Genomic DNA, 272,883 nt, shown 5'->3' on the forward strand with positions numbered 1-272,883 from the left:
ATTCACGATACTCTACAGCTCTCCGCTATTTCCAGAACTCATTCATCTTCCCTCAAGGAGACGCTACACACATTAATAATAACAGAGCAGCCTCTCTCCTGGGTCCCGTAACCCTTGTTCTGTCCTCTGTCTCTGGGAGAGGCCTGTTCTGGGCCCCTTGTTCTGTGACTGCCTTATTTCCCTTTGCACGTTTTCAGGGTCCGTGGCTATTGTCACCTGCATTGGAATTCAGTTCCTTTTGATGCTTGAGTAGTATTCCACAGTGTGTGTTTACTGCTCTTTGCTTTCCCCTTCTTCTACGGGTGAACACTTGCATTGTTTCACCTCTGGGCTGCTGTGAATAATGCTACTGTGAACACCTCTACAAGGTGCCCGCATCCCACTTCTGTACTTCTGTCCCTCGGGGTGTTTATCTGAGAGAGGAAGGGTGGGGCCAAGTGGTGGCTCTTTAACTTTCCAAGGAACAGCAGGACTGCTCCGCAGCAGCTGCACAGCTTACTTCCTACCAGCTCAGCACGAGAGGTCCTACTTTCCCACGTCCTTGCCAACAATTGTTATTTCTTCTTTTTTTTAAAAATAATAATAATAATAATAATAATGGTCAATCGAGTGGACATGGAGAGGCGTCTCACTGTGGTGCCATTTGCACTTCCTGGTGACTGACAAGGTTGCTGTGCAGACGCTCACTGGTCATCTGTATGCCCTCTGTGCAAAGAGCCCAAGTCCTTCGTCCCTGTGTGATCCGATTGTTTTTTGTGGTTGTTAAATAATAAAAAGATATTCATACATTCTAATATGAATCCCCTATCAGACATTCGACTTGCAAATATTTCCCCTATTCTGTGAGTTGTTTCTTTCATCCTTTGGGTAGTATCCTTTAAATTTTGATAAAATTTATATATATCGTTTCTTTTGCTGCCTGTGCTTTTGATGTCCTATTCAAGAAATCATTGCCAAATGCAAGTCATGAAGACATTCCTCTGTGTTTTCTTCCAAGAGTTTTACATGGTTAGCTCTTACATTTAGGTCTCTCCTGCACTTTGAGTTAATCTTGGCACGTGGTATAAAGCCAGAGTCCAACCTCCTTGTTTTGCATGTGGATATTAAGTTTTCCCAGCACCAATTGTTGAAATAACTATCCCCACTGAAAAATCTTGTACCTGTGTCAATAATCAGTTGACATATATGTGAGGGTCCCTCTTATTAGTCCCAGTGAATCATTTTCCAAAAATAAATTTTAGAGAGCACATTGGTGCATCTCTGGCTCTCTGCAGAGAGATGATTTTCAATACTGCACAAAACATGATTTTTGTTAGAGTATTTTCCAATGTCATTTAAACGCCCTGTTTGTGAAAAGTACAGATATTATGAATACCATTGTTTTTTAGCTCCTGGTCTTAGTATTTCATGTCACACATAAAAGAATGCATGGCCTAGGGTCAGGAGCTAGCTGTGGTTCTGTAACCTGAAAATATTAGCCATCCGCTACAGGGAAAGGCGAGGTCCATTCCTACAGTCTCCAGTTATCTTCACAGAGAGGTGGCAGCAGGTTCACCCAGGAGAACCGGCTGCGGACGTCTCTACGGTGGCCGACAGGATCCTTCCAACGTAAAGAAAATTGAAAAATTGATAAAGGACACCAAAGCCAGGGCCAGTTCCCAGGTTCTCCAGCACTGAATGAAAAGGAAAAAGAAACAACACAATAAATAAATAAATAATGTGATAAATGAAAAGCGTTTACAAACCTTGAATTGATGTCTAATAATGGTAGTTATTATTTAATTTTTCTCACGCCTGGGCTGGTTTATTGGCCAAAAAAATAAAACAAATAAAATTTTATATCGTCATTGATTTTTCCCTCTTATTGGCACTTGCATGTGAGAAATACTCCATAGAGTATAAACCAAAACTTAGCTCATTTAAAATAATTATTAAAATTGAAAATTTTTCTCCACAATTGAGGGATTTTTCTTCACAATGAAGGGAGGCAGAGTAAAGATAGATTGAAGAAAACAGTTCCAGAAGTGAGGACCTGTCAGCTAATGGAGAGGAAAAACAGTATTTCTAACGCAGTCCACATCCGAACAGCAAGGAGGCAGGATCCCAACCAAAGAGTCTTCTGCCAAGAAGTCAAAGTCACATCTCAAAGAACCTAGCTCAGTAAATAGCTATTTTCATCAAGAAATTAAGAGAGAGTTAGTGCAAGGGTCCTGTGCCCTCTGGTGAAATGAAGAGCTCGGAACCACTTTTTCAGTTCTCAGGAGACACCAGATACGTTGCGGGGACATTCGGCTAAATCGTGGTGAAGACCAGTCTCATGCCTTGAACATAGAGCAATGGGTTCCTTAAAAAATCCAGCATCGAGATGGCACCCGGCTGAAGAGGAAGGCGTGAGGCTGACTGCGTACAAGCTTGGCTGGAAAGAAGGACGGACGAAACGTGTTAGCATCCGGTGAGAGCCGCTGAGTCGGACGGCGAGCTTACTTCCTTTCAAACCAGTCTACAAGATGCTCACTGGGGACACCACCCCGTGGAAGCAGACCCAGCACTCACTGTAAAACCCAGGAGCCTGCAGTTGAGCAAGATGGGTTAGCCCGTGGCCTGGGGACTCGAGGTCCAAAGGCCAGATCAACCCTATGGCCTGGACCACCCTCTCCAAGGGATCCACCCTCCTTTGAAACTGTGCCTACAGTCAGCAGCACGGGACCCTATGTCTGGCCATGCACAGCCAGTCTCACCCTCCCTGCCCCAGGGAGCCCCAGGGAGCCCCAGGGAGCCCCAGGAGGCACTTCCCATGGGTGACATTTGCCCTTAACGTCTTCTCCCAGGAAAAGCATTAGACACGTCTTATTGTCGATATGCCTCAAGAATGAGAAAGTCACCAGGCATGGAGGCACACGCTGTGATCCCAGCAGGTTGAGGGGCTGAAGCAGGAGGATCGCAAGCCTCAGCAACTGAGCAAGGCCCTAAGTAACTTAGCGAGACCCTGTCCGGAAATAAAAACTAAAAAGGTCTGCGAATGTGGCTCAGTGGTAAAGCGGCCCTGGTACAACAAATAAAAATAAAAAGGATTGAGAAAGTCACTGTCCAGAGAGGCTTCATCCCTGAGGACTAAGAAAAGGCTCCCCCAGGGCCTTTGCTGTCTTAAGCACAGAGACTGCACCACACTGTCGAAGGAATGACTCCTGCCAAAATATTCCTCTCACTAAAGGCTTCCTCCCAAGTTCTCAAGTTCTCAACTGCAAAGTCACTTGTTTCCCGACTAATGAACAACTGGGCGTCTCCTGGGCTCAGGTGAGACACAGCTCTCTGCCGTCTACCCACAGACCTTCTGCCTGGACAACAGACTTCCCGTCCCAACTCCTGCCAGCTAGTCCATCCCTCTGGCTGCAATCGCAGGTACAATGCGAAGAGCAGGAAGAGATCTACTGCTTCAAATAAGGAACCCCCAGGAAACTGCATGTTCTAAGAAGCACAGAGCCTCATTCCCTCCGGGAGAGAGCAGAGCCTCAACCGCAGTATGGTCTGAGGCAAGGTGCCCCCGGAAGCCCCTGCGTCGTTGCAGGATATTCAGAGGTGAGATGGTGGGACTGTGAGAGCAGGAATCCATCCCTCCTAGGTGAGTGGACTGCCTGGGTGGGGACTTGGGCAGCAGGCCTGGCTGGAGGAGGTGCGTCCCTGGGGGCTGCCCTGAAAGGGTGCATCCTCCCTACGGCCCCTTTTCCTCCCCCTCCTCCTCCTTCTCCCCGCTCCCTCTCTCTCTCTCTCTCTTTTCCTGATCTCACCATGAGCTAAGGAGCTTCCCTCCACCAACCCCTTTCGCCATGTTGTTCTGCCTCAACGTAGGCACACAGCAGTGGAATCAGCCCAGCATGGACCGAAACTGAAACTGAGCTCACAGTAAATGTGTCCTCCTCTAAGTTGTTCTTAGTAGGGATTTTTGTCACAGTGATAAGAACCTAACTAGCACAGTTGCTAAGCTAATCCCAAGGAGGGAGATGGCTTTTACTTGGAAAGACAAGGCCCTTCAGGCTTGCCCTAGCTGCCCAAGTGTGGGTCACAAAGGCCTCTCAACGCCGCCTCTGTCGATACTGCCCGTGTGGAAATGGCTTAGGGACGTCTGCTGCCTTCCTCTCCAGGGCCTGGGAAGCCTCCCCGCCTTACCTTGCATCTGCTCTTGGAGTCATTAGCCTCCGACAGCACCATCATCGAGCACATTCATCATCGGCCCCGTCCTTCCCGCCATGTAGTAGCACAATACATTACAGGAGCACCTCGCTGCGATGATGAACGACTCCAATGATGGCAGCGTCCGTGGACAAGCCGGGCTGGGAGGGCTGACCGTGCGGGCCATCTGAGACAAGCCAGCGTCTGTCACTCTCAACCGACCCTCCACCACCCGGAACGCTCTTCACAAGTCGCCTGGTTTAAAAAAGCAGTCCTTCATGCTGCGCAACTCATTGCTGGTGACAAAGAGGGAGGGTGTCCAGAATGAGGCTGAGAAGTGACACAGCCCCGCGCCATGATGGATTCCATCATGGCGGCCAAGAGGACCCGAATCTAGTCCACCCCTCACTCGCTTAAATTTTTCAGGAGATTCTCCGAAGGAGAGAAGGGACATTAACGTCTGAGGCCTTCAAGGATGTTAGGACAAAGTTGAGTCACAATTAATTAGTCTCCATCAAATTCTAGCTTTCTGCCTGGCTGATGGCACTTTTTTTTTCTGCAGCTCGCTTCCCCCATTTCCATCCTTCAATGTCCAGAAAGCTGCCCTCTCCATTCCTCTGTCTAAATAGGATGCAAATATTTTAGCTAACTACCGAAATAAATCATTATGAACATTCAACCTCAGAGAAAATTATGGCAAATAAAAGTGCCTCCGTGGCCTGATTCATGCTTAGTAGAGCCATCTGCAGGGTCACAGGCTGCTTGGTTAAAATGGGTGTAGAGCACCTGCTGTACAAACGTCCGGGGCAGTTTGGGAATGGGACCCCCGGCCCATTTTGAACACCATGCTCCAGGTCTTGGTGGTGGAGCGAGGCCCAGGCCCGCTCGCTGCCCTGTCTATCACGAAGGGAGCTTCTTTACCTGCATTGAATCAGTATTGCTTGTGCCAGAGAGAAAGCGCAGGCTTGGGGCTGAACTCTGTGTGCGCTGGACAGCAGAGAAGGTCACCCTCCAAGGGCGTCTACCATGCCCAACTGCTGGTGCACAGAGCTCAGGGGACGCCAGCTCCGGTCACTCCATCTCACCCTCACAGATCTCCAAGGAGACTCAGCTCCCCTTGGCGTCACTCAGGCTAACGTAAGGTTGGCGCATTCCGTGAGCTTAAAAACAAGGCACTTTCTCCCACTGGATGTTGTGGAAGGATTAAAAAGCCTAGTGGAGACCACGTGTCTGTGGTGCCCAGGCACCAATGTGTGCTCGAGACCCTGCCGTTGGCCACCCTTTAGACTCTGGGGGAGGGATGCCCTCCATTGCTGAGGGGCCTCTCTAATCACCAGGAATCTTGATGCCAGACGAGGGACAGACGAGGGCTGGGGGTAGGGAGATGCAGAACGCAGGAAGGGAAAAGAAAACGGCCGAGTGTCGCAGCCATTCATGTCTAGCAGCTGACGACAAGCTGGGATCAGAAACGTGGGTGCCTGGAAAGGAACCCCCACTCGGATGTGAGGACGGCGCACCCCAGGTCCAGAGGCAGCAGGGAGGTCACCTACCGAGGTCACTGTCCTCTCGTGAAATAAACCCAGAACCTCAGCAAAGCAAGTCCTTCTCTAAGGAGCATGTCCCCGTCACCAAATAATTTTCCACACTTATTTCCTCCCCTTTCACTTCTGTGAATTCCAGACTTTCACAGCTGGTCATTTCCATGACAATACTTCATGTCCTTCTGTTGACTGTTTCTAACTTCTTTCTGAAAATAGGGTTTCTGACTTACAGTGGTCACTGGCTCATTAAGCACACAACAGCAGGGAGCTGACATAAAATGACCGTTTCGTTCCAAGATGCCAAGATGCCCTTGCCCTAGGTCCTTCGAAGCGACCGTGTGCCTCAGAACGGTGCTGTGCTTACCAGCCTCTGGGCCTGCCGAGTTTCATCCTAAGGCAATGTCTCTGCACCTCGGCAGACCGCGGGCTGGGTGGCGTCCCTGGGAAGCTGCAGGCCAAGATGCTGCCGCTGACCCTCCTCCCAGCCGCCCCACCTGCTGCACAGGCCGGAGCGTCTGACACTCGGACCCTCCACCTCTCACTTTCCTCTGCATCTCTCTTTGCCGTCCATGTGAGACCTGAGATTTGCTGAAGGTGGAGGGGAAGCCTTGTTTCCTGGAGGTGGTCATCTCTGGAAGGCAAATCCAAAGGCGTCCATGGGGTCAGCCAGGACTGCAGGGTTCTACAGGAGGTGTGGAGTCCGGTCCCCAGACAAGAGCAACACACATTCTGGTGCTTTCCTTTGCTCCTTCCATGAGCCTGTCTCTCAGGGACCCCACGCAGAGCTGCCAGGTTGGGGCAAAGGAAAATCGGCAGAGAGGAGTGGAGCACGGTTTAGGGAGGGCCTGCCTGGCACCAGCGGCTTTGCCCTGCTGTCCCTGGACCTCAGCCTGTGGCCAGCTGCCTCCTCCGGTCCCCGGCTGCCCCTGGTGGGATGTGTGAGCTGTGGAGAAATGTCACTGAGTGAACTCTTGGGGTGCTCACCTCCCATAATCCACCAGCTTCCCACGGAAAGACATGGCTGCCTCCATTTTAATTTGTGGCAAATGGAAAAAGGAGACTTACAGAAGCCGAGAGCATAAACCATGGAAAACAACAGCAAACCTGGGCTCCAGGACACATCGCCATGCAAACCGGAGGCTTGGGGGCCAGTTCCACCAGTCACCATTCTGCATCTACGCTAAGGCAGGCTCCTGCCAGTCGCTGTGGGAAAATAGGACGGCATGAGACTCGGCAGGGGAGCTGATCCAGCTGAGGAAGAGAGTGAGCCATCCCAGGTGGACTCGCGGGGACTGCCAGCAACTGAGGCAGATCCGAAATGAGGGAGGGGCCTTCACAGGCGCCACAGTTGGGACAGGCCAGGCAGGAGGAGCTGAACCCAGCCTGCCTGAGAAGATGCAATGGAGACCAGAAGAGGAAGCAAGTGATGGCATCCTAGGAGGAGGGGGGACAAGGACAGAGGGGCAGAGACACAAATGGACAGTAAGAGCTGGAAGTAGACAACATATTTTGCTTCAAAGGACGAGCAGATGCAGCTAGATTTTTGACAGTGGACAAACGGGAGCCACAGATTGTTACATAGTCAAGAAGAAGCATGAGGAGAGGGCAGTAGAAGCAGGATTCACATTCACATTCACTGTGAACACTGCCTCCCAGATTGAATATTGAGCCATGGCCGGGAGGAGTAGTCACCCAGGAAGTAATCTCTGGCTACAGGAAATCAAAGGACAGAGAGAATGATCACAAGGTTCCCAGCCGTGGAGATTGGAGGTATTTGGTAGTTTTCGCTGACAGATTTAAGGAACAAACTTTGGGGAAGGGATTATGAGATGAGATTTGCAATTCTGCACTCATAGCAAAATGCTTTAGAATCTCGTGAATGCCAACAAGAGGGAGTGTACATCGGATTCCTCTACCATTTTCTTGATTCAAGGTAACCACGTGAAAATACCAGCCTAACGTTTTCTTCCCAAGAAATGAATTTGTTTGGTTCTTTCCTCCATGCTCAAAAAACAAAAAATCATTTAAACTCTTTAAGAATGACGGCTGCTATTTCCCTTGAAACAGCTACGATCTTCTTTTAAGATGAGAAAGTTGAACTAAATGGAACCCAAGTCTGCTGTGTCCTTTGGTGGTACATTGCGCCCACTCAGAATCCGGGGATTTTCCCGTGATATTCTTGAGAAACAGGCCAAGTAGACGAAGTACAATGATAAGATGCTGAGTCCAAAGGGTCCTGACTTCACCCATCAATTAGGCTCACTTTTGGAATTCATGGCACCAACCGAAGTGCGGCAGATTTTTGCAGTAAGAAATGAAATCGGTCCCACAAATGTTCCCAACTAAAAGATCAAAAGAACCAACAGAACACAAAGACCGTCATAAATAATCAGTCGCCCGTGCTCTCTGCTGGCGGACTCAAAACCATTTCATGAACAAATCAAGTTATGTACATTCGGGGGCTTGCTAGGGATGACAGTTCTCATTTGGATTCTCGGGATTAGGGTGCAGAATCCACTTGTAGAAATCTCAGTTATTCTGGCTCTCACTCGACAACCCGGGACTGTAACTGAAGGAACAATATCTTGAGGCTGGTAAAAACAAAGGCCGGTCTCCTGACAGGCTGCCTTCGGTGCCCTGCTTCCCAGGGGCAGGGGCAGGGATGGACCTGCCACCTGCACCTCACACCTGGAGCCTGGACAGGTCAGATCTCACAGCCTTTCCTCCCCCATAAGGAGCACTTCTAAAGGGCTGATGAAGATTTCATAGGTTGCTTTGAAAATAATTATTAAAAAAGGAAACAGCTCCCGGGATTTACCCTCTCGTAGCAGGAAGTTCAGCTGCAAGCAAGTTTGCAGGGGAGATCACCACGTCGAACACGGATCTGCAGAACTGCGTTTAAACCTTACGAGCAGCGCAGGGGAGAGCGCCATTGTTCCACTTGCTTGAAAACCATCCCCAAATAGTAAACTGCCGCCGCGGCAGGTGCTTCCCCGTCAACACTGCCACAGTCTGAGAACTCCTCGGAGCTGTTGGACCGAGAATGATTTGGGTCCTTAGTGACGATTCATTACCGAAGGCCAGAGAGAGGTTCGGGGAGTCAGAGGCACCCGGCCCGTGGGCGAGCCTCGGCGTCGCTGCACACGCCTCGCTGGGCTTTCAGACGGCTCCTCCCGCTCACCTGCCTCCGTGTGCCGCAGAGGTCCCGGTTCATGGGGGGTGAACCCCTCACTTCCGCTGACTGGCTGAAATTCATTAAAACAGGGCAAGTGATCATCAAAGCAGCAAAAGCTTGAGAAAGCTGAAGGGCAGGCCACCGGCTAGCTTCCTCCTTGAAAAGTGGACACATCAAACAGAAAGGAAAGGAGCTCTAGCAGGGGAAATAGCACACCTTGCGTTCAAACAAAAGCGTGCTCGCTCACCGTGACGACCAGAGAGCTGCTGACGGCCTCGTGCTGCGCGGAGTGTCCTCACCCCCACGTGTGCACACTCACACACCCAGGCACACACACTCACACACCTTCATACACTCACACTCGAGCATGCGCACACTCACATGCACACACACACATGCACAAACACACGCATGCACACACACTCACACAAGCACACCTTCATACACTCACACTCAAACATGCACACACTCATGTGCTCACACACTCACACAAGCACATCTTCATACACTCACACTCAAACATGCACACACTCACATGCACACACGCACATGCATATACACACGCATGCACACATTCACACAAGCATATCTTCATATACTCACACTCGAACATGCACGCACTCACATGCACACACACATGCACATACACACACATGCACACAAGCATACCTTCATACACTCACACTCAAACATGCACACACTCACATGCACACACACATGCACATACACACGCGTGCACACATACTCACACAAGCATATCTTCATACACTCACACTAAACATGCACACACAAACATGCACACACGCACATGCATATACACATGCATGCACACATTCACACAAGCATATCTTCATACACTCACACTCGAACATGCACGCACTCACACGCACACACACATGCACATACACACACATGCACACAAGCATACCTTCATACACTCACACTCAAACATGCACACACTCACATGCACACACACATGCACATACACACGTGTGCACACATACTCACACAAGCATATCTTCATACACTCACACTCAAACATGCACACACAAACATGCACACACATGCACACACATGTACATGCACACACAAACACAAGCATACCCTTATGCACTCACACACACAATGCACTCACACACACTGACACAAACATGCACACACTTTTACACACGTGCACACACCCTCACCTGGACATACATGCACCCAAGCATACCCTCACACACATGCACTCACACTCACACAAACTTGCACACACTCACCTGCACACACACAAGCACATGTGCACATAAGCATATACTTGTACACTCATAAATACAATGCACTCATACACACTGGCACAAACATGCACACACTCACACTTTTACACACATGCACACACCCTCACCTGTACACACTTGCACATGAGTATACCCTCACACACATGCATTCACACACATGTGCACATGCACACACACTTGCACAAACATGCACACATGGACACATGCCCACACATGCATGCACACATATGTGCCTGTGTGTATTCACAGGCAGGCACACAAACACACTCATACACATGCACAGTCACATTCACGGGCACACTTACACACATGCACACACCTGGAATTCTTTCCATGAATGGCCAACGTCATGCAAAGAGGAAGAGCTCCCAAGTCATTTCCACAGAAAAGGAAATTCCCTGTGGGCTCCCCCTCAAAGCTGCAGCCTCCTGATTTCCAGAACATTCCTACTGAAGTAGAACAGTCCTAACAAGGCAGGTCAGTCCTCTGGCTATTACCCACCCCTCCCAACCGTGGCCCTGAGCAGTCTGCTCACAGGTCCTGAGTCTCTGCTCCTCTGTTGACGGATGATAACATATGTTAGGTGGCAGTGCCTGCGTCACGTGTGTGGGAAGACGACAGGAAGTGGCATCTGTGCCTGGGGCCCGGAGAGCCTGGAGGAGCCCACAGGCGCTGCTGCTGGACACCCCTCACCGTACTGTCTTCACTGTCCTCATCCGCCAGTAAGAGAGGGATGGGGTGGAGGGCGGGCGCAGGGGCCTCCCACTCCCTGCAGGCTGGCACTGCTGCACAGGGAGCAGACGCGGGGCGGGCTGGCAGGAGGGCTGAGGTGCAGGAGGTGAGGGCGCCTTCATCTCCCGGGTCATTTAGTGAGGTGCCCACCAAGGGTGCCTGAAAACCCTGATCCTGTTCCATTTTTGCTTCCTTTCTGATCTTGTAGCTCTCGATCACTGGGGGGCAGAGCCGAAGGATCAGAGCAACCCTGAAGAGCGGATAGAAAGGAATGCAGGTGACTGTCATCTCCAAGGCTGTGCTTGGCGCTCGGTTCTCGATTTCCTCTGGGGCCCTGGCAGCTGACAGGTGCCCGCGTAGGCCTGGTGCACCGTGGGAACACCACGTTCTCAGTTGTGGTGCTCCTGTGCAGTTGGAACCCTGCACTTAGCTCTGCAGAGAACAAGAGGACGTGGAGTCTCCCCAGCTTCCAGCGTCTGGGTTGGAAAACGCTTCTCCTCTCAGAGGGCCTTCGGGGACTCACAGTGACCGAACTTCCGTGGAGGTCACAGCAGCTGTTGGCCAGGGTGAGATGGATGGCGTCCGGCCAAGCCAGGCGGGTCCTGCCTGTGGCGTTTCTCAGAGCCTTCAATGTGGCTGCCAGGGAGACCAGATCTGGAGAGGGGCGCGTCCCGACCACCCAGGCCTTTCCACACAGAGGGTCCACGGGATGAGCAGACCCCTAAGCTCCTGGGGAAGTTCCTGGGTAAGTCCCCAGGTGCTGTGGCACTTTGATTGGCTCTTTCTGACTTAGCCTAATTTGACCTGGCAATCAAAGCCACTGCTCTCGTTCTACGGGAGGAATCAAAGACCCTGCAGTTAGTATCCCTGGCACGATGTTTGTCTGAAACTGAGCCCTGAGCCTTTGAAGTCACAGCCTTTGAGAGATGCTGGGAGAGGGACCACCCACCCCGCGTCCTTCCCGTGACATCTCTGAAAGCGCCATCCTCTCAAATTCCAGCAGAGACCCCCAAAGGCGAGTCCAGAAGTTATATGGGGGGCTGAAGCAAGGGGCAGTGCTGTGTGCTGCTGAGCGGCCCCTCGGCAGGTCCACAGGGAAGGCGGGCACGGAGGGCCTCCACCTGTGTCCACCCTCTGCCCGCCCAGAGGCAGACCAAGGCAGAGCGCCGCCCCTGCTGCAGCACATACACGGAGGACTGGCATGCCCTCGCGCCCCAGGCAGTCAGGGAGCCGGTCCTGGAGACAAGCTCAGGCCGAGCCAGGGTTGGTTTCACCCACAATCCCCGCCTGGTCCAGTCTGACCTCCGCTGGTGGGCAGGCCGAGTTGCCTCTGTCCCTGGGTGACCTCCTGTGGCAGGTCAACACGGCGCCAGCAACGGGGGCCCTCCCCCCCTGGAAACAGGGGCTAAGGGTCTTCAGCCTGGAGCTAAGACCGCCATCGTCACTGGGGCAGAGACGTCTTTCCTTAGAGGAAGCCAACGCACAAGAAGGCAGACGTGGTGGACGGGACGGTGAGGGCTCAGTGGCAGTCCCGGGCCTCGAAGCACCGCGCAGCAAAGTCTAACCCACAGACGCGGCCCCGTCTCCAGCCAGCCAGGGCTGTGCCCCCAAGCCACCGTGAGCAAGTGACTGCATAATCCACTCCTAGTCTTAAAAATTTATGCACAATTTACATTCTCCTTCATAACACATCCTTGTTTGTTTTAAAAGAAAAATACGTTAAATTATTCACCTGGGAGTATAGTTGACGTTCCAAGGAAGATGTCGGGGTTGTGGCGACTTCCCTCCTGCCGGGGAGGAACCCAGTTTTGAGTTGCACGTTGCTCAATGAGAACATAATTGCCTTCTTCAATCCTTTCAATCCTCCTGTCCTGAAGGCAAGAGAAGGAAGATCTCAACGCAGGGAAATGGAGGAAGATCACCTCCCAGGGAGGCGGAAGCTCTGAGCACCAGCCAGCCCTGTCTGCAGCCCCTCGCCCACCACTCACATAGCAGGGGCTGGTTCTCCTGGGTGTGCTGGAGGCTCTGGAGGAGAAGGCTGCCTCACTCCTCCAGCTGCTAGAAGCCTCCTGCCTTCTCTGGCTTTGTCCCGTTTTCCTGAGAGGTAGCAACCCAAAGTCCCCAGGTCTCCTTTGTCTCCGACTCTCCTGCCTCCCTTCGCTTTCCAGGACCCTAGAGATGGCGCTGGGTCCCTCCGATAATCCTAGCGATCGCCCATCAGGAGGCCCTTCACAGCGGCGCTGACCAGGCCCACGTCACGGCGGCACATTCAGAGGTTCTGGGGTCAGCACGTGGACTTCTGCTAGGAGCTAATACTCCACTGAAGCAAAAGAGGCTCAGCCTCCCCAGAGGCCAAGGGGTGACTGCTTCTCGAAAGTCATCCCCCTCCCCCTGGTGGCAGCTCTCAGTCACGTTCTGTTCAGCCTTCCCTCGCTGCGGCGATCAGAGCGCCTGACAAGAACAACCTGAAGGAGGAAAAGCTTATTTCGGCTCATGGTTACAAAGGCTCAGTTCATGGTGGCCCCTGCATTACTCCATGCCCGAGACGGGGCAGAGCATCATGGTGGGAGGACAGGTGAAGAAAGCAGCTTAGCTCGTGCTGCCTCAGAAGAGAGAGGGGTGTGGGCAGAGAATGCTCAAGGAGTCAGGGACAAACCGTGGTCTCCAAGGGCATGCCAGTGGCCTACTTCCTCCAGCGACCTACCAGAGTGACCACCCAGTACTCCATTCAAATCATTAATACACCAAATGGCTGAATCCACTGCGAGTGAATAAAACTCAGCATTTCACCTGTGGACTTTCCTGCATTGGCGGACACATGAGCTTGCGGGGGACACCTCACAGTCAAACAGGAACAAGCAGCAGCCTCCCCTGCTCTGCCTGGGATGCCCCTCGCCAAATGACAGAGACTGTGCCTCCCAGCCAAGGCCACACTGCCTTTTAACCCAGAGCTCTGCCATGGTTGCCAGGACGCGTTCACCTGTGGGAATCCACTTCATCGGACACTTCCAGACTCCGTCTCTCTCAATCACCGTGTTTCCAGTCGTCCACAAGCGGAGAGACTCTCCTTCTCCAGGTCTGAGGTCACTGTGTCCATCTTCAGAACCACAGGACGCGGCTTGCTTGCCAGTCTGGGCGGCTGGACTCCTCCCCAGCCGTGTCTGAACGGGCCTTAGCAGATTTCTCCGTCTCTGTTTTCATTGCTAGTAGAGAAATGGACCTGAAACGCAGTTTTCCTTTCAGACCCTTTGAAATCAACTGACTCCGCATCTATGATGAAAATGCTGTTCAATCCATGTTCACCTTGGTCTCAGGTTGCCGCTCGGGACCTCTTCACACATTAGATCTGGGGTTAATTGACAGCGGTCCTGGGTCAGGGTCGGCCTCTGTCAGGTAACCAACTGTGCACACTCTGAGCGACGCGGCAGCAGCAGGTGCTGGCGTCCCGAGTCTGCGGCTAGCCAGAGGGGCCCCAGGGCAAGCACGCCACTGGACGATCCCAGCGGGGGCCACTGCCAACGCCGTGGGGAGTGCTGGGAGAGCCAAGGGAAACCGGAATGCTCATCTGTTCTGTTTTTGGGGGGCTGAGGATGAAGCCCAGGGCCTGACCCTACCGGGCAGGGGCTCAACTCCCCACAGAGCCCCAACCCAGAAGGGAGACACGTCAGCTCGGCAGAAGAAATGGGAGCATGGATTCTTCCCCTCAGAAGGAAGCCACAGGCAGTGTAGACAAACAGAAATCATAGTTTACAATAAGCTTCACAAGAACAGGAGGCTGGCGAGTCTGGTCCAGGGCCACAGTTTGCTGATCCCCGTTTTCAGCCAATACACGGGCCCCTGCCTACGCCCAGTCTGCTGCTGTTTGGTTTTCCCGTGCTCGAGCTGACGTAATCTGGGGCTCAGGAACCGAACTGCACTCGGCAGGACCAGTTTCCCTGGCCTTTCCCTCCTTGCCTGCACCGACGTTAACCAGGGAGTCCACACTCTCCACCAGCAGGCCAAGAGGGTCCGAAGCAGAGCAAGGTGAAGAGCCCAGGGAGGAAAATCCAGCGCTCGTACGCCGGGGCCTCTGGGGGTCGATCATTCCTGAGCGATTGCATGGGACAAAGGGTCACCAGGTTCTAAAATGGGAGCAGGGAGGTGCACAGAGATGCTAAGCCGGGAAAGGGCAGCAGTGAGAACCCACCAGCCTCTCCTCTCTCTCTCTCTCCTTCTCCCTCTCTCTCTCCCTCTCTCCCTCTCCCTCTCTCTCTCCCTCCCTCTCCCTCTCCCTCTCTCCCTCTCCCTCTCCCTCTCCCTCTCCCCCTCCCCCTCTCTCTCTCTCCCTCTCCCTCTTTCCCTCTCTCCCTCTCCCTCTCCCTCCCTCTCTCTCTCTCTCTCTCTCTCTCTCTCTCTCCCTCTCCCTCTCCCTCTCTCCCTCTCTCCCAGCAGTGTGCAGGCTGGACCACAGGACAGGGCCAGCCTCAGGGCTGCAGTGGGGTAAGATCTCTTCCCTTTGAGAGCCTCAGGGAGTGGTGGAGGGCTCCTGGACTCAGAGGAGTGCTGAGTCCTGACTACAGATCCCACTGCGACCTCCCGTGAGCAGCGGGTCTTTGGACTACTTCCCTCATCCCATGGTCTGGGTCTCCATCTCCATCAAACTTTATAGGGTGCAGAACAGTGAAGAAGAGAAGGCAAGGGAGGAAGGGAGGTGCTGTAGTTGAGTAGCACAAAGACCCACGTGTGTGAAAGGCTGGTCCCCAGACGGTGCTGGTATAAGGTGGTGGAAACATGAAGCAGACCTCGGTCTTAGGGTCACCAGGATCACACCCCCTCAGGGGAAGGTCTGGTCTCCTTCTCCCTCCTTTACTTCCTGGCCAGGAGGTGAGTGGTTTTCTCCAAAACGCGTATCTGCCAGGACGTGCTGCTTTGCCCTCGGGACCAGTTGGTCGTGGGCTGAAACTTCCAAACCTGTCGGTCACAGTACACTTTCTCTCCATCTACGTTGCTTACCTCAGGTGTTTTGTCACAGTGCTGGGATGCTGGCCGACACAGGTGGGCATTCCAGACTCCGATGGCTTGGCGTGGAGGTCAGTTCCCTTGGGTGCCTTTGGGAAGCAAGGGGCTGAGGCTCTTTGTGAACGTGTAAGAACAGAGCTGTTCCTTGAGCACTTCAGGTTTTCATTAAGCAAACTGATAAGACTTATAATCTGTAATTGGAGCATGTTCTTTTTGTTGCCTAATGACACTAATCAGTTTTTATCTTCGTCATTTAACGGAGTCTCGTGATTAGCGCAGGCAAGGTTTCAGGGATTTAAATCATTTGTTTGATGTTTTTGCTTTTAGGCATGTTTGATTATTTATTAAAATCGATAAAATCAGCTGTGTCAACTAGTTATTAAAACTATAATTCCTTTATTGGCTAATACCAGCAGGGCTGAAGCGAGGGAGAAACTCAATCATCGCATGCATTCTCGATCATGAGGCAAGTTTCTCTGGGGTGGCCTACATATTTTGCACTAACCGAAGCCTGTTTAGAACAAGTCTGTTCTATCTTTAGTCAATAAGGAAAAGGACCAAGTGGGTAAGCATATGTGCAACTCGTGTTCGAATTTCTGCTTTAAAATAAATACAAGTTTGGAAGAAGCAATGTGTTCTGATCTTCAGAAAAGAAATACCACGTCCTGGGTGGGAGAATGGGGAGGAGCACCCCAAGATGGCTCCCTTCACTTCCTTCCTGCCCAGCGTGTGCCTGCCACTCTAATGATCCAGAGGTGGCTTCCCGTGCCCTCCCCAGAGCCAAGGATACTGGGACCTGCTGGGACCAGTGGACCAGGGAGGAAGAGCACCCCAGCTCTGGTCAGGTCTCCAGGAGCCCATGAAGAGCTCCCCCTTTCCAAGCCAGAGCCAGATGCCCGGCTCTAAAAAAGCTCAGGCCAGAACACTGCACGAAGAGATGCCATATGGAGAGAGAAGGCCACACAGAGAAGTCCAGAGAGGCGGAGCTGGACAAGTGACGTCCCCGGGTAGCTCCCAGCCACCCCATGGAGCAGAGCTGCCCAGGTGACCCCGCCAGCACTCCTGACGCACACCCCTGAAGCAGAGCCCATCGCCGCCATGTCAAGCCTCCGTGTCCTTCCTCTGCTACTCAGCCACAGGTGAGCTGGGGAGAGGACGGAGCAACCAGCAAGCTGCTCAGGCGAGGGCCCAAAACGGAATCCTGCTTCACAGGTGAGCTTCCTGGGCCCAAAGAGCGCTTCCCACCAAAGAGACCTCAGAAGGAAGAGGTCCCCTCCTGGAACACCCCAGGGAAGAGACAAAGTCGAGCTACCCAGTGGAGACATCTTGGTCTAGACAACATCAGGGCTCTGGCCTGGTGAGGCCCCTCAGGGAGAAGACCCGGGTGCGGTGGTTCACCAAGGGACATTGACAGAGCGATGGGGACCAGGAGTGGACCGTGAGGGTCATGGGGCCTGGGTTGTTAACCACAAAGAGCCTGAGGTGTAGACGCCTAGTGCAAGCTCTGTGTCTGACCAACGTAACCAGAGAAAGATACTCAAGGATGGAGAACAGGACATTTCCTACAGAACGTCCCACCTGTGTCTCCCTGGCTGGACTCTGCCTGACGCACGGCGTTCAAATGTGTTTCTAAAAGCTCTAGCCACACAATCACGTTTCATTGCGTTTTGTATGTTTACTAAGAATTTTAATTTGAAACTGTTAAACTTTAAAAAACACCATTTTTATAAGCCAGTTTCAGCATTTCTCTATCAGTAATGAGTTGGGAGTCCCAAAAGATGGGACTTACTGTAATACCTCTCCATCTCTAAGAAATTCTGGGTGTTTGGCTATGTTGTCCTAGAATCTCTTTGTTCTGAGGGCTCCCAGCTGAAGTGGGGCTCCAGGACCTCGATTTCAGAGAGACCGGCAGTCCTGGGGAGCTGGGTGTGGCTCTTCACAGGGTGCCAGTCACAGGAAGCACCTCTACCTGCTGGGTGGCCTGATGCCTCGTCGGCCCCCCTGGGAGCAGACGGAAACCCGTGCTCTGGTCTGACCCCTGCCCAGTTTCTGGCTGCCTGGCCATGACTCGGGCAGTGAAGCTGGACCCTGCTCCTCCTGGCCTGGGGGACCCCTGGCTCTTCAGATGCAGTGGAGGTACACACCCAATCAAGACGCAAATCAATAGGTCACCAAAATACAAAATGAGTGTGAACATTCTGACTTACAGACCCCAAGCAGGCAGGGTGCAGTGAGTCAGGAGCGCAGTCCTCTGTCCCCAGGGTCATGAGAGGCAGCAAGGGTCAGGCACGTGCCAACTAGAGGTCCCCATGAGATGAGGTGCGTAGGCAAATGCCCATGCAGTCCACTAAAGGGGTACCAGGCAGCAGGACAGCCCTGGCTGCTGCAGACTCCCTGACCAGCAGCCTGCGGCACTGGGTGTGGGGTACAGCTGGAAACCCAGTCCAGGACTGACCCCTGCTCCCGGCTTCAGAAACTAGAAGTCACACTCAACACGGAAACCGAGGGCTGGGATTGCAGCTGGTAGTAGAGCTCCTGCCCAGCTTGCCCAAGGCCCTGGGACCTCCCAAAAAAGACATGGAGATGGCACACGTGTAGAGATTCACAACACCCCCTGAGCTCCACAAGCTCCATCACCCCGGTTCCTAGGCTCAGTCAGCACACATGAACTAACAGGTGGCGAATACCATCTGTAATCTCCTCCGACCTCTTTCTACACCACGGAGCTATCTTTTTGGAATATCGAGACATCCTTCGGGCCGGGTCATCGAGGAACGTTGGTCCTGTGAGATCTGAGTCGCCGGCAGATGTGTAGGAGGCCTGGGGCAGGAGCATAGGGAGCTACCTTCCTAACCCCGGGCAGCTCTAGGTCAGGCAGCCCGTGTCTCCATGCACACAGGGGTATTGGAACGGAAGGCTGAAAAGTTACCCAAAACACAGCACTGCACCCTGTTACATGAGTAATGTAGCCTCTCTCTTCTGCAAAAGAAAGAAAAAGAAAAGGAGAAAAAAAAATGCTTTTAACACTGTAGGATATTAAGTACCCAAGAGAAGATAGAGAGAAGGTAGTAAATATATAAAATATATGCAAATTAAAGCAATATAATACCATTATCGCCTGTCAAACTGGCAAATTAAAAAAATTTAATTCCCAATGAAGGCAAAATAGACACTTTGATTCTAAAAGGCTAGAATTTGTCACCAGCAGAAACTTACTGAAGAATATATTAAAGATAGCAGAAGGAAGATAATCCCAGACGAAAGGACAGAGAGACACCCAAAGGGGAGAGCCACGTAAATGGTAAACACGTGGATGTGCAGAATGGATATTGAATTGCAAAATCATCATGACACTGTCTTGCTGGCTTTGTAATATTCAAAAATAAAATTCACAATGTCATATCAATCAGTAGGGATTAGCAGCATTACAGTGGTGAGCAGTGAGTTCACAAAGAGGTTAAGATACTAATATCAGACTCCTAAGTCAAAGACAGATGCCATGATCATGTGAACACCGAGGGAATATAAGTAAAACTTCCAACTATTAAAAAAAAGTGAGATAATAAAAACTTTTAATCCATCCAAAATAGCACAAAAAAATAAAGAATGAAGAAGACCAAACAGGTTGGACAGATGGAAAATACCCTCTAACATGTCAATATTCACATTAATTGTAAACGTGCTAAATGCGCCATGTAAATGACAAAGACTATCTGGATCTAAAACAAAGAGAAACAAAAATCTAGTCTGTGCTGTTTAAAAATAATACATGAAATGAGTTGAAAGCAAATTATTTAGAAAAGAGAAAAATATATGCAAGGTAAACTAACAAAATGGAAACTATGAAATGACACACAAAATATCTTAAGTCAGAAACATTACTGGAGTTGAAGAGGGGACAATTGAAATAATAAATATTTAACTCATCAGGAAAATATGACCATTCTAAATTTGTATGCCCCTACCAACTTTGTCTTAAAATACACAAAGCAGAAATTGACAGAATTCTACTTATGCAAATTCATAATAGTAGGAAAACATATTCTTTTCCTTTACTAATAGATGAAGGGAAGGAAATCTGTAAGTATATAAAATATATGAACAATGCAAATCCACCTTAAATCAAGTATGCAGAATGCTGTCCCACCTGGAGAAGATACATTCCTCACCTGTACACATAACTGTGACAACAATTGAAACTGAGCCATGAAGAAAGTCCCAACAAATCTCAAAAGGTTGGAATCATGGAATGTGCTAACTAGAAGCAATTAAATCAGATTTTTTAAAAAAAGAAAAGGAATTATGTAGAAAATCCCATATAAGCAGAATTTAAAACTATGTTTAAGATTTTCTACTTCCAGCTCTGATTGATAATAATCCTCTTCAAAAAAAACCTGTCAAATCTGGATTAGAAAAAAAAATTAAGACTAATGAGTGAATGTAGCTCTAGCACTGTGGGTAAAGGATTTGTGAATGATTTAGTGATCAGCTTTTCTTTGTGTTTTTGTGTACTTTCGTGTTTTCACAAATTTAGTATTAGTTATTTTCTCTAAATTCAGTAGGAATTACCTTTTTATTAGCAACTGGTATGGTTTAGATATAAGATGTCCCCTAAAAGTCCCTCCATTAACACAGAGCTATTCAGAGGTTAGATGACTAGATCATGGGGCCCATGACCTGACCAGTCCTCCTAGCTGAATGGACTACTGGGTGGTAATTGTAGGTAGGTGGGGCATGGCTGGAGGAGGTGGGTCACTGGAGACATACCCTTAGGGATTATATCTTATTTCCGGCTGCTCCCTCTCTGTGCTTCCTGACCTTCACAAGTAGAACAGCTCTCCTCCACCACACCCTTCCACCATGATGTTCGGCATCACCTTGGGCCAGAACAATGGAGTTGGCCCACCATGGACTGAACCTCAGAAGTCAGTGAGCCAAAGTAAATTTTTTCTCCTCTAAGTTGTTCTTTTTTAAAATTATATTTTTTTACTTGTCAATGGACCTTTATTTTTATTTATTTATATGTGGTGCTGAGAATCAAACTCAGTGCCTCACATACCAAGCCAGTGCTCTACCACTGAGCCACAACCCCAGTCCTCTGAGCAGTTCTTAACACGTGTTTTGGTCACAGCAATAAAAACCTAACTAACACAGTGACCATAAAGTTATTACAGGTGGATGGTCATTGATTCGTCTTTATTGTTTATATTCTCAATCCATATTTCTATTTCCATATGAGGGTCTTAGACATTGTTTTTTGTCATTAAACACAAATCCTTTGACTCAGCAGTTTCATTTCTAGAAATGCCCCCCCCCCAAAATACATCTGAACATCCATCCAAAGTTAAATAGATATGTAAGAATATATTTTGTATATATTTATATTCATAAATATTTGTTGATAGTTATGGTTTAGATATAAGGTGTCCTCAAAAGCTCATGTGTGAGACAATGCAAGAACTGGTCAGAGGTGAAGGGTTAGACTATGAAAGTTGTGACCTAATCAGTGAATTAAGGCAGGGGTGTGGATTAACTGGGCAGTTGCAGGCAGGCAGGGTGTGGCTGCAGGAGGCGGGTCCCTGGGGTGTGCCTGTGGGATATTTTGTTTCTGGCGAGCAGAGCTATCTCCTTCCTGACTGCCATGTCCTGAGATGCTCTCCTCTGCCATGCTCTTCTGCTACCATGTTCCGCCTTACCTCACCTGTCAGCTGTTTTGCTTCTGTAACCAAAAGCCCGGACAAGAACAGGTAGCTGAGGGTGTTTATTTGGGGGCTCACAATTTCAGAGGTCTCAGTTCCTAGATGGACAACTCCCTTGTTCTGGGCCCAACGTGCAGCAGAACATCATGGCGGAAGGGTGTGCAGGAGGAACGCATCCTGGGACACAGCAGGAGACAGAGAGAGCTCTTGCTCCCAAGGGCAAAATATAAACCCCCAGTCCTGCCCCCAGAGACCCGCTTCCTCTAGCCACACCCCACCTGCCTACAGTCACCACCCAGCCAATCCATCCCAGTGGATTAATGCAGGGGTCAGGTTAAGGTCTCACAACCCCATCACTCACCTCTAACCCTTCTCGCATGGTCTCACACAGGAGCTGTTGAGGACCCTCCCCATACAAACCAGACAGTAACTCTGGCACACTCAAGCAAACGGGGCAGGAGCTGGAGCAACCGCGCTGCCCACAGGATGGACAGGAAGCAGAGCGATCAGGACTTGGTGGCCCTGGATCACTCAGCGCCGGGTACCGCTCCCTTCCCTGGTCTGAAGGTTGGTGAGGCCCTTGAATTGCGCTCCCACCCTCGCTCGAGTCTCTCTGGTTGGAATTCGCTATAAAGAGAATGAACCCGGGCTGCATGCTCACCCTTGGCCGCAGAGGACGGGGGACCAGAAGTGGGGTCCTAGGAGGGGTGCAGCAAACGCAGACGAGGCGAGTCCTCGAGGTAGGTCCAGGGTGCTGTCCGGGAGGGAGAAAGAACACGGTTGCCCTCCGCCCGCTGTTACACAAACAGCCCGGGCCGCAGGAAGCACTCGCACTGGGAATTTAAAAAAGAGAGCGGGGATCCATAGCACAGGTCTGTGCGCGAAAAGGCCGGAGAATGCTGGAAACATCTCACCTGCCCTGACTCCCCCGGGGACCCTCCCTCCGCGAGGGCGGCGAGAAGCATGTGTCCTCGTTCCTGTGTCCCTGGTGGTTGATGCCAGAGCTCACCACCAGGAGGCACATAATTCAGAGTGGCAGGGGAATCGCTTTTAAGAGAAGAGGAAGCTGGAGAGTAACTTTCCACACTCTGATGTTTTCCCAAGTGCCTAGGGTTTCTTTGCAATTACTAAAAGGGATAAAGACAATTAATAATCACAATACAGGATGGGGCCACATACCCCTTCCTCCAGGAACCTGGGGAATCATTGCTGAACGCCGCTTCCCTGCCTCCCCTCTGCCTGAACCATAGCATCCTGTAACTGCCTCAGAGACCAGAGCAGAACAGGCCCGTCGCCAGCGGAATCTGCGGGTTTCTGCAGGAGACGCTCCAGCTGCCTGCGGTGCCCCCGCTGGAAGCAGCTTCTCGGAGCCTGGGGAATAATGGCCTGTGGAAAGACAAGGAGTCGAGGGTTATCTGGGCATGAACCGGGGCTCGTGCTCTTCAGAAGTCCGCAGTGGAGGCGAAACATGGCTGAGCGTCTGAATAACTTGAACGCCATTAGAAGGGAGACCCTGAAGGAGAAAGAGCCAGGGCTTGCTGACGGCGAGCTGACAGGGGACCCGGTTCTGTGGGCTGAGATGATGGGGAGGCAAACAATAGTGATGTGGTCCTTCTGCTCTTCTTGTGCAACGCGGTAATTTATGGATGAAGTGGAATTTCAAACAAAATAAACAGACTTGAATTTGTTAACTAATACAGTAAGCACAGAACATGCTGTTATGCGAGAAAAGAAATGGGAAGGTTTTATATACTCCTGCTATTTGCTAAACAGAAACGTGTTTATATTTGGCATAAAGTCTTGCCTTTGTTTGTGCTAGCATTTCGAGAATCTCCCTTTAAATTTGCTCCTGAACAAAGATATAAAATGTGAGTGAGAAGGAATACTGTCAATATACCTCACTGTACCGTTATGTTGTAGAAGTTTTAAATTCGGCAAATTTAAAGAGAGACATGTATTTCACCAGGCAGAGAAAACCCTTCTGTAAAAATGGCAATTAATTTGCTCTCGTCTTGGAAACCCCGATGCCTCTCTGATCTCAGAGGCTACGGAGCTGGGATAGGACCCACACAGCAGACGGCTGCACTGTGGCACACTGTCCGTGATGTCCTGTCCAAGCATCTGGTCTTGGTTACATTACGAACGAGGAACCGTTCCTCTCCCAGGTATGAAGAGCAGGTCTGTTACCTCAGGAGGCATCGCTAAGTGTGAATGACTACTATTTATGGAGTCCCTGGGTTCTCCTTTTATACCCGAACAGAGGGCAGGTGACATCACTGCATCTCAGGGGCAGGGGGACTGCTTGGCTCAGAGCAGGGAATCCACAAGGTGTGTAGGAAGAGTCATATTCAGTCCCCGGGGACATAGATGCTGCTGTAGTTGGGTACACATAAGAGACAAAACCAAGCCCAAGACCCACCAAGCAAGGCTGGGTCTTCATGCACGCACAGCCACGGGACGATCTATGTCCTTCAGCAGACCACAGGCACTGCAGAGCAGCGGGTCTGACGGGCGAAGAAGGGCGAGTCAGCCTCTGCTGGCAAGGCTGCCTCCAAAGTGGGACTCCTGCGGTCCAGGACACAGGTGCATCGTTGTCCTGGTTGGTGGCCAGGGGGCAGACCAGAAGGTTGGGGACTTCTTGAAACAAATGCCAGGGCCCGGGAGCTCTGGGGCAGCCCTCCCAGGAGCATGCTGTGCTCCATGGGCTGTGCTTCCTAGGGTCAGACCATCCTGCTGACCGCTCCTGAGGGGCTCCTGACAGGACGGGCAGTTGCCAAGGTCTGGACACTCCCCTCAGGGGGAAAAATAAAAGTCCGTCTCCTAATTGGCACAAATCCCCCTAGAAAATGTAAAATAAATAACTAACATGCAAATTTAAATAAGAAATGCCACCACCACCCAAATAAACTAAATGCAATAGAAATACAAGACCGATAATTCAAGACAACTCATCTGAAGCCAGAAAATCAGCATTTAAAAAAGCTGGCCTCACTGTTGTGCTCTCGGGGCAAAAATAATTTTAATATTTGACAGAGACATCACTGAGCCATGCATCGTCCTGAAGATTAAGGAACGTGATTTCTATAGGGTCATTGTGTTTACCGTACAAAATAAACACCTTAAAAGAAAGCCACCCAAGGATTTGAACCTTCTACTGGCTTTGTCTCTATTTATTAATGTAACAAGACCAGTCTCGGGGGATGGTATTACTGACCATGGGAAACTTTAAGTAGAAATTAAATAGACCTTTGGCTTCATGCCCAGTAAAGAACAGCAGTCCTCGTGCAGAAACCCAGGCAAAAGATAAAAATGATTCCATTATATCTACAATACAATCTTCTCATGGCTGGGGTACAAGTTTCTTCTCGCTAACAGAAGTCCTTTGCAGAAGGTTTAAACAATCTCAACAATTTCATTCTGTGAGCAGAGCTAAATCCAATAATGTAAAAGGGCCCAGAGAGTCTTCCCATATGCTGGGTCCCGTACCCTTTCCTTCTCAGCGAAGTCAAAGAACTTGGCTCTCTGGAAGCTGAATCGACTCCAATTGCCTGAAGCACAAATCTTGCTTTGTTGACATCAACGCAAGCTCTCCTGAGGACACACAAAGAAGGGAAGCAGCCATTAGAATTTCTCGTGACCCTGCTCTGAGCCAAATCCAGCCTCGTGCAGATGAATGGAAATGCTTGTTGCATGGCCCAGGAAGCTATTTTGTCCGTTTGAAAATTAATTAGACCGTGGCTCCATGAACAGCCCAGGATGCTTTCACAGTGCTCTTAGACAGATGACCCTGGCTGAGTTCCCGATCTTAACAAGTTTGCCCCAGAGCAAAAGCAGGGCCTTCTGGCGAAGCTACATGCTACTGCATGGTAGCCAACCTCAGAGCTCAGCGCCCCCAGAAGGGAAGGGAAGTCGGGTAGAAAGCAGGTAAAACTTACGTGCGACGGCAAGAGAAGATGCTCAGGAAGGAATTCGGTTTCCTAAGGAACCAATGTGGATAATCATGCTGTAGCCAGTTCTGGAGAAAATGCTAAAATCTGGTCATGTGTCAGGGTTCTCTTCTGCCTGAAACTCCACAAGGGCACAGACCATGCTGCTTCTTGTCCCATAAGTACCATGTCACCATGGCGCCTGCTGCAAACTTGCTTTTCCCAGGGCCAGCCTCAGGGTGCCGTGGTGGCATTGACCAGGAAGAAGCTTAGTGAGTCAGTGTCTGAGTGCTCCGCTTACCGGGAGACCGCGAGCTACTTTTACTAGTGATCTGTGCAGCGCTCCACCGGGAAGTCCTCACTGAGTGTAGGTGTGGTACGGCTGATGCCTAACTATTGTCTCAGGCAGCTTTTACGCTGCTGTGACCAAACAACCTGACAAGAGCCACTTTTAGGAGGAAAAGTTTTTTGGGGGGCTCGGTTTCATTGGTCTCCATCCACTGATGGCCAGCTCCACCTCACGCTCTGGGCCTGAGGTGAGGCAGAACATCATGGTGGAAGGTTGTGGAGGAGAAAGGCAGCTCAGGACATGGCAAGAGGAAGCAGAGAGAGAGAGAGAGAGAGTGCTCTGCTCACCAGAGACAAAATATTAACCCAAGGGCACACCCCAGGGACCCCTCCTCCAGCCACGCCCCACCTGCCTACACTACACCCAGCTAATCCCTACCAGGGGATCAATGCACTGAAGAGGCTGAGGCTCTCATACCCCAATCTTTTCTCCTCTGAACTTCCTTGATTGCCTCACACATGAGCTTTTGGGGACACCTCACATCTCAACCACAACAACTACCTACGGAACAGGTGAAGGTAGAGATACCAGGAGTGGGGATGGACCGTGTAGAAAATTAAGTTCCAGAGACTCCAAAAATAACAATGCATGGCAAAAGGTGGCCCCTCACGGCACACTTTAGTCTTTCAGGGTGTCTGTCCTTGTCACAGGTGGCCCGGGCCCGGATGGACTTGAGGCTCGAGGAGCAGATCCACTGGCTGTCCCTGTCTCCTCTGGGCTGTCTTTCTGGGGCAGTGGATCATGGGTCTCTCTGTGTCTGGCTGGGCAGGCAGAAGCAGACCAGAGCTCAGATGTGGAGTGAGGGACAGAGACAAGAGGCCACCTCAGTTTTAGCTTAACACGAAGGCAGATTACAACAGTGTGGGTGAGCCACGTGCTCCTAAGGATTCTCTCCTCTGGCTCGCGGACCAGGGATTTTTATGGTTTGCCTGCAGAGGCATCTGCACACGGATGTGCTCTCCGGCTTTCTGTGATTAGCTCATGGTCTTAGGGCAGCTCTGCCTCTGCCTCCCCAGTTGCAGGTTCCCCAAGTCCTCGTGTGACTGGAACAGGGACCAGTCATCATCCCTCCACCCGCCCACCAGAAGAAACCAGTCGCCTGGGGTGCTTGAGCATCTAACACGACAGAAATCGACCCATGAGCTGGTCCCACCGCCGACGCTGGACAAGAGGAAGCCTGCCCTCGGTCTGTGCGTGGACGCCCCGTGTTGGTCTGCACAAACCAAGGCCAGAAGGGGTCCTGACTTGAGTTGAGGAGCCGCCGTGACTCCTGGCGTGGCAGGAGGCTTCTCCAGGATGTGCTGTTTCCAGGTTGCATGACACAGCCCTCCATGTCCACCAACCAGGAACCCCAGGAGGTGACCCCTGGGAGCGAGAAGGGGCTCTGCCTCAGTTTCCTTGGGACATTCTGTCCCCAGCTCTGGCTTTGCTGAGATGACGTTCTGCGTTTGGACAGCTCCCCTCCAATCAGGCTCACTCGCCTTGAATTCTGTCCCCAGGGTTTGTGAGTGTTTCTCCCCCACCTGAAGGCTCCAGCGAGCATCCCAAACTTCTGACTTCAGGTTCCATCTTCCGTTTCTCCTCTTCCACTAAGCGGTGAACCGGCAAAAGCGAACGCCTTCCCAAGGGAACCAGCCAGCAGAGGACTACGGGGAGCACCACGGAGACATCCAGCGGCCAGTGGCCAGCCGACAGGTTAGCAGAAACCTCATGTGAGAGCCAAGCAAACACGACTCTGGGCACGTGGAGGTGGACACTGAAAACAGTCCAAGAGCCGCAGCAGCCAGCTCTAGCCCAGGCAGGCCACGGCTTCCGGACACCGGCTGACCCTCTCAGCTGAGTCAGCGGACGGGAGGTGGCGCGGTATCGTCCCACCCAGACTGCAGAGGAGACCGGTCCTCCAGGAGGAACCCGCCAGGAGACTGAGGCAGCCCGAGGGTGCCCGCAGAGGCACAGACGCGGGTGAACCTGGGTCCCCACACCTCGCAGGCCAAGGGAGAGGACCAGGCGTTTGGTCCGTGACTCCGCTAACCGATCACGTGCCCAGCAGCGCCACAGAAGCTGCACGTTCACCAAGGAGTTACTCTCTGCACAAGCATGAGATGGGGCCTCGGTCCCCAGACAGGGAAGCGCGGGCAGGTGACATTGAGTACCTTAGTACTGGTACTAAGTACCAGTACCCTCTGGTGAGGGGCAGAGAGGATGCCAGGCGCAGGCTGGGGCTGGAGTCTGGCTCTGCCACAGGGCATCCTCTGCCCCCCTTTCATGCGGTGGCAGGGAGAGCAGACGGCCTGGGGAGGGGGTGCAATGTCTGCTCGGGCAGCTGCGCGGTTGTGGCTCACCCCGTCGCCACGGGACCCAGAAGAGGCCGGGAACACGGTCAGGGGGACCCAGGAGTCAGTCGTGGGGGTGAGGAAGCGGGTGCGCTCACCTGCCACCGTGTTTGGGGAGCTGGAGGAGGAGGGGGCCGGAACAGCAGCATGGGGGCTCCCTCTGGCATGTCGCCCAGGACGGTCCACTTTCACCAAGTCTAAAGAGACCCTGTGAGTGAGCGTGAACTGGAGGCTGGGCCGAGAGGCAGCCTGGGACGCAGAGCTGCAGAGGCCGGCAGGAGAGGGGCGGGAGCTGCTGGTGCCGGTGTGCACGCGCCTCCCTCCCGGCCGCCTCCCCAGCTCCCATGCACCCCGGCCCAGCCCGGGCTCCAGAGCCTGGAACCTGGCTGCGTCCTGCACCCACCTGCCCAGTTTGACGGCTGAATGGAACCTGCGCCCCCGACTCCTATCTCAGTTTTCCATCACCCCTCGTGACCTTCAATGCCACCCAAAGAATTCCACAAATGGACTGGGATCCCAATTAAAGAACTAGATTGAATTCAGGCAGAAAAGTGAGGGTGTTCTTTAAATGCCAACAGGCACTGCCTTTGGTCTAACAAAGGAGTTAAAACATAATTAAGATCTGAAGGCTGATAGCAGGAATGTGTACGATTATTTTTATTATTTTTCCTCTTTCTATCGTTGTGATAGGGTGTGATCAACCTCTGCCATGCTCCGTTGCTTAGTAGCAGGCAGTCACAGTTTTAATTATGTACTAAAATAAGCTAAAGAACAGAAAACTGCTTTATGTCTAATACGTATATATCAAGAAAGGCATGTGACAGCATCTAAATTGCCTGGGTCCTGATAAAGAGTGCCTCCGGTAGGGTTGTCACCAGAAGATCGCAAAGGGAGTCGCAAAGGATTATTAATAAAGCTGCTACTCTATTTATATGTCCTCCATTGTTTGTGGGTCCCTGTTAGAATCTGGAAATGAATTTTTATCTACCGCTAATTTCATCAGGTTTTTTTTTTTTTCTTTTTTTAAGTCTAGGGGGAAAAAAAAAAAAGAAAGAAAGAAAAACTTTTGCCTATTCCACTGCCAGCCCTAGAATTGGTTTTACTCCTCCAGATTTGCGATTCTCAAACCATTTTATCTCGCAATGAAAAAATTAAAGAATTAGTTCATTCATTCTTCTAACATGCAGTAGAGAAGGCTTCTAACAACAAACCCCAGAGATCTCTGCCCTCCTAGGGATTCGATAGTAAGGGTCGGGGGATAATAAACAAGAACAATGAAAAGAAGATAATAGATTGTAACAAAGGTTGTAGAGGAAACAGAGCATAATATGTAGGACGAGATTTAGCTGCAAGTGGCTGAAGATTCAACACCCTGGTTTTAACCACGGCTCTGATTTAGCCAGTTTATACCATGGAAGCCACAACGGTCCTTCGCCACTGGCCTCTGTTCTGAATGGGTGGGTCAGATTCATATGTTGGCCCAGTTGCTATTACATTGAATATTGATTGTGGCTTAAAAAGTTTCTTTCTCTCTTACTGAAGAAGGTCAGAGGTTGATTCTTGGGAATTGGTAAGGCAGCTTCATGGATCATGAGGGACACATATTTGCAGTTCACTGTTCTCAACAGATGGCTTCCACCTCAGGGTGTAATACGATTGCTTGGGCTCCAGCCATCGCACCTGCATGAAGAACAAAGGTTAGAAGGCAGCCATATTTCCTCTTCCTAAGGATAATCTTGTGTTTTTGTGTTTGGTTTTTTTTTTTTTTTTTTTTTTTTTTTTTTTTTTTTTTTCATTTTCAGTAGCTGTTTTGTCCTCCATGCACAAGGGAAGCTATGACAGGAGCCAGGTGATCATAGGTACACCTGGGACAGAGGGAGGGGTTCTGCAACTAGGGAGAAAGGGAGAGCAGATACAGCAAGACAAGGAGCAGACATGGCCCCACAGGTGATGGAGAGACTGACTGGTAGAGAGGGGGCTGCTCTCAGCAGGACGGAGCTTCTCAGGGGTAAGAGTGCAGCTGAGCCTCCAGGTGGCACGCTGTCCCAAATGGCACGGAGAAGAAAACTCAGGCAGAAAGGTGTCTTGCTCTAAAAAGACTGACTTCAGCTCAGAGAGGACTTTGGCCTCACTTTGTAATAATATTAGGCAACCATCACGTTTTCCTGGACTTTGACAGTTATCTGCTTTCTTCCCAAATGTTTTTTTTTTTTTTGGAGGGAAGTACTGTGAACTGAACTCAGGGGCACTCGACCCCTGAGCCACATCCCCAGCCCTATTTTGTATCTTATTTAGAGACAGGGTCTCACTGAGTTGCTTAGCTCCTCAATTTTGCTGAGGCTGGCTTTGAGCTCACGATCCTCCTACCTCAGCCTCCTGAGCTGCTGGGATTACAGGCATGCGCCACCACGTCTGGTTCCTCCTAATCCTTGGTTCTTCAAATTTCAAAGCATGTTACATTATGATAACTCTTGAGTTATCAAAAAAAAAATCAATGCTGTCAACTCATCATTTTGAACTTGGTAGGAAGATGGTGGAGGGCATCGTCAGTGGAGAGACTGCTCGGCATTTCATTCAGGAGTGTGTCTCAGGGGTGTGGGGAGAGATGGGCACCCACACCAAATAAACTATGCACCTAGTACCTCTCTGCACCCACCACTAATGGTGTAAATAACATGCCAGGTTCAGACAAAACCGCCTACAGATCAGGGTATTAAATCACAACCCACATGACGATACCCCAATCTGGCTTGGTATCCCTGGAACAGGGTCGACCGCATGGAACTAATGTGGTGTTTTGTGTGAATGTCACACTAATTATACATTTGTTACGTGATTTCTGTGGGTGCCAGAATGTGATCCACGGGAACAGAGGAGCCTGGTGGCGTCAAGCCTTTGTGGGACTCAGCCTTCATGAGGCCATCTTTAAGGGGACGCTGCACTCAGTGCACTTCCTAACGGCCGTCTCACCCTGACATCTCACAAAAGCAGAAGCAGCCAGTGTTTAGTCCCACAATGTTCGAGTGGACGAAGATCACCGTAAAGTAAGAGGTTTAGTCCAAACAGATCACGCACAGCGACGTGGCCTGAGGCAGAAGACGGAGGCCTGAGTCACGCCCAGGGAAGGGGGTTGCCATGGCCACCGTCTTGTGTCTGGAGGAGGAAGCTCCAAGCGCACCTGTCCCTGAGCTGACCAGGTTCCCCACACGCGAGCCTGGTCCAGCTGTGAGCCTGAGACCAGACCCGGGACAGCAAGAGAGCCTACCTGTTCCAGAGCGTTTGAAGGTAACCGCCATTTCCAAGGCCAAGGCCGTGTCCTTTTGACCTGGGGCTGCTGACCCTAAGGCAGCGTTTGACACACAGCTGCTCTTGGTGGGGTTGAAGTGAATCAACGTCAACCCCCATTTACCTCCTCCTTTGCCTGACAGCTGAGTCTCTTCAATACGGTTGTAATAAAATCTCAAGACACAGGAAATCAGAACCGGCTGTGAGGAAAGCAGTGTCATTCCGTGTCCTGTGGCTGCACCGCTTGCTCCGGAGACCTCTGTCAGCACGAAGCGTTACGTGTGCGCAGTGAACATGGGTCACGGTCTGTATGCAGGGGTGCAAAACAACTTCATTGTTCTAAATCTGGACAGTTTCTAATTTGAGCCTATGGACTTTTATCAAGGAGGGTGAAGGCTAATCTTCATGATCTGGGTTCCCAGCTCACCCCGGGGCCCTGTCCCTGTCCCTGGGAAGCGAGACAGTCTGTCTTGGTGATCAGCCCGGGTCGGAGAATGAGGAGTCTTTTTCCTTCTTCCCTGAAAGACCCTTCACAGTGGTTTCTGTCTGTAATTCTAGGTCTTTCTAAGAGGTTCTCTAAGCCCCTCCTGCCACTGGGCATCCCTGCCTCTGAAGGTCTGGCTGCCTCTCCACGGTCTCACCTGGAAGCAGCCTCAGGTCCTCGCTGCTCTCAGATCCCATAAGACTGATTGGGGCTTCACCATCGCCCTAGGCTCTGTCCTAAGCGCTGATGACCATCTCTCTGCTACCACCTACGTGTCTCCCTCTGATCTCCTCTTCTCCCCTAAAACAAAAACCGTTGGGCCGTTTGTTAAGGAAAGCTTTCCATCCAAACACAAGTCCTCTGCTTTTCTCCTAGGAAGAACTCCCATTTGCAAACTCTCTGAAGCCACACCCCTCTGAATCCACAAGCACACAATAACCACTGAGCTTCCAGACGCTGCAGACAGACCATAATAACCACTGAGCTTCCGGACACTGCAGACAGACCCAGCAGGCAGTTGCAATGCCATGGAGCCTCATGAAAACGGTACTCCACCCAGGGACTTCCCACGGGCGGAGGGAGTCAGAGCAGAGGGAGGTGGGGCTGGGAGCAGGCAGCCCCAGGGAGCCAAGGCTGAGGAGGGATGCTCGAGTCCAGTGCTGGGGTGAGGGCCCATTGGAGTAAAAGGGACCAGCCATCGGAAGAACCTGGTAACAAAGAACCGGGTAACAAGTGCTGTGGATGCAACGGAGACAGACGGGAAGAAAGAACACTGTCCATCATCAGCACGTCCCCATGAGAGCGCAGTCCACCCCCACCCGCTTTGGAGACGGCTTGTGCACCGTGCAGCGTGGCAGAACCCTTGTGACGTCTGTGGCCAGGTCACCAGAGGCCATGAGACGTCCATTTGAGTCTTCGAGGCACCTCCTCTGTGGTTCCTCCCTCTTGGACACCAGCCACCAAGCTGAGAGAATCTCGTGCTATGCAGAAGTCCACATGCAGACACTGGCCAGCAGGCCCAGGGACAACTGGTGAGGGACAATGCTAGCCCTCAGCCTCCCCTCACCACGCTGCTGCATCTTTCTGGCTGAGGGTCCAGATGTCACATCATAAAGAGGACCCCCTGTGCACTACCTACCTCCAACTCACAGAATCTACCAGCATCTCTGGTGTGGCCACCATGTTGGGTGCTTGGTAATGCACCAGTGGACACATAGAACAGTCAGGAATCAGGAACAAGGAAAACACTGGAAACGCTCCAGGTGGAACTTCCCAGGTTCAGTCAAGAAAAATCACCTTGATGCTACAGGAGGAGCCGACGCCCACTGAGTGTCACCGTGACAGGCCAGGGTTCTTACGCATGCACAGATCCCTTGGGTGTCCCAGTGGTCTGAGCAAGAGGTTCCAGCTACGCCAGCTTGCAGATGAGGACCAAGACAGAGAGGGAGATAGGAGGCTGGTGAGTGTAGGGAACCAACTCAAACCGTCTTCCCCACAACCTTGGACGGCCCAATGTGGCTCAGAACTTGTTTGGTTCATGCTGAAAATTCTGCCAATGCAGAGAAAATCCCAATGGTGTATTTGCCCAGAGAATCCACAGTGTCTGCCTCGGTGGATTCAAGCAACTGCAGTTTTAACGTATTTGAAAAAAAAAAAAGTTTCTATACTGAACACGTACAGACGATTCTCTTGTCCTTACTTCCTAAATAACACAGAACAACGTCTCACCCAGCAGCCTCGTGTTCGGTCCCTGAGCGATCTAGAGAGAACTGAAAGTGTAGGTGAGGCTGGAGGTGGCATATGCTGCCCATCTCATGGAAGGACTTCAGCACCCACGGATTTAGCATCCACAGGAGGTCCTGGTCCATGCCCCGTGGATGCCCAGGGACACATTTCCCTAAGGAAATCCAGCAGAAAGCTTTGCCTTTTATCATAGAAAAATGAAGTCTCACTCATATCCTTTGAAAATATTATAACCAAACGCAGTTTGGACTTTGCACCAACTAACCAAGACACTTTGGCTAATAATACAGTTATTTTTGAAAGAGAAAAGACAACTAGTTTGAAAGAAAGCATTGTGGGACTAACGCAGCTGAAGGTGAATGGCAGTGTGGTCACCATGTGGAAAGAAGTGTTCTCTTCTACGTTCCCTCTTGCTGAGGCCACACAGCCCTTGGAGACGGGCATCTTCGCCTCCATCCTCCAGGTGAGGAAACGGACTCAGAAAACTTGGTCGAGCTTATGCAGTAAGTGACAGACCCTTCAGACTCAAATCCCCGTGTCCCCTGCAGGTGTGGCAACCTAAACAAAACAGCAAACAAACCTTCAATGTCAAGAGATGGGAAGTTCTCATGAGCTCCTTCCCTGCGACCACCGGGGGCTCCACCCAGGACCGAGAAGCATTTTTAAGAGGTAGCACAACAGGTTTTAGGATTCCATGAGCCAATCATCTTTCAAAGAGTTCTGAACAAGCGACATTAGCACCCCAGTCTTTATGCTGATAGAGGAGAGGTAATTCTTAACAACAAAATGTGGCGAGGCAGCCAGGTTTATGGCAAGCTCTAGCGGCTGTCCTGGCTGTTCCCACCGCCCGTCCCCCGTAAGCACAGGAACGCCACTCCCTCGCCAAGTGTCTGCCTGCAGCAGCACCGGGACCCAGTTGCCCCGCCGACTTCAGTAAGTGCTTTCTGCTTCGCTCCGGCTCCTGTGTGGGTGCAGATGCACGGCCTGGGTGGGTGGCCAGGGAGAGCACAGCCTGCTGCCGAGGCCGGTGTGTGTTCAACTGGTGGCTCATGACAGCTTTGCTGACCACACGCAACTCGCACTTAACAAAAAACCTGAATCTAGCGTTTCCTGCCCAAAGCAAAGGTCTAACGCCAGAGGCATGGGACCCCTACCCAGGCAAGCTGAGCTCCTTCTCGTGACCACCACCAAACGTGGACGGAACCAGCGTGGAGGAGACAGAGCAGCAGTTACGCATTTCCAGGTTGAGACTTTTGTGTTGGTTTGTTTTATAAACGGAGAAACAGCAAGGCCGTTCTTGAGGGAACCTGGATGAACAGGGGGTGCCCCGATTCTGACGCACCCTGTCAAGATAAAGGTGGGGGTCTCCTTCCTACTGCCTCCTCGCCTACCGTTCGCTTGTCTTCGACACTCACATCGAGGGCTGGGCACGGATTGGAGCCCAGCAGCTGCCTGGAGCCCACGTGCCTCCCCCGTGCCTGCCTCCCTGCACCCCTTCCCACCCCAGTGGCATCCACTCCTGCGCCCCCGGATGCCTCTCCAACACGAGGCGGGTGGGTGATCTCATGTCACTCGCCCACTCCTCACCCTACCAGCTCTGCCTGCCTCTGTCCACCGGCCCTTCTTCCTCTGACTTTTAAGTCAAGAATAACTCCACGACGCACGCGGTGTCCTGAGAGTGCAGGACGCGGTGGTGTGCTGTGCAGCCATCACCCTCTGATTCCAGAACCTTCTCTGTACCACGAGGCAGCCACCCCCAGTCCCCTTCCCCAGCCCCCTTCCTCCTTTCCTGCCCCAGCTGACGTCTGGTCTCCTCGGCACCGTGAATGGCTGTGAGCCCCGTTTCCCACCCACTGCTCTCACCTTGAGCACATGCTGGGCACTTTTCTGGGCGACCTGGTAACGCATGCCCGTCGCTGGCCTTGGTCCCTTCCACCCTCATGCCCTGGCCTTCTTTGGGAAGAGCCCTCCTCCCTTGGGCTTATGTTCACATGCAAATACCCCAACTGCCGCCCCTGCTGGGCTCTCACTGCCCCGTCCACCTCCACACCTCAGGCCAGTGCTGACAGCTGGAGAAACCCACGCTGCTGAGCCTCGGAAGTGGCTCCAATGAGCCTGTGCCAAGTGAAAGGACCCACCTCGCCCGCTCCTTCCTGTGGAGACTACAAAGGAGGCTCCTGGCCCTGGTCCCCTGCTGTCTATCTCAGGACCAGCCCCGACGCTTCCGCAGGTGCCACCTGTGGCACGGAGCGGCCCTTGACATGGTGACAGACTGTCCTTTCAGCAGCACGCTCCCTGGATCTCTTGGTCTCACCATGCCTGAAGCCCTCTGATATGCTTTACTTCAAAAGCGCGTGTTGTCCTCTCCCACGCTGACCCTCCTGCACGCCAGCCCAGGAAACGCAAGACCTACGATCTGTCAGGGACGTGCCCCGTGACCTCGGGATGGCTGAGGTCTGCCAGCCTCTCTGGGTCCATTCTTCGACTGCAGAACGAAGGACATTTCCCTGCCTTTTAACACAGAGCCCAGACTTAGGAACAGGAGGATCGTGCACACTTCTGTGCCAATGCACCTTCATGCCGGACGCCGTCCTCACACACTCCTTGAATAAGACGCTGTCAGTGATGTTTGCTTTTTAAAATACAGGAGTCTTGAAACCACGCGCCCTGTTAGGAGATCGCTGGAATTGGGGCACCGAATGGCTCTCCTAGTTTGAAGAAACAGGTCTTCAAGCGTTTCCACCTCCCCAGGGAGGGTTCCAGACAACGTCACTCGATTCCCAGCCCAACCTAAAGGAAAACTGTCACGATGCCTGGAGTCCTCGATGTCCTGCAAGTGAAGAAGATGTCCTCCTGCACAGCAGGAACCCATTTAGGTGGCACCAACCTTGGTTTCCAGATGGAACCATGTATCTTCGAGGCCCTGGCAGGAACTCAGTGGGAGGCAGCTTGGGCCAGTGTTGCTGCTGAAACCTGCTGACGTCAGGGTCGCGGCCTCCAGGATGCTGGGCAGCTGAGTTCGCCGTTGCCCGCGGGGCTACTCCTGTTGCTGGGGGCTTCCCTCCTGGGGTCCTCTCCAGCCAGGTCCAGGCGGCCTTCCAGGAGCCTGTCCAGGAGGTCACCACCAGCCCCTCACTGAGGCATCTCCTGTCAGCCTGCCCAGTGTCCCTGAGGCTACACAGTGACCTTGCCACCCCGTGCCACAGTGTCTGGCTCTGTGGGTTTGACATGGTGGAGGTTGGACCCAGAAGCTCTGTGCTTCTGTGGCACCATTTCCCATGAACACCCACAGGAGCCACGCCTGATCCCTGCTTCTAAAGAGACCCTGCGGAGACTGAAAGGCTGCTGAGAAAGCTGGACCCAGGAGGAAGCTCGGGTGGACGGCTCCAGCTCCCAAGTTCACTGCTACCCAATGGAGGGAGCAGACTGAGCTGAGGGTGCAGGAGCCCTCTGGGCCCCTCCAGCAGTCCCACACTGGAAGCCTGGAGAGCCCAGCCGGCCGCTGAAGACTGGTCCACAGCTCCCAGGGCCCAGGCCACCAAGTGGGTAGGAATGACCTCAGAGTGGGCTTGGGTGTTCTTCTGCAGTCACTTGAGCAAAATGGAAATAAGGTCACAGAAAATAAACACCAGTTTCTTTACAAAGTAAAAAGGAATATAACAGGTATTCAAGACAGTCCTCGAATCACTATGCATGAACATGCATTCCTGTTGTTATCGTATGTCAGGTTCTTTGATAAATGTGAGGGACACGCAAATGAAAGTTAGATGAGCAATGGGCAGGGAAATGTCCTGGATCCAGACTGAGACTCAGCCATGTCCTCCTGTGTTTGTGGGTTGATTATGAAAGTGTGTCACTTAGGGCGGGTGGAGTCTTTCAATGTGGCACCGATTTGGAGAGGTGCAAGGAGAAGAACCGCTGACCTTTCATCCCGGCACTGGACTAAATAAGGCACCTTAGTGCCTCTTACTTGGTAAGGAAGCTTCCGGGGCAGGTGATCCCCCTTCCCAGGTGAATGCTGTATTCCCCAAGTAGAGGGGAGCTGGGAGCTGCAGCAAAGGTTCCATTTGCAGAAGCAACCTGATCGATGAGCCATGGATATCAAGGACCCCCGCCGCCCAGTGCTGACCCCCGAGCTGCACCCCAGTCCAGAATGCTCTTTCGAGGATTGTGAAGTCATGTCCAGACCGAGAGAGGGGTCCTGGGACAAGTGGTTACCAATGGCTGCCAAGGTGGCCTCAGGGCCTGGGGAAGTGGGGTCTGTGTTTTTACCAGCCTTGAGCTAGATTTTAATGACAGTGCGACTGCTCATGGCCCTTGCTGCTCAGGAACACTTGTACAAACTGGGTATAAAAGAGAGCAATGGAAGGTCACGGTGCTGTTGGACAGTGTGGGGTGGGACCTTCCGACTTTGGACTTCTGGAAGACGTCAACCCTTGGGCAGGAGGAGTTGGTTTTATCAAGTCATCACATAGCCCATAGCCAAAGGAAAACCAAAGTTAAGGAAGACGGCTGGAACCCCTTCCTGGCCAGTGAACCAGCATCTGCGCTAGGTCGGCTGCTTCTCGTACAGGTTTCAACTTTGTGCCGCATGAGTGAGTAGGTATCACACTCCACCTGCGGCAGTCCCTCTTCTGAAACTAGATGCAATCAAAGAAAAGCTCATCTGAGGACAACAGAAAAAAATATCGAATACTTTTACTCAGTCTCCTCTCAAAATCGTGATGAACAGACAAAGTCTGCCAGCGGTTTCACTCACTGAAGTCAGATGCACTTTCTGCGCTGGGCTTTGCTTTCTCCGAATCACAAACGTGCAACCACATTCTGCGAGTTTTGTTTGGGAAACATAACAAATCCTTAGACAGCTTTTGATTTCTAATTTGACTGTTCTTATCTAAGCCACAAAATAGAATTATTTATTTTTTTAAATTTATTTATTTATTTATTTATTTTTGCTTACGCAGAAAAAAGCTCATTACTTTTGGTACCTGAGTCACAAGGCCAGTAGGAAGTAAAGCAAATTATGAATTGCTCTCCTGGACCAGGAGAACCACAAGGAGGAGCAGGAGAAGGAAGACGAGGCATGTGCTTCATTTTCAAGTGTAAAGGGTGCCTAGTCTCTTTGCGGGAACAGTTGGGCTGTCACAGGAAATGATCCCAGGCCTTCCTTAGACAGCCGTTTCCTCTTTGTTCATGGAACAGTTCCGAGAGGATGGGGTGACTGTCACATCCCACAGAGGCCATTTATTCCTGGGTCTACAGGGGCTGGATCAGCTCTCTTTCCTTCCTGCGCAGGAGGACGACAGAAGTGCAGGGCGGTTTCCAGCCCACCGCGCGGGATTCCACAATGAGGTCCATGGCTAAGCAGGGGAGGCTGGGAGATGCGGAGCCCAGAGGTGGCGGTGTGCTGAGCTCACCCCAGCTCACTCCGCCAGCAGAAGGAGGCAGAGCAACAGACACAGAGGGGCACCGTCAGCCTGTCCCACAGCCAGGCCCGGACCACTGCACCCGCGGGCCACCTGTGAGTCTGACACCAGCTTAGCATTTATTATTAAAGTAGGAACGCAAACCTAAGACAACTGCTTCCTTCTTACACCTCACCTGCTGTAGCCTGAAGCGTTGGTAGAGGGACTTAGCTAAGAACTGTCAATATACCAGCTTCGACAAAAACCGAGGATTAGAAGATCTAAAACTTGGAAAATAAAAGTTTTAAGAGCAAATGAAATATTGGAAATCACAGGAGTCTTCCCATTGAACATGAGGGGGTCTCCCTTTCTTCTCATCATGGACATTTTATTTTTTATAGAATACAAATGAATTTATTTATTTATAACGATGCGGCAGTGGGATTCTCGATGCCAGAGTGATGGACGCGATCGACATATCTGGCCGTCTCGCTGCCCCGTCTCCCACCTCTCTCCCCAGATCCACTTTCTCTACTGCTCCCTTCTATCGCTGTCATTTCAGTTCGCACATGAAGATGATCACATACACGAGAGGGACTCACTGTGGCACACCTGCAGACGGAGACGCCGTCCTTTGGTGGATTCCCTCCCAGTCCTGCCCCTTGCCCTCCCCTTCTCTGTCCTCTGGATCCCTTCCCACTGGCCTCCTTTCCTGTCAGCCTTCACTGTGACCCTTTGCTATCACAAGAAATCCCTCACGATCAGGCAGGTCGCACAACCCCAAGGGAAGATGCTGTATCACACTCGTGGGCAGGCCCGTCTTTAACTGGACCTTGGCCACACGCTTGACGCCTGTCTTGTCATTACTCTTCCGACCACTTCAGTTCCAGAGATTCCTTCTTCAAGTGGCTCCAACTCAGGGGTCCCTCTTTTCCTTCCCCATCTGGAAACATGAACATTTCACCAGTGTGGCGAATCTTTTCCAGGCTTCCTGTGAGGCAGACAGGCTGGCAAGGAACCAGGAAGGCACACAGACTGACTATGACTTGGGCAGCAAAGTCCACCACGGTGGCGCCTGCCGGCCACCTGTGTTCAAACAGGCGAAGCATTGTGGCTTTTACAGGTGAACACTCACCATCTATTTGAGCCTACAGAACAACAGTTGTGCAATCCATTATTTCCCCCACAATAATTCCATTCTTCTTACCTGAACTGTGTGCCCCAAATTATACTCAATTATTATACTTTGAATTTCACCAGTGAAAAAAGTGTGGAAACACGTTTTCTCTCGTTCTCTTAACACCAACGTGAACTCCTTCATGTGACTTCTCGGCTCACAAACCCTAAAGCATTTGCCACCCAGCCCTTGGCAGGAAACTGGGCCAACCTCAGCCAAAGAGGGAGCTGGACTGACCTGGGAGAATTCCCGCCCAGTGTAGAGAGAGGCACAGTTTCCCCATGGTCAACCAACAGAGCCCCCAACCCACCAACCCGAGGAGTTAGGCCTGCATTTCTAATCATAGAAAAACTTCTTTAAACGGCTCACATATCCAGCAGCTCCTCTTAGCCAGAGTCCACGGGCAAAACAGGAAACTAAAGAAGAAAAAGCTTCTGTTGAGCCAAAGGCCTGCCTCTCGCACACGACTCAGAGGGAGCCGCTCAGGAGGATCGCAGGACACCTGTTCCTCTACAGGACACGGATCTGACGACTGCCGGGGACTTCCCTGGACAGGGAAAGAGCGATGCTGTCCAGGGCCTCTAACTACAGGGACCCAAACCCTCATGGCCTCTCTGACCCGCAGGGATGCCCTGGTATCACAGCTCAGTGAATCATGATCTTAAAGATGACCCTGTGCCATCGACGTGGTGAGACGATGTCCATTATATCCTGTTCCAGAGGCCGAGAGCAACAGGCTCAGAAAGCCCAGGAAAAGGAGCAGGGAAGGGAGAAGTTTGCATCGGCAGGATGAGCTCAGCAGCCTGTGAGCGGATGCTTGGAACGCTAGTACCCAACAGCTCACGTGATGGAGACGTGATGGCCGACCACTTGCATGCAGCTTCCGCTGTCCCAGCAAGCAGGCACCCTCCGCCTGGAGCCTTGACCGTTTTTTTTTTAACATAAGACTATGTTCATATTGGCAATAATTATGGGGACCCTTGCCAGGCCCTGACCGCTGATCCCAGATGAATATTTTATGTGCAAAGGAAAGGAGGCTAGTTCACCTTGGTGGAGGAGTGGAGAGGGCGGTGGAAAGGCAGCCTCCCTTCCTCAGGGAGGGCAGGGTCCTCCTCTCTGGGATGTCCGACTTAGAAAGGGCCCTGGAGGAGGCTGCGAGGCGTCAGGGCTGCTCCTTCCCCTGCTGGTTGGGTGGAGCTGAGATAGCCCGTCCTCCTGTCCCATCATGTCCACAACTGGCTCAGGATCCACCTACTGGGCCACTCACACCAGTGAGACTGGGGGGACAGGAGCAGTGTCGCAGGCTGGCTGGGAACTGCGAACGTGTGCTGGGGCCACCAGCCATTTTGCCACCCTCTAGGGAGTCGGCCGAGGAACGAGGCAGCGGTGGCAAGCACGGCTGAGCTGGGGAGGGCATGGAGCCAGCGGGCACAGAGCGTCGCTGAGGCGTCTGCGGTCACCATTCCTAGCTGCACCCTTGGCGCGTGTTGTTCTATCGATGGAGGCATCGCCCTTCTTGGCCTGTGTGAAATGGAGTGGTTTCTGCCACGTGCAAACCAGGGGCCTTGGCAATGGCCGGCCGGGAGTCTGTGCGTATTTAGAGCAGCGGAGCTGCAAGTCCTGAATACCTTACGGCCAGGCCTGTGTCTCAGGTTCTCCAACTCATGGGGCCTGAGGGTGAGTGATAGCTGCCTGAATAGTCATCAGGGAGGAGGAGGAAGAGGGGAGGGGACAGAGCAACCAGGATCCACCACCTACCCGTCTACTGCCCCGTCGCCCTCTGGCTAAGTGCCATCTTTATGGCAGGGCGTTGCTTCTGGGAGAGGAGGAGATGACCAAGCAGGGCCTGACCCACGTTCTCGACACTGACGGCAGGAGCAGGACAGTCCTGCCTGCCGGAGTCCACTTCCTCGCTCTTGGGAGCGTCACTGCCCTTGTCTGCCTGGTGCACCTCCTCTCCGGTCCAGCTGGTTTAGGCACTGCTACGTGGATCTAGCAGAGTGGATGCATGACTCAGGTGCGACCTGGCCAGTTGGCAAGGCCAGCTTTGGGCCCTGGCGAGCATGTCCACCTAGGCGGGATCAGAACAACTTGCAGAGGACTTTGCCACCATGACTGGCTTTCCATGAGACCGCCTCCCGGAGAAGACCACCTGCACAGAGGAGGACAAGCCAAGTCAGCTAGGGACAGTACCCCAAGGCCTGCCGTGCAGCCAGGCAGCACCAGCCTACCTCTGCATCTGGACTTTCCCCTGCAGTTAAATTCCTCTTTGCCACTTGCTCCCGGGAAGAGAGTGGGAGCTCAGAAAAGGTAATTAAAAACCGACATTGAAAGAAATCTCAGCTCTCAACTGTAAAGCGTGGAGAAGCTTCGCAGGGTTTAGAGTCTAGAATAATCTTCCTAAGCACCATTATGCGTCACAGCACCGTGAGGATGCATGCAGCTCCCTGGGTCGGCCTTCAGCCGATATCAACCGGACTTTTGAGATATAACCTGGTCCATCTGCTAGAAATGGTTGGTGTGCAGAGGAAATCACTGACAAGAGCCCATCAGTTCTAAACACCACAGACTCCTTCCTAATGTCCTCTCACCAAAAACGAATGAGTAAAACCTTAAATAACAAACCAGCGATGCCGTAGCCAAAATTGTCACTCTGCTTCCCAAACAGGAGGCTGCCCTGGTTTAAAGGGGAGGGAGACACATGATATTGAAGACTTACCTCTTACCCTCTCACTGGAAGGGCACACAGAACCTGTAAACGGACATGTTAATTTTAAGGCTCAGAATTCCTTTTCAGTGACAACCATTTCCTTAACCAGAGTCTTTTCATTCCACTGGAGTTGAAACCCTAAGCTGATTTTTTTATCCAGGTATAATACCTTTTTAATGACAATGGAGTCAGTCCGCAGACTTACCTTAAGAAAACGGAAGAAACTGTCTTTGTTAACTCCATGTAATTTGTGTAAAATTTTCAGAATTTCCCAAATGGTATCCTTTGCAGTGGTCAACATGCATCTTACACACACACACACACACACACTCACAGACACACAACTTTCTCTCTCCTCCCCTCTGGCCACAGCATGGGAGACTTTGCATGCCATTCCCAGTCTGAAAACTCTCAAGTCACATTAGCATATCTGAGAATGTGAGAAGTCTTGCAGTTAGAGCTATCTGCTCAAATTTGCTTAGCCCAGCATTTCCCAAAGTTAACTTTCTCAAGATTAACTATAGCATTTCACACCCCGCACCCCAGCCCCACCTCCAAACTCCCCATTCCTCAAAGCAACTTTGGGAACAGCTTGTAGAACTAGTTCCATAAAGTGAAGTTTGGGGAACTCTAGTATAGTGGTTTCTATCTCCACAGATTTTGCTGTCTGAATAATATATAAGGAATTTTGAGTGACAATTGCACCCATTTGAATATATCTTCAACTGCCTCCATAATTAGAAATTTAAAATGCAAATTTTTCGAAAGCAAACTGTCTTTACCATTTAGACATGTTGCGGAGATTTATTTGATTTTGTGTATACGCCCATTACTCTCCGGTATATCTGGTGTAGGTAATGGGGTTGAAAGACTGGTCAATATTGAACACAAATATGTTAACCTTGTCCAAGTTTACGTATATACGGGACCTCGGGGATGTCAATATGGCAAATGTACTCTGTCCTTTTAACTGGCCTTTTTTTTTTTTTTTTTTTTTTTAATATGCACCTCTTGGGACCAGAAATACATAGCAAAAGAATCGAGACGTCTTCAATTATACTCTGTATGAGATGCACACTAAGGACTCCCGAGGCGTGGGTCAGACATGAAGCATCCCTGCTAACCCCGGATGTGGTGGTGAGGACAAGACCATCACCCTCTCCTCCTCGTGCAGTGACAACCCAAGTGTCCATTGCTGCCTTAGATAAGCATCCTGGTGCTCCTTGGCTGCGTGTCCCATCTCGACGTGCACATAACAACAAAGCAAAACAAGTTCAGAGGTGTATCTGTGCAGCCTCGATGCTGGAGGTCACTCCTCCAATGGTGTCCCTGAGAGGACGGCCAGTGAGTCCCAAAAGACCTCTCAGCACCGTGGGGCAGGTGACCGGGCAGGGTGCCCTTCACAAAGCTGCGTGACCACAGCTGTCCCAGGAACAGAGCACGGACTGCAGCCCAGCAAGACAGGCTCCCTGGGCAGCAGAGGGCAGTGAGCCCGTGCAGCCGTAGATGCAGACCACGCAGGCTGGACACCGCATTTTAGGTCATTTGTGCTGAAAATGTTTTTTGAAGTGATAAATTTGGTTTGCCGTTGATTGTCTGAAATATCCTAAGCCTGGCCCCTGAAGAGAGCAAGGTCCTCTTCTCCAAAGTGGAGGCTGCTGCTGTTGCCTTGCGGATTCACACCAACTTCCTTCACGGTGGTGGTGGCAGGGATCAGACCCAGGGCCTCCCACAACGAGGTGCAGCTGGACTCACGCCGTCTCGGACCTGTGTTCCAAGGCAGCACTCCTCCGGGTACGTTGCAGTGCCACCGCTGAGTCCCGGGACGATTTGGGGAATATTTTCTATTTTAATAACAAAGGTGATTACAATCATAATATGAACAAATCTGCCACTTACTGAGCGTTTCCTACCTGCTGCCAAGCAAATGTCCTGGGGCAGTAAGGTGGTCTTCCCAAGTCCACCAAGCAGGAGCTGCTGTGACTGTCCCCAGTGAGCAGATTGGACAGGGAGACACAGGGAGGCTGACACACAAGCTGAAAATCCCACAGCCAGAAACGGGGAACCATTCAAACCAGGAAGTTCAGCTGAGAGTCCCACCTTGCCATTTTGTGGGTTTTTTTTCTTTTGTTTTGTTTTTTGGTACTGAGGATTGAACCTGGGTACCAAAAAATAAAAAATAAAAAATAAAAAAAATAAATAAAAAATCCAGGCATCAAGTCACATCCTGGTCCTTTTTGTATTTTATTTTGAGAAAGCATCACACTAGGCTGCTTAGGGCCTTGCTAAGTTGCTGAGACTGGTTTTGAACTCATGATCCTTCTGCCTCAGCCTCCCGAGTCGCTGGGATTACAGGTATGCACCACCAAGTCCTGTGGACACACTTTTTAAAAAAAAGTGGATTGGGCTGAAAATAAATTGTAAGAACTGGAAGTTTGTGAATATGAAACGAAGTCACGCAGGTCACAGTGGCCCACCGTGACCTGCGTGTGTGTGTGTGTGTGTGTGTGTGTGTGTGTGTGTGTGTATGGACAGGGCAGCTGCTGAGTGGGTTTGCAGGCTGTGGGGCACAGGCTTGGGCTAAGGTGCAGCTGAGATCCCTCCTGAGATGAAAAGCCCCACTTTCAACTTACCTGCATTTGATTTCTCCCCGAAAAGTCTCTTGTTCATGTAGGAAATCTTCCTATTTTTATACGATTTTAAGACATCACACAGTCATATTTCTATGGGAAATATAAATAATTCAAATAACTCTGAAAAAGAAAGGCTTCAATTATTGTATATTATAATTTGAGGGGGAAAAAATCAAACTTGAGAAAAAGCTGACAGATCAGAGGAAGTTTCTTGCTCATTTTCTCCAGAGGTTAAGCCAGAATATGTTTTTTTTTAAAGGGCAGAAGTTTAAGGTCTAGCTAGGGAATAAAGACATGTTTTGTCTGACACTTCCCAATTCAAATCCAACATTTATCAAATGATTCTTAAGTACTGTATTTAAAAAAAAAAAAAAAAACCAGCCAGGAGCTGGCAGGCTGGGTATATTAAGCTTTCATTATTATAAATTTGTATTTTAAAAACCCAATATCTTTTCTGTAAATATTCAAGGGATTCTCTGACAATTTCTCTTTTTGTAAAGCCACCTCTCACTGAAACATTTTAAATAAAACTCTTATATCGAAAATGGATTCTTGGCATTTGGGAGTTCAAAATCTCCCCAAATTCAGAGGTGGGGGGGATAAACCTGCCTAATTATAGTTCATTTAAGTGCAAGTCATAAAGTAATCAGAAATGATTCTAACCCAAAAGTAACATCTTAGAGTAGCATTTGAAACAAAACAAAACAAAAAGTACAACTGGCATTTTAAACATTTTCTGCCAATTTGTTATTCATTAAATCAGAAGAAAACGTGCAGTACCATTTTTTCGATAAGGCAAACAATGCTGAGAATTGGCATGGACTAAACACGACTGGCCACCACTCTGTGAAAAACCAAATGCTTTAATGAGGCTATCAAGAACAACAGCTCGAGTATTTCATGGGATACATTAATATCAATCCATAAGATACAGTGCTAAGGACCATACAGAAACTATTGCTGCACACGACAGCAGGTGATAATTGTTAACATTACAGTACCAAGCGTCCGCAAGAGACAGTCATTTGTCATTTTTATCAAGAAATAGGGTTTCTTTATACTGTTATCAACGTCGACCTTTCCCAGTGCATTTTACAAAAATATTGGTAAGTGCATGTCTTGTGCTTCACTGGATCTCTTTTAGAGTCCTGCATGTATTGTTCTTATTGCTTTACTGTTCGGAAACAACCAGAAAGAACTTGGTCGGAGGACCAGGTCAGTTGTTCAGCTTTTGGCAAAGACAGAAGGTTTGGTATTTCCGCTGCCTGACCCACAGGCAGAGGGACAGTTTTGGTGTTTTGGTCACTCCAAAAGGAGGCCCAACCCTGAGTCACAATTCCGCACCCAGGGATGGGGGAGTGGTGTGGATCAGCCTCCTGTTGAAACCAAGAGCCCAAACCACTGCCTCTTGGCTTGGCTAGTCCCTAAAGTGAACTCACACTCCGTTTGGCAAAAAAGAAAGAAAGAAAACCACCCGGCCAGCCGCAGTGTCCCTCTGGGCTCACTCGCCTGTGCTCCCAGAAATGCCCCCTAAGCAGGAGGAAGCAGGAGCAGGAGGCGGGAGCTAGGGCCCTTGGGCAGCGGGCAGTGTGAGATGCCAGGCTTTCTCGCAGAGGCTTCTCAGCCACGATCCCCGGGGCGTGGGTCAGCCAGCCTCGGCAAGGTTAAAACCCCTCGAAACCAGCTAAGGAGAAGGAGCTCATCGCCTGGCCACCTCCAGCTGTTGCACCCAGCCCTCCCCCGTATAAATATGAAGAGAAAAGCAGACAACACTAAGACTGTTGTCCAAGCGCTACGGCACGACGGGCGGCTCATGCACACTTCATTGCTACTCTAGGCAAAGGGCTGTACAACTAAGGGGGCCGAAAGAATGGGGCCAGCTGCTCCCGCCCCCTTAGGTAATAAAGCTATAAACTGAGAGCATCAGCAATGTCTTCGAGGGTCTTCTGGGAGGCCCACCTGCTCGGGAAGGGAGCGGCGGGCTCACCGTCCACACACCCCGCAATCCGCCCTCTGATCCCTCCGTCCCCACCACCAATTCACATTTGACGTGGAAACCCTTTTGAAAGAAGACCCTCCTGAATAAGGTTTCCTGATGAAATAGGTTGGCACTCTGTCACTAAAACAGATCTCGTGTTAAAAATATCTGAAGGAAATGGGAAGTGCTTCCTTGTCCACAGAGGCACCCTGCCGCGAGTCCTTCCTCACTGCGATGCCGTCCTGGAGCATCCTCCCGGCCACAGTTCAGTCAGCGCTGGTCCAGAGCAGACTCCGCTGTGTGTAAGGCACTTCATTCTGAAGGGATATGCTTTGCATCACGGGCTCTTCGACGGCAGGCTGCTTCTGAGGCATGCCCCTGGGCAGCCTGGCTGCATCTGAGTGTCACCTGCATAAGACATGTAGGCTGGACAGACCTAACGCTACTGTAGTTGCATAGGCTACACGAGTAGGTAATGCACTGAAACTAACTTTACATGGCTGCTTGTTAAAACGTTGCGATCGAGTAACAGTAACTTGCCGATACAGTATCTCTTTCAGAAAATCCAGCGCATTCGCTGAAATAAACCCCAATTTAAATGACCATATGGGCGTAGAACACTATGGTTATCAGTCTCCAAGAATATTGCTACTTTATATCCTAAAAATAAATATGTAGGTTTATCTTTTTTTTCTAGAAAGCCTGGTTTTAACCTATTAATACTCTATCTTAAATGTGTTGAAAAACAGTTTTGAGTGAGCCTGTAATATACAAAATATTTGCAAAGCTCTCTTTAAACACAAGACCTTGCATAAAAGTTTTCTTTCGTGGGTGTACAAAGAATGCAGAAAACCACCAAAGAGTTGTAAAAATACTGAAAACTTGTCGTCTTCAGATGCATATTCTTACAAATTAATACAAACATCGAAAAGAACGATGATAATAAAGAGTCTGTACAAATCAAATGACTAAAACATAATTTAAAAATAAAAATAGTAAAGCCAATTAGAAATGTGCCCAGTTCAGTTGTCTTATCAAAAACAAAATAAAAATAAAAATACCAAAACAAAAGGAAAAAAAAAAAAAAAACAGGAAAAAAGTACCACAGACTTTCAGTGCTCCTCAACAGTGGTTTCTGGGAGGACATTCATTTCCATTTCAAAATGAAACACATCTTATGAAAAAGCTGGATTGCGCTGAGTCATTCACGAAGGCAGGAAGCTGCAGCCGCGGAGGGAGAAGGAGCGCCAGGCGGCTCTGCCAGCCCCATCCCACCCTCGAGAGTGTGGTTGGGTCAGTGACGCTGGCCAAAGGACAACCCTCACGAAAATGACCGCGGTGTCGTTTGGTTGTTTTGTTTTGGGGTCATTTGCGGACTAGCCGTTTCTTTAAATAGCTTGCAGTAGGAAGGCTGAAGGGAGCTCCGAGGGTACTGTATCTTTAAGGCAGTACCACGGATGGGGACAGTTATCAAACGGAAAAGGGCGCCTACCGACATCTTTCCTTCTTTTTGTCTTTGTGCATTATTATTTTTTTTTTTTGGTTGCTTTACATTCTTTCAATTAAACTCTGCATTGAATTGCCGAGGAAGACACAGGCATGAAAACCTCAAATCAAGTGTCCCCTGCATGAAGATGGACAGGCGCCTCCCGGCCAGAGGGGCATCCGTGGAGGCTCGGGTCGCAGACCTGTGCACGTCCTGTACGGTCCTTTGGAGGCACCTGGAGTTGTAAAATAGAATATACGAGTCCGCTTCACAAAATTCTAAAAATAAAATATGTCCTGGGCTATCGATAAAGCATGAAAAAATTCATATTAAAGGAAAATTATCAAGAAAACCCCTTTGGGTGGAGGCCGCGTTCCCCATCTGGGAAGGAGACCCTCGGAGGACACGTGGGCGGGGCGCTAACACGCCAGGTCGGCCTCCTCCATGCTCATGCTGCTCCTCCGGCTGCTGGCCTTGGAGGCTCCGGGGGACACAGAGGACAGCAGGGGGTCAGTCACCCCAGCAGGAGAGAGCGTGTCATCCATCAGGATGTCTTCCAGCTTGGACCCCATTTTCGCCGGCACGCCGTAGGCCTGGGCCCCCTCGACTGCAGGCCCCAGGCTGCCGCCGCTGAAGGCCAGGGCGCCGTCCGCGAGGTCCAGGCTGGTGCACGCCAGGTCCGCCTGGTGCTGCAGGAGGTCCTGGCTGCAGTTTTCCAGCACCGGCTCCTGCTTGATGATCCGGTTCACCAGATCCGGGGAGCAGAGGCCCGTGGACGGAAGGAGCGAGAGTCCGTGAGCTCGGGCCTGCATCTCGAGTTCCTGAAAGAAGAGTCCAAGTCAGAACCAGCCCTGCCGGGCCAGGAGGACGCCCAGCACAGGACGAGCACCCGGGGGCCCTGTCTGCGACACCAGTTGCTACTCGCCGGCCAAACCACAGAAGGCCACCACCAAGAGTGAAGGTGGGCTTTGGCCAGGACGAGGCCCACATGAGTTCTCGACCCACAGACAGACGGACCATGCTGGGGTGCTGACCGCCGGGAAGGCCGCGCGTGTGTCAGGAGGGCCTCTGGCCGCTCTCTGCAGCTCCCCCTTGTTTTCACTGTGAATCTAAGAATTCCTCTAAAAAAAATAAAATCTATGAAAAAATCAGAGGGAAAACAATATTTCCCTCAGTGAAAGTGCACTGCTCTTTAAAATCCATGAGCTCTGCATTTCCTGTGTACAGGTAACACTAGTGGTATATGAAATGACTTTTGAGGTGGTATAAGGATTTAACTGTGTATTAAAAACAGACTCTCAGATATTAATGTTGACAATAAGGATAAACTGAAAGTATAAAAATAAAACTGGAACAAGTGACCTGGTCAAAAGAACGTATTAAGTCAATGGTAAGATAGTTTCACGGTCCCTGGGCTGTGCCCTGAGGGACCCAGGACACTGCGGTGAGCACAGGGTCCCGGAGAAAGTTTAAGATTTCAAAGGAAATGGTGAGACGGCCAAAAACTGCGAGACTCAAGGCAGTCCTCAGCTTGGGGGCGAGACCCACGTGCAACTCTCAGTCTGCTCCTGGCACGGCAAGGTGGCTTCGTGGGGCTGGGACAAGGACCACGTGCTGGTCAGCGTGGAATGGGAGGCCAGGACAGCACCATGGTGTCCACAAGCCTTGTGCTGCCCAGCAGCCACACATCTCACTGGTAAGCACTGCGGTGATTTAAGAGTAAAACTAAAAGGATGTTTTTCTTTCACTTTTTTTTTTCCAAGTGGCTACCCAGCTGTTAAGACCTAAATGTTCCAGAAGTTGCTTGGAGCTAACAGAAAAGGAAGGGATCTCTCTGGGTCCAGGGGTGCAGTGGTGGTCACACAGGCCCTGACGGCACCAGGAGTGGGGACGTTTGGAGGTGACAGCCCCGGCCGAGCAGGTCCCCGCAGGTAACCGAAGGCTGCACAGCTTGGTTCAGCCCGTCTCACTACGGCGGGTGGACATCGCCCCTTCTAAATTCAACTAGCCCGTTCTCACCTATAAAATGAAGAATTGCTCCTACGCTTCCTTCACGTGACTTCTTATGAAGTGTATCCCCAATTCACAGGCTGAAGTCCCAGCCCCAGGACTGACATGTGACTCCTGAGAGACAGAGGTCACTAAGGTAAAGGAGGGACCCTACCCCAGAGGCCACGGGGACACAGACACAAGGGAGAAGACGTCACACACAGGCCAAGGGGATGTCTCAGAAGAAACCAGCCCGGGGCCGCCACCCTGACCTTGAACTTGCAGCCTGCAGAACCCAAGAAGGTAACTTCCCTTGGCTTACTCCACGTAGTCAGTACAAGAGCTGCCTAATCTATTGCCTAAGGTCAGAGACTCCCCAGGACCTCAATCCAAAATGCCCTTGGAGCAAGCTTTGCGCTTTCCTTTTTGCAAGTTCCTAAAGCAAACCACAGGGACCCAAGTGATGTCCGGTAAGCAATCTGCTTCTGCTCACCACGGCGATCCTGAGCCCCAGAGCCATAAGGAAGAAAAACAGGACGCCCTTTAGAAGCCCGCTCTCCACTGGACTTGGCCCTCGACTTCTGCCTGTGAGCTAGAAATACATCTGCCTGGCAAGGGAGGTTCAGCTGTGTGGGGACAGCGGGCCTGCCAGGGCCTTCTCTGGAGGCAGCCCACGTAGGGGACGGGAGTGGGGATGTGGCCCGAGTGTCTGCATGCTCCTTTATGGGCTCCGGGACGCCAGCCTCTGCAGCCATCCCGTGAAAGCCCCGGGCTGTTGAACAAAACAGCAGTTCCACTGATAATAAGGCTTCCTGCTCCTCCTCTTGTGAGAATTTTTGCCTGCAAGGCTTGGGATGGAAATGAAAGGAAGGCCTCAGGCCCCAGCGGAAAGCACGCTCCTGAGCCTGCAGGCCCACAGGCGGCCAGTGCATCTCCCGCCAGCACCTGTCTTTCCAAAAAATACCAGATAAACAAAGTTGGACTCAGAGAGGCAAACACCTTACTGCAAACCTTTGCTATTTGATTAAAAATGTTTATCAGCTGATTAAAACAGTTACTCAGATTTCTAAATAAGGTGGAAAATCTCTTCTGAGCACTCTGGCCTGACCGCACCACAGAGGTTTCCAGATTAGTAACATTTCCTGCGACGTGGTGAAGTTGTAAAGCTGTCTCACAGTCACTGGGAGAAAAACCCAGGCACCGTCGCCACGGAATTTCCTATCGCACACTGAGTAACATTTGATTTTTGTAGGAATATATGTGTTTGGGAACCTGAAATAAAACAAGACCTAATTTATCTCCCAAAAAACAGTCATTCTATTTGACAACTTGTATAAGGAAATGACCCCTTAGGACGAGCTGCTTTTATAAGTAGGTGCACTAAGTAGGTATGCTGACCACATCTGTGGTCACCACCGAAGAGGCAAGACACAAGACCAGCTTGAGAACCAAAGCTGAGGAAGTGAAGAAGAGTTCCCGCACCCCCAACTGTAGGGCACCTGGGTTCTAAAACCCGACCCTGCAGGAGAGCCCCCTCCACAGGCCCCACGCCGAGGACCGCAGCAGCTAGAGGGAGGTGTGGCGCCTCACAGCGCAGAGCTGTGGCATGCTCCGAGGGCGGGGAAGAGGGACGTCCAGGAGCAATGCCACCAGGAGAGCCACGTGCTGCAGGTGGCTGCCCCTCCATGAGGAGCCACAGTGGAAACCGAGACGGTGAGGCCGCTGCACCGCGGGCTCTCGCAGCAGGGGCAGGCAGGTTAAAGCCAACCCCGAGCTGCGCTTTGGTCTTTGGTCGCTGACCGCGCTTGAGGACAGTGGAAGCTGTGCCTAATGCAGGTGCTGAGCAGGAGAGGCCAGTACCTGGGCGGAGTCCCAGAGCTAGCACTGAACAGGGTCCCCAGTCATGGCCTTCCTGTGCTGGGCAGGCACTCATGGGATGGGACAGTGGTCAACAGCACACCTCTAAGCGTGCATCAGCTTAAGGATGCATTTGTACAGTTCCACAGTCTGTTTCTAAGGGTTAAGTTCTTATTATTAGACCCTCTGGGTGTCCCCAGTTCCCTAAAAGACGACTTGATCATTGACTGCTCCTAACGCCCCAGAAATCCGAAGGCATCCTTTATTTAGCATGCAGACAGTGCTCATTACGGCGGGTGATTCTATTCTGCAAAGTCCTGCAAATGTGGACAGCATGAACAGGGGACCCTCCTTCCTTCGGGAAGGACTAAGTTAGGCAAGCACTCTACCGACTGAGCTATCTCCCCAGCCCACTAGGCTCCTCCCGGAACATCACCTGCACCAGCCAGTCTACACCGAGCTTTGACTTCTGCGTGTTTCTGATTTGAGACAGCGTCCCTTTAAAACACACCGTAGGCTCATTGATACTGGGCTCAGCAACACACCACAACCCAGGCCGGAGGGAGCGAATCTGACACCTGTGCACACCACAGGTACGCTTCTTGCCCCCAGGAACACTAAGGGCACTTCAGCACTGCACCTGGGACCTTCCTAAATGGCAACACTGCCAACAAAAACCATAAAAATATGGAAACTGATGCTCAGCAGGTCACAGTGACCCCATCACAGTGTGAGAGCTGAACCAGAGGCAGGGCCTGGAACTTTGCTGGGAACCAGCACAACGGGTCACTCCAAGCCACCATTCTGTGCATGTCCAAGAACAACCGACCAAGTCAGCAGCAACGCTGGGGTACCAGTGCGGCGTCATGAGCAGGGACGTGCACGGAAGTGGAACGCACAGCCAGGACAGCCTGCGTCAGGGCTGGGCGCCCACTCCCAGGCACACGGCTCCCCGCCTGCGTGGCGCACCCGGGTGCCCTCCTCTACCTGGATTCTGAGCAGCAGGTGCCGGTTGGCATGCTCCAGCTTCTTCTGCCGGTTCTCCAGCTCCTTGGCACGCTGCTGCTCTCGCTGCAACTTCCGGATGTAGTCCACTGATGCCTTCAAGATGGTTCCCTTGTTCCAGCGCATGTCTCTGCCAGGAAGAGGGAATGAAACAGACCTCCTTAGGCTTCCAGGCTCAACAGAAACGCAGCATCGAAGGCATTCAGCTTCTTCGGATATAACCACGAATGCGCAGCAGCAATGGCCACTTCCTACAAAGCACCTGGATGGACAGGATGCTGTCCACTGCCTGGGTGCATCATCCCACTCCGTGCAGACACGGATCGGGGACGGAAGGGACATCGGGCAAGTGTGGGACCAGACAACCACGTCTCAGAGCTACCCGGCAGGGACGTCGAGACTTACGCTTAGGTCTGTTGCTTCCACGCTCGATTTCCTCAAACCTACATAAACAGCCACAGGTCTCTAGGACTACGACGTCTACTCGCTGGGACAGAATAAGCCACAGTTAAAAATGAGACCACTCTGGGGGCAGCACAGCTTGACGGCCGTGGCATAAGAGGGGCGTGCTTGGTGTTTATGGCGGATTGTCCTGCCATCTGACGCCCACTGTCTCCCTCTCCTCACATCCACAGTGGCCACACTGGGCTCGTCTGAGCGGCCTCCTCGCTACGGTGTTTGAATCCCGGGGGGCACTTCACACTGACGTGCAGTGAGAAGTTCAGCTCCCAGGCCGGGCAGCACAGCAGGCCCCGAGCTGAGCGCTCAGCACAGCAGTAGAGCTTCTTCTCCTCAGAGCACTACATGCTGGGGACTGTCCCCAGCTTCTGTGCCCCATTCGGTCATGACCTTCTCCACGGAGAGGTGCCAATGTGCTCCTGTCTCACTGCTGGAAACTAAGGCACGGGGGCTGAGAAATGTTTCCCAGGGCTCAGAGCCTGGCTCAGACCCCAGCGTCAACCTTGACATACATCCCTGCTCTAGACCATGGAGGGTACGCTGAGGCCCCTTTCCTGCTAAAAAGGAGACTGAAGCCTAAGAAGGAGGTATTTCCCCAAATTCAGACACCTGCTTAGAGGCCACTTGGAATTCCCACCGAGGCAGCCGGAGCTTGGTGCCTCTCGGTTCTAGACGTGTCAACCAAGACATGCAAACATAGGTGAGCACACTTACAATTTTAAAGCATTCCAGAAAAAAAAACATAGCTTCATCTACAGCTGCATAAATAATACTCCACATTACTTGGAATTAATTTGAAATCTTTTTTTTTTTTTTTTAATACTGTTATCATCACGCTGTCAATAAGGAAGGATGAAACGAATCCCATTTGATGCGGGGAGAACAGCCCACCCCACCTCCTGCATCTGCAAAGGGCAGATGGGAAGCTCCAGGTGACAGGTGTGAATGGCGGCCTATTTAACAAGCCACCAGGTAACTGATCCTCACACGGCCCAATGAAGAACGAGATAGGACCCAGAGAATTCCCTGGGGTGGGTCTTGGGGTCTGAGCGCCCAAGGTGGCAACCAGGGGTTGTCCTGAGAGACTCGAGTGAGCACAGAGACTCTCATTCTGGCTAAAATCAAAGCGACAGGATCCTGAGCCCCAGAGAGACACATCTCAGGGTGGACTGGTGCCGGGCCCAGGCCAGGAAGTGAGTAGGGAGTCATTCAAACACAGTTGCCTCTCCGTTTTTAAGAAGCACTGATTCCAACCAGTTACCTGGGGTTTACCCCCTTGTGATACCAAGTCAACCGACTCCGTTTCTGGGCTTAAAGGAAGGGTTTCCAACCTTTAGGTAATAAGAGAGGAAGCCCTTTTCATACAAAAGTGCACACAGATCCCCAAAAGAGAAAAGCACCCCAAACTAAGCTGCTCTGGGCCAGAGGGCACCACGGGGGCTGAGATACTGGTCAGGTAGGACGTCTCCATAGCAGCCCCAAAGGACGTCCTGGAAACCTGGGGTGGGGAAACCACCGCCCGGGTTATAGGGGTCAGAGTCCCTTTTATCTTAAAACAATGCAGACCATGAAGGATCCCTATCAGTGGAGGTTACGATCACCTACGCTTTCTCCCACAATAGAGAAGATATGCAAATGCGGATTTCCACTGCAGCCCCATGATTTCATAATATGTTACTAAAGAGATTCACATGGTATGGTTTCAAAGAATATGCTAAAAAGTGAAAGCTGATAAAGAACAGGAAAATGGGAATTCAATTTCAACGACCATGCAAGACTGGCTGTAGGAAATGAAGGTCACAGCCCTTTAGGAGGATAGATTTGTGCTGCTGAACGGAGAATCTGAACGTTTCCAGTTTGAAAACGTCTTTCCAGGAAACCTAGGAGAGCAGCGAGTGGAAGGTGGAAACTGTGCTGGCACATCCATCAAAGTCACAAGAGTAACAGTTTTATTTAGCTACGAATTCCCCGACAATCATGTGAATAGCATATTTAATAAGCCTGGCATGAATAATGCTTGATTGCCTCTTTACCTTTTACTAGGCAGCTGAAAGGTCATAGTCACAGGCTAATATCACAGAATGCATGTCGGGGCCATTAAAACGTACACATTCCTCGGCCCCTTACTTCAAATGGGCCAATTTCTAATGGATAAAAATTGTATATTTGCTGTTGTATTTGCTGACATTGCAGCTTGGCTATAAGACTTGGGGGGAATTATCTTTATAGCTGTTATCTCTGAGAGGGGGACCCAAGGCTGAAGCTCAAATTAGCTGACTTATACTTAATAAGAAGATTAAAAATGACTCTTTTCCCCTAGATTGGTAAAACATACAAAGAATATGCAGGTTTTCATAAAAACACTGGACCTTTTGTCTCTTGAAGGCCACGGAACCTGAAGTTTCCAGTGTCTGCTCCTCAGTGCCTATTTGGAGACATCGTAAATGTCCAAGAGCACACGGCCCACAAATCTTGCTTTATCGGTTGTTGAAATCTTGTACTGCGTGACTGCTAAAGAATTTTTTTTTTCTTTTTTCTATTTCTTTTTTTCAGGAGCTCAGAATGGGTTTGCAAGGACGTTCCGGTTTCAGAAAACCCAGTCCCTCACCCGCAAAACTCAGTGTATGTCTCTTGAAATTTTAGTTTGATGGAATCAATGGAAACAAAGGAAAGTATTTAGAAAGAGAACCAGAGAAGAGAGGGGACTGGGTTGCTCTACGTTTTCTAACTGCATTTCTTTTTTTTTTCCCACTATACGAGGAAACACGAAGGTACGAAAAATATATGACGCAGATCAACACGCAGTTGTACTCACGGATCATTTGACTTGGGAATCAAAGTACCTAGTTCTTTAATGCGGTCATTTATGTTAAATCTTCTTCTTCGTTCAACTTCAAGAAAAGAGAACAGGAAAGGGCGATTAGGAGGATCACCACAGACGCGTTCAGCGCATCTAGTTAAAGCCACGTGGACACCAGCTCCCCGGGTCAGAACCATGTAAACCCCAACCTGTTTTCCCCGGTCCTTACCGTGCTTCAGGTATTGAGGCTAAAGCACTTTTATACAGAGTTTATCACTAACCAAGAATTTAGAAACATATACAATTTCTCATTTTACTCCTTAACAACCTTGAAATCAGAATTAGTGTCCTCAGTAACAGGACAAAACCACCCTGGAGGCGTTAGGGGCTTGGAGAGGGGGCAGCCTGCAGTAAGCAGTGAGCTGCTGAACTACAACCTCACCCCACAGAGGGAGCAGGGCTCAGCACACTTAGAGCACCAGGTATTGAGTCTTGCTTCCTGGCCAAGTACCAAATTGTGCAGGTATTTACCCAGCTAAAGAAAAAATGAATTTCCACAATTGTCTACTTACAAAAAATCAAAACAGCATCAATCGAGTACAATTTTTACCCTGCAAGGCTACTAATGAAAAGCATTAGAATTACTGATGATGCTGAGATTTGAGTTGTATGTAATTTTTACAGATCACAAAATATCCCTCTTCTTCTGATTTCCTTTTAACTTAAACACGTAAAAAACATTCGTAGTGCATGGAGCATATCCTGATCCCTACTAGCCATGTTAAAGTAGCAAAAACAAACAGGTTAAATTAATTATGATATTTTATTGAAGCCACTATACCTAAACTACCATAATTACAATGGGTAATCAATATAAAATTTTAAGTTATTTTCTTTCTTTCTCTTTTTGTTTTTGGTCCTAGGGATTTAACCCAGGGGCATTTCACCACTGATCTACATCCCAAGCCCTGTTTTGTTTTGTTTGTTTGTTTGAGACAGGGTCTTACTACATTGCTGAGGCTGGCCTTAAACTTGTGGTCCTCCTGCCTCAGACTCCTGTGTCACTGGGATTATAGGGGCGTGCCACTATGCACAGCTCCACCCAAGTGTATTTTATGCTTAAAGCACAGCACAGTCTGAACTGACCACACTTCAGCGTTCAGTAGGCACGGTGGCGAGTCACCACACACCCGGGGGCACAGCCTGGAACTGAAGCCCAGCACTGCTAACTATGGCAGGCAGGGTAGTACATTCTTTCCCCAAGCATCTAGTTGTCTGCTCAACTAACCTGTCTGGAACACTCTGAAGCATGACTTCTTAATTTTTTTACTTTTCCCAAGGAGATAAGAATTGTAAATATACCAACAATAATTCAATACATAAAACGAAATAAAAGTCCCTATGATCTGCCGTGAAGAGCCCCTTGTGATCATCTTTACGCTCCAAAAATAAACGCACGCACAGCGGGCAGGAGCAGCGGAGGCGCTGGGGATCTCGCTGGGTCTCCTGGTCTGGCGTGCACGTGTACACTGGCCACCCCCACGCTACCAGCCCCGAGCTCGCCCTGGAACTGCAGGAGCCTGCGCCCGCCTGCAGGACGTCCCCACGTGGAGGTCCACAGCGCAGGCCCCGTGCTCCAGGCCTGAGCTCCTCACGCCTTGGGCTCAGATGGCCGCATCTGCCAGTTCCTGGTAGCAATCTGGCTGACGGTACTGGCCCTTCCAGGCCTTAGGCCACCCGAGAGGAGCTCTGCGCCTCTCGCCACCTCCCACCCACGTCCGGGCCAGCACCGAATCCGCTGGCTCTGTCTCCAGAATCCATCCACTGCCATCCAGCGCTGGTACCCGAGAGACGCCACGTGACCCCCGCCCGCATGACCAGCTCTGCTTCCCATGCCTACTGCCCCTCCCCCGGCCGTCTGCGGAGAGCACAGCAGCTAGAAGGGTCCCGTCAACACGAGTCAGACCACATCAACCTCCGGTCACTTCCCGACTCATCCAGAGGAAAGCCGAGTCCTGGGGGGGAACGCAGGGACTGGGGGCCACTCGTCCTCCAACCTGACCGCGTCTCTGTGGAGATTGCCACCTGAGGACGGCAGGGCCCTGCCCCGAGCACCTCTCCAGCTACCTGAATGACTCTGCCTTCCGCCTCGGGGGTGACTCAGCTTCCCCAGAAAGCCCGGCGGGCCCGCCGCCCACCACTCCTGCTCTGAGGGGACAACCCGGGCGGCCGCTGGCCTCGGCACACTCTGCTAACATCCAAGCATTTCACTTCTGTTCTTCTTTTTCTTTTTCTCTGGGCAGTGGGGATGGGACCCAGGCAGGGCCTGGCGTGTGGTAGGCAAGAACTCCACACTGAGCCGCCGCTCACCCCAAGCCAACTCTCTTACGCTGTCCCCATCTCTGTGCCTGGGGAAACTGTCTCTGAGAACAGGGCTGTTAGGGTTTGGATGCAAGGTGTCCCCCAAAAGCTCACATGAGCCGATGCAGGAAGGTTCAGAGGAGAAGTGATTGGGTTGTAAGAGCCTTAACCCAGTCAGTGGATTGACCCCTGATGGGATTAACTAAAGTGGCAGGTGTGGCTGGAGGAGGTGGACTTGTATCTGGAGAGTGGAGTCTCTCTCCTCTCTCTCTCTTCCTCTCTCTCTCTTTCTCCCTCCCCTCTCTCTATCTTCTTCTCTTCCTCTCTCTCCTCTCTCTCTCTCCTCTCTCTCCTCTCTCTCCTCTCTCTCTCTCCTCTCTCTCCTCTCTCTCCCCTCTCTCTCTCTCTCTCCCTCCCCTCTCTCTCTCTCTCTCTCTTCCTCTCTTCCTCTCTCTCTCTCTCCTCTCTCTCTCTTCTTCTCTTCCTCTCTCTCTCCTCTCTCTCTTCCTCTCTTCCTCTCTCTCTCTCTCTCCTCTCTCTCTCTTCCTCTCTTCCTCTCTCTCTCCTCTCTCTCTCTTCCTCTCTCTCTTCCTCTCTTCCTCTCTCTCTCTCTCCTCTCTCTCTTCTTCTCTTCCTCTCTCTCCTCTCTCTCTCTTCCTCTCTTCCTCTCTCTCTCTTCCTCTCTCTCTCTCCTCTCTCTCTCTTCTTCTCTTCCTCTCTCTCCTCTCTCTCTCTCTCTTCCTCTCTCCTCTCTCTCTCTTCCTCTCTTCCTCTCTCTCTCCTCTCTCTCTCTCTTCCTCTCTTCCTCTCTCTCTTCCTCTCTTCCTCTCTCTCTCTCTCCTCTCTCTCCTCTCTCCTCTTTCTCTCTTCTTCTCTTCCTCTCTCTCCTCTCTCTCTCTCCTCTCTCTCTCTCTTCCTCTCTTCCTCTCTCTCTCTCCTCTCTCTTTCTCTCTCTCTCTCTTCCTCTCTCTCCTCTCTCTCCTCTCTCTCTCCTCTCTCTCTCCCCTCTCTCTCTCTCTTCCTCTCTCTCTCCTCTCTCTGTCTCTTCCTCTCTCTCTCCTCTCTCTCTCCTCTCTCTCTCTCTTCCTCTCTCTCCTCTCTCTCTCTCTTCCTCTCTTCCTCTCTCCTCTCTCTCTCCTCTCTCTGTCTCTTCCTCTCTCTCTCCTCTCTCTGTCTCTTCCTCTCTCTCTCCTCTCTCTCTCTCTTCCTCTCTCTCTCTCTCCTCTCTCTCTCCTCTCTCTCTCTCTTCCTCTCTCTCTCTCCTCTCTCTGTCCTCTCTCTCTCTTCCTCTCTTCCTCTCTCTCTCTCTCTCTCTCTCTCTCTCCTCTCTTTCTCTTCTTCTCTTCCTCTCTCTCTCCTCTCTCTCTCTCTCTCTCTCTCTCTCTCTCTCTCTCTCTGCTTCCTGATGATGTGAGCTACTTCCCTCAACTTCCCACCTCTGCCATGATGTTCAGCCTCACCTGGAGCCCCAAGGAATGGAGCCGGCCTTTTAAGACTAAGACCCCTGAAACCGTGAGCCCTCAAATAAACCTTTCCTCCTCTATGACTGTGCTGGTCAGAGCATTTAGTCACAGTAGGGAAAAAGCTGACTCAAGCAGGTGCTTTCCAGATCTTCACCCACATAAACACGCATACGTCCTTTTACACCACAGGACACCAGTGTTACTCTGCCACTCACTCTTTCCCTCAGTGGTGTGCGGGTAGATGCCCTCGGGCTCAAATGTAAGCTCTGAGCAGGGGGGCGTGTCTATCTGTTTCACTTTTGCACAAAAGTGCCCAGCATAAAACAGCAAATCAATCAACGGCCATGTCTGAATGAAGGGGTGAATAAATGCACTCATTCTCTCGCACATGCTGGCAGGTTCTCTTAGAAGGTAAGCTCTAGAAAAGGAAGAGGTAGGCCGAGGGGCCACCCAACCCTGAGAACTAGCCTCCAGAGGCTGGATGAGACCTAGAGACTGTTTCACCACCCTCAGCGTTAGAGCTGATGGTGTTTGCCCTGTCCCGCCGACTGGACCCTGGGAGTCCAGGAAGGCGGACTCCCTTCCGGGGGGTCTCTGTGGAAGAGACCTAACTTAGTTCTCCACGTTTCAAACACAGGAAGTTCTGCCTAACACCTGGCTGTTCTGCTTTGAAGGGGTTTTAAAAGAGAAAGTATCTCAGAGTAGGGTCACTTGGAAGCTGGTGGAGCCCCGGGAGAGGCCCGCCCAGGCCTTTTGGTGGACAGAGGACAGTTTTCACCCAGCCGTGTGAGTGTGTGTCTTCTCCGAGACACGCAGAGGGCAGGAGAAGCGATCACACGGAAACACGCGGCTTGCTCCTGGGATTCGAGGACCTGCCCCTCTTCTACCATTTCTCATAAGGAGGGAGGACTCGTGTTCTCAAAAAGCAGCTTAGGAAGCGGAAGGTGTGATGTGATGAGACACCACTCATTATTCCTGGGCCGCCTGCCTTACATGCATGTATCACACAGGAATCTAAGTGTTCACAGGAAAACAAGTGGGGGAAGCCTCCCCGGGCTGCCCCCGGGCTCTTTCTTTCCTGTTCTCTCACATCTCCCTGGAGAGGGAGATCCAAGCTCCCCTCTTGCTAATAAGTTCCAGAGTGAGCATCACTTATCACTGGGTAATTGAGGATCCAGACTCCGTCTTGCAAAAAATCAAAAAATTAAAAAAAAAAACCTCAAAAAGCAACAGAGAAACAAACTTCGGAAAATCAAAACAAGGATCAACGTGGAGTTCAGAGTGGCCTGAGATAAAACATACACCCTGGCTTCTCTGCAAAATGATTTTCCTCTACAAGTCCCAGCCTTTAACAGCTCCAGAAATCAATTATCGTGCACGATTTCCGGCAATGTTCTGACACGGGGCACGCGGCCAGCTCCGAGGGGGCGCGTCACAAGAGAAAGGGCTACTTACTCAGGTTGTGGTTATCCTTCTTCTGTCTCTCCTTGGCCAGGGCTCTCGCTTCAGACTCTGTGGGGAAAATACACGCTGTGCACGTGAATGAAGTCGTTAGAAATTGGAACTGTCCAGGTTTGACGACACACTACAGAACATCTCATTCTACAAATGCACACAAGCTCGGCTGACTGCACTTCAAGCAAAACGGTGCTTTTTAAAATAAGGTCTTTAAAATAGTTTGCAGTTTTCCAAAAGCACCGTGTATCCAACACACGCAAACGCCCAGACTCCACGGATGGGTAAGGGACAGTAACAATGATCCACAGCGTGCTGCACGTGTTCCAGCGTTCATGGGGATCAGATAAGGGACGGGGAGTCTGCTGTTGGTATTCTATCGTTAGGAGTCAAGTTTTCTTTACAGGTCAGACGATTTTCCTGCCTTTGCTTTGCTGCAAAGGAGGTGGGGCGGAGATGGGCAGAGGCCACTCCTCACAAAGGTAGGAAGCCTGCTCTAACGCACTTCCTGCCTCGGTCTGGGGCCAAGTGCTTCCCTGAGGCCCTGACAAGTGGCCAACAGGCAACCTCACCCCTGCCCCAAGAACCACCATCCTGATGGCTCCATTTTATGAGCTGGTGTTCCCTGTGTAATAGACCTTCCGCACGGGATCTAGCAGAAACAGTACGAGGCATCTGAAGATGTGAGAAGTACGCTGTTAGCACAGCCCAGCTGTGAGTCAGAGGGAAACGCAGGGCAGGGTGCTCAAACTCAGCACCACCAGGGCCTTACAGGGACGTCCTCACCAGGCAGGGCGCAGAGGCTTGCAGGGGGTGCTGTCTGCCCTCTGGCCCAAGGGGCATGCACATACAGACAGCAAACGAGTGCCCGGCGGCAATGGTGCCCCCAACCCCAGTGTCTCAGGAGACACCGGAAACCAGGATGGCCATGCATTAATCCTCCATCTTAAAATATCACACCACGTCTGATGACTTCAGAGACCCAAGGAACCAGGTCCATGGTCACACACAGTCTAGACTCAAGCGTGCTGGCCACTGCCCCTGGCCAGGAAAGCAGCGGGAAGCCACAGTAAGACGCATACCTGTTGGGCACATACCTGTGAGCTCCCTCTTGATGTTGGGCAGGTTGGCAGGGCAGGAGTTGCTGATGGTGAGGCCCGGGGGAGGCAGGCCTTGGTTGCCGTAAAGGTCGATCAGGTTTCCAGAGACAGGTAACTAGAGAGAGAAACAAGGACACACGTAAACTCCTGAGCAATCACCAAGTTCTTCAAATAAAACTCACATCCTATTTCAGGCTTTGCTAAAGTCAACGATCTGCTATTTAAAAAAAAAAAAAAAAGACAAAACATCTTCTTTCAAACAGGAAGTACAACATATCTATTTTTTTCTTCCACTGACAGGTCTTAGTTACCGGGCCTCCTTAGCCAGACAGAGCGAGAGGAAAGGGCCGTTTCACAGTGCGTGCTGTGAGCTGCCTGGCTGGCGGCTTTATTTTGAGCATGGAGACACTGGCTAAGGTGGCGCAGGAACCTCTGGAACAGCAGCCCCACAGGCCAGGAGTGAACCGAGGCTTCGGCCGTGAGCTCAGGCTCTGGGCACGGCCTTTGCCCCTCACTGAGCTCTTGGTCAAGGCCAATTCTCCTATTTCCCTCTATCCCCTTTTCTCTTCTTCTCTTTTATAAGGAAAAGCAACAAAAAAATGTTCCTTTGTTGTTGTTGTTGTTGTTGTTTTGACTTATAGAGTGACTCTGGAAAATGATTTCCTTATTGCTAGTTTCCTTGAAACTGAAATTTTTCAGAAAGCCACCAGAGGGAGCCACAGACTTTAATAAAAGAGCAGAAAGTGATGACTTTTTAAAAAAAAAAAAAAGAATGAAAGAAACATGGAGTGTCTTCGAGTTAGTTCAGGCATCCTTGGGTTTTCCCCTCCTTCTCAACTGACTTCCAAGGTGGAGAATTCACGTTTCCGGGTGCTGACTTCCTCTGTGGGGACTTGCGTTTCCCCATCACTGGTTGGACGTGATGGTTTTATTCACCCACTTTTGTCACGAGAGGCTCAAGACCTCTCCTCTTGCTGTGCCCTGGAGAGAGCTGTGAATACCAACGAGGAAGGACACCCCTCCACACGGGCCGCTGCAGTTCCAGAGAGCCAAATGTCCTCTGTGCTGCCGGGCAGGGCGCGAGGTCACGCAGCCCTTCCCCCATCACGGCTGGATTTGACTCCCGGGCCAGGGAAGTAAGTTCAGAAAACATTCCCATTTGATGGGAACCTTCAGTGCCAAGAGGCCTCTAGTAAAGTCTGTGCCCCAGGCTGACCGGGCCCCTTCGGAAATGCCGCCATTGGAAGTGTCTGGGTCTCAGCATCTGCAGGTACACAGCGGGTACGTGGCATGGCACCCACGTCCAGACGCTAACTCCTCTGTGCTTCCTTCGCGCCCTCCGTGCACTCCTGGAGACAGTGTACACAGTAGCTCCGTGCACCTGCTCTTGCCTGGGGTCCACCACGGGAGGAGCAGCGTGGGACTCTCCACCGATGCCACCACGTTTGCATGAACGAGTTCCAGATTTTGGAGCATTTTGGTTTCTGGACTTTCAAATGAGGGGTGCTCGACCTGCAGAACCATTCACCCCTTCAATGACCATAAGCATACAGATGAAAACGCATCCGGAGATAAAAACAGGATCCAAAGTGCTTCCCTCCTCGGGAGCCATCTGCGTCTCTTCTGCCCTGGCTTCCCAAGAGACAGCCCATGAGTCAAGCCCCTGGCTAGAGAGTGGGGTGCAAGAGCCTTTGCGGCAGGCTAAGGGACCCTGGCTCTAAGAGGACCAGGGTGGACAGGGAGGGCAGGGTCCAGCACCCATGGGTGCATGGTATCTGCATAAGCCTGTCCCCCAGCCAGCACACACATGCAAAAACATACACACTGAGCTGCTAGAAAATGTCCTTGACCCACACTGCAGGGCCCTGCAGCTAAGGAGGAGTCGCTGATAAAAAGTGGCTTAGATTATTAGCTGTCATTCCACTAAGTGGCTCTGTTTGAAATAGGTCACCTCCTCAGGGTCACCTTGCCCTGTGCATGCTCAGTTTCCTTCTTGTCCAACTTAACACTAAGTGAAAGGCCTTCCCGCCTCCCAAGAGCCCTGGAAAGGACCAGAGAGCTGGGACCTAACAGCTGCTAGAATCATAATGCCTCCCAAATCTCACTCTTATTCTCTATCTTGCAGGAGTTTCAGATTTGAGGAAAATTGTACATATTAACGAATCAAGAATGTAACTTAAAGAGTCAAAGCAATAAGCTAAAGTGTGGGGGGGGAACCATTCCCATGCCTCTGGAAATACAAATCATACATATTACATTTTCATATGCAAATTGGATGCAAAACAGGCAATCTTGTTATTATGATGATTTATTAGAGCTAAATAACAGGCAAGTGATATGTATCACTGGCTTGAAAAAGAAGCATCCAAGTCATCAAAGCCTCTTCTTTGAACAGACAGCTGACTCCAAACCTCTCCAGGAGGGGAACATGTTTTCTAACCATACTTTATATGTATACAGTACATATACATATACACGTATAATAAGTTCAGAATGTTTGAGAACTATTCAGCATATTTAAGAACTGATTCTGGGATTTATCCTGAGTTTTGCAAACAACAAAAAAAAATGTCTGTGCCTCCACTTCTGGGTTAGAAAAATTCCCCCATAAACACAGTTAACATCAAAAGTACATCACTGTCACAACTTTGGAACCAAGAGGAAGGGATGTCTTTGGCAGATATGGTTGTTTCCATCTTTGACAGTTTTATCTGGAACACTAACTTAATGGACCAGAGTCCCTCCCCACGCTGGAGCCACAGCAGGGACAGAGGAGAGCCCTGGTCCCACCAAGAGAAAGGGAAGAAGGTCCCCCTGCCTCTGTTCTTGCCTCTGTTGTGGTCTGAATTGAGTTCTTCAATGTTCTGCTCCACCAAAATGAATATTTTCCCAAGCAAATGATGATTGTGACCCATTATTATTTCTTCTCTCTGGTCGGTCCCTTCTCTGGGTATCAATTGCACACTGTTAGCACAAGCGAGCAGGGACTTTTTTCCTTTGTGATGGGACAAGAGGCCCTTGTGCTCTCAGAATAGTTATTACTGGATGTCGATCCCCTTAGGATAGTTTCCTCTCTGTGTTCCTTCCACTTTTTTTTTTTAAGTAGTTAACTTGAAATAAAGCATTTCAAAAATCAAATAAAAGGGGAAAGTGCCTACCATGAAGAATACTCAATTTAAACTTTCTGTGGGAAAGAAATTAAGATGGGAATGGGTCATAGCAGCTTGGTTATTTAACGTAGATGACCACCACCCACGTTTGGGAGGAATCAGTGCTGGCAGCTGACTTCTAGTGAGGGTCCAGGACTGTTTTCCGTGGATGGAGAGCTAGTCCTCACCCTGTTTTACAGGTGAGCACACCGAGGCAGAGCGGGTATAATTCGCCCAAAAGCGTGTGGGCAGAGTCCTGTTTCCAAGCCTGTGTGCCCACACTCTCCGTTTTACAGTCCTTCCCCTGACAGCAAAATGCTGTGATAGTTTTGTTGTAAGACTCAGAGGAGGCGACATTTTGCCTTTTTCTGGTGTGGAAATACAGAGAGGTAGATGCCAGCATGAAGTGGCTGCAGGGTACTCCTCTCCTGCCTGGGAACAGATTCACCTGGCTCCAGAGCATCTTTCCTACCTGGAAATCGCCCTGCTCCTTCATATCCTCCCCGCTGAAGAGCTAGGGCCTCCCCTTCCAGGTGGCATGCCCCATGGGGACGGGTCACCCCTCACCTTCCATCTGCAGTACCACCCCCACAGGTGAGAGCAGCCTCAGAGAGCCTCCAGGAGCAGTTAGGTCAGGGGGAGCAGTACCCGATGTCAGGCGCACTGACCCCAGACATGTGGGCAGCCATTCTAAGAAGGAGAAGCACGGGGACGCCACAACTATCTTCAGGAGGATCCTTCTGTGGAAGAGTTCATGCAAGCCGGGACCCAGGTTGGACTGCAGATCCCCACTGCAAGGGACACTTTGATTACTGGGTGATGCTGCTCTTACCAGAGCTTGGCACCTAAGAGGTACTCTGTGAACACCAGGTCAATCAACAATTAAATGACATCAGTAACTTTGGTGATGTTACTGAGTACAACTTATGCTTCCGCTGGTAAAGGTGATGCGTTATCAAGTGAGATGACCATGCGAGGTGGGTATAATTAAAAACCCTGTTTTCTAGGTGGGGAACATAGGACTTCAAGAAGCCAAGCGACAGGCAGACTTCGGACTTGAACCCAGGTTGGTCCCAGTTCTCCACAGCCAACCGCTGTGCTTGACTTCTAGGCCTGGCGGATCCTTCACCAGAGGCCTCCTGAGAAGCTGGGAGCCACACTCTGGAATTCCAAGGACCTGCAGGAGGAGGCTGATGGGCTAAGCACGGGGTTGGATCAGACATCTCCCTGGGTCCTCGTCATTACAAAAAGGAAGGATCTGTGAAGTCGGGTCAGTTCTACAGGCCTCTTGAGTGCAGCCAGGTACCAGAGGGTGCCGCTCCCACAGCCAAGCTCTAGGGACGATAGGGCCACTGATCGCTGAGGCGGCCGCAGGCTGGGGCCATGAACACACCCATGTGTTTTGGTACACACGTGGGTTCCCCAGTGCCAGCTCTCCCGGGCACTTTGCTAATGCCCACCTTCAGATTCTGGCTGGTGTCAGTGCAGTGGCATCTCGTTGGACGTGCCAAAGTTTCCAAGAGGGTTGGCATGTGGCATGGGAACATGTGTTAAAATGGCCCAGCATCTGGTTCTTCCAAAATCAGGAGGTGGATGCAGGCTTTGAGGTTACAAGGGGAGTCCTGCCCCCATGGGAGTTCAGGCAAACGAACTTGAAGAACTGGACGGAGATGAAAAAGAAAATGCTAAATATAAAACTCAGCTTCCTGGGGGCCTGGTGTAAGTCAGGAAGGGCTGTCTTCTGCCCCCGCCGGGGGAGTTTACTCCTAGAAGGGTTTTGGCTTTTGCTTTTTGGTTTTTATTGTGGTAAAATTGACGCACAATATAAAAGTTACCCTCTTTGCTATTTTTAGGTGCACAGCTCAGTCGTGTTCAGTATATTCACATTGGTGGGAAAGAGATCTCCAGAACCTTTGGTCTCACAAGTCTGAAACCCCCCACCCATTAAATGAGCCCCCTACTCCCTCCCTGCAGCAGAGGCCCGCCTAGCATTCCTCTCCTGGGAAATGAAAAGGACCGTCCTGCCCACCCAGCAGACCCGCTCTGGCTACAGAATCCTCTGCGAGACTCTCTAGCCTGGAGATGACCTAACGCAGAGGACAAAGGGGGCTCAACTTGACTCAGTTATCGCGAGGACCCGGTAAGACGTGTGGTAAGACTTGGGAAGGACAGTGACAAATGAGGTCAACAAAACCAATAAAGGAAAATAAGCACACTGGCTCCAAGCGAAGGAGAAAAGGCGGACCCATGCCGGAGGGCTCGAGTGACACGCAGGCTCCGTGACCACTGTCCGCCACTGAGGCCTGAGGAGGACATGCTGCTGGTGAAGGTGACCTCGTGACCCTACCACCCAGGAACAGGAAGGAGCCCCTTCTGGAACCTGGCTTGACTCTCAGGCCAAACCAAACACCGCCGTGCATCGCAGTGAGGGGCATGAGCGGGACGTGGGCCACGGGGGAGCTGCGAGGCCTGCTGTCCTGGGAAGCCCACCCAGACTCCAGGGAACACAGAGCTCTATCCCAGGGTGCCTGTGAAACTCACGAAAGAGCCCTCATTTCCAACATCAGGGTGGCTTATGTATTAACTAAGATAATTCTCCGTTTTGTTGTTGCTGTTGTTAATTTCTCCATGAATTGGTTAAGAACTCAACCCCAAACTAAGAGTTCAGAAAAGAGGGAGAGAGCAAAGCAAACATCTCAAGATTTTCTAAAAGCAAAACACAACAAAACAAAGGTCATCAATACCGTGTTCGCCATCTGCAAGGCAGGGTCCATCAAGCCCAGGATTTCCTCATTATAACTCGATTCCAGGCTAATGATGTCATCGATGACATCATCCATCTGCAGGAAAAAGTCACAGGAGAGAGAGAGAAATGAGCAAAAACTGTACAACACACCCCAAAGAGACATTCCGGGTTCTAACCTAAAGCAGCAATGCTCTTTAATCAGGTCCTGAGAGTGACCGTCCTCTCCCCAGTGAGCTGAAAACACAGACCACTAACTTCAACAGATGCTAAGCCCGACACTCGCGGCCAGCATCTGAGGGATCCAGGTGCCCAGGGCCGCGCCTAGGGATTTGCATGGGCTCTGTCATTCACCCTGACGACGACCCTATGGGGTCAGTACCATCACTGCAGCAGCCGTCCAGGCGAGATGGGGAAGAGCCCGCCCGGAAGCAGGGCTGGGCCACGACTTGTCCCTGGCTTTCACTACTATGCTGCACTGCCTGTCCTGAACAGGAAAGATGGACCAGGAAGTCTCTTCCTGAACAGCGGCCGCCACTTCCTGTGTTCCCTTCCCATACCCCACTGGAGGAGGAAAGCCAGGGGGGATCCAGCCCTTGGTTCCACAGGCCCTGTAGACACTGTGGCTCTCAGGACACTGGCTGGCCCTGCACTGATTCAACAGTGGCTTGTGGAATCACTAGCTCCTTGCACAGCTGCCAGAGCGCTCTGCCCCCAGGAGCACGGAGCACGAGGCACTCCCAGGAGGTGGATTTTACTCCTGAAGCTCCCAGACACCAGGCACGATGGTAAACCACAGCGGTCACCCGTGCCTTGCGGCAGTTGCCAGAGAAGTCTGCAAACACTCTGGGTAAACTCCTGTGTGTGCAAGTCGGGGGGCGTGCGTGTGCCAGGTCTGCACAGAGCTTCCCAGGCACACGAGGGGACCTCAGAAGGCACAGGGATGCTGCCCTAGAGTTATCCCACTTCTCGGTTTAAAGACAAAGTCTCCTACGTCCGTGAGGCTCCACGTGCCAGTACTTGAAATGGGGACCAATCAAGCTCCCCACCCTACTGGCTTCTGGGGAAAACTCAGGATAAACCATAGGAGGTATTCACTGTCAGGAAAAAGTGGACGTTTAATATGGGAATCGCAAAATGATCCCTCAGAAGGATCGTTAGCAGCCAAGTTTGAAAAACTGCTACAACCGTGTTAGATTCCGTTTCTGGGTGACACCAGTTTTATTTATTTCCATAGATGATTTCTAATTGAGTTGATTATTTTTATGAAAATTAACATTAGTGGGCTTAATGTGGTTTTTTTCATATATTTTTTCTCATGCAGGCTGATGCTAGGAAATACAGAAAACAGAGACTATAAAAATGTGCCCGATTCTAATATAGAAAGTTGGGAAAGCAAAACAGAGAAATTTTTTTGCTGCTCATCTTCTCTCTTGCGTATCTGTACACACGCAGAGACATATAAATAGGTGTGACATAATTTGTCCATTCAATAGGATGTTGTAGAAGAACCTTGACTTGTTTGGGAAAACAGCCATTAGCTATTATTAAATTAGTAAGGCCTCAGAGGGTGTGTTCTGTGAGATTCCACTTAGAACACTGTAGATCACACAGACACAGCTTGGGCTTACTCACAGCCTCAGAAAACGCCTACCCTACAAATCTGCGTCACCTGCAATGACGATGGTACACAAACAGAGCCTTCATCTCGTTTCTGAAAATTCATACAGCTAAGCACGTTCTCATGAGTTAAAGTAACTTTGGGAAAAGACATTGAAAATACCTAGTAATTATTTAATGGTGAGCTACTGTGAACACACGGCCCTGTTCATGGCTTTTCCTACTTTTAAAAAAAAAAAAAAAGTCAAGGGAGGTGAACCCCCGGAGGTGGCCGGGAGGGCGGAGGCTCGTACCTGCATGCACGGAGCTCGTGGGTGTGCGTTCATGCCGGGGCACTCGCTCTCCACCCTGTTCTGCTCTTCAAACTTATAAAACCCCTGCAAAACACAAGGCAGAACAGCCCCAGGTTGGGCTCCGCAGCGACTCTGCAGTGAGCAGCTCACGCAGGCTGACAGCACAGCCACAAGAAGAAGGAAGCGCTCGAAGAAGACAGAGCCCACCCGGAGACAGGAGGAAGGAGGAACGCGGGCCGTCATTGGGCTGCATGGCAGGTAGGGACAGAGGAGCCACCTGGCCCCGGGCGCGGGCAAGGACCTGGTCCTTCCCGTGATTAGAGTCACTTCTGAATTCAAACGACTCAGAGGCCAGGAAAACTCTGCCAAAATGAGGCTCATCCTCAGGATTTGGAAATAACGGGCGTTAAATCCCAGCCCTCCTCTGGGGTCCTTCTGGGCTCCGATTGTGGTTCGCCTGAAGGTCTGTCTGGGTCTCCTCTCCAGTCCAGCCTTTACCAAAGTGGGTTTGACAGGCAGCGGCAACGTCAAGATGAAACCCCAGCATGCAGCCACCAATCAGCCCCTGGCTTCCCTCAGGATCTCGTGTGCCGTGTTATTCAAATCCGGCAGGCAAACTCTGCTTGTTTTGTTCTGTTTTGTTTTTTTAAATTTTTTTTCAACTCAGGGAGAAATAAAAATAATATTACAGACACTCGCAGAGAGCAGCACTGCTCTGCCACCTGGTCCACACCTTTCTATTCCTGCCTTTCCTCTTCCGCCTCCCCTTCGCCTCCACATGTTCGCCACCTCCTGAGTGGGAAGGCCGGGATGGGAAGAGGGCGTGGGGGGAAGGAGGCAGAGGCTGGCTGGGGAGGTGGCCTCGCCGCGTTCCGCTTGGAGTGGCCCTGGGCTCCTGTTAGGGCTGCGAACCCCAAACCCAGAATGGGGAACAGGAAACTGGAGCATGACAGCCAGGCTGGACAGTCCAGATAGGCCTGATGGCCGAGGCCACAGACAAGGGAGTCCACGGTCAAGGGCGGGAGGAAGAGGCGACAGACAGGTGCTGAGTGTGAGGAGGAGGAGGGGCGGAGAGGAGGATGATTACCTCTTTGTCACAGTTGGAGTTAAGCGTAAGCATGGCCATTGGGCTGTTGGGCGCGCTGCTCCCCGGCACCGGCGGCAGGACGCGGTCGCCCGGCTGGTTTGGACATGGCAAGCTCAGGACCTGGTTGGCATGTTTGTTTGCTAAAGTGGTAGAAAGGTACTGCTTTACCTGCTGCCTCTGCGCTTGCTGTATGTGGTACTTGGTGGGGTTTTCGAGGTGGGTCTGCACCTGAGCACAGCCGGGAGGGAAAAGAAGACAGCAGGTTATTCCCGAGCGTCAGACGGCTCTCCTCCAGGCTCCTGCAGACCGACCGGCCACCCCGGAGTGCACTCGGAAGCGCCTGCGTCCCCGGCCCGCAGGAAGGGATTTTGATATCATGGAAGTCTAAAGTCCAACCTGTAGGATTCGGGGTAAGACGGCTCTGTTTAATGTCCTTGCTGATTAACTACCTATCCCTGTCAAACTTGCGCCCTTCTCCCGTCTAGTCATTAAAAGTTTGCAAATACCAGTAAGGCAAACGTGTCTCCAGGGCACCTGAAAACATTCAGTAAGATCAAAGTCACAATCTCCAACATGCATATTCAGTGTGTCACACTTTCCTTGGCAAAGAGAACAGCTTTCTGTTAAAACACACACACACACGAAATAACCCACCAAAATCTCCTTAAAAAGTCACTGTAAAATGGTTGTAGAAAATAAATACTCCGATGTTTAAGTCAACTGGTTTAAACATGATTCCTCCTCCTTTAATCGGAATGATTTTTAACATTTTAGTTACAAAGGAATTCAGTTGAAAACGCAACTCCATGTTAAACAGTTCTTTTTCCCAAACACACTTACATGTATGTGTTTTTAAAGGCATGACTAAGCCACCCAGATACTTTTTTTTTCCTTAGAAACATTAATGCAAAATCAGAAATACTTTTTGAAAAAAAAAATCAATGCCATTCAATCTAAAGTAACTCTTTCCCTGACACATACAATTTAACCCTAAGGGGTGTGAACAGGAGATGGAGATCACACAGCCACACACTGGGGAAATACAGCCTACCATTTACCCTGTTCCAAACTCTCCTGAATTACTTCTTATTGCATCAGACGATAAACATCACTAAAAGAGCAAATTTGCACTGATTAAGGAAAGCGTGCTTATCGCAGCAACATTAAAGAGGCGAATTTGTCAACATCCTGCCGTATATTTCAGAAACCAAATAGGAACAAGAATCAAGCTCACCTGATAGTGATTATATTCTAGCATTTCCAGCATCACACCGTTTCAGGCAGCCCCGATCCAACGAGAAACGGCAGATTATTCTCCCTCTACTTCTGTGACTCCAATCCCGGGACTGACTGGCATCCAGAAGCACCATGAACAGGGCCGCCCGAGACGCCACCCTAACCCGGCCGCGCAGTCCTGCTTATAACAACCTAAGCTAATTAGCTATGCATGTAAAAACCATTCTCACAAGGGGCTTTTTTTTTTGGGGGGGGGCGGGGGGAAGCCTATGAGTTTGGTCTTAAATATTGATATCAATTTTCCCCCTGGCTTGACGTCACGCTTTTTTTCCTTAAATATAAAAGAACCTTTTTAAGGGATGAGCTATCAAAGTCAAGCTCACTGGCAGATCAAGGCCGATTCACGATTCATCTTTAGTTCCGGTAGTATTAATAGACAATGGCATTTCTCTCTCAGCAATAGGTTAGGAGCTGGGCACCCCCTTCGGAGCAGTTGGTGCCCAAAAGCTACTGCTGCACATGAGATCTTTAAATAGCCACATAACACTGCCACGTCCGAGGGCGAGAAGACCCTCTTGCAGGGAGGAGGGTCTGCTGCGCTTCCCAGCTCAGCAGCCTCACCCTGCATCCTGGTCTCCACGCAGGGACCTCCTAGCTCCTCCACGGGTGGACGTGTTGCTTGTGACCAACCCCCATCAGGAAGAGGGGGCTGCCCTGAGCAGGATGCAGTATACCCGGCACTGAATGCATCTTTACACAGAAAATAAGACAGCCTGCCAGTTGAGCCCTCAAGTTAGGAAGCATGGACATCTTTGCTAAAAATGTTCTGATGTTCTTGGAGCTAGAGAAAAACAGGGTGTCATCATACATAACTGATGCGTGTATGTGTCCATTCATTGAACCATTTCATGATTCACTATTATGAGCGAGACCCTGTAAATCATAGCACATGCTGTAAACAAACACATACGAACATAGATAGGATTTCCAACTTCATAAAAGAGACAGTGTGGGGTGAGGTCAAAAAAATCACATTAAATAAGAACAGACCAGGTGTGGAGGCACAGCCCTGTGATTCCAGCAGCCCAGGAGGCTGAGGCACAAGGATCACAAGTTTGAGGCCAGCCTCAGCAACTCGGTGAGGCCCTAAGCAACTTAGGAAGACCCTGTCTCAAAAGAAAAAAATCAAAAGGGCTAGGAGTGTGGCTCAGTAGTTATGCAACCCTGGATTTAATCCCCAGCACCAAAACAAGAAGAGAGGGAGACACACATGTTCTAAGATCATGATGAACATCCAGTGATCACTGAGGAAGTGGGATAGTATTTTAAGCATAAAAATGTTAGCTTTGTTAATTTTGTCCAAATACTCAGGATGGGGACGTCCTTTGAGATGACCACCTCAGACTCTCTCCAGCACCTGGCCTTGCCACCCAGAGGCCACAGAAGACATTTTAAGTTCACAAAGGGTCCAGACACGATAATGAAGAGGACAAAAATAAACACAGGCGGTGGTGGGCGCAACGTGCTGTTCTCACGCTGCACTCGAGGAGGAAGAAAGGGCCGCACATTTAAAAATAGACGCCGATGCTCCTCTGGGTCCTGGCTCCTTAAGGAAGCCGCTTCCGCTTCACTCAGGAACAAGGCGACCTGCTCCCGGCCCGGCCCTGCCCCTGAGGTCCCACCAGGCACAGGGCTGGAGGCAGGGCTGGTGGCCTGGCGGGTTCCCTGTCCTCCTGCCGCGGGTCTCCTGAGCCTTCGAGCCAGGCGAAGGCAGATGGCCTCCCAGCAGGACGCCAGGCAGACAGGGCAGCTGTTTGCAGCCGACACCTGGAGCCAGGAGATGGTGAGGGACCGGAGCGCGGGGTAGGAGACCGAGGAGAAGACGCAGCCTGTCCACACCGCAGCCGGCTCACGCTGTGGGCTGCCAGTCCAGGGCTCTGGTTGTCCAAGGGCAGCTGGCAACAGAGCTTCTTTTTTAAATTAGATATTCTAGATTTAAGTAACGGGCAGCTTTCTGGTTTACTTTCTACACGGCGTGAAAGCAGCCCAACACAGCCCGAGAACGGGCTCTCGGTCCCACAGCCCAGGGCTCGTCCCTGGAGGAGGGCCTCAGAGCCGCTCCCGGGAAGGCCTGTCCAAGGCCCGGCACTGCCCGGTGCTGCTCTGAGGGACGACGTGCCCGTCTGCACAGGCGGCCGATAGCCGAGGACGCCGGACTCGGTTCCCATTCTGGCTTTGCAGCTGCTGCCCCAGCGACCTGCGACCAGTCGTTGCTGCTCCTGGCTCCGGTGTCTTCCTGTGCTCGCAGGAGCAGTAGCGGAGCCGGCACCTGAAGGACCCCAAGAGAACTCCTCCGGGGTCTTGTCTCAGGGCCTTGAAAGCCCTCAGAGGACTGTGCCTGCGGGTTGTGGGAATCAAAGGCGGGAACCCCAGGAGCAGGGGGTCATGCCCAGCCCGTGCTCCTGGCGGCAGCATGCCCAGGTCCCAGCCCGTCATGAAGCCTTTCAGAGCTCCCTGGCACACCACGGGCCGGGGCCAGAGGGGCAGTGGTTCATTCCCAGAGCAGTTCTGACGGGCACAGCCCTGCTAGCGTCCCGCACACCCCTGGGCGCTCAGGTCACACTGTGTGAACCCTGATCCAGAACAGTCAGCATGGTGCACCCTCGGCCGGCTGCCCTGGACGGTCAGCATGGTGGCGCCCTCGGCCGTCGGCCCTGGCCACAGCAGGCAGGACTCTGGGCAGGTGACAAGGGGCACCCTCATGCAGAGCATGCTGGAGGAAGATCCTGGCGGCCCTGGCTGCCCCCAGCATCACCCTGAGGCTCTACAGCCCTTCACAGCTTCAAAACCCACACGGTCACCTAACTCATGGCTCTTAGTAACTCTGTTCTCCTCGATTTTGAAATAGTCGACCAGTCGTGCAAATGAGAACATACGCCTGGTTCAACAGGGGACAGAAACATCTTCACGGTCTCCTGAAAAATCCATGGTTTTGACCTTCAATCCAAACACCCATGTTGAGGACTTCAGATAGCCAAGGCCGACCCCATTCAGTAGGGCTGACCACCTAAGCACAGACCACAGAAGAAAACTAGGACGCTTGGCACGACACGCGATTTGCCGACGTCACGTGTATTCCTCAGAGAGTCCGCTTGCCCTCCGAGGTGAAGGGCAAGACTCCAAAGCTTTGAAACGGCTTCTTTGCTACTGGACCTGTCCTCCTGCTGTGTCCCTCCTCCCTTCAGACCTGGAATTGACAGCAGAAGAAACGGACTGGACTGGACCACCTCCCAACTGGCCCCTGTAGCTTCGCCACTTCCTGCGAAGTGACAGGAAGTTCTCCATCAGGTTCATTCTAAAGAGATCCCGAAGCACACTGCTGGTCCCGGTAAGATTCGGGCTCTGATTGCCACCCTCCTGCTGCACAGAGGTCACTGGGGAAGAAAATCTTCCAGAAGGCGCACCGGTCTTCTGCCTCATCCACGTTATCCAGAATTTGAACAAAATGGAATGGAGATTTCCATAGCCTTTAGTTTATGATTTTATTTTATTTTAATTTTTTTTTTTTTGGTAGTGGGGATTGAACTCAGGAACACTCGACCCCTGAGCCTCATCCCCAGCCCCATTTTGTATTTTATTTAGAGACAGGGTCTCGCTGAGTTGCTTAGTGCCTCACTTTTGCTGAGGCTAGCTTTGAACTTGCAATCCTCCTGCCTCAGCCTCCCGAGCTGCTGGGATTACAGGCGTGCACCTCTGGACCTGGCAGTCTTTAGTTTACGATGGATTTTATTTTTTTTCCCAACAAGTCAACAAAATGTTGAGGTTTCTTCTGTTGAGGGAGAGAATTTGTTCTTTTCTTCAGTAAGTTTAAGGGACATTAAAGGGATCACTCAATTGCTCTTCACTACCATGACCACACCGCCTTCTTTCTAAAATGTTTTTTAAATAACAATTTACAAAGAAGTCAATTATGCAATTATAATCACTGAAAAAAATGGTAAAACAGAGAAAGCTAGCTTTCTTTGTGTTTTCAGGCTGCGACTGAACCCAGGGCTTTGGGCAAGTGCTTTACCAACTGAGCTCTGCCCAAACACTGCCTGTCTGAAATAACTGGGGCGAAGCTTCGCAGGGTGGCAGTGAGATGAGGACCAAGGTCCCCTTCCATCCCGCAGCAGTGACATTACCAACAGCAGACAGCACAGGCCCAGAACGTGAGTTCTAGGACACATAATCTTGCTACTGCATAATCTGTGCAAAGGGACCCTTGACAAAGACTAAGGATGATGGGGACACAAGTCCTGACCAGAGGGAGAAGCAGTAGAATTGGGTGCCAACAACAAGTAAAAATGAAGAGTGCATAGGGAAGGCGGGATGCTAAGCCCAGGGGCTGCCTGTTTGTGTGCGGCCCATAAACAAAGGAGGGATCTTACACTTTTGGAAAAAAATCAAAAAGACTAACGTTTCATGACGCCTGACAATCATGTGACTTCCGAGTGTCAATGCTGATGAAGTTTGACTGGCACACAGTCACTCCTGCACCTTAGCAGAGCTGAACTGTACCCCAAAATAAGGAAATGGGGACATGGACCCCAGAGGCTTGTGTTGGCCCGCAGAGCCTGGACTGTCCACTCTCAGGCCTCTTATAGAAAATGCTGGCCCTGTAAGAAAGTTTCACCAAGCTAGAATTGAGCTGTCCTAGTGCAGAGAAGCTGTAGCGAGGTCTGCAGGAAGGAATGGGAAGTGGGGTACCAATACATAACTTGGTAGTCATATTTCCAGATACTGTCTAACCTGGACCCCGTCCACGTGAGAAGATAGGATGTGCTTGATTAGCCCATTTCTAAAGACAAGAAGCAGACGCGCTGGTTAGAACCCAGAGCCAGGTCTTCATGACCCCGGCCACGGTGGCAGACTACAGACCCCCTTCACTGGGGATCAATACATGAGTGAAGAGGGAAAGTCGGGCCTGTGTAAGCCAAGGGTGGGCTCGCAACCCACCATGTACTCCACACAGGTGTGGACCTGACTCAGCCTTGATCTGCAGACTTTCATAGACTCCACCTTCTACCTCATTTCTCTGTAGGCTTCTGAAATCAGAGACAGGAGTTGTAACTGTGTGCAGATGGAAAGGAAAATAAATCTGCTTTCCTACGAGTCTGATGTTATAAGGGAATCAACTAGACCAGCCCTACTGAAAAGTCCTAGCCAGTCTTCTGTCCTGAGCTAATGACCTGCAACAGGGTGCCCATTACAAGCTACAAGGTAGTGAGCCTTTGGCTCCAGGATAAGCAATACTTAATGGCCACAGAATAAAAGGTATCATCTTAAGGAAACTCCAAATCCGCATGTTATTTCTTCTCTCTCAGACTCAACCAAAGAGCATGAGAATAAAAAGAACAGGTTTTTATCTCAGCCAAATAGAAGCAGGACAGATCTGGCAGTGGCAGCCAGCTACCTGCAGAGTAGTTACTATCCTAGAACAAAAACATCGCTTCCGGCAGCAAATTTCTATGGGGAAAAAAAGGAACAAGACTCAGTAAACTGAAGTTACCACTTGTTTTAAGGGAAGACCATCCATTTAGGGTCATGCACTCTGAGGATCCTTTCAGCCATTGTCAATGACCTCAATGATAATAAACAGGAAGATTCCTATCTATTAGTAATAACAGGAATTCCTTGGCAGCAAATAAGAAGATTTTTTTAAATATAGAAAACAAGATCGATATTCATGTGTTGTAAACTGTGCCATGTGCTGGACATGAAGAATTTTATATCCACTCCTATAACCTAGGTCCATCAAAATTCATCCTCAAAAGTCACTTGGGTGACCACATATAAGTCTCGACACGGTTCTGTTCTGCTTTTTAATTGTATGGTGACAAACTCTGACTGAATACAGAAACAACTCTTGAAGAGAGCTGGTTTTGACCACTTTAGATTCTTCTTTTGAGGTGCTGACATTGAAAGAATCTTCACAATCAGCCTCTTGCCAGAAATAGAGAATTAAACACAGGATCGTGAGTCTAACTGCACATAACTCACAGGGGACCGCGTTAGAGCAGAGCGCAGCTCTGTAGGCCTGGGATGGAACCCGGGATCCTGCACTTCTAACAGGCCCCCAGGGGACGCAGACCCCCTGGCCTAGGAAGCCAGCGGGCCCGAGTAACAGGCTCTAATACGTCAGTCACATGATCCCCGTTCATCCAATTACTGTCACTTGCACACTGACTAGATGGCAGGGAGTGAAAAAGGTCTTCCACAGGATGTTCCAGAAGGGCCTCAGAGAGAACGTGATGTGTAAGCACAGATCTGGAGCCGGAGGGAAGAGGGAAGGAGGAGCACCCAGCCAAGGGCAGGGGCCCTGGGTGCGAGGGGGTGGCGGGAACAGCAGCAGAATCCACGCTCCCTGCTGGGTCCCTGCTGCTCTCTGGGCCTTGCTGACCTCCTCCGTGTTTCTCCTCAGCCTCCTTTACTAGATGACCCTCCGCTCCCCTCCTGCAGAGTATCCCGAGGCCCCCAGATTGATTTTATCCACCCACAATCACAGCCCTGCTGACCCAAGCCCAACTCACGGAGGCAACCCCTGCCCCCGCCAGACTTCTCTGAACTCCAGACCGACCTGCACCTGCTGCCCGACAGGACTCGGGGAGACTCAGCCACCCCGCGAGTGACATGTCCCACCCCTCTCCGAGTAGCTGCTCCATCTCCTCCTCGTAACAGTGGCAACTCCAGCTCCTGTTAGGAGCTGCTGGGTTTTTACAGGTCAAAGCGGTCTCCACAGGGTCTGTCCAGTTGCTCATTCCAAAACCCTGCTACCTTTGACTCCTTATTTCCCTCCTACCCTGTATCCAATCCACCCAATCCGTCTTCAGAACACAGACAAGTTTTGCCTGGCTGTTCCCTGCTACTGTGGCCTCCTGACTCACACCTTGGACTCGAAGTCCCCTGGCCACCCACGTGTCCTCTTAGTCTATATTCAAGACAACGGCTGGAGCGGTCTTAAGATCCAAGTCCGCCATGGTAGTCCTGTGCAGCGCAGCATAGGACAAAACAAAACCCACCTCTGCAACCGTCACCCACCCATTTATGAGAAAAAGTCTACGAGAGCCTATGAGCCCTTGGACCAATGCTCATCTAGAGCTCATTAGAAATGATCATACTGGAGCCCAGGCCTGAGCTGGGGAAGCAGAACCTCCGGGTATGGGGGCCAGAATTGAAGTTCGCTCGACATGTCTCGGGGGGATTCTTGGGCACAGCACAGCTTGAAAGTCCCTGCCCCTGTGCCTGCTCCTCCCTCCCTAAGGAATGACCAGTTCCACCTTTCCTCCCACATCCATCCTAGGTACTCAAAACCCTGACCCACACCCTGCCAGCTCCCCAGATCCCTGCTCTACTTCCAGAACATGACCTGGACTTAGTGGGCACTTGGCGAATCTTCAGTGAATCAAGGAACAAAGGGAGACCGTGTGGTTGAAAGGCACAGAGGTCAGCAGCCAAGGACCAGCCAGACTATGCAGGGGCCCGTAGGAGCTGTCAGCGGGGATTGCAGCAGCCTCTGGAAGGTCCTGGGGAAAGGGAGGTGCGACGGTCCCTCGCTCACCTCGGCTACTGCAGAAAGTGCTGGAGGAGCTGGCCTCCAGGCCAGGCAGCTGATTCGCAGCCAGCTGCCCCTCCTAGAGGAAAAGCCTCCTCCTGCCAGGGTCAGCCCACACTGGCCCGTTCTCATCCAGGAGCACCAGAAGCTACAGGGCCCTGAGGGCCTGAAACACAGAGGCCTGGAGATCTGCTGCGTCTCTCCTGCAGACCCCTGGCCAAGCACAGCTGAGGGGGAGCCCCTGGGCTGGCAGTGCGGGGACACAGACCACGGGGTCATTTACCCACCTGTTCGGCATTTAGAGTTCTGTGGCTTTGTCACCCACCATTAGAAATTGGGAGCCTTCTGACCCAAACTTGAGTTTCTGGGTTTTCTGCCAACAGGAGAGGAAGTAGTGGCACTGACTGTCACCCTGGGGGCCCAACAGGCAGCTTGCTCTTCACCTGCCCGGTGCCCACCATGCTCTCAGACGCTGGCCTACTCCACTCAGCAACTCGCCACCTCCAGGGACACTGGACTTGCAAACCTGCCTTACCCTTTCACCCCCACACTCCATGGGAAATGCACAATCTCATCTGAGAAACTGGTAGAACTTCAACACATAAAATGATGTAAAATGAGATGGAACTTTAAATCACAAATATACACCCATTCAGCTAATTCCCTGTTCTAGAGCTTTCCTAGGGAGATCATCAGCTATGGGGGAGAAGATAAGAAACAAGGATGTCCAGAGCAACATCTAGAACAGGTGTGGGAATACTAACGCCAAGGGCACGCCATCTTCTTTTGTCAATAAAGCTTTATTGGCACACAGCCATGTCCAGTAAGTGTGTGTAGTCTATGACTAGTTCCAAGCTGTAACAGTACAAGAGCAGAGTTAAGTAATGCACTGGGTGCCCCCAAAAGACTAAAATGTTTACTATCTGGTTGGTCCTTTACAAGAGAAGTCTGTCACTTGTTAATTTTTAAAATGAAGAATTTGGAAATAGCTGGACACAGGTGTACGCACGTAATCCCAGGGGCTCAGGAGACTGAGGCAGGAGGATCGCAAGTTCAAAGCCAGCCTCAGCAAAAGCAAGGCACTAAGCAACTCAGTGAGACCCGGTCTCTAAATAATATATGAAATAGGGCTGGGGATGTGGCTCAGTGGTCTGAATTCAATCCCCTGTAATCCACTTCCCCAAAAAAGTAGTTGGAGATAAATATATAATGACAAACGATAGATTAAATAATGTATGAGACAGCCACAGAGTTGGGCTTCTCAGCCCTGGCACCACAAGGAACCAGGTAATTCTTTGTGATGGAGGCTGATTAGTGCTCTGAGGGATGTTTGGCAGGGCTTTGGCCTCCCAGTTAGAGGCCGGCAGTCCCAGCATCCTCAACTCCAGTGGAAACAACCAAAACCTGCTCCAATTGTTGCCAGAAGCCCCCGGGGAGCCCTGCCTCCAACGGAGAACAGGTGCCTGTGGCAGGTGCTCACAGGTGGGCAAGACACAGCGCTGGTGTCCAGGCTTATAAAGTATTGACGTAGAGGGGATGCTCTCAAGTTAGAGGGGCGGCCGCAGCGTGAAGCACCACACACCGCTCTCTGAGGTGGTTCTCGTGTGTTGCTTCCACAGGCGGCTAAGGCCACAAACCGGAGGAACCAAGCCAGCAGCCAGCCGTTCAGCAGAGCCTTGGCGAGGACTCTCCCTGCACCGAGAAACCAGGGGGCTAGAGTTTACTTCCTTCTTCTCTATTTTCTATAAAGTGCAAGGCACTGATTTAATGATAAACTCTAAGCCCCACAAAAATGAGTGCCTGTGGATCTAGGGGGTCAAAACATTGGCTACTGCACTGAGCATCTTGCTAGCAGCACAGGAAACCGAGAGGCTGTTACGCAATGGTGAAGTCTGCTCCTGTCCCTCTCTTCTTTTTCTGATCAGCTTAAGAGGGCCCCGTTGGTTATGAAATTCTTGGTCTCACACTGGAGCCCAGACAGTTCGTGTTTGTATAATATTTGACACATTTTTCTGGTTTCGTAAAGGGCTGTGACTCCGGCTCAGCGGGGCCCTCATAATGGCCCTTTGTGAGGACGGCCCGCCTCCCGCCCCCGGGGAGTTGCCAGAGCGCAGCCCCACGTGCTAGAACTTTTCCACGGGCCCGTTGAGCAGGGCTCCAAATCGCAGCCGTCTTTTTGTCTTAGCCTTCCTCCTAAAATGCACCCATTGTTCCCAGTTTATCGGGTATTAGAGATCATTAGGCAGCTCGCTGCTTTCAGAGGGACCCACGCTCCAAAGGCACTCGCCCCTGGAGTTTGTCAGAGACGAACAGGCTGCCTGGGGTCTAAGCAAAAGGTCAGTCAGAAAGCCCCCGCCAGAGAGGAGCAAGAGCGCTGCTGGTATGAAGGTCAAGTCCACAGAGCCCGGGGAGAAGCAGCTGCCTCCTGCTAACAGACCTCGGGGCGAATGTCATGAGACCCAGGGTGCTCCAGGTCTCTGAGGACCGCCTTGTCTGGGGCCACTCCTCGGGCCTGCCTCACGCACTGTGCAGTGACGAAATCCCACCCCACCCGTAAGAGCAGCCCTGCCACAGCCCCCACCAGGAGCACAGCTCCTGCTGAGCACCCAACACCCGGCAACCATGAGCAGCAAGGAAGGCAGAGCCCCGACCTGGGAAAAGCGGCATTTAGGTCAGGAAGCAGAGACAAGCACCGGGTGGACCAGCGTGATGCAGAGGAGACCAGGGAAGCTGCTGGGGACGTCCAGGTCGAGAAGCAGCTCGCTGCGGTGAGGCCCCGGAGATCTCATGTGGGAAGCAGCCTGGCCCACTGCAGGAGGAAGCAGAGGTCGGCAGCCACGAAGCCACTGGAGCAGCGACCAGGCCCCGGGTGTCCTGGGGAGGACGCCAGGGCTGCGTGCTGCGGGCCTCACGGCCTGGAAAGGATCTTCTCTGCTTTCCATAGAAGACTCCAGAAGGTTTTCAAGGGAAGTGAGGAAATCTGACAAGCACTGTAGACTGTCCCTCAGGGAGTGCTAGGGTTGGGAGGTGAGAGGGGCCAGAGGCCCTGCCGCCAGACTGAGAGAGCACCCGGTGCCCAGTGGGGTAAGGACACAGCTGCCGGGTGCACCCCGCTCCCTGTACTGCACCAGATCTCACTTAAACAGCAGGCGCTGAAGGACTGACTAGGCGGTACTTTGGCATGCCTCTCCCCCATAAAGAGGTCGCCAATGATGGACGCAGCTGTAAACTACCTCATATTTACCTGTGCGGGTCTCGCAAACCGAGGACAGGGGCCACACAAAGAGAAACGGGCAGGCAGCTCAGGGCAGTAAGGCACCTGGCTGGAATTTCAGACGGATCCGCGTTCAGATCTTGGGCGAGTTACTAAAATGTTTTGGACCTCAGCCTTCTGTTGGCCAAGTGGGGTGGTGGACACTGCCTAACAACTGTGGGTGAATTTGAGAGACGGGGTGAAAGGTACGTAGCACCCAGTAAATGCTCCATAATGTTCTCTACTATCCGCTGAGAGGTGTTGCTTTCCCATCCCAGAAGATCAGTCCACGGAGCTCACCCACCTCAAGAGCATGAGGCCGCCTAGAGGAGAGGCGAGGACAAGGGAGGTCGGGGCCGGCGTCACCCCTCCTCCTCTTCGCTTTAGCTCTTCAGCTAATTCAAAGGCAGACAGAGATGGAGAAAGCAGCGTGATGGCAGAAACCAGACCCTGGGAGCCTGGGGTGCGGGCAGGCAGGAGCCCGGCAAGGCTTCCTCCGACCTCTCCCTCGCCTGCAAGGCTGGCTCAGTGGCTGATGCTCGCACAGGGCTCAGGGAACTGTAAGCCCTACGACTCAGGCAGGGCCAGGCATGGCGATGCATGCCTACAACCCCAGTGAATCAGGAGGCTGAGACAGGAAGATCACAAGTTCAAGGCCACCCTCAGCAACCTAGTGAGACCCTGTCTCAAAATAAAAGAATTAAAAGGGCTGATGATGTGGCTCAGTGGAGAAGTGCCCCTGGGTTCAATCCCCAGTACTGGAACAAAAACAAAAACAAAAGACTATGAAGCTTTTTTTTTTCCCTTGGTACTGCAGAAGGAACCCAGGGCCTCAGACATGCTAGAAAGTGCTCTACTGCTGAGCTGCAACCTTGGCCCTTTTTAAAAGCTTTCCCAAAGTTGCTGAGGCTGACTTTGAACTTGTGATCCTCCTGCCTCAGCCTCCTGGGAAGCTGGGATAACATGTAAGAACACTGTCATTATCTTCTTTCTCCATGGAAGGAAACGTGCAGGACAGCATACTTCGTAAATATCTATTTAGTAAACACAGTCCACCTGTGAATCTGTGTGAGCACAGCCTGTGTAAGTGTGCAGCCAGCTACTCTGGACTGTGGCATGAATCACCCTACCTTCCTGTTGTGGGGTTGCCCAGGCCCTTCACTGATCCATCAGGGGTGGGTGGCTTAACTACAAAAGAAACATCTTCTAAACATGTGCAGCGGGTACAGAACGGAGTGCAGACTGACCTCTACAGATCAAAACAGAGGTTGGACTCAGGACCACCTCTTTCAAATGAAATGGCCAATCATCTAGCTTTCTGTCAGATAAAAACTGCAACCAACTGAAACTTAGCTTATATAGGTGATTCGGGGACTTTTGTTTTTCATTATCAAAATATATACATATACACATATATATTTGCAAAAAAAATGATTCATCATTGTTTATAAAAGCAAATTCTCAGAAAGATTAAAATTGGTTGCAGAAGCATACAAATCCATAAAGATAGGACATAGCCGTAAAAGACCCATTCGGAATGTTTTATGTAATAAAATAATGAATGAGGGGTATGAAGAAGAAAAAGATGGAGAACTTCTTTTGAGAACCGAGGTAGACGTTTTGAAAGAAGGTTGAATAATGGGGATATGTGGGTACTCTTTGTATTTAGGAGAAAGAATGAAAGAGTGGAAATGAGGCAGCTGCTGAGCACTTCCGAGGTGCCAGGCAGCTTTTCCAAGTGCTAGTGGGCCTGCTCGCTTAGCCCTCTGCTGCCCGGTGAGGCAGGGGACACTGTTGTCCCTTCTGGGAGGAGGAAGCAGGTTTGACCCCACCCACCAGCAAGCGAACCATCTAGGCACAACAGGCTTGCGGGTCTCAGCACAGAGAGCTCTGAGCAGCTGTCTGCGGAACATCATCATAAATGAGCCTTCTTTTAAAAATCCAGCGTCACCTGGGTGGACCCGGCTGTTACGTCAAAGGGGTCCTGATTCCTAACTGCCAAGTAGCGGCCACCCTCGCCAGCCGTGGGTGGACAAGGACCAACAACAGAAAAAGTCCAAGTGAACATTTTTTTCTGGGAAAACTGCCTGGGGACTTTGAGTAATTGAAGGGCTGATGTTTTTCTTTCTTGCTTTGTGGGAGAGGTAGGAGAGGGGTTGGCAGGCCGGCAGAATCTTCCAGCCTCAATAGGAATTTTTGTTAACCAAAAGCATCTAAGTGTCATGAGATTTTCAAGAGAAAGGTTAAAATACGGTATGATATAGTGATGTCTTTTATGAGAAAGAAAAGAGGCCACTGTATCACTGAAATGTCAGTTGCCCCAGACTCGACTGTAAACCACCATCAGAAGAGCTGGGAAGAAGAGAAACGTCCACATTGCCCTTTTGTTAAACACCCGCTTAGTCTGTGGCTTAGATTTTTAAAAACGGGGCCAGGCCGTGGCTCAGTGGTGCAGTACTTGCCCAGCAGGTGCAGGGCCCCGGGTTCCAACCCCAGCACCATGCACGTGGGTCACCAACTCCCCCAACACTCCCTCTGTATGTGTGGCCTCGGGAGGGACTGCAACATGGAAGCCATCACCTCATTTCTGTCCCCAGGGAGCTACAACTGGAGAGCCAGGTGCAGGACTGACGGAGGGTCACCCCCAGGTTTGTTTAAGTGCTCCTATCCCCCAGGACAGTGGCTTTCAGTCTCAGGTCACTTAGCTCCTCAGCCTGCCAGGTGTGTCTGGAGACGCGTCTGTCTGTCTGCACTGGAGGTGGGGCTGGAGGGCGGCTGCTGACATCTGGAGGGAGAGGCCCGGTGCTGGGCAGGGGACAGTCCCTGGCAACAGCCAAGTCAGGTGCCAATCTCCCACCGCACTCCTCCTAGATTTCAGAAAAGGCACGCACTCATCCGCAGGAGTGACGCAGACACCTCCTAATGAACCAGGATGAGCTTTCTTCCTGTGTCTGGGTCTCACGGTGAGTCGACACTTATTTCATGTCTTGTCCTGATGTGCAAAGGAAGCAAGCGTTTCTGCTAATTGGAGGGAGGGAAAAGCTGTCACCACTGAAACGGCCTGATTCAAAACTCAGGCTGCACCTCACTGGAGTCCTCCCCAGTCCCATGGACACAAGCCCCAGGCTGGGGAATGGAGCCTTACCAACCCAACACGGTAAGAACGAAGGACGCCCAACCCACACGGAACCCAGCTGCACAATTCCAACGATTCCAAAGCACTCAGATCCTACTGCGTGTGAGCTCAGAGTCCTACTGCGTGTGATTCCTGTCGTTCTGGGTAGCACTGGGAGAGCATGGCCCCTATCTGAGCATGTCCCATCAAATCCCTACTTCCTGGAGGAAGAGTCAGAGGGGGCATTGCTGTGCCGGCCAGCAATGCTGACGGCTGCTGACGTCACTGTGCTACAGAAAGCAGACGGGTCACATCAGCCCTCCAACAAGTCCGCTTCCGTCCACTCATCTTCTACATTAAAGAAAGGCACTTTTTCCAATGTGGTTTGAGAACTTGCCAGAGTCATTAGTTTATATGTGACACACAGACTGCTATTTCCTAACTACTTTTTTAAAAATGTTTTCACCTGTTCTAATTAGTTGCACGTGACAGTAGAATACAGGAAAGATGGAGTGCTTGGTGCCCTGGAAGCAGAGGAACGGGTTTTGGTGACTGCTCTCTAGACCTGTTTTGCAGTGTGCTTCCAGGTACCACTCGAAGCCTGGTCCTACCACCGGCCCAGCAGCTCTGCCACGAACCCAACACTGTCATAAATTCATTTTCTTTTGAAATCAACCCGAGTTGCTTGTTATTAAAAATCTGGAAGCAGGGTTGTGGTTTGATCGATCCTATAAATACAATATTATTATGTCATAAGTACATATCATATTAATATGTACATAGTTATATATAACTGCATGTGTTTATGTATCCATCTACATAACTAGTCACTCATTTCCATGTGTTAGGGTTTCCCTATGCAAACGAGAACCATATGGTAGAATACATTTTTATTATGATTACGATGTACTTTTAGGTTTGAAGGGATTCTACCATGGATGCTATTTAGAATAGAATTCTGCAAAATGGAAAAACCTCAGATGAAAGGATCTCTTAGGTTTGTACCCAGTGTGACCAAGTGAGATGAGATTCCACATTTCTCTCTGAGTGTCTCTCCCCTGGGGCTGACCGTGGTCAACACCTGTGGTTGTGTCTACGTGACGCACTGTGACTACGGAGCACAGGAGTTGCTGTGATATAGAGGGGTGTGCTCCGGCGGGGTTCCTGTGCCCTCGGATGGCACATGACCATGGCAGGTGTCCCCTTGATGTCTGCTCAGATGCTGGATTCATATGACCCATCCTGAACTGGTCACTGCTACCTGGTAAGCCCCTGGCCCTTCCCGGAGTGTATTCCTGCAGTGTGACTGGTCTCCATTGTTGGAGAAGACAGACAAAAGGAGGTCTTTGTCCGAAAGGAGGAGGCCAGGCTGGTGAACTCTTCTTGGGCTTCGGGAAGCCACCCCACTGCACGCCCCTGAAGAACCACCCAGACCTTGCCAATCAACCTTCTGTAGTATTCCTCCTGGGACACTGCCCAGCAATGACATCTGCCCTGTGCTGGCTCCAGTGGGCAGGTGAGGCCACCACACCGTGTCGGGATGCCGTATTCCCAAGCGGAGCAGCGGGGGACTTGTGCACACCAGAGGGCTGAGCCTGTCTTCTGGAGACGGTGAATCTGCTGGTAACCACACTGGTCCACTCTAACCACAAGCCTTGAAGTGCATGCATGTGTGCCTGTGTCTCCGAGGGGCGCGAGAGGAGGGCGGGAAGCGAGGGGCCAGCCCAGCTGCTCCTGAGAAGGACCACGCTGCTCACCCATCTCCAAGAGCGAGACAACGGCCCTTCTCATTTACAGTGCCACCGTCCACCGGTCGCACTTACTGAAGGGCGACATCAAACCCAGGCTGTGCCTCCCAGCACGGCTACTGCCTCAGGTCTCCTGAATGTGGACAGGCTGAGTAGGTCCCCTGCCGGCCCCGGGCATTCACGGGCCCTCGTTCATCACGACACTGATGCGTTCCCAGGACGATATAAAATGGCACGCTCAGCTTACACACCAGGACACCTGCAGGCCCTGCCCTCTGTCCTCAGCACCGTCCACAGCAGCTGCCCGAGCTGCAGTCAGTCACTGCCCCATACCCAGCACCTGCAGGGCAGAAACCCGGCTCAGCGTCATGCCCACCTAGCTACCCGCCTCAGCTCTGCTCTATCACCTGGGCAGGGTCTCGAAGTCCTACAAGACCTTCCATGGCAAACAAGGCAGAGGAGTCTCTCCAGACCAGGAGGAATCGCCTCCGTGTGACATCCGGGAGGATGGTGACCCTGTTCACTGCCGGATGACACATGAGCTCCCGGAAGTCCTGGAGCAAGCACAGCCGTGCACGTGAAACACGGAGCCTGCCTTCGTGTTGACTCTGACCAGTTTTCAGGTTGACATGCATTCTCTTTATTTCTAGATTAATTCAAATAGAATCAAATGAGATACAATCACATATCTGCAATGTCTGCATGTAAAACGAACATCTGGTTACATGTGTGTATTTTCTGCAGCTTGCTTTATATATATATATCAATTGTTGATGGACCTTCATTGTATTTATTTTTATGTGGTGCTGAGGGTGGAACCCAGGGCTCACACAGGCTAATGAGCCCTCCACCACTAGCCGCGACCCTGCTCCTGCAGCCTGCTTTTTCAAAGCAACCATAAGGTGACCTTGACAAGTCCACCTGAACACACCTAGACCTCCCTCTTCTTAAAAGTAGTCAGCCAGGGCTGGGGTTGTGGCTCCGGGGTGGAGCGCTTGCCTAGCCCGCATGAGGCACTGGGTTTGATCCTCAGTACCGCATACAAATAAATAAATAAGCTAATTAATTAATTAAAGGTATTGTGTTCTTCTATGACTAAAAGGTTTTTTTTTTAAGTAGTCATGCAGGGCTCCATCATTTCACTAACAAAATCATCATCATCATTTCCAGACTGCAGGAACTCAGGTCATTCCCAATTTTCACTATGACCACGAGTGGGGAATGAATATTTGGCATTATGAATACACTGCGCCCTGACATGAGCTTTCTGAAGGGCAGAAGGATTCTTTGAGGCAGAGAAACCTGCTATGCTGTTTTTTGGTTATGGTTGGTTGGTTGTTTGGTACCAGGGATGACCCCTGGCCCAGGGGCACTTAACCACTGAACACGTCCCCAGCCCTCCTTTATTCTGAGACAGGGTCTTGCTAAGTTGTGGAGGCTGGCTTTGAACTTGCGATCCTCCCGCCTCAGCCTCCTGAGTCGCTGGGATTACAGGTGGGCAGCACTGTGCCCAGCCCTGCTGTACCTTTGGGACAGCTGCTGCCCATGACCTTTCAAACTCTGTTCGACCTCTGTCTCCGCCCACAGAGGCGGCCGGTGCCCACGCACACGTCTTCCAGCAGGTCTGTGCTGCCAGCCACTGTGTCGGGGGGCGTTGCAAGGATTGTCAGCCTGTCTTGGTGCCTAGAGGAAGGGCGGACTGTAAAGAAATCTCAGGCAAGGCCCCTCTACAAGGCGACTGCAGAGTGGGGGGCAGTAACAGAGCAGGCGACGGGAGGACACCCGGCCGCTGGGCGCAGGGAAGCGAGCGGCACAGGCAGCGGCCGCAGCCTCTGATAATACTCAAATGTCCCTGGCCAGGATGGTCTTTCTCCTTTTGTTCCCTTAAACTGTTTCCTACCTTTTTCAATTTTAAAAATAGGTGCACGGTGAGAAGACATTGTTCTTCCCGTCCCCAGGAAAGAAAAAACTAAATGCTGTGTGTTCCCTGTGGACAGAAGGCTGGAGAGCAGGAGCTGCCAGGCTCCCTCCCCAGCACGCGCCTTCCCGCCAGGAGCGGCTACCCAGAGCTGACGGGGAGTCCAGCCAGTTCCGGGCGACTTCAGCCCAGAAACTCAAGGACCACCTGTGATGTTCTGCTCTGGGTGTGAGGGGTCCCCAAGCTTGTGTTAATGCAGGGACACGCAGAGGTGCGCAGATTAGACTGTGAGGGCCGTGATCAGCCCATCCTAGTCCAAGTGGACTGTGTGGTCACTGCGGCAGGGGGCATGGCCTGGTCAGCCCATCCTAGTCCAAGTGAACTGTGTGGTCACTGAGGCAGGGGGCATGGCCTGGTCAGTCCATCCTAGTCCAAGTGGACTGTGTGGTCACTGAGGCAGGGGGCATGGCCTGGTCAGCCCATCCTAGTCCAAGTGAACTGTGTGGTCACTGAGGCAGGGGGCATGGCCTGGTCAGTCCATCCTAGTCCAAGTGGACTGTGTGGTCACTGAGGCAGGGGGCATGGCCTGGTCAGCCCATCCTAGTCCAAGTGGACTGTGTGGTCACTGAGGCAGGGGGCATGGCCTGATCAGCCCATCTAGTCTGAGTGGACAGGTGGTCACTGAGGCAGGGGGCATGGCCTGATCAGCCCATCCTACTCTGAGTGGACTAGGCAGTCACTGAGGCAGGGCGCATGGCCTGATCAGTCCATCTAGTCTGAGTGGACGGGTGTCACTGAGGCAGGGGGCATGGCCTGATCAGCCCATCTAGTCTGAGTGGACGGGTGTCACTGAGGTAGGGGGCATGGCCTGGTCAGCCCATCTAGTCTGAGTGGACGGGTGTCACTGAGGCAGGGGGCATGGCCTGATCAGTCCATCTACTCTGAGTGGACTAGGCAGTCACTGAGGCAGGGCGCGTGGCCTGATCAGCCCATCTAGTCTGAGTGGACGGGTGGTCACTGAGGCAGGGGGCATGGCCCGGTCAGCCCACCTAGTCTGAGTGGACGGGTGTCACTGAGGCAGGGGGCATGGCCTGGTCAGCCCATCCTAGACTGAGTGGACGGGTGTCACTGAGGCAGGGGCATGGCAGGAGGAGGCGGGTCACTAGAGTGAGCCCTGGAAGGGTACATCTGCCCTGTGCCCTGTCCCCCCTCCCTCTCTCTGCTCCCTGGCTGCCTGAGCTGCGCGGTTTTCCTCTCCACACCCTCCCGCCAGGACATTCTACCTCGCCTGGGCCCAGAGCAGCAGGGCCAGCCAAGCTGGACCTTTTCCTCCTCTGAGTTCTTCTGGTCAGGTGTTTTGGTCACAGTGACAAGAAGCTGACTAATACGTAGGATTTTCTTTAAAAATCACACATTGACAGGAGGCAGGCTTGAAGCTGCTTGCTTCCTTCACCCCGTGTTAATGTCCTGCGCTCTGCCCTCCGCCCCTGATGACCACACGCTGGTCATTTATATTCTCTGCCTGTTCTGTGCTGTTCCCTCGCTGATGGACATTTAGGTTGACTGCAACCTGCTTCCGTGAACACCCCGTGCCTCCTTAGTTTCTTTAGTGTATGAACTTTGAAGTGGAATATTAGACAGCAGGTTACATACAACTGAAGTTCTATTACGCGTCGCCAAGCCGTTCCCCAGAGCGTTTGTACAACCTAGGCTCCCGGTAGCAACCTGTGAGGGTCCAGCTTCACAGTTATTACCCAACATGTTCAAGCACCTAGTCTAATGGCATGAGTTACTGCTTCAGTTTGCGACTCCATAAAGACAAATCAGGTTGGCCTTCTATGAACTGCCTGTATTCCCGCTTTCTCTCTTATCTACTGTTCCGCGTGTGATATTCAGGAGTTCTTTCTAGTACTAATCCCAGGCCTGTTATTTATGTTATCAATACTTCTTTCCTATTGATTACCTGCCTTTCAACTTTGTGTTTCTAACTGATATCATCTCTCCAATGAGTAGTTTGAAAACCTAACAGAATGTAACAGCTGTCAAAGGAAATCATCACATCCTAACACCAGAAGCATCAAAGATATATTTTCTAAGGACTTGTTTCATGTTACACAAATATTATCCAGGAAAGAAGCTCAATTTAAAAGCAGAACTGACGGCATAAAGGAGCTAATTCTGATGCACATCTTAAGAAATCATGTTTGTTCATGTAGGAACAGAGATTCTCAAATAGTTGCTTATTCTTTGCTCCTGTAGAGAAAAAGAAATAACACTAAGTGGAATTACCAGCCAAAAGGATATAAAGCCACTGGGCACAGTGGCACAGGCCTGTAAACCCAGTGGCTCAGGAGGCTGAGGCAGGAGGATCAGGAAGCTGAGGCTGAAGGATCATGAGTTCAAAGTCGGCCTCAGCAACTTAGTGAGGCCCTAACCAACTCAGCAAGACCCTGTCTCAAATGAAACATAAACAAGGGCTGGGGTGTGGCTCCTCATTAAGTGCCCCTGAATTCAATCCCCAGTACTGAAAAAAAAATGGCAAAACCACGGAAGCTTCCGATGCCCCTGCAGGACTGTCTTCCGGAACCTGCAGGGACTTCCGTCTCTGCCGCAGAGCATCTGCGCTCACGTTCCCACATCCCCATGGGAAGGAGCAGCCTGAAGGCACAGAGGAGACAGCAGAAACTCTCAAGTGACTATGTTATATCATTTTATATTATTATTTTCATATGACTTTAAGAATAATGATTTCTGTTGTGTTTATTAAAGTCCAACTGTTCTTTTTTTCCCCCCCAAAACACAGGAAGGGGGAGGGTACCCAGAGGAAATCAATTAGAAACCTGGAGACCAGTGGATGAGGGACCCGTGCTGGGAGGGGGTGTCCTGTCCCATCTCACCGCGAAGGCGCGGGAGGAACCTCCGTCTTCACTAGTCAGCGCGGGGACAGGAGAAGGCACCCTGTACCAGGGAGGGACGGCTCGTCTGGAACGCTCTTGCTGCTTAGAAACCCCAGCTTATGTGGACGACCCAGCCCAGCACTGAAAACACTCCTCTGGTCCTTCTGCCTCTGTGTCCAGCCTGGACTCCACTCCCAGGGGCCAAGGGGAAAACCCCAGAGACCCCTGCAAAACAAGTCAGGGGTCAGGGAACGGGGGCTTTGCTTTGGTTCACTTCCCCGACTCCTGAAATAAAACCACCGAAATACAAGATGAATGGTCCCCTTCCTCCTTTCAGAGACCCTTCTTGACCTTCGCCGGCGGAAGCCCTTCCTGACCAGGCGTGAGCAGCCCGGCCAGCGGGAGCAGGTCTGCGGGCTGCACCCGCACTCTCACCTCCAAGAGCCACCGGACTTGCTCTCGGGTGTGCCGAGGTCCGTGGAGGGACGAGGGTCTGGAAGACCCACTAGGACAGGCAGCGCCCAAGCTCAGGGGAAGCAGAGGCCACCCCTGCTGCGGACAGGGGCGTCTCCTGCTGAAGGCGGAGGGGCTGCCAACACAAGCCACGGCAGTGCGCGGCGGCCGTCAGGCTGGGCTCTGGGGGGACACCAGGGCCACCTGCAGCACCTCGGACGTGGCCTGTGTCCCTCCCCACAGACCGAGCCCTTCCCGAGAGAGGCCTGGCTCTGCTTTGCGTTGATTGCCACGGCATCCAGAACGACGCCCACGGACCTGCCCCGCTGCCGGGGAGCACGTGATTGGCTTAGACTGCGGCAGGCTGGACTCCAGGGCCCCATCCCTGCGGACCACCGGCTTCCTTCAGCCAGTGGTGCCAACCAGAGCACGCCAGGAGAGGTACGGACACAGAAAGCCCGGGTGCCAGAGGTGGAGGGGCTGGCTGAGCAACACCTTAAGTCCCTCTCGTCCTTCAGGACTAAAGGTCTGAGAGTGCGGCACAGTGGTTAGAAAGCCGGGAGTGGAGGGAAGCAGGAAGGGGTCCCACGGTGGCTCAGATGTTCCCAACGGTGTGTGGCAGCCACCTGACCTTGCTTCAAGCCAAACAGGCACATTGGTGCCTACTGCGCGTTGCCCTGGGGGTGCCAAATGGGGCCATTTGTATGGTGGCTTTGGCTCAGTGCCCAGCATAGAGGAAGCTGCTGCTGTCATTAGCACGTGTGGTCAGAGAGGTAGGGAAAAGGAGGCATCGTCAGCTCCTGCTTACGTCACACCCGACTGTCCATGGGAACCAGTCTCCCTTCCAGATGGCCTGCTTTAGGGCATCTGTAAGGCAGGCACGCAGAAACCCCACCACCATCCTGCAGGGTGGATCTGCAGCCCGTCCCAGAGTCTGCCCCGGGCTCGCCAGTCTAGTGACAAGACTCTGAAGTCACTTCCTCGGTGTTAAGTCGCTCCGGCATCAAACCACATAAAGTAAGACTTAGAAAGGTCAGGCGGGCTTGCCCGAGACTCATCCCGGTGCTACTTGGGAAAATTCTGGAAGGCCTCAGGTAGATGACCTTCAGAGAAAGACAACTCGGGCAAGGCAACATGGGGGCGTCTGTCAGCCAGAGCAATGAGCAAGGGTTCCGACTTCCCTTCAAGAGCTGCCATCAGTCACCAGTGGATGCCACTAGACGGCATCACAAAACAGCAAAGTGCAAGTTGGAGGGCAGATATCACCACCAGGGTCTGCTAGGGGGCCACCGTACCAGGGCAGTACGGGTCGGCGCCAGCACAGACAAGCAGGTCCGGGGCCACACAGGGCCCCCACAGAGGACCAGGAGATTCCTGACAGAGGTTCAGGGCCGCGCTGGAGAGAGGAGGGTCTTCTCCACAGACCACGTTGGAACAAGTGGATATCCACCTGCGGAAAACAGACTTCAACCCACACCTCACGTCGGACCCGAACCAACTCGAAACGAATCAGGAAACCCAAACCATGAGGAGAGCGCGAGAAAGCCCCATGACCTTGGTTCAGACCAAGAGTTCACGTGGCACCAGAAGTGCGGTTCGAGAATAGATGCGCTGGACTCCCCCAAATTAGAAACTCCCGCTCTCTCTAAGACACTGTTAAGAGGAAGAGAAGCAAAACCGCAGACTGGGAGAAGATATTTGCAAAGCAGAGACCGGGCAGACCCAGAACAAATCAAGAACTCCCAGGACACAGTCGGACAACTCGGTTTTTTTAAAAAAATGTGCGCGTGATGGGCAGGAGCACGTTCCCGAAAGAAGACAGAGACGGCAAACAGGAGCTTCAGAAGTTCTCCCTCAACCGAACTAAGAGAAATGCAAACTAGAACCACCGGAAGACAGCGTCCTTCAACCATCAGGATGCGAACCCTCAGAAAGCAGAAGGGCCCGAGAGCAGGAGAGGAGAGGAGATGAACTCCCGCACCCTGTGGAGAGGCTGCGGAACGGTCAGACCGCCCTGGGAAACCACCCGGCACCGTCCTGACAGTGACCTGCTGCAGGGCTCGACGGTCCCACCCGGGGGTCAGCCAAAGAACCGAGACCAGGCATCCACACTGAGTCCCGCATGCCGTGTTCTCCGGAGCTTAATCATCGTGTTCCCAGACGGGAAGCCAGCCTGAACGTCCAGCAGGAGTGGATGGACCGCCAGCTCCAGCGTGTCCACCTAAAGGAATGCTTTTGGCAACCTAAAGGGAAGGGGTGTTGGCTCTCACTGGGCAGAGGGAGAGCCGCAGGCCGCTGCCTCCAACGCCACGCACCGCGCCCGACTGACCGAAACAGACACACAGACCAATCTAGACCCTGTAGGTCAAAGCGGCTGTTGCCTGGAAACAGGGACGAGGCAGGCGGGGGGAGAGGGGCCTTGAGAGGCAGCGGTCCGAGGACACGCTCCTCGCCTGAGTGTTCCGGAGATGAGTTCGCGGGGCTGTGCCAGCGCAGGAGATGAGGCACGCTCCCTGCAAACGCCTCCATACTGCACTGCAGTTACAGGCGGCAGGGGGGTCCGCGGGGACACGCTCGCACATGCGCGGGACGTAATTCACCTCGGGCCAGTCCCTGCCCTTCCACCCCACCTTCCTCCCGGCCCCTTCCACTGCACTGCTCTGCCTTCTATTAGTGAACACTTACCTCCTCCTCTGCCATTAGAACGGGCGCTCTGTGGACACAGAGGCGGAATTCACCGTAGGAGAGCAGCGCGCTACGTGAAATGGGCCAGACCGCGTCCAGGGTCGGTCATCTTGCTTTTTTCTTCTCTTTTAGTTCTAATTAGTTATGCATGACCGTAGAACGCACTTAGATACATCACGTATAGACGGAGTGTTATTTCTCATTCTCCTGGTTGTACATGATGTACGATCCCACCAGACATTGGGAATAATGTCTGATTCACTCTACTATCCTTCCTACCCCACACCCCTCCCCTCCCTTCATGCCCCTCTATCTAATCTAAAGTGACCTATTCTCCCCTCCCACCCCTTTATTGTGAATTAGCATCTGCATATCAGAGAAAACATTTAGCCTTTGGTTTTTTGGGTTTAGGTTATTTAGCTTGGCATAACATTCTCCAGCTCCATCCATTTAGTGGCAAATGACATTTCATTCTTCTTTAAGGCTGAGTAATATTCCATCGTATATAAATACCACATTTTCTTTATCCATTCGTCTGTTGAAGGGCACCTCGGTTGGTTCCATAGTTTAGCCATTGTGAATTGGGCTGCTATAAACACTGAGGTGGCTGTGTCATTGTAGTATGCTGATTTTAAGACCTTAGCTGCAGAAGCTAGAGCCAAATAAGGTGGAAAGCAGGGGATCCCATGGAAATAGAGGTCAGTGGAGTAGATGAGGAAGGAGGACGGGACAGGGAGGGACTGGAATGACATGGATCCCACGGTGACTGAACCCATGCACGCCCTTCCCTCAGGTGCCACCACCACCGGTCAGGTGGTCGCAACAGAGCCGCCTTTAATAAAAGCAGCAAGCGGGCTCGGGAACTGCACTCTGAGCGGCCAGCTGACCTTTCCCTGAGAGCACCGTCCAGTTCTGACCAGCCCTCCAGGAAGGGCGCTCTACCCCACTTGACGGGGAGGAGAGGAGAGCGCATCACGCGCAGGCTGAGATCTGGGCTCCACGGGTTACGTGCTATGCACGGGGACTGTCCCAAGAGCCAGAGCGCGCACAGCGTGCAGGGAGAGGTCCCCTCTCAGGGTACCCGCGGTCCATGGGGCCGTCGCCGCTGGAAACAGGGAAAGGTGAGAGGGCTACCATGGAGCAGCAGGAGGTCCCAGGAGGGGTGGGGCAGTGCACAGGGAGGGAGGCGGAGCATCAGGGCGCGTCCCTGCCAGGCAGTGGCCCTGTGGGCCTCGCCGGCTGGACAGGAGGTGGCCAAGTGTGTTTGGGGCCGGAAGGACAGACCAGGAGACCTGCGGAGCAAACTCCCGTGGGCTTGCAGCAGCGGCTGTGGACGGGGCAAGGCCCGTCTAAAGGCAGCTGCGCATTTGGGATCCACTCCCCTCCCATCGCGGGCACAGATAATGGTGCCACTGATAAAAGGCAGCAGGGTCACTTCACAAGCCCTCATCTGGGGTCTGTCTGTCTGCTCAAGACTGTGCCCTCGGTGTCTGGTGCGGTTGTTGGGAACGACACCCAGGCAACATTAGTGAAATGAATGAGCAGAGAAGTTCCCTAGGGTAGAAAAGCAGGCGGTAGGGAAGGGGCGACCGAGGGGCCGGTCTCGGCCTAGGTGTGGGGTCCTTCCACCGGCTCGGAGGCGAGGAGAGTGAGGACAGCCACCGGGGACGGTCCAGCGCTCGCTGCTCATGCACAGATGGTACCTCGCATCCTCCGACGGCCACCCGGTACTAGTACTGCCCTTTCCAGGGAAAAATCCGGACTCTAGGGGAGGGGATGGGTGAGTGTCTCCCAAGGCCACATGGGACACCTGGGAGCACATGAGGACCCAGGCCATCTGAGTCCAGAGCCCTTGCTAACCAGCTGCGGCAGCTGCCCAACCAAGGCAGAGTGAAAGGCATGAAGCCCAAGGAGCCCCCGAAGCCCACCTCCCTCCAGGGGATACTAGGAAGCCCGGGTCTCTCCGGTCGGCGACTCCACAACTCTCCTGCTAGTCACCAGTTTCTTTTATAAAAAGGCCAAGTTCAGAAAGGCCCCCAGGGACAAGACTGCCCCCTGGAAGATCATGAAATCAGCTGCCTTGGAGGAGGCGGCCTCACCGCGGCCTCACCCTGGGCAATCCCTGCACAGGAGACGTCTGGGCTCAAGGCTGCCCAGCCCGTACTCTCCTGTCTACCCTCCATCAACAACATCCACCCAGCGGCACGATCGTCAGTCAGGCTGGGAAGCAGGACTCGGGTCCCAGGACGGAGCGAAATCAGCAGGCCAACAGGCAAATCAGCCCTGACCTTGAGTCCAGGGACCCAGTGACTCTGCAAACCACCTGAAACCACCTGGGAATTTCCGTAAAATCCGTGTGGCAAATCCACGGCCACCCTCCGGGTCTGGGCCTAACTACAGCTATGGGTAAGAGCTCACCAGGATATTCCAAAGATTACTGTTTGAAAATCGCTATTCTCAATCACAGACTAGACCCACCTCATAAAGAAAAAACATTATTACACACATTAAATTTCATCTCCATGGCTTCATAATAACCAAAACCTACACAAGGCTGTCAACTTAAAAGGGGAATCTGGGTCCTAAATTTTTTGAAGACTGAAGCCACAGCTTATGATCTCCGCAAACAAAATTGGAAGTGCTTAAATACGTCAGAAAACACCATTATTGTATTCATATAATTCCTGCATGATTTCATTAAACAAAAAATTGACTTTAGAATTCAAAATCAAATCCATCTGAGTTTGTGCTTTCTGTATTTTATGGAAGAAAACAAAGTATCAGTTAAAGTGTTTCAGAGGCAATTCCATCTACACATCAGGAGCTGCTGATAACCAAGTCGAAAGGAGTCAATCCCATCAGAGACAAAGAACTGGATGTGTCACCACGTCAGTGTCCCAGCGGTTACGCGTGTAACTAAAGACTGCACAGTAATTAAAGTATATTTTTGTCTGAAGATCAAACCAGCATCATATATTTTTTTTTTTAAAAAAGAGCCTCAGGCAGGCTTTCAAAGGGACCTATTTTATTCCAAAATAACCTAAGAGCTCTCTGTTTAACCCTTCCTGGGGAGGAAGAGCCAGTGTCCCTAGAGCCCCCTGGAGAGCTGGGGCACTCTCGCAGGAAGATCAAGGGGTGTGGAGTGAGTCACGCGGGCAGCTTCATCTCACAACTATTTAAAGTGCCCCGAGTGCCGAGCCCCCAGAGGAAAGCCAGACAGACGAGTCTATGTCACCGCGACGTCCGAGCTGAGCTGTGAGCACAAACACATGAAGCACGCAGCTGGCTCTGGGGGCCTCTGAACTCACAGACAGAGACAGGAGGAAGCACAGGAGCACGGTCATCCATCACAGGGACGGTCCAGGATGCATTTAAGGGCTCAGTTCCAGGGCGGCCCCCTGGCTGCTTTTCTTCCCACCAACCTTGGAGACAATCGAGAAGTAAGGCTCCCCTCTGGCGCCCGGGGCAGAGGCTGCAGATCAACTCCCACTGAAGCACAGCCCTGCCGGGTGCCCACAGCATGCAGTCTGGTGGGCTCCACGTGCAAGGTGGACACAGGATGGGAGGAGCACCATGGGGCACTTAGGGACCCAGCAGGAAGGCACACCGCCGGTGTGCCTTGGAAGCCCAGGTCCTGCCCACGTGCTGCCGCGGACCTCTGAGTTGGAGAGGGGAGGATATTCTGAAAGCCCATTTTGAGAATCAACTGGACAGATGACTCTCCCCATCTGGTTACAACCCAGGCAGATGCGTGGGCTCCTGGCAGGATAGGACCTAGCATTCTGTCCCAAATTCACAATTTGACCGTGGGCCACCGAGAGAAAAATCAAGGCGCAATAGCAAGCTTCAAGGGTCTCACACTCCGTTTGCTCTACATGGCCTCTGACAAACGCTTCTCAAAGAAAACTGAACTGCTGGGCTGGGGTGGGACAGAGGACGGGCAGAAGAGAAGGTCAGCAGGGTTGTGGCCAAAGCCTCCAGCTGAAAAGACTTACCTAGATCCTGGCAATATGAAAAAGGTCAACACGGCTATAAAAATGAAATGTAGCCGGGCGCGGTAGCGCATGCCTATAATCCCAGCAACTTGGGAGGCTGAGGCAGGAGGATCGCAAGCTTAAAGCCAGTCTCAGCAACTTAGTGAAGCCCTAAGCAACTTAGCAAGTCCCTGTCTCTAAATAAAAAATTTTAAAAAGGGCTGAGTTTGTGGTTCAGTGGTAAAGCACCCCTGGGTTCAATCCCTGGTACAAAATATAATAATAATAATAATATGTAATGTTTTTAAAAGATCCAAGCACTGGCCTTACCTATAATACACTGTTTGCATTTAGAAAAACAAAGCACTCTGAAAAAGGTTCAATGCCACAAGTTTTAACATACGTAGAGGCAGTCTGACTAAAGACATCAGATTTGTTCAAAACATCACACTGGTTCACTTGGGGGGAATTTGGCTAAAAAGCCAAAGGGATATGCTACTGAACCTGCACCTGAGCCCAGGCCTGGCTCCTGAAGTCCGGAGCAGCAGCCTCATCCCGCGGGGACCTGGCAGGCTTCCCGCCCGCCTCGGGGTTGGCTGGCTTCGTGGTGGTTTGGGTTGAAAACGCCTGTTCTGGGGAAGGCACCACGGCTTGCCTCTGGTCTGTGATTTATTTCAGACCCACTTCTCCCGAGTGTCCCTGTCTGCAGTACATTGTTGGAGTTCAGCAGGTGACACTGCATTCGGGAATTTCACAAGCAGCGTCCACAGGGAACCTGGCTCCACCACGCCACCTCTGTCCACGGGCCCATCTTCCCCGGGCAGCGCAGGCCTGCGTCCCCCAGCTCCATGGCTGTGTGGCTGGTGTTCTCAAGGTGTCCAGTGCGACAGTCCCCACGTCCTCGGGTGTGACCGCCTCCCCATCCGTCACCCGCCTCCCTCCCCTTCAGGGAAGAAAGGCTGCTGGCTGCTTCCCTCTGCTCTTTCTTCCCTGGCCTCTCAGCTTCTGTCTCCGCGAGCTAGAAAAGAAGGTCACTGGTTTGCCGGTCTCAGCCAGCGCCACCTCATGGGTCAACCGGGATGGGCGCAGCCAGCCGGATGCAGGAGGTGTTGGTCAAGCAGGGCCAGGAGGGGACGTGGGGGCGTCCCACACGTTTCACTTGAAGAGGGGCAGGCGCCGGAGCAGGGGAGTGAGCAGAACCACAGGAAGTCACTGCACGGCACCTCCAGGGAGGCAGAGAGGCCTCCAGGAATGCCAGAATAAGCTGGCTGCCCGGGGCCACTGGGACGGGCGGCAGGGAGGCCACCGCCTCCCGCTGGAAGTCCACCACTCTCCCCTCCCCTCCACTGGTGGTGGTCAGGACCTCTTAAGAGGCAACCCCTCAGGGGGGACGCACGCCCCTCTTAGGAAGGGTGTCTGAGTCACAGAGACTGTAGACAGGAGCCCGCAGAGGCAGAGAGGTGAGGGACGGGCTCACAGAGGGGCTGCCTTGCAGCAGTGACCAGGCAGATCCCAGAGAGTCACCACCCAGAGCTGGCTCTGCCCCAAGTCAGCGGAGACCCTCTCGGAGTCAGCTGCACTTCCTCGCCGCCTGCAGAGGCAGGTCCAGAAAGTCTCCTCTCCTGAAATGACAACTTACACTGTCCCTGGAGGATGCGTGTCCCAGGAGGTGGTTCTCCCAGGAGGGTTCGGGGGACGCGCTCACGCTCCTCTGCCGAGGCACGGGCCACACAGGAGCTGGCCATTCTTCAAGAGCAGCGATGAAGCCACTCTTGGCCCATGGACGACAGTCCCCAAGCTGGGACCCATCTCAGGGCCGCCTGCTGGGTCAGTTCCCAAAGGTAACAGGCGCACGCTCTCCACAAACTTAAGGCCACGCTTCCTAAGGCCCAAGCTGGCCTTCCAGCCTCCACTCCCCATGGCCTCCCACTGCTCTGGGGATGGAGGAGGGTCTGCTGGTCCTCGTGCTCTGGCCCCGCTTCCTGGGGGCCTCCGACGCCCAACCCTCACCCTGGCTCCTGCTGCTCTGATTAGCTGTGGGGTCCTCGGGGGAACTGGCTGCCCAGCTTTGCTGCAGTCCCATGGACTTCCTCTGGGCCTCCAGGCCGCTCTGTCCACTCGCTGGCCTCATGGTGCTGGGAAGACTGTGTGGACCGGGGTCAACCTCGCTCCTGGGCGGAAGCTCCAGGGATGGGGCTCTGTGTGTTCCGCCCACGGCAGGTTCCTGCCAGACGGACGCTGGTGCGACGGCCCCTCCTCAGACGCAGAGCTGGCCGCGCTCCTTCCCACCTCCTCCCCTGACCGTGCACTAACGCGGCCGCTGCCACCCCTCTCTGCTCCTTCCACAGACCAACCAAGGGCCAATGGGTGGGCGGCTCCGAGGCCTAACCCCCACGCTGGCCGGCGCGTCCTGCACCCCACAGCTCTCGTGCTGCACCCGTGCCCCAGGCCTGGCCCCTGGTCTCCTGTGTCCCTTCATGGTTCCCTCCTGTGCGCTGTGCTCTGCTGGGAAGCCCCCGAGCCCTCCAGGCCACATCCACTCTCCCGACGCAAACGCACCCCAGGATGAGGTACGGACCTGACAACCGAGCCGGGAAGAAAGAGGATCTCCCCATCCTGACCCAAGGGTTCCTGTCTCCACGTCTACGCTTTCCAAAATCCCATTGGTCCTGCCTCCAGTGAGACTGACCTGCCTTCTCTTCCTTGCCTTCGTGCTCCTGCCACAGGACCTTTGCACGCTTTCTCCTTCCCCCTCTGCCCATGTCCCTTCACCAAATCAAAGTCCACTCACTCTTCAGATCCCATGACGGTTGACTTGAGAAGCATCCTCTGATTCCTATCACCAGGGGCACAGTGGAGTGCCCCTCGGTCTGGCACCCACGGAAACTGCAAAAGCCGTGATTATTTGATTAAAATTTCTCTCCTCTATTAACGCTGAGTTCCACAAGGTCACATCCAACTGTTTGCCCTGCGTCCGTAAAGGAAGAACAAGCCCGATCCCTCGTTGGTGCTCAGTGAACACTCGTTTTACTGTTGACCCTCACTCGGCGTCTGTAGGAATGGCTCGGAATGGGGGTGAGCGGCACAGGACCATGGTGAGCGGCACAGGACCATGGTGAGCGGCGCGGGCTGTGGATCCAGTAGGCTTGGCTCTGTTGCTCTTCTGTTCACACTCGCTCACTCGCTCACTCGCTCACTTATTCATTTGTTCATCGGTTCCATACGGGCTCCTCTGGGTCTTCCCAGGCACCGGCCACCAGGTGGAACGGCCAGGAACAGAGGTGAACTAGACCCGCCCTCAACTCCCTCCCGCAGGCCTGAACCCCAGGGGCGCCACTCAGGAGGCCTCGGCAGCCGTTCCCCACCAGCCCCGGAGCCGCGGGTCTCTGTGCGCTCTGGAAACCCACACGGGCATCAGCGCCAATGCCAGCCCATGAAAATGAGTTGGCAGGACCCTGTCCTAAAACTGGCTCTGCCAGGGCGGGCGGCGGGCAGGGTGTGGCCTGGAACCTGAGCACCAGCTCGGGCAGACCCGCTGCTCCCGCCACATACGCGTCCCCCGGGCCACCCGCCCAGCAGGGCCACGGCCTCCTCCGCATCCAGGGCTCTGCTCGCTGCCCCCTCCGCGTCCCCGGCGCCTGCATCCCAGGTCCCCTGAGACCTCTGGAGGTGAGGCCTTTGTCACTTGCCCTCTGGTCCTTTCCGTCTTCCCGTGAACCAACGCCCCGTCCCCTCCGTGTCCACGAGAGAACAGATGGACACACGGGGACCAGCACCTGCGACCCCCACCGCGGGATCCAAGGCCCTGCTCCGGCCCCCGTCCAGCTCCGCTGGGTGCCAGCTTCCAGGGGAGCCCCACTTACCCTGCCCATCCGTCACCCCAGCACCGCGACCCTCCCTTCCAAGGCCGAGCTGTGGCCCTGCGCCCGGGGCACCTCCACAGGCAGGCCGGGCGAGCAGCGGGAGAAGCGGAGTCTGTGGACAGGAGTCTGGAGGCCACGGTGGCAGCGTGTCCTGCTTGGCCGCAGATGGCACTGCAGGGCAGCCACCTCGGGCACTTCGCCGCAGCCTCCTTCCTCACCACGGCGCCGAACTGGGGTTCCGCTCCGACTCCCTCCGAGCCAGCCTCCAAACCTGCCTCCAAACCTCACGTGCTGCAAGATCCTCACGTTTGAAGTGGGCACTCGGGAGAAAGCCAGGCTGGGGCCATCCCCTCGCTGGGCCCTGCACCAGGAAGCCCTAACTCCAGGAGAGCTGCTCCACCTCCAGCGCCAGGCAGCCAGCGCCAGGCAGCACAGCCCACATGCCACTTCTCCCTCGCTCACAGGGCAGGTCGTGGGTGGCGAGCGCTGCCAGCGGTCATCTCGTTTTGAACTCTGATCCTAGATTCAGCTGTCCTGATGAGCATCCACAGTGGCTTCCTCTGCCTGCTCCCGTCCCCAGGGAGCAGAGCACTGAGCAAAGCCAGGCACTTCCTGCAGCCCAATCCCAAGAGCCTGCAGCACACCAGTGCCTGTTTTCACCGAGGTCTTGGTCTGGTCAGGTACGACAGCTTCAAGCATTAGCACGCCACAGAAGCAGGCCCAGAGGAACTCCATACTGTGTTGACATGACCACAGGCAACGCCGGAGATGTTCCCAGTGCAGACCAGGGTGGGTCCATTTTACAGATGAGGAAACTAAGGCTTCACTGAAGAGCAAGCCACTTGCTCAAGGTTCTCTAGGATGACTAGGATGGCCAGTCTGGTAATCCCCGACCTTTGCAGGGGAGGGAAAGCGGGAAGGAGGAGAGGAGGGGGAGGAAAGAAAGAGGAGTGCAGGCAGGGGCCATATCAACAGAGGCAGTTTCCAATGAGGAGGGAGTAGAAAGACCCTGGGAAGGGAAAGCCTTAGAGAGGCACAGTCCACACAGTGCAGTTCCCACCTGGGGACAGAATAAAAGTCAGTGTTAACAGGCACACTGAGGGCGAACCAGACGCAGACAGCAGGGAGCAGGACTCGCGCCCTCCAGCATCCTCCGCCTCCCACTTGTTCTGCTTCATAAAAGGAGGGAAATGCAAGCCCTCGAATGTTCCGTAAGCACAAACTGCATCAGAGGCAGAGCTTGGCATTCGAGATTTATTAAAGCTGAATTAAGTATTTACTGTGGGTCTCACGATGTTGGCGTGAAGGAAATGGCGTGGCGGACCCCGGACGTCTCCCGCAAGCCTCCTGTACTCACTCCCCGCCGAGGTCCACGGGAAGTCTCAGGAAGGCGCGAGGCCAGGAAGCACGCTGCCATCATAGCCTGCAACGCAGCGAGTCTAACACGTCAGCAACAATCACAGGCGTTCCCCAAGTGGCCTGCGTCACCCCCAAGGAGGGACCGGTGACTTCATTACACGCACCCTGGCCACCGCTGACCCCAGGAGGGGCAGTGCTGTGACCTGCAGGTGGGCTCTCTCGGTCAGGCAGGGCGAGGGTGGAGGCTGGCTACGGGGTGGAGAGAGAAGCCCAGGAAGCCACTTCCCCAGGACACGTGTCGGGTCTGCCCCGAGGCTGGGCACAGAGCGTGTGCGTGTTTGACTGCCCAGCTGGGGCAGCGGTCCTGAAGCGGGGAGCGTGGCGGGACTCCTGGGCACCCGTGGTCCCGTCTCAGGCAGACCGTCCGAGGGAACAGGGCACACGGCTCAGGAGCAGATGCGAGCGTCACTGACCACTGAGACGGAACCCTCGAGGTGTCCTGTTGCCACCAGGAAACGCACCGTGAAAATGAACACTGTATACAACTGCAAGACTCGGGGTCCGGGCGGAACAGCAGGAGCTCAGATTAGGGACAAAACGTGGCAGCTCCCATGGGAAAGAAGGCAGGAAGCTCCAGGCAAAGGGCGTCAAGACACGCGGAGGAGAGAGGAGGATGCTGCAGGGGGATCGCATGCTGCCTCCACGTCAAATCCAAAACACGGCTCAGAATCACAACTCTCAACAGGCCACCCGTGTCCACTGGGCGTCCAAAGTGGCCCCGGGACTGAGGCGCCGGGGCCGTGATCAAACGCATCTTGAATCTCTACGTGTCTAAAAATAACGCCTGAGAAAGCCGGCCATTAACAGACTCACGTAGGGTCACTCAGGTTTCATCTGAGCTCTGGAACCAAAGCCCTGGCTTTCCAGCTTGTAAGCGAGAGCTTGATTTCCAAGTCAGGAAGCGTTTTGAGAGCCCAAGGTCTTTATTAATTTTTCCTGAAAATTTAATCCTAGTTATTACCACTTTCCCCAGAATTTTCTACACATAAAGATTCCACAAGTACCTTCTCTGGCTGTCAGTCATCAAAACAAATTCTAAGATTTTTAAGGAATGAGTGTGTTGTAGGAGGAAGTCAAAAGCTGTGCCAAGCATCTCACGACCCCCCTTCCCCCACCAAAAATAAATAAATAAATATATATATATATATATATATATATATATGTACTGCTGTTAAGAGTTACTTTAAATCAGGTAGAGCGGAGTGAAGGGAGGGAAGGGGTAGGGGGTAGGGAGGACAGCAGAGTAAAGCAGACATTATTACCTCATGTACATGTATGACTGCATGACCCATGTGATCAAGCAACATGTACAATCAGAAAAATGAGAAATCACACACTACTTATGTATGATTTATCAAAATGCATAAATGTATTCTACTGTCATGGGCAACTAATTAGAACAAATAAAATTTTAAAAAGAGAGGAGGGAGAGAGAGAAGCTGTGTAGCTAAACGGTTTTTGGTTAAACTTCCCAGCTGACGGGAGATCCAACAGTAAGTGCTGAGAAGGGTCTGGAAACATCCCCCACAGATCCAGGGAAACGGACTGACGGCCACAGAGGACCACCCCGCCTCGCCTTTTGCCAAAGCGCTAACCTTTTAGCCGTCCCTCAAGAACCCATTATATGGCTCAGTTGCGGGGACTGTGCATGTTTCCGTCTGAAACGCAGACGGCAGCGGGTGGCACTGATGCGCGCCATGCCAGCCCGGTGCTGAGTCCCCGGCGGGCAACCTGCACTTATTTCCAAGCAACCCTATGAGGACTTGCACTCCTGTTGCGCAGACAAAGAACTGAGTGCAGAACCCCGGAGGCCAGATCCTCCTGCAGGTCCTCTGCAACCAGACAGCAAGGAGCACCCAGTGCATTGGGTACGAGTCCTCTGTATGCATGTGAATCAAATGCGGAGAAAACCTAACTGCCTAGGTTTAAGTCTAGGAAACAGGCTGGGGTTGAGGTGCAGGAGTCCCCAAGGGGCATGTTGGGGTGACTGACTTTCTACACCTGCTGGGTAACCATGGGAACAAGGAGGGAGGGGAGAGGCAAGCGTGTCTTCTGAAGGGAGCAAACCACACCCCGTGGTCCATGCAGGAGCTGGGTCTCTTCCAAGGTCGGGTGTGGGGTCAGATTCCAGACTCAGTCTTTCCTGTGGGGACTCCTAAATTAACAGCTGTCAATTTTATCCTAACCAGCAGGGCAAGCAGGCCACAGGCACTGGATATACTGACTTCAGAGAGAAAACGAAGACGGAAGAGGAAACAAGGAAACCACCTCCTATGAGTGTCAGATTGCTGCTGTAGAGGCAGGAACCTCTGACATCGGAGGCACCCCCAGGACCAGCTGCCGTGATATCGTAGGTAGACCTTGGAGGTCTGCAGGCTCTGAAAAGGTCTTTAGTTACCATTTTACTTGGTCCAGATTTTAAGACAAGAGTAGATTCCAAAAGTGTTAATTTCAATAGCACTTGATAGGGTTAAAAAAAAAAAAAAACCCTAAAAAGAAGTGGCTCTTTAGTTCAGAGGAGAAGATAGAGCTCAGGGGATTTTTAGGACAGTCAAAAAAAACCCCCAAAAAACAAAAAAAACAGGTGCATGCTACTGTAACGGGGAGGGGGGCACATGTCACCATACGCCTTTCCAACCCCACAGACCTACAGCATCAAGCCTGAACCCCACGTTAACTACGGACATGGTGACGATCGTGCGTCCGGGCAGGCCCCACAACAGTGACAGGTGCACCCTCTGGTGGGGGGACGTCAGAAGCCGGGAGGAGGAACATGGTGGAAAACTGCACCTTCTACTTGGCATTGCGCTGAACTTAAACTGCTCTAAAAAGTACGTGGAGAGCAGCTTTGAAGAACTTCCACAAGTCAAACATTTCGAGATGCTGTTTGGTTGGCAGCCATGCTTGTGGTTTTCATTGATCAAGAAGAGGCCTAACACCAGGAGGAGATGGAATTTGTAGTTGTGCTATCGGTCTGTACTTACGGGCAGCCGCTTGGCACTTATTAGACAAAGGGAGGTGAGATGTTATGTGCACAGGTTACGGGTGTTTGTGGACCTGGATCTGCCGGCCCTCATCACTGCTCCAAAGACCCCATCGCGTGGAGCCACGGCTGTGGAGTAAATGGTTCTGGAGCTTCTCCCTATGGCTTGATCCTCAACTCACTTCCTGGAGATGAGGACTCATCTGTCTACAGCACCTTCCTGCACCAGGCATGCCCACATACGACGCACCCTGAAGAGCCGTGGGCATCTTGCAGCCTCCTCTGATCCACTCCAGGCAACTCCCTCGCCTCTCCTCCTCTGCTCCCTGAGCCCACGTCCACCACACATTAGAGTTTTGCCACAGATGAACACGGGAAGGAGTTAAGGACACCATCAGCTAAGAAAATGGGTTGACTTCATTTGCACCTGTATGTCTACATTTTTCTCAAATTCCTTAGAGATTTTCAGGTTTCTACAGCCATGATTCTTAAGCGTGAGCACACCTTGGAATCTTCTAGAGGACTGGTTAAAACACAGATCCTGGGCACCAGCTCACACTCTCTGGCTCAGTAGGTTTGGGGTAAGCACAGGTGGTGCAGGGGCAGCAGGACCAGATGGCACCTTGAGAACCCCGAGCTCCTCACTGAGAATAAGCAGAAAACTTCGTGAGAAGCGGGATCTGAGGTTCAGCTCTAAACGCCTTGGCTTTGTGTCAAGCTGGATGAAGATTTTATGTAGAATTAAACATCCTCACCGAATGTTCACTTTCCCCGTCTATGACATGCTTGTAGTTCCAAGTGTAAACACAAATGGGCCCGATGACCAGGCTCATAACACTGTGTTGCAAATTCTACCAGGATTATGCCAATTAATAAGCTGAAAACATTCCTTCAGCATGAGATTTTAACATAAACCTACCACTAGGAGACCAAAACCCATTTCACAAGGGCCTCCATATTTACTGAAATATTATTTGCAGATGATGAGTAAATATTAAAATAAATCATAAACACTGAGAAATATATATGACTCCAAACCAAGGAAACTATGAAACCAGACAGCTGGATGGGTTTTCTTTCTCAGAGTCCCAGCGTGGTTGACATTTTTGCTCTCTTGGCTGTCCTGCTTATAACCACACAAGAATGCAACCTTACAGGCTCTTGGACCTGTATGAAGAGCACACTAAGTCTCTCCAACACAGTGCACTAATTCCAACATAATCAACTTATTGTTTGCATGAGGAACAACGAAGCGTCTAGCAGAGCATCCACTCACACTCAGGTGCGGGATTCCTGGTTTAATAAATGGGTGAGATTGCTATCAAACAGAAAACTCAGGAGCATGGCAAGAACAGGAGAAGAACTCTTTCACCAAATTACCAGCTGCACTGAAACTTCCTAAACTATGAGAAAGGAAATGGACTTAACAAGAGCAGTGCGACTAAGAATCAGACATACACGTCTACCGAAAAGAAAATGACCATTTTCAATTCCCTTTAAGTCAACTGAGCTACTACCAAATGCTTCCAAAGAGCAAAGTGGGATTAATTGATCTTGTCCTTCAATGTCTTTTTATACCAAGAAGGCAGAAGGAGGAGAGTAGAGGGAAGGGACTGGGTGGGGGTGGGGGCAGGGGACAGCGCTGGCCAAACTACACTGTCACACTGTGTGCACAGATGGATATGTAACAGCGAACCCCACCATTATGCACCTCTATAACCCACCCAGGGGCCTACGCCTGTAATCCCAGTAGCTCGGGAGGCTACGGCAGGAGGATCTCAAGTTCAAAGTCAGTCTCAGCAACAGTGAGGCACTAAGCAACTCGGTGAGATCCTGTCTCTAAATTTAAAAATATACACTAGGGCTGGGGATGTGGCTTAGTGGTTGAGTGCTCCTGAGTTCAATCCCTGTGAACAAAAAAGAACAATGAAGCACTCACACCTGCAAGGTCTGGATATCATGGCACCCTGGACGGCAGCCACGTGGGCATGACCTGTGTGGACGGAGCGTGAATGGCACATACGACTAAGGAGTTGAGACCTATCCCGTGCTGGGGTCCGGGTGCAATACGCCTGGCAGAGATGGGCCACAGTGCCGTGTTCCCAAGGCTGGCTTCACTGCTGCCCCTACAACCAGCTGCTTTGACAGTAAACAACAACCGGAGATGAGACACCAGCCCATCTGGGCATCGGGTCATGAGGAAGAAGACAGAGACCAACTGTGGCCTCTTCGTCTCCTCTGGTGGGGGCGAGCGCAGGAGAAGCCCGCAGCACTGAAGCGGTGGGGGGTGGCCCAGGAAGACCGCGACTTGCAGACGAAGACAACGACCACCACATCGCGGGGACCTGTCATTATAAAGGGCCACGTTATTTACTGTCGACAGTAAGCAGAGTCCTTTCCTGAGTGCTGTCCACCTACCAGCCCTGTGTCGTCATGGAGGGCACGCGGCACAAACGCGGGCCCAGCACCATGCTGAACGGAGAAAAGCAACAGCATTCCCTCCAAAATCAGGACCAAGCAGGGAGGTCCCCTCCCCCACGCCCACTCACTATACGCCCTGAAACTCTAGACAGAGCCTCAGGCAGGAGGGACTTAAAAGGACACAAATAGGGAGACAAGTCACGCGTCTCTGCCGAAGACAGGATCCTATATGTAGACCCGAAAAGCTACCAGGGGCCTTGCAGAGCTGGTAGAGAAACCCAGCGCAGTGGCAGGATAGAAAATCAACATTCGTACGGCAGAAGCCTTCCTAGGCTCCAACAGCCATGCTGCCGAGAAAGAAATCAGGAAAAGCATTCCATTCACAGGAACCTAAAGAAAACAATAAATACTTAGAAATCGATCCAACCTGTGTTATGTGCTACCCATTTCAAAGGCCACAAGCCCGACGGGGCTCCTGAGCCCTGAGAATCAGCTACTCCAGACGGAGGAACTGGATTTTATTTCTTTTCATTTCAATCCAAATTTAAATAATTACTGGGGATCTTCAAACATTTTTTAAAGAACTTGGGTACACGAATACACCTTTACAATTTAGCAAATTCCATAAAATCTCAGCACAGGGTAATTCTGATGAAAATGTCCAAATTAAGGTGCCATAGATATGAAATACAGTCCCAATTTTGAAGACGGTGAAAAGCTTAACTCAAAGGCTTAATGAAAAATCAAAGGGTCAAAGATCTTGACGACTTTCATGTTGACCACCATTGAAAAGACATTACCCTCCATACACTGGTTAATGAAAGCATATGAAAATTAACTGCACACGGTTCTTCTTACCATGTCTGAGAATATCAGACAACTCCAATGTCCACATGCAGCCCGCATTCTGTGTTGACTGGACAGTGCTGCTTTTACTGACCTCTCACAAAGCTCTGCAAAGCAGGCACTGTTACCCCATGAGGACACCAAAGCCCAAAGAGAACAGGAAATGGGCCCAAGGTCACTGAAGTACCAGACCCAGGCTAGTGCCAGATTTTCAACAGGGACATTGATCATGGCCACATCTCAAAGTATAACCAGGTGCACAAGTGAGCACGGGACTTTGGCATCTCGAGTGACAACTCGCGACAATGCTTAGGTACCCAGGCTCTGAGGCTGCTGCCCCGCGACCTGTGTCTCAACAACGCCATCTTTTAAGATGGACCTGGCTGTTGTCAACTGTCGTCAACACCAACAGGGGGTTAACCATGAAGAGGACCTCGGACGGAGGGCACGCCGGATTCCATCAGCCCACACGGCGCCAACGCGCCTTGACAAGCTGCTCACACTGGGAGCCTCCAGGAGTGGCCTTTTTTTGTTTTTTTCTTTTTAATTTGCTCCCTCTTTCTCTTCACCAAGGCACAAAAGCCAGCCCAGTAAAATGCTGAATGGGGTAAAAGAAAATGCAACAAAGTTAATAGGGGACACGGAGGGCCCTCCAGGATCTGCGCGCACATAAGAACAGGAGGGCAGGTCTCCATCCCTGCACAATCTCGCTTTTGTTCGAGCGCCAAGTCCCCGTCTCGAAACGTGTGGGCAATAAATCAGCAGGCATTATTTTAAGTCAACCGGTTTTATAAAATAAGCCAAGAGTTGAAAGAGGCAGGACTAATTACCAACATTCCTTGCTGAATTACTGGGCGGCGTGTGCTAAGTCAGGGTACGTCTGTGTCTTGATCCCAAGTTCATCCCACACTTATTTCCCAGGAGGTAAAAGAACATGTGGCTAATTAAGGCACCAGTCTCCACAGCCAGAAGTATTCAAGGTAAGATTTCTTTCGGGAGAAGAAAAAAAAAAGAAAAGGTTCTTTGCCTGGTACTTATTAATCTAATTTTTACTACTTCACTAGAAAAACAGAGCTAATCTTGTCACCTTTAGGCACTCTGAACTACCATGCAGTGTTCGAAAAATGTTACATATTTGTAATTCAGCCAATAAGAATGTCTTAAGCCTTTCTCGACCGGCAGGAATGTCTCTGGTTTGTCACTTCTAATTAAGTCTCTGACGAAATTTCCAGCCCTGAATTTTAATTATATAAAACCCAGGGCCAACGGGGGAGATCACAACAAAATAATGCCAGGTGGCAAGGTGGCAGAAAGCTGGGTTCCACTCTGGGCCTCTTAAGTAGTATCTAAAAGGACGCAGAAGTGGGACTTGAAGGTATCCTTCCTCATTCCTAATTTCCAAGCTCCCCACACCTTCTTACAGTTCTGCTAGCTGCATAACGTGCCCCGGTCTAGGAAATTCACCTGACAGAAGAAATGTGCTCCTCACAAGGCTTTGGGTGAGCACCACTTTACTAAGACGGAGAGCGCGGTCAGGATCCCAGTCCAGTTCCGTGAAGAACGCTAGCACGTCCTCTCGGACTTAAATGATAACAGAGCCTCGGCCACCATCTCCACCAACACCCGAACCACTCCACACACAACTAGTAGGAATGATTGGGTTTCGAATCCTCTAGACCCTTTTCTGGGACATTCTCTATTTTTTAAATCAGTGATGAAAGCAGTTCTCCTCGTAAGACTTTTCTCTATGTCAGCAACCTCCTGATTTATCTGCTTTGGATGCTTTAATTTTTGATTCATTTCCTTCTCATAAATCAACACACAAAGACATCGAGCTTTATAAACCACCATCTGAAAGGCCAGTAAATCACAGGACACTACATTTGTCTTAAAGTTCAGGCTGATACTCAAAGAAGTCAATAAAAAGAGACAGATTTGGAGCGAGCGCCAGCAAGTTGGCCCTGATCGCTGCAGCACCCGTGTAAAGCCGCTGCACTGGTCTGTGTATTTTTAACCCAGTCCCGCCCACTACCTGGGAAGGGCCAAGTGACAGTTAGAATTTGCACATACCCGCAATCTACAGGGACTACTTCAAAACTGGCCTTTCAGATCTAAGCTCTTTCTTCAGTTGTTGGGATCACCTAGATAACACGTGCGAAGGAGACTGACTTTGTCACAGGTGACATTCACTTCAAAGCGAGCATAAAAGCGAGCAGAAGAGAAGTTCTAGGTGTTAAAATACAGCAAGAGCCCCGGTACTGAAGGGACAGGTGGGCCAGAAACACTCAAAATCAGCCACAACTTCAGGAGGGAATGCCTGTTTAAAGAGGCGTGTGGGTCTGTCACATGGACCATTTCAGAGCAGTACCGTTAAAACACAGAGAGGGTAAGGTGTATGGGTCACAACAGCCGAGCCGTGGAGATCTTCAGAACAGGAGTGACCCCGACTTGGGACTGTCAGGCACCGTCACAGAAACTCTGAAAGTGCTTCTGGACCCACAGTGATGACTCTCACTAAACCAAACTCACCAGCGCGGGCCACATGGCCAGGTAGGCTTCCCATGCAGGAGAAAACACAGCCCCGTCTTTCCTCTGGCGTATCATGGAGACTCGGAAAGGTACTTCAAGAATCCAACGGAGGAGCCCTTTCTGATCTCAGAGGCCTAAGCTCCTGTATCTTTCTGTTAAGCCTGTGAGACTCCCTGCAAGTTCCTCTCCGGCCTCTTGCTTCTCTAGGGTGTTCATTAGCAGTGATTGCTCAGAAATGTCCAGCGCTGGTCCCTGAGCTCTGCAGAGGGCACAGAAGCCGGCAGAGTGCGTGGCTACCGAAGACAGAGTGGAGCCATGGTTCCGTTGGGAACCATGCTCTGTACAGTAGGCCGTGGTCATGGTGCTGTTCCCCGTGTGGAGGGAGGCTCACTCTACCTGCCCAGTAGGGCCACCGCAGGCTCCAAGCAACACCGGAGCACTGTAATAAGCTCACGCTACTCGCCCAGGCTCCTGTCATTTGAGAGACTGAGCCTAGCCATTGTCTCTCTGGAAGTTTCCCAGGACATTCCCTCTCAGAGAGGAGCCACCGATAGTGGCCATGGAGCTCTGTGGCCAGCTCATGTCCTGACCCCTCCTCTTCCTCTGGCGGCCTCCGGTGAGCTACTCAGCCCCTGGACACCGACACCTCCCTCAGAGCCAGGTGGGGATTAAACGAGTCCTGTTGCTAGGTGCAAGCTGCCGCGGCCACGGTCCTGGAGACCCAGCCCAGGCAGAATGCAGAGGTCAGACCCCTAGGAGCAGAGGGGAGCTGGGAGAGGCACTGGTCACATGGCAGGAAGGTCCCCAACCTTTTCCTCATCAGCACCCACCTCAGGGGCCTGGGCAGACCTGGGTCTCCTAACTGCAGCTCCTTCCTCACCACCTCCAGGAAACTTGGACAGACACACACACTGCCCTCCTGTTACGTGCCATGGCTTACGAGGGTCACAAGCCACTGCAGTACTCCCTGCGGGGACGCCCACATCCCTGCTGAGGATGCATGCTCTGTGGGTATCGTCACACGAGAAAGCAAGGACAGCTCCATCCACTCCACCTGAGCCCTCGCTCAGAGGCCCCAGACCCCGAGGACACCTCAAAACACCTCCCTCAGCAACAGGAGCAGGCAGTTCCGAGAACGGCGGAGGAGGCGGAAGACCGTGCGGTCAGTGCGGCTTCCCCCAATGGGGGACGTGACACGTGGCCCGTGCTGCCTCCGGTCAGGTAGCCAGACCCTCATCCCTCAAGACAGGTGGCTGCGTGGCTAGGGGTCCACGGAGCACAGCCGGCCCCTCCACAACCTGGCAAAACCCAGTGACAGCTTCCGTCTCGCCCCTCAGCCACATAACAAAAGGCGGCACTGTGGTCACACAGGGAGAAATCATCTCCACTTACTGCAAAATATCAGCAAATGAAAATGCCATTAGGGTTGACATTCCAATGTTTTCAGAAAACTGGAGATAATTCGCGGCTTTGCAAGGTCCACTACTTTGTGGCTGGCGTTTGCTCTCCTGAGCCTGCTCTGTCATGTGGATGGAGCCTAAAGGTTCCAGCGAGAGGACTTCACGCAGCCAGCATTTCCCCACTGGTCACTGAAAGCCGTCCAGGGAAACCAAGCCCGACGCTGACCAGCTGGCACCCGCCCAGCGCCCTGCCCTCACCGAGGCCGGCAGTCCAGCGGAGCAGCCGCCTGTGCCCTGGGGTCACCGCCCTCACCCGGGGTCTGGGAGCTCTGTGAGATGCAGAGCCAGCGGGCACACAGTGGGCACTGCACACCAGAACCGCCAAGTGCCTTTCAAGACGCAGCGAGAGGCCCAGCCAGCCCGGGGAAGGTTTGAAAAGCATTCTCAGAAGGAGACGTGACCTTTTTCTTTCCTTCCCTTTCCTTTTTCTTTTTTTTTTTTTTTTTTTTTTTCTTTTCTTTTTGGGTTTTTTTTTTTTTTTTTTTTTGGTTCCACCTGCAACTGTGAGGAAAGAAAGATAAGCACAGGCCTGCGTCTGCCTGGCCGGGCAGCCTGACTACCTTCTCAGAGCTTGCTCCCTCAAAGTGGAACTGTGGGGCAGAAACCGCCAGGTCCGGGAGAGCGGAGGGAGGTGGCGGCTAACGAGTACTCTACCTATGTGACCTTGAAGACGTCAAAGACTCTGCGGGGAAACGAGGTCCCTGGGAAGAGGAAGAGCTGTGTGTGGGACCCAGAAACTAAGTCCCTTCCTCCCAGGGTGCACCTTGGGGACTAAGTTGAATTCAGAAACAAAGGACACCAGGGCTTATAAACACACCCTGAAGTTGTGGCTGACAGACCCATGGCCATGACGGGGCACAGAAGAACATGACAGCCGTGCACAAATAGAATACGGTCCCAGGAGAACTCAGACGTGGCCCGTGCCCATCCTGTGGGGACAGCACCTCCCGTCCCTAACTCAGGGACCAAGGCAAGCTGATCCGAGACATGCCCATTCGTCCCTGCTTCCTGCAGTCACGGAGAAGCTGCTCGGTTCTGGACTCCAGGCTAAATAAATCTGAAGCAGAGCCCACCCGTCGGGGTGGGAGATTCCTTCAGTCAGCCCTTAACGCCCCAGCCCATAACTCCACACGTCCTCTCCCTCGTCTCTGCGCTGTACCTAAACAATGAGTCACGCCTCGAAAACTCTATGCCAGGTAAATTTCATAATTCGTAGAGAAAGATGGACGATGCAGTAATCTACTTCCCCTCCCTAGTGAAACCTCAGTGCTGTCATTTGGAGAACCAGCAGGCAGGCAGCGGGACTTCCATTCACTCGCTGACCTCTGCTTAAATGTCGCAGTGTCAAGGACGTGGCCACCCAACAGATGCCCAGGTGGATCTAGTTAACCTTGTGCAGGGTCCTGGCCAAAAGCATTTCTGTTCTCGATGAACAGAAATAACGATCTCCAATTGCAGAGACAGGTGCCCAATTCCTGAGATGATCCAGAAAGGAGTGGAAATGTAATAATGTCCTTTACTTATCATAAAAGACCCTAAAGTAACAAAATATAGATTTTTCTTTTTAATTCATACAACCTTTCTCTAAAGGAGAACGGATAAATTCAACATAGTCTCTTCCAGAGAGAACAACTGGACTTGGAATTCTTCAATTCGAAAGCAGAAAGAAAGATAGAAGGATGGAAGGAAGGAGGAAGGGAGGCGGAAAGGATGCTCAGCTTCTCCCTGCAAACTTCTGAATGGAGAAACATCTCCTCACTCGGTGCTCCTGCGCTCAAGTTGCAACCTGCTGGAGGGTGTGCTGTGGAAGGCAGAGGTGAACTCGTCAGTCCCAGATCAGGTGACCAGGCACTTCCACCACCAATCAAAGGTGGAGAGTTGCAGCAGGAACAAACCCCAAGGTGAATACTAGCTTGGGGGTCAGATCCTGGAAGCATCTTTAGCCATGAGCCCTGATATCTCCCAAAATCTGTCCTTGGTTGCTCTTGTTTTTGTTTAAAAGATGATGCATCAAATTTCAATCCTCAGGTTTGTCTGAGTGCCCTGCCCACAAAGCCCCTCGGTAGAAGAAACCACGTCCCTTAATGGCCTGATAATGCTTTATGATAATCCACAATTTGAAATACAGGGATGCTCACTACTGTGCAAAATGCATTATGCACCGTGAGCAGTGGTTAAGGTATGATAAAGATGCACACTTAAATCACTACACCCAATGGAATAAGCTTCTTCTTAAGAAAGCCAGGGCACATCCCTACTAGTCAAAGACACACCATAAGACTCATCATTCCATGTTAGCCGACGGGAAAGCCAAGAGGAGGAATCAACCCACAACCAAAGGGTCAATGCAGAAGCCAGATGCCAACTCTGCATCCTTCACAGAAATGAAACATGATCAGACGTGAAGAAATAAGTGATGTGAATTTCCAACTTCCAATGCAAATTTCCATGAGTCCCAAGGTCACCAAACATTGACACTTTTAAACATGATTCAAAGAGCTTCATAAGTTAAGTAAAACTCTGCTAAAGAAAGACATTCACCTGAAAACCCTAACTTGGCACTTAAAAATCAGTACCTCATCCCACTGACTACAGAAGGCCAGTGACTGGACACTGGGCACCCAGGACACCTACATAACAGGCTGTCTTCCATCAGGTTCAAAACAGATCAGTTGGAAGCTGGAGCGATGTGCCCGGATGCTCTAGTGCGTGCAGCACGTCTGTGTGCCCACATGCACATCACCGAGAAGCAGGCGTGTTCCTTGTAGACAGCTTAAACCTTTAGTCTCGAACGAAGAGTTTGCTCAGGCTTTGCCATGAGAATGTGCAACTCAGTACGATCTACTCACTTGGTATTGTCCAGCTTTCAAAAACGCATACTCATGGGAAATGGCTGAAGATTCAGCACGTTAATGGCTTTGCTATCAATCGTTTGCTTCACAAAACTGTGCTCATGATTTAACTATGGAGGAAAAGTCCTTCTTGTATATTTCTATAATTATTATCTCATAGTATTTTCACACACAAAGCTGTTGAAAATTCGTAAACCACTTTTACAAAGCACTGAGATGTTAGCATCTGAAGCAATCAGGGACAGGGTGCTCTCCTGGAAATTATACTTGCGTTTCGTGGGACGTCACCTTAAATGGACACAGTCACCTCTCTTTTCTCTGCCCTTCACTTTGGGCATGAAAACTTGTCTAAATAGCTAACAAACCACATAAGTTCACATACCAAAGTATTAAAAATGCAAAAATTAAGCAGAAATAATACTCAGCACGAAATATAAATTCAACAGTTGCCCATTTTCTGGGTCATGAGATGTCTTCCAGGTGTCACCGTCTCTTTGTATGTTTCTGGCATATTCCTGAACGGGGGCCCACAGCTCAACCCAGTGTGGCCAGGACACAGCAGCATGAAGGAAAATTGGGCAGATTATTCACATTACTTAATGCAGATTCCAGTTTGAACAGCTTTCCAAAATAACATGTTAAACACTTAAAAATGTCACCTTTTAAATGATGTAGAAATGATGTTTCCACACACTTGTATTTGGGCAAATTTCTCCAGTATCACAAGTAATTGTCCTGGTAGGAAAACTGACTTTAATGTAATATGCTTTAAAACAGTAGCAAATGTAATCTTCAAATTGGCTATAAACCACAACTAGTTCAAATTCATTTCATTTCTAAAATTTGCTCTTCAAATTAAAAAAAAATAGATTATAGTGAACAAAACAGATACATTTCTCCATATCTGGTTATTATTTAATTCTTATCAGCTTAAATAACCTACCATAGACACAAAACAACTGTAACTCTTGCAAACATGAAACAACATAAATATTATATCTACGAAGACTTAAATAAGAGTGTCAATTTTCACCCAAGTAGAACTTAAAGATTCACGGTATAATCTATTCCAGAGCAAAACCTTGTTTTTACTTAACAAGGGGTAGGAGGGCAGGCGGTGAAATATCCCTTGTGGTGACAATATTCAGAGCATCAATCACATTACAGTAAAAATATGGGAAGCAGTTTGGATCCTTTTGCCCTAAGAAAATTTCAACTGACTTCTCTATCAAGAAATTCCACTACTATCACAGCATTTGAAAAGACTCTGCAAATAAAAAATAACAGACTTTAAAGTTGTTTTTAAAGACTCCTTTTCGCCCTTGCTGGGAAGGCTCGCCTGTGCCTTCCTGATCACACCACACCATTGCTCTGTTTGCTTTAATATGAAACTTTACACACGGAGACTGCTGCTTCTGCTGTTTGCTTTAATATGAAACTTTAAACACAGAGACTGCTGCTTCTGCTCCCACGTATGAATGCAAAGACCAACAGTGAATCACCGGTGTGTAAAGTTCACATTGTTTGTTGAACAGTATCACTTGGGACTCTTCAGAACGAATCAATTAGGTGAATGGGCGAAAAAAAAATTAGAAAGTAAGAAGTTCCGCTGCGCTTTCCTCTTAACTTGCCCTGAACCCATCGTCCTGAAAAACTCAAGTGCTTATCATGAAGCCGGGGGAGTCTCCCCACGTGAGGAGGAAGACACGGGAGACCAAACTATTCTTAGACTTGTTACAACTTTCCCGAGTAATTAGGAAGCTCTGTGTCCTGGACAGAATGAGACTAACAAGCTCCTGCAGTCTCCACCCTAGCAAGAAATCAAAGGGACCCAAGGCAGACAACTCACTCCAGTAAAAGGATTACACAGCCCGGCTATCAGGGAGCAGAAAGCTCACCCGCTGCTTTGTATCTGCGGAGACTTTCTAAGAGTTTCTATAGCCAACATGACTAACTGGAAAAGAAAATTAAAGCATGGCCGGAGAATGCATTTAAGGGAAAGTAGCACGGGTGAGTTATTAGGAGGCGCCTGGTCCAGATAACCTTTAGGTTTTGAAGTCTTCCCGGAAGAAGGAAGGGAAGAGGTTCTTCTAATGAACACCTGCTCCTGCCTGGGACTCCCGCTGGAAGGCTGAGCCCGTCCCGCCGTCTGTGGAGGGGACTGTCACACTCAGTTTTACCCTTCTTTGGAAAGACAAAGGCGTGTGGGAATCCACAGAGGTGACGCTTACGCGCACACGACTCTGATGGGCCGATATAACCAAACACTTGTTAAGATCAATAGAAAATCCAGAAAATGGAAAAGGGACGAGGGCCGGTCCCTCCATGAGCATGACGCTCACGTACCTTAAGGACTTCCATGGGCACCTGGGCGGCAGAGGGCAGGGTGGTGGGTGCGCTGACGTTGATGGCTGGCGTCTGGCTGGCGGGCGCTCTCTGCTGCAGGAACGGGGCCGCCTGCAGCTTCTGCTGCTGCTCTCTGCGCTCCTGTTCCTGCATCTGCTCACGCATGAGTTGCTGGCGTAGCAAGATGCGTGATGTCATGCTGGACGAGCTTATCGGAGGCTTGGAGGCCCCAGGATGCTCCGCGGAACTGCTGTGGGGAAACCAGAAGGCACACGACATTTAGTCTCCTAACGAGGCCCCTCGTTTGCATTTTGGGGTGTCCTAAATGGCACCACTACGAAATGAGCCTGCACGAATATAATCAAGTCTGACGATGGTACTCCACATAATTGAAAATCAAGAGGTGACAGGATTTGAGTCATTAGTAGTTGAATTAAAATAAGTCGGCTTGATTGCATCTAGGCATTTGTATGGAGCTGATTAATTTTTTTTTGACATTTTATACCATACAGCCTTCATTCCACCAAATAGAGTACCGCCATATGCATTGCCGAGAAGCCACGCATCTTAATGGAACCCAAAGACCCCAGATTCAGACATGAATTGCTTGCTTTGCTTTTTTAAATAAAGGAATCCAACCAACTACTCCTAGGTGCCTTCAAAATGCCTTGAAAATACCTAACATATTTCCTAGTAGGAAATCATTCAGGAGAGGTGAGCTTTGTTATGGGGAAACAGCTCTATGCTACATGACGACCCTCATCCCTGCACTGGACCCTGCAGGGGGAAGGGGAAGTCGAGCTATTCCTCAGCCCGTTCTTCCCGCGGCTTCCTCCGTGCCCCTTTTCTTCTGCCCTGTCTTGGTGTGCCCACTGTGTGAGCGCTCTGTGCGTCCTGTTTGTAACCGCTCGGGGCTCCCTGAGTGGAAATTATTTGACAAGTTAAGCACTTGTCCTGGAATAAAAGGCCTCCCAAGTTTCCCACTTTGGGTTTGTAGCTGCTGGGGACATTGATGAGTGGGGACACCTGTCTCCGCCTTAGTCGCCGCCCCTGAGTAGAGGGTACATCAGAGCGGAGGATGCTGGTCATCCCACAGGGGCTGTGCTTCCCCTGCTCACGTCCACTTCACTTTTTATACTGTAGGCCCTGCCCCCTGGGACCTGGTGGGATTAAATAAAACAACACACACAAACCCCCCGGCACCACGAGTCCTGCGGAGCATCGCCTTCCTGAACGCTTACTGTTGCTGTCACTGCCGTCTAGAAAATTAACTGCTTATTTCTCGTGATACAATTCGGATGCCTCTGTTTAGGGCAATCCCTATAAAACTCGGAAACAGAAAGGAGGGAAGGCTGGAGTGTCCATGCACTCTCAGGTCAGCTCGTTTGGAGACGCATCTGCCCGTGCTCTTCCCTCCCTGGGTACCAACCCAGGGCCAGCGGAGGCCTTGACATCACCGACCCCCCAGGAACTCGCGAAGGGAAGCTTCAGACTCTGCAGGATGCAGAACGTGCGGCTGGGTGAGGGAGTGTTCACGGAGGCCCCGGAAAATGCCACGGCAGACATGCTACCCCCAGTTTGCCTCGTTACACCACAGGAACACTGGGTGGGCCAGCGGTGCAGGGGTCACATGGAGCAATGCCATGCAGCCATCACAAAGGTGCAGAAACGTCACCGATGGAGATGTGACAAAGTAAGAAACAGATCCAAACAGCACCCGAGGCAAGAGCCCACTTTTTAAAGTTCACCACAAGACAAAGCGTAAGGATAATGTCACGCTGGGCCAAGGCTGGTAAATATTCAGACCTCTGAGCTACACGGTGGCTCATGAAGTTCCATTCAGGAATCTCATCGACGGACTATTTCCTTAAGTAGATCATTCAAGTTTGGGAAAGCTGACACCGTGGAGACGCTGCTGCCTGCCTACGTCTGACCTGCGATCCGAGGATGAGTAAGTAAACCCGAACACACAAAGTCAATGAAACACTGCTGTTGTCTTAAAGTCTCCCACAACTATGAGGTTGATTTAAAATGTATTGAACATCGAAATGGAAGGGCCAGGACTATATTAAACTTAGGGAAGAAAATTTTTAAAACTCACCTAACTACAGAGCAAGGTAGGAAATACCTATGATAAGAGTCCATCATAAAGTAGGGCTCACCGTTCATTGGCACGCTGATCTGGAGTAACTGGTGTGTGCTCGTGTGCACACACACACAGTGACGGCCAGGAACGAGACAGACAATCACATTGGCCAACTGTGAACAGCAAGTACTTTTATTTTTCTTTGGTTTTTCTCCTCTAAACTATTAAGCCATGATATTTTTTTCCAGTGGCAAAATACATGTCACTAGATGCTGATCTACAAAAGTAAAGACCAAAGTCACCATTTGGAGGAAGAAATGAGTTCAGATCCATCATAGGGGGCTGAGGGGACTGTGTTCAGCACTCGGTTTTCCTGGGAGTCTGAAGCATCCCAAAGACTCACACCCTCTTTCCTTCTCCTTCCCTCCCTTTCTTGTGGCCACACGTAGAAATTGAACTATGCCAATTCCTTGCTTATGACTTTAGAATCATGACCCAGCTGCACCATAAGAATGCTCACTGGCTTCTACTCGCTTAAAATAATCCATCACTTGCTGAGGCCCTACCAAAAGAGCATCAGAAGAAAATGTATTTTCCCTCCCTTGAGAGCGTACGTGTTCAAAGCTCAAATGCACTCTCCTGAGCTGAGAAAACAAGGGGGAGGTGTTTAAAAGAAAAAAAGTGGTCTTACTATTCAAAGCCTGTCAGGTCCGAACATTCCCAAGGAGACTGATCCTTTTGATAGAAACAGGAGCAAACCTTTGTGCAGCAGCAAATGCAGCTGTGGAATAATCGCACTAATTAGCTGCACAGGACAAGTCACTGGCTGTGATACGGGGAGGAAAATCCTTTCAATTAACAGTAGAGCATTCCGGAGACAAATTAAAATTGCTAGTTATCAACCACACCGAGGCTACATACTTGAAAGTCAGCAACGTTACTTAAATCATGTTCTAAAATATGCTATCAGAGGAAAGATACATGTCTGTGCAAGAGACCATACAAGTATCCTGAAACTCTACTAAAGAAAATATAGCAAATACAACTTGTGGTTCAGCAGATTGACAGCGTTAACAAATTTTCCAGGAAAAAAATAAAAGTGCAGAGGAAGCATTACAGTCACTTCACTGAACACATACACACTCTGCAGGGTTGTCACTCTGGGGTCTTTTAAATGTCCCTCCCTCCTGGAGATAACTGAACCTGTCGCTGTTACTGTATAGACAGACATGAAGATGTTCGTACATCCTCACACCGTGTGACGAATGAGCATGGTGCTTTAAACTCAAAGCCGTGGTTTAGGTGAGCTGTTTTCAGGTGACTTCAATGCTTGCTTTGAAAGACAAGGACCAGATGCTGAAGCTTCTGATGACACACAAGGACAGATGTCCAAATGCATTTAATTCTGGAAGTGAACTGAACCCATCCCGGGCCCGTGGATCTCTACCCTGCCTTGATAATCCTAATTCCATGAGTCTGATTCCTCTTAATCAGATTATGTAAAGGTCATTTATTCAACAAATAGTTTCTGCTAGGTGCTGGGAATACCTGGTTTCTAATCTCATGCTTTAAACCATGGTTGCATAATTCTGAGATGCCTGAAAATCAAGTCAATTACTTAGATTACTAGGCTCTGATCTGGTTCCATGCGCGAAGGTATATGTCTGTCAGAAACCAAAGCCGATAGCCAGGTGTGGTGATGGATGCCTGTAATCCCAGCAGCTCAGGAGGCTGAGACAGGAGGATCAAGAGTTCAAAGCCAGCCTCAGCAACAGCGAGGCACTCAACAACTCAGTGAGACCCTGCCTCTAAATAAAATACAAAATAGGGCTGGGGAGGTGGCTCAGGGTCAAATGCCCCTGGGTTCATTCCCTGGTACCCCCCACCAAAAAAGAAAGAAATCAAAGCTGAGCCCAGAGGCAAAGGCCCTTATCAGTGCCTCCCTGAATCTCTGCAGCTGGACATGCACCTCCCCTGAGGATAGGATTGCTCCGCACTGACCCAAGGAGGATGCCACCAACTGGGCTCAAGTTCTAGCTCCCTCACTGCTGAGCAGTGCTGCTTTCGAGCCACTTAACCTCTCTGGTCTTCTCTAAAACCCAGCTCCCGAGTGCACTGCAGGGATCAGGTGAGCTAACTACATAAATCAAAGTGCTTGACACAGTGGCTGGGAAGCAGTGGAGTACAGAAGTGGCCACTGAGTGTGACCTGAGTCCCTGCCTCCACTGCTGAGTGCACACTTTTAGACGGCAAAGCTTCCTGCTTCTCGGGGTGGTAAGGAATACTGGACAGGAGCGCTGAACAATCTGGCGTTTCCAAAATCCACATAACTTATTCCACTGCCTTTATCGACAACCTCAAAATATCAGCAACCCTGTGATGCCCAGGGCCCTGGCACCAGCCTGCCCATCCCTCGCCTTGACGGTGGTGCCAATGCCCCTCCACTAGGCCACATACGTCCACCTTTGGTCCCCATGTCACCATCCTCCAAGTCGGGAATTGGGAGCTGACACCCAGGAAGGCTGTGGGCAGGGCCGAGCCTTTCCTGTGTCTCCCCTCAACACCCCGCAGAGCACAGCTCCCACACAGTCTGTGACAGAGGCCCTGTCCGTCCATCTCTGTGCACTTGGGCTTTCCTGATTTATAAAGAGCTCTTTAGTGCACAGGCCCCTCAGCACTGCGGTGAGGACTTAGACCTAGAGAAGATATAAAAAGCTTAGCACAATGACTGGAAAAATCAGTGGTGAAAATTATAATATTAAGCCATGAACATGCTACTTCTGTTTTTTTAAAGTAGGTTTATTTTTTTTTTATTTTTTAGTTATAGCTGGACACAGTGCCTTTACTGTGTTTATTTACAGGGGGAGCTGAGGATTGAACCCAGTGCCTCACATGTGCCAGGCAAGGGCTCTACCACTGAGCCACAATCCCAGCCCCACGCTACTTCTTTTTGATAGAAGAAAGCAATTTAAAAAAATAAAAAGTTTGAGGACAAGTTTGGACCATGGAAGACAAGTCTTATAAAGGTCAGGCAATCCCTGTGTCATTCTGAGAACTTGACAAAGCTTTACAGGGAAGGAGGGGGGGGAGAACTTTAGCTGCAATTTCTCATGAGTCATAAAGTAGGAATCCTAGCATTTTTTTCCCCATAAAAAATGACCATGGTAGTCATTTGGATGATAGAGCTCCGACCAGCCTTGGCTTGCACGGGGGCACGCTGTACTTGTGACTGGAAAGGCACAGGGCCGAGGCTCACACACACACAGAGCAGGAACCTCACACCCATGTAGGAAGGCTGTCGCGGGAAGGGTAGGCCACAGGGGTTTCCAAGGACAAAAGGCTTCAACGTCGGCGGAGCGCTGCATCTAAAATCAAAACACCCAGATCCACTCCGGGGAATTCTGGTTTCAGTTCAGGCAAGGCCTGGGAATCACTATGTCTACAAAAAGTCTGCATCTCTTCTGATCCTCAGCCATGTGCAGAAACTAACAGCAAAATGTGCAGGAGCCCAGATCTGTCTGGCAGGCGAGCTGAGGCACAGTCCGCCTCTCCAATTCTGCAGCTCGAAGGCCCTCCTTCCTGCACCAGAACTGCGCGGTCTCCATGAGCTGGCCAGCACCTGCAGCCCTCTGGACAACTGGACTCACCAACGAGTCGGGACAGAGTGAGAAGCACACTCACTCCTGCCAATGGGGCTGTGGAACCAAGCAAGACCCTCAGTCCCACGGATCTCGATGGTTACAGCACAGCTACTTTATCATAAGCCTACGGGACCAAACGTGTGTGTGTGTGTGTGTGTGTGTGTGCATGAGTGCTACTATGGAGACTGAACTCAAGGTTTTCACATGCTAGGCAAACAGGTCACCACTGAGCTACATCCCCAACCCCAAACTTGGGTTTTAGATGACATGAAAATAAAAATCTGCCAAGATTCCAGCTTTTTCTGAAAACTTTATCAGCTCAGATAATAAATACTCTATTTTTCTGGTACAGAGACTATAAAAGGGCTTGAAAAATATGCGCATCTTTCCCCCTTTTCCCCTTGAACCAATATCTGAACGCTTTCTGAAGGCCAGGTGCTGCTGTGCATTTGGAGCATCAGGGTGCCTACACTGAACAGGACTCCTGTCTCTGGAGCCTCACTCCTGTCATTGTATAAACAGAGGAAAACATTCTAAAAAGTAGGAACCACCAGTCACATGGAGGTTGAAATTTTAAACTTTACTTTCCGACAGCAAGACCCCAACTAGTTGATAAAGCTGGAGACTCTCCGTGTCTATCCAGGACTCTGTGTGTTCTTCACCTGGACCATTAGTGGGAGCCAAATTAGAGTCCCGATGCCTGACTACATCAAAATCAAGGAGAGTCTCCACAGACTTCCAACGTGCCCGTATTCTCTGAAAGAGGGGAGAGAACATGATAGCCTGGGGTGGGTGGCTCAGTGGTAGAGCGCTTGCCTAGCAGGCCTGGGCCCTGGGCTCCCACCCCAGCACCATGAGAAAGAAGATGGTCCGCTGGGGGCAGAAGAAACCCGGGAACGTCTCTTGACATTCATCTCATGGTTGCTGTGCATGTTAGTGCATGCGATGTATTTGGCAGGGTCATACACTTACATATGCACATGCAAATATGAAATTCATAAATACAATCAACATGCATTTGGGGGCTTGCCTGCCCAAAACAGGAACCAGCGTGGAGGAGCCCCTGTCGAGGGCCCGCTCTGGTACGTGAGCTAACACACGACTCTCTCCTAGGCAGCTCCCCATCTTTGCTTGTGAAGTTGGTGATTTCGGTACCCGAGCGTTCCCCACCTCTTCACCCTGCAACCAGGGCAGTGTCCCGTCTCACCAAGAGCTGCTCCAAGCCAGGCCGTGGACTCTGCCTGCCCCTCATCTATGGCCACGGCTGCCTCCACGCCACTCCCAGGCCACTGTGGCTCAGTGTTCTCCGCACTGGGTCCCTTCAGAGGGGCCGCCTCCCAGAACCACACTGCCGTAAGGGGCCGGGCCGGGAGAAGGCGGTGCCCAGGCTCAGGTGTTCTGTCTCGCAGCCTGACACTCTCACCTTCTGTCCAACAGTGGAGCCTGGTTCTCACCTGGCTCTGTTTTAAAGGCTGGGTGGAATGCCTCCTCCACCAGGTGTACATACTGATAGAACGTGGCACGATGCTGGAGTGGCTCTTCAGGGACCATTTACAAATAAAATCCTGGCTGGGACGACCTAATGACAGAATCCCGCGTGCCTGTAGTCATCAGCAGAAAGCCCTTCTCGTAGCCCCGCGGGATCAGCACCCCGTCATGGGGGCCGCCCTGCCTGCTGCGTGGGGTACCCTGTAACACCTGGAGAAGATCCAGAGGCTTCAGACCTGCATCCAGCCCTGCGGGTCCAGATGTACCCCAATGGGCAAGGTTTGCAACACTGTGTCGAAATCCAGACAGAGGTACAAAGTATGATTCAAGAGCAGGAATCCCACACCTGCCAGGCCTAGGAGGCAGCCTTACCCGGGGCAGGCAGGACTTAGGGCGATCCCACGTGATGCACCCACTTCTTTAGGAAGGCGCCGATTCCGCCATAAAGAACCAGCCTTCCCATCTGTTCATCAGGTGTGGTGCTCCTTCTGCCTCCAGTCATGGAAAGCAAGCTGCCCAAGGACCCTCAGCACAGCCATGCCCAGTCTCAGGGACGCGCTGACCCAGGAAGGGCCTGGACCTGGGAGGCCAGTAAGAGGCACACCTGAGCCCCTGACTGGAGCTACTAGGAGGAGCAACTCCCTTCACACCAAACCTGGGAAGCTGGCACGAGGCACGTCTGGAATTTCCTGGGTCTGGGAACAAATACGAGGAACCATAACATAAACTGAAGAAGGGACACACAGGACGAGGAGGGGGTGGCGTTCGGATGATATTCAGCGTCTGGATCAAAGCATACCTGGAGCTCTGATGACCTGGACCCATGCCGGATGCTGACTCGGATGGGCCCATGCCATGTGCCCTGAACACCTCGGCCGGTTTCTGTCACACTTTAGAAAGCATCAGTAGTTCTGAACCAAGATGATACGAGTTTCGTTTTAAGATCTATGGTTCAATAATCGAAAGCTGAGTGTCCTTTATCCAGAATGGTTTTTTTTTATTTTTTGGTTTTAATTGGTGGTACATGACAGCAGAATGCATTTGTACATTTTGATAAATCATGCATCAAGGGAGTGTGATTATTATCTCATGCACATATATGACTGCATGACTGATGTGATCCCACAATATGTACAATCAGAAAAATGAGAAATTCCACTCCAAAATGTTTGAGTCCAGAAGTGTTTTGGATTTCAGAAGCTTCGAATGTTAGAATATGTACGGATGCACAATGAGATTCTGGGGAGGAACCCAATCTAACCATGCCATCTATTGTGTTTCATGAGCACCTTACGCACAGCACCTGAAGACAATTTCATACAATATCCTTACTGCACCCGCATTTCGACCAGGATCTATCCTGTGAGGTCTTGTGGGATTTTCTACTTATGGTGTCATGTCAATACCCAACAAGTTTCAGATTTCTTGTTTTCAGATTACGGAGGGCCAACCCATTGTCCCCATTTCCCAGCCTCTTCCTGGTTTTATCTAGGTACACTGCCACCCACAACATCTCCCAGTTTTCCAGGAGTTAAACTAGCTGTGGCCGAAGTTTTGCCAATGAGGTTTAAGGTACATCCAAGAATCTCCTGGAAAAGCTACTCATCTGTAAGTATTGGCTGTCTTGTCTCCTTTGATCTCACTGCAGTGGACGGTGAGGATGAGGCCCAGCCTGAAGGGAGAAGGTGGCAAGTCCCTGGCCCTTCATAACCAAGTGGAGCCAGCTCCATAAGAGCAGAGACAGTTGCCTGCTCTGCTCATGGTATGGATGCCCCAGCACACAGTCACATAAAAGAAATGTGGATTCAATGAGTAAATCTGGTGTCTGTTCTAACACATATTCCACCCCACAGGTTAAATAATAGTTTTAGAGTCCCTTTTGTCAAAAAGCAAGCTGGCCTCATCAGAGGCCTCAACAGGGCCTCAGACACAACTGGAGCTCTGGGGGGTCCACCAGACTTCCTTAATTCTACAAGGAACCACTCCCCATGCATTTTATGATTTCCAAATCCAGGATAGATCTCACAACCAATGAACCTATTTAAAAGGGTCTTCTCCTCCCCAAACAGTTGCCTTAAAATTGGTAGTGAATTGGACTCAGGGGCTCACATCTGACAGACAGAACTGGAGCATCCAGAAAAGTTATGTCCCCCCAAAAGCTCAACTGAGTTACAGGTTGGTGATTCAGAAAAATGGGGATCAGAGCAATTGGCTCAGTAGAAAAGCAGAGGAGGAAATAGGGATTCACATAGTATCACTGGTGAGATGGAATGTACCAGGTAGGAAAACAAGCCCTGGATTCAAGTGTCTGAGTTGAGGCTAAGCAAAGCCCTATAATTTCTCTTTTTTAGGGAGGGCAGGGGGGCAACCAGGGATTAAACTCAGGGGGACTCGATCACTGAGCCACATCCCCAGTCCTATTTTGTATTTTATTTAGAAACAGGGTCTCACTGAGTTGCTTAGCGCCCCACTTTTGTGGAGGCTGGCTCTGAACTCACAATCCTCCTGCCTCAGCCTCCAGAACCACTTGGATTACAGGTGTGCACCACCAAGCCCGGCTTCATTTCTTAGCTTTATGACTGGCAGGAGTTTTTACCTGGCCAAACCCTAGCTTTTCCATCTGCAGAGTGGGGGTCATAAAGCAGTGGCACAAATTAAATGTGTTCCTACAGGTAAGGAGTTCAGGAAGGAGCTCACGACAAGGTGGATAGTAAGAGTTAGACACGGGTCTATCTACACTGTGCTTCAGTTCCTGAGGCCACATACCCTGAGCACCCTAGGGTTTTTTGGAAGGTACTCTAGACGGTGCTTTCCACTACTGTGTGTCTTTGCTTTCCCAGAGGAAAACCAAACAGACAACTAACTCAGAGGGTGCCCTCCTCAGGGAAGTTAATGGGCAACAGCTCAGTGCGCAAGCTTTGGAGACGTGCTGATTAGGAATTTCATGAGGGAAGTTTCTATGAGAGGCAAGGCTCCTATGGCAAATATTTCAGTGAACCAGAAAAAAAAAATCAAAATTAAGAATGAGTTTGGGTGTAAATTCAGGTTTGGCCTTACTACCATCTTCACGCTGTCTCAGAATGGTGAGTCTCATCTGGCAGGGCCACCCATTAACTTGCTCACTATGAGTACTAAAAACCTGCACTAAGTTCTAGAGTACATTCTTGCAGGACATGAATCACAAAAAGCAGACGTCATCTCCCCAACTATTATCGGATTTATAAGGCAGAAATTTATAAAAGATCTAGCATAATGACATTTTAAACACATAATTATATAGACTTTGTCCAAAAAAATGCTGTGTCATTTTAGAGAGAGGAACAATTAAACTTTTAATGACACAGAATCAAAAAAAAAAAAAAAAAATAGCCAGAGTACCTATAAAAGCCAACCTCAGCAAAAATAGAAGCACAAGAAATCAGAAACCGCTTTTGAACTACCTTTGAGGAGGCCTCTTAAAGACACATCTACAGACAGGGACGGAATTTAGCCCACACATACATTGATGAGGGTTTTATTTTTAAGAATCAAATGCTAAAAATAGTCCTGCCACATCTAGTGTTTTTCCACTACTTCTGCCGCCTTGAAACGCACCTTCACAAGCTGCTGAGCACAGGGCCTCCCTGGCTGGATCAGAGCCTCTCTCATGACCCAGGAACGCTCAGTAAATAATTATTAAGCCCCAGAGGTGGCTTTTGCATAAGTCGATTTGCTTGAATGCCTATTCACTGAGGGACACAGCTTTAGCATTGTTTTCCAATCTTATCACCAAACAGTGAAAGTAAATGTGAAGGGGGGTGGGGCGGGGTCGCTTCCCACTCAGTGGGTCTCCATTTCTGCCTTTCCTTGAAACTGCCAATTTCAAACTTACAGGCCAGGCAGAGGAATCTGATGTCTGAATCTGATGTTCCATTTTCCCCTCAACGAAAACAAAAATCAATATCCCAAAATGCAAATGAGATCTTTATCAAGGCAACGATTGCTATTCCACAGTCAAGGGGAAAAAAAGATAAGAGGGAGAGAGAGAGAGAAGACGAAAATCCAAAGTGCTCACAGTGGGCAGTTTTGAGAAATGTGACTGCCCAGCGTGCTGGACCCAGAAGAAAATTCTCTCCTACTCCTAACAAAGCTGGGCTGCAGTCTGCCTGGAATCATAAATCAAGCTCCAGTCTAACTCAGGTTCTTCAAGCAGGTCAGTCTGAGCCATCACTAACCTACGATTAGCATTCTGTTTTCAACAAGAAGCAAGGACGCTGCTTAGAACTCCCATCCCCCGCCCTCCCCCACCCCAAATCAGTAGCCCCCCTGACGGTCACCCACCAAGAGTTATGGCTGCAGCTGACCCAAGCCACAGTCACAGAGGGTCGGCTGCAGTATTTATAATTCCCTCTGACCTTCCCTTTACAAAGAAGAAGGCAATTGCTCCTTCAAAGCGGCCCCAGGATTATCTCCAGAATAAAACTTCACTTACAGGTACAAGCTTTCAAAGGAGCATGGCATGAACATCTGAAATCTCAGCGCCTCCATCTTTTCTCCTGTAAGGTGTTCTGCAAGCCCTTGGCGAGGAGTGAAAGTCAAAGTTAGTTCTGGCCCAGGCTGTGTCACTAGGGGTGGCTCCTGATAAGGCCCTGGAAACTCCAATCCAAACACAGCTCCGTGCTTGAACAGAGCCTGGTGTCTGTCTGCAAAAGCAGACCTGTTTAATCCAGTACCTACAGTACCTGCAGGACAAATCGCTGCCTCCCATTGCACGGGGGCTCTCCAGCACCCAGGCACAGCCAGAAGCCCGGCCTGCAGCCCAGGGGCGCGGCGGCTGCTGAGCTGGCCTCCCCGCTCGGGTGCCGGTTCAGGCCTGCGGGGGCTGCCTGTTATTAGGGAACTTGAGAGGAGAGGCAATTTCACATGCTGGTGAATTTTTAACACTTAATGGACTCGCAGAATCTGGGAGGGCAGGTGGGGGACGGCTCCCGAGCCTCCCCACCTGGGAGATGCCAGCCATCGCTCGGCAACCCCCCCCCCAACCGGCTGCTGCATCCAGGCACGGACGTTCCTACAGCGTGGTGACTGAGCGTGTCCTCCCGCTGACAGGCAGGAGAGCCTCGCAGCCCCTCTCCCGTCCACCCAGGGGAGGAGGGCCGCCCTGGCCTGACCCTGGTGGCCGTAACACAAGGCACCTCTGACTGCGGGCACCGATGTCAACGTGCCCACATCTATTGTCATCCTGTCCCGTTCTGAATGCACTGGGATCAGGAGGAAAAAAATAGCAATACGTGTTCTCAAAAAATAAATAGATCAGTAAATGCAGACACGACAACATCAGCCTCATCAAGTCTCCATGCTGCTCCCACAGACCCAGCACACCCAAGGTGCTTCACAGAGTCGGGGAAAGGCGGATGGCTCTCCCCACCCACAATTCAAAGGTCAGAACAAGGACATCTGACTTGGAGGAGCTGTGCATCCTGGGCACCTCCTCCACCTCCCTGAGCCTGGAGCAGCTCTCCAACCTGAATGAGAGGAGAGCAGAGCTGTCTCCACCAGCTGCTGTCAAACTCCAACTCTTCAGGGCAATGAGACTCTTTCCAGAATTCCCCTTCGGAACAGGAACTATCCAGCCAAACAGATTTTCTTTATTCCTGGTGCACTTGTTCATTCTCTTATTTGGTAAATTTCTATGCAATACCTCCTATGCCCCAGGCACTGAGTAAACTCTTGAGGGTCTTCAGTCCAGTGGGAAACACATGTTCCATAACTATCTAAGTCCAATCATATAAGTGCGACTATTGCTGCAGAGTGGAAAACTTAAAATGTAAAGTCAGAAGGGCCTCCCTCTCAGGAACCCTGGGCTGAGATCTCAGCAGGGGGTGGGAAGAGCCTTCCAGGTGACAGTAACAGAACAGTAAGAGTCCTGAGGGGGAAGCAGCAGGAGGGCCCTGTGCTGGAGGACACAGAGCCAGGGAAGTCACGGTACCTGGACCAAAGCAGCATCCAGGGCCAGACTCGCAGGACCCCGTGGGCCAGGGAAAGGGCACTGACTTTGCTCCAAGATGAAGAAGAAACCAGCAAGAAGCTGTAAACAGGGGAGCAATGGGTCCAGCATTGAGTTTCTAGAACGTTCTCTGGCAGCTCTGCTGAGAACCAACTAGGAGACAGGATTAACTATGCAATGGTCCTGGTGGAGGGGCCCCTGGCTCGGGATGCGAAGTGGAGAGAGGCTGGCAGCAGGGCGAGGCTGATGGACAACAGAAGGGAAGGGAGAGAGGCATCCAGGTCCCTGTACATCAGCTGCAGTAGTCCACCACGGCCGCATAGCCCTCCCTCAAGCCAGGAGCCGTGGTGCGTGCTGGGGCAGACAAGAGGACTCAGGGGCCGCAGCCCCGCTCTAGCCAGCCCCCTCCCCTCTCTGCCCCCAGTACAACGTGGCAGGGAAACTGGGAGCTCAGGTGCTGGTGTCCACTCACCCAGGCTCAAATCCCACCCTCACCAACTCTGGGACCTTGTACAAACTCACTGGACTTTCTGTACCCCAGTTTCCTCATCTGACAAAGGCCAGAAGGTCAGTGAGCCTGTAGAGGTTACTGCTGGAACTGAGGAAAACGATTCCTGCCATGGGCTCGGCCTGCGGGGGTCTCCGACACACAGACCAATCTCACTGTGACTGGGTTAGCAGACCTGTCCTAGCCAGCACTGACCCCCAGAGAGCCCAGGGAAATGGACCAGGTGCAGGAAACAGAGAAACACTGAGCGAGCGAGCAAGCGTGGAGGAAAATCGAGAGGACAGGGAGGCAGCCCAGCAAGATCTCCAGGAGCCCGCCAGATTGGCCACCCTGGGCACCATTTGAGGCTGCGTTAACATACAGAGCACTTGGGAACGTTTTAGAAGGGAAACTGGTTTATTACCTGCTTACTCACAGGAAAATCTGTGCCCTCCAGGGGCTCTCAGAGGTTGGCCACCAAACCAATGGTATCAATTCCAGCCACGTGACCTGACGTGGTGGGAGTGTGGCCAGCGACTGCCTGGCTCTGTTCTCCACTGTCCACCACCCAGGGCAGATTCCCACTGACCACTGATGTGCAAGTTTAAGTAACATTGCTTTGAAGTGGCATGTTTCAATTAAGGATGGCATTGGAGATGGCAACGGCGTGTCCTCAGGACTCAGACACGGCTATGACGGACGCACCACGAAACACACTACGGTGCAGACACCTGCCACCCTCTGCAAAGTGCATGGGATGCCGTGCACGCTGCCGAGTGCTGAAGACCAACCACGAGTCTTCCCGATGACCCGACCAGTGTACACTGGGCAGCACAGTGACCGTGGCAATTGGGTCTCTGCTGCATCCCCAGGAGGAGAAGCAGCCCACAGGTGTCTTTAAGACACATCAACCTCCCATACAACAACTCCACGTGTCCATTTCCACTGCCCATGTTTGTATGCACATGGGAGTGCATATGGATGCTCACACACACACACTCTCTCTCTCTCTCTCTCTTCGCCCCCCCCAAATCTTAAATTTCAAAGCAAAGAATTGATAGTGTGCCTGGAGGCAGGGTGGGAATGATATTAAAAAATAATAAAACAGAAAGTTGACTAAAAATACTACCTGTGCTCCATGCATTTCCACTCTTAATTACTACGCCCATCCCAAATTGCAGTAACTAAACCACAGTCATGAGAATTTCACTGAACCTGTAAAAGCCCAACCTTAACCTAAAATGGAATTTTCAAGTATCAACCATTCATGGGATGGCCAAACTTTTTCTTGGGAAGCTAAATCGGGCTTTGGGATCTTTTTGGAAGGAAAACCCCAATCTCGATTTCAAAGGGGTGAGAGAGGAGATGAGAGGTGTTCCCTATTGTCCTGTGCCAACCACAGCTGTCATAGCTCAGAACGCTCATCTGACTGGGGAGGGAAACGTTTTACTGCCCGGGAAGCACACCACTTCCTTATGATTTTTCTTTCAACAGCCATTGGTCTTCTCAGGAAACTCCTGCCTCTCCTCACTAGCCTGACTCAGGTTGCCAACCAAGCACTGCCACGTGCTGGGCACCCCACTGGCCGGTGACCGCCTGCTACACACAGCCCAGGGAGCCCCGCCCACACTGGGTGGCAGCCAGGGGCTCCCTGACCTGGGCTTCCATCAGAAGCACTGGGGATCCCTCCCCTGGCCTCAGCCTTGAAACAAGTGAGCAGGTCCTAGGAGTATCAGGGTCAAGATCTCCCCAACAAATGAGTGAAGGGAATCCTCCGGGGCCTGGTGAGGGATTCTGCATTTTTTAAAGGACTTCACAAGAGTCTAACTTGGGAGGCGCTGATGCATGGTACAACATTACAGCAGACACAGGCATACGGAGTATCTTCTCTCTTCATGGATAGACAGGAAAATAGTGTATGAGCTCCATCGATTTGAACAAATAAGTCGGAGGATGAAGATGTCAAATTACGGTTTGACTTGTTAAAGGATCCACTTGGGATCGCCATGGACCGGCTCTGAGCGGGGAAAGCCCGAGGATGAGGGGACTACCCACAAAGCTCACGCAGCACCTTCCACGGTGGTGGACACTGGTCCTGTCCCCACAGGCCGCCATGCTCACATGTGGGAAGGTCTGCAGCTACCAGAGGCCCTTCAACTCAAACGCCTGTGGACTCGCCCGGTGGGGAGAGATGCCATTCTCGGTGCCCAGGGGAAGGCTCTGCTCAAGCAGGGCAACCCACACCTGGCATCCACAGGCCCTGCTGAGTGGGCAGGGAGCCTGGGGCCCCCGGCCTCGCACCAACCCTCCCCAGCTGGTTCCTCCACCCGCCTCTGCAGATGAGGCCTCCAGGGCCCACGTCCCCCCAGAGGGACTCCGGGCCAGCCCCTTCTGCCATCCCTGCATTTGCTACCTGGGTTCTCTTCCATCCTAGGAGGGCAGGACTCTGGTCCTTACTTCTCCCCAGTGGCTGGCGTGTGGTCAGAGCTCAAAGAACATGTGCTGGGGTGGGTGTGGGGGAAGAAGGATGAAGACCCTCAGGGAGGGTATGAGCAGTGTGACTTGAGGATGGCATTTAACTCATTAGGAAGGGCGTCAGGCAGCTGGACTCCTCTGGAAGCTTCAGTGGCTGACGCAGCTCATTTTCATAGTGGAGCACGCGGGTCAGAACTGGTCCAAGGATTCTAATGTGACACTGTCACAGCATGACTAAAGGACATTTGCAGTGACGACCCACCTGAGGAAGTGACTGTTCAGTCCCACTGGTCAGGTTTTTCTCCCATCTTGATTTTTTAAAATTCTTTTCCCCTAACAAGAAGAGATCTCCCTGCAACCATGATATCCAGGCATTCTCTGAAGTCAGCTGAATGCTCCAGGCACCCAGAGAAGCCCGCCAAGGTTGCAAAGGTATGCAGAGAGGTTAAGATCGCCCCGGGAAAACTTATTTCACACATTACTAAAGAAATGTCCGTTCGCCTATGCAAAAGGTCAGAGAGAAAAACCTACCCTGAGCATAAAAATACAGTCCACAGGAGGTATCTACTCCGTCCGAAGTGAATGAACGTTTGAGCAATGGACGAGGGAGAGATGTGCAAAACATTACCTGGGCTCCAACGTTCCTGCAGCTGTTTTCCAGCTGAAGAAAACAAGTCCCAGAGCGCTCCAAACATACTCACCTGAGTGACAAGAAGGCGGAGGTGTCCCGACTTACCTGAATCACGTGGACCCTCTCGGCTCCATAAACCAAGGGTTCTCCTGGAACCTCAAGGTCCACACCCCAAGAAAACGTTTTCATCTGGAAGATCCCTGACCACAGACTTCATCCACGAAGGGGCTTCTGTCCAGTAAGCCACAGCAGGGTGCTGCTGCTTCCGCACAGTCACCAGCCACGTTCTGTGCTCACGAGGCTGCCCTGCTCTTCAGCGACGCACACCCACTCTCGGCTGAGGGTGCTCACGTCTACAGCCTGGTAGCGCCCACAACAGACCCAGAGCCAAAGGACTGAAGCCTCCCCAGCCGACTGCTAGAGGTCCTCCTGTCCTTGACCGACCATGAAGTAGGACTGCAAACCTATTAGTCCCTTACGAGCACCCTGAAAGTCACCACGACCCCACTGATACCCAGAGAAGAAACCGCCAATCTTACAAGGCAAACACAACAGATTGCTCTCCAGACCACCATCTTCAAATTTCCCACAAAGCAAAAGTGAGACTTGTCAGGAGGAAAAGTCAGTTTCTACAAGGTCACTCACACTTTTGTTACCTTGGTCTTGTTTTAACAAAATCCACGTGAGTATTACAGGCTTCGCTGAAGATTTTTTGGAGGGCAAATATAAGTCTCCTTTCATGATACTGCAATGTTTTTTAAATTAATATAAGTAAAAAGCTTGCATTTTTTAATGTGGTTCAATTTTTCATGTCTCTTTCATTAATTAAAAAGCTTTAGTGTAATAATTATATTCTTGCACATAAAAAAAAAAATACCACAGAATAACCCCCTGGACCTTGAGCTCTCTGATAGACTCTCGGGGTTCACTTCAGACGAGTCACCCTGCCACACACACTGGAGGAGATTCAGAGGGCTCTCTGTTATCAGCTGGTATTTGCCATCAGCCGGCCACAATCTGCAGCGTGAGCCAAGTCAGTGGGGTGGGTCGGCAGGAGGCTGGGGGAGATGACGCTGCGTTCATAATCTCTCCAAAGGAGAAATTAGCAAAAAGGCAATTGACTTTCCTTATCGAGGTAAATAAAGAGGAAAAGATAAGACTGTCGCCTGTGTGTGTGTGTGTGTGTGTGTGTGTGTGTGTGTGTTGGGGGGGGGGCATTGGGCAAAGTTACCTGCAGCAGGAACCATGATCCATCCCACCCGCCACTCCAGGACTTGAAAACGGTGCTCTTCCCTAAGTCCCAACTCGCTCATTTAAAAAGAAAAATGTGCACTTCTGTTTTATTGTTTGCAACTTTAAATATAATGGAAAATTGAGGCACCGAGAAGTACGTGACGTCTCTGCCTTTCCTTTAAGGGGGTTCAAGAGCAAAACTGGGATGTGTACCATCATTGTCACCCTCTGCGACTTGGGGATTTAATGCAGGCAGGAGGGGGACAATGCACAGTGCCACAACTGTTGGAAGTGGCAGCCACGGGCCACCTGGCCAGGTCCTGGCAGCTGAGGAAGACGGATCTGCCCTTCCCCTGCTTGCCCCTGAGTGGGACAAAGGATGCCAGTACCCCAAAGGCCACAGAGTCCTTTTTGGTCCAAGGAGGACAGGGGGGACGGGCTGAGATAAGAGGCAAGGGCAAGTCCGTCAGCTGGTTTTTCTAGTCTCATTCATGAATGAAACAGTCACATGCTAAATAAGGGCATTTCTGTCGACCCCAGTGCATAAGATGGTGGTTGCACGAGACCAAAGCTAACCTGTTCTCGCCGCCTGGTGACACACAGCTGTCCCAGCATCATGGTGCAAGGCAGCAGGCTCGCGTCTGGGTGGGCTGGTGTAACAGGCCTCGGGTGCTGCCAGTCACATGACAGCACACAGTGCACAGTACTAAAGCCCGATGGTGAGGGACTACGCGACTAAAGTAGGTACTGACTACACCGCACCGCTTATTATTAGATTTCCCCCGACTTATAAAAACAGTTTCCTATGACGAGTTGGGCTCCGAAGGGGAGGCGTCTGTCTGTGATCCCAGCCTCCTGGGAGGCTGAGGCAGGAGGATCACAAGTTCAAGGCCAATCTCAGCAAATTAATGACAACCTATGGAACTTAGCAAGACCCTGCCTCAAAATAAAACATACAGGGCTGGGGACATTGCTCAGAGGTAAAGCACCCCTGGGTTCAGTCCCTAGCCCCAAAGAGAGAGCCTGCTTGCTATAACACGGTGTGTGGTGTCAACCTGGCAACGGCCTCACACAGCTCGGGCTTCCTGCAGCTCTTCGTATGGAGAGGCACGCGGAGCGCCTGACCTCTACCACCCCGGCTCGCTCCACGACGCCCCCGGTGCAGAGGGCCTCCCAGCGCACCTGTCAGAACACGTCCCTGCTGTCCAGTCACGAGGCTGCACCCTGGGCGGAAAGGGAGCCGAGTGGAGGGAGGCTTTCTCACAGACCAGGAGGCTGCTGTGAGGTGGTGGGGAAGCCCCTGCAGTGGGAGGACCCTATCCGCACCCCCAGATGGTGAGCATCCTGGGCCGTGGTTTAAACCCACGGGCAAGGTGCTCTGAGGTCCCACGGTTTTCCCAAAGGCATGAACAAGCGCGCTGTCTCTCCAACGAATGCAGACTCAGCACCCTCTCCAACCAAAGAACAGAGGGTGGTCCAACGCAGGCACGTACACGGGCGAACACACATCCACCCACGGACATCCTGGCCTTACCTGGGACAGGTCTAACCTCGGAGGCTCAGGATCTGCCTCTACAGCACGAGGCGTTCAGATTACCCATTTCCCAGATCAACGTGACGACTGAAAGGTGTCAGGTTGGAGAAGTACATAGCACAGGCAAAAAGTGGCACGGATCACAGCTATGCCAGTTATGAGGACCATTTCAGAACTCTGTCGGGCAATGCACACTCAGCCTCCCTGCCTCTGCGCACTCCCAGCTCCAGGGCAAACTGGGTGCTGAAACTTAGGTAACTGAAGGGGCTCTACAGGTCTCAATGCAACCAAGTTCAGGAGAGGTTGAGACAAATCTGCAAACACATTCACAATGGCTAACTAAATACTGAGATAGTGCCATCTGTGACTTCTGATAATAAAGTATGCCTTTCCAATGGCTTTCTCAGCTACAAAAAAAAAAAAAAATCCAGTGTGTGTAGGGTCCTTCTGTGTTGGTTCAAGGTATCAATTATGTTTTTAATTACTATACGAACAACCTAGGAATCGAGCAGGAAATCAGGCACTTGAATAAGCAAAAGTAAATCAAACCTCTCTGTGATCAGTAGATCACCTCATGCTAATTTGCATTAATAGTCAAATTCCCAAACATTCAAAGCATCTCAAATACTCTCCCAGTAATGACATCCTGTTTCAGTTATGCTGAGCCAACAGGATTTTAAAAAATGAGAAAAATCATTTCTGCAGAAAAATCCTTCCTGTCTGTTGATTAGATCCAATCAGTCACCATAAGCTCGACACGCATTAGCTTTCTGAACCTAATTCACTCTCCAGGAGTCCTGACTATAATCAAAGAGGGTATTTGTGTTGATAGTAAAAGTTGAAATAACCAATATTTCAGACCAACAGCCTATGCAATTTCAAGTAATACTCCCACAAAGTGATATACAAGATAAATTCCATCTTTGCTTTAAATAATAAGTCCCATGTCCTTAAAAACAGAGTGACTAAGAAAGCTGTCCACTTCTCCCTGTGACCCTAATTATGAATTAACTTCGAGATATTACAGGCCAGGCTATACGAGTAGAATAAGAAGCACTCCGATTCAGGCTTGTCTAGCTGCTAATACCAAAAACTAATGGTTTATTTCTAAGGAGAAAAACCACGAATACAAAATAGAAAAGCCACTAAAACCCATTCACTGAACATCAGTCAGGTAGCGAGCATCCACTGTGTCCGGCAGTGCGGAGTGCTTAAGGCACGTCGATGACACACCACGACCTCCCAGTCCTAGCAGGCGTGTCTGAGGTAGCTGACTGCTCGGACCACTAATTTAAAGATTCGATGTGGCTCTCTAGTAATAAGAGAAATGCAAATCAAAACCACCCTAAGATTCCATCTCACCCCAATTAGAATGGCGATTATCAAGAATACAAGCAACAACAGGTGTTGGCGAGGATGTGGGGAGAAAGGTACACTCATACATTGCTGGTGGGGATGCAAACTAGTGCAGCCACTCTGGAAAGCAGTGTGGAGACTCCTTAGAAAACTTAGAATGGAACCACCATTTGACCCAGCTATCCCACTCCTTGGCCTATACCCAAAGGAGTTAAAATCAGCATATTACAGAGATACAGCCACATTAATGTTCATAGCTGCTCAGTTCACAATAGCCAGATTGTGGAACCAACCTAGATGTCCTTCAATTGATGAATGGATAAAGAAACTGTGGTATATATATATACAATGAAATATTACTCAGCTATAAAGAATGATAAAATTATGGCATTTGCAGGCAAATGAATGAAATTGGAGAATATCATGCTAAGTGAGATAAGCCAATCTCATAAAACCAAAGGACGAATGATATCGCTAATAAGTAGATGATGACACATAATGGGGGGTGGGAGGGGTTAGTGTTAGGGTTAGAGTTAGGGTTAGGGAGGGGGACAAGAATGGAGGAAGGAAGAACTGTATAGAGGGAAAAGAGGGGGTAGGAGGGGTGGGGGGAAGGGAAAAAAATAACAGAATGAATCAAATAACATTACCCTATGTAAATTATGATTACACAAATGGTATGCCTTTACGCCATGTACAGAGAAACAACATGTATCCCATTTGTTTACAATAAAAAAAAAGAAAAAAAAAAAAGATCCGATGTGGAAATTGCAAGGATCTGCCACCTCGGCCACCGGGATGATGTCCTGAGAACCAGCCTGTCTGGTTCCTCGGGCCGGGTCAGCATCAGTGCGTTTTCTTTCCTAGGTGTGTCTTACCTGCAAATCTGAACACTTGGAAAGGCAATGGGATCATTTGCCGGCCTCATTTTTAAAAGGGGAAAGAGGGGCCGAGAGGCATGGAAAACCCTTTATTGCGCTGCCACACTGTAATTGTGCCTCAGGTCTGCACATCACGCCTCTTGCTGATTGAGCCTCCTTATTTAAATACAGTGACTGAGGGACAGCAGGGAGTGAGGCCATCACGGCGCGGAGAGTGAAGGCCTGGGCTTTGCAGAGCCTGCTGTCTTCCGAGCACGGCGCTCTGAGTCAACGGAAGCCACTAGCCTGCCATCAGGAAGACCCGCACACTCCTCCCACAGCCTCTACGCCTGCACCCTGTCCCCACGCTGGATCCTGAGCCGCGCTGTCTAGCTCACCCCTTCGCCCTTCAGCCGGGCACAATTCCACACCGAGAAGACGTTCAACGACTGCGCGCCAGTGTTGAACGGTTGGTTAAGTGACCTTGGTCCTTTTCTAGCCACCTCTGACCATGATCCGACTTTTAAAAGAAAGCGGAGAATCCAGCAGGCTTTCCTCAACATTTACACCAGCACGAGTTCAAAGAACGTCACTCACTGGAAATGAACGTTAAGGAGCATCAATGCCCTTAAATGATCTCATCGGGTTAGAAAAGAGACCAAGGCCCTGTGAGACGGCAAGGAAGGAAAGAGATCGGCGCAGTTTGTCCTTGTTAACCAGACAGGCTTCTGAGGGGAAGCTGGGTTTGGGGAGCTTTGGAGTGTGATCAAAGGGGGCAAATCCTGAGCCGTCTGGGAGGTGTGGGATTCAGCCCGGCTTCCGATCAAGGTGCACGGCCATGTTGAGCCACCAGGGAGGCACAGGGCGAAAGGGCCCATTCAAGTGCCTTCACCTCAGGGCGGTCTCTGACGAGCACGTCCCAAGCCTCTCCCTCGGGCTGCCCCTGGGAAGCCCCTCCGAGGGTCCACCGCTCCACTGTGCTCCTTTACGTGCCCTTCCACTGAGGCTTCTTTAAAGAACGACGACATGTGCCTTAAAATAAAACTACGGGAAGCAGCGATGGGAGGAACAGGACTCATCAGAAGCCATCGGTGGAAACGAGGTTAAAGGTAGTCCAGAAATAGCGGCCACTCTGTTGCAGGGACGCGCCAGCAGCTGCAAGAATGTCGTCTGATAAAACAGAGCCCTGCGGTCTCTGAAGTCGGTGTCGGGAGCTGGGCCCCACCTACCAGTAGCTGCAGGAGACGCTCAGCTGGGATTCCCTGGGGAGGAGCCAGGGGCTGGCCCGGGAGGGCCCAGCATCGCCACACGGGCCAGGAGCCACCTTGCAGATGGTGGGCTCCTCCAGAGCAAGTGCGGACGCCCAAGGCGGGCCCTTTGACCTGCAGGGACCTCTCCCCCCTGCCATGATGTCCCCAGTGGTGTCACCTCCTGGGGTCCAGAGTTCGCCACGGCCCAGTTTTGCTTTGGTTTGGTCTCTCCTAATTTCATGGAGTACCAAGAGAGTCTTAGCACTGCTTTCCCCAGCTGTACAACGCTTTCCACACTAGATGGAGCCAGTTAGGATGTTTTGGGATTCACGCCCGTGTGCACTGAGTCTGTGAGTCACACTGGGGGGAACATTCCATACACCAAGTTATGAGAGAGCTGTTTGCCACCCAAACATATTTTAATTCAAAGGTATCGCGTTTTCATTTTGAAAGTCAAAGTTCCCAACCATCTACCATTCTGCCTATTTGCTAACTCTTAAGCCCAAATTTATGTCGAAGTATCAATAATGCTATAAAATATGTGTTTCTAACATGCACATCTTATCACTCATGGGCATTTTTTTTGCTTTGATTTATTAACATGTTTATTATAGATTTTAAGTCGACAATTCAAAAATACATGTTTTTCCCCTCCCCGTGGGAAGAACGGAAACAATCAGAGAGTGCTGTGTGCAAGTCACCCCACCAGCCCTGTGAAATAAAGGTCACCTCCAGGCTCACAGGGTGCTCAGGGGAAGACTGGCCAGTGGGCCAGATGTGGACCTGTGGCCCATGAAAGCACAGAACTGGGCCCGGCACAGAGTAAAACTACCAAGGCCCTCGTAATAGGAGGGGCTGATCTCCAGGACCAAGGAAAGTCCACTGCCAAAGAGAAAAGAAAACACCACCGTCCACAGTGGTCAGCTGGGGCCGGGAGGGCAGCAGGGAGGGGCGCCAGGGAAGGGGCAGGAAGACTGGGGCCTGGACTCCCTCCCATCAGACCCAGCGACGACGCCTGTCGCTGCACCTTACACATCACAGCCCTGGTTCTCAGCCAGGGACGACTCTGCCCCGGGGGACAGACGGTGCTGGAGGCAGGTCGGATCTTTGCAAACAGGGAGGGGGATGCTGCTCTGAGAGTGGATGCTGCCGACGACCCTGGAACGCTCCAGATGGCCCCGCGAGAAGGGTTCCCCGACCCCAAACCACACGAGTGCCACCCGGAAAGCTGTTCGTCCAGTGAGCTTCCTCAACGCGAAAACCAAAGGCGCCTGGGTCCTCGGAAGAGTTGAACCACTCACCAAAAGTCCCAGCGTGGTCACTAGACAGTCTCTAAGCCTGCGGGGCACGGTACGTGGATGTACCTGAGTCCCCCATGTCTGCCACAGTGCTCGGGTCAGGGCGTCAAGGGGCCAAAGGTTAGGAGCAAACAGGTCATCAACTGGGGACCACAACACGGCAGTGTGAGTGGCCCGCATGGCACAGGCGACAGGGAAGGCTCACGGCACTGCCCGTGGTCCCCCTACGTGAGGCCCGAGCACAACCTGGGGACATGTCTCTAGAAGGTAGACCAATGAAATGCATCAGAGTGACCAGAACGGAGTTCAGGGTGGTGGTCAGCTTGGGGAGTGGTGGGGGTTAGTCAGCTATTTCACTGCTGTGACTAATAATCTGACCAGCACAATTATGGAGGAGGAAAGGTTTATTTGAGGGCTCACGGTTTCAGAGGTCTCAGTCCACAGAAGGCTGGCTCCATTCCTCGGGGCCCCAGGTGAGGCTGGACATCATGGCGGGAGAGCGTGGCAGAGGGAAGCACCTCACATCATCAGGAAGCAGAGAGAGAGAGACTCCCTCTCCAGATACCAAATATATACCCACAGCCACACCCCAGGCCCACCTCCTCCAGGCACACCCACCACTCAGTTAACCCCATCAGGGACCAGTGCACTGATTGGGTTAGGATGCTCACAACCCAGTCCTTTCTCCTCTGGACCTCTCTGCACTGTCTCACAGGTGAACTTTTGGGGGACACCTCACATCCACAACATAACAGGGGGCGACCAACAGGAGCTTCAGGTGGGGGCAGGCATGCTCTGACTCGTTTCATGGCGCTGTAACATACTGGAAGGCTGCAGGTGCTTTCCCATGTTTGAGATAAATGTAGTAATGAAAAGCATTAAAAATAAGGAAGGGGAGGGAAGTGAAGAGCTGAAGGCCCCAGGCATAACTCGGGTGCCAAGGACGGCGCTGACCCAGCTATGAGGCTCTGAAACCAGCAGGGCCGGTGCCTCACTGTCCCCGCCCCGCCCCCCACAGAGCAGGCTCTGCTGCAGCTCGACGGCCTCCAGACTGCATCTTCTCTGTCCTTGTGGTCACCTGACGCGGTTCTCCTGGAGCCGCAGCTCTGCTTCCCGATCCAACGGCACCTACACTGGAGAGCACTCCATAAAGCAGGGTCTTACTGTTCTCATGCAACCACTTAAGGGGAATTAACGGCTCATCAATCAACAGTGAAAGAACTGCAAATGTTTCATTCCGTGGCAATCAAGGGCCACGTGACCTCCCTGGACGTGTCCGTCCGTCATCGTCATCATGAGCCCAGCTAACACAAGCATCGTATTCATCCCCCAATCTAGCTCACGCCTTGTCTGGGCAGCTCTCCGACCTTGAGTACCCTCAGTACGCAGCACCCCTCTCCATGCAAAGACCCACACGCTCCTCGAATTGCACAGGAGAACTGCATACCACGTGTCAGTGCAGAGCGGAGCAGCAGAACACTCACGCAGGGCCAAGTGCACACGCTCGTGCAAAGACTTCTGGGAAATGGTTTGCACTGTGCCAAAGCTGGGCACGAGCAAGCTAGCGACCGACTCATTCCACTTCTTGGTGTGCACACTTGAAACAGAAGGGTTTACGGCAAAGCGAGAGCAGTAACATCCATGGTGCTGCGGCTCAGAGAAGAACAAGCCTGTCCCGCATCAGATGCCCACGAACGGCAGAACAGTGAAGCAACCACAGAGGGAAACCTTCGGTGAGAAGGAACTACGGTCACATGAAACAGCAAAGCAGGCATCTGACCCTGGGCTGAACAGAAGGACCCAGGTGTGAGCACACACCCCCAGATTCTGTTTGCCCGAATAAACCCAGGCCTGACACAACCAGGCTGCAGGAGGCTGGGGTACCACCCTGCCCAGAGGAGAAGGCCCAGGTGCTAGCAACCCCCACTGTCTTAATAATCTTCCCTGGCCCCAGCTGGACAGTCCCTCGCCTGCTAACATCCCACAATACCACTACAATCTGACCATGACCCTGGGCTGCTTGTGCGCATTCACCCAAGGAGAGTGTCATGGTGCGGAGGGCAGGGGCGGGATTTCCCACGAGACGCCCCACGAGGCACAGCACTCGCAGTGGGCCCGTAAATATCTATGGGGTTTGCATTACATCTATGGGATTCTGTCTTCGTCCTTACAAAGCGACGTTTCTCTGAGATCGTGATGGGTGGATGCTGTTGCCTCTTTACGGTTGTTTTTCTTCATAAACATAAAATCCATCTTTTTTGGCCCAAGGTTCTGTAAGCTTTGAAACACAGTCACATGACCACCACCAGGGGCAAGAGACTGAGCAGCAGGCCCCCAGGACGCCCAGCTGCGGCCACCAGAGGCCGTGCAGAGCGGCTTCCTGTGCCTGCAGCTCTGCTCTCCTGAAGGCAGGGAAACGGATCCCACAGCGCACAGGCTCTGGGTCTGCCCGCACCGCACGTGACCCGAGACCCCGCCTTGGTGCCGCGGTGTTGGGGCTTGTCGCTTACGGCCACTCCGTCTCTGCGGCACAGTCCACCAGCTTGTCTCTCCACTAAAGGAAGACGGGCAGTCTCCAGGTTCTGGTGACTATGAATAAAGGTGCTGTCCATTCTAAGGATATTTTTTTTAAAGAATATTTGCAAGTGACTCAGCCAAGGTCATAGTTACCACTGATAAATAACAGCAGATGATTTTTTTTAAATTTTTTTTAAAAAACATGAGAAAAGTGTGAGTGAGTCCCCTGACGTCACTCAGGTCCAGCTCAGCGTGCCCTGTGGTGAGGAACGGTGAGCCGCCTCTTCCACACGTACTGCACGCTGACGGGCCCGAGCCAGAGGACTCCGGGGGCCTGTCCACACTGCGTCTTGCCAGCGCGCTCGGGCTGGACGGTGAAGCAGAACCTGTGTCCTCTCGACAGGAGACGCCTCATCCTCACTGGGTCAACGGACGACGACGGCTCTGCCTTTTGTCTGACCTGCCGTACTGACCAGGGACACACAGGGGAGGGAGGGGTGGCGGTGCGGAACACACCACAAAAGTGCTGCTCCAACAACCGCACGCCGGGACGGCTGCAGCGGCACTTTTTTCTGTTGATTTAAACACAAAAAGCATATGTCTCCGTCCTCTGGGGCAAAGTGCCCACATCATGAAATTTCCACTAGCTGGCGTTTCAGGTGACCCGAGCCTGCAGGGCAGGGGAGCAGCCGCAGGAAAGGATGCCAAGGCCAACAGTTCAGGGAGGGAGGCAGCCAGCACCTGCTGGGCTCAGAGTACATGAAAGGTCATCTCCCTTCGAAGGTACGGGAGTCACAGGAAACCCGCGAGACCTGTGCCTGGGGCCCCATTCAAAGGTCCTCAAGTATCGCCACAAAGGCAGCTGGACACGACTGTACCGACGTGACCCCAGCCACGCCATTCCCATCAACACCGTATTCTAGTCCTTAGCAGCAAGCCTCCAATACCCCGAGGATGCTCGTTCACCACTGAGGACGGCGGGCTTGAGGCCCGTGCGGGAGGGCTTGCAAAGCAGGACCTCAAGCCACCGCACAGCTGGACCTGGGTGCACCTCCCCACCCAGATGCCGCCACCCGGTCATCCCCGCAGCAGGTCTCTTCCTTCATCCAGACCCCCCAAAAGACATCATCAGACTCACCAGGGAGAACAACAAGAGTAAGAAATGCTCTTTCCCTCCAGGTACTTCTTAGGTGGGGAAAAGTGAAGAATCCTATCAATAATAGTATCTGAAACGTCTTCGTCAGCACTGTGCTGGCGTCGTATGGAAACCGCAGGCTCTTCCCAGGGGATTCAACAGGAGGAGACACGTCATACCCTCATGCTTGGCCCACGGCTGAGGAACCCCTGCAAACACCAAGGCGCTGAGGATAAACGGGGTGGCGTCTGACCGAGAGTGAAATGGTGCCACGTGAGAATCCTCCGGAGAAAGCCCGAGCAGTGGGGCCACGCTGCCCACTGAGGCTGGCACGGGCACCTGCCACGGCATCCGTGCTGTAGGAGGCTGGAGGCTGGCACGGCCCTGAGGAGGCGGGAGCGGGGAAGAGTGACAGGCCACGGGGACACCCAGGCATGAGCTTCCCACCTCTACCATGGTTGTCCTGGGAAAGAGGTGTCACAGCCCAGGCCCTGGGGTCAGGAAGAACCAGAGCAAATGCAAGTGCCTGTCCTGTGTCACTAGCTGGGCACCCCGAGTGAACCTGTCCTGCCCCCTCTGACCTTCGGCTTCCTCATGTGCAGAACCAAGACCAGGACAGCCCAGCTCCACAGGTTGTGAGCCACAGCAAGAACAGTGCTCAGTAGGGAGCCGGCAGGGAGCTGTGTGCGTGAGATTCCAGACACGCCTGGGGGTTGAACCCAGGGGCACCCACTGGACCACAGCCTCAGCCCTTTTTACTTTTTATTTTGATACAGGGTCTGACTAAGTTGCTCAGGGCCTCACTAAGTTGCTGAGGCCGGCCTTGAAATTGTGATCCTCCTGCCTCAGTCTCCAGAGCAGCTGGGATTACAGGCATGTGCCACCACGCCCAGCTGAAATTTATTAACTTTATCATCATCACACCCTGACACTCACCACAGCCTCACACAAGCAATCCCTGCAGAACGGCAGCACCCTGGACACCTTGATTTATGTCAGGGCCCTCCAGCTATATTCTCAGATACAAGGTATTCTGGAAGGATCTTTGCCCAGCTAAAGTCGTGGTGCAAAAAGCTAACTCTCAAAATACTCCCCTACAAATGTCCCTGCTACCACTTCCGCTCACTATTCACCCAGAATCGTGAGACGCCTGCTCCAGAGGCAGGCAGCGACGGCCACGTTCCCTGCCCTGAGTGAAAGGGCCCACGGTTAGGAGCTGCCCAGGGTCTCACTGCTTCTATCATGACAGAAGTTCCAGAAGGCTTCTCACCAGCTCACCCGTGTCCAAGTGCAACACAGGAGAACGGCCCAACATGTGCTGCTCCGTCTTCTTCATCACCCGGCTCTGGGCAGCCCCTTGTTGAAACTGGTCACGTGACCTCGGAACAGACATAAGCATATGGCTCTGGAACCCTCCACGAGCCCCAGGACATGTACGGAGAAGCCCTGTTTTGATTCCTCAGCCACAGTAATGGACAGGACGTTCACAAAGCCCTGGCTCCCTCCAGCGTCCCACCGCCTGCCGATCTTTGCCAGAGTGATTTTGCCATAGAATCAGCTCCAGAAAAACAGACTCGTGAGAAGCAACCATTTCCCCTTCCCCGGGAAGCTGCCAGGATATCCACTTGTCTCTGCTGTCTAGAAAAATCTTGCCACCTACAAAAATCACAACCCCTCAACACAAAGGTCCCCGGTGAAAGGAACACGCAGGGCCCAGCGATCCCCACTCCGCCCAGCGACTCTGCCCACCCTTTCAGCTTTAAGCTTGGTCTCCTGCAAAGTGAGTTCCAGCCCCTCTGTAACAAAACAAGCAGGAGAAAGCCAGCCGCCCAGGACCAGGAGAGGCATCTGCTCCTGACCAGGGATAGGAGGTGGAGGCAGGCGAGAGGATGGTGTCGCCAGCACACGGTCCTGCCCGGTGAGGCTGCGGAGCAGCCATTAAACACCCAGGTGTCATTAGAAGCCAAAGAGCGGCTCCTGCTAGGAAGGAGTTCCCAACTAACTTCCAGAAAACCAGAAGAAGTTTCAGAAATCAACCAGGACAGTCCTCGGGGCCCAGAAGAGAAGCGTGGTCAGGAAGTGGACCCTTCTCTCCAGGGATGCCTCTAGGTGACAGAAACGGCCTTTGCCAGGAAGGGTCTTCAGTTACTCACACCCCTGCCTGAGTCCACCAGCCTAAGAGGACTCCGCACACGTCACTCTCAATGGCGAGTTTTCCTTCTCTGTAAGTAACACACGCCAGCAGGTGAGCACACGACCCCTGGTTTTAAGCAGGCTGTGCCGCTGACCAGCTCCAACTTCGGTTCCCAGCCAGGGGTGGGGAGATCCCTGGCACCGGCGTCAGGTCTGGCCGGCTGCTGTGTTAGGGTTCTCAGGGAGCCTCCCAGGAGGGTCCCAGGCGGAAAGTCCATGACCTTTCCACTGCGACTCCAGCTCAGCTCGACTTTGAGGTGATCGCTTCGTGGACACTCGCTCTCAACAAGCACCTTCCCACTGGGCTCCGAGGGCCCTGCTAAAAGTGGGGAAACGTCAACCCACAAGACCAGAAATGACCACCACACAGTCTGCCCTCAGTCCAGCGCCCACGGTCCACCCGGAGCATGGCCAGCGTCTGGCAGACTCTGGAGGATGGCTTATGCCAACGCCCACAAGGGAAAGGTTCAGAGCCTCTCCCGGCCCTTGCCAGATTTGGAAGGTCCCCGACCTGACTGTAAAGTGTCCTGCTCAGCATACAAAATGTGCATCACCACCCAAGAGATGGTCCCCGTGCACGCTGCCCAAGAGACGGTCCCCGTGCACGCTGCCCAAGAGACGGTCCCCGTGCACGCTGCCCAAGAGACAGTCCCCGTGCACGCTGCCCAAGAGACGGTCCCCATGCACGCTGCCCAAGAGATGGTCCCCGTGCACCCTGCCCAAGAGACGGTCCCCGTGCACGCTGCCCAAGAGACGGTCCCCATGCACGCTGCAGAGCTGGCGGTTCACCGCCTCTGATCTCTGGGCCTGGGCCTCCCACTCCACTAAGACCCCGCTTCATATTCTTCTAAAGCCAGCTGTGTAGCCGTCCTTAGTCACACAACTTTCACTTACCAGGGACCCTTGCCCAGAGCCCAAGGCCAGACGCAGCGCTGGGTGGAAAGTGGCACGGGGTGAGCAGCGTGTGGCCCCTCTCCACGTGAGGCTTCGCGTTCTAGAGACGTCAAACGCCAGACGCGGTCCAGAGGGGAGCCGCGGTGCCCGCTCACCACAGCAGAGGCAGCGCCTGACACGAGGCAGGTCCAGTGCCCAGTCTGCGTGTTCCCTCCTTGGGGACGTCACCTCGCAGCTGCCCCTCGGCCCTGACGCCCTTCTCCAGACGGCTGCATGATCACATGCTCAGTCCTCTGTCCAGAAGACCCTCAGCTGGCAGGTCTGCCGTGCGAGAGCAAGCCGTCCGGCTCCGCCTGGCTCCTGAGCACGTCCCCCACCTGACTGCAAACCACAGCGGGCCTCCGTCACTGCTCTGCCCTGGCCCTGCCCCAGCCGGCTCTCGGAGGAGAGGGCGCCCAATGACAGGGGCTGAATGGATGAACTCAACGCTCATCTTTATTTTTTGATAATGGGTTTGAACCCACGGGGGGTGCTAACCACTGAGCCACACGTGGCCCTTTTTATTTTCTTTATTTTGAGACAGGGCCTTGCCAAGTTGCTGAGGCTGGCCTCTAACTTGCGATCATCCTGCCTCTTGGCCTCCTGAGCTGCTGGGACAGACTCAGTGCTCTGCTTATGCAGAGGCCCAGCCACATAGCCCGTGACCCTCCTGCTCAGGAAGCCTGCAATCCTGAGCAGAGGTCCTATGAGGAAGATCCCATCGGGGCCAGCGTGAGGCGGCAGCAGGATCGGCGGGGGAGGCAGACCAATGGGGCACCAAGAAACAGCGGGCTGATATCAAGAAAGCAGGGACAGAGGGCTGATGACCTCTGCCTGGGTCATGGAGACCACAGGAGAGGGAGGATGTGGTGAGCCAGATGCGGGCCATCCAGGGGTGACAGCTGGCCCCTTCTTGCTGGGTCTTCAGGTTTCTCAGGGCTGGAAGGAATTCCTGAACCGCAGGGAAAATCAATGCTTCTACACGTTGGTCAATTCAGAGTTGCTTCCAACACCCCTCGGGTCGCACTAACGGCATCTAACCTCAAGACTCCGAGGAGGTCTCCAGACCAGCCGCAGCCACGTCTCTCCTAGCGATTCTCCAGGAGCTACGCCAGCACCCAGAGACACGGCCCTGAGAGACGGCTTCTCGCGGTCTTTGCAGCCAGCAGATAACCGCCACGAAACGCAGCGCCCTGATGGTTCCCCTTACAGTCCGTGAATAATGACTGTCCCTTACCTAGCTCTTCAGTTCTTAGCGCTGGACCACAGAAAGTCAACCAGGCTTAGATACAAAACAACAGTGCATGTGCTGAAAGCCTCTGTTTTCTCAGCGTCCACAAGGAATTGACAAAGAAATAGTGCTTGTATGATTTTTTTTTTTTAATTCAAAGATAAATCCACAAAGAATTGCAGAGCCCTGAACGGTCTAAGAATCAGGCAGACTCAAAAACAAGTCAGAGCAAAAGCTAAAATCGTTAAACTTGCCAGGCAAAATAAATAAATAAAATAAACTGGAGTGAAAAAGTCACTCTCCTATTTTTACTTTTTTATACCTGTTTCCTCCCAAAAGGACTTTTAAACACTTTATGAAGAAAGTCCTCAACATTTCAAGATGAAGCAACCACCACAGAAAATTACTATAAGTGGATAAAGGAAAGAGAATTTCAGAAAGAAAAAAAAATAGGAAGGTCCTGAGGAACACAAGCAGTACCCAAATACAAACAGGAGTCCAGACTTTTCTAGAAGTGGGTCACAAATTGCTTTCTAAGTCACGGGCTCAGACTCCAACGTCTTCAAGTCTGAAGAGAGCTTAGGAAAATGGTGGCACCTCGTGGTTGGATCCCCAGTTGCCATGGAGACATGTGAGCCCAGTGTGGCCAGATCTGCCTTCTTTAGTAGATGCTGGTAATTCAGACAACCATGTTGGCAAGTGGTTTTTCCTCTTGGTTTAAAAAAAAAAAAAAAAAAAAAAAAAAAAAAAAAAAGTGGGGGTCAAAGCAAACACAAGAAGAGGAAGAAGGTGTGACCAGTTCATGACTAAGTGTGTCCATCAAATAGAAACCCAGAGTCGTGCGGAAGCAGTCATTTGTGGTACTGAAACCGGAGACACTTCCCCATCCGTGGTCTTCATACAGAGGGCGCTGTAACACCCACAGGACCAGCACCCCGCACAGCCAAGGGCTGAGACCCTCAACAAGGGGGGAGGCACAACACTGAGGTGACTTGGGGGGTGCATTCGCTGGGGACACCACTTCTCGGGCCCATCAAAGTCTGCACGAGAGGTTCCTGCAGGTCTGAGTGACTTCGGGAATGGATTTTAACCTTAAGAGTCCCTTCTGATAAATGTGATTCTCACACCTGCCTAAAGCACTTTCTTCCTGGAAAACTACTTTTACATGACATACCCTCCCTCCCTCCTTGTTTCAGAGAAATAGACGAAGCCCCAGGCTTCAGGCTAGCTCCATAAATAGTGCTTTCCATTTTCCACAGCAGCATCTGGTAAGTATGGAGCAGGCCTCTGCTCAAGGTTAGACTCCGTGACCAGGACCTACGGTGCTTCAAGTTCAAGGCCACTGGCTTTACTGGGCAGCCCATCTGGCAATGAAACTGCAAGCTGTGGACAACTAGGAACTTGGTGCCTCTGGTCCTCAGCCAGGGAAGGATACACAGGCAGGGCCCAACATCTGGCGGGGAGAATTACTGTCCCAGGTCGCAAACAGAGGGTGACCGGTTCACTTCCTCCATGGAACCCCTGGGGTAGCGACAGGGAGAGGGCTCCAGCCTGAGCTCCTGACACACCTGCACAGGCAGCGGCTTGTCACTGCCCCGCGGGCAGTCGATCCTGCCACAGTGCTACTTTGGAAACACACTTTGTTCCTCCGCGGTTTTTAGGGAACAAGTTGAGCATCACCCCACGGAGGCTGGTTTGCTGACACATGATCGTGCCACTAGCCACCCTGGGTGCACCCAGCAAGCTGTGTGGGCAGACCAAGGACAGGCCTCACACCCCACCAGCTCCTCGGTCATCACATGAGCTGGGCACGCGCCCACCCAGCACGAGACCCAGCGCAAGGTCCTCTGGCCAGCTTCAGAGAAGCGTCCCTCTGCCACTTCTCACCAGCTCGCAAGCTGCAGCCCTTCAGAGCCACGTCCAGGAGCAGCCCCCAGGGCTTCAAGGCAAAGCGCTAAGCAGACCACGTCGGTGCCTCATGCAGCCGCTAACAAGTGCAGAACTGCCTCCTGTTTCTATTAGGTTCCCGTCTTTCCTCTTTTCAGGGTTTTTACTTTTGTGTCCTGGGTCCCATTTCAACAATCCGTGGTCAAGTTTAAGGAACACGCAGCGTTGTAGCAGAACCTCCTAAACTGGACATCGACATGAAATATTATTAAAAAAAAAACAAAAACGAAATTTGCTAGAATATAAGTTCTGCCCAAAACTACTAGATATGAGGGGACACCACACACCGTAGTAAACGTGCCTCCTATTTATTACAAATTCATTAACTGGAGCTAGCGGTTACAGGAAGCTTGACTGATGGATGTCATGAAAGTGCTCCAAGCAATGCATTTGCTCGCTGCAGAAAATCAATGCAAACAAGAAATGCACCGAAGGCCACATGCCACTAATCCACATCTGTATGCTGTCGCCTGCGTCTCTTTGCTGTGCTCGGCCCGAGTACTGCCCGCTGCTCCACCCAGTCGCTTCTCCTGACTTGACTTCACTGTTGACCTGCCACTTCTACATTCAGGGTTGCTTTTCTAAGACAACAAGCGAAGTGTTATCAAAGGGACGCAGTCACCTGGACTTCACTGAGCACATGCTATCTGCTGAGCTATGTGCTCTGGGACACACAAATGACATCGCTCCACAGACTGGGCCTCATTGCCAAGAGGATTTGGGGCAGCTTCCAAATTTGGCAGAGCCGCAATATTGCTCACCCTTAAGATTAATTACTATTTTCATTCCAGTTCTAAGATGTGTTAAAAATGTGAATTATATAAATAGCACCTTCAGAAATGAAAATGGACTTTGATTAGTCTCCTGCAAATTAGAGTTTCAAGAATTACCTTCTGCTCTTTAGTCTGCCACCCTTTCAAATATTATGCCACCAAAATTAACTACACAAAGTTGTCTTTGAATATTTAAGGTGGTAAATACACATTTAATTGTCACGGAAACTGCCTGCCGTTTTTCCCTCCTTTTTCTTTCAGCAGTTATTTTAAGATTGCTTTATGAATCTGGATTGGCGCTTGTTGAATCATGTGCAAGATACATAGAGAGATGCGGATACGCCCAGAAAGATCGTATCTAGTTATGAACTGTGTGTGTTTTTAAGCCCCATCTTGAACTCTCTCTTCCAACATGTGAGCTTCATCTCTCATTCTCTCTGAGAAAGCAAGGTCCTGATGGGCAGCACACAGCTTGGGGTAAAGCTGCTGGATCCCAGCCTCTTACTGGTCAGTGAGAAGCTCAGAAACAGGAAGCAACACAGGCAACAGGACCACCTCAGAACAGGCTGGACGGCTCATCCACAGAGTTATCTGCTCTGAAGACATTGATAAAGAATTTCCCCTTTTCTTTAGGAAAAGAGCCGCCTGGTAAGGGCCTGGGTCACATCTCCACTGATACCCAGCAAGCCTTGCTGCCCCTTTATGTTACCCAAAAACAAAGAAAAGCCCACCTGTCCTATTACTCTGACGGTTTCCAGATGGGAGGCTTCTGTCCAGTGGCCGCGGCTTTCAGCGTACTTCTGTGTGTGGAGTCAGGCCCTGGGTGCCGGCCGGCCCTGGGCAGGAACTTTTCTAAAGCATCTCAGCCATTCACCTTATTGCACCTGCAAGGCCATCCTTAAAAGGCGGTGTTTGAGAGGGGGCAAAGAGTCCCACAGCAGAGAGCAGCGGGCCACGGTCCCCAGGAGGACAGAGGCAGGCCTAGGGCTGTGGTGTGCCTCCACCCCAGCCGGCAGCCATCTCTGCAGCCTCGGTTCCTATCTCACCTTCTCTTCCACGGCAGCCCGGGAAACTCCCAAAGTACTGACAGCTGGACTCTCAGAGGCTTTTACACCCCTGCCCCAAATACCCAAGAAGAGCCGAGCGCCCAGGAAAACGGGGCCAGCTTGCCCTCCCACTCCACAGCCCGTGCACAGGGCTTCAGAATCCAGCAGTGCCGACATTTCTGGGTGAGATTCAGACACTAAGGACCGAAGTGTTTTTATTTTTAAAGGTATAAAGTAATTCTTTTTCATTTAAAAAAATAAACCGAAATTCTCTTACATTTGTTCATATTTCAATCTTCCCTGACCTGGGTCTGCATTTAGGGCAGATGGATGTTCTGTCTTGTAGGAACTGAACACTAGGGAACGGTCAACTGAAGCTGAGGCCTTGACGAGCCACACAGATGTCACCACCACTGGGATAAGCAAGGGGGTAGAGGGACCTCCCAGAGCTGGAGAGGAAGGGGAAGGGAGAACACCCAGCCTGGGGCTGACGAGATGCAAGGGCCCTTTTATCTGTAAAGCGCTGGGAACCCCGTGTTCAGCAGAGTATCCTAAGCAGATGCAAGAGAGAGCCCTGGACCTTGCTGGACACAGGAAGAGAAGCAGGGCCAGAGTGAAAGCCGCCTTTCAAAGCAGTCATGGTCAAACTTAAAAAAAAAAAAAAGACCTTTTTCCTAGCAACCTGGGTAACGAAAGGGGGCCTTTAGCAGCCAGAGGGAAGAGCAGTGTTTTCATAATTTCAGCAGCGTTACGACAAAGCTCATGTGTGAGCATTTGGAAAAGCCTCACTTTTTCTGAACTCAAGGACCAACATTTCTCTGAAGTCAGAATCAAGAGACTGATTCCAGGATTCAAAGTTCTCTAAAATCTCTTTAAAAGAAAGAGGAAAAAGGGCTGGGTTGTAGCTCAGTGGTAGAGCACTTGCCTAGCACATGAGAGGCACCACGTAAAAATAATAAAACAAAGGTACTGTGTCCACCTACAACTAAGAATATATATATAATATTTATATATATATATATATAAGAATATATATATAATATTTATTTTGGGGAGGGTACCAGGGATTGAACTCCGGGCCGATCAACCACTGAGCCACATCTCCAGTCCTATTTTGCATTTTATTTAGAGACAGGGTCCCACTGAGTTGCTTAGTGCCTCACTTTTGCTGAGGCTGGCTTTGAGCTCATGACCCTCCTGCCTCAGCCTCCCGAGCCCCTGGCATTACAGGCATGAGCCACCATGCCCAGCTAAAAAAAATATTTTTAAAAAAGAGGAAAAAATAAACTTAACATGGACTGTCACGTGTCACTGTCTCAGTGTAAAACAGGGGGAAAAAATTAAAGAAACGTGCAGCACAAAACCATGATTACAGGTCATAAAGCTCCAGCAACAGCCCCCCGCAGAGTCTAACCCACCACTAAGGTTGCAAACACACCCTGAGCTTGGGCCACACTCGCTGGAGTGGGAAGGGCCGGGGAGTCTAGTTCCGTCATGCTGCTCTCCACACAGCGCCACGGAACTTACAGACGACCGTCAGGGGCCTTCCAGCACTCGGACATCAGACTTCCAGGTTGAGGAAGGTAGGCACAGCTGTGAGCATCAGAGCAAGAAGGCCAGAATACGCCGCACCTGATCAGGTCCTTCTCCCAGGAGAAAGGCAGGCACTACCAATTGCGGTCAGGTCTCCTTCACCCCTGGCTTATTAAGCCCCAAACAGCAAAACCAGACTTACCCCGGGAGTCCATCTTCTAGGCTTACTCAGAAAAGCAGGCTGTGGAGGAGCCCAGGCAGAGCTGCACCCCGACGCTGCCCAGCTCGCCGGGTCGGTCTGCTGTCCACCTACGAGCCCCAGTGACTAGGCATGCCTCTGCCTTCCGTGGAAGGACTTCTGCAAAAGCACAGTGGTGAGTAATCCTCAGGCTTGGCGCAGATGTCCGCCCATGGCCCGCAGAGCAGCTTCACTTACTCACCCACCGTCTCTGCTGCCTTCATTCATCTCTTTTTGCAAAATTAGTGCTAAAAGAATTCCTGGCCATGCCGCATGGCCCCAAGGCAGTCAGCTGACCATTGTGTCCACAGCCTTTTCTGGGTCCTTGTCAATGGCCAACATGGTTGAGCTGATATGCTCAGCGAGGCCCAGCCACCCAGCATCTGTCAGCATCAAGACTCTCCCTCAAGCTCAGAGCGATTCCCACTCGAGCCCATCCTCTCTCCTTCCCTGGGAAGAGGGCCATCATTTTATCTCACTAAGGATCAGAAATACTGAAGACTATGAAGGATGAATCAATCCCCGTCTCCACATCCAGTCCTTTCTTTTAAAAGCGATCACTGTTGACGATGTTGGATGTAGCCTTCTAGAACTTGCTATAGATGCGTATATGTATTGTATGCACACTCATGCACACAGGCACGTGCACACACACATTTCAAAAAGACCCTCAGGGATTGATGAGTCTTGAACGTCAGAATTTTCCAAATTTTATAAAGATAACACATCATTGGCAGTATGATATCCCCAGTGAGAATGAGGCAATAGCTCATAATCAAGCATATCAATATTCCTACCAGGAAATATATGAATATTCAATGAAGTGATGGAATAAAGACTGTAAATAGCCTCGGGCCATTTTAGGTCAGGTATTTCTGCCCAGTAAAGTATCAGAAAAAAGTATTTATCTTTTGACATTCAAGGTTTGGATTTTAGACTACAGACGAGGGTCTTCCAACTTAGTTTTCTCACTGAGAAAATAGTTCTGAGACTATTTTATTGTTAATGCTCCTGATGGAAAATTTTGGAAGTGTCCACAAATAGAATTAAAGTCATCTGTGAAACACACGCCTCCCCCCCAGAGAATCAGGCTGGGCTTTTGCACGGAGAGCCCCGGGGGTCGGGCCCAGTACCCCACGACACATTTGGAAATGAAAGCGAAGGCAAACAGCGCTCAGACAGGCAGAGGCAAGGGCTGCCCAGAAGCAGCGGTGGCCACACCCCCAGAGTCCATAGGTGGCACCAGGTGTTGTCCTCTAGGCCACCGCACGGGTCCTAAGACACCTGGTTGTTGGGGAAGTCACCTCCTTCTGAGTTCAAAGAGAGCACTCCAACCGCAGAAGCCACGGGTCCACATCCAGGCTTCCTGGCAGCTCTGGTAAGGATGTGGACTTGGGCTCTGCCCGTGGGGACGGCATGGGCCTGAGCACAGAGGTGGATGGGAAGGCCTGGGGCCAGCCCAGGTTTCCCCATGGGATCAGCTCCACCCCACACTGGTGCCTGGCTCCTCAGGGCTCAGACTCCACACAGACTTTCTGGCCTCCTGGGGACCCGAGCTCCTGAGAATCCTTCGGGAACTCTCTTTCAGCCACAAGGAAGACAAGCAAGCAGCCCGAAGTACGGAAAAGACAGAAGACACCTGGAAGACAGGAGCAGCTTCCCAAACCGACTCCCGTCCAGTGCAAAACCAACTGGCCCTGGGTCCACGGCCAGCCTTGTCAGATAATGTGATCATGTCCACAGAGTGATAAGACCCACCTCACTAAACTGCTCAGGAGAAGGAATGAGCTCTCCACGTATTCACTCTCTCATTCACCAAACATTTACTGAGCTCCACAAAGTGCTTCTCACTCTGCAAAGTAACAGGCACTAGGATTTCCTGATCTAGCAATAAAAACTACGGGCACACAGTTAAAATCTGAGTTTTAGAGAAACCACAGATAACTTTTCAGCATAAGCTGGTCCCGTATTTGGGATATATTGCTATTTTTTAAAGTTCCTTGTGATATGCAGAAGCATTGTTTTTATCTACGATCCAAAGTTCACTGGGTGCACAGATGTCATCTGGCGCCCTTCCTGGGTGCACAGGAGGCATGAGAGGGGCGGGATTCTCCGTGGCATCCCTACGGCTTAGTGCTGGAGTGGGGGAGACAGGTGACAGGGGACAATAGTCAAAGGAGTCTCAACGGCACGAGGACGTGGGGTTAGAGACAGGGTGGCTAGGGAGAGACCATGTAGGAAGGCCACCTGAAGTCGAGGTCACTAAAGCACTCGGCTTGCTGAGGGCCCAAGCCACCACACAGATGATGGTCAGCAAAGGCTGATTTCACTCCCTGGCAGGGACAGCAGCTGTGCGACCCTGGCTGGAGGCCTCGTGGGCCTTACCCCAGGCCAGCCCTGTCCCCTGTGCTGGAAGAGGGTGAGTAGCAGGGGTGTCAACCTGCCAGCAGCAACCACCACCCGCTGCAACCTCACGAGAGACTCGGAGCCAGAGGTGCCCAGTCCAGCCTCCCACATGCCTGACCCACAGGGATCCCAGGGACACGGCGGAGTGACAGGTCCTGTATTCACTCATGAGGTCTCAGGGCTGCTCCTCACGGAGCAGGAGTGGACAGGACAGGGGCCTGAACACCCAGACGCTCAGTCCCTGCCGAGGGACGCTCCGACCAGCGCAGGGCTCTGAAGAGGCTGCTGCCCGTGCACCCGGCACCACCCGGCTTCCGCTGCTTCCCGCCGTCTCCCGGAACGTCGCTCCCTTCCCTGCAGGATGCACAGGGCCCAGGTGAACCTCTCTAGGGCCCACCTCCCAGCAGGGGCCTCACAGTCCTCCTGCACGCATTTGATAAACATCTGCAGATCAGTTCACTGCGGGATCCAAATCCAGGGGCAAAGAGAGCCAGCCCGCGACCTGGCAGCGCCTGGGAACACAGGCCCCAAAGCATGACCCTCGCCAGCAGTGGACATGAGGGCGAAATGCACCTCGAGGACCCAACCCGGCCCAGCTGCCACCTGCTCAAACAGGCAGTCACAGAAAAGATGGCCCAGGTCTCAGCACACAGCCGAGGACGGGGCTCCCGTCTGAACAGCCTTTCTTCCCATGGCAGGGAGAAAACCGTGGCCACCCAGGTTAGAACAGGAAGGACGAGGAAGAGGACGCGGGTGTTCTCCACCGCCCACTCCTGCACCTCCGCCTGGGACCCCGCACTCGTGCCTAATGACGAGGCCTAAGAGTCGTCTGCAGTGCCCCTGGCTCTGTGCCTGTCCCGTGCCCGACACCACGGGCCTGAGCTCTCCACCTGCAGACATGTCCCGCGGGCTCCGAGCCGCGGCTTGGGACAGCGTGGTACGCCAGCCCACAGTTGCGCCTGTGCTGCCCGGACAGGTGAGCAACCCAGGGTGGAGCAGTCTGCAACCTGTGCACCGTGTCACGGAGAAGCCTCAGGGATCCAGGGCCCAGCTCGACAACACAGACGCAAGTGCTGCTGGGAACACGTGAGACCAGGGGAGACCAGAGAGACACACCAGAGGCCCACCCAGGGCAGCAGCAGGCCTGAGCGTCGGGAAACCATGACCCCCGAGCGACCCGGCGACTCATCTAACTTGGCCAGATTTGGGTTCCAGGCCACAGGCTCTGGAAGGGAAGAAGGAAGCTCACAGTCTCTCAGTGAATGAGCGCCACCCAGCATCCGGCACGTGCCAGGCGCCGCTGGGATGTAGCGGTGGACGTGAGGAGAATCCCCACGTCCCGGAAGCGTCAGAAGGATGCGAATGATAGTAACTCAGCTGTGGAGAGTGTTAAAGGCAGCAGGAGCTGGTGGTCACGAAGCAGAGTGAGAAGCTTCAGGGGTCAAGTCGAGGCAGGAGACAGAGGCGGGCAGGGGAGGCCCAGAGCTGCCTCCTGAGCAAGGCCAAGAGGAGGCAGGACCTGAGCTGTGGGAGGACAGCTGGCTGAGCGGCCAGGCCCAGAGCACCCTGGTGGGCTGGTTGGGGGCTGGCCGGAGCAACGGTGGGGGAGCCAGGCTAGCTGCAGCCGGGACGCGCGCAGGGAAATTAGGAGGTAAGCCCAGACTAGGGACAGGCCAGACTGCAGACGCTCTCGAGGCCACGGACAGCGGCTCCTCAGGCCTGGGGGCTGCGAACCGCCTGTTGCATCTGACAGAAGCAAAGGACCTGGCCCTGGAAAAGTTCTCCGGTCATTTGTTTTGTCACTGCTGAATTCTCTGTGCTTAAAACACAGACTGGCATAAAGTAGATGCTCAAGTAACCAAACAGATGTATAAATCCAAAGAATCGCTTCGCTTCTTGGCAAATCAGTCTAGGAGATCAGCGGTTCAGAATGTCACAACTGAACAGACAGAAAGGTTAGGAGACAGGGCAAGAAGCCTGGCACTGAGAAACAGGTTCTGCTTTGTACAGAATCTCTACCTGACTCGGGCAAAGCACCAGGGAACAGAGCCTGCGAGTCCAGCATGCCGGAGCGTCAGACCCCAGGGACGGGCCGACTCAGATCTGTGCCTCCCTCCACGTCCTCCAGGATGTAAGTTCAGAAATCGGGATCAGGCTATCCCCGATAGCAGGACATCCACGGAGCAGCACAGTCCCCATCGGATCATGCTGTCTGTCTGAACGTGGGGCTTCGCATCGATGTGTCACAGAACACAGTCTGCACACATTCACCTTCTCTACTCACGTGCCTGCAGCGCTACGGAAACTTCTTTATGGTGGAAGCCAGCATGGTGACGTTGTGGTATTTGTTTAATCGACTGAGATGACGCGGACTGATGTCAGCTGACACAATCGGCCTGAAAGCCGTCCTGCACAGCCCGGGCACCATCCGATTAGACACGGTCCCTGCGCGAGCCTGACGCGCGGCTCCACGAGGAAAAGCCCATGTGGTCGGGACAGCAGCTGCCCACCGACGGAGGACGCCAGCCCACCTCCCCAAGGCGCTCTTCGTCCTGAAACACCGCCTTTGCAGCACGATCCCAGCAGCTCTGGTCCAGGCTCCCCACGCGCCCGGCCCCGGCGTTGCGCAGAGCACCAGCTGGCAGGGCCTCAGGCTGACAGGCTTGCTGACCGGCAGCCCCGGGCCGGCGGCCGTTGCTCAGGGACAACCACCCGAGGCCGGGATGATCCAGATGGCCCTGGTGACACGGATTCCCCACGGGAGGCTTCGGGCTGCCCCCGGGAGACCACGGGGCCTCCACCCCACAGCTGGCAGGAGGGGCAAGCCCTGCTGGATGACGGCAGCCGCTCGGGGCTCCTCGGGTGCATGAGCTGCCACATCAAGGGGCCCAGACCTGCTTCAAGGAGCGGAGGTCGCGCCACTGACCGACACCTCCGATCCCACGCAGCCTGGGACACTAAACGGAACGAAGGTCGAAAACTACATGCACACATATATATTTACATGTTTGTATTACGTAAACACACGTCTCGTATACGAATCGTATACGTAAACTGGGTACGTCGAACACATGAAGAGACGTGGCACATAGGAATATGTGCGTGATGACAAAACGGACAGGGAACACACCCAGGACTGGTCCCAAGAACCGCGTCCACGGATGCAGTGCCGAGGTCGGAGCGTGGCCGTGCTGGCTGGTGTCCGAGAGTCCCCGCTGGCAGGCCCCTCTGGGGCTCTGGACTTCCTGCCCACTGAGCTCAGGCCTGGCTATGCACGTCTGGGGCCCAGCACGTGTGCGCAGGAGTGCCAGCAGCCACTCGGGGGCACGCCACGCCTTTCCCTTCCACTCAGAACAAAGGTCCCAGAGGAGCCGCCCTGTGGTCCCCAGTCTGGGTCTCAGATGGGAGTGGACAGGGCAGAGCTGTCTGTACCACGCCAAACTTGTGCCATCTTGGTGTGCAGCCAAACAGCCTCAGCTGACTGACACCAAGCTCCTGTGTACCCACAGGCTGAGGGACACGTGGCCTCTCTTTCTGCAAGTTCACACGCTCAGGGGACATGTGGCCTGTCTCTCTGCATGCCCACACGCTCAGGGGACACGCGGCCTGTCTCTCTGCATGTCCACACGCTCAGGGGACACGTGGCCTATTTCTCTGCATGTCCACATGCTCAGGGGACACCATGACCTGTCTCTCTGCATGTCCACACGCTCAGGGGCCACGTGGCCTGTCTCTCTGCATGTCCACACGCTCAGGGGACATATGGCCTGTCTCTTTGCATGTCCACACGCTCAGGGGACACCATGGCCTGTCTCTCTGCATGTCCACACGCTCAGGGGACACGTGGCCTGTGTGTGCTGAGCCCACGGAGGAAGCTCCGCTTTCCTAAGCTCCCGCCACGGGAACCTCGGGCAGTGTGGTCCTAGACACGAGCTCCCCGTCGGCCTCGGGCAGGCGCTGCCCTGGAGAGGCGCAGAGGCCGTGCGCGCCCGGGCCCTTGAGTGCGCTGAGCAGTGGCAGCGCCGAGGGCTCCAGCCGAGCTGCGAGGCCAGGGCTGTGCCCGCCGTCATCTCCGCGTGGACTCAGGGCTCCAGCCGGCAGCGCCAAGCCTGACTATCTGCACAGGTGTGACACCACGTCACCAGCGGTGTGCAAACCGTCTTCAGTGGCAAACGGCAAACTTCCAAAACTACTGCCCAAACCCTCATTCCAAGGGCTTCGCGCACCGGGGCCACGCCCAGCAGGACAGAGACCTTGAAAGGCAAACGAGAAGGCAGCGAGGAGGCAGCGAGGACGCGGAGCCGCCAGGAGGTCCCCGAGGCCGACCTGAGAGGAGAGCCTGGGGCTGGGGAGCGGGGACCCTCCACGGGGCCCACCCCCAAGCGGAAAGCGGCAGGCAGCTCTGAGTGGGGGCGGGGAGGCGAGGACCCGGGCCGCACTCCGCAGGTCGGGCCTGTGTGAGCCCAGAGACAACCAGGCACCGCACGAGCTACCGGACACCGTGAACCCCGGGGCGCTGCCCAACGATCCACAAAACGTTAGATCCTGAAGTAACGGCAACTTCCACCCTGAGTGAGTGAGTGCCCACCGTTCCCCCATGTCTTCCTGAGGCCGGGAAGACCAGAATCAGCACCCCCATCACAACAGAGAGGACAGCAGAGCCAGACTAGATCACACAGTGCCTCTAACCAGACCCTCTGCCGTCGCCTCATCTTCAAAAAGCGTAAACACAATTGTAACAAGTGCTTAAGCCTCATTACTGTGACATGCTCTCAAACTCGGGAAGTCCCCAAATGCCCTTCAACAGCAGAATGCATAAGGAGACCCCAGCGCTGTCGTGCGAAGTACTATACAGCACTGACGAGGGTGGACCACAGCCCCGACAGGGAACTGCACTGGTCTCTCCGCGTCGTCACGACCACAGGTGCTGTCTGCAGAGAGGACCTGCCGTTTGACATCCTGACTGACAGCATTCCTGTGAAGCGCAGAACCAGCCTGAATACGCTGTAGGAGTCAGGCGCTGGTCTCCCGGGGAGGGCGAGGGCTAGCAACTCCAGGCACGAGGAGGAGGCGACTGGGCAGCAGCCGTGGTGACCCATCGCTGACCTGGGGCCGAGCTGGCCCGTGGGGAGCGGCTTGTAGCAGGTGGTTCCGCTGCGCACCCATAACCCATGCCTCCACCTCTGCACACGACCCGCCGTCCCAGCCACGAGGCCCACTGTGGCACTTTCCCGTTCGTTCCTTGGTGTCCTCAGTGTCAACGGTGCTTTAATAGAACACATCCTACATCCGCCCAAGATGCTAAGTGTCAGACGCAAGTGCAAGAAACCCTCCGCCGGAGAGCCGACGGACGGGGTCAGACTGCCCACTCCGTACTGTGTCCACCGAGGGGCGCTCGGAGCCAGGCGCTCGACTCGCCTGCGGTTACCTGAGGCCAGGTGGCCCTCAAAGCGCCTCGCCCGGGCCTGTTCTTTCTTTCTGGCTCTCACGCTTGCCCAGCCGAAGCTGCTGCAGGACTCACACAGAAAGAGGAAACAAGGCCTTATCACAGGCGCCAGGGCAGAAGGAAGCCAGGCTTGACCTGTCCCTTCGACAGCTGGTGGTTTTCTGTGTAGTGGCTGCGGCTCTGCAGCCAAGCCCAGGAGCGCAGAGGATACTCGTCAGCCGGTCCCCAGCTCCCAAAGCCCCCAGGCAGTGCGGATGGGTCAGCTTATCAGACGAAGGTTGGGGGAGGCGTTGCTGCTGAGTCATCTGAGCCCCGCTCCTTCACCCCGGGCTCCCGCGAGCTGCCAGGTCTCCCCGCGCCACTGGCTTGCTCGGAACCAGGACAGCACATTCTGCTTCCACGCTCCTCTGCTCCAGCCCCCTGGGCTCCTCTTCTGACCGCACGCTCCTTGCAAAGTGCCAGAGTAGATCTGAAATACCTCCAAAAGTCATTCTCGAAAGACTCTTATGGAGAGGTGGCCTAATGGGAGGTTTTATGTCACTTGGGGGCAGGTCCTAGAAGGGAACTGTGGGGTCCAGTCGGTTCTTTCTCTTTTGTTCCCAGGTGTAAGGTGAGCAGTTTGCTCCACCACCCTCTCCTCCTGTCATGTGCCCCCCAGGGCCCAAAGCAACAAGACCTGTCAGTCATGGCCTAAAGCTTCTAAACTGTGAACAAAAATAAACCTCTTCTCTCTATAAGTCGATTTGCCTCAGGTGTTTTTATTATAGTAACAGAAAACCAACTTGCATACGATGCAAGACAGAACCTGACTCTATTGATGGGACCCTGGGCGGGGGCCAGTCAGAAAGAGGGAGCACACAGGAGCTTGAAGATGGGATTTTAATACCTGAAATCATGAACCGTAACAGAAGGGTAACAAGCAGGAGTCTTAAGGAACGTTTAGGAACACAGGCATGGCAGATCCGAGGAGCGGCCATGACTCCTAGTCCTGAGATACAGTGCCCAGGGAGAGTCCACCTCACCAGGGCTCAGCCCCACCCCCCGCTCAAGGCAGGCAGGGCACCACACTTCCGTGGTGCTTCACCCCTGGAAACGGTGGGAATCTGTCCCACGGAGGATCTCGGCAGAGCTGCCTACCACGGAGCAGCCCACGGGGAGCACCAGGGGAAGCGGCCGACACCTGGGTACAGCCTGGCCACTGCGCACAGTGGGGCCAGGCCCTGGAAAGGCAGCGCGCTGGAGGACAGGCCCTGGGAAGGGAGCACACTGGAGGACAGGCCCTGGGAAGGGAGCACGCTGGAGGACAGGGGCCTGGGAAGGGAGCACGCTGGAGGACAGGCCTGGGAAGGGAGCACGCTGGAGGACAGGCCCTGGGAAGGGAGCACGCTGGAGGACAGGCCTGGGAAGGGAGCACGCTGGAGGACAGGGGCCTGGGAAGGGAGCACGCTGGAGGACAGGGGCCTGGGAAGGGAGCACGCTGGAGGACAGGGGCCTGGGAAGGGAGCACGCTGGAGGACAGGGGCCTGGGAAGGGAGCACACTGGAGGACAGGCCCTGGGAAGGGAGCACACTGGAGGACAGGCCCTGGGAAGGGAGCACGCTGGAGGACAGGCCTGGGAAGGGAGCACACTGGAGGACAGGCCCTGGGAAGGGAGCACGCTGGAGGACAGGGGCCTGGGAAGGGAGCACGCTGGAGGACAGGCCTGGGAAGGGAGCACACTGGAGGACAGGCCCTGGGAAGGGAGCACGCTGGAGGACAGGCCCTGGGAAGGGAGCACACTGGAGGACAGGCCCTGGGAAGGGAGCACACTGGAGGACAGGCCCTGGGAAGGGAGCACACTGGAGGACAGGCCCTGGGAAGGGAGCACGCTGGAGGACAGGGGCCTGGGAAGGGAGCACGCTGGAGGACAGGCCCTGGGAAGGGAGCACGCTGGAGGACAGGCCCTGGGAAGGGAGCACACTGGAGGACAGGCCTGGGAAGGGAGCACGCTGGAGGACAGGCCTGGGAAGGGAGCACACTGGAGGACAGGCCTGGGAAGGGAGCACGCTGGAGGACAGGGGCCTGGGAAGGGAGCACGCTGGAGGACAGGCCCTGGGAAGGGAGCACGCTGGAGGACAGGGGCCTGGGAAGGGAGCACGCTGGAGGACAGGGGCCTGGGAAGGGAGCACGCTGGAGGACAGGGGCCTGGGAAGGGAGCACGCTGGAGGACAGGGGCCTGGGAAGGGAGCACACTGGAGGACAGGCCTGGGAAGGGAGCACGCTGGAGGACAGGCCCTGGGAAGGGAGCACACTGGAGGTCAGGGGCCTGGAGCAGCCAGGATGGCGCGGAAGCCCGAGGAGCACGCGCACTCCAGCTCAGGGGAAACGCCCCGCTCCAGCCTCCGCAGCCCTGCTCTTGGTGAAGCTCCACACGGCTCCACACCAGGCCTGCTCACACAGCGGGCCCTGAGGGTGAACTGGTCACCTTTCCTACCCAGCAAGCAACCACAGCGGGTCCTGAGGACCCACCTCCAACCTGCGTTCAGGCCACAGCTGCCAACAAGCTCTTGTGAAAACCGCCCTGGCTACGAGGTCAGCTCGGAGGGGAAACCCGTGCTGCGCTGGAAACCAGGGTGGGAGCAACTCCTGCGCCCGTGTTTCAGGGGTACATCAGGTCGCCTTCTCCCTGCCGTCTTTCAAGCTCACTCCAAAGCCCTCTGGATGGTGCCGGGTCCGGCCCCGCCATGGGCAGGACCAGTCTTTGACAAAGGCCGGCGGGCGCTGACCACTGACTCTCTCACTGAGCCACCACAACATCGCGCCTCCTCCTCTGACCTTTGCTTAGTCATTTACGTGAATGTGGTGACTGTTTTGAAATGGGATCATTCCAGGCCTGCATGTGCTTAAAATGTGTCCGCCATGGCCTTTGTCCACGCTCTGGCCACTCTGCTAACCAAAACACGGGCTGCAGGGCTTAATCTGATTCACAGAAATCACAGTGGAGCATTCAGTCAGCCCGGGAAGGCAGGCTCAGGGGCCGGGTAGTGCTAGGAAGTGCTGGGAAGGACCCAGCCAGGGGAAGGTCCCAAGTGCAGGAAGAGGTGCACATCTGTCCATCACACACTTGGCTGCAGACCACAAAGTGCTGGCTCCTTAGAGGAGGCCAGGTCTGGGGAAAGACCCTGAATCTAAAAGAAATAAAATAACCAAAGCCCGTATTTAGAAAAGAGAAAGATAAGCATCAGAGTGTGCTCACGTCCTGCCCCAATTCCCAAGTTGAAGCCCCAGCCCCAACAGGATGGTGTTTGGGGTGGGCCTCCAGCAGGTCATCGGGTGCAGCTGGGCTCACAAGGGTGGGTCCTCGGGGTTGGGCCAGCACCCTCATTGGAAGAGGAGGGTGCAGAGATCTGCCGGCCCCCAGGAAAGGTCAGGCAAGGGACAGCCTGGCAGAGCCCCCGGGGAGTCCCCTCTGTAGGCGCATCCACCCTGAGCTTGCTGGGCGTCAGAACTGGAGAAATCAATGTCCCTTGTTTACACCACTCGTCTGTGGCCTTCTGTGGGAGCGGCTGGAGCTCAAGAGGCACCCACACTCTGCGCAAAGACGCAGGAGGCTGTAGGGAAGGCACGGGAGGAGGCCTGTGAACCAACCGCAGGCCCTGGGCAGGCTGGGACGGGTGAGAAAGGAAAAGGCAGAGGAGGAGGAAGTGATGGGCAGAGCGAGCACTCTGTGTGCGCGCGTGTGCGAGCATGTGTGTGTGTGAGCGTGTGTGTGGGTGCGAGCGTGTGTGTGGGTGTGTGAGCCCAAACCTGGGAAATGGCTGAGTCACCCATCCTCAGCACGGTGCAGAGGGAAGGACGGGGGAGGCACAGCCCCGACCCCCATTACCTCCCTCAAACCAGTCGTTATGCCTAGGAGACTGGTTTCCGTGTGGCTTGGTTGATCCCGACTTCCTGCTTCCCAGGAACACAAGCTCCGTGAAGGCAGAGCCGCGTCTCCTAGGAGAGTGGCAGGAACAGAACAAGAAATCTTCGTGGGGCGAATGAAGAACCCCAAGAAGGGACGATGCCTTTGCTCCTGCACCCGCAGCAAGCACTGCGCAGGAGCACGTCCCGCACCAGGGCCAGCTACCAGCCTCATGGGAGCCGGGCGCCGGCAGGCAGCAGGCCAGGCACGGTTCGGCGTGCCAGCTCTCACGCCCGGACTCGGAATGTGACAGCAAACTGTGTCTGTGAGACAGAGAGGGCGACGCGCTCGCAGGGGAGCCGGCTCCTGCCTCTGCTCTCATGAGCAGGCGTGTCCCCTATTCACATGGAGAAGTCACGATCCTGATGTTGACCGTGACGTTGGCGGACGCTTTCTTCAGCCTGGGTCTAACGTGGTCCCACTGAAGGAGAAAGGCCGATTCCGGGCTGGGAAGCCCAGCTGCCCAGTGGACAAGCCGCCAGGAGCCTCTTCTGACACTGCAGCCTCATTAGCTTTTCGGGCTCTGTGGCTGGAGCTGGGGGTGGGGGAGGGCGCAACCCACAAAACAAAGGCTTCGTGTCTCCAGAAGCGGAGAACATTCCAGCACCGTCAGGCAGAGGCTATTTATAACCCACGTAGCCAGCGCTCCCGAGCACACTTTGCACACAGCACGTCGCAGCTACGCTTCTGAACTCTGGGCTCGGCAACGGCGGGAGCCCAGCAGCCCCCAAATGTCCGGCAACCCGAGGGGAAAAAATGAACTCCTGGCTATTCTTATTTTATTTACAACAGCCAGCATCATGTGACAGGCAGAACTGAGGTTCCTGTTTTTGACTCACCTTTGACAAGAAAGTGCCTCATTTGCTGTGAGTTTGGAACTGAGGTTACTGGAAAATGTGGGGTTGGAAAATATCCTACGACTCGGCTGAAAGAAAAAAAAGTCGTGGAAAACCCCGTTTAACTTTTTCCAAGCACACACACGCCCCCGCCATCCTACACACGAAGAAAACGCGACCAGTTCGACTGTGTGCAGAGGGGGACTTCGTACCCGTTCCATTCTGTGTCCCTGCACAAGGGCAGGGTTCTCCAGGGGGAATCTGGACACACTGCTGCCCAGAGTAGGGGTGCCAGGCAGCCAGTGCCACAGCAGGACTCCAGTGGCTCAGTGCGTGCACCCCGCAAGCCTGCACGTCCACCCAGTCTCACCCGCAGATCCCAACCAAGTCCATTTCTCCTGTGCCAATTCTATCACATCCCTTGGGTTTGCAAAGAAGTTTGACTGGGCCTCAAAAGGGCTGAATATTTTTGTCCTGGCAGAAACTTAGAATAGAGCTTAAAAAAAAAAAAAAAATCACACAATGAGAATGAGTTTTGAGCTTTGCAAAGCTTTTAGTTTCTAGAAAATTATTATTTTTTTTTTTACAACTGGGAAAAATTCTATTCTTGTTTTTATTGCTGCATGTAAGCTGCAAGTTAACTAAGAGACCAATTTAGAAATTCCGAGGTTTTAAGTCCATATCTGACCTGATATTCATTTCAAAATAAATGCTCAAAATCAAAGTATAATTAGGAAAAGTTCCATGTGTATTTCTGGTAAAGAGTCTCTCTCTAGTGGCATGCCCAATAGACATAAAATAAGACTTAAGGGTAAAGCTAAATTTTATAGGAGTCATATTAAAAAGAACAAAACCAAAATAGGTAAAATCCATTCTATTACCTTATTTAAGCTAAAGTGTCAAAATGTTACTTCGACATTGATCCACCCTGAAAGTTATTAATAAGCCGTTCCACATTTTTTCACACTGAAGGTACGAAGGAGACGTGGATTTGACACTTGGAGCACGGGTCGGCTGGGGCCGGCCACGATCAAGACCCACACGTAGCCAGGATCGCGGTGTGGGGGACGCAGCTGTGAAGACCTCACCTCGGTTTCTCTTCCAACACAGAAAGTTCTAGTTGCAGCGGCAGGCCGTCCTCAGGAGAAGACGACTCTTGGAGAAGGTTGTCACCTTCTTGGACAGGCTCGCCGTGGGCCTGGCGCTCTGGCCAGCCTCATGCTGCCCGCCTGCCGCAGCGGAAATCCAAAGGAAGTGACAATCTTAGGCCAGACCTGCAACCCCAGCAGCAGATTCTCCTGCCTAAGCAGTTCCCAGCCTGAGCTCCTGAACCCGGCTTCTCCCGGGTGCAGCCTCCTGACAGCGAGCGGGGCTTAAATTAGCAGGCTTTTGTCTTTGGAAAGAGGCGGGAGCTAGGCTGGGCCCCTTTGGGATGCGCCAGGAGGGCAAAGGTCCCAGGAAACACAGCTCACACCGGGGGACGCCAAGCCCCTTAGAGGGCATGTTTAAAACACAGCTCACCTGGCGGGAGCCCTCCTTCCCACCCGCCCGCGACTCAGCCAGCGTGGCCACGTTCCCAGCCCTATGGGATTCATCAGCATGAACACATATTTCTGTCTTGTCGAAATTTAATCTACCCATCAGATAACCGAACTAGTGTCTCGGTTACAAGGCAACACGGGTGCGGGGAAATGCGGTCACACCAGCTCCTCAGCAGGGCTGGAGGGTGGACAGAAAATAGCAGGGAGGATGTGGCAGGAATGCTGGACCCGGCAAGGCACAGGGCAGGGGACTTGAGAGGCTGCACTGGGGCCCCAAGGCTCAGACCTGACCAGCCACAGCACAGGAGCAGCAGGCAGGAAGGAGGACTTGGTCCTGGCAAGAGGAGCCGTCGGGGAGTCTAACATCTGCCCTGTTCCACAAAGAGCAGCCGACATGCTCGGAAGACGGCCGCAGGGAAAGGCTCCTCCATCCCCATTTCAAAATCCAACTCTGCTGGACACGCGACGTCCATCCCAATGGTAACTAGTGTGCACACGTACACCACAGAGAACTGTCCTGGGGCAGCATGCACAGCTTCACCCTCCCACACGGCCCAGAGGGAGACGCAACGCTGGGTGTGATGGTCACGTCCTGAGACCGTCCCCAAGGGGGATGACAAGATGTAACACAGGCCACCCACAAAAGCCCCGAGCTTCAAATCCACCCCAACTTGTGTAAAACCGTCATTACACATGCTCGTAAACTGTCCATCCAACGTACAGAAACACAGCCAAGAAAAGAGCAAGGACCCAGGTGTGACCACTCAGATTTTAAAAAAGTCACCTGGAAACAAGAAACCGTGGATTCAATTAAGACCGTTTGTGCGCTTGCCTGGTCTCCCTCCCACCTGTCTTTTCATAAAATGATTGATCCTCTGAACTTGATGTTTCTTTCCAAACCAAGTTCACATACACATGCCCATTAAGTGCATTTGGTGATTTCTGCATATTTTAAAGCTTCACCCCAGTGAGACCTACAGTATACAACATATTGCAACTTCCACGTTGAATTCAATGTTTTTTAGGATAAATACATTAGAACCATTTGAGTGGGTGATACGCTTTTAAAATTATGAACATTTCAAGTATACCAAAATACGAAGAAGAAGAAAGATACAGTAAGCACGTGCAAGACTGCACCACACGGGACCACAGGGCCACGCCACTCCTCAGGCTGCCTTTGAAATAGTCACCGGAACTTTGCTTTCCTGACAGTTATAGGAATAGTTCCAGAACAGGCACCAGCCACTCTGTCTACCTTAGGACGACTCTCTGGAGATCAGAGGAAAAGCATCCATGGAAAAGGATCCATGTTCTTGACCCTATAACCCCTGTGACCATCGACCACTGCAAGACCCACAGCACCTTGCCCTTCTAACATACTGAAGTCATTTTCCATCTAACTGAAAAACTGGAATCCGAGTACTGATACAAGGCAGCCCACACTGAGGTATATGACTCCTGCCGAGTGTCCCTGGTTGGCAAGACTTTGCAGGAGTCACCTCGCACTGTTCTGGAAGAATCCGCCGACCCTGTGTCACGCTCCAGGGAGCAGAGACCAGCCAGCCTTGGCCACGCTCTGCATCCAGCGATGGACTAATAACTGGCTCACTGCTTGGGTGTGCAAAGACACCAGGGTTTCAGACTATGCCCCAAAAGGCAATGAAGTCAACAGACTGAAAACAGAAAAGTCAGTGGATGAATCAAGAATCCAGCGTCCTTAGGTGGGACCTTACAAAACACACCGCCAGTGTAGACCCCCGGACAGCTCCTCACACTTGGAAGACGGTCAGGAGTGGAGAACGGACTCTAAGAGGGAAACCAAGAAGCTGCCCACTGACACAGTGACCTGACCAACAGTCTGTGACCCTTCCCAGTTTCTGAGAGCCGGCCAAACCAGCATTCCCCCACAGACAGGAGGTCAGGTGAAACAGGAACCCTGTCACTGAGGAGCAGCCCGTCTCTTCCGGAACTCTTCAAGGTCCAGTGCCCCTCCACTCAGTTTCTGTAGTTCTTAAGGGGCAGCTAGAAGACAACCAACTAACGTCCTGTGGTGCCTAGCAGAGCCGGAGTCAGAATTCTATCTAAGATCCTTGCCTGTGCTTGCTTTTTGTTCAAAACACCAACTAAAAAATCATCTTTTAAAAATGCTGATTTTCCACTGAACATAATTCTATGAATTCTAGTATGAACTGTTAGTTTTCAAAAAGATTAGCATCGTATACTCCATTCAGATTTTACTGAAAATGTTAAACTTTACACCTTTTAAAGAAATCTCAGATAGGTAGGATCTGAGAAACCCCAGAAAAACTGGTAATTATTCAAGAGACTTGCGGTCTGTATTAGTCAGTTTTACATTGCTCTGAGCAAAATACCTGTTACGAACAATGTAGAAGGGGCAAGGTTTATTTTGGTTCAGTTTCATAAGTTGGGTCCGTGATCAGCTGACTGCGTTGCTCTGGGCCCAAGGTGAGGCAGGACATCATGGCGGAAGGGCACAGTGGAGGAAAGTGACTTAGCTCATGCTGGCCAGAGAGCAGAGAGTGAGGGCAAGGAGCCAGGGACAAAATTAACTCCCCAAGGGCCCTGCCACAGTGACCTACTTCCTCCAGTCACACCCCACCTGCCTACACTCACCACCCAGTAATCCACTTGTCAATCTATCCAATGGATTAATCCACACCTGGGGTTACAGCTCTTGTATCCGAAGTTTCACCTCTGAACCCTGCTACATTGGATATCATGTCTCCGACATCTGGACTTTTCGGAGGACACTTCGTACCCGAAACATATCATGGTCCAAGGTCACATGCACAAGCAGCAGCACTACAGAAACAGAGCAATCTGCAAAGCAAGGGAAATTGTCCTAGGTCTTTGCAGCAGTGAAATCTATGAAAACCCCTGATGCTCTCGCCTCACATCAACTGAACTTAGGAGTGGCTTTGGGAGAGAGATGAGACCGATGTCCAGCTGTGCTGGGAAGCCTAACACTTCAGCAGGGAGGTGCGGGCACACCAGGAAGAGAGGCAGGCAGTCTACACGCTCCTGCCTCCTGACACCCCGTCTTCCTTCTATTCTATCTTATCTTTCCTCGGCTCGCTGACTGTCTGCGAAGAGTTATCTTCAAGAGCGACATCCAGGAATAGAAAACCCTGTCTGACTCAGGCTTCGAGGGGTCCAGATACGAAGCGTCTTCGCTGCAAGGCCACTTCTCAGTCCCAAACTCCTAACACCCCGCTGCCCACTCGATCTCCTGAGTGGAAGAGCAGCACCATCTGAGGACGAGCCAGCTGAGGACCAGACCAGCCAACCAAACCATTCCCATACGTGACCCAATTCCTGCTCTCCACTGAATGCAAAGAGAAACTGTCACTTAATCCCTAAGCCTTAGCACACAGAGCTCAGTTACCCATACTCTCAGCAGACCCTCTTTGAAAAAAAAAAAAGAACTATTTCTAAAAATACACATTTGAAACACTGAAATAATCCAGGCAGCAAATAAGTAGAAATTGTGAGAATAAAATAATAACCCTTGGAAGGATAAAATAATAACCACTGGGAAGAAACTCAGGCCATGGAAATCAAAGTGCAGGCAAGTAAAGCAGGTTCCTTCAGGGGACTGCGCACCAACAGCAGGCCGCGGGGCTCTGCACCCCGACTTGCCGAGCAAACGTCTGCAGACCTGCAGTCTCTGAATACCGGCTCCACGGCGCTCCCCACCTCCTCCAAGCATCTCCAACCTGAGGTCTGATTCTCCCTGCACCGTCCCTGTGGGGTGGCGCCACCCAAGGTCACAGCCCTGTGGAACAGAGCTGGGGCTGCCTTCCCACTTTCCTTCCACAACACTCCATGACTTTTCTTCTCCGGGGCACCCATGTCCATTCCTGGCATTGACCCCGGGTTGCTGAAAAGCTTCTATTGGCTCATCCCAGAAGCACTTGGGGTGGCAAGGGGGCAGAAACCACTGACAAGAGCGAGAGGAGGGGAAACAGCAGGCGACCCCACGGCTGCCCAAGGATAGGAGCCCAGTGCTGCTGGGCCTTGGGCACTAGAGCTGGGACCAGGCCAGAGAGAGGGGCCTCCCTTGCTTCTTTCAGGATAGTTAGCTCTGTGCTGGCCAGCCGACAAGGTGGCCGGCCCTGGCCAAATGGCTACCATTGGTCTGACCAGCTGAGGGGCAGGGGGACAAGGCAGCAATGCTGGTGGTCATTCTGCTAACAGGTCACCCATGTACAGGGTGTTAAATCAACGTGCTGCACAACAGCAGAACATCGGTGCTGGTGGGCTCCCTTGCTGCATTTAACCAGACCCCTTATTTCAGGAGTGAGAATACTGAGTTCTACATGGTAAAGTGCCTTCCTAAGGTGACAGGTGGACTGTACCCCTTAGGCCCACAGTCCTTATGCCCGGATCTCTGAAGCCACATGCTCTTCTAAAGTCCAGAATCAAACTCGTCCGCCCCATGGCTGTTGGGACAGCTCTTCTCCACATCTATGCTCCTCGGCGTTAAGTAGCAAATCTATCGTTACCCACACGGTCAAGGCTTGTGGAGACTTCACAGCAGCGAGTCTCAACTCCCGCTGCCCAACAGAGCCCCAGGGAGCATTCAAAACCACTCCGGCCCCAGCCCTCACCCCTCATCTGACTGGGAGGGCAGCCTCCCGGCCTGGGATTTCAGTGTTCTCAAACCTCCCAGGTCATCCTAATGTGCACTCAGGGGTAACGATCTCTGCTGTAAAACCTTAAAGTTAATGTGCAAAAAATGCCAACATTCCTGCTTTAATGCAAAGTTCTCAAACCACTTCAGAGCACGTTTCAGATGACAGGCATTTGTCAGAGTTTAGGCAGTGACAGCTGCCGCTTACTGATCCTCTGTTGCATGCTTCACAAACGTTATGTAGGTTATAAGCTCCCTGGGGGCGAGAACTTGGTTCTGCCTCTGACGTGGTGCAAATGCCCAGCACCTGGCTTGCACGTCACAGAAGCTTAACAAATACCTGTCTAAGGTGCAAGTGGAAGATCTCACCTGTCCCTCACGGTGGCCCTTGACAGCAAGTGTTAGCTTAAAAATTCTCATTGACGAGGAAATCCTAAGAAAGACTCTAACAGGCCTCAAGCAACGTGCTTGCTCTGCCCATCATACAGATAATGTTGAAACTACTTTTCTAGGAATTAACCAAAACTGGTCCTTCCATCCTAGATCATAACTGGTATGTGAAGAGTTATTCTGAGCAGTGGTAGAGAGCTTGCCCTGCATGCACACGAGGCCCTGGGTTCAATCCCTTGTACTGAAGTGATTTGGAATACTAGTTTTATTTTTTAATTTTAAAAACTATGCCTAGTACCATCAAATAAATCTTTGGGCTGCCCAGTCTCATGCTGGACAATAATCCAAGAACATGTTTTATGGCAAGCACAGCTAACCACGTCCAATTCAGTGTGAAAGGTTACCGGAACTAAATGGAACAAGTCAATCACATTTAATGTAAACTGTGACTCGATGCTTAGTAAAGGAGTGAGTTGGCCAGCAGCAGAGCCACCAGAATCACCCCTGAGCGCAGCCTGCCGTTTCCACTCCCGAATCCTGCAACAAGATGGCAAACTCTGGACACAGCTTTTCATCAGTGACACCCTATGCTCCTGGCCAATCAATGGCAGGCTGGGGACAGAGGAACTAAGCCAGATGGGCCTGCTTAAAAAGAATACCCAGCACAAATGAAAGAAAATCGGAAGGCGCGGAGACAGTCGGCAAAAAATGAAAATTTCCAAGGTCCTCCTTCCTCGTCTCCTTTCAATCAAAAAGGAGTGCTACTGGAAGCTGAATCTCCATGTATAAACCGGGGCAGAAATTTCATAATTTTCCAGGAATAAAGACTAAGCAAAAAAGGTGAAGGGAAATCCATGGAAAGTGGAGAGTCTCGGATCCTTTTTTTTTTTTAAAGACAGTGTCTTGCTACACTGCCCAGGTTGGCCTTGAACTCCTTTGAAACAATACTTGTGGATGAATGTTCAAGATACTACCTGAAGAATTTCAGAATGTCATAAAATCGGTGTATAATGTAAAGTACAAAGAGGCTTCTGCCTGTCAACATCAATGTTGACGTTCGCAGCCCTAGAACCGAGGTAAGGTGGTACAAGCCCCAAGAGAAGGGCCTGTGGACCTGTTGCCAAAAGCAACGAACGCAGAATGGGTGAAGCCAGGATCCAGGGCCCACGGAAGGAGCAAGTCACGCTACGGCATCCCGCGGCAAACACGCTCCTGAACCCTGCCGTCCGCCTGGTGCTAAGCAACCGCGGCAGGAAACCTCTTCCACCCACAACCCCCCACCCTGCAAAGATGGGCAGCCTTGGTTTACGGGTGTCAACGCATGCTCACGTGGCCCGTGGGTTTTATTTTCGGTTTGTAAGCTCCATCGCGTTGCACTTCGGGGTGAGCTGCAGCCACCGTATCCAAGAGCCACGTGATGGCCCAGCAGGGCCCACGTCTCAGGAGTGTGCGATCACGGTGGTCACCTCGCCCTCCAGTGCAGGTGGTGACTTGTCAAATCACCGCTCTGGCATCCTAAGCAACACCTTAGTGAGGCTGCCCCACAGGCCGTGCAGGAGGGGTCAGGTGAGAAGCCCAGGGCCCGGCAGTCCTGCCGGGACCACGCTGCAGGCCAGTGGCTTCAGGGTATCCCAAGGGTAGTAGGCCCTTCACAGGAGCCTGGGGCCTGTGCCGCCTGCTCCCCGACACCACACGGTGCCTGGCATCCTGGAAACGGCCAGTCCCGGGGTCCTGACTCTCGGGAGCCAGTTCCACCTGTGCTGTGGTTTCTGCTCGATACTCCTGTTATTGTCTTGAAAATCAGGCTGGCTGGACGCCACAGAGCCCTGGTCATGACAGGTGGCACAACAGAGTTGGGACAGCCTGCCGCCCCCAGGAGTCTGCCCCCAAGTCCTGCTGGGCTTTGCTCCTGATGCTGCTGAGGCCCGTCCACACCCCCTGCTCTGGCTCTGCCATCACTATCCTGAAGTCCCCGGAGTCTCTCGGCTGGGCTGACGGAGCCACTTAACCGCGAGCCCCCGACTGACTTTGCGCCCGTCCCACCTCGCTACTCCCATTTCTGCTCAATCCCGCGGCACATCACAGCCCAAGGTCTCTTCAAAGAGCAGCTCTGAAGCTGCAGCCACCAGGCCAGTCTCCCCACTGCCTCCAGGGGAGGAGCGAGTCCTGTCCAGACAGTAAGGCCTGCAAGGAGGGACCCCAGCTCCCCGGTCTCTTCACACACCACACTCCAGAGTCACGCCTGCGTCTCTGGTCTATCCAGGGTCCCCTGAGCACAGCCTACCTGCTTCCCACCCCACGGTTTTTCACACGTGCTTCTGAAAAGTGCCCCGTACTCGGAGTCTTCAACACAAACTTCAGGCTCCCAGGAAGACCCTCCCCAACCCACAGCCAGCTCAAATCCTCTTACAGGGTCTGTGTTTCTTTTCCAGCTGCAAACAGGGATTTATTATCCTGGTATTGGATTAACCATGGCCTCCTCCGTGGACTGGGAGCTGGAGGAGGACAGGCACAATTTGTGTTTAAGTAAGGGTGCCATGCACCCTGCTTTCCTGAGACATTTCAGCCTCTGTGGCTCTTCCAGAGAAAGTGTTAAGACTGCTCCTGGGCTGGGACCTAGCTCAGTTGGTAGAGTTGCTAGCCTTGCAAGCACGAGACCCTGGGTTCCATCCCCAGCAGCGCAAAAAAAAAAAAAAAGAGAGAAAAAGAAAAGACTGATCCCTTTGACTTCACTCAGAGGCAACTACAGCAACTACCTAAGGTAGTCAGTCCATGTCGATGGACTTTTTCACGAGAATGAAGTCCTGAAGTGGTACACTCTAATTTCATTTATATATATTCATGTCAAGAAAAAAATTGTAGCTGGGCACAGTGGTACATACCTGTAATCCCAGGGGCTCAGGAGGCTGAGGCAGGCAGATTGCAGGTTCAAAGCCAACCTCAGCCATTTAGGAAGGCTGTAAGCAACCTAGCAAGACCCCATCTCAAAATAAAAAATAAAAGGGCTGGGGATATGCCTCAGGGGTTAAGCGCCCTTGGGTTCAATCCCTGGTACAAAAAAAAAAAAAAGTCAAGTCCAGAGACTCTCCAAGTAGCTTTCCAGCCTTTCCAACACTAAGTAGAACACCATCAAATCAAAGTCGACTCCTTCGAAAGACACTCGGCATCATTAGGCTTAGCTACCGAGCCCTCTCCAGGACGGAGATCAAAGGGTGCTCGAGAGAAGCACTGTACCCTGGTGCTCCAAAATGGGTCACTGGAAGATTAACAGCTTCCAGGAGGTCAGCGCCTCAAAGGCCCCTGACCCAAATGAGGGAATCAAAGTGGCTTGTCCACCACAGAAGCTTAGGAAGAAAGGTTCCACCTTAATTACGGCGCTCAGTAAACACAGGTGTTGCGAGACTCTGCAAATCCAACCGCAGGGCGAGAAGAAAGGAAATGCACTCCACTGCTTCACTGGCTCTAATCAACACACAAGGGCTTTGTTAACACCGATCGCTCAGACGGGAAATGGACGTGAGCACAGTTGGCAAATCTTCCCTGGACCTTCACGATGCTCAGTCATTAACCCACACAAGCAGGGACGGCACAGGCCGACTCTGTGACCACGGCTGTGCACTCCCCATTAATCAGATGAAGGAAGGCGAGATTCTCCAGTCGCCAAGTGTCGGAAAGCAGCTGGCCAGTGCTCCCAAGTTAGGGGGGCACGTGGCCGTCACCACGGCTCCAGAGAGCCGAGTGCACGCAGGAACTTTAAAGAGCAGCCGAGCAATGAGATTGCCAGGCAACACAGCGGGAGCGTCCTGCAAGTTAGGAGAGAAAGACTTTCCGGGGGAAGGGCCTCCCCGAGACAAGACGAGGCAGCCCCTTGGGTTGTTTCTGTTTGGGCCAAGAACTCAGAACAGGCTCCACAGTCGCGATAAGGATCTGCAGCTGTGGACCAGACAGGGATGGGTGTGTAAAACCGTCGCCACCAGGAAGCTGCGCATCAGAGTTTCCTCACATTGCTCATCATGCTGGCTGGTATTTTTTTCCTGTCTTAATTACACACGGAGCCAAACTAACAATAATTGCGGTTTTGATTATAAGTTCAGAGGCTCACCCAGTTTTAAGTAAAAGAGCTGCATCTTTAAACTCTCAGAATCCTGCTATTTATAGAAAAGACTTCATGGAGGCAGGCATGAAATCCCTCTGCAGAGAGCATTTCCCTCCCTGCACCTGACGCCTCTGTCTCACGTCCAGGGCAACAATTATCCTCCTCCTGGTCAACGGCTGCAAATCCAGTCTAAAAATTAAGTGGGGCTGCTGACCGTGGGCTAAGGCCATGAGTCTGTGGTCACAGCCACATACCTCCACTGGGCTGAATGTTTTTCTGGGGAAAGATCCTTATCTTCAAATTATAAGCTGGTTCCTGACCTCCAAAGTTCAATGACCTTTCTTGTTTGCAAATAAATTCCTGACTTAAAAAAGAAGTGTGTTAAGAAAATAGTAAAATAAATCACTGGATTAAAAAAACAAGGTATCCTGCACCCAAAACTGTCTTTGTGAAGTAGATTTTCATGTAACTCGTCCACATTGAACGGGCTCAGTGGTAACAGCTCCACGTCCATTCTTCTAAATATTGACCATCTCTCCTGTGCCACGCACATTGTATGAATGGGGCATGGCGAACAACTCGACCCTCTTCCTGCCTGACGGCCCGGGGTGACCGCAGTGACGAGGAACAGAGACACAGGATCACCAGTTCTCTGCCACTGGGAAAGAAACCAAGGAAGCGGAAGACCACCACCACTGGGAGGCCTCGCTTACTCCCGGAAACAGAAGGAAGCTCTGGTCAGCCCTGGAGGGACAGTGCGGAAGGGCTTCGGATCATCCGGTCACCGTGAAACCTCGTCTAAGGCCACAAGGGGTCATCAAAGACTCTATTTTAAAATTCTGGTTTCCACTTCATCGAGAACAGACAAAAGTGCAAATGGAAAGAAAGGCAGAGGAGGGAGACAGACGTGCGGCACGGTGCGTGGCTTCTCTGGTTTGAATGGCTTAGCTAAGACGGCAAAACCGAATCACAGGCCCGTTCAAAAGCCACCAGACAAAATCGTGACTCGGTTTTTCTTATTAGTTCAAAGAGAACACCCACAAGGCGTCGGCAATGGGCCCACTGACATGTGTATCCTCGGCGCTTCCAGACGAGGCGAGCCTTGTTTGAAAGATGCAGGTCCATTAGTCACACACCTGGGCGGCGGAGGCTGCTCTGCACCTGGACCCTCAGGAGCCCTCGGCCTGGACAAGCAGAAGTCACCACACAGTGTCGAGAGCTCCGGGGACACCATGTGGCCTGCTGAAGTCCAACGTGGCATCAGGCTGATTTGCCGGCACAGCCAACCCCCGGTCTTCCTTGACCTCAGATCCCTCCCTGAGGAGGCCATGGGCCTCTCAGAGTCTACGAGGCCCTCAAAAAGCAGGACAGAAAGCTGAGGACAGACGTGTCGGGAACAAATGAGAAACCTTGCCCTCATTTGCTACAAAAGCAATCACATTTTGAAACCATAAACTCTTTTTTTGAATTTTTTTATTTGTTTTAATTAGCTATACGTGACAGTAGAATGCGCTTTGATTCGGCATATAGGATGGAGTATGGTTTCTCACTCTTCTGATTGTACATGATGTGGAATTCCACGGGTCGTAGTTATAAATGCACACAGGGTAATGATGTCTGGTTCACTCTGCTGTCCTTCCTATCCCCAGACCCCTGCCCTCCCATCACTCCCCTCTACCTAATCTAAAATATCTCCCTTCTTCCCTAGCGCACCCCCGCCCCTGCACCACATTCTGAGTTAGCATCCCCTTATCAAACACTCGGCCTTGGGATCTTTGGGATTGGCTTTTCACTCAGCATGATGTTCTCTAGCTCCATCCATTTAGCAGCAAAGGCCATCATTTCATTCTTCTTTAAGGCTCAGTAAACTCAATTGCACTTTTGTACACACGTTTTCCAAAATCAGAGTAAAAAAGAGTAAACATAGTAAACAGTTTTAAAGAGATTTACCTATAAAATGCGTTAAATGCTAGGTGTGGAAGAATTACAGAGGGCAGGGGAGGGAGAGGGCTTTACCATCTGCCTTAGTGCAGTTTCAGGAAGTCTGAGACCATCAGGAAGATCCACAGAGCTGGCGTCCCCTGGGCCAAAGCATCAAACGCTCCTGCAGGGCGTGTGCACTGAAGCTGTTGGAGTGGTTCCGACCACACAGGAGCGGCCCCCAGAACGGCCCTGGGTGCTGAGTGTGTGCGTCCAGCAAGGGAAAACCTGCCACACGGAGTCTCTTTTATTTAGACAAGAACAGAAATGAGAAATAACTTTGGAAAAACCAGCCTGGCTCATCCATGATGAATACACCATTCTGAGAAAGGGACTTCCCATCGCCAACCCACGGCACGCCCCTTCCCCAGTGTGGGAAGCTCTGCGGTTAAGAGAGTAACTGAGACCCGGGTCAGCGGGGTTGGTGAGAATGAAACAGCAGGAGCAGTTCTGGCCCTTCCACCGACACAGGCACGCATGGAAACCCAGGCCCGGCTGCTCTCTGCGTGGGGCACGCACAGCCGCTCTCCGTCCTGCAAGGAAATCACCCAGAACAGACACACTTTTTAAAAAATGAGTCGCTTAATTGCACCCCGTCTTTTTATACGTCTGTCATGTTTGCTGAGGGAAATTAGGTACCTTAGGCCACTTCCCACAAATCCGGGCAGAGCGTTTCACACCAAAACAAGTACTAGGAGCAAACCACAGAGCTGGGGAAATGTCCAACAGGGAGCCTTCCTTCCCGACCGTCAGCCTCAATTCCAGAAGCCCTCAAGACGCAGAGCAGCGCAGCCGGCTTTCTCTGAGTAATGGGAATTTCCCTCAAGAAACAAAACTGCACATAAACACAGGGTTTGTGGAAAGACTAAGAGGGCAGCTCCCACGGGGACCCGGGCCTGACCTCACTTGGATCCCGGCAGAGACGCCAGCACACAGGTGTCCTCAGGCAGCCGAGGGGCAGGACAGACCCTCGCGACGCCTCCAAATCACACCCCAACCGGCACCTGCAGCCCAAGCGCCACTCAGGGCTCAGCGACCTCTCACGTGGGTGATGTTCGCGGGCAGATTGCGAAGCTGCCTGAGGACAGGCCAGTCGTGGACGTGGACCCCACCGGGCGGGTGCTCACGAGGTGCTAGGATGGTCAGTGGCCAAAGCAAACCCACCCATGAATGAGGGGTGCAGAATGACCGGGGCTGTCCCCACGGGTGTCACCTCTGCTGCCCAGCACCTGGCTGGCCACCCTCCTGTGACGGCGGATCTGAGTCTGGAGGGCAGGCCAGAGACGCCCCTAAAGACACCCATCAAAACTCCCTGCGCCGGGCTCCTTGGGTTCTCCTGGAGAGCAGGATGGGTTTCGGGAGGAGGTTCAAAGGCGACTCTGAAAGCTGGCCTAACACTCCCGCTCCCAGAGGGGCCCGGGGCTCCGGGCCAGGGTTCGTCCACCCTGCAAGCAGAGAAGCAGATTCTCTGCTGCAGGCTGCCCTGTGTGTGGTGGACGCCCAGCAGCTCCCCGGGCCTCACAGACCACGGGCCAGGAGCCGCCTGCGCCCCACTGTGACCACCAACTCTATTTAGATGTCGCCAAAGTCATCCCCAGGTGAGACCCACCGGCCTGGGCAGAGGCCCTCCCTCCACAGCCTCCTCCTCCTCCGAAAGTGTGTGTGAGACCACTTTCCTCAAGTAAAGGCTGCACGAACCAAGTCGCAGCAATGAGACCATGGCTGGCAATGATAAGGTGGACACCCACTGGCATCCAGCACCGAGCTGGTGAGTGGACTCACCCGACTCCTTGGCCGCTCACTCTCGCTCACCGCCCTCCATGGCCCACCTCCCAACCCCGAGGGCTGCCCAGGCAGCCTCAAGAAACACGCTCCCCTCCAACCGATTTCATCTTCTCCCTGGATGACCAGAGTCTGGTATATCTTCTTACTGCACAAAATCTAGACAGAGCCCTTGAAATTCCACACGAGACCTCTCAGAACTGGCCCTCTGCCACCTTAGAACCACTGACTCCCTCCTGCCCAGTCCAGGCTGCAGATGCCTCTCATCCCGGGACACCTTCAGGCCTTCAGCTGTGAGCACCGGGCTCAGAGACCACCCGTGCAGTCACGTGTTCCTGGGGCTGGTAGCGATCTCCCACGGTAACAAAGAGGGGCTGCTGCTGATGGGACAGATGACAGCTTGCACAGAAAAGGGCCACGTGCAGAATTTTAGAAGGGTTCAGACAGCTACCTGAAGTGGAGTGCTTACACCTAAGGAAGGGGCGGCAAGGAGCCCTGGCGATGTGAGCTTCTTAGTGCTGGGGCTCTAGCCACGGTGCTCTGTCCACTGCAAACAGGGCAACGGACAACAGACTCGGCTGGGCTTTCCCTACAGGCTTTCAACCATCTCAGGGACGAGCCTACCAACAGACAAGCCGCACGGCAACTGCATATGAGCAACAAGCCCTTAAAAGAAAGAAAAGAAAAAGAATTAGTTAAACAGGAAATCAGAGAGAGAGACAAATTTTTATTACTCAAGTCCCCTCCTTGACTGTCTTTTCCTATCATGATGGCTTTCTAAAATTTGCACATGAGAATATTTCCTGGAAATATTCAAGGCCTTCTTAGAAAAAGTCCTAGTTCCTAGGCCCAAACTGCCTTTTGTCTGGTTCAGTTATGTTTGTTAAATATGTTGGTTTCCCACAACAAAGCAGTGCTTCAAATATCATTCAGGGTTCTCTTGGTTGCAGAAATGGTCCATTTCAAAATCCAGTTCTAATGGAAGCGGCAAGAACAATATGCAACTTTGAAATCGTAGCAGCAAGGAAATAGCCATGGCCACCAAGAGCCACCATATAAGACAGTCTCTGACCATCTCTCACACCACAGGGGCCACAATCAAAACCAGCTGAAAACAGCAGGTGTTGACCAGGGCGTGGAGAAGGGGGACCCAGAGCCACAGAGGACCCGGCAGGTAGGGACGGAGAGCAGCCTGGCAGCCCTCCAAACACTGAGGACAGTCACCACACGACTCAGGAGGTATGTCATCTTAGGCCCCCACAAAACCAGTGAAGCCCCACATCATGAACAACCACAAGCAAGGGATCCCAGTTAGAATAAGTTACACGCCCTGTACGTACTGTAGGTCCAAACACAGTCTTCTCTCGTGTCTACCTAAAAAGAGTTAAAAAAAAAAAAAATGCTGGTAGTTGCATAATTCATCAGAGCCCCAAAGTGGAAGCAACGCAAATGTCCATCCACAGAGGAACAAAGGAAGGACACGTGGCCTGTCCACACGTGGGCGACCCCTTACCCACAGAAAGGAAAGAAGTGCTGGTCTTCCCCTTGCTGAAGGGCGACCTCGAGAGCATCGTGCTCAGAAAAAGAAGCCAAATGCGAAGACCTCCTACGCTGTGACCTCGCAACCAGCCCCGAGAACCCGGGAGGCAGGCTGTCCCGTGGTCTCTGAGCCCCGGTACTCACAGCTGAAGACCAGGACACAGCCGCGGGGACGTCCAGCAGGCACCTCCGTCGAGACAGGGCAGTGCCCTGCTTCTTTGCTGGGTTTGGTATAAAACATGGATACGGCATCCCAGAGGCAAAGAAAACACTCTAAATCAGACTCAAAAACACTAGAAAAGCAAATCCAAGGCTATGACTGTGTGAATCAGAGAAATAAAAACTGAGGCGGGAAATAAATACCATTGCTCTCAGGGATTGCCTCTTCCCCCGCTGCAGGACGCTCTCAGGCTCTTCCCCTCCTGGCCTGCAGGCCTTCCTTTCTGCAGGCCTCCGCTGAACCAACCCTCCGCCCCTCCATGGAGCCCCAGGCAGGAGCCAGCCAGCCTGCCCTGCATGCCCCCCACCGGGCTGAGCCCCACGCCTGCGACCCCAGCGGTGGCTCCGAGGCCATCGATTACCAGGGCCATCGTCCTTCATTCATCCACTCACTCACCAATTCACTCAGGCCGGGACCTAAATGAGGAAACCACGGTACTCCAAATCCGACCTCTCTGTGCCATTGAAACCCACAATCAAGGTCAAGACACCAAAGTCTTCAATCGTCACACAAATAAACGACAAGAGACTTACTTAGGCACACGGTAAAATCAAGGTGAAGCCCTTAAAATTCTCATTTGAGCAGAAGAAAGGGTGGAGGACGGGGTGGAAAGGGGTCGGACTGTTGCAAGCAGGAAAATCAGCATACGCAAAGGCCCTGTGCAGGGAAGGAGCGCGAGGCGTTTAAAGGAATAAAGAAGCCCATCTGTGACTCAGATGCAGAGAACACCTCGGGGAGGCCATTGGGAGTCTGGGGAAGGGGGCCAGAGCCAAACCACAGAGGGTCTCCTGACAGTATGGGAAGAAGAGTCAGAGAGGAGACAGTGGTTAGCCTGTGGAAATAACAGCAAAAATACTGACATGTGGGGACTGGGGCCGTAGCTCAGTGGCAGAGGGCTGGCCCAGCACATGCGAGGCACTGGGGTCGAGCTCAGCACCACATAAAAATAAACAAATACAATAAAGGCATGCTGTCCATCTACAACTACAAAAAAAAATTTTTTTAAATACTGACTCGTGGGTATGTAGTAAAATAATAATAAAAACAATAATAAGAACAAACACCATGATAATTGCAGTGGCTTTCATCTGCTGGATGCTCATTAGACGCCAAGAACCACGCTATGAACTTAAATATGTCGCCATTTTCCCCACGACAATGCTGCACGACAGATACGGTGACCCCTGTTTTGCACGTAAGGAAACCAAGACTGGGAGGTTGGATGTCCCAAGTCGCCTCACCGGCACCCCGCACACAGGAATCGAAGCCAGTCTGCCTGCAGGGCTCCTGCTAATGCAAGTTTCCTAGCCATAAAAATAAAAGAACATCAGCTACAGTGGAGCCGGGAACTGCACTAGGAGCTTTTCTATCAAGTGACCTTTAATCCTCCCAGCCTCCGAGCCCTATGGGAGCGATGGCCTTCTTTCCAGACGGGGAGTCCAGGAGCCCAGGTCAGGTACAGGCATGAACCCGGTACATGGATGCTCCAGTCGGGGAAGTCAGAACAGGAACCCAGACCCACTACGCCCTTAAAGACCTGGACGGCTTCTGCTCTTCGATTTGGATGACCAATAGCTCAAAGCCAGGAGTGCCCACTCTATCTGAGATCAGCTCACGGCCCTCTGCAGAAATCTAAAAAAGCAGGTGGCTCCTGCAACCGACATCGGCACTGGCGCTGTAATCTCTGGCCTGCAGCCCTGGGAGCCCCAGATTTGTATCTCTCCCACCACTGACGGCCCTGCAGATATGGAGGGCCCAGGCTACAGAGGAAACGCACCAGTCTCACCAAAACAGGCAGAAGAGTCGTCTGTGGGGATTGTTCCTGTTCACCAACCCGTGATCCAAGTAGCGGCATTTCAGAATCAACACCGACAACAAATGTCAGCCCCATCCACAGGGGACCGTCGCAGGCTGCGAGCACGCCAGGAAAGAGGAGGGCACGGACAGCTGCCCGAACCCCTGACCACCCCATGGCCACGCCCACCGCTCCTGAGCGGCCCACGCAGAAACCAGAGTTTTCGTTTCAATTTCTCCCGTTAGGTCGACCTAAACAGAAAATCCTTCCTGATCGGCCCAAAGGATCTTTTATTTTTCCTGCAATCTATGCATTCCCCGGGAATAGTTAACGAGCGATCCTTAGCATAAAAGCCGATGCCCTAATAAAGCAAACCACCAATTACATGACTTGTGACTGAGGTGCTCAGGGTGGGGCACGCCTCTCTGGAAAGGTACAACCCGAGAACGCGATTCAAAAGCAAAACGAAACCCCCTGGGCAGGAAGACTGGAGTCTGAGTCTTCTGTAGCCCACGGACCTCCAGCAACAGGTGTACAGGATGCAGTTCTCCAAGCACTGAGGCAACAAGTGGCTTGAAGAAAGACCAGTAGTTAGAGGCGTGTCGTTTGGACTAAAGTACAGGGCGAATTCCTGCACGCGGCTGTTACAATGGGTTCTAACTCACAACCCGAGCCTCCCCCACTGCTGCGTTTATCTTAGGGCGAGAAACCTGCGCCATAAGCCTCCTACAGAGCAGGACCCTGGGGCAGCCGCACTCCATCGACGCTGCCTGGGTGCCTCCGTCCTGCCGCGTGACCCGAGGCACGACCGATGGCATCTTCCCGGGGATGCTGCAGTGTTTGCTTTGCTGTCAGGGCAACAGATGTGGCCGAGGAACAAGTCAGTCTGTCCTGGGCTTTGTTCAGGGCTGTCCTTAGAAGACGGCGTGTGTGAGCATCACGCTCAGGACAGCCACTGCCTGAGAAGTTTACTACTCAGAAACCTAATGTTTCGCCACACCATCCGACTTTATTGACGATGTCAGAGACCCCTGTTCTGGTGTGGCATGCCCAGGAACAAACCATCAGAGAAATCACAGACATTCTAAAAGTGTGCGCTGTACATCAACGATTTTAAATATGTGCACCCGAAACGAGAGTCAATGTTAGCTACATGTGAGAAAAAAAGCCATTATTTTTGAAAATTAAATGTGACTCCTTGGTAATATGAGAAGTGATCATGACATTCTGCTTCTTAACGCTGTTCCTTATGGACTTGTGTAATATGAAAAGTGATCATGATATTCCCTTTCTTAAAGCTCAGAGTGTTCCTTATGGACTTTGAGAGGCACATACTCATTTTAATGCAGGCTACATGACATCTGCTAAAATACACCGGAACTTGGAATTGAAAATGTAACACGTTGATTAAGGAAGAAAACAAAATCTATGAACAGTAGCATCAAAAAATTCAAATGTCTGAGAATAAAGCTAACCACACAGGAGGCGGCCACTCCACTCCCAGCAGAGACCACCCACATGCTAAAAATGGGCACAGGGTGTCCGGGGCGGCTTTGGTCCCAGGCCCCAGGTGGGGAGGAACCCCGATGCTAAGCCTGGAGCAGACATTCTCAGCATGGCCTGGGCACACAGGATCGGGGTGCCCTGACCGCGTCTGTAGGTACAGCTCACAAGAGCCCCACAGGGGTACCGTCCCAGGGCAGAACTCAGTGGCAAAGGACTTGATTCCACCTTCAGGAGCCTAGGACAGGCCAGGCGAAGTCAGAGGGACAGAGGTCAGACCAGGGTTGCTCTTAGGAGGTGCCTTTGGGTGGATGCACGGTGCACAAACCCGTTGATGCCTGACCTGGGCAGTAGCACGTGATGTGAGCAAATCTATCAATTGATACGTCACAAGTGCAAAACACTCGGATGTCACCGTCATTCTTTGAAATACGTGAATTTCCACGTTTGCCTCTGACCTTGCCGACCCAGGTTCCAATGCCATGCCAACCAAGGAGGGCAACTGACCGTGTCACCTGGGCCTGCAGGGAAAGCAGAGGCCGGTGCCCGGCCCTCCGACCAGCAGGTGACCCCCACAGACCTGCCTGGGAAAGGCTGGAAATCAGCTCCACCTCCTGATCGGCAAAGCCAGATGACAAGACTCTAAAAGGGGTGGCATTGCGGTTGGGCTGATGGCCACACGTGCTGGATATAAGAGCACAGAGCCCATTCTGACCACACGCCCGAACAGCCGTCTGTAAAATGCAGAAACGGAGACACACGCGCCTCTTCTCGATCACACGCATGTGGAGGGGCAGACCCCACATCCTCACAGGGGGGCCATCCACTCAGGTCCAGAGGTCAGAGGGACGAGGGGCAGAGGCAGGGGCTACCTGGGTCCTGCACAGCTGGCCCACACAGCCTGTCGGGAGGACGTGCACCTGTGAACCGCCAGGACCACAGCAGGAGGAAAAGGCTCAGGAGAGGATGATGGAACATGTCTTCTCTCCACAGACCTGCGCGAGCGGTGCTGCCCCAACTACAGCCAGAAATCACCCAAACTGCCCCGTCCCTGAACAAGCACCCTGCGTCCTGGCACAGAGTCATGGACTGAAGGACGCTCCTGGGCAGCGTGGTCCAGGGAGCGACTGAGTCACTGCTGGACGGCAGCCCGGGCTCAGGGCCATGGAGTCACACGCTACTCAAGGACGGGGTGGCGCCCTAAGAACTCACGGCCAGGTGACGGTGCCCTGCGAATGTCACAGAGCACACGGACACAGCGAGGTGGCTCCAGGGCCCCAGCCGACGTGGCCCCCGTCCTGCGATGGTCCTCCCCTGGCCCGAGCACCCTCACGCTGCGGGTGACGCACTGCGTGGCCTCAGGCTCCTGCCGTCGAGCGAGCTGACGATACGAAAGCAACTTCCTGCCCGGCACCCGGGTTTTCAACACCTTCTGCATCGCCCCACGCACTGGTCCCGGCCCCGGCCATTCCCCAGCGCTGGAGAAACCTCGGGTCTTCGCGCCTGGAGGGGCTGCGGGACACGCCGGGCAGCGGGGAGAGGCCCAGGGGAGAGGCCGCCACAATGCAGAGCTGCCTGACCCAGGGACGGCGGCGCCTGAGGAACTCCTCCAGTTGGCACGGCCGGCCAGCGCGCCAAGGTTCCAAGAGGGAAGCCAGCAAATGAGAAAGGCTACAGACTCCAGCTGCAAAATCGAGATGGAGTCGTAAGGTAAAAAGCAAAGGGATCACAGGCAGCCCGTTAAGCCGCCTCCAAACATCACGCTGGGGGAAGGCTTCTGGAAAGCTGGTTCAGACATGCAGTGCTGTTGATTTTGGTGGGAGGAAAAATGTGAACAATGGCATCGATCAATGAGGGGTCGTGTGAAGAAACCATGATCGAATCACACTGTGGAGTAGTCTACAGTCATTAAAAATAGTGCTGTGGAGCTCAACATGCCTCTTTGGAAAGAGGCCCACAAAACAGGTAATGCAGGAGAGCAGAAAGCTACAGGATGCTGTGCACAGGCGGAGTCCACTTCAGAACATCCTGAGCAGACACGTGTGCCTAGACGCCGTTATTGCCCACAGGGGTGGGAAAGGGATTGGTGGCTGCAAACTGAGGTGTTCAAAGAGAGAGTCTGCTCAAGGGCAGGACTGGGGATAAGGAGGAGGAAAATAGACAGCGTCTTACTTAGATATCCTTTTTACTTTGTAGAATTAAAAAAATTAAAATTAAAAAAGCCCCTATCTCCAGGCACAGTAGCATGCACACCCGTAATTCCAGTGACTCGGGAGGCTGAGGCAGGAGGATGGCAAGCTCAAAACCAGCCTCAGCAACATGGTGAAACCCTAAAGAACTTGGCGAGATCCCGTCTCTAAATAAAACATAGAAAGTGCTGTGGACGTGACTCAGTGGCTAAGCGCCCCTGGGTGCCCACCCGTCTAAAGACACACACATACACACGACTCCTATCAAGTGAACTGAGCTCAGGGACAAAGGCAGAGAGCACAGAAGAAAAGGGAGAAGACGAGAGGGGAGAGACCGGGAGCCAGGGCTGCCGCAGGGGCTGTGGTTCCTGCTCTTGCCAGTGAGTGCTGCTGTTGACCAAGTTAATGGAGAAAAGCAGCCAGATACAACCAGGGGAGCGGCTCCAAACATCTGGCCCTGGCTCAGCTCTGGGCCTCCAGTGAGCAGCGCGGCCTGCTCCCCAGGGCTCGTTCAGTTTCCTTTCTGGATCCTCCGCTCCTCTCTGAAATCCTGCCCCGGACGTGGACGCCTTCAGCCACGGTCCTTCTCTTCACTCACAGACACCCGCTGTGCCTGATGTCAGCCTTGCTTCTGGCACCTGCAGATAAGGCCCGGGGGTGCCCTTAGAGCACCGCTCTGCGACACAGGGCCTCGCCTAGCCCAAGTGCCACTTCCAGAATGTTCCCTGACCACCTTTGCTCCTCTGTGCCTGGAAACCGAGGCCTCCTCCGCTGCTGCTTCCTCTGATTCCAAGCATGGAACTGCATTCTCCCAGTTCCAGTGCACAAACGAAGGGGACCCAGCCCGGCGGATCTGATCAGGCCTCCTACAGAGCCCGGTGCCCACACGCTCACTCACGCAGCGGTGGCTTCGGAAGCTGCGTGACTGCCTCGTCTGCGGAATCTGCCCCGCTGGCATCAGCCGCCACGAGCCCCATCTCCGAAGGCAACGGAACGCTAAGACGTGAAAGATACGAGGTTTATAAAAATGGAGCCAACTGGAGTTTTCAAATGGCCAAAGTTCTAGGACTTGGCAGGAGTAACCCTTCTTCACTTTCCAGAGAGGCAGCCCCTGGGGTCTCTGGTCCCCTTCTACAGACCAGCATTGTCTGAGAGCTTGCATGTAAAAAAAAAAAAGCACAAAACACCATTTGTCTTTGCAAAATCATGATTTATTACCAGGCTGTTAAGCCAGCGGCGGTGAAGCGTCCTCCGGAACACGTATTTGTCTCCTCTGAGTGGAGTCGCTCCAGGGACCACCAGCACCAGCCGGGCGAGGAGGAAAACAACCCAGAGCTCTTCAGGGCTTGTGAGCTTCCTTTCATCACGGGGTGAATCACAGTGGCGGAGGCCGGATTTCACAACCCTGGGGATGGGAGGGACAGGCGCCAATCACGGCACCTCCCCCGATTAGCAAACTGGCTGGAGACCCATTGAACACTTCCACATTTGAAATTCAACACGTCTATATTTAGAACGTGACCCGCAGGACAACGCCTGCTGCCTGCCACATGGCAAAGAAGAAAAGGGCACTAGAGTTCTATTCGCCCCCGTGGAGAGCCTGGGACCAGGACTCCAGGAGGAGTCAGCTGGGCAGTGGGGCATCCGCCAGCAAGGCGCAGGGCTCAGGAGGCACTGGGATTCTGGAGTTCAGTGTGTCAAACCTGCACGGCCGAGGCCAGGAAGCTGGGCCCCCTGAGGAGGCCCTGAGCCGGGCAGGAGACGGGAGGGGAGAGAGCGGGACTCTCCAGCCCTGCCCACCCCGCTCTCCGGCTCCAGCCTTTTGGTGGCTTCACAGACGAGGGGTTCACAGATTCCAGATTCTCCAGCTTCCCACGAGAAGCTAGAAAGGGGGCTTTTGTGAGGAATCTCCAAAGTTTTAAAGACATGGACTCCTTCCTGTCTGGTGGACGGCAGGTGTGGGTCCACGTGCACCTGTCTTCGAGCCACAGCTGGCGGGCTGTGCGTAAGAGTCTCAAGTGTGCAACGAGGGCTGGATCGCATAAAACTGTGCTAAGGAAACGGAATTCACCATCACACGCGTGTGAGCACCCAGGTCGGGGAGGTCAAGTGCATCAACCCCTGTGCAGCGGGTCTCCCAGAACTTTCCATCTTGCAAAACGGAAACTCCTCCACATCCAACGCCAGCTGCAGCTGCGGAGCACCCGAGAGTGAATTTCACTCGGCATAATGGCTCAAAATCCATCCAGGGTGTAGCCTGTGGCAAGATTTCCAGACTCTTAGAGGCCGACTCAGGTTCCACCACGGCACGCACCACATTCCGCTGGGCTCCGCGTCCGCTGGCGGATGTCTGGGTCGCTCCCGCCTCCTGCTGCTACGCGCAGACCTGCCCTGCACACGGGTGTGTGGCCATCCCCACGGGACCCTGTTCCCACTCCTCTGGGTACACACCCAGAGGGAGGCTGCCGAGTCGCACGCCGTCTGTTCCTGACTTTTGAGGAGCCTCACGCTGGTTTCCACGGGCTTGCAGACCCTCCAACAGCTCACGTGGTTCCAGTCTCTCCACATCCTCACCCACGTTCATGATGTTCCTTTTCAAAATATCACAGTCGTCCTGCTGGACGTGAGGTGATACCCCCTTGTGGTTTGTACCCACGTTGCTCTGACGAGTGACAAACAACATCTTTGATGCCTTGGTGGCCATTGGTGCATCCTCTCTAGAGAAATGCCTGTTCAGTCCTATGGGAGCTGACGATCTTGATGGCGTTAGTTGCTGTTCTGCTGTGGAGGCGTAGACAATCTTCCCACGTTCTGGATCACCCCGTCAGTCATGTGATGTGCACCCTGCTAACGGTCCTTGTCCAGTTAGTGCATTTTTCCTGGGCTGCCTGTGCCCTATCCAAGAGTCACTGCCACGTCGAACAGTGGGAACCTTTCCCCTTAAGTTTTGCTAGGATTTTTATAGTTTGGGGTCGGGCACTGAGTCTCTAATCCGTGTGAGCTCATCTTGGTTCGTGGTGTAAAGGATTCTCTTCTTTTTACGTGGATGCAGTTTCCACAGCACTGCTTGCTGAAGACGCCGTCCTTCCCTCATGGAGTGGCCTTGGTGCTCTGGTCCAAGGGTGTTTGACCCCCTAGGCCAGGGCTAGCTGCCCAGCTCCCTTCTCCATTCCCTTGGGGTCTTTATGTCTGCACCCTGCTGTTCTCATTACTGGAGCTTTGTAATACACTCTGAAATCAGGAAGTATGTGTCCTCCAACTTTTCCGACCTGTTCTTCTCTTTCAAAATTGCTTTGTCTATTCTAGAAAACACAAATTTTTATTGTGAGATTCCTAGGTCAGGTATTTCCAAGCTCCAAGCTGGTAAGCACTTTTTAATCCCCAAACACTAGCTAAATGTAGAAGTCCTAGCTTCAGGAAGACTTAGGACATAATGCAGCTCCGCGGGAATTTCTAACTTAATGCTGGACGAGACAGACTCTAAGCATCTTGGCTTTGCTGGCGGAGGCAACAGGGGGAGAGCAAAGAAATTTGGGAACGAGTTTTGGCTCTGCCGCTTCCTTCCCATGCAGCCTTACACCCTATTAGCCTCAGTCTTCTAAACGGAGGCAACGGAGACACCCCCACAGGACCAACACAGATGCGGTGCCTGCACCCAGTAGCCATGGCCAGCACCCAGCAGCCCAGGCTGCTACTACCACCCTCACTGCTCAGGTCTTGCAATAACAGCTATTTTATTACTTTTTTTAGTGGCGTGAGTTTTTGTAGAATAAAAGGTAATGTCATGCACTTAGGAGAGTCATCTAGAAACACATCGTTTATCTATGAAGGCCTGAAGCCTAGGGTCAGAAGCAAGGAAAATCATACTGAGATCAATAAGAAAAGAGAGACTGTTGGGGTCAGTGATACTGTGCTAATGGGACCTCAGACCCACTCACCGAAAGGCATTCGGAAAAGCTGCCCGCAGGCAGATGCACACGCCCTGTAACGCCTGCCAGATTCACAACCAAACCGAGGCTTGCCAACAGGCTCAAGGAAGGGACTCCCTCAGTTGGTCTCCTCTAGCTTACACTACTAAGAGGCAGACAGGGGTGGAGGCCAACTCCCCAGCAGGGACATTTTGGCCTGAAAGGCCAGTTTCCCACATGACCGCTAACATGAGCCTATCAGGGAAAACAGATCCGCTGCCTCGCCGATCTGGGTTCTATACCTCTGTCCCTGGCCTGGCTTGTGCTGGAAACCACGTTTCTTCTAGGATCACCACACTGGTGAAGCTCACTCCCCTTGGTCTCTGGACAGGGCATCCGCCTCTACACTCTTCAGCCTAAACCCCTCTCCTCGTCGGGGGCATCGGCTCACAACTGAAAAGATGACCTAAGTCTAGCCAATAAGCCAGTGAGGAAGGTTTCAGCTTCCTGCCATTGTACGAGAGCTTCCAGAAACCAACCAACCACCAGTCTCCACATCTTTCTCTTTCCCCCAGTGTGAAGAAAGGAGTGAGTAGCCCCCGGAGAAGCTGGCTGGCATCTTGACATGCAGTGGAACCAACAAGAATCTAAAGGTGCCGGGTGTGGTGGCCACGCCTGTCTTCCCAGTGGCTTGAGAGGCTACCAGGGGATTGAGAGTTCGAAGCCAGCCTCAGCAACTTAGGGAGGCCCTAAGCAACTCAGCAAGACCCTGTGTCTAAATAAAATATAAAAACGACCTGGGGATGTGGCTCAGGGGTTGAGCACTCCTGGGTTCCGGCCCCCGCACTCCTACCCCCAAAAAAAGTCTAACGGTGACGTGACACCAAAAAGGTGACGTGGATCAGATCAGAAACCAGGTCCAATACAAAAGCTCTAGACATCTGAATGAAACCAACCCTAAACCAACTCCAAAAGAGCCAGACTCCTCACCTAATGAGGAGCCAATCCATCCCCTTCGCTATTTCATTTGGAGCACAGTGGTTTTTACCTGATACACACACTTTCAAGAAGGAATGTCCCAGGTGGATTTGGGGGTGGGGGACTCTGGCCCCACACGTTTGGATGCAAGGTTTCCACAGTCCTCTGTGAGCAGCAGTAACGTGGCTCCGAGCAGCTGGCCACCACGCGGCACCGTGAGCACGTGCATAGTTTCCCGGAAGCCATCCCTTTCCCCGGCGGAGTGAGCTGGGCTCCTTACTCCGTCCTGCTGGGACACAGCTTCACTCCAGGGTTAGCTAAGGGAAGAACTCTGGACACGGGGTGTGACCGAGGAAGACTCTGGACTTCACACCTGCCTCGGTTCTGAGGGGCCACAGAGCTCGCCGCTCACAGCCAACGTTTCTGTGAGGAAGACGGAAGCAGGCATTCCTGCCCCTGAAGGTGGCGTGGTGACCACGGGCAAAGGTCAGCACCGGGCAGCTGGTGGATGGAGCCGGACCCTCAGGGAGTCCCTGCACTGCTCTGGAAACAGCTCAGGTCCCAAGCCTGAGGGGAGCAGGCAGAGGAGCTGCTTCCCTGGGTCAGCATTTCCCAAGGGCACCGGGGACATGCTGCCTGCAGCTCCCTTCTCCTCCAGGCAGGAGAATGTGCAGCCAGACGTGGTGAGAAACACCGGGAAAGCAGGAAAGCCTCCGCCTGCTGGTCACACTGCGAACCAGGGCCAGGTTAAACGAGCGAGGGGACGCAGGCAGAGGACTTTCAGAAGAGGGCCCGGGCACGCGCCGCCTTGGCCGGAACCCCAGCCCTGCACACGGAGCTTCATGTCCCCCTCCACGACTTGGGGATGACGCCAAGCCCTCCCTGAGGGTGTCAGTCCACGCGAAGTGCTGAAGGTGCACACAGGCGGCGCTCAGGCGTGCTGGTGCTGCCGTGCTTTCCTCGGTCTGCAAAGGGAGGTTAGGTTTGCAGACGCGTGTGATCACAGAAGACCGTTCTGCACAGACAGCTGCGGCGTCATCATGACCCAGCTGACCTCTGACCCGGGTTCTTCAGTGATGTCTGTCACCTCTCCTCTCCTGGGAAGGCAGGTATCGCCCTGGGCGTGGCCCTGTCTTCATTTTCCCTGCCCAACCCTCCACTCTTTGGCTTCCTAAGATTCGTCTCTTTTTTAGACACTAGGTCTCGCCAAGTCACCAGGGCTGACCCCAAACCCACGAACCTCCTGCCTCGGCCTCCTGCGGAGCCGACAGCAGGTTGAGTCCCTCTTTCCCTTTGTGCAGTGGAGGGGCACGATTTTGTGCAAGGATGACGGCCCCACATCGCATTTCCCTCTCACTCAAAACCTCAGCTCATAAAAGTGAGGAAAGAAAACTCTTCCGGTCACCGGAGCCTAAGCCACCAAGTGAAAACTGACAGTGAGGTCATTTTTAGGGGAAAAAAAAAAAAAAAAAAAAGCCAGTAGCAAAGTGCCCTCGAGGTAGGGGAGGGTGCTGCGGGTGCGAGGTGCTCACCACGCTCCCAGAGACCAGAGCGGAGACCCGCCTCCTGAGCCGTCACATGACCCTGAGGCACTACCTGAAGGCTGACAGAAAGGGTGGTCTCAGCCCCTGGGGCTGTTCCGATTTAAATGAGATAATGCGTGGAAGGCCTTAGCAGGGTGCCTGCTGGAAGCGTCAGTAAATGCTAGTTACTGCTAATAAATCGCTGCTGCTGCTGCTGCTGCTATTTCAGGACGCGGGAGCCAGCACGCCATGACTCACGGCTCCGCTCGGCTGGCCCTGCCCAGCCCCTGGGATGCTCCAGTCCCTCGCAGGACAACCCAACTTACGCCAGCACCTCCTGGGCCAGCCCTGCCCACAGCCAGATCTTCTCTGCGGGCACAAAGCTTTCGCAGAAGAGACGGCGGGCAGACGGGGGGTTTGTGCTGCTACACGTCCCACCGCGGTACTGTAACAAAGACAGCAGGCGCTCCCTGCGCCCACCACAGCCGAGCGGTGCCAGAGCCCGTGGTCCAGCCGAACTCACCAGGTGGGCACACGGGGCCCTGCAGAAGTACCTGGGCCCCTCCGATGATCACACGCCAAGGAGAAATGCTTCAGAAGAAAGCGCCACAGTATGCGAGTCCTCGACGTTGCAACCTCCACTCTCCCACCTTAGGAAAGTCCTTCACAGAGGGGACACTGCCTCCAACCCTGCTCTGGATGACTCTGTCGCAGGGAGCACCCACCCGGCCTCCTGCACATCCCCACCTCCAGGGGCCCAGCTCATTCTTCACCAGGTGGCAGTGGGACCAGCTTGCCAGTTCTGCTTTCCCCACACAGCGATTCCTCTCAGGCGAGGGAGGGAAGGGGGTTCAACCTTCAGGTAAAACCGTCACATTTTTATAAATCCACTAAAGCCCGAGCTTTGTGGCTGTTCTCTATAGTAAGAGACCTACTCTGAGGTCCCAGACAATCCTCAGAATGATTTCTTAAAGAATTCTGATCCCCGCTTCCCCCCAAGAGGAGCCCCTAGGAACTTTACAAGTGTTTGCGCTCAATTCCGTGATTTATAGTAAAGAGGAATAAGAAGTTCCTGTCGGGCATGGATTGTGCAATGCCCAGCGGCAGAGAAAGCTAGGGCTCATCCCGGGAAAGAACAGACCACAACTGCTCCCGCCTCGGGGAACGGAGGGCAGCATGAAAGAGGAACCTCCCGGGGGCTCCCTCTGTGCCAACCGCAAGGAAAAGATGGAGGGTCCACACCAGCACAACTAACAAAGCTCTGGGTGGACACGGGAAGCGCACGGTAAGTCACAGTGCTGCACGGAAGAGTCTCCCTTGAGACGTCTGGAGATGGGAGGACGGGACAGGCAGCAGGAACAACTCGAAGGACCCTGTGAGGGGGAATCGCGCCCCCTGCCAACACCCCTCAGAGGCTCTCCATCAGCGCTGGAGCCCGAGGCACTGGGCAGCTGAGCGAACCCCGATCCCGGGATGCAGGGAGGAGCAGGGTTCTGAGACCCCGGGGCCACGTTTGGGATGCACACGCAGATGATTGACATAGGTGCCTCTCACACTCTCCTCTGCGAAGCTCAGCTTTCAGACACGCCATGCACATGCACACGCATAAGCACACACACACATCACACACATAACGCAAGTTTGAACAGTGAATTCTGGACAATTTTAAACATCAGTGAAACAGACGTTTTCCTCATGTACACATGACTGCATGACCCATGTGATCTACAGTATGAACGATCAGAAAAATGAGAAATTATATGCCATTTATGTAAGATTTATCAAAATACAAAAATGCATTTTACTGTCATCTGTAACTAATTAGACCGAATTTTTAAAAATCCATCATGAGAACCTTGCAAACAGGTGTAATCAAGTACCTCCCAGTCCTTGGGCAAATACTTCAGTTAGGGTAAACAAGGTCTCAGTCACCCTTTGTGATCTTGAAAGCAACGTATCCAGACAGGGCACTTAATAAACATGTATCCCTTGAAGAAATCTATATACAAATATATATGTACCATTTAAATAGAGATAAAATATATATCCTTCCAACGTGTTTATATCCTTTGAGAATTTACATTTAGGTATATCTTGAATACGTATCCTTTGAATAAAAATTAAAACACGCACCCTGTGAAGGCGTGGTGCGTGTGCGCATACCCACACGTACACGCACCCTTCTTTTCAAACCGAGTCCTGCAGTGCTCCAGCAAGCTCCTTGCCTTTCCTTCCTACTTGCCCAACATGAATGACCAGTGGCTACCAGCCGAGGTGCAGGATGACTTTTCACAGCGTTTGAGACCAAGACCAAACCCGGGGGCCAGAGAGACGAGGACCCCCGCACCGTTCCGAGGACAACCCCCGCCCCGTCTCTGCTTCAGAACCAGTGTTGTCCCCACGCCTGGAGGAGAACCCATCACTCCCGTGCGTGGACCCAGGTGGACGTCACCGATGGGGAGCGAATCCTCCCCGCTGGCTGGGAAGGAGGCAGGGGCGAAAGGTGCTCGCCAGGGAGCCCCTCCCTCTTCACGGCACAGGCGCCGAAGCCACAGAGGTGGGCCAGGAGCGGCGTCCTGGTCACCAGCGGGGAGTGCTGGGGTGATGCGCAGCGCCCTGTCCTCAGCCGAGCCAAGAAACCACACTCGAGTCTCTGCTCCCTCGGGACCCGCCAGACCCCAGCGAGACCGCGACTCCCGGCATTACGGCTTGTGATCAATTCATACAGATGAAGCATGCCTGGACTCACTCAAGCAGAGAGCTAGAAAGGAAGCCCAAAACTTGTGAAAGGACTGGCGGTCACTGTGAAGAGGCCCGGGACCCTGGGAAGCAGGCACAGTGGAGGGCGGCGAGTGAGGGAGCAACCCGGCAGCCAGACAGGCCATGGTCACGCAAGCTTGGAGCAGGGCACTCTGCACATGAGCCTGCAGCGCACGGCTCACACTCACAGTGCTGCTTGGGTGTGGAAATCAGGCGGCTCTGGGTTCAAGTCACGGCTTGTCGCTTAATTAGCTGTGTGACTTAGGGTAACTCATGCAGCCACAGTTAATCTAGGCATTCCCATCGGCTGAGTGGAAGAATAACAGTAACTAATGGGGTTGTTGTGAAGATAAAATTAGATAATGCACGCAGAGGGCTGCATGCATAATAAGCATTCAATAAATGTGAGCTGCTATTATTCTATTCAAAGGCTCAGGTGTGTGGGTGTGAGGGTAATTTGGCCTCACATGTACTGATTGATAGTTGTGATTTAAAAAAAATAAGAGCTTATGATGCTACAGGTCAGGAACCCAAAGAAGTAATTCAAGGTGGCTCTGCATTTTTAAAACTCAGCTCCACAAACACCCCTATAAGTTATCACAACAGAGCGAGTGTCATATAGGGCTGGACCTGCAGGTATGGCTGCTCAGGCTGTGCACTGCACACATCAGGGGCTGCCATTCGTGGACCGTGATCTGAACACAGTTGCTGAAGTTGTGCAATATGCCAAACCTGTCTGGAGTCCACCAATTGCTCTCTGGTGATGCGGACTCCCAAATCCCCAGCGTAAGTGAATGGCACCCGTGTCCACTCCATATGAACTTAGGAGCCTGGAGAGTAAACCAGCAGTCCGTTCTGGATGCTTCTGAAACAGCTCAGCGAGAGGGGAACTGCATTCGGTATGCAGGTCGAGCCCTCCGTAGCACGTGTTGCCCTGCTGCACGGGCCCTGCTGGGGTTCAGAAGGGTCAAGCTTGGGGAGCTGAGACCAGCGCCCTCGAGGCCTGTGGCCATGTTGGCAGCGGAGGACCTTGGAGCACAGGCCGTCCCCTTTCTGACTTGTCTAAGTGGTGGTTCTAAAACGTCTTCAGTGTCAAGCACTAATGAGAATGTGATGAGAGCCCGTGTCCCTCTGCTGCAAAACTACATTTTACCGCAACTTCCCGCGCAGGTTTTCCAGGGCCTGAGCAGCGCTGGGTTCATGTGTGTGGCCCCGTGCAGTCACGAGGGCCCCCGCTGGCTCTCGGCTCTGCTGGGGTCATCTTGAAACCCTTAACGATTTCCAGACAAAGGGCCGCACGTACTCATTTCATGCTGGCCCTGCAGTTTACGCAGCCAGTTCTGAGAGAAGGAGCACCAAAGGACGGAGGAAGGGGTCCTTCGGGGGCATCAGGGCGGCCCGCAGGATCTGTAGGTACTGGACAGCCTTCACCCGAGGGCCTCTCTGCTGAACAGATGCAGGACCCTGGACCCCACACCAGCAACCGGCCACGTACCTGAAAGCACAACTTCACCGAAACCATAACAGAGCGGTCTTGTCCCCCAGTGGGAGCGTGTTTTCCCAAAGACTAGAAACCAAATAACAGAGATGGATCATGCTCCCACAGGAAGCCGTCGTTTGAAATCAAGTTTCTCCAGGATCACGGTCAGTGTTGAAAAGGCAGCGTTGTGCAGTTCTCCAAAGGCTTGAGAGCACCGAGGCAGGAGAGCAGGAGACTGTCCTCTGCCCAGCTGCCCTTGACAGCCAGCGTCACCCACATCTGCACCACTGGCTTCGGTAGAGGTGGCTGAGGACACCAGCCTCCCGTGGTGGATCTGGGCCATCTGAGCTGCCTGAGCGGAGGTGGCGACTGGGGTCCCCGCCTGAAGGAGGCTGGCAGCCTCCATTTACTCCCTCCCTCTCACAACACTCCCTGTGGGAACTCTGGGTCGCTGGTCCAGCTACCCTGCTGCAGAGGCCACATGGAGAGGCCAGGAGAGTTCCTGACTGTGCAGAGGAAGAGCAAGCCCCGCTGTCTTGGGGTCCAAGACATCTCCAGACATCTCCGGCACCAAGCCGACTCTAACAAGCGCACAGGAGAGCCCAAGTCAGACCAGCAGAAGAACCGCCCAGCTGAGCCCCGCCAACCTCTGAGCTTTGGGAGATCCCAAGGTTACTGAGCGACACCACTAAGCTTACCCAGGGTGGCAGGTCATGCCGCAGGGACAACTGAAAGGCACCCTGAACCCCCCATCAAGGAGCCAGCGGGGACCAGGAGGAGACTCTTGCCCACGGAGGGACACTGACTGGCTTCTATCTTTTCCCAGTTTTGTGTTAGGTCACTTTTAACAATTGAGACACCTCACACACCATACAGATTTCTGGCTCCTGCAAAATCAAAAGAGCAGCTGCACAGGGCTACATTCCCAGGCGGCAACGGCAACCGCCCTCCACGGAGGGCTCGCGCCCTCCCGTCTCCAGCAGCGTCCGCCTGCCCACCTTCTCTGGCCGTGGCGCCTGGTCTCCGCTAGGTCTCACGCATCTGTCTGATCGAGCGCACGGTGGCCCTTAGCTCCTGCTGGCTGGGCCACTCACGAGCACCCTCTGCTCTCATCACCCGCATGCTTGGCAAGTCCACTGTGACCACCTCGAATGCCCAGTGCCGGGCCAGGTCTCCAGCCCCTCTCCTAGTCGCCACCGGGGCTCAGGGCACCTCAGCCTCCCTACTGGTCTTCCACCCATCCCAGGCCACAGCTCGGGAACGAACCACGTCACACGGCCGCGGGCTCCCCCTGGAGTTTCAGTGACTTCCGGGCTGCGATGCTACCGTCAATGTCACCCCTGGGGACACTGGGTAAAGGGGACACATATATCTTGGTATTTCTTAGGAATGCATGTGGATTTACGGTTGTCTCAGCATGAAAAGCTAATATTGATAAATCCATGGAAATGTTAAAGGTTCATCATCTTTGACCCACAAATTCCACTTCTGTCAAAATTAAATTTCTATGAATTTTTTTTAGGAGTTTGAGGTTGCGCCCTGTCCCCTACAGAACAACCTTAACTCCCTCAGACTTCCAAGTCCTTTATGGAAAACGAGAGGCCCCTGACGTCTGCACACACCTCGTGCACCTGCTCAGCCTGCGGAGCTCACCTTCACCCTGAACTCTCCCCCTCTCCCCCACGTCTTCCTGCAGATGGTGCTTCTGGTCTACCCTTGTTTCCAAGGTACTTTTGCATTTGTAAATGCCAGGCTGTAAGACTATCTCCACTTTCATCCCAATATCATAGAATAAATCAGATCAGAGAGGTTAAAGAATGTTCTCAGGATCACACAGCATAAATACTAGGCTCTTTGCAAAATCTCTGCTGCTCCACTGCAGGGAATGGACATTATCTATCTCCAGCTCCACTCCCAGCTACAGCAATCACTGACAGAACTTGGCATCTGTTAGGTGGGGAGAGCATCCTGAATTAAACTGAAGTAGAGGACACATATTTGCATCTTATAATTCCCTGAATAATGTTACCTTCACAAAGAATGAACAAACATTTCCTTCTCTAGTTTTAAACGCAGCATAATTACCCCCTTCAAGGAGACAAAAGCCACAGAGGCTGTGACATTTTCCATCAGACCTTCCCTGCTCTGACTGGCGTATCAAGTGGCGAGTACCAAGTGGAATTTTCCACTTCTACTCTGAAGTTAGAGGTCCACCAAGAATTCCACATAGGGAAGATGTGGAACGATCTCAAGAAAAATGTGTTTTCCAGGTTAGAACTTCAGTCAGGTTGGGGGGGATATATGTATATATTTAATGTGTATATGTATTTTTAATGTACATATATTTTATGTATATATATATATAATTTTTTAAAGATAACTCAGAGTTATGTGTGTTTTAAGGTATCTGAGAAAAACACACTCAAACTTGAACATGTAGTTCCTGTGTTAAGGAGAAAGTGTAGCCAAGGTGAGAGAAATGTGCCCACCGGAACTCCTCAACCATGTGGTCACCCTCCTCCACGTCCCCCAGCGTCACCCCACAGCCCTTAACTGAAGCCTGGCTGAGCCGAACACAGACAACTGCACACACAGAGTCACAATCTGCTCAGGACGGCAAGGTGTCCATCGAGGAGTTGCATCTGACACTGTTCTTGGTGATGGGATGCGAGGAGATGTCTCCTGGAGTTTCTGGGAAGGCCTGTGCTTTTCTGCTCCACCTCCTTTTCCTTTCCCCTCTTCTTAAAGTGGATGTGATGGCTGGAGGAGCAGCAGCCTTATGGTAACCACGAGGTGGCGCGCCTCGGAGAAGTGGCTGGATGACTGGTCCCAACGCCAGGGAACCACCGGTTAACGTCCGTGCTGGCATGGACGGCTGCTGGTCAGCTCTGAGCTTCCACATGTGCAGATGCAAACCAGACTGGCAGACAAACCCCACCCGGGGCAGTGCCTCCCGAAAGCTGCCTCAGGCCAGGGCAACGCACCCCTACGGCCCCCGTGCAAGGCACCTCTCTCTCCACCCCCACGAGGACTCTGTGAGTCCACAGTGCTGACTGCCCAGGGCTGCTGCGGAGCTTCCACCGTCCCCGCTGCCCACAAGCGGTTCCCTCCTCAACACGCTCTGCACCTGCCACTAGCCTCCCAGCGCCCACCTTGCATCCAGCCGGGGCGTCCGATGGAAGGCTGGCCGAGGCCCTGCTCTCCTCCAACACCCTGAGAGCTGTGCATGGCGACCCCTGGCTTTTTCTACATGGCCCTCTTTAAAAAACAAAGAGGAAACTGGAATTGAAGACACGCCGCCGAACAACAGAGGTTTGACGCTGGACGCTGTGGCAACAGCGACCCCAGTGGAGACCTAGCAAAGCCGACTCAGGGTCCACCCTGGATGGTCCACCATCCCTCCCTGCTGGGGCTTCCGGCAGAAATTCAAGCCAGTCGAGAGCTCCACCCTACGGACACAGTCCAGTCACGGAAGGGAACAGACGCCTGAACAGCCGTGTGCTCACTTCACTTTAGACATCAGCTCCTGACGGCTCCTAAAAGTCCTCCTCTCTGAGTGGAGCCTCCAGCTAACGCTCACCCCAACCTTGATGCTCGGTCGCCTCTCAGGTCACGGGCAGGTGGTCACGAGAGTCTGGATGCGTTTCGGTTGTGGAAAGGGTTCCATGTAGGTCAGTCCCCTGGCCGAAGCCCTCGCCATGTCTTGACCACGAGTCAAATGCGCTTCCACACACGCTGGAGGAAGCCATCCTGGAACCCGGCTCCCTAAGGGCCGGAGGCGTGTTCACAGTTGAATCCAAGCCCAGGGGAAGACCTGCAGCCATGGGAGCCGCGTCTAAGGCAAGTCCTCACAGTGTCCCCCACGGAGCGCTCTCCGCGCCCGCGTCCTGGTGAAGCCCCGTCTGCTCAGGTGTCGTCCCTCCGACTTCTCACAAAACCTGCCACTGCCTCGCGCTGTCCCTGGGTCGTGAAAGAGGAAACCGAGGCTCGGAGAAGTTGAACCCCCTTGCGGTTGTGCATGGGGCAAGGGCCAGCTCACGAACCAGAGCACCGGCCTGTGGGACTCCGGCTTCAGCATCCCAGTGGCACACCTGTGCAGGGCACTCACCTGACAAGCACTCCACAGGTACCAACTGGGCCGTCCACACGGCAACCCACCTGGGGCTGGTGTCACCGCTTCACTGACTTAGGCAGAAACTCGACGTGGCCGCGTCAAGCGACGAATGAGCACCACCCCGTCAACAAGCTGCGGATCCAGGATTCTATCCAGACCAGTCTGCGCCAACCCAGCCGCGGTCCTACCCGTGGAGGAGAAGCAACATCTCTGCAGCTCTTGATGTGCTGGGGATGTGACACCCTCCATTCGGCCTCACCCCAAACCCTCACGGCAACTCTGAAGGCAGTCGGAGTCCCCATCTCCGCTTCACGGATGTCAATTAGAAGCTGATTTGGTCACCAAGGGTCACACGGCCAACCTCCGCCACGCGGAAGATTTGTTTTTCCTGGAGCAGGAGTGGCTGGGAAACAGCAGGCATCAGATTTTCCAGCTGCTCAGAATGCTCAGCTCGTGTACTGCAGGTGTGACTGTTCAGGTGTCCCTTCTAGCTCATCTTCCGGCAGCCAGCGTAACCACCAGGCATCCGCACAACAACTCGCCCTCCTCATAAGTCAAACACCAGCCCGGCTTGGGGAAAGCCATCTGGGCCCGTTTCGTTTTAGAAATAAAGCCCACTGTTGGTTTTCTCGTTTGTACAGTGGAAAGGCTTGCTCTGTCTTCCAGAGAAACTCCCACTTACTTTTCTCTTCCCACCCTCCCAAGCGTTTCCTTCTGCGAGGCAGAACAGATGGAGAACCATGAGCCCTGTTAAGGACAAGCGATGCTCATTCTGAATAAACGGAATTGGAGGATCTCAAAGGCACGAAAACTCCATTTTGGAAAGATAAGAAATAAAAATAGCAAAATAACTTGATAATCAGCCCAATATGTTAAGCCTGCACCAATTAAAGAATGCTGATATGTTTGAGTTTGGGGACAGAGACAACCTGAATAAAATATCACAAGGCCGTGGACCCAGTTGTACTAGAGATAGAAGAAGCACATATTCTGAATCCCTGATAATATGCAAAGTCCTGTGCAGTAGTTAACCTTAGCAAAGGTGGGCACAGACATCTAGTATGGACGGGTAAGGGAAACCTCAAAGTCCACCCTTTGTTCATCCACTCTTTCATGCATGGAATCATTTAATCATCCAGGGTTTATGCACCGCCTGGCTGTGTCCGAGCCTGGCCGAAGCTCTGCAAATAAATGGCGACCCCAACTGCTACCTGCGCCGACCTCACTGAGGTGGGGACCAGATGCTGAACAGAGAGGCACACAGGAAAATCACCTAAGTGGTGGCAAGGAAAAGATGAGGAAACCTCGGAGGAACAGCACGGCCACCCCGGTCAGATGAGGGGCACCGGCTCAGGAAGCAACCGTCCATCAAGGCTGAAGGGTGAGTACAAAGGAGACAGGAGAGCAACAGGCAGGGGCCCAAGATGGCGGCAGGAACGTGGTGAAGGCCTGGGGTGGAAAGAGCAGAAGGCAGGCAGTGTGATGTGAACAGCAAGGACTCCTGAGTCTGTTCCCAGCGCAGCCACGAACTCTCCCGAGCACCTCCCCCTCCTGGACCTCGGTGTCCCCTCCAGCTCTGCCAGCATCACGGGGGTGGCCATCCATGCCTACGTCTCACCACAGGGACAGCTCAGGTGCCGGAGGCCTGCCTCAGGCTTCCAAGGGCCACTGCATCACTTGCCACGTGATTCCCTCAGCAGTAAGGCCTCCAGCACCGCACTCCTCAGTCCACCGGAAGACATGCTGAAAGACCAGTCTGGGTGAGTGGCAGCCTCCTCCCACGTGGGAAGTGGCCTCCAGAGTCCTCGACATGCCCTAGGAGAGGCAGCAAGCAGAGCATGAGGGACAGACATGTGGGTGAACAATGCTGGGGCTCCCAACTCCTGACAGTTCCCACTGGAGGCTGAGGACAGGGAAGGCCACAGCACGGCCTCTCCACTAGGGCGTCCAGAAGTGGCCAGCCCCGCTGCTCCCCGGGGCACCCTATAAGGAGTACTCAAACATCGCAGCAAGTGGAAGAAATATTCCAGTGGAGGGAGAAAGCTGAGAGTCCCCAAGGACACTCCTGAATAACCAGAGAGGGTCCCTGAACCGCCGTCTAGAGAGGGTTCACTCAGGACCTTTGCGGGGGGCAGATGCATGATGCAGGCGAGGGGCAGAGCCAATGGCTCGGGGGCAGAAGAGAGGGAGCCAGGCCCGACACCTGCCCTCTGGGGCACTGGGTCTGAGTGGCCGTTGGAAACATACAGAACACTCGTGGGAAGAAGCCCATGGAGTCAGGCGGCCAAGGGCCCCACAGACCTGCAGCCAGTCAGGGCTGTGTCTTCTCTGTCAACGACACTGTGAGTAGGGAGCTACCTTAGCTGGAAGCGACTCCTCCTGCTCAACTCCTTGCGGGAAGGACCTGTCTTATCGCTGTGTCGCAGGCGAGAGCTCAGCGAAGCACTCCACCAACTCATCATCTGCAACTACCAGATGCTGTTCGGCCACATGATGGAGCTTAGATTCTGCGATCACCCACCCGATGTGGTCTGCAAGCAACCTCTAACGCCCAGGTGTAAAAACTCCACACCTCCCAAGGTTTTCAACCTGCGATGTTCGTGGCAATTTTTTATAGAATTAAAGAGTTCAGTAAGAAAATTCACAGGTCTGTTGTCCAGCTCTGCACACTCAGAGGGGAGTCATCAACCACACGTGCGGAGGACTGAAACGCTCCGAAATTGGGGGCAGGGGCCACAACTGATGCAGAGAGGCAGCATCGAAACCATTAGCGATCATCCAACCCACCCGCGCCGCGTTATAGGAAGGAAAGCCCGACCCTCGGGACGTGTCTGCCCCACCCAGGACACGCGCACTTGGACGGTCTCCAAACCCGACACCACTGCACTGCCCGGGTGGCTGAGACCAGGTCACTCGGCTGACTGCAGCTCTGGTGGCTGCCCCCACTGACCACAGCCCCCCACAGGGCTGCCTCGGCCCAGGCCCCTTCCCACCCCTCCTCCTGCCATCCCGCCTCCCTGTGCCACAGCCCAGCCCCTGGGGCTGTCACTCTGCTCGGCTCCGGGGACCCTGTGCTGCCTTGCTGCTGTCTGCCGTGCTTCCCCCCGTCTGCAGGTCAGCTCTCCTTCTTCAGGTCTTTTCACAGATGTCACTTTCTCAGCCAGGCCCTCCTCGTCCACTTGGCTTTAAATCACAAGTCACTCCAAACCTCTCCAGGAGTTATCCCTCTCCCCAGCGCCTGACGCCATGCGGCACAGAAGTACCTTTCTTAGTTACGTGTTTACTCCTCCTCCTCCTCCTCCTCTCTCTCTCTCTCTCTCTCTCTCTCTTCCTTCCTCTGTCCCTCTGGCACAAAGCTTCACGAGTATGAAGGCTTCCGACCGTTGGGTGCCCACTGAGGTCCTCACACCCAGATGAGCGCTGGGCACCTAGGAAAGCCTCCGTAGACATCGGGTGGACGACTGGCTCTGAGCACTGACGGCAGACGAGGAAGTGTCCCAGATCCAGGGAACTGAAGAGCCGTGGCCTGCCTGACGGGGGCAGCTCGTGGCCTGGGTGCCACCCGCCATCCCCTCGTGCCCCCTGGTGAGCAGACACCCACTGAGCTGCGCACAGCCGTGAGCCAGGACAGCAGCGTCCCGGGCACAGCAGAGGCCTTCGAGGCTATGAGCTGGGCAGAAACTGAGCCCTTGCAAGGACAGAGGCAGAGAGCCCTTCCGATTTCCTCCCCGTGCTCCAGCTCCTGAGGGAGAAGGAGGCTTGCTTAGATTGGACCTCCACAAGGAGAGAGCAGGCTTCCAAACCCTCCTGGCAGGAGCCAACCTTTGCCATGAAGCCTGAATGGCTGGCACGGCTGAGTCTTCCCTGCATCACTCCAACATAAAACACGAAGCTGCAATTATAACTTAATGACAGATATATAAAGGAAGATGTGACGAGTGGCCAAAAACAAGGCAGGAGGAACCAAGGGTAGATATTAGGGCTGCATCCATCTGGCCTGGCCATCGAGGGAAAACATGAGGCCAAACTCACATCAGCGGTTTATGCTCTTTCACATTTAAGATCCCATTACAGGTTTGCATCCGGGTCCCTCTCTCGCACTGATTCCTGAAAGGCAAAGACATCCATAAAACAACCTGTACCAACTCCAGGGACAGAGCCAGTCCTCGCTGACCAAGATGGCACCCAAATCAGCAAGGGCTTCTCCAGGCTGCCATTGAACTCAGAGCGCGACGGCTCGGCACCGCAGGAGATGGAAAGGTTCTCTGGGACCGTCCAGCACTGTACTGACACGCTGGGCAGGCTGCCCAGTCCAGGGCTCCACACCCCCTCTCCCAGTCCACACGGACACCTGTCACGTTTTGATTCTGTGGCTGAAGAAGTCAAAGCAGTCTCAACAAGTTCTGAATGCCAGCGTCCTTTTAAAAACGGCATCAGCTTCTCATGGAATCATTTCTTCATAGAGGGAAAAGTACTTGAGAAGAACTACTGAGAACATTCCAGAGATGACTGCCAATGGCTCATTCTATAGGACTCTAAGTGTCCGCAGCTAGAGCTCAGGTGGATGGAAGGCCTCTCCTCTGCGGCCACGCTGAAGCACCCTCCCCACTGGCTCCAGGCACACTGCTGGGGACTTGTGGGGGGCCCTTCAGAACCATTAAGGCCATTGACTCCATTAAGACTGATAAACAGGAGCCATCCCAACAGGACCCGAGCTAAGCTGGCTGACCAAGCAAGGCAGCCAAGGCCCCAAGTCAAGAGACCTCGCATGGGTTTCTGCTGCTGATTCTGCCCAACATAAGCCAGAGATCCCTGGGAGTGTTCATTCCAGAGGGAGAAAAGCAAAACCTTACACTGGAACACAGTGACCTCAGCTGCTTTAACTGAAACAGTCCCTAAATACTGCCCAAGTCTCCCCGGCCATCACGTATGCAGCAGCAGCCAGTGTGTGGTGAATATTCAGGGAACCAACATGAAATAAATCCAGGTCCGCCTACGTGAAGTTTCCAATCTGGACAGTCCACCCCACCAACAGGCATGTGAGAGAGAAGAGGCCATGATAGTACGTACAGTGGGGCCATGTGTATTCTTGTCATGTCTAAGTCACAAGCTCATTTCAAAACGCGGCCACTTCCAGGTATGTGCTACTGCTCAGCCCACACCCAGAACGGTTCACTTCCCAAATGAAACTCCTCACCCCTGAGCAGTTCCCTCAAACGCTGCCCCCCAAGAAGCCACTTCTAAGAATCCACACCGACTGCACTTGTACCCATTCCTGCTCCTCCAGACCCCACCTAACTGCCTCTCACACGCAGCCGTGGGGACCCGGCTTGCGGTGCCTGGACACTGCCGCGGCTGACCCTGCCTGCTGCCAGGTGGCTCCTGGCCTCGGCGCTCCATTAAACAAGAAGGTTTCTGAGGGCAGGAACGACCCTTTAACCTTCCCTCTGCAGGGCAGATGCTCCCTGAATACAGAATGAGTTGAAGGAGTGTGGTCTTGGATTCAATTCTTTCAAAGCCTCCAAATAGTCAAGCAGTTGAAAGAAACCAAACCTACTCAAAAATCAACTTGAATTCTAAGTACAATAAAATCACTCCAAGTTATTAACCCAAACACTCAACGTGTTTATTTTCCTACCTGGAAAACCAGGCCAACCGCAGAAACAGCCTTGCCCAGTCGCTGGCTTTAAGAGGGATGAGGTAATTTCCTTCCAGGATGATGAGGTTTTGGGGATTCTCTGGAATGCACACTGAGCCACTTGTGTGTCATCATTACCAGCGCCCTTTGGGCAGAAGCAACACAGGGACATTTCAGAATCTCAAGCCACGTCACAGGACGTACTCAGGTAGCAACATAAGCTCATGTGATGGTCCACTGCCCTCTCAGGGGTGATGGACTGGGAGACGGGCTTCCCAGAGCCACTAGGAAGTAGCTTTCAGATCTGAGTTCAAGAGTCTCGTTCACTGTCAGCATGAGCGTCCAGGAACACGAAACTGAGAAGGATGAATGAGAGCAAGGGGCTGTTTTCCTCCCAAACCGGGGTGGCCAGACTTTCCCATAAGTACAGGAGAGGATGATGCCCCCTTAAGTTTAAACTTGAGAAAAAAAAAAGAAAAAGAGCGATTTTTTGATCTAAAAGCGTGTCACCAAATATTTGGTACAAACCTATACTTTAAAAGCATTCTTTATCAGAAATTTGAATTTAAATGAGCATTCAGAAGTTTGGCAAAGTTATTCCCACCCCAGAAATTCTATTATTCAGTCACTGGGATGGGGGAGTGGTTTGGCTTCTTTTTTTGCTTTGCTTTGTTTGTACCATGAACCCAGGGGAGCTCTACCCCTGAGCCCCAGCCCCAGCCCTCCTTACATTTTATTTAGAGATGGGATCTCGCTGAGTTGCTTAGGGCCTTGCCAAGTTGCTGAGGCTGGCCTTGAACTCACAATCCTCCTGCCTCAGCCTCCAAGCCACTGGGTGCGTGGCCACTGCACCTGGAGGGTCATCAGTTTTCAGAAACACGAACGCATAGCGGCGCTGCATTTTGTGAAGCAGGAGCTTTCAGGAAGAACGAAGTCGTAATCAAAGAGCATCACAGAGCATTCCAGAAAGCTCAGTGTGGGGGCGACAGCAGAGCAGCCAGCAAGGAGCGAAGTGCCAGCCAATCCCTCCCGCACAGGCCGGCAGCTGGTTCTCAACTCGTCCTTACGCGGTGGACGGTGACGATGACCATCGTTATTACTCTTCACAGACAAGGAAATCCAGACACAGAGAGGAGAAGCCGCCCACGGTCGCAGGCAGGCGTGCAAGGCACGGACCAGGCCACTTGACAGGGGCCTTGCCTGAGGCCACTGCGCGCTTTACAGTGAAGAAAGAGAAGCCTAGCGATCCGCCCAGGTCTCCCAGCCACTGATGGGGCAGCTGGGATTCGAACCCAGGGCAACCTGACTCCAGAGGGCCATCCCAGCCACCCTGCCCCTCCCAGTCACCCAAAATGGGCAGCGTGCGCTCCTACCCAAGCTGCAGCCCCGCTGGAGCCCAGTGCTCGCCCTGGGGTGCCTTCCCAGGAGTTACCTGACCATCCAGCAACCTTGACCCTGCAACACGCCCCGGCGCACACTGAGTGTGGGTCAGACTGCAGGTCAGCGCAGGGGAGGGTCTGGGGCAGGACGGGCTCTTGGAATCATACATCTGGCCTCACAAAGAATACACAACGTCCACGACGGCCTGTTTGCCACACTGGGTCCACCCGGGGCAGGGGCTCCTGGGAGCAGGGACCGACCCTGCTGTTCACCGCGTTTCCCAGGTGCTTGGTACAGAGCAGACCACACCAGGGGCCAAGGCGTGAGCATCACTTGTCACCCGCAAGCAGTGTGCACGCGGCCCGTCGCCCTCACTGCCCTTGATCAAGGTCACAGCCTCTCTGGAGGCTGCAGTGCGTATTCTCACACACTCACCACACCACACCAGCTGGTCCCTGGGACGCCCGGCCTGGCCACCCTCCAACCCACTCTGCACTTGGCAGCCAGAGCGCTCCTTCTGCCTACAAGGGGCACCATGGTCCCCACGCCCTGGCTGCAGGGGCCGGGCTCCCCGCGGGCATCCTCTCCCTGGCCTGGCAGTGGTGTGTCGGTGATGAACTCCAAGTCCACTTCTAGGGGACTCTGCTTCTCCCTGGTTCGCTCAGGACTGACCTCTCCACCTCCTGGCCCTAAAGGACCAAGGAGAGGTCTCACCCCACACTCGTGTCTCTGTGAGTGACCTGAAGGCAGAGCCGTGTCTCGGGGGCTGGCCAGCTGTCACCGGCGCAGTGCCCGCCACACAGTAGGTACTCAGTGGTCATGTGTCACATGTACGAATGGCTTCAGAGAACAAAAGTGGAAAAGGACTCCTCTAATCGTTTCCCGGCATCTTCCTCCACGGGAGGAATTCCATCCGGACCCATTCATTAAGTTCCCTCTCTATCTGCTGAACATACCAGAAGGCCAAGCGTGGCGGCCAGGGGCACACGCCTGTCGCTGCTGCTGAAGCGAATCCCTGCTGACCAAGAACCTTGCGGAGCATCGCTAGCTTGTGGCTGGACTTGCGGCATCAACCAGCAGAGCAGCAGCGGAAGGGCCTCAGAGGGAAGGCGCTTCTGAGACAGCCGCCGGGCTCTGCCGCTGCACCTGGCCGAGGGCGGGGAGCTGGGCACGGCGTTCAGAAGGGGCAGGCTGCTCCTGGCTCGCCACAGGAGAGGGGGCAGCCCTGGGCCGGAGCAGCAGAGGCCAGCAGCCTCCAAGATCGACCTCGTCCCCACCCTTCCCTGCACCCAGGAGGAGACAGACGCCTCATGAAGGGGCAGCCCACCGCCGTCCAGCGGGTACAGTGGCACAGCGGGCCTGCTCCACACGCCCACTCGACTGAGGAAACCGGAGGCCCACCTGTGGGGGCTGCTGGGATGAAATGACGAAGGGACACGATTGCGGTCGCGGCTGGGGAAAGGCGCTGCTGACTGCCGCCTGCCCACAGCCCCTGGCGACACCGGACGTGCTTCCCGGTCCCAGGGTCCCCCGCCACTCCACCCCGCTCGTCTTACCCGGTGACACTGCAGCTCACCCCGCACAATGCCGCCAGCTCGCCTTCTCTTTATTCTCTCTATCCAAACTTAGAAAACGCTTTTAACACCACCGCGCTGGCCGAGGCACGCCCTGGACAGCTCTGCCATCCGAGATCTCGGCGCGCTTGCCTGGCCACGCCAGAGCGCAGCTCGTCCTGGGAAAGCTGAATCGACACCTCCAAGTCCTACCGGTGAGGGGCCATTTTTACTCCTCATCCCAACCTCAGCACCGAGGCTACGCGGAACCCACCCATCACGGAACCGCGCCACCACCAAGCAGCCAGGAGCCCGGGGACTGACCGTGGCCCCGGATTCTTTTCCTTCAACCTTGTTTTTTAAAATGAGAAATCAATTAGTCCAAAAAAAAAAAAAAACAGGGAATGTGATTTGCTCTAAAATCTTAAAATACTTCAGTCAGAAAAAAATGTTTTCCAAGTGACCCAAGATGGAAATATCCATGTATGTATCATTCTCACTAAAGACTTTCTATGTCGACTCGGGGGGGCACAAACACATGATTTCCCAGATTCACATTGGTCTCCAAAATTCCAAGGCACCAAGTGGCACTTATTTCCAGAAAGCAAAAAAGACACATTCTGGTCTGATTCTAAACAGGGCACCAGAAAACAAAACCAATACTACGAACAAACGAATCTTAGCTAAAACTCATTGAAATAGTCCAAATGGTTTCCATTCCAGGGAAAACGGTAACTCAGCAGTTTGCGTATGCTGCTTTTTCTAAACACACAAAATAAGCAAAATGCACCAGGGAAAAAGCAGGCGCTGAACCCTGCCTGTCTCTGCTCCCACAGGACTGCAGATCATGGCGCTATAACAGGGCTCGGCCAACATTCAGACACGTCCAGGTGGCCACCCACCAGCCCTAGGATCAGGTTCCTGCAGCCACTGCCCAACCCAGAGAGAAAGAGATGGGAAAGCCCGGGGCCCAGCCTCCACCGGCCAGAGCCAGGAGTGGAAATCCAGAGAAACCAAGGTGTGCCAGGGCCGAGCAATCAAAACCATCACAAACAGCACCCAGATTCTAAACAAGAACATGGGGGACCGAGCAAGACATTTCTCAATGAGCAAAGGGCTCTGAAAACAAGCCACCAATGAATCTGAACCCCTCACCTAATACCTAATCTCCCAGTTATGGCCTGAGCTGCCCAAAGACTGTCCAGTGAAGATGTTCTATAGAGGGCTGGGGTTGCAGCTCAGAGGGAGAGCGCTTGGCTGGCACACATGCGGCACTGGGTTCGAGGTTCAGCGCCACATACAAATAAATAAAATAAAGGTCCATCAACAACTACAAAAATATTTTTAAAAAGTACTCTATAGAGGGAAACTTATTTAAGGGAAGTGCTTGAAACCCTTCACCCAGGGGAGAAGACAGTCCAGACTGCAAAGCCATAAATGAGAAGCCTGCCTGGGGTAACGACCACCCCCCTAGCACCAAACCTATCGTGAAGAGTAACAGAGAAAGGAAAGGAAAAGTGCTTTGTGAACTTCAAGAAAAGGAAATTCTTCCCAAATCTTCATCCTCCCACAGAACTGGACAGTAATTAGTCAAGGAAACAGCCAGAGGAGGAAGTGGCATTCATTTACAATTTCTGTAAATCCCCACCGGCTGTCATTTAAGAACGTCAGTGACATCGGCATTTCTGAGCCAGTCAGGGAGGAAGAGCTACCACCACAGAATCAACCTAGAGGGAAAAGAAAGACGGGGCGCAGGGAGAGGCACGGGGCAGCCTGCAAACCAGCTCCCTCCGCGGTGACCGCCTCTCCCTCCACGCCAACGCTGCCAAGAAGGACACGCCAGAGAGGAGGAAGCGTAAGCTCTCCAAACCCCACTGAGGGACCCGAACACAGCACAGGACAACCTCGCCGCTCCTGGGCAGAGGAACAGAGTCGGCGTCCGACAAAGACCAACACGCTTAAAAAGAAAACGAGCCACAGCACCACCGGTCAGGCGAATCACCCTGGCGACCCTCGCGGCTCCTTCTTGAAGGCAGGCACGGGTCCGATCCACGGCCTCCTTGGCACGGGCGGAGAGCCAGCCCGGGCAAGACCATGTGTGCACGCTCCAGGAGTCCCATCTGAGTTTGAGACACATCGCAAGTCGGTCTGAGCACCCAACACGAGCGCCAGCTGGGGTCACGATCAAAGGCAGGGATGGTCACACCAAGCCCGACCGACAGAAAACCCGGGGGGCACTCACCAGGGCCTCCCTGGCCCTCCATCCCCACATGGAGTCGGTCCACTGGAGCGGCTCAGAAGGGAGATGGCTCCAGAGATCGGAGGCTCTGCCACACACTCCACACCTTCCCTCAACACTGCGAAGGCGAATCAGAGATGGAGCGATAATTAAGAGGCTCCTTGGCAGCAGGAGCAGGCTTCTTGAGCAAACCCGTAATTGCTGCCTACTTAAAATGACAGGGAATTCAGCCAGGGAGGAGGGAGGCACTAATGATGGTAATCATAAAAGGTAGAGCAGGCTCGACATCAACAGGTTACCTGGCTCCCACTCAAACCAGCCCCTCTACCTGCAGATTCTGTGAAAGATGACAGTTCATAAATCCAGCACCTTACAGGGCCCAGCGGGAGCTCAGATGATCCCTCAAGGAAAGGATGCAAGGAATCTGATGGAAACAGGTCTGGGCTCCACCAATCCTCCAACCCCAGCAGTGTCACCAAGAGTGAGTTAGATGATGAGAATTTCGATCCATCCATACAAGAGAGCACGTGGGAAGAGAACATGAGCCCCGTCGGGGCGTGCGGTTCCCGAATGAAGCGGCATCCTGGTTTGGAAGCCCTCCGCAAGGTTTGCAGCTCTGAATTCTCTGCTGGAACAGCCGCAGCCTGCTGGCAAGGGAGGAGGAGAGGAACCCTCCAGCCGAAGCCTCCACTCCCGGGAAGGAGGCAGCCCGTCAGGCTTTGAAAGGGGCCACCCAACCTGCATCTAGACAACACCCCAGAAGCCCACTGCCCACCCCAGAAAGCATCAGCCTACCCCCAACATCTTCAGATGCCCAGAGACGTGGAGAGGTGCGGATTCGGTTGTCGGCCATGGCAAGAAACCTGGGCAGCAGGCACATAGTTTCCCGATGAGTAATGCTCCCCAAAACTCTCCATAAAACCAACCCCGTAGGTAAAGACCTGCTGTGTGCTCAAGAAAGCCCTGGCCCTCGGAGAGCATGGCGAAGGACTCCAGGATGGCACCCCAACAAGGGCCGTGACAGGGCTGAGGGCTTTGACCTGGCTTAAGGAGGGCCCGGGAGTCCCCGGTGACGCTGTCTGGCAGAAATCCCAAAGCCCTCCCGTGGGTGTTAGAGACACGTGGCAGATAAGGATCGGGAGCATAGGTACAGGAAAACTGGACTGTATTATGCGTTTCTTGGTCTGAAGGAGAATTGGGTCCTTTTTAATTTTCTTTGTTGGTCTTTCTCCTCTCCCACTTATTCCCTGGATCTAACCAATCACCGTGGACCCCACTGAGTACATGGCTCACCATTAAAGCCATCAGCTGGGATTTTTATGACTTCTTCCTCTCTGCGAGATCATTACAGCCCTTTATTGAAAACTTTTAACTCAGTGCTTTGCAGTGACTAACGCTCTTAACAGCGCACGTCAAGACCAAGTTATGCCTCATTACACAACGTTACGTTGTTTCAAGAAGGTGTCAAAGATAAACAGTACAACATGGAACATACCGGCCACGGGTTTAGAAAGACACAGAAGAAAAGCGATGAACAAGTCAGGTTAAGGGCGGACGGGGGAGACGGGACTGCGGAGTGAAAGGCAGGGAGGGGGGAGGGTCTGCGTGCTCGGTGGTGGGACCTGGGATGCTGGGCAGACTGGACAGCCCAGAGTCTCTGGCAGCCACATTCAAAGACCTTTAACAAGGAATGGGGAGAACCACGCCCTGCACTTAGAAATGATTACGCACCCACCCGCTCACCCTCTGCTACCTTTCCTGGAGACTTCTCAACCTGTCTCCCGCCCTTCGTCAGAGACAGCTTTGAAAACAAAGGGCCACGCAGCCAGGCCTGCCGTGAGCTTCTTCAACAGACAGATCTATTTATTTTGGATTCAAATGCTCCACCACACCCTGAGCCCATTGTCTTTACTTCATCAGAAACCTAGAGTGCCTTCCAGTCCAAAGTCAACACGAGCCGGCTCCCTGATCGCCCCCTATCCTGCCTCTGCACCCCACGCACACAGCAGCCCCCACGGCGTGGTGGAGAGGGGAGCTCTGAGGTTGGAGATCTTTGGTTTCCATTTCGCTTCTGCCTTTATTAAAACAGTCAAGGGACGGGAGATAGGCTGGCCTCCATCTCTTCATCTGTAAAATGGGATCCTTCCATGTCACGCGAGATTTCCCTTCTGTACAGCACCTTGCGAGTTCACTCGCGCACCTGGGAACAGCAGGTGCCTTCACGTGTCTATAACCCACCTGGATCTGAACCATTCCTTCCTGCTGTTCAGTTTCTTGACTTTTCTAACACAGAAAAAGTGTGAAAAACATCACTTGGGGACCGTCCTTACCCAAGACTAAGACCCAGGGACAGAGACACACACAGAGCCACCCACTCAGGATAACGCCCAGGGAGAGGACCTGAAGACCCAGAGGGCCGGCGGGAGCGCCAACACAGGAACACGGGAGGAGGGCTTTAAACATGCCAGGTGCTGCTGCTCTCTTTACCAGGAGGCTCACTGTCTTTTCCTGTTGTTATTGAACTGTGTGATCTGGGCCCCGCAAGCACCCTCCTCTTCCAGGAGAATTCCAAGCACTCTGAGAAGGCTCTGAAAGGTCACCATGGCGGCTCCGCTGGAGGCTGAGACGTGCTACCCTGCAGCATGAGGGGAAGTCTAAGCCCCAGGCCCAGGAGCCCGGAGACTGCCCACCACGGGGTTCTGGGCCATCCCTCCACTTTCCCCTGGCTTCCTCCACGAAGGCCCCTAACTTCTGTTTCTTTCTCCCCACCCTCCCACGCCAGCTTCCTAAAGGAAGAGCAACGGGAATTACACCAAAATAAAAAGAACCACATAGGGACAGTGAAGCTTCCACCCACTTCAGGATCTGGAAGGGAGGGACCATTTCTCTTGGCAAACCAATGGGTCAAAACGCAAGGCCAGGTTCCTGGAAAAGCTTTCTTAACGTGGCTTCGTGTTTGATCCACAGTGTCTGAGCACACAGTGTTTCAAAATGTTCTTCCTAGGGAGTGAGCTTTTTGGGCCAGAGAAAGGCCTGCTAGAAAAATACAGCTCAAAACAAATTTTTCATACAGTCAACTTTTATTATTCATAGATTCCCCATTGGCAAATTCAGCTACTTGCTAAAATGTATCTGCAATTCCAAAAGCCAACATTTGCAGTTTTTCAGTTGACGGTGGACCCCGCGTGACAGCAGGTCCTGGAGAGCCCCGTGTGGGCCCCGGGTGAGGTCAGGGAAGGCCAAGCTGCCTCCCCTGGGGACACTCGGGATGTCCTATGCACAAGGGTGCTTTTCACGGCTAGTTCACGCCACTTTTTTTTGCATTTTTGTGTTTCCTCATGGTGAGTCCACTATCTTAAATGCTCCAGCACAGAGCTGAGCTGCGGTCCCTGTTCCTAAGTGACAGAAGGTTTGAGACGTGTCCCCTGGGGAAGATGCAGACCTGAAGACAAAGCACCACTCAGGCCTGAGCTACGCTGCAGTGGCCGAGGGGTCGGGGTACCGACCTTCAAGCAGAAACGCACGTGGAGCAAAGCGATGGATTAGTCGACAAAGACTAATAACCAGAGGCTCACGGAGGCTGCCCGTGACGCCCTCGCAGCACTGGCTGGGGACCCACTGACCCAGGGGCTCAGAACATCGCTACCCCAAGTGTGGACTTGGCCCTCTGAGCACAGGCGGCAGCACAGCGACCGTCATCCCAACTCACGGTGCCGGGGCCTTCGAGGGACCCATGGCTGTCCCAGGAAGGACACAGGACCATGGGCCTCAGAACCGAGGTTCAGGAAGAGTCCGGGATAGGTCAGGGCAATTCCTTACACACTTTCCTGAAAGGACTTAGCAGTTCCTAAATATTCCTGATCCTGTCACACGGCACAAAAACTTCTTTTATCTCGGTCACTGCTCAACAAAGACTTCTAGAACCCTCAGTATCTTGGATCCTTGAGACAGCAGTGAGCTAACAAATTTCTAGTTCCAATGGGGACTAATAAGTGTTCTTGGTTGGCCTATTTGTAAATAGAAGGTGCTAGGTTTTTCTTTTTTGTTTTGTTTTGTTTGGGGGGGATTATTTTTTGTTTGGTTGTTGGATTTGGGGTCCCAGGAGTTGAACCCAGGGGTGCTTTGCCGTATCCCCAGTCCCTGTTTTTATTTTTCTATTTTGAGATAGAGTCTAAAAGTTTCTTATGGCTTGCCAAGTTGTTGAGACTGGCCTTAAATTTGTGATCCTCCTGCCTCAGCCTCCCAAGTTATTGGGATTGCAGGTGTGTGCTATAATGCCTGGCTTGACTGTTCTTAAACTATACATGATTTTCCACGTGAGGCCTTCAAATGAAGTAACCACTACAGGCTGTCCCCAGGGAACATCAGTGAAACTATACTTCTTTCTCCTGATAGTGGACATGACCCCCAAACTGGCTCTTTTCCCATCACGACACCTCCCTGACCTTCAATGACGTGATCATCACTCAGCAGACCCCATCTGCAAGAGGGTTCAGAGTGGACCCTTCTCATTCACCACTGTCTCCTGTCTTCACAGTACATTCAATAAATATTCATCAACTGTTTTGCTCCTCACAGGGCGAACTGACTCTGCCCGAGGATGCTGCAATAATTCCCGGAGCACCAGTCTGAGAAACGAGGCGCGGCAGCTCTCAGCAGTCACCACCTGAGGGCCCAGGAAACACCTCCGACTCGAGGGCTTCCACAGGGTCTTCTCCCACTCCGGAGGCTGGCTCACCCCCAGTCCTGGTCTCTGACCCTCAAGGCCAGTCCTGTTCTCTGCCTGGAGCGGGAGCCCCCACCCCGTCAGCCCTGAGCACACGCACCCGCCTGCTCAGGCCGCACCCTCTCCTGTGCCCGGGCCTCTCTGGGCACCGGCCGGTCCTCACCCCGCAGCACCCAGCCCTCGCAGCTTTGGCTTCGGAGTTTGTTGACTTCGATCACATGAAAAAGGAAATGCTTCATCGTCCTTCACAAAACTCAGCTGGGACCTGCGGGACGGGACGAGCGTGGGTTATCTGCAACCCCGATAGTGGCGGAAACACTCTGCAGAGCGCTGCGGCCAGGATCCACGGCGCGCTCCGCAGCAACGTCTGGACGGGTCCCTTCGACGCTCATCCACAAGGTGTTGGACTCCTTCCCGTTCCTGTGAGACGGCGCTTCGTGGCTGGGGCCGTCCCGGCCACCACCCGTGGGGAAAGGGCGGGAGGACATGCTGCAGACGCCCCGCACTGGAGAACCGACTGCTGGGCCGCCGCTCGCTAAGCAGAGGAGAGTGCAGCGACTCTAGGGACTCCACGCGAGGAGGCACGGAGCCCACCGCACCCGCTCCTGGAGCGTGGGGGCAGCGAGCCCATCCTCCAGTCAGCGGGCCTCCAGGTTCCGACAGCAGACGCCACGGCAGGGGAAGGGAGGCCGAGGCAGGGGAAGGGAGGCCGAGGCAGGGGAAGGGAGGCCGAGGCAGGGGAAGGGAGGCCGAGGCAGGGGAAGGGAGGCCGAGGCAGGGCCCAGAGAGCCAGAGCGTCAGTGCCATGCACGGGGCAGCGGTGGCCACCGCGTCCTCACCATGCACAGGACCTTATCACCTGTCGGAGTCCTCATGCAGGAGGTCGAGGCAGGCACCTGCTGTCATGCCACGGGTCCCACTGGACCTGACGAGCGCATCCGCGGAGAGGTGCCATCCCACGGAAGCACCCCCGGATCCGTGGACAGCACTCAGGTGACCATCCCTTCTTTTCCAGCCACGGGTTTAACCACAGGTGTTTAAAAGGGAAACTTTGTGACAATCAAGCAAAAGGAACTGCTGCACCCACAGTGGGTGGGGGTTTACAGCTCAGATTCTAGTCTCATGAACAGCTGACCCTCACTGTTACCCAGGGGGCGTCCTAGGCGAGCCAAGGTCCTGAGGCTGGAGAAGACAGGGCCTCCTGGCTTAGGTCAGATGAAGACAGGGACACTAAGAGGCTGCGGGTCATGGTGAACACGGAGGGGCCCCTTGAGCTGGGCTAAGCAAGACAAGCACACACGGCTGGATGCTCCAGGGGTGCCTCGGTTAGCGCACGGTCCTTACGGGAGCACAGGCCGGCGCAGCAATGCCACGAGCCCCGCATCCCCCGGCACTGAGCAACCCGGTTAGTGCCTCTGGCTACCCGCCCCCCACTCAGCTGCAGTCCACACTCGTGGTGAAAGAGACACGTGGATGGGATGTGCGTGGGTGTCCCCGGGCATCCCGAGGCGCCTCCCTCTCAGGCATCCCGCCACCATCCGAGCCACCTCAGCTCCAGGTCCTGCTGCTGACTGTCCAGCAGGGGCAGCTAGGCCCTGTGCTCCTGGGAGCCTCTTCTTGTCCTGCCAACTGCCTTCAAGCCATTCCCTCTGTGTGAAGCTGTCCAAGGGGACGTTAAAATCCACTTCAAGTCCAAACCCAACAGGCGGAGAGGATACAAGTGTGGCAGGAGGGAACTCAGAGGCAGGCCTGGGGAGCAGGGAGCCCGATTCTTCTCCTTCCAGTGACCACCCGGCACCAAGACCCTGATCACCCCTGGTGCCCCGTTAACCCTGTGTCGAAACAGAGGCCTCAAGAAGGACTGACCGAAGACCCCAGCAAGGTAGCCCAACTAGAACCACCGTCTGTCTGCACTTTGGAGACGGCTCAGAACTCTGAGCCAGCGACGGAGGTGACCCGTGCTTCCCCTCTGGAGAAGCCCGGGAGGCAAAGGAAAAATGCCCGAGATGCCGCCGGGGCCAGACCAGGGAAGGTGGCGTTGCTGGTCAGCAAGGAGTCTGGACGTTCCCCGGGGGCTTCGTCTCCCCCAGAGTCTGCCTGCCGGTCAGGGAAGTGGGCAGCCCGCACAGATCCGGAGCAGAGGGACGGGGCGCTCGCGCGTGGGCGGGATGGGCTGATGGAGCGATCCGCCCCTGTGTTTTGGAAGCTCCCACACTCCACAGGCAGTCTGGAATTCATTAAAGACGGGAAAACAGGCCGACAGTCGTATTTCAAATTTTATTCAGCAGAAATTTTGTGAAAAACAATTGGGTCACGTGGAGGAACCCAGACCGCCGTCACCCTGTTTCCCAGCCGGTCTTCCAGTCAAGTGACTGCCGTCTGCCGGGGCTTCACCCTGGCAGAGTCTGGACGGAACCGCCCACCCCTTTAGGCAGGGCCAGGCTCCTTGCCTAGCGAGGGAGGGTCACTCGGAGATCACACTCAGACAGACTCCCACCTTGGTGAGCCTGGCTGTCCCTGCCCGGGGCTTTTTGTCATTTCACCAGCAGATTCCTTTTCTGATCAAACAGGGCCAGCTTGAGGGTTCTGCCACCACCCTCCAGGGGTTAGGTTAGGGTTAGGGTTATACGTGATTTACGTCCCACATCTTGGCCATGCTTAATGCTTCAAGTTCTTTAGGCAAAATCACCTGCTAGCACCATCCGAGAGCAGCGGTTTCCGAAGCGTGACCATCCCAGACCCACAGACAGAAACCTGTTAGAAATGCATTCTCAGCCCCTACCTAGGACCTTCGGCGTCAGACCCAGAGGCCCCCAAGCCCAGAGCGTGAGGATCACAGCTGTCCTGCCCGTATCACAGAGTGAATGTAGCAGGAAGAACAGAGGGCCGTTTGTACCGTCAGATCGGAGGTGATCAGTGATCAGTGATAACTGCCTGCTGCTTAGAACTTTTTAAAAAGGAAAGTTTCTCTAGAAAGTAAGTTATCAGGTCTGCATGAGTGACGCGGCAGCAGCCGGACAAATCCAGTGGTTCACTGTGACTTGCCAGCGTGACCCTCCCGGAAACCAGTCCCTGTGGCCAGGCTGTGTCAAGTTCCTCACTCCGAAAGCCACACAACGGAACCGTGTGGGCTGAACATGTGAAAGGCATGTGACAAGAGTTTGGAAAAGAGATCATTAACTGCCAAAATGAAAGTGTCCACTAGGAGAGCTACGCAAGGAAGCACTGGCTGCCTGTAAGCACCAGTCAGAAAGAAGTCAGGCGCCCGAGGGGCAGAGGGAGGAGCTCGGGAGACCGCCTCCCCAAAAAGACCCCCGTGTGTATCCTTGCTATCCGGCTCCCAGGGTACATCATGCATTTTAGCAGCTCAGACACCGTGACCAGGCAAGAACCAAGGCCCTCTCCTTTATTTCTAAGTCAACAGAGACAGCTTCCCCAGTGGTCAGTGTCACTAGAGTGGCATTCCAAGGCCCAGTCGCTTAGCATTTACTCACCTGGGATCACCTAGATAAAAGCAGATTAGTGGGATGACCGGGGAGAATGACTATGCTCTGACGACGCACCGTCTGGTTCCAAAAAGTCTGCACTCTGACCGTCGGGCACACGGCCAGCCAGCGCCCTGCCTCCCCAAGGTGTCTGCACGTGAGGCTCCCGGCTGCCCACGGGCGCGTTTTCATCTGAGTGTCAGCAGGAATCGCGCCAGCTGATGGCTTACGCTGGCCGGGATTGCTTCACACAAGCCTCTACAAACTCTTCCTTTAAAAATAAATAAATAGACGTTGCAAGAACACACGGCGGTGTCATGCTCTTCCCTGGCCAGTAAATGACCCCAAGTGGCCGATACTGCCTGGACGTTTACCCACGGTCATTGGTGGCCACAAGCACCGTGAGCCAGCTGCAAAGGCCTCCACCGGCTAGGGTAGTGCCAACCTCGTGGGTGTAGACGGCTGCTCTGCAGGCTCAGTCACAGAGCAACGCTAACTGGAATCACCTGTCACCGCTGGAAAAACTCAAGTGCTGAAAGGGCGACCACAACAGAGCCACTGCTTTGGACAGAGGTGACTAGTAAGGACAACCTGACCACAGACATACCCGCGAGCCGGTTCACAGACCTGACTTCGGAGCACAGTGTAGTCAGGTTGGAGAGCCCTCCTTCTGGCCCGGGAACCCACATGCGTTTCCTTCCACCAGGGGACAAATCTCCAGCCATAAAATGTTGTGTTGAAAATGTGCATCTTAGAACCAATTAGTATGCGGGAACACTTAACAGCAAAGGAACCCAGGGAGGGAACTGCCTTCCTGTCCGTCTGTCATTCCTGACTTCGGATATAACCGCCAACACGCTGAATGAGCCTTCTCTGCTCCGCCTCTTCTTCCCACTGGGGCAAGTCCTGCTGCCTGGAAGGAAACGCACCCCTAGCGTGGCCAGCGCTTTCCGATGCTGCCCCCCCATCAGGTGGACGGCTGACCACGTGGGTCAGAGGACCGTGGGTGAGTGACTCAGTGAGTCATCCCCTTTGGGGAGAGGGGTGGGTGGGGACAGCGAAGGCCACTGAGGTCCCACTGAAGTTGCTCAATGAGCGGCCACTTCTCCCAGAAGGATGGGACCTTGCCAGCACTTCTCCAGAATGTGGATCCCACACAACCCAGGAGAGTCCCCGTTCTGTGGGTCCTGGAGTCAGAGAAGACGACCAGTGGAATCCAGAGGCTTCCAACAACCGTGTGAAGAGACTCCCTCACCGTGCGGCCTGCCTGTGGAGGTCAAGGCCAGTGGGCGCCAGTGCGGGAGGAGCTGCTTTCAGGTCTGCACCCACGTTGGCGCTCTTGCCAGGGCGGACGGGCGGCGTGACCCAGGGCTGGGGCCCAGGACGGAAGTGGGGCTGTGCAAGTAGCCTTGACTTTGCTGCTGCACCTGGTCACCTGGACCGCCCCCTCACCCCCCAGAAGTCAAAAGCCAATCCAGCACAAAGGCCATTCCTGGGCTAAGCGTGGCCAGCAGTGACCCCAGGGCTGCCACGGTGAGAAGAGCGAGGGAGGACCCTGAGCGGGACCCACCTGGAGGGGAGAGGAAGATGACAACAAGGAGACCCAGCTCCACTCGTAGCCAGGGCTAGTTTTGCAAAGACAAGCAAGAGCAACTGACTCACCTGCCATTAGGGAGACACCTAAGCCAAGCTACGAACACTTACGAAAATGAAGGCTGGCATTTCTCTCTCCCCTATTCACACTCCCTGAGGCGGCTAGTCCCGGGTCCTGCTGAATTCCTACCGTGCTGACCTAGCGTGAGCTGCTAGGTACACTACCTGCTATCTTCCCAGCGGCCTCGCAAGGCAGTTACTGCCCCATTTTACAGAACAGAACAGGTGCTGACATTCAGAGAGGTTGGGCAACTTGTCTAAAGTCACAGAGCTCATGAATGGCAGGGCCAGGGTCTTGTCTTTCTGTCCCACATGCAGGTCTTGCCTCGGAGCACATCCTCACCACGGCCCTGCTGACTGTCCAGCCTACAAAGCGGGCCTCCTTCTCAGCCACCCTCTACCAAGAACGCCCTGCTTGGTTCTCAGAGCAGTTAGCAAAGATGATCTCGTTTGTTTCTTTGGCTCATGATTGACATGGAGGTCCCTGCTGCCTGGAGCGGAGCACAGACCAGTTCTAAGGAGGGAGTAGAGGAGGAGAGCAAGCCCTCCTCAAAGTCACTGCTTCTACCTGCAGTGCTCGAGGGAAGGCTGAAAGGCAGCTTGAGGAGCCTGAGGGCCCCGGCCTCCGGACCACCTGCTCCTGTGCCCGCTTCTCTCCGTTAGTCCTGCTCCTCCACAGCGCCGGGCCCCTCTCACCTGCACCCATCCATCTCCAGCTGTGTTGGGCGGGTTTCTCAAGCAACCTGTGCAGGTTGCTTGAGAAACCCGCAGATACGCTGACCAAGAAAGATAAGAGCCTCATCACCCCAAGTCTCAGGACAGATGGGTCCTTGAACACCCCAAAGGTAGACCTCTTCCCTCTCCACGGCAAGCGTAAGAGGCCAGGGGGGAGAGGAACAGCAAAGGACTAGAAAGCCAAGCTTCAGCAGCTTGAGGGGCTGGGGTGCGGCTCAGTGGTGACTGCTTGCCTAGGACGCCGAGGCCCTGGGCTCCTCCCCGGCTGTGCAAAAAAGAAAAAAGAAAGAAACCACCCGAGAAATGGGCTTTCCACTGAGAAGCCAAGCCTGGTTCCTGAAATGCATGGCCTCGGACAGGGGGTGGAAATTGCCATGGGGAGCCCGGGCCTCCTGCAAACTCTCTGCCTCGGCGAGGACGCAGGCGCCCCCGTCGTACAGCGCCTTGCCTGAGCTTGCACGATGGTCTCTAGGCTCACAAAAGACTCCTTATAAACTGCAAGTGAGTCTTTATAATGTCAAAGTCCATGATAACTGCTCTTAATATCCCTGAGATGCCTTCTTGATTATTTTTTCCAAATTATGCAAACTTGGAGTATAGTCTAACCTATTTTTTAAGTTTACTCTGATTTGGCAAATCTAACGGTAAAGTTCATTTTCTACTTAACAGCCACTCACAGACGAACACAAAAGATGAGACTCTTCTTGTTGTCCTTGAAGATGACACACTCAAAAAAAGTAGCCAAGGATCTTTTTTTTTTTTTTTTTTTTTTTTTTTTTTCCTATTATTTATCCTAATACTGCCAGTTCTGAAACAAAGCAGTTGGGGGAGAAATTTAGTAACTTTGATTTGTCCCAAGATACATTTTTTTACACTGAGGTCCTATTCCTGACAGTAAGCACATGTGACCTGTTCTAAAAAAAGGATATTTTCCACTTCTTGCACAACTGGAGCAGATATAAACATCAGCTTGTACAGACTGCACTGCAGAACTCAAAGGAAATTAAACATACACACGCTTTAAGAAATTCTATAAATAGCAGTCATTGGGAAGAGAAAATCTCCAGTAACACACAAAACCAACCCTAATCAAGTGTTCCATCCAATCATACAAAACTAATCTGCATAATAAGATGTGAACATCTGCCAGGTTAGGGCACCTTGGTCCTGTCTACTTTCCTTCGTGATTCTACACCTGTTTCCGTTGTTGTTAGGAGGAGGGGGAAACCACCATCATGGTCAAATCCTACTAGAGAAGAAAGAGCTGACATCATCCACCAAAGAGCTGGGCTACGCGAAGCACTTACACATTGGTGCCTCCTTCCCAAAACCAAGCCCAAGAAGATGGGTTCTGTTGATCCCATTTGGCCAGTAAAGGCAGTGAGACTTCAAGAGGCCAAGCCTCTGGACACAGAGGTAGTGACGAGGGGCAAAGCCACAACCGGACCCTCAAGCATGGCTCCCTCTAAACCCGACAGTGAGCATCCAGTCTTGCCACTCCCAGCCTGGGCTTAGCCTCCAAGGTGGCTCACACTTCAGGGCTGCGGAGAAACACGTTCCACCTGAGACTGAAGGCCATGGCAAAGACCCCTTCTCTTCCTCTTCCTTCTCTTCCTCTTCCTTCTCTTCCTCTTCCTTCTCTTCCTCCGGTGGGTTCCCCTTGCTGATGACACCTGCCACCTCTCACACTGTCTCTGGGATACCTGGGTCCATGGCTTCTGTCCCTGACCCACTGACAGCTTTGGAGAAGGACAGTGCAATGCACCACCAGGCTCTGCATTTTACACACGCACTGCATTTTACAGGGTGGTGTGGGCCAGGTGATCAGATCGCTGAGCTAGAGCAGCACCACCTTGGCTCCAACCTGGTCTCTCTCAGTGAGCTTCTCTGTTAAATGAGGGTAATGGAAAGACATGCCCAAGGATGAAGTGAGAATCAACTGCACCAACATAAGTCAGATATTCAGAACAATGCCTGGCACGCGGTAAGCACCAGATCAGTGTTACCCACTTCTAAAATTAAAATTAATATCATTATTGTTTTTGTTTCTTATTAGCACCTCATGCAAGTTTTGCAAACATTAAATGCATTTTATGTAATTAAAAACAGAACAGGGTCTGGCACACTAAGCATACTAAATAAATGTTAGTCATCATTATTCATATTAATTTCCATGTGCTAAGACTTGAGAAGTATGTGCTGAATATGAATTTTATGTTGATATCACAATGGTTAGTATTTTTTTTTCTTTTTAACCAGCATAAAGGAATTGTTATGGATTGGATCAAAATTATAAGATGTAAAAAAAAATTCTGAACACTTCATTAGAAGGAGAGCAAAAAAAAAAAATAATCTGCTGAAATTGAGGGGATTTTATTGCATAACCACACTTGCCTTAGAGAGGTTAGCCACAGTCAACCAAATACAAACATGTTCCAGAATGTCAGAGATCACTGCTAAGTAATAAGTGAAAAAACAAGAACCACATCTGCTAGCGTTTTCTGAGCACTTATCAAGTGCCAGGCACCTTGGTAATAATTTCCCCAAGTCAAAGTCACATTATTGTTCTCAAGACGGCTAAGAAACAGACCCCCAATTTGCTGGATGAGGACACTGAGATTAAAGGTCAACCCACTGCCCGAGGGTACCCGGCTGGACAGGCAGAGATGGCCGGAACTCGGCTTCTAATCTCTGTGCTAACGGTTCCCTGCAGACTGGGCAGACCAGAAAAATCAAGAAAACTTTCAGAAACCAATAAAAGACTGAAAGTTGTGTTTTGCCAAGAATGGATTATTCTTCCATAAAAGAAAGGGCCTTTTCAATGTGAACACAGAAGGGGAAACCTCAGCATTCGCCCAGTGAACGGCAGTGGCCTTCTGCCCAAATGTGCCTGTGACCTGTCACTCATGCACACTGCACCTACCTCTCCATGATTCAGCATGTGGGCACCACGGCTGTATCCACGCCTTCCTGGCAGGACTAACTCAACACTCACTTGTAGTTTGCAAGAAGTTTATTAACAGCTGTTTAAAACAATGCTACAAATTTAAGAAGAAATCAGAATTTGACTAAGCCAATTCTGAAGTCTGCCCGAGAAAAGGGCAAAGCCACAGGCAAACCAAAGGGGAAAACCAGTCCAAAGTGCCCTTGCTCCTAGGAGCTCAACAATGATTTGTTCCCCTGACATGACCAGGCGAGTCTGCAAATTCTGGGTTCGCTCTGATATTTCTCCTCTGCCTTATGAGAGGAACCAAAGTGCAGAAGATTCTTCTCTAGAATAAGTGTCTCCCTACAGCACAGCAGGACCAGTTCATATGACCAGAACCTAGACCCAACAATCGCTCATTTCTTACTACAAGGAGGTCCGAGTTAGGAATGAAACATGTCTTTCCTCATGATAGACTAGAATATCTTAGCTTTGCCCCAGTGAAGAACACGTAAATTCCTCTTTAGAGCATGCCTGGTGGCATCTTTTTTAAAAGAAACACAATGTTGAATACAGAAACAAACCAAATACCTTTCCCTGAGTGGGACACCAAGGAGAAGGCCACATATACTCTGCAATATGTATGCCAGCCACTGTCCTATATCAGCAGTTCTACAGTGCCCACCACAGGCCATATCTGCAGACATGTTTCATTGTCACAACTGGTGGAGGAGGCAGTGCTGGCCTTCAGCAGGAGAAGGCCAAAGATGCCACTAAACACCAAGCAGTACACAGGACAGCCCTTGCCTCCAGAGAGTGATCTGGCCCAAATGTCAAGAGCCCTGAGCCCAAGAAACCTGTCTAGGCTCTGAGAACCTAATGGTGAGAAAGAAAAAGAGAAACCACTGCTCCTTGAAGTTTGTGGTCTAGCGTGGAGACAAATAACAAACATTACTTATTGGAAAATTATACAGTAGGTTATAAGTATATGCAAAAAACTGAGCTGGGCAGGGAGACAGAGTTCGGAGGGATGGCCATCACGAGCTCTGTGAGCCCAGAGGCCACACCCTCAGTGTGGTGGGAAGTGTGGGGGTGCTTGGAGGTTGTTGGGGAGTGAGCACCGCAGCAGTCTGGACACAGGATGATCCAGGCAGAGGCAAGCATGATCCAGGAAAGCCCCGAAGCACCCGGGAAGAGCCTGCAGGCCAGACTGATGGAAGCACGAGGAGCCCCAACACGGCAGCAAGAGAGATCAGAGCTGACAGGCAGGCTGAACACGTACGCCGCCCTATGCCATTTTAAAGACATTGGTTTTACTGAGAAAATCTAGGAACCATGGAAGGTTTTGAGCAGAGAATGACAAAGTCAGAATTGAGTTCTGATCCAGGATTTTTCCACCTCAGCTTTATGAACGGTTTGCGGCCAGATAATACTTCCTTGTGGAGGCTGTCCTGTGCACACTAGAATGGATAACAGCGGCCCTGCAACTGCCTGCTAAAGGCCATAACAAGTCCCTCCCTCTGTGACCATCCCACAGGCAGACAAGTGATCCCAGGAGGGTAAGAATCATCCCCTGGTTGAAAATCGGTTTCAGCAGTAACACTGTGGCTGCTCGATTAAAAGTTTAACAGTGGAAGGCAGGCAACCTGCCAGACCACTGCAGTAACCCAGGCGGGGGCTGAGGGCAGTGGGTCAAAACCTTGGACGAACCGGCAAGAAACGGGCAGATTCTAGACAGATTCTCAACTCCAAGGGACGATCTGGAGAATACGATGGACAGGTGATCCAGCCACAGCAGCCTTGATCCCTGAACTGCAGGTTTTCCGACCAGGACTTGGAAGAAGTGAGGTGCCCCAGCAAAGACTTAAGGTGAAAAGCAACCAAGGACCCAGCGGAACACGTAGGTGTTTCAGTCGCCCAACAGATGCGGAGACGGAGCAGGAAAGGCGGCCAACTCCCTGCATTTATTCACAGATTTTATTTAACCGGCTTATTTAAGAGCATGTGTCTGCTCCACAGACAAGTTTCCCAACAACCTTTTTAATTTAGTCCTCCTCCTCCGTACTGCTCTGTCTGTCCCACACCTGCTTCTAGCTGCGATGTGTAAGCCATTTCTTCCCACGACCCGCATTTCTCCGCACACGTGCTGGTAGCCAGCTACTGAAGATGTGCGCCCTTGCAAGGAATTTCTGCTGACTCTAAGAAAGAACAGGCCCAAATCCTTACGGGCACTCATCTGGGTTTTTCCAGATGGTATTTTCCTCACTCCCTCAAACTCATTTAATGTTATGTATCAGCTACCATCAAAAATGTTCCAAACAGTCCGGCCAATTCATGTCTTTCAGGACTCCACACACACGCCCGCTCCCTCATTCTGGCCATGTAAGCATTTGCTTATAGAAGCAGAAGCAGAGACCGCTCAGTAAAACACTGGTCCCTTCAGCGAATGCAGATAAAGCCCCAATGAGAATAACCAACAATACCCCTTACACAATATTACGCAAAGCCCCCAGCCCCCAACACACACAATCTATGCTCGCACACAAAATAGCCATTATGCAGAGAAACCACCAACTGAAGGCTGGTTTATGCCTCTAACTGCACAGGAGATCTCCTTCCAGTTTGCATTAAGCATCTGCAAGGCGGCCTCTGCGCCCGGGCAGCCAGGACTCTCTTCCCAAATCCCCTTCCCCAAAGTAGACTCAGTCCTGCCACCACACGGAAAGAAACCTGACCCCACCCTCCATGAGCCCCTCTCCAGAAAAAAAAGAGGGTCCACCTCATCCTGTCTCCATTGCCCTTCTTCTTTGCCCCTGCTGACCGGCCCGCTCACCCAGGCCCCAGGCGCCGCCAGGGGCAGGGCAGGCTTAGAAGGTGCCTTCCTGTGACCTGATGACTTGCAGCCACAGCCTTATCTATCTCACAACTGAGAGAGCTAGAAATAAACCTGTCCCTACTGTTACAGCCTCCAGCGAGCACCAGCTCTCAGTACACACTGGGAATGAGAAGCGAAAGGCCTCCCGAGTGACCACAGTATGGAGAGAAAGGAAGATGCCCCACCAACTCCGAACTGCGCCAGACAGGTGGAGATGGAGGTAGCAAGCGGTGGGCGCCGGAGGCGTGAGCGGGATCCGGGAGCGGCTTCACGCCCCTCCTGAAGTTTTGGAAGTCCTCAGCTAAAACCACACGCGCTGCGGCCAAGTGGAAGTCACTCCCAGCAAACGCCCCCTCCCCCAGCGCCCTGACCCGGGCGCAGGAGACCCGGTGGGCCCCGCTCCTCCAGGAGCTTCACCTGGCCAGGGGACACACCCCCGGCCCCTCCCGCCCGCGCGCCGCGGCGGTGGCAGGTGAGAGGCGGGGCGGGGAACCTCACCTGGAGTCCGCCGGAGGCCGGTTTCCCAAAGGGGCAGGACTTCTAAGAGGCGGCTCCAGGCGCGCTAAGTGCCTCCCTGGAACGTCGCTCCTCGTCCGCCCCAGCTGTCCCTCTCCGAGCCCGCAGCCCGCTGGGATCTGGAGAAGAGCTGCGCAGCCGAAACTGTCCCCCTCCGCACCTGGTCAGCGTCCCCGCCGGCGCGCCTCCCCGCCCGCACCCGGGCCTCCCAGCCCCCACCAGCCCCCGCCGCGCGCGTCTCCACGCAGGGTCCCCGCGCCCTGGCAGCGGTCCCGGGCCCCCAGCGCGCTCCCTCACACTCCGAGACGTGCGCCGCCGGCCGCGCCCGCGACCCGCGGGGCAGATCGCCTCCGGCTCGGGCAAGGGCACGGGGTCCTTGTCCCAAGCGCGGGAGCCACACTCCTCGCCCGGGGTGGAGGCGCGGCCCCGCCGCCGCCGCGCCCCGTCCAGCTGTCACCTCACCTGCTCTTCAGGGGCTGACTTTTGAGTTCGTAGTAGGTTTTGGGCTCTTCGTGAAACTCCTCCCCGACTTCGAAATCCGGCACGATCCCCGATTCCGACTGCATGGCTCCGGCTTCGCGGCCCCGAGCCGCTCGGAGCGAGGGCAGAGCGGGGCGCCCAGGGAGGTGGTGGCCGGGTCCCGCCGCGCGCCCCGCGCAGCGCCGCGCAGCCCGCCCGGCCGATCCGCGCTCCCGGCGCCGGGCGCCTGGGACCTGTAGTCCGCCGGCGCGGGGCACCCCAGCTGGCCCCGGCCGCGGCTCCCCGGAAAACTACAGCTCCCAGAAGGCCCGGCGGGAGGCAACGTGGTGGACACCGCCAGCGCAACTCCGGTGGACCCACTGTCAATGTCAGGAGCGCTCGCCGGCGCTCCCCACTTACTTCAAGGGTAGAGCCGGCTGTTTAATATTAACACGGGCGAGCTCGGCCTGCGCCCGCCCCGCGCCCTCCTCCTGCGCTGACGGCTGCCGGGCGCGCCCCGACCGCGTCTTCAAAATAAAACAGTGCAGGGTTTTGGTCCTAGAAACTTTCAGCCTGCACGTCTATCTTCAAGTAAAAGGACTTCCTGGCAGTCCTCATGCATCGCTGGGATGCTGCGACATGTCAGCTTGTCCGCGGATTGGAACTTTCTCCACTGCGTAACGAAAACATAGTTGGAGAAGTTGCTCCTGCGCGTCGCTTTTCTGGAACGAACCCAGCCTGGGCTTTCATAATAACATTCAGCTGAGCGGCTCTTTCCCGCTTATCCAATAGCCACCTCTAATCTAAAGCAGCACTTTAAAGAGCCAGCCAACTTTAAAAGGCACGAAGTTACAAAACGGCGTCATCGGCGTCTGCTTTCCATTTCCCCGTCCGCTGGGAGTTGGAATGAGGCTGCTGTCCATCCCCCTTCCGAGCTCCCCAGCACTCAGGTAACAGAGTAGAAGACTGGGCTTTAGCTCACTGGCACTTCCAGCCTCGCCTCCGATTAGTTCCAGGAGATGGCTTCCTTTTGTAAAAAAAAGTGCCTTGAGCCTTCTGGGAGGCAGGAGAGAGCTAGAGGGTAGCGCTGGAGGTGGAAAAGGCTCAGAGTTGACACCGCTGGTCCTTCTAAGTGTCCTCCCACCTTGGGGATGCCAGCTGATTCCTAGAAGACTCAGACTCCTCATCATCTACAGGGAAACCTGTTTTAGAAGGTGCTGCAAGGTCAAACGTGAGAAAGTGATTTATAATCTAAAAAAAAATCTCAGTGGCCATCCTTTGTTTTTTAATACAATAGTGAAGATTCTTTTCTGTCTAACAGCTCTGTGTTAGTCCTTCCAGAAGTAATAAACTAAATGGCCATCCTAGGAGAAAACGCTAAGCAGAAAATCTCCTAGGAGTTGCCCATCGCCCGTTTTGCCTCACAATGAAGCAATTTAATTTCACATCAGAAAAATGTCTGCAGTGGGCTGGATTGGTTTTAGGGCTGAGGCTCTCAGGGAAAACTGGAAAAGGTACAGGAGAGTGTGTTGCAGCAGCCATTGCCAAAATCCCATAATAAAATTTAGTCCCCAAAACGCTCCCTATGGGTCCTTCACTCTATCCACTACAGCAACCACATGACAGAATATCTGAAGTCCCCTAAGGAAGCAGGGTATTCCTTGACAGAGAAACTACTGGAAATCAGATGTCAGAGTGAAGAAGGGCTGCTTCCCTCCAGAGGAAGAGAAGAGCAGGAAGGGCCTCCTCTCTTCAGCCCCACCATCAAGGTGATTGGGAGGAGGTTGATCTGCATCATTTGGAGCTTGTTATGGTTTAGATGTGAGGTTGTCCCCCCAAAACCTCAGGGGTGAGACCATGCAAGAAGGTTCAGAGGTGAGACGATGGGGTGACGAGAACTTTACCCTGATTGGAGTGGTAACCCCCTGATAGGGATGGGCTGGATGGGCGTGCAGGTAGGCAGGGCGTGGCTGGAGGAGGTGGTCCCTGGGGCGTGCCTGTGGGGTTATATTCTGTCCCTGGTGAGCAGAGCTCTCTCTGCTTCCTGGTGCCATGTCCAGAGCTGCTTTCCTCCTCCAGGCCCTGCCGCCATGATGTCCTGTTCCACCTCAGGCCCAGAGCAATGGAGCCGGCCGTCTGTGGACTGAGGCCCCTGAAAGCAGGAGCCACAAATGAATTTGCCCTCCTCTAAATTATTCTTGTCAGGTCTTTTGGTCACAGCGATGAAAAGGCTGACTAAAACTGAGCTATTACCGGCATTTAAGGAGTATGGGCAGAGAAACTACACTTCTTGCACAATAACAAACTTTGTTGTCCAATGTCGGGTGGAGAAGCACTGGAGTATTCCTAAGTTCTTGGCTCACCGGAAGCTTTCTAATCCAAAGAAAGCTATAGACCCTCTTCTTAGAAAACACAAACTTAAGCGAAATGCTGGTCCTTTGACTTTTTGAAGGCTATCACAAACCTTATGCTAGAACTGAGGGTGATAACATTTTCAAACTGATGAAACATTTCATTATGCTCTGCATTATATCAAACAGTCACCTGCCAGACCTAAGGGATCGACCTCAACTCCGTGGGGGGCAGGGAAGGAGATAGGAAAGCCAGGACTCCCAAGCTTGCCCCCAGCCAAGTGCACCTTCCAGAGAGACCTGTGGGCACAGAGCCCTGCGCTGAAGCTTCCTTGAGGTACACAGAGAGCTGCTTTCCCCCTACCCCTTTTCATCAGCCTCATCAGGTTCTTGTTCTGGAAAACCTCCCAGGATTGTGCATTACAGTGCTATCTGCCACCCAGGGGAGGGGGCATGTGACCACAGCCCCATATCATCACCCTAAGAAGCCATCACTCCGGTAGGTGGATAATGTCCTACAGGCTGCCTGTCCTTGACCCCATAACAAATGTTTGGTACTTGATAGACACGCCCTGTAATTTCTGTCCTTAGTTAAAGCCTGAGAGCAGGTGCCCCTTCCAGCTCTGCACACTCAAGCTAAGGGCTGTCACTGTTGGGTGTGCAGAGGCCTGGCTGGAGACTGCAGTTAGCATCACTAATATCACCTCCTTAACACTTCACGACACTTCCCCATGACCTCCTCTCGGAGCTCCCTGCAATGCTGCAGGGATGGCTGAGCAAGGGTCCTCAGGACACTGTGCCTTGAACAGGCACCAGGTGTGAGCGTGGCATTGTGTCAGGCTACAAACATAAATTTCCCTTCATCCCTCCCGAGCTCACGGCACAGTGAGAAGCCCCTCGGACAGCAGCACTGCTAAGCAGCTGTTCACCGGAGCAGGGTCGTGCTCTCAGGTCCACGCAGCTCAGGATTCTCTACGAAGCACCTATCTGCACCAATGACACATGTATGGTGCGTGCATTCAGGACATGGCCCCTGCCTTTTTAGAAACAGGAATGGGCATGTTTATCACAGAGCAATTCCCTATGGCCACGTTATGGAACCAGCCCAGGTGCCCATCGACAGGTGAATGGATAGAGAAGAGGTTCTAATACACAGTGGCGTTGATTCAATCACCAAGAAGAACAAAATGCTGTCGTTTTCAGGAAAATGGGTGGAACTGGCGAGCGTGATGTTAAGTGAGGTGAACCAAACTCAGAGACAAGTGTTGTGTGTTTTTCTTACATGCAGAAACTAGTGGGGAAGAAAGCTAGTGGGGTGTCTTTCAAGTACTGAGAGCTCACTAGGGTGGAGGAAGGGATTCATGAAAAGAGAGGAAGGGAAATTAAGGGGAGTTACCAAGGAGCAAAGTCGATCAAATTATTTATGTGCATGTACCAATATTCCACAATGATACCCACCATTCTGCATGAATAATACACACCAACAAAAGAAACCAAAACGAGGAAGGCATATGCCAAGCGTCAAGGAAAGGCAGGTACATCTGCCGGTGTCGGGGAAGAGAGCAACGCTAGCCACTGAGGCTGGGCGGTGACGAAGAATCCTTGGAGGAGATGTGACGAAGCTAGATCTTTTTAGAAAAGGAAAGGAAAGGAGGGGGAAGCGCTAAGGTATCTGAAAACTGAATGTAATCAAGGCCCTAGCTCTAACCTCCGACTTAGAGCAGGAGGATCAGGATGATGGCACCAAAGAAGGCAGTCAGCCGACCCAGAGATCTAGAAAGTCTACAAGACCTCGAGAAATCCTGCATTTATGATAATAATAATTTTTCATTGAATCACATAAAATAAGGGGAAACAAGAACTGCTACAGGCTTAAGGAGATTTAAGAGATCTATTGGGCAAGTGAATTATGTATCAATAAAAGATCAATTGGGGAGGGATGGGGCTGCGGCTCAGCAGCAGAGCGCTTGCCTAGCAAGTGTGAGGCACTGGGTTCTATCCTCAGCACCACATAAAAATAAATAAAATAAAGGTATGTATCCATCTACAACCACAAAAAAATGTATTTTCAATTTAAAAAATTAGAAATAAATACATAAATAAAATAAATATATTGGGGGGAAATAGAGATATAGCCCTAAAATACATTGTGTGGAATGTATGTGGATCCTCATTCAAATGAACCAGTTATAAAAATCTCACTCCAGAAAACCAAGAGAGTCTGGAGATGGGCTGCAGAGAATGATGTTAATTAATTTGCTATTTTACCAAGTATTTACGGGTGAGATGATGTGACGTCTTGGAGTTGTCTTTGAATCACTCCATTCTCCTCTCTTCCTATTCCCAAAGAGTCACTGAGAAGAAAGATGAAGCATGAATGACAAGATGCTGGGACTGAGACAGTGACGGGAACTGACTGCGGGCGTCTCTCCTCTTGTGTGTCCGTAGGGACATTTCCACAATCTCATCTCTTTTAAGTGAGAAGGAAAAGAGAGAAGAAGCCACCGTCCTGATTGTTAAGTGGTTTACCATTATGGCTGATGTTTAGATGAAAAGGCGTATCATTCAAAAAGGGGACACAGACCTGAGGAAGATACAGCGTGGGTGAACATGGCACCTTGGGAGAAACAAGCGGACAGACTTCAGCAGAAAGGACCGGTTTCAAGGCATCCTGAGTGGGACAGGCAGTGGTCAGCCACTGCCCAGCCCAGCCACTGTGTGGTCAGCAACCACTCCAAACCCCAAGGGCGGATGCCCGCCACCGCCGCAGCCTGAGCAGCAGCTTGCTCTCCTGACGCAGTCCAAGCGCTGCTGGGGGAATGTGTCGCCACAACCACCCGCCCCACGTGCAACCAGGAGCCCCGTGTCACCTCTCCCGCTTCCAGGCCAAGGCAAGGCTGAGTGGACTGGTCCTCTGGGTTTTGTCAAGCCCCAACCACAAGCAACGCTAGCTGCCTAGAATACTCAGTTCCCTCCTTCTCTCACTACTCTAGAAACCATGAAATTTTTTAAAAAAGTTATTTTGTAGCCTTCCTGGAAGTAATAAACACAGCTCTATGTGCAGAAATCCACAAATCTTCCCATCCCCCCAACTTTTCTCAGCATAAGATAATTTGACCCTCGTTTTTGCTATTTGAAATGTAGCCTAATAAGCACAGGAGTGAACAATAAGAATGATATCCAGTTACCTGAGATAGTACAGATGAAGGGCAACATACAAAAATGAAAATGCCCAGGGCAGAGGCGGAGGGGGTGGGAGGAGAGGGGCAGCGGGCAGCTTTCCTTCACCTCCTCCTGCTGTTTGCCAGGTCAGGAGAATCTGTGCTAAGATGTGGTCCCTGCCCCAAGAAGCCAAGAGAAGCTGCAGAATGACCAGACATGAAACAGGCTGATGCAAAGGTGATTGATTTTCAAGGCCTGAGTCTGTTTAATGGCTTATTAGGGTTCCTTGAACATTTCGGGTAGTAGATTTCTTCCACTATCTGATGAAAGCTATAGATCTTTAAAAACCGAGCACATGCTCAAAATGTACTGTGCAGTGCCCAAGGTTAGCCTGTGAGTCCTGAGCTAGCAGCTAGCTTCTGAGTGTATCGTCCTTGCAAATGCTGTGGAGTGCAATTTTCTAGAGCTACTGGAGAGACACAAAGGGACGGGGGCACAGTGCGGTGTTGCCTAGGTCAGGAGGAGAGCGCTGTGCCCTTCTCAAGGTGCTGTCCCTGAGCTGCGTCCATCAGGATTACTCGGGGTGCCAATTAGAATGCAGACTGCCAAGCCTAGAGCCAGAGATACTAAATCAGACTCTCCAAGGGGTGGAGAATAAGAATCTGAATTTACAACAAGCTCCCAGGTACTTCTTCAACACAGTGTCCTGTGACTACCTACTTAACTTTGTCTTCATCCAGCACCACCGTGACACAAGCTCTCTCCCTTCTATTTGCGATCTCTTCGTGAAAACAGTGCACCCTGCCCTCGCCCAGGCTACTTGAGGGCTGGCCCCTTGCCTGTGATGGACAGCCAGTAACTGCCTACTAAACAAGTGAATGCACTGGTCATAAATAAGTCAGCTTTCCATGACTGTGACAAATGCCTGAGTTAAAGAACTTACAAGGAGGAAAGGTTTACTCTGGCTCATACTTTCAGAGGCTTCGGTTCATGGTCACATGACCCTGCTGCTTTGGGCCTGTGGTAGCACAGTACAAAATGGCGGAAGCACGTGATGGAAGAGACCTGTTCTCGTGGAGGCCAAGAAGCAAAGAGCAATAATAGCATGTGTGCATGGCCCCAGGGTTCCTGTCAAGAGCACACCCCTAAAGACCTAAATTCCTGCCACTCTGCCACCCTTCCTGAAGATTCCACAGCCTGGCCCCAGGCCTCTAGCACATTGCCCTTTAGGGGACACTTACCCGAAGCACAGCAGTCACATCTGCTACCGTTCCTAATGACACAAGGGTCGTAGTGCAGATGAACACAGGACTCTCTAGGTTTTCAGCAGCATCCCTGTGCACATCAAGAGCCTATCGATTGAACAGAATGACCGACTTCTCCATCACCAGGCCTTGTCCTAGTCTGAACTGATTCAGCAGGGTAGAATTTAGCCTGTGTCCCCGTGGGACTGCAGGTGGGAACGTGAGATACCTCTGTCTCTTCCTTCTAAACGTGGACACATTAAGACTCGGGACTGGTGATTTGGAGAAACACCACACTGGAAGAGAATTGAATGAAGTGCACTGAACACTTATTAAAGGAGCTCAGTTCAGAAGCAGAAATAAGCCAAGAGGCAGGACCACTCCTCATGGTGAAGGTTATGGGGACGAACCTCGCGGGAGCTGGCGATCCCACCCATGTCTGCGCAGTGGGTGATTCGAAAGTATGCATTTGTTAGGTTGAGATGAAGTATATGGACCCTTCTCTCCTCTAGATTCCAGTAAAGAATAGGTGCTTAATATGCTGCTATCAAACTGGCTTTCAGGAATAGGATGCTAAAATATCAAGACCCAGGGACACAGGTGGGACTTCCTGCCTGGGAGAAGTGAGAGGCCCCTGGCTCGCCTCTTAGGGTGCATGGGGCTGGGTCCCAGGAGACGCCCAGAGGATAGTGACCAGCTGGGACTTGCGAGGCACCCAGAACACTGCTTGACAGTGGCCAGCACCGCCAAGGCTTTTGAGAACTGAATACATTTTAAAATTCATTTAACAGGCGTCTGTTTAGTATGGATACATTTTGAATTAATTTTCAGAAACATTTGTTGGGGAGTGGGATTCTTAACCTGAAGGGCTGGCAAAGAGTCACGGCTGGTTTAGGGGCAGGTCTATGCAGACAGGGGAACGGAGGAGAACTACTACCTGGGCACCTTTGACAGTGACACTGATCCTCAGTGTTCTAATAATCCAAACGTCTTGACTCGCCCCAATAGGAATTTGGGATGGTTCTCATGCCACTGCCATCTTGGTCGACTGGCAACCTGGCCAACCTGTGAGCCCTTCCGTCCTGTCTCAAACCGCGCCAGGGCTCCTGTCGCTGAGAGAGCCGACGCGGGGTTGGAGTGCAGATAGAGGCTCTCTGCTGGGGCGCTTTCCTCTGAGCCATCAGACACACTGGCAGCCGCGGACTCGCTTCTGTTTTCTGAAGGTGTGAGCTGCGCAGGCAGGCGGGGGGCCTAGTCATAGCCAGCTCAGCTCAGCTCTCCACCTCGGCAGCTGCTTCAGGAGGACAGATTAGCTAAGCAGCAGACTGCCAATCCACTGCCTGAGTCCACAGCAAGAATTCCACTTCCAGGAATCCGGGTACGGAAATATTCTCACAAAAGTGCAAAGAGGTACGGACGAGATCCTTCATCACAACGCTCTTGGTATTGAAAACCCAGACGCAGGGCCTGGGGCTGTAGATATGCTATGAGGTGTCCCTACAGCTGGATTCTATGCACATGTTAAGGAAAGAATGAGACTGAGCTCTGTGACCGACACAGACCTGGACGTGAAGACCAGTGGTTCAGAACAGTAGACAGGTACAGTCGTCTGATCCTTAACCAAGGAGCCAAGATCATACACTGGAAAAAGACACGCTTTTAAATGACTGGTGCTGGGGAAACTGGGAGTCCCTATGAAGAAGAATGAGACTACACCTCTCTCTCTCACCCTGCACCCAAGTCAGCTCAAAATGGATCAAAGATGTAGGGATTTGACCAGAAATCGTGCAGCTACACAAGAACTGGAGAGCATCGCATTAAGCAGAGAAGGCCGGATTCAGGAACCCAAGGGTCACATACTTCTCCTTTTATGTGGAAGCTGGAGAGAAAAAAGAAGAGGGGGTGTCATGGTCATGGAAGACCAGGAGGGTGGAGGAAGGAAGGGCTCAGGGGAGGCAGAGGACAGGACACAGGAGGCACTGGGGAATAAAGCCGACTGGGTCATGTGATGTGCACGTGTGAACATTCCACAACAAATCCCCCTACTATGCATAATTATCAGGCCTGAATAAAAAATCAACTCTAAAGAGGAGTTGGTATGAATCATGTTTAATATATAACTTATTAAAGATAATGTTCACTGCCATGTTCAAGTTGAATCCTTCTTGTTTTTAAATCAAGAATTACATGCTTGTATTTTTAAATTAAGTGAAAAAATTCATAATCTATCACCTAAAAAAAAGAAAGATGTCAGAAATAAATCTTACATCATAAAGCTTGATGTAAAACAATGTAGGCCAATCCTATTTTCGTTTCAGAAACTGTGTGTGTGATGTGTATTTGTTGTATATAGATTAACTGTTAGTTAATCATTAGTTTGGGCTGAGGGAGGAATTATAAATCTCCCTTTCACAGTGACACATTTTTATCAGTGTGTCCTTTAGGCCACTGTGAGTTGAACAAAAGTGATAAATTAGCCCTTAGAATTCTACTTAGTTCTTAATTTATGACTTTCTTTAATCCATTCTTCCAAATTATTGCCACCATTAGTCGGAGCTATGAAAATCAGGTATTAAAGAAACTGACCAACAGGTGTCTACTTATCTCCAAGTCTATCCAACTGTATACGATGAAGGTGGATAGGTTTTTGTGTGTCAATCATAGCTGAATAAAGTCGGTGTAAAAGAGGCTGATCAATAAGCACCCAGAGCATATATTTCCCTGTATCCTTTTAAGAATGCACCAAATAATAATGTTGACTTTAGAAGGATCGGAAAACACTACAATAAAGAAAAAAAGAAACATTTGCAATTGACCTACCAAAGAAAAACATTTTTAGCATTTTGGGGTCCGTGGTCTAAACATGCTCCTAATGTTAACACACACACACACACACACACACACACACACACACACACAGAGACACACACAGAGTTCTACTTTTTCAAAAGGGACAATACCCATGTGCAACTATTCTGGAACTGTTTCCACATAATATATTTGAACAGCTTTTCATTTTAAAAATACACTGATTCCGAATGACTGTATCTACACACTATTCCGTAATGCAAGAGTCTTGTAAAATGTCACTGAATGACTGCTGGATCCACAGTTAATTCTTCCTGCATCTGCAGAAACAACAAAATCTTTGAGAGGGGTTTTACGTGAAATGTACGTGCATCTTCCTAGAAAGAGCCCCTCGCCTCTCCTCTGTTTCTGTCATTAAAGGAACAAAGCAAAAGAGCCAAGTCCCTAGGTGACGGGCAGTGTTGGCCGCGCTGCGTCTGGACGATCCCTTCCCAGTCACCTGGCTTGTCCCCACTCTGGCTGTTACAAACAGTGCCACACGGACATTTGGGACTTTTCAATTTGCCACTTGTGCCGGGCCTGAGGTGCCGCGGTCACTGATGTCCAAGTTCAAACGGCGCGGGTGGAGGTGTGGCCACCCTCCAGCTGCTCAGCGGCACCATGTGAGAGGTGACCTACAGAGTCAGAAACCTCTGGCGCTCAGATCCCACCAGCTCAGCTGAACAGAGCCTGCCATTGGCTGCCAGGCCAGAGCTGCCAACTGGCAGAAGAGAAGCAGAAGATTCAGCGAATTCATAACAGAAGGAAGAGAAAGACGGCAAGAGGGAGCAAAAGGAGACCAGCGCAGTAAGCACCCATTTCTGATTGCTCAGCATTCCTTCCTTCTTTCCTCCTCCTCCTCCAGGGCCTCCCTGTGCCCCTGGGGAACTGCCTCACCCATTCCAGGTGGTGCTGGTAAGGCTGTCAATCAACAAGAGCACCCAGCTCCCTCCTGTGGAGCAAGCGAGCTGCTGACTGGACCAGGCCAGGAGGCGATTCCCTCCCAGTAAACAGCCTCCTACTGGGAAACCCTGGGAGGGAAGGCTGGAGCTGAGGCATCAGTAGCAGCTCCCACCAGGCGGCCCAGGGACTCCTGCTGCAGGTTCAGCCAAGGACCCCTGGCCAGTTGCTGCTCCTCCCTAGGCAGGCCTGTTCAGCTCCTCCTGGTCTCCAAACCACACGGTATTCTTCCACTTAATTCTTCCTCCAGCTTAAGTTAGTGAGAATCCAAGTTTGTTGCACGCACACCAAAAATCCTAGTACAGGTAGAATTGGATCCACAGGTACAGCTGCAGCACAGCTGTATGCTTTGTTGTTGAAAAGAAAAACACAAATGCCTACACAGGACAATGACGCCAAAACATCTCCCTAAGGCCTCACGTCGGTGACCAAGGTGGACCCAGGCCCCAACCCCGAGAGGATGCCAAGTTCTTGAAGCAGAGACACTGTCTTGTGTAGCAGTGAGTGTCCCGTTCCTAGCACAGTGAGGGGCACATAATTTGTTCGAGAGATGCTTGTTCTTAATGTTGTGTCCCTGTTTACTGGCTGAAAAACAAAGAGAGGTATCCGGGGGGTAATGTTATATTAAAAAGCAAGTTGTGAACTATTTTGTGTTACATGAGCCTATATTTATCATTAAAGTGTACCAAAGTGTTTACGATTGCATTATATGAAAATGGTCCAGAGTTTGTTCTCCATCTCACCTGTTAATAGTCATCCCCTGCAAGAGAAGAGAAAGGGGATTTGTCGTTGTTGTTTTTAATTAAAATATTTTTATTTTTACAAACATATTTTGACTCATTGTACACAAATGGGGTACAACTTTTCATTTCTATGGTTGTACACAATGTAGATTCACACCATTCATGTAATCATACATGTACATACGGTAATACTGTCTGTTTCATTCTACTGTTTTTTCTCTTTGTTGTTGTTACTGTTAGTTGTTGTTTTTAATATTTCAGTGTTGCTTGGTGTGGTGGTGCACGCCAGTAATCCTATACACTCAGGAGGCTGAGGCAGAAAGATCTCAAGTTCAAGGTCAGTCTGGGCAACTTAGTGTGACCCTGTCTCAAAATAAAAAATAAGAAGGACGGGGGATGTAGCTGAGTGGTGTACTTGCTATGGTTTCAGTCCATCGTATCAAAGAAAATTTTTTCAGTGTAATTAGAGTTTCTTGCAGATTAAATGAATCATTTTTGGGTGATCAGCAGAGGCTGGGGAGGAAGGGATGGCAGAAGGTTGATCAGTGGGTACTGGGGTATGGTTAGCGGGAGCAAGAAGTTCTGGCATGCTGTTGCACAGTAGGGTGACCATAGGTAACAACACTTTATGTGCCATATGTCTCAAAAAGCGAGGGAAAGGGTTTTGAATGCTTTCATCATAGAGAAAGGATAAATGTCTAAGGAAGTAGATATGTTTAACCCGATTTAAGCACTATACAAAGTATTCATGTATCCAAATGTCACAAGGTACCCCAGTACTATGTATAATTTTTACATTTGTTCATATCAGTTAAAATAAATTTAATAAAATACTAAGAAATAAAATAAGTATATTCTCGTGATTAGAAAATACTTTAAATACTCAATCTGTAATCATCCGGGAAATGCAAATCCAAACCACAATGAGAGAGCTTTTCGAACCTTTTAGAACTGCTGCTGCCGCCAAAAGATGCAGGATGTTGGAAGGACGCAGAGAGAAGGACCGCTGGGCACAGTCGATGGGAACACACATCAGTGTCGTCATTCTGGAAAATAGTGGCGATTCCTCAGAACCCTAGAAGAGAACTAGCATAAGACCCAGCAACCCCACTTCTGGAAATGAAAGCAGTGTGCAGAAGAGACAACGGCACTCCAGGTTCACTCTTCAGAGTGGTCAGGACACAGAAGCAACCTAAGTGTCTATCAACAGACAAATGGACAAGGACAGTGTGGCGTGCATGGATGTAAAGTGGAATACTATCCAGTTTTAAAAAAAGAACAAAATCGTGTCATCCACGGCAACACAGAGGGACCTGGAGGACTTTATGCTAAGCAGACTAGGTCAGGCATAGAAAGATAAATGCTGCATGATCTTACTTACATGTGGAACAGAAAAGAGCTGGTTTCACAGAAATGGAGGGTAGGAGGTGGTTACCAGAGGCTGGAGCAGCGGTGACAGGAAAGGGAACATGGTGAAGATGTTTACAAAGTCTCGACTAGACTTCTTTCCTTTTGCCCCCGTCTCCCAACACCATGCTGCTTTGTTCTTTCCGCTCTTTACATGTGATGGCTCCAGAACTTCATACTGTTGACCAAAATGGCTACATAGACTCCTTGATCTAGGGCACTGAGCCAACTGAGTAATAAGTTTGTCAGTTCCAAATTCATTCTAAGGAAAAAGAAATGGGCTGGCATCCAGTGGGTAGGGCGACTGGCCACACTGGTCCTTTGGATGTGAGATGAAGTCAAGGTGCAGGAACATGGCTGTCTACAGTGGATCCTGGGTGCGTACGGAGAAAGGGGACCAATCTGGGCCTGGCAGGAGCCTGGCTAGGATTCTGTTCCACATGCCTGACTCACTGACTGAAGGTGTGAGAATGAGCCACGGCTCCCGAGCTCAGGAGCTGGCAGCGGGACCGGAAAGTGGAGAACTGGGTCACCCTCACTGCCTTCCAAAACAGGTGGACCTGCATCTGCACGGCTGTGTTGATTCCACCCAGAAATGCAGAAAGCATGATATGGTCACAGCAAGGAGTGACTTCTGGAGTCAGACATATGAAACTGTCTGCAAATTACACTGTCAACAGTGAAGTTCGAGTGCAATCCCAGGCTCCACCGTCAGCCAGTGATAGTTTCAGCCCAACACCCAGGAAGCCTCTGATTTGCCAGTAGGTGATCACTCCTGCAAAGACTTGTTTAAAAATAAACATTCGACTCCTTGAGGCAAAGCAGGTGTCAGGAAGAGTCAGTATGAGGCCTGGAAGGAGCACCCACAGGGGTCTCCGATGCTGAGGTCCAGCTCATTTCCATAGTTGGTTCCAGAAATAGCAGAACGTTAGTAGCCAGTTGTGGGAATTTTCAACTTTGCATGAAGCATTGGAAATGGCATAGTAAGCCAGATGCAGGGGTGCACGCCTGTAATCCCAGCAGCTCGGAAGGCTGAGGCAGGAGGATTGCAAGTTCAAGTCAGCCTTGGCAACTTAGCAAGGTCTTAAGCAACTTAGTAAGACCCTGTCTCTAAATAAAATAATATATTTTTTTAAAGCACTGGGGGTGTGGCTCATTGGTGAAGCACCCTTAGGTTCAATCTCTGGAACCAAAAAAAAAAAAAAATCAGTCTCTGATTTTCAATTGCTTTGATATGTTAATTAAGAACCAACCCTACATGCACACACACCCCAGAGTGACCAGGAAGGTGGTAAAGCAATCATAGGAAATACTATCAAAATTCAGGATCCATCACCAGTCTGGGTCCTGTGCAGATGCTCATTTGAATGCTATTTATAATAGCCTAGAGGTTAGGAATGCAGACAGTCCCTCTCAGGTGCAGTATCCACATCAGTTCACAGCTAGCTCCTCTAACCCTCCCTCCAGACCCCAGAGAGAAGGCTGATCCCAGTGATCATCGAGATTTGCTGAAGCTAACCCCCTAAACATGTCTGAGTCATCCCCCTAAACGTGTCTGAGTCATCCAGCTGGAGCCGGGACACGGTGGACATGAGCTGTAGTGTTCTGAGTTTAGAAAGACTCATACGCTTTTACTCATACGCTTCTTCTCTCGAACTTGACTGCAGTGCTGCTCCTCAGATGGCTATCATCTTCAAGGACACGATCACACTCCAGAGACGAAACACCTGTCTGGCTAAAGGATCCTGCTTCCTCCGTCTCCAGCAGAGGACACACACGGCTCTCGGGCATGCCCGTGGGTGGGCCCCACTGTGGTCGCCTCTTTGCCCGCAGCTCCCTCCTGGGGCACTCCATTCCCCAGGCCCTGGGACTGGCTTTCAGGTGGTTTGGCCAACAGGAGATACTGGTGCAAGTCCAAAGGACAAGAGGTCGGAAGCCAGAGGACCTCGTCGCTGTCTCTGGTGGGACCTCTGTGGACAGCCCCTCCCCTCACCCCAGCTCCTGCCTGACAAACATTCTTCCAGCAGACGACCTCAGTCCCGGGCTCTGGTGACTCTGTCTTCTCTCCCCAGCCCTGGGGTTATCACCAGCTCCCTGCTGCTGCTTATCTCATAACCCCGATTCATTTCGAGCTCCTTCTGCACCTGCATAACCAATCCCTCTGTTAAGCGTCTCCTGCTTGAGATACCTGGAGTATAGTTTTGTCCGAACTGTGAATAACACAGGGATAAAAACAACACACACGTTCAAAAGTCAAAAGTTACAGCATTATATAAATAGATGAGTGAACTGGAGAGACGGAGCAGTGACCACAGAAGGTGGTGGTCAGGGCGGTGGGGGTGGGGCCCAGTGACCTGGCCTGTGGCCCCTGGTGGCTTCTCCATCTCCACCCACCCAGCTCGTTTTGAAAGCAGCAGTCCTGACCTCTCAGTGTTCTCCAGTCAGATTTCTGAGAGAGCCTGCTGAGTTGAGCCCTCCTGTCCCAGGACACTTGGTTGCGGGGCTCACGGGCTTCACTCACGTCTCCTCAGCCCTGGTCAAGGAAGGGCCGGACGCAACAGGAGCTGAGGTTAGCTGGGCACTAACGCTGTGGTAAAGGACATTTAATTTGTAATACGACAGTGCAATTATCAGCACTGTAAAGAGGGCGAAGCTGGGGCTTAGGAATTAAATCTGTCTCAAAACACAGTCACCCTCTCCTTCTTCACCTGCGGGGATCACCCCCAGTGGCCTTGTCCCTCCAGGAGAGCCTGGGATCGGCCACTCTAGCAGATATGCAGACAGTGGTGGATGCAGAGTGGGGAGCCAGGCCCAGGAAGGTGGAACCAACTTGACTCACCTAAACGTGCATGAGAGTCTCCATCAAGAGAGCAAGAGCGACTCTCACGTAGTCTCTGGAGCTAGTGGAAATTTGGATCCTCTTATGGGAAACACCTGGACCTGTTCTAGAAGGATCTGAAGGCCTCTGTCCATCCATTTAGTCTCCACATCAGCACCATGATTTGAGGCCCATTTATGATTCCTATGATGAAAAAATAGCAGAGTTGCTAGATTTAGAAACTAAACAATCACACCCGCCCAAAGTACCCATCATTACCACCTGCGTCCACCTACGCATAAAACCTGTAGAAAAACAAAGCAGCCTGTGCTTCCTGGATGCCCTCGCTGCAGCCCAGTGCCTGTGGCCACCTGGCCTAACCTCAGGGTGAAAGGAGCAAATATCCAATTCTTGCTGAGAGCCATGAGCAAGGTTGTCTTTTATATAAAAACCCTGCTAGCTCTTGTGTGGCTCTGGATCCGGGTTTTATTTTCAATGTACCAGTTCAAAGTTAGGGCCTCTTGGGTTTTTTTGGTTTGTTAGGTTTTGGGGTTTTGGTGGTTGTTTATGCCCCATTCCTCGGTCCCTCTCACACAGACACGACCCCTCTGCACACAGGTTCATGCCTCCAGAAGGCACGCCTGCCCCCTAGCAGGGACCTGCTCTGGGGAATGAGTGGTGAAGTGAAGAACTCAACCACCCAGTGAGAACCGCAGACCCTCAGCAGCCAGCTGCTCAGTGACGGGCGCTGAGCCAAGAAGAAGCCACCGCCATGGCTGTGAACTTGGAGGCAAGCGTTCCTGCAGAAGGACGGAGTTCTAGGTCAGAAAACAGAAAAGCCTGCTTTCCTACCTCAAGTATATCAAAAAAGCATTAAAATGTCTCTATGTATATCACAAAAACATAAAAATGTCTTTTCTCCTCCCCACAAACCACAAGTCTTATCGGTGTGTCAGAGGCGGCCTGAGCGGCCCTGCTGAGAACTCACATGCAGTAACGGCCACTGGACACCACGAGAAGGGATGCTGAGAAAGCAGAAGGGCGTCAGATACAAATCCCCTTCCCTCACGTCCAGAACGCATGTGGGTGTGAACAGAACTCCTCCTACAACCTAGCTTTATCTCCAACTGTGCCGCCTCGGGCACATTATTTGACTCAATTTATGAAACAGGTGTCATGAATCTTCCTATGGACGGGGCACCTTCTCAGCAGCACCTGGGGATGCACCAGGCCCCGACCACTGCCTTGCCACCCTCATTACTCACTGTGCCTGGCCTGGACCCCGCCAGCAGCTAAGGGATTGAACTTGACCCTGAGGGGTCCACTGAGGCCTTGCCTCACAGCAAGGTCAACACGGGTTCTGACTCGCTGGTGGTACTGAGATCAACCCTGGTGGTAAGCCTGTTCGGGGGTGGGGCCTGGGGTGAAAGGGCATCACGTAGCAGGACACGCTCCAGAAATCTCTCAGCGCACTGCACACGTGAGTGCGCTCCCAGGGAAGAGCTGCCCGTTGTGCGACCTCACACCGCAGCAGCTGTTAACGCAGAAGCGTTTTGAGACTTTCAGCTTCTCGCCCAGTGACATGGATGGATGAGGCACCTTCCATTCTGCAGAGTCAAAGACGACGCTGTCCTGACACCTAAATTCATCCAGGGATGAGCCCACAGGGGAGACAGGTGCCCAGCTGAAAAGGTCCCCAGTGGCCAAGTGCACAACCTGAGCAACAGAACAAAAATCTGAGAGCAAAGCAGTATTGAAGTGTCCATACAGGCGTAAGTGGGGGTGCACGAGGAAGTGGGAGGAGGGGCACCTCTCCTTATTTAAATCATTCCAAATGGTTTCACAGACACCCCCTCTCGGGTGGCATCTCTCCACTGGACCTTCCGGTTTAGAGGTCCCTCTCCTCAAGGAGGCGGGTGTCCGAGGGTCTGTGTGTGAGTGTGAATGAGCAGCTGGAGGCAAGAGGGTGTGTGCGTGTGCAAGGCTGGAACACGAGGGGCTAGGCCAGGGCGCTAGGGTGTGCGCGTGTGAGTGCTGGACGTCGCCAATGCCCCTTATAAAAGAGGACCTGAAGAGCCTTCTGGTCCCCGCACGACACTTGCTACGGTGAGATGTTACTGATGCCTTGATTTCCTCACGCATGCCAAACACCTCCGAGGACGACGTCAGAATCTTTACGTATCCTTCCTTAGCACTGAAGATGAACCCAGCCTGCTGTGCTGCCTGCTTCGCTATGGTGGGAGGACACAGGAGCTCCACTTGATCAGAGCCGTAAGTAGCATGTGGGGACCTTGCTTGTGTGCGTCACCTGGCCACGGTGATCGGGGCTTCAGGAGCGGAGGCTCTGCCAAATCTCCCTTCTCGTTTGAGCATTTAGACGGAGCACCAGCCCCTGTGCACAGATCCCAAATCCTCCTCTCAGATGCAACCTGTCACCAGCACGGTCGCCTTTTCTTCCAACAGAATTGGGAACATGATCCAAGTGAAGCACGAGGAAACTCCCAGGGGAGGGACATACTCGGAATTCCCAATACGGGGTGTGAGATGGGAATGTGGCCCCAGGTCCCCCAGACCCTCCTTAGTGCTACTGAGGGGCGTGGCCAGGGCACCTGACCCAGGCCTGCAAATGTCACCTGGGTTACCTGGGAGGCCGGCGAGCACCTCGTGGTCGACACTTAGGTGGTCGTTTGGAGAAAAGCCACGCTTTCAGAGCAGAACTCTTCTCGACAAAGGGACAAGCGCGTGGGTTAAGTGTTTTACCATGATCACCCAGCTGGGGGGAAGAACTGAAGGATCCTTACATCCTTTATTATTTTTATATTCAAAAGGCAGGTTTGTAAAACAGAAACGAAACCGTGAGGTGTCATTTAATCATGGATGGCAGAGTGTTCCGACTTCACTCAGAAATCGGATGACAGAGGAGACTCCCCTGCCAAGGACTCTGATGGATGGCGAGGGCCTGGACTTGGCGGAGGCCCCTGCTGGCAGCGTGGTGTGGGAGCACACAGAACGTGTGATCAGACACAGAGGCACAGAGCCGGCCAGGAGCTCTGCTCTGACACCACCCCGTGACTCACAGCGTGACCTCGGGTAACTTCTCCATGCGGCTTCCTCATCTGTCCCCGGGCTGCACATTCGTGCTCTAGAGTATGGAAGCTTGATTAATGAGTGAACACAGACCAGCCCTGGGGTCACCCTTGGGCTATCTGTCACCTGGACATTGGGCGAGGAAGCAGGAAGACACAACTCACGGCGCACGGAGCAGCGGGGCAGAATCGTCAGTGGTCTCTCGGGCTCACGAGGCTGCTGTGCACGGTCTCTGTTTTGACAACTGCGTCGGTGGCACCAGCCCTCCTTGGGCTTCAGCCTCCTTGGATGTATCTAAGTGACCAAAGTTGACCCCAACAGGAACATGATGCATTTCACTCATCTAAGCGACAGGGCCTGTGCAGCTCTGTAACCACCATGACACAGAGGAGCTCAAAACAAGAAGTTGGTTACGTCATGAATTTGGGGAAAGTCGTAACTAGAGTCAGAAAATACACTGTCCAACACTGGGAGCAAACAGCTCTTGCTTTGAAAGAACACCAGGAGAAGTAACCGTGTTTCTCTGGCTATTTGTACAAATACTCCATGTGCCTGGGAGTGCCCACCAGCTGTGTCCGCACATATGCTGGTTGAGTTTGTGAAGCACCCAAGGGTCAAGAATTCCTTTTACTGCTCACTAACTATGAACAAATGCCTCGTGGGTCTTCACTCATGCTTTGTGTTGTTAGTCAATCACCAATGGTAGCTCATCGTGGTCACTGATTGAAACGGGCTCATCTGAGCTGCTGAAGAGAACAGACCTGCTGAGTCAGTGCCCTGGAATCCTTGATACATGCACAGGAGGACTCTTAAGGGTCTTCTTAGCTCTTGGTTCAGACTCCTTTTTATCACCAAATTCAGGTTAGCAAATGTTGTTCCTCCAGTTCTCCCTGTGCAGCTCTTCAAGTGCAGCTCTCCCCTTATAGCTCTCCCCGTGCAGCTCACCCCATGCAGCTCTCCCCATGCAACTCTCCCTGCCTAGATCTCCCCATACAGTTCACCCCATGCAGCTCTTCCCATGGAGCTCTCCCTGCCCAGCTCTTCCCATGCAGCTCTCCCTGCCCAACTCTCCCCATGCAGCTCTCCCTGACCAACTCTCCCTGTGCAGCTCTTCAAGTGCAGCTCTCCCATGAATCCCTCCCCTTACAGCTCTCCTTGTACAGCTCTCTCCATACAGCTCACCCCATGCAGCTCTTCCTGCCAGCTCTCCCCATGCAACTCTCCCCTTGCCGCTCTCCCCATGCAGCTCTCCCCACACAGCTCTCCCTGCCCAGCTCTCCCCTTGCAGCTCTCCACATCCAGCTCTCCCCATGCAGCTCTCCCTGCCCAGTTCTCCCCTTGCAGCTCTCCCTGCCCAGCTCTCCCCTTGCAGCTTCCACATCCAGCTCTCCCCATGCAGCTCTCCCTGCCCAGTTCTCCCCTTGCAGCTCTCCCCTTGCAGCTCTCCACATCCAGCTCTCCCTGCCTAGATCTCACCATACAGCTCACCCCATGCAGCTCTCCCCATGCAGCTCTCCCCACCCAGCTCTCCCCGTGCAGCTCTCCCTGCCCAGCTCTCCCCTTGCAGCTCTCCACATCCAGCTCTCCCTGCCTAGATCTCCCCATACAGCTCACCTCATGCAGCTCTCCCTGCCCAGCTCTCCCAATCCAGCTCTCCCTGCCCAGCTCTCCTCATACAGCTCTCCCTGCCTAGATCTCCCTGTACAGCTCACCCCATGCAGCTCTCCCTGCCCAGCTCTCCCAATCCAGCTCTCCCTGCCCAGCTCTGCCCATGGCGATCACAATCTGTTGGTAGGCACACACACCAACAAACACCAGGGAAAGTGGAAGTTTACACAAGGCTGGATGCTGATTCACTCAGGTGTCTGGAAGAGTCCCCAGAATTGACCCATCTCCCAGCAACACAGTTCTCAGTCTCCTATTGAGGCTTCTGGGGCCACAAGTGTTCTAGCAAAGGTGCTGCCACTCGTCCTGTTTGTGCCCATGATAGACACTGTGACCCGACACAGCTACTGGTGTGAAACAGCCATGGGCACTATCTGCTATGGGCACAGTGACCCTGGGAGAAGAGATGGCAGCGCTCACCACGGCGGCTCAGACCTGTGACAGGACCTAAGCGGGAGGTGGTGCGCCATGTGCCGTGGCTCCGGCAGGTTCATTCCTCTGCCAGCGTTCCTGTCCGAGGGATGCTTGCGGGTTCTGTGAGTCGGAGCTGGGCTCAGCATCTTGGTGCTCCCGCTTCCACTATCCCTGCCCTGCGACCATGTTTTCACCTCAAGCGTCATGAACACGTTGTCACGATACTTCTTAGAGGAATGCACGCACATGGCTTTGCCCGCCTAACACAGGCAGTCCTTGAAGCCGTATAGTGTGAAGCGGCTACGCACGCCCCCACTGTCAGCCCCAGAAGCACCCCTCATGGAACTCTCCTGGCCCCTCCTCCAGTATTTATTTTCCTGTTGCTAAAATTGTACAGACATTGCCATTTCTCGCCTTATCGATTCGAGGTGCCGCTGACCTCACTGCGTGCAACTGAGCGCTTCGGCTCACCACTGCGGTCCTCTTCTCCGCACTCCAACACAGCCCTTGGCTCCCGCGACCCGCAGTCAACGTCTAAGACTGCAAATATCCCTCAGATCAGTGCAATCACACCTCCTTTCACGTACAAACCCGTTTCTGCTGGTGCTAGTAGGTGCTTTGCCTCTTGTTGTTATTATTATTATTAATCTTCTTGGCTCCCAGAGCTCTCCCTGCCGGAGCCCTCTCTGTCCTCCTGATCCTACCTGGGCAGATTGTTCTTAGTTTGCTGCAAGGTTGCATTTGAGCCTTGACCTTCGCTAAACCTCAGGATGATGCCCTCTGTTTGCCCACTGCTCACGTCTCCCTTCTTCTTGGCTTACTCTCTGGCAGCTTCCAAATAAAGACTGAGGAACTGCCGTGCACCTGCCTGGAAGAAAGCGCCTCATGCCACCCTGCCCTTGTTTCGGTGTGTCAGTCCGCTTCCCGTCACTGTAACAGACACCTGAGACGAGCAGCTTATGGAGACGAAAGGTTGATCTGGACTCACGCTCTGGAGGGCTCAAACATTCATCACAGTTTGATCCCAATGCTTTGGGCCTGTAGTGAGGCAGCTCATCACGGCAGGAAGCATGTCCGAGAGCAAAACCAAGCAGCCCAACACCAAGAAGCAACAGGAAAGAGAAAGGGCCACAGTGATCGTTGCACAAGCCCGGTGGCCTGCAGACCTCCCTAGGTCCCAGCCCCATGGGTTCCACAGCCTCCCAGGGGCCTTTGACACAGGGCCTCTGGGGGACCCTCCAGACCCAGGCTGCAGCAGGCACGATGCATGCTCGGGTGACAATCGTGCTCTGGGGTTAAACCCAAACCTGGAGAGAAAGCCTAAAGCGCGCTTCCCAGACGCCCGTGGTTCCGGAGCCCAGCCCCGCGTCCCCTTCACTGCGGCTCCGCCTTCCCAGGAGCCGTCAGGGCCCTTCTTCGCCTCGAGCCCCGGAGCTCACCACGGCCGCCCTGGCAGGCTCTCACCTCGGTTCACACCCAGGCTGCTGCGCAGCTCCGTGGGGCTCGTGGACCACATCTGGAGGCTGAGCAGGAGGCAGCGGAGCCGCAGCCGCCACCAGCCAGTCCTGTGGGGAGCTCGGAGCGGGAGACACCCTCCGGCAGGGGGGCTGGGCCTCCATCCCTCTTCCTAGCTGACCAGCCATGGATTCGGGTGACTTCTGAGCATGGCAAGGCAGCACCTAGGGTCAAGGCCGATTGTTGACGACAGAATCATCTGAACACCATCAGCCACCAGCACGCCCCTGACGTGGGGAAACCAGGGCACAGGGCCCCGGGCCCATGATCCAGTCAGCTATTCCACTGCTGTGACTAAAGGGTCTGAGCAGAACAAGTTTAAAGGAGGGAAGGTTTATCTGAGGGCTCGCGGTTTCAGAGGTCTTAGTCCACAGAATGGAGGCCGGCTCCCTTCCTCAGGGCTCCAGGTGAGGCTGGACATCATGGTGGAGTGTCTGGCGGAGGGAAGCAGCCCACATGGTGATCAGGAAGCAGAGAGAGTCCACTGGCCAGATGCAAATACACACCACAGCCACGCCCCAAGCCCACCTCCTCCTGCCACGCCCTCCACCTCAGTTACCACCCAGTCAACCCTGGGGGCCCGAGGTTCGACCCCCTTCCAGGGGTCAGTGGGTGCTCATGTGGCCACCACTCTGCCTGGAGTCACAGGGCGCACCTGCCTCCTCACCCAGGACCCCTGGAAGGACCAGAAGAAGGCCTCCCCTCTTCTCTAACGTCTCGGGCTTTCCAGCAAAGTCCCTTCTTTAACCCGGGACTGGCCACCCCCCAGGATGGCTGGTCCTTCCACTCTCGCCATTGCCTCAAGCCCTGGCACAGGACCCCGTGGGTTGGTCCTGGGTGCTATAATCTGAGGCCTCTTGTTTCAAAATCTACGTGCCAGGGCATTAGTATTAAAAAGTAGGGCATCGCTAGAGTTTGATAGCACACACATGCATCCCAGCAACGATGGAGGCTGAGGCAGGAGGATTGCAAGTTGGAGGCCAGCCTCAGCAACTTAGCAAGGCCCTAAGCAAATTACCAAGACCCTGGCTCAATAAATAAAAAGGGCTAGGGATATGGCTCAGTGGTTAAAGCACCATGGATTCGATGCTCAGTACAAAAAAAAAAGAAAAAGAAAGAAGTGAGGCCTTGGGTAGGTGGTGGGGTCACAAGGTTCCACCCTCGCGAGGGAGTTGGTGCCTTTATGAAAGAGGCCTGCGGGAGCTGGTTCTCCTGTCTGCCAACTGAGGACCCACAGACGGCCCATCTGTGAAGAGCCTACCCCTGCCAGACTCGGAGCTGCTGCACCTTGACCTCAGACTTGCCCTGTCCCTGTCTAAGGTCTTCTGTTTCAGTAACACTGACTCAGGAGACGCAGGGTCCCGCTCTGGCTCCTTCTGACCCTCAGGTCTCTGCACCTCTCCTGCCATTTCACACTCTTTTTGTAGATGTGTTTATTTGTTCTAATCTGCTGTACATGACAGTAGAGTGCATGTATGCATGTTGATGGACGTAGGTACACAAAGGGAGACTGATTTCTCCTTCTTCTATGGTACGTGTTGCAGGATCACATGGGTCACGCAGTCACATGCACAAGAGGTGATAATGTCTGTTCCCCTCTACTCTCCTTCCTACCCCCCCTCCTTCCCCTCACTCACTCCCCTCTACCTGATCTAAAGTAACTCTATTCTTCCCTATCCCCCCAACTTACTGTGAATTAGCTTCTGCATATCAAAGAAAACATTCAACCTTTGGCTTTTTGGATTTGTGACTGCTAGGGAAAAAAAGTAAGCCCAAATCTCACCATGTCGGCCTAGGACCTGACTTCCTTAACAAGACCCCTAAAGCACAAGAAGTTAAATCAAGAATCAATAAATGGGATTCCCTCACACTAAACAACTTCTTTTCAGCAAAAGAAACAATCAATAATGTGAAGAGAGAACCTACAGATTGGGAGAAAATCTTACCACATGCACCTCAGATAAAGCAATAATCTCTAGGATACATAAAGAACTCAAAAAACTTAACACCAATAAAAAATAAATAACCCAATCAATAAATGGGCCAAGGAACTGAACAGACACTGCACAGAAGATATACAATAGATCAACAAATAAATGAAAAAATGTTGAACATCTCTAGCAATTACAGAATTCAAATCAAAACTAAGATTCCATTTCACTCTAATCAGAGTGGCAATGATCAAGAAAACAAGCAACAATAAATGTTGGTGAGGATGTGGGGAAAAGGCACACTCATACATCGCTGCTGGGAATGCAAAATGGTGCACCCATTATGGAAAGCAGTATGGAGACGCCTCAGAAAACTTGGAATGGAACCACCATATGACCCAGCTATCCCACTCCTCAGTTTATACCCAAAGGACTTAAAATCAACATACTACAGTGACACAGCACATCAAAGTTTATTGCAGCTCAACTTACAACAGCTAAACTGTGGAACCATCCTAGGTGCCCTTCGACAGATGAGTAGGTAAAGGAAATGTGGTATATACATAGGGTGGAATATTACTCAGCTTTAAAGAATGAAATGATGGCATTTGCTGGTAAATGGATGGAGTTAGAGAACGTCATTTCACATTCTTGACTCTGTCCAGCAGGTAACTGTTGTGGGAGCTATGTGAGAACCTACAGTCAGGGCCCACCCACAGTCTCTGTCTCTCTCTTTCCCTCTCTCTCTTGCTCTCTCTTGCACACGCACACACACACACACTCTCACTCACTGCCCCCAGAAACTGAGCAGTAACATAGAGGCCCCCAGGAATTTTTCCAGAAATGGAAACTTTCGCTGAACGACAGCTCTGAAGGCCCTGCCGAGTACTGAGACTCCTGAAATCACAGGTCCTCCAGGAAAAAAGGTCTGCTAGTACATTTGTGTAGTTTCCTCCACAGCAGGGACACGCAGCCCCAGAGTGACCTGCCTGGCCGCCTCCTGCCAACAGAACGCCGTTCCACAGGGAGAGCCGCAGCAAGATCCTCCGCTTCCCGGCAGCAGAGCCTCACGCTCACAGCCAGTGACTCGGTGGCCTGCCTGGGGGGCTTCCCAGGGGTGTGTACCTGGACCGCCATTTGCCTTTTCTGTTTCCCTTTTCTCCTGGTGGAGAGAGCCCACCTCGGGGAGAGGCTGCGGCCGCTGCGCAAGGGGCTCCCCGGGAAGCTCCCCAGGCACAGGCGGCCGTAAGCATTCCCAGCTGCGATTGTGAGTGAGGCGCCTGCCGCCTCTTCTGCTCCCCGTGGCCAGGGGCCAAGGACTCGCTTTGCGTGGAGATGGCAGAGGTGTGCACTGTCACGTGGAGGCTGGTGAGGAAACACCTTGGAGCTCAGAGCAGACTTCTGGCCCCGGACCAGACGCTGGCCTCCCCAGGCGGCCTGGGTCCCCGGCTTCAGGGGGTCCTTAAGAGAGGAGCCCCACTTCTGGGCTCTGTTCTCTTCCTGACCGGAAGAGCAGGCTTCAGGGATCCCTGACGAACCTGAGGCTTGTCCAAAGCCGACAGCTGCCTCCCAGGCTGTACTGCTCAGACGGGCCATCCCGGGAGCCTCTAACCACCGGGGTTCAGCCTCGTCCACTTGTAAACCTCTCCCTGAGATGCGGCTAATCGGGGCCAGGGAGCAAAGGCCTTGGAAGGACCTGGGGAACCGGCAGCCTTGGGTGGTGGGGTGCTTCCCACGGGCTCCGTTCACAGCTCTCTCAGTGGGCCTTCCATCTTGTGCTCACGTGCTGCGAGAGGGGTCTTGTCCTCCCCTCGACTTCGAGGGTGTCTTGACAAGAAGGCAGCTTTCTGGAATTTCTGGTGGGGGGTTTCCTAAACCTCAGCCTGGAAAACATTTCAGTAGACTAGTTTTTGAGGCTCAGTATCAGGTCCCGTGCAAAGAACTCAGGCTCTTTGAACTGAAGCCAAGGGTTCAGACCCCGCCCTGCTGCCAGGATGGAGTGGTCCCTGCCTCTTCCTGGAGCTGTGGTTTCTTCATCTGTAAGATGACAAAAAAGGACCTCCGCTCCACAGAGACCTAACCTCCTTACCACAAGTAGGTGCCCGCAGCGGGGCCAGGAACGTTCTAAGGAACGAGAACTCTTCTTCCTAGATGTATTTTTTTTTTTAATGTTTTAGTTGTAGACGGCCACACTACCTTCCTCCCTCCCTTCCTTCCTCCCTCCCTCCCTCCTTCCTTCCTTCCTTCCTTCCTTCCTTTCTTTCCTTTTACGTGGTGCTGAGGGTGGAACCCAGTGCCTCATGCGTGCTAGGCGAGGGCTCCACCTCTGAGCCACGACGCCAGCCCATAGACGTATTTTAATACAATTTTCAGGCACTTAGATCATATGCCTTGTTGCCACTGCAAAGCCCAAAAAGTAACCCCCAGCCGCGCCAAAATCAAAGTATTGCAGAGGAGCCTGGCTCAGGGTCCCACCTGCCCCAGGTGAGGGAGCCCTCTGAAAGGCATGCTCGGGTGCTGCTATGTGAGCAGACCCTGATGACCAAGTGGGTCCGGGACACCCCACGTGCACCCACGTCACATCACAGGTTAGCGACTGAAGCACCTTTCAGCAGGAATGATATCACCTACGGACCCTGTTGTGCCGACATAAAGATAATGAGATACTTCAGTACGTCCAGCCTTCGAAGGGTCTGATCCTGAAGGCGGTGCTGCGAGAATGGACAGAGAGTGTGTTTCCCTAGCTTTGGGGTAAGAAAGAAGGCAGACACGATGCTTGTACACGCCACCACTGGACAAACAAAATCTGGCCGCTCCGATGGCCTCCGCCGAGGCCACTGGAAGATTTAGGTGTCAGAGGGAAACTTACTGTTGCCGAGTATGAAATTTTATAGATGCGTTCATGTTTTACTTAAAAGAAAAAGAAACAAACAGGAGTCTTGATGTGGTTGTCGAATTTCCGTGCCTTTCTTCGGGAAGTGCTCTTGAAAGTCTTACTACCCTAACATTGAGGAATTTCAGGGCTGGCAAAAACTTTAAGATTGCCTCTAACAAGGACTGAAACCCTGGCCACTTACCGGAAGCATCTGGAGGCCGTGCAGAGTCCTATCCAAGGGCCACTGACGTGGAACCAGGAAACGTGGCAGAAGGCGGGCAGATGAGGACTTCGTGTCTCGAGGAAGAACTTCTCTCTTGGATGCGCAGACGGGTCTGGAAGAGAAGAGAAGAGAAGGGCAGAGAAGGCTCTGTGCTCTTCAGCGTCTCCCTGGGTATCACACCAGCAGTGCTGGGCGGTAGAAGACAGAAGATGGGCAGGAGTCGCACCCGGTACACAGCGCCAGCCACACACCCCTCCTTTCACCAGCAGGGACTGCAGCGGCTGCTGGAAATGTCTTTCAGCAGGAGGATTTTACTGCTGAAAACGTTTGAGAACACTTTTCCACGTGAAGGAAAAGACTCCGATACATCCCCTCCAAGTGGTGCCCAGCCCGAGGTGGCCTCAGCTGGTCTTCCCTTCCGTGCTTATTGGCCCCATAACAGACACACAAATACACGCAGCCACGTCGACCTGCGCACCAGCTGGACCAGTGCACGTGCGGATTCCCTGCTGTGGGAGCAGAGACCGTCACACCCCTGTCCTCCACCACAGGGACGGGAACCCGGGAAGAGCAGGAGCAGGGGCCTTTCACATCCGCAGGCCGTGCAGCCTGTCCCCACTCTGCCTGGGTGTCAGGAAGGCAAGTGGGGGGCGTGCCTCCCTTAGGGACGGTGACACCCAAACGTCACGTGATTGCCGTGTGTCATGAAACAGTTTTCATCTTTTCTTCCGACCGTGTGAGAATTCAGACCCATTCTTGATTTGCGGCAGGCTTGAGTCAGCTCTCTGGGGTGCTCCATTGACCGCGGCTTCACCGCCCGGTGTGAATGACCTCTTCTTTGACACTCCTCTCTCTTAGCTCCGAGTTCTCACCTTCAAAATGGAGTTGCTCGTGGGCCTGACATAACACGAAGCTTTCTGCATCTGGAACTCTTCCCGCTCTTCACACATAGACACTTACATTCTGCTGGTTTTATTAGTCCACAATTGTTCCATTGCAGGTAATAGAGAAAAAGAATCAGACTGATTTCAGCAAGAAAAGATTTTCTTAACTTTTTTTTTTTGGTACTGGGGATTGAACCCAGGGGCACTTAACCACTGAACCACCATCCCCAGCCCATTTTATATTTTATTTAGAGTCAGGGTCTCCCTGAGTTGCTTAGGGTCTCACTAATTTTCTGAGGCTGGCTTTGAACCCGAGAGCGATCCCCCTGCCTCAGCCTCCTGAGTGGGGGGTACGGGTGTGCATCACCATGCCCAGCAGGAAAAGATGTCTGTCGGTTATTGCAGCTGTAAAGTTGAGGCATACCTGTGCCCACGGGCAGAGGCAATGCCACGGTGCCGACGTCACATCCTTAGGCAAGTTCTCTGTCAGTGCTGGCCTCTGGCCACCCCAAATTCACATCAGCTTCAATTCATGTCCCCGAGGAAAGAGAGCATCTCTCTGTCAGGGGTTCGTGCAAAAGCTAGATTTAGCATTTATTGGATCTGATTAGCTTGGCTTGGGACACATGCCCAACCCTGAGCAGATGGCTGTGGTCACACAGAGGTGACACTCGGTTGACTCGGTCCTAGTCACAGTCCACTCCTGGAGCAGAAGGTGGGGGAGGTAAAACCAATTCTGCTGGAAGGTATGGACAGACAGCAGGAGGCAGGTCGTCCCTGGAGCATGAAGAGTGGGCAGCAAGACTCACAAACTTCAGAGCCGTCGCCCTGGGATCCCCTCTTGGGAGGACGCTGGCCCACTCTCTTCCCCACACGGGGAGAGGAATGGGAGATACTTGCACAACTGATGGCTGCTTTTGGGGCTGTTGGTTTTATTGGGTGTTTTGCAATGTTCCAAAACACTGTTTCTTTTCAGTTATTAAGTTGTTTATCTCTCCAGAGAGAAATGACCTCAGAGAATCAGATCCTGAGGTTTCGTTTCTCCCAGGAGGACTTAGACAATGCGCCCCATTTTCTCCATGTGTTCCTGCCTTCCGGTGGTTCTGCTGGACGCTGACGGCCCAGCCGCAGAAGCTTCAGCTTTTTGTTGTTTCGACCACCTGGCTCTCAGCTGACACTACCCAGGACGGAGGAGACCTCGGGTGCCGTCTCAGCTCCGCTCCTCCCTGAGGTCTCAGATCATTCACAGCCTGATCTTTTTCTTCAAAGAGTTCCCTCCTAAGATTTCCTGGACCAGTTCCTGAAGATTTAATAAACACAAAAAACTCTACACCCTCACCCGCTCCTGATCAGTGTAGTGACGTTGACTCGGTCTGCCTTTGAATCTCTGCCCTGCTTCGTTCAGTAACAGGCACGATAGTTTGGTTCTCTTTCTGTCCGTCTCCTTCTCTCTCATGGGCTCCCTCTGGCTTGATATCTCTCTCTGAGTCACTTTGTTCCTCCTACTCCCTCCGTGTCTTGGTGTCTTACTGAAAGTTGCTCAGCTGGTAACCGATACAGCTGAAGTTCAAGTCTGCTGGGTCTGATCCCCAAGTCCACTCCCTTTCCACTAGGCTCACTGTCTGTTCATTCTCTCCTTCGATTATTCATCCTGGACCCTGAGGGCTTTGAACCAGGTGTAACATGTTAGGAATAAACACACACCCAGTTCCCTATTTAAATCACTCACGGTCTGGTGAGGGAAGCAGCAGTGAATCTAATCACAGCATAACAGCTACTCTGTCTGAGTTCGCTTCATATTGCTGAACAAAATACCCCGGCCAAGTCCTTGGTGAATAAGGTGTTGACTTATCTCCCTGCTCTGGAGATCCGAGAGCATGGTCCTGGCACCTACTCAGCTCTGCTAAGGTCCTCGTGGTAGATGGCAGGTTGGAGAGGGAGGTCGCGCAGTGGGACAGGAGCAAAAGACCCGGGAGGGGCCAGGCTTGCTTTTTTATAGCAATACTCTCTTGAGTAAACTAATCTAGTCCTGCCAAATCTGACCCACCCCCAGGACAGCATTAATCCATTCTGTTACCTGGTACCTTTCTCTCGGTCCCACTTCTGAAAGGCCCACCACCCCAACACCACTGCACTGTGGACTGAGCCTTGAGGGCCTCAGTCTGCAGCTCAAACTGTAGCACATGCGTGTGTGGTAAGATCGTACCTGAGGCCAGGATCTCGTGGCTGAGCTCCCGGTCTTTATCACCAAGGACCTATGGGACATTTCATTTAGATACTGTTTCCATGATCCATTGGGCCTAAGAAGACCCCCAAAGCAGACTGGTTTCACACTGGCTTTTCGTGTTTATTAAATCTTCAGGAACTGGTCCAGGATTCCTTCCTTCTCATCAAGGTTAGGTGACTGAGCTTGGCTGAGTGGGCCTTCGGCTGAGGTCACTCCTGTACCTACGTTCAACCTGGGGTCGGGCTGGGACTGTGGCAAGATGGTGCTCACATCCTGCCGCTTTCTGCCCACAGCCTGTCGGCAGTCAGCGGTCTAGTCTGCACTTCCTCACAGCATGGCGGCTGCTTCCAAGAGGATGGGCCGCAGTGAGCACACTCGTGTGCACACGCGCATCAAGCCTCCACCTGAGTGTTAATGTCTTCTTGGCCAGACAAGTCACGTCCTGAGGCCAGTCAGTGTGGGAAGGGCCCGAGTACCAGAGCAGTGGAGCAACGAGCCCCCCACAGGGCCTGGCCCTCGCCTGGCATTGGCTGACATCACCAAGACCCCTCAGAACAAGCTCTCACTGCATCTTTATTTCTGTACACCATTCTCAAAATTTAGGAGTCAACTCAATGTCTACTGCCATTACCTCTGATGGGTTCCCTGTGCCTTTCAATTTCCTCTGTAGAATATTCTGCTCTCCTTCCTCCCTGTCACGTTCTCCATGACCCGTGTTATCCAGGACCGCTGCTAACTTAGAGGGTCCTGGCTGAGAGCAGGTGCCCAAGGCCGTGCTATGAGGGTTATAGGTGGAGAAAAAGTGACCCTCGCTGGAGGACTTTTGGTGGAAGCTGGAGTCTCTGGGAGGCTCACCTCTGGTCCATTTGTCCCGTGAACAGCCAAACATCAATTGCCACATGTGCCCTGACGTAACCAACACTACCGTAACTGAATCTCTTGCTGTCTCCCCATCTTTCTTACCCTCACCAGATTCAACTCCTAAGCACCACTTATGTTACCCTTTTTAACAATGTAAGCTGCCTACTGCACGTAGTCAACACGGTGGTCAGCACTGGCCACTCCTCAATAAAAACCTCCTTCTGCTAACTGAGGCCGAGCACCTCCTTAGGTAAGAATGGCTGACATTTCCTGCTGTCCTTTCTTAGAATACGTCTACCCTCTGGGAAAACTTCCCAGCCACATCTCTCCTCAAATCCACGTCAAGCTCCTCATCCTTCATGAAGGCTCTCAGAAGGCTCTGGCCCATACTGATGTCCCTGCTCTGCCTCTGACCTCCAAGAGGATATTATCTACAGTTTCACACTGTCCGATATGGTAATTAACAGCCTTATGTGCCCATTGAAATTTAAATTAAATGTAACACATATTTAAAATTCAGAGTCTCAGGCACTGGCTGTGTCTCTAGTACTCAGGGGCCACAGCTGGCCTGTGGCCGCCATATTGGATGGTGGAGTTGTAGAGCATCTTCCTCTGCTCAGAAGACCTGGTCGGACCCCAGGTCTAGGCCACTTTTGTGGCAGCCTGTCAGTGTTTCTGACCTTTGGTTGTCTTTTCAACAGTCAAGGCTCAGCCTCTTTATCTCCTGGCTGCCTCCTATTCTGAAGTCTGAATCCTCCAGATACTTCCTTTTCCAGACTCCTGGGAGCTAGTCTTGTGCTTTTAAGCCAGCGCTGGCCAATGCCACCCTGGGGGTTCTGGGTAAGAGCATGATAAGGGAGGGACGCAGGAAAGGCAGGCTTTCTCACACATGCCCCCGGGCCTTAGGAAAAGGACAGAGAGGAAGCCTTCAAATCTACAGCAGACGCCTTGAGACCTTGACAAGGCCAAGAGACCCTCAAAAGACCAGCTTGGCGCCCTCAAGGGGTCAAGGCACTAACCAGGCCTGGGACTGCCACAGACGTGTGCTGGGGCTGATGATGTGATTTCTTGTCTGGGCTCCGTCTGTTTCTCTGCTGGTGCTGCCTGCAGCGCTCCGACAGCTCGTGGCGGGAACACGGTCAGACTCCTAGTAGCCCCACTTGCCCAGTCCTAACCCCTCGTGATGCGACCTGGCCTCCTGACCACAGAGGCTTGCTCAGGGCTGAGAGTGTAAGCCAAGCTGGGCTCCTACGTCCGAAGGCCTGGAATCCAGACTCGGGAAGTCCCGTACACGCTGGTCTCTTCTTCTGAACCGAGGAAGTGTAAACTTGGGAGCCCTGAGTGGCTTTCCCTGCGCGTGGCCTGGGGTTTGGAGCGAGCTGGAGTACGCGGCGGTAGGAATGGAGGGCAGCGGGCTCTGAAGGCGCTGGACCCTGGGCTGTCAACAAGGCCCAGCAAGCGCCGGCACTCGGAGTCCTGGGGTCTACACCTACGTTCCGGTTCTGCTGCTATGGTTGAAACTCCAGAATGCCCTCAGGGGCGTCCTGGCGCTTTCTGTCGGGGTGCTGATGCCGAGACACCGAGTGCACGGTGGGTAACACCGACCACGGGGCTTCACCTCTTCGGCCCCACCTCTGCAACTCTGCTGCAAACGCACCAAGGCAAGGCTTCTCCATACTGTCCCTCAGACACACCTGCAGCACATAGTAGGCGCACAGCAGAATCGGGTCAGGTGGCTGAGTTGGGGCTGCTTTGCAGAATCAGCAGTGAGGGGCTCCCAGGCTGGACCACAGCCCTGCGGGTGGCTCCTGTGAACGCTCTAATCTTAGCCCAGGTGAAAAGCGAGTCACTGCGGCAGCAGCGACACCTCAGTCTATATTTGCACCTGAAAGTTACACTAGAGAGGTGAGAAAGGAAGAAATAGAGTTCTTCCTCTTTACCTCCAAGATACTCCCGGAACGGATCAATTAAAAATTCATCTGGTAGTGTGATGTCAGCGACAACGGGAAAGGAAGACCTTGGGTCTCGTGAGAGCTTTGCCAGGCCAACATTCCCACACGAGTGTCGCGGTGTGAATGGGCGAGTGCGCGCTCTGCTTGATGGCTTAAGGCGCCCCTTGTTTGAACTACAGCAAGATCTTACCGAGGGCTGGATTGTGGCTCAGTGGTAGAGTGCTTGCTTAGCATGTGTGAGGCACTGGTTGGAGTCTCACCTCCACCTATAAATAAATTAATAAAGATCCATCAACAAGTAAAAAAATGTATATTAAAAAAAGAATTATCTGCTTTCATTTGCCTTAGACTTCCCAACTCACACCAAAATTCCAAGGATTCCCATTTCACTCCTGTGAACACTGATCATCAAGGACCCAGGACAGCCAAGAGCCCAGCGAGGCCGGGAAGTGAGCCCTGCGTCCTCAGCATTCCACCGCGCTGCCACCCAGAGGACCACCCCTTGAACCCGGGGCGGGGCTTGCTCGTGCCACACCCCCACGCAGGGCTGCTAGCTCCCAGGGGCACAGTGAAGGCTGGCAAGCCCCAGAGCAGAGAGCCTGAGGCTCCAGCCCTGGAGCTGCCTGCCCACCACACTGGGAGGCATTCCAGCACCTGGTGCCCGACACGGGCCTGGCCGCGGTGTCAGATCCCACGTCACCATGCGCGGAGCTGGGCCAAGGGTGAACTCCACCACCTCTCTGAGCCTCCATTCCTTCCTCCGTAAAATGGGACAACAGCAGCACCCATTCCAGGGAGCGAGCAGGATATTCAAGGAATCTCCTGGAAAAGCGCACGGTGTGAACTGATGAGCAGCCACTACGCGGTGGACTGTTGGAGAGCCTCGCTGAGCGTGAACCCAGACGTGCAGCGCACGGAGCAAACGCGCCTGGCGGGGACCCTGCCGCAGCAGACGGCGACCGGCCACAAGGGCCCATCTCCTCTGCAGGGAGAGGCTGCTCTGGGCTCAGCTTGTGTGAGTCCGTTTTTCGTTGCTGTGACCAAAATACCCGACAAGAACTGCTTAAAGGATGAAAAGTTTATCTGGACTTGCGATTTCAGAGGTTCCATCCACGGTGGCAACTCCACCACTCTGGGCCCAGGCGAGGCAGAGCATGGTGGCCGAAGGGGGTGGCGAAGACAGCAACTCCCGACGCGCACCAGAAGCAGAGAGGAAGCCAGAGAGAGGAGCCACATCCAGGATACAAACCCCGAAGTCGCCCAGTGACCCGCCCCGCGCCACACCCACCAGTGCTTTCCGATCTTAATCCAGCAAGTGGATGGGCAGCGTTCAGGTGTCCTGGCCATCACACAACGCAGACCCAACCGATCCCCGCTGGAGAGTCCTAAGCCAGCCAAGACGAGTATGACCTTGGCACGTCCCATGTCCCTTCTGCAAATTACGTGGGTTCAATTTTATAAGGAGAAGGTACAGGAGGAGAAGGAGGAGGGGAGAGTCGAAGGAAACCTCGACCCCACACGGCTGGTCAACGACGAGTCCCTGTAGCCACTCGGATCCACAGCCCAAGGAATGGCCTTTCCTTCAAGGAAGTTGGGGAGAATAAAGACCAAACCCAAAAGCTCCTCCGCCAGCAGAGAGGCTGGGCCTTCCAGGAGGAGAAGCACCTGGAGAGGCTCCCGCGCCCTGCGTGCGGACGGCACCGGTGAGTGGGGAGGGGGCGGAGGCAGCACAAGGCCCAGCCGGGCGCCCGAGCTTCTGTTCTTCAGAAGCCACATTTAACCAAGGACAAGACCTCCTAAGATTCCCCGGGAAAAGAAAATGAGGCTAAGTCGAGGCCGCCACGCACCCCACCCACTTCCAAACACACACGGAAACCACCTCTTGGTTGGGCGGGGGGCTGAGGCTTCAGTCTGGCACTAGATGCCACCTGCTCCAGTCCTGGAAGGGCGTCCACAGGCTGAGCTCCTGTCTTGCTCCTTCCTCCTGGGGGGGAGGAGACCCCAGGTGCCAATTGGACAGGAGGCGGAGCTCCTGTCTTGCTCCTCCCTCCTGGGGGGGGAGGAGACCCCAGGTATCAATTGGACAGGAGGCAGAGCTCCTGTCTTGCTCCTCCCTCCTGGGGGGGAGGAGACCCCAGGTGCCAATTGGACAGGAGGCGGAGCTCCTGTCTTGCTCCTCCCTCCTGGGGGGGGGAGGAGACCCCAGGTATCAATTGGACAGGAGGCGGAGCTCCTATCTTGCTCCTCCTTCCTGGATGGGGGGAGAGGAGACCCCAGGTATCAATTGGACAGGAGGCGGAGCTCCTATTTTGCTCCTCCCTCCTGTGGGGAGGAGACCCCAGGTGCCAATTGGACAGGAGGCGGAGCTCCTGTCTTGCTCCTCCCTCTTAGGCGGCAGGGAGGAGACCCCAGATGCCAACTGGACAGCGTGAATGAAAGTGGCCGTCAGATCCTCAGGGCCTCCCAGACCAGCAGAGCTTCCTTTAAATGTCCCTTCGGTTCTT

At 52.6% G+C, this 272,883-nt stretch overlaps 1 protein-coding gene across 11 annotated transcripts; it reads right to left on the minus strand.

Moving 5' to 3' along the window:
• Positions 1-46,477: 46,477 nt before the first annotated feature.
• Mitf (melanocyte inducing transcription factor) lies at positions 46,478-237,837 on the minus strand. 11 transcript variants are annotated; one of them, XM_047534661.1, is made up of 10 exons: positions 237,217-237,837; positions 122,072-122,321; positions 72,648-72,707; positions 71,393-71,476; positions 69,481-69,576; positions 63,585-63,702; positions 62,488-62,562; positions 57,224-57,299; positions 53,932-54,079; positions 46,478-49,919 (listed from the first exon to the last, which is right to left on the minus strand). In XM_047534661.1, exons 1-10 carry the CDS (start codon positions 237,318-237,320, stop codon positions 49,518-49,520), a joined length of 1,413 nt encoding a protein of 470 aa, XP_047390617.1. In that variant the 5' UTR covers positions 237,321-237,837; the 3' UTR covers positions 46,478-49,517. The 11 variants fall into 11 exon arrangements, with proteins under 11 accessions (XP_047390617.1, XP_047390618.1, XP_047390611.1 ...); XM_047534662.1 differs by having other exon boundaries at positions 62,488-62,544; positions 237,217-237,835; XM_047534655.1 differs by having other exon boundaries at positions 72,480-72,707; positions 122,072-122,318; positions 237,217-237,833.
• Positions 237,838-272,883: the final 35,046 nt, after the last annotated feature.

Source organism: Sciurus carolinensis, chromosome 19, assembly GCF_902686445.1.
Source record: "Sciurus carolinensis chromosome 19, mSciCar1.2, whole genome shotgun sequence".
Taxonomy (NCBI): domain Eukaryota; kingdom Metazoa; phylum Chordata; class Mammalia; order Rodentia; family Sciuridae; genus Sciurus; species Sciurus carolinensis.

Coding starts and splice junctions, on each gene's coding strand:
- Mitf (XM_047534654.1), bottom strand. CDS start 237,320: ATGCAGTCGGAATCGGGGATCGTGCCGGATTTCGAAGTCGGGGAGGAG. Junction 122,322..237,216: donor AGTCAGCCCCTGAAGAGCAG/GTGAGGTGACAG, acceptor GTTTCCCCACAG/CAGTTCCGCGGAGCATCCTG. Junction 69,577..71,392: donor CACGAGCTCCGTGCATGCAG/GTACGAGCCTCC, acceptor TTTTTCCTGCAG/ATGGATGATGTCATCGATGA.